At 33.6% G+C, this 288,358-nt stretch overlaps 1 protein-coding gene across 2 annotated transcripts; it reads left to right on the top strand.

Annotated features, from left to right (window-relative positions):
* Window positions 1-56,200: 56,200 nt before the first annotated feature.
* On the top strand, window positions 56,201-225,090 carry LOC145683270 (uncharacterized). 2 transcript variants are annotated; one of them, XM_081754636.1, is made up of 6 exons: window positions 56,201-56,304; window positions 95,883-95,980; window positions 154,576-154,666; window positions 175,165-175,247; window positions 199,383-199,536; window positions 222,633-225,090. In XM_081754636.1, exons 2-6 carry the CDS (start codon window positions 95,885-95,887, stop codon window positions 222,824-222,826), a joined length of 618 nt encoding a protein of 205 aa, XP_081610762.1. In that variant the 5' UTR covers window positions 56,201-56,304; window positions 95,883-95,884; the 3' UTR covers window positions 222,827-225,090. The 2 variants fall into 2 exon arrangements, 1 of the variants encoding a protein (XP_081610762.1); XR_014130993.1 differs by lacking the exon at window positions 175,165-175,247.
* The last annotated feature ends 63,268 nt before the right edge of the window (window positions 225,091-288,358 follow it).

Raw genomic sequence — 288,358 nt, 5'->3', positions numbered from 1 at the left:
CAGGTAGTTTACCATTCTTTTCATGTCAGAGCTTTCATGATTAGAACCTAGCATATGTTATTTATAAAACAATCACTCTATACTGACTTTTTCTGGTTTGAACTACTAAAAGTTTACGACTCTGTATGCTATTTTAGGACTGCCTGAAGTTGCCCCCCCCACCTCTTCCAAATTACACCAAACATTGCACATCGTTAGTGCATCGTTAGTGCACGTTAGTGCACTCAGAACTAACGTTAGTGCTATCAGCGTCATATGAAGTTAGCCCCCCACCCATCTTTATGCAGACAGATTTTCACAAAACTTAGCGCATCGTTAGTGCATCGTTAGTGCACTTAAACACATTAAGCACTAACGTTAGTGCTACCATATTTTGGGATTTATTCAAGATTCTCGGTGGGGGGGGCAACTTCAGAAATATCAAATTCTATAGAAATAGAGGTAGAAACATAGAGTTAACGGCAATCGTTAGTGCATCGTTAGTGCATCTAAACGCACTAAGCACTAACGTTAGTGCTACCATATTTTGGGATTTATTCAAGATTTGTGGTGGGGGGCAACTTCAGAAATATCAAGTTCTATACAATTAGAGGTAGAAACATGGAGTTAACGGCAACCGTAAGTGTATCGTTATGTGCACTTAAAGGTACTAAGCACTATTAATAGTGCTACCATATTTTGGAATTTATTTTAGATTTTCAGTGGGGTAGGCAACTTCAGTAATATCAAATTCTATAAAAATAGAGATAGGAACATAGGGTTAACGGCAATCGTTAGTGTATCGTTAGTGCACTTAAACACATTAAGTACTAACTTTAGTGCTACCATATTTTGAGATTTATTCAAAGTTTTTGTTGGGTTTCCAACTTCAGAAATATCAAATTCTATACAAATAGAGGTAGAAACATGGAGTTAACGGCAACCGTTAGTGCATCGTTACGTACACTTAAACGTACTGAGCACTATCGATAGTGCTACCATATTTTGGAATTAATTTTAGATTTTCGGTGGGGTAGGCAACTTCAGAAATATCAAATTCTATACAATTAGAGGTAGAGACATAGAATTAAAGGCAATCGTTAGTGCATCGTTAGTGCACTTAAACGCACTAAGCACTAACGTTAGTGTTACCATATTTTGGGATTTATTCAAATTTTTTGGGGGTTGCCAACTTCAGAAATATCAAATTTTATACAAATAGAGGTAGAAACATGGGGTTAACGGCAATCGTTAGAACGTGATTAGTGCACTTAAGTGTACTACGCTCTAACGTTAGTGCTACCACATTTTGTGATTTATTCAAAATTTTTGTTGGAGACCCACTTCAGAAATATCAAATTCCATAAAAAGTGTCAGTATTTTCAGGAAGCACTAACGAATCCACTAATTACTTTGTTAGTGCTTGAAGTGGGCGTAAATTCATGGTGATCACCAAAGATATTTTACTTGTAGCACCTACACTAATTAATCACTAACGTTAGGGGTTTGGTGCACGAAGAAACACTAACGATGCACTAAGGATTGTACTAGAAGTAATCATTAATGCTTTTTAATTTGGCAGAAATTTGACACAGTGAAAAACTCCCCTTAAATTTCTTATGTGAGTTTCCTGAGATGTAACTGGCCATAACTACACTAATAGTGAAGCACTAACAAAACTAAAAGTATTTTCTAGAAGCACGAACGATGCACTAAAGAACGGCTCTATTTTTTTCGTTATTGTTTGCCAAGTTCATGAAGGCTTCCAAAGGTTTTTTTTACTTGTAGGACCTACATTAATGAAGAACTAACGTTAGGTGTTAGTGCACTATGAAGAACTAACGATTTCAGTAGAAGAGGTCATTAATGCTTTTGATTTTTGCGGAAATTTGACGCAATGAAAAATTCCCCATGAATTTCTTATGAGACTTTGTGGCATATAATTGGCCATATCTACATCAATAGTTAAGCATTAAGGGAACTATGGGTGTTTTGCAGAAGCGCTAACGATGCATTAACGAATTTACTTATTTTTCGTTAGTGGTTGAAGTGGGAACCAAGTTCACGCTGGCCCGCAAAGTTTTTTTTTTACTTGTAGCACCTACACTAATGAAGCACTAAACTTAGGTATAGGTGAACTAGGAAGCACTAATGTTACAAGTAAAGAAAACTTTCGAAATTAGCGTGAACTTCGCCTCCACTACAAGCACTAACGAAAAAATTAGTTTTATTCGTTAGTGCATTGTTAGTACCTCTAGAAGATACAAGTAGTTTCGTTAGTGTTTCACCATTTGTGTGGATATGGCCAATTATAAGTCACAAAACTCCCATAAGAAACACATGGGGTATTATTCATTGTATCAAATTCCCATCGTATTCAAAAGCACTAATTACCTCTCTTAGTGCAATTGTTAGTGCATCTTAAGTGCTTCTTAGAGCACAAACACACAACGTTAGTGTTTCATTAGTGTAGGTGTTAAAGTAAAAAATTACCTTTGGGGAAGTCAGCGTGAATTTCGCACCCATAATTTAAGCACTAACGGGAAAATTAGTGCCATTCGTTAGTGCTTCTATAAAGCACTAACAATTTCGTTAGTGCCTCACTATTAGTATAGTTATGGCCACACGAGACTCACAGGAAATTTATGGCAAATTTTTTATTGAATCGAATTTCCGCCAAATTCAAAATCATTAATGATCTCTTCTAGAGCAATTGTTAGTGCATTGTTAGTGCTTCTTAGTGCATCTACACCTAAGGTTAGTGCTTCATTAGTATAGGTGCTACAATTAAAATACCTTTTGAGGCCAGAGTGAACTTAGCGCCCCCACTTCAAGTACTAACTAAAAACTGAGTGCCATTCGTTAGTAAATTGCTGGTGCTTCTAGAAAACACTAACAGTTTAGTTAGTACTTCACTATTAGTTTAGTTATGGCCAATTACATGTCACGAAACTCACATAATAAATTTATGGGAAATTTTAGATTGCATCAAATTTCCGTCAAATTCGAGAGCACTAATGATCTCTTCTAGTACAATCGTTAGTGCATTGTTAGTGCTTCTAGAAAACAATAACAGTTTCCTTAGTACATCAATATTAGTGTAGTTATCGACAATTACAAGTCACGAAACTCCCATAAGAAATTTATTGGGAATTTTTAATTGCATCAAATTTCCGCCAAATTCAAAAGCACTAATAATATATTCTAGTGGAATTGTTAGTGGTTCTTAGTGCACCAACCCCTAACGTTAGTACTTCATTAGTGTAGGTGCAACAAGTACAATATCTTTGGAGGACACGGCGAACTTGTCCCAACTTCAAGCAGTAACAAAAAATTAATGCCATTCGTTAGTGGATCGTTAGTGCTTCTAGAAAGCACTAAAGGTTTGTATGGACTTTGATATTTCTGAAGTTGGCCCCCCACCAAAAATCATGAATAAATCCCAAAATTTGGTAATGCTAACGTTAGTGCTTAGTGCATTTAGATGCACTAAAGATTCAATAATGATTGTCGTTAAATGCATGTTTCTACCTCTATTTGTATAGAATTTGATATTTCCGAAGTTGGTCCCCATCTAAAATCTTGAATAAATCCCAAAATATGGTAGCACTAACGTCAGTGTTTAGTGTTTCTAAGTGCACTAACGATGCACTAACCACTGCCGTTAACCGCATGTGTCTACGTCAATTTGTATAAAATTTGATATTTCTGAAGTTGCCCACCCCACTGAAAATCTTGAATAAATCCCAAAATATGGTAGCACTAACGTTAGTGCTTAGTGCGTTTAAATGCACTAACGAAACACTCCCCATGTTTCTACATGACTTTGTATGGAATTCGATATTTCTAACGTTCACATCTAATCAAAAATCTTGAATAAATCCCAAAATACGCTAGAACTGACATTAGTGCTTACTGCGTATAATTGCACTAACGATGCATTAGCCATTGCCGTTAACCCTATGGTCCTATCTTTATTTTAATAGAATTTGATATTACTAAAATTGCCCACCCCACCTAAAATCTATAAGAAATTCCAAAGTATGGTATCACTAACGTTAGTTCTTAGTACTTTTAAGTGCACTAACGATGCACTAACGATTGCCGTTAACTCCATGTTCCTACCTTTATTAGTATAGAATTTGATATTTCTGAATATGCTCCCGCTCCACCAAAAATGTTGAATAAATCCAAAATATGGTAGCACTAACGTTAGTACTTACTGCTTTTAAGTGCACTAACGATTGTCGTTAACCCTATGTTCCTATCTCTATTTGTATATAATTTGATATTACTGAATGTCCTACCACACCGAAAAACTAAAATAAATTCCAAAACATGGTAGCACTATCGATAGTGCTTAGTACGTTTAAGTGAACATAACAATGCACTAACGGTTGCCGTTAACTCCATGTGTCTACCTCCAATTGTATACAATTTGATATTTCTGAAGTTGGCCCCTCTACCAAAAATCTTGAATAAATCCCAAAATATGGTAGCACTAACGTTAGTGCTTGGCGTGTTTAGGTGCACTAACGATGCACTAACGATTGCCGTTAACTATATGTTTCTACCTCTATTTGTATAGAATTTGATATTTCTGAAGTTGGCCCCCCCACCAAAAATCTTGAATAAATCCCAAAATATGGTAGCACTAACGTTAGTGCTTAGTGCGTTTAGGTGCACTAACGATGCACTAATGATTGCCGTTAATTCCATGTTTCTACCTCTATTTGTATAGAATTTGATATTTCAAAGTTAGCCCCCACCGAGAATCTTGAATAAATCCCAAAATACGGTAGCACTAACGGTAGTGCTTAATGTGTTTAAGTGCACTAACGATGCACTAACGATGCGCTAAGTTTTGTGAAAATCTGTCTGCATAAAGATGGGTGGGGGGCCAACTTCATATGAAGTTGCCCCCCCACCAAAAATCTTCAATATCTCGTAAACGCTGATAGCACTAACGTTAGTTCTGAGTGCACTAACGTGCACTAACGATGCACTAACGATGTGCAATGTTTGGTGTAATTTGGAGGAAGTGGGGGGGCAACTTCAGGCACGTTATTTTAGGTTGTGTTTCCACAGATGCTAAATAGCAAGAGGAAAGTTACAGAAATACATAGATGCGTATTACAACCATATTAGTAAATATTTTTGTGTAATACGTCACGTTTTTTATTTGCGGAAAATATTTTTGTATGACCCTTCTCCTTGTAGAGGAGTGACTGAACTTTGTTCGGTGTAAGACTGCAAGTTTAGATGTGGGTGGATTAGGTTTGTTTAGTTCAGTTAGTTCATGCGCTTGAACAAAATATCTAAGAATTATAACTATGTAGGATTTAGAATGATATATAATATTACTATATAATAAACTGACATTGTATATAATACATCCAATAATATCATTCTAATAATATTATATTCATAGAGAATAGCATGTTTCTTAAATTTGTATTATTGGCAAAAAAAAAGTAAATTGATCAATAAATATTAAGCTAGAGTTCAAAGAAGTTTTTGTTTTATTGAATGAAAGTCACGTTTTATTATGCAATAAATGTTAGTGGTTTAGAGTACAAATATTTAATAAAAATGGAATGAGTCATTTTTGACCCACTCTCGCCGTTCTAGGGAGTATCAAAAACACCGCCGATCTAGTGTTAAAGCTGAAGGTGTGTGAGATTAAGAATTTTGGAACAAACACTGAACAAAGTATCCTTTGTTTCTGAGTACTGTTGTACACAGTTTATCATATTTGTCCGTTTCCAGAAATGTTCTCCTTAAAGTGAAAATTTCACTATGAAACTAAAATGAATGTTCCATTCATGGACAAATATATAGTTTTGGATACATTTTATGTGTACTGCTGCTAAAAATATTTAGCTATTTAGATGTATTAAATAAGATACTTAGATGAGACACCAGTTTCGAATAAATGAAATTGGTAGTACGCTTTTATGTAAAGGAACTATATACGAGGTAACCAGTGTAAAAAGCCTGTCAAGGATGAACTGTTTATACTACAATATCAGTGTACAATACACATAAGGAAACAATATTTGGAAAATAAATACTGTATAACAGTGAAGTGTGTTATGAAGAAACAACGAACGAGTACACACGTTATCACCATTAATTGTATAATGAATATAAAACAAATGACTATGGTTTTCAAGCACGAACATTAATTTATTGCAGCAATCACAATCTGACGCCATTTATAAATTCTGAACTTTTGTGGTAGAGTCGCATTTACTGAACAAGTTATCATAGCTAGCAAGTACCAAGAATATGACGCATTTCAAATCTAACACTTATTCATAGCTTTTTTTTTCTTTTTACGCTATTCGTAGCCGATCATAACAAAAATATCTCAGTGAATGTTTCATTATATAGTTTAACAAGTTTAAATGAAATGTCTAAATATATGTTGTAGGTAGTAAACACAGGCACAACTAACTTATGGATTTCTTGTAACATTTTGATATCTTATTTTTATTTGACTTTAAAACACTTTTATAATAACATGCTAGTATATGTTTCAATTCTGCGTGTTCCTTAAGATGTAGTTAACTATTTTTTTGCAAATTATGAAATAACAAGGAAAATTATAAAGATATATATCATGAACTTAGTAACCTTAAATTTATTACATATACATAGGCCATGTTGCAATACGTAAGTTTGTTTTGAAAACTTCATCTCGAACGATTTACCACAATACTATGGTTCTATGAATTATATTGGATCTGAGTCCAAGATGGCAAGATCTGGATAGAAGTAATATTTGCTCTTCCACCTTCAATACCTCTATCCAATGTAAGTTCTTACCTGTTTTAATTTATTTCAGGTGTTCTGAAGTTAAAAAGAAAAATTTGTATTCCACACATTTACCAAATGTTGTATATTGTAAGCAGATTGAAAATTATAAATCGCTTGAGGAACCATATCATGTTATTCAATTGAGGAAATGTTTCTCAAGATTTATTTTTTTCTTATATCTAGCAATTTTAGGGGGAGAATGAGAACACAATTGCCGATTGTTCAGAATCATTATGCAATTTCCATAAGTAAAAATCATTTCTTACATCTGTTGTAGCGAATTCATGACAATGCAATATCCTTGGCCAGTAAGTATTGCTTGGAATCGGTCGCAACAGTTGAATTCTTTCTCGTTTTCAAAACATGATGCAAGTTCGCTGCAATTTAGAGGCTGAAACAACACGAAGTACATTATATATTTCTCGAAACTCATAACTTATAGAGGCATCTTCATTTAGTACCAACTATAATTAGCATTTTTCGTATAATGCCTAGTTATTCACTAAAATACATCAAATATTATTTTCATATATATAAGTTGAGATTTATTACCTTCTATTTAGTAAGTTAAAGAGTCTTTGGACAAAAAAATATTACAAAATCTACTTGTAAATATGAAGATTGCTGCTAAAATTGTACTTAGAAAAATAACACTTGCGGTCGTAGCTTTAAATACCATCACGTGGTTTACAACATTTTGATGAAATATTGTAGAGGACAGAAGCAAGAGTTGAAGGTACGTGGAATGAGAACATTTCTTTGACGTTAGTGTAAGGAAGTATCTCTAGTAAATATGAGAACAACTTTGAACTGTTTGATCTATATTTTATGAAAGATGTGACCCTCCCCTGATTCCTGTAGGTATTACTAATCAAAGCTAACAGCCCTACATGAGCCTTATGATGTGCTCTGTTAGAGACGTGTGATAGCACTAAATGTCAGATGTACAGTAGAGTATGACATTCAGGTGTTTAATTTGATATTAGAGCTTTAGATTAAAAGTTTGCAACAAAGAAAATCCACTAAGTAGTAACAGACGTCAAAATTATATTTCGCATTATAAATGCCATGTATTTAATTACTGCAGCATGCCTAGTGTCTGCTTGTCCATACATATATATTAGCTTTACGACAAATGCATTTTATTTTCTACATGTTTGAATTTATGCTATTAATCAGCACAAAGTATACCATTTACTTTTCAAAGATTACATGTCTATCATTAAGAACATTATAGAACACAGATAATAAAGAGGAAGTTCTACAATTTTGTTAAGAAAAAAATATCGAGATATAATACATATAAAAACCAATGATAAACAATATGGTGAACAAGGTGTTACGGCTAGGTGTAAATCCCATAAAGAATTTCCCAGAAAAATATATAAGAATTAATCGTTCTTTACCCATAAATTAATGTTACAGGAAAGACACATCACCTACTAAGGTTGCCCTGATATTTGAAAGATACATTATCACACTTTTCAACATAGTACTAGAGTTGCAAAAGAACATTATATATTCATAACATTATATGAAGAATGGCATATCATAACAACAATATAATAACACAAGCGCATTAAATTTTATTTCGTTTTTAACATCAATATTTTGAAGACAAACTACTATTTACAGCTTTCATATAAAGTAGAATCATATTAATTATGTTGATAATGAAGTTCTTTCAATTTAAGTTGTATAATTTTAATCTGATAAACGGAATTATTTATATATGCTCAGTGCACTTTAAAACAAATTGTAAATACCACATTTTAATTTATTATTGTTAATCTTTCCTTATTCTATTACACATGCCTCTAACAGTGACATGCGTGTTTAAAATTAAGATACTTAGTACCTCAAGAAGATCGATCGCAGGAAATCCAGTTATATAAAACAACAAGTTGCGACAAATAAACAAAGCAGGAACTGATCTGCTGGAACCATTTAACTCTTGTGAAACTTGTTGCTTGACAGAAGCATTATAGTAATCCAGAAACAGTGAATGTGAAATATATACAGCTCCAGAAATTGCTGCTATCAAGGTACATATAAAGAATACCCTGAAATCAAATATACTACAATTTGAACTAGTAGTTATTCATATGATAAACCAAATATTATATCTCTGATGAAAACGCATATAGCCTTAAGTTTATCTTAATAATTTTCACTATGTGATTAAGTCTTGTATTAAACACTCTTCCTTTAAATCTGGCCTTTTAGTGCACAATAAATTGATATCATTCCTCTTCGGTTTGTCTAAACTTGCTTCCAAGAGCTTCATAGAATTAACCAAAGAAAATAAAGAAATATTCGAGGTATATAACATCTGGGAACTTCCAATCTGAATAATGATCTTTTACATAGTATTAGAAGTCGTCATTTCACAAGCAGAGGTCAGTCGAGGACATGATGAATTAGTTTCACATTATCAGTGAAACTTTCACCATCTAAGGGTCAAGTTCAAATTCAATATACGTCTGGCTTACTCTATTAAAGAAAACTTATAATATCTTCTGCTTTTCTCAACAACCTTGGAAGAATTTCAGTATATTGATCTCGGGTTCATACTTACTATATGCTTGTAAGTAACATATTTTATTTAAGAAACCTATAATCATGTGTAATCTTATGAACGAAAGCCAAGATACAGATACGATTGTCAGCACCATAAACACTGCAATAAGGTTTTAGTGTTAGTAAATTATTACGATAGACAAATTTTACGTAGTAGCTAGTTCCCAGCGAATATGGAATAGTGGTTACATTTACGTTCAAGGGCTTACATAAACTAAAATTACTTTTGAGTAGGAATGTCTAATATAGAGATCGCAAATTTGACACTTGGCTGCACATTTGACGCATATGCTCATCATACAGCTCTAACTATAATGTTTTGAGAATACATATGTAAAGAATGTGTATGTATATGAACTACATTATTTGTTTCCTTCCACGATGCATATCAAACGCAGATACCTTAAAGGATACATGGATATATAAGTGTGAAATGTACATGTATTGTGTATTTGTTCTTGATGAAACTTGATGAGGCTTGTATTCAGAGATGCTTAAAGTGATTTCCGTTGTTGTACTTGAGTGTAAGATTCCGAGAAAGTCAATGCTAGGAAATAGCAATTCTGTATTAGAAGAGTGTAAAGTATTTTTCAGTGTAAAAATGCGTATAAATGTAGAACCCGATTAGCTCCATCAGAAAAATAAAATTATTCGTTCTTGTTCAACCATGTCCTACAACAATTAGCTGGCGAATGTCAAGACAACCTTGTATCCCTTGTGTCTCCTCTCTTTGATACTACATGCAAAAAAAAATTGGTTTCATTTTCATCACCAACTGTTGCAGCAAACTAGTACAAGTACACCATACTATGTTTCCTCTTAGAGTTGAGCAACACTCCTGTAAGTGTGAATAATAGCTATAATAGCCAAAATTAGGCTAATTGGAAACCTTACGAAATCATTGTCATGGCGTATGGAGACATACGTTAAGAGCGTATATGGTTCGGTAATGTGCTCAAATCTTTCCAAGCCCTTTATTCTTCTCGAAATGATAAATACAGTACAGTAAATTTATATGTTCCATAATGGTATAAATAACCAGATATGCCACGTTTCATTACACAAGGTGCATTCATTATATTTCATAACAAATTAAAAATGGGTCCAGCTAGTCTGTTTTCAATTGAAGATTTTAATGATGCTTATAATAATAGAAATATTGGTTTGATAGTGTAGTTAATTGCCCATTTATTTCTCTTAAAATCGCAATTTTTGATAGTTTTGCGTATGGTTGACGAAACATATTTCGCCAGGGAATAGTTAATACATACAAGAAACTATAATTTTCATTATGAATTGTTTTGACCTAATCTTTGAACATTATTGGGAGTATCGTATATCAATACCATATGTCTTTAGATGCGAGACGCCTGTCAAGGCTAGTGGGTATATTACTGAGAAAATGCTATGATTTGCTAAGTGGTGTATTCACCTTCTACAATTGGTATTAGTGATAACCAGCACTTGCAACTACTGTGCTATTAATAATTACTTACTTTTTAACATTGATATATAATATAACATATCATTGTAATTTTAAAAATTAATTAAACATTTATTACTATCAGTATGTCCATGCTAGTCATCACCTATATATTTGCATTACATCAACTCGTTTAGCACTTTACTAATTCATTTACATATTTTAACTGACTGTTTATTGATACCTTAGATATTTTTCAAATTCTGACATGCTCATTATATTTTTTGTAAGAATGTCGGAGAGAACAATGTTTGAAATCGTGCCTCTTTGTTTCCCAGTATCCAATACAAAAATTAGATAAACAGAGACATATACATCCAACAAAAACATAGTATCATCATAAATAACTAGAAGATAGATTCTTTGAAATCTGCAGATTAATTTACCTCTCTCTATAAGTATTGCCTTCCATGATAAGTTTAAAACCGTGAATCGTTCCATTCTTCAGATATTCATTTATTGTAGCGGATATTCGTGAATGCTGTCCTGCATTATGATATGATGACACATGCATTTTTGAAGAGTAGAGACGATATTGTCTAAGAAGAATTATTAATACATAATTACAAGACATGTTCATAGCAAAATATATGTTGATTTTACTTCAACAGTGATTAGGAAATCCTACTTATGCTTTATTTTAGAGTACTTATATATATATATATATATATATATATATATATATATATATATATATATATATATATATATATATATATATATATATATATATATATATATATATCCCTTCTACTTTCTCCATCATATTCCACATTTTCTTGTTGGAGTTAGGTTTATGTCTCACAAAGTCCCAAGAAGTCCACACAACGAACAAAAAACTCACGCCCGGAAATGTATTTTAATTTCTTATACTAGAAATGTCATTATAATATACTAATAAATTATAACGTGGTTCTATTTGATTTAGTTGTAGTTCTCGTATTTATTATGCTCAATTTTTGTGATAGATATATTGTAATAATATGTAGACTTAGCTTATTATCAATATTGAATTTTTCTTTAAGGAATTTTCATGTAAATTAACCGATTTGCAAAATGTTCCACTCTGCTGATTCGAACTCAGGAACTGTCTATTTTTCCAACTTAATATAAACGTTAATAAATATCACTCTTCAACAAATATTGTTCGAAAGTATGTAAAGTCTTTGAAATTGCGATTTTTACATTCATTTAAGCATAATATGAAAGTAAATAATAATAGAAGAATTTTCGTAGCTCAGGTTGTGAAAAAAACGCCCTTCTACAACAGTAGCTGTATATATACAAATGTATTAATATTTATAGAACATTTAAGCAAAATCCTTGTAAAAACCTACATTTCACTTTTTTTTATCTATTTCACTGTGATGTGATAAGCTGGGGAGATAAGAAGTACCCTAACCTATAGCTTTCTATTCCCTTGTACTTCCTTTTTCAAAATTGCGCAAATACCTGTTTCACAGCGACACAGAAAATAAAGTAACCGTGGTCAAGTTAAACATTAACAATTTAGTAACAAAAATCAGTATTAACATCAAAATATGAAAAATATGTACAAATACATTTTTTTTGCAAGAACTACACTGCAATGTAGACAAAAGTTTCAAGTGATCCCTTGTACAGGATTATGTTTATTTTATTTTGAGCGTCTTCTCTTTGCTTGCCTTTTGTATGTTACAGCTGAAGCATCCCTTGCAATAGTCCAAGAGTAGTCGGCCAAAATGTTAGAACTCCACTTTCCCTTATATCTCTTCTCCATGGCTGCAATATCTTGATGAAAACCCTCACCATGTTCGTCACTCACTGCTCCACAATCTTCGGGAAAGAAGTCTAGATGTGATTGAAGAAAGTGGAGTTTCAGAGACATATTGCAACCAAGATTTTCGTAGCACAATAACAACTTTGCTACCATTTGTTTGTAATGTGTTGCTCGGTGTCTTCCCAAGAACTGTGAACAAACACTCTTCAAGCTTTCCACGCAGCTTTCTCCTCACCTTGGAGAATTTCGTCGAACTTGTGATCTTTGAATAGTTGCCTAATCTGTGGCCCTATGAAAACACCCTCTTTAACTTTGACATCACTTAAACGAGGGAATTGTCCTCTTAGGTACTTATAGGCCTCATTCTCTTGGTTCATGCTCTTAACAAAACTTTTCATAAGACCTAATTTAATATGTAGAGGGGGAAGCAAAATTCGGTTACGATCTACGAGTGGTTCATGCTGCACATTTTTCACTCCCGGCTGAAGAGTTTCTCTGGTACTCCAATCACTTTTGTGGTAATAAGATCCACGATCTCGACTGTTCCATTCACATATAAAGCAACAATACTTTGTATACCCTAACTGCATATCTAGCAACAGTGCTATTACTTTAATGTCACCACAAATGAGCCACTGAAAATCGTAATATTTAATGGCTTGAAGTAAACGTTTCAAGTTTTCATAAGATTCCTTCATATGAACTGCGTAACCTACAGGAATTGAAGGAGTTCATTTCCAATATGTAAAGGCACTGCTTTTAAACTCACGTTGGACGAATCTATAAAGAGCCTCCACTCCGTAGGTTCGTAATTAATTTTAAGTGCCCTCATGAGACCATTTACATCTGTACATGCCACCAGTGTGTCTTCCATATTAAAAAATGAAGCGAAAATCTTTTCCCTATTCCGATACACTGAAATATTGACTTTTTCCTGCAATAAATTCCATTGCTTTAAGCGTGACGCTAAAATTTCGGCTTTGCTTTTCGAGAGGTCCAAGTCTCTGATTAGATCACTTAGTTCCTCTTGAATAAGTCTATGTTGTTCACGTGGAGGTTCTTCTACAACAAACCTAGGGTCCTTCGAAGTACTTGATTCAGGAGCTTCAACTTCTTGATCATCATCAGAAAAAAGATCGTATTCAATAGGTGCGTAAGGAACAGGCAGTCCTTCTCCATATGGAAGAGGGCGCATTGCAGAAGGAATGTTAGGATAGCTCAAGACCCGCTTCTTCTTCGTGGAAATTCCCTTCTTGACGAAAGGAACCATACAAAAATAACAGTCTCTGATGTGGTCGCTTGGCTCCCTCCAAATCATGGGGACTGCAAAAGGCATTGAGCGCCCCTTCCCATTAATCCAATTTCTTAGATTGCTGGCACAAGTGTTACACAGAATGTGGGGTGCCCAAGATTTATCTTGGTCTCCAATTTTACAACCAAAGTAATATTGACAGGCTTTTCTTGTTAGTGGTGTTATAGTCTGTGTTGTGAGGAAATTGTCACTTCCCCACACACGTAGCAAAAGCTATCCGCACTGTTTACACAATTTCGCGGCATTTTTGTTTATTGAAATCCTCAAAATGTCACTTGAAATAGTTCCGACAACTATTTAAAAATATACATTCGAAATACCAGTATTTTAGCGTACTTGTAGTTGTATTTTTATGTCCTTCACTACACAAACGTCACACCCAAAACGCTGATAACTGCACTAAACCTGTCTTTTCTAACAATAGCAGAACACTACAGAGATAAGGAACACAATGAAACCAAGCGTTCATATAGTTTCTCCAGTGTTCACGGATCAGTGTAACATTTTACCCCAAACGAAGCGAATATATTTATTTTTAAAGCGTTATTATTAGACATGCCTGTAAAATGAAAAGTAGAGCTAATATTCGAAAATAATATTTCAAATTCGTGATAAGCACCACAAAATCAATAAGAATTAGCTGATTTTGTTCAATTTACATTTTCGTTTTTGAACAGTGTAATTGGAAAGTAAAGTTTTTAAAGGAAGTTGACTATTATAGCTAAAGTAAAACTTATCCAAATTGGACAAATCTAAACTCGTTAATAAAATAATGCATTTTATTATTTATACATTTTATTAATAATACTATATATTTGTAGATTCCTTCATTTTGACGATAATGAAACTACACGTAAGATAAGAGAACTGCCGCCATTTTTGACTTTTATTCTATTAAATATTATCAAGCAAGTGTTTCTTTTATGGTTTAAGGAATCAGAAACATACTACTACGTTCACTGACGACGCCAGCTTTAAGTTCTTAGGGAGGAAAAGGAGAGGCACATACTTTTTCGGGGAGGAGCTTTTTGCCATACCAAAAATGACATATTTATTATGTTTGACTTACTTTACATTACATTGTGCATTTCGGTGTTGCTTTTATATTATACCTATATGATTATAAATTAAACTTATTTTAACCCTGGAATACTAACTAACTAACTAACTAACTCTATGGCCTATGGAACCTTGAAATTCAGTGCCGCGTTCACAAAAGCTCTCCACTGACTTCTATCCTTAGCTAATTGCATCCAGTTTCTACTTTGTATTCCTATCTCTGCGAGATCCATCTTAATATTATCCTCCGATCTGCGCCTAGGTCTTTCTAATGGTAGTTTTCCTATGGGTCTACCAGACAAAACTTTGAAAGTGTTTCTACTTTCTTCCATTCTAGCTACATGACCTTCCCAACTAAGCCTGCTAGACTTGACGACCCTAACAATGTTGGATAAACAGTATAAACTATGTAGTTCCTCGTTATGAAGCTTCCGCCATTCCCCATTCTCGTTCCTCTTGGGACCGAATATTCTTCTCAGGATCCTGTTCTCAAATACTTTCAGTCTATGTTCTTCCCTCAGAGTAAGCGACCATGTTTCGCAACCATACAGAACAACAAGCATGATTATCGTTTTATATATTTTAAGCTTCAAATTCCTCGACAGAATTCGCGACGACAAGAGATTTTGAACCGAATAGTAACACGAATTCCATGCTTTTAGTTGACATTTAATTTCTTCGTGGATATGATTTTCGTTTGTTAATATTGATCCTAAATATTTGAAAGTATCCATTTTATCAAAAGTATTATTTAATATTTTAACGCCTCCACAATTTGCCGTATTACGGTCCCGACCCTGGAAAACATAGACAAAAATGCTTACGTGAATACACAGTTGGGGTGCCAGTGCACCCCATATAATTAAATGCTATAAAAATTATAATACATGAACTTAAATATATTTATTTTACTTTATCAGTTACAAGAATACACAATAATAGTTTGTATGTATTTTTAACAACCACAGCTATTCCTTGCTGCACGAAATGCTGACTTCCTATCTGTACTCAGCACAAACATCCACTTTGCATTTTATATAAGAGATTTAGTTTTACTGTCCTTATTCCTAGGGCGCGTTCGACATCGTGCTTGCTTTGGAAGACTAGATGTTGAATCAATTACATGTGACAGTTCCTTTCGAATTTCAAGAATATTTCTGATACCAATAGACAAATTAGTCGGAAGATTCTCCTTGAGGCCCTCCAGCATGTAGGGTCTAGCTTACTGCAATCCCAGTTTTTTCTTTTAGAAACTCCGAACGGAGGGTTGAGAATTCCATTTATGACCATTTCTTCCTAATATAGAGGCTCCCCTTATAGCTGGATCATTTTCGATGTTACCCTCAGTGTCACTCGTGTCACTTCCACTAATTTCATCATCGAATTCCGATTATACTTCAATATTGTCATCAGACTCACTAAAATTACCTTCAGAATCATAATAATCTTCTAATTTGTTCAGTACAATTAACAAATTAGAAGTCTGTAAACTTCCTTGAACCTGCACATACTTTCGTCATCATGCAATTAAACAAATATGCACGCAAAGTATCTAAAACGAATTTCGTCAAAAATGAATTTTCCATACGTAAATACACTGGTGGGGTGCTGGAGAACCCCACCCCTTGAATATATTCTCTTCGAAAACGAGAGAATTTGTTTCACACCCACCACAGTAAATGTCATGCTCCAAAATGAGAATACGCGGAAGAACAAACCAATGTGCTTGAGAACAGAGCCACAATGACGATGAGTATAACGCCTGGGGAGCTCCAGCACCCCCTGTGTATTCCAGGGTTAAGTAAAATGTGTAACTAACAAGTAAGTAACGTCTTCACATGAAATATTTTTCAGTCAACGTTTGAAGCCTTAACATAAATTGAATTACTTTCGTGTATGCTACTAGTAACACATTCGTCTAGCACTATATGCTACGTCTCTCTCTCTATTTCTCTCTATCTCTCTCTCTCTCTCTCTCTCTCTCTCTATATATATATATATATATATATATATATATATATATATATATATATATATATATAAGGAGACAGAGAGAGAAATTGTACGAGTAGCTGCTGAAAATGTCGTAGTCCAATCCAGAAAGAGTGTCGGTACTCGGTAGAAAAATGAAACCGTAGTTTAGAAAAACATATCTCTTTATGTACAAATACACATTTTCATATTAATAGTGCAATTCTTATTTTTTCAAAGAACGGGACTTTCCTCTGTTATATACAGTGACGAAGAAGTAAGTGATTTAGATTTATAAACGTGGCGATTTCTCAACAAATTATGCTTTACATCTAGGACAGCATTTCAGCCAGTGGTGGTTATAGCCCGGGCCCGGAGGGCCTAGGCCTCCCCAGTTTGCGAGTGACAAAATGATTTGAGCTATTATTTATTTGCTTTCAAAGTGAATAATCAACTCACGATATACTTATTATAGTCTGAGATCTGGCTGCACCGCGATTTATCAGTTTTTACCTTCTCAGCAAAACTTGTTTCAGAGATTCTGGGCATTTCTTTGGAACTCGTCGCTCGCATAATTAAGAATTGCTTCTGAATGCACAAGTTCTCGGCATAATGGGTTCCCAAAAAAATATGTCAGAAGAATAAGAGAGTGACGGCATTAAGAGAAGTTTTCTTTCAATTTGACCGTAATGCTGATCAATTTCGCTTACGAATAGTAACCATGGACGAAATATGGTTGAGCCACTATGATCCTGAAACTAAACAGTAGTCAATGAAGTAGTAGCACTCATTTCTCCGTCGGCGCAAGACGTTCAACTCAGAAGTAGGTTGAGCATGTGTTTACAATATTCTTCTGGGATAGGTATGGAGTCGTACTCATAGACTACCTCCGCAACAGTCAGGTATTTAATTCAGAATCTCTACATTACTGACAAATCTGAAAGAAAAATTCAAAGTTCAACGCCACGGAAAATGAAAAGAAAGGAATTTTGTTCCTTCAGGAGAATACACCTGTTCATCAAACCCCTGCGAAAGCAACTTACATTGCATAATCTAGGATTTCATTGTCTAGATAATCATTCTTATTCCACAGATTTAGCTCTCCCTAATTATTGCATGTACTTATTTTCCAATAACACTTGAAAAGACGCCATTTTAGATCTGATAGGGGTAATGCTACGAACAGTGGTGCGAGAAAATCTTCAGATTTTTAACTTTCCTGCAAAAAGTGGAGCACTGCACTTTAAATGTATTGACTCTCGTGGGAAGTGTAGAAAAGGTAAATCTTCACCATCCCATGTGCACTCTTTCTGGGTTGAGCTACGAATTTTTCAGCAGTTCCTAGTCAATATGGCAGACGTCACGTCAGTGCTTTGTAACCAAATAAGTAAGGGAGCACTAGTATATACCAATTACTAACTAAAGATCAGCAGTCTGACAATACGTTTTCTTGAGAAACAATTTAATTCCATAAATTTATTAATATCATTTTCAGGAAGGCAAAACAAAACTTTTTATCCCGTTCAAAAAATTAAGCCCTGGTAGTTCCAAACTAAGCTCTTATAAGCACACCCTCTTAATACTGAAAGCCGAGAATAAACTTTCAGAAAAAAAGTAGTATAGAAACTTTAAATAAAACAAAATATGAATCTGAGAACTTCAAACCTGGATAAATACAAAGAAGTTACGTATTTGTTTTTACCTATATTCTGTTTCCAACCGAAGCTGATCGAATGAGAAGAAAACAAGTCAACCAAAATGAAATTATTGAGTTTTACGTCCCACGCATATGCCGGTTAGACTAAAGTAGACGGTGATGATGAGAGATGAATGAAATGGTGTAATGAAGAAAGTGGAAAGAAACGGGAGAACCACGAGAAAACCCACGCACACAGTGCTTGTCCACAACAAAGTACACCTGGCGGGAGCAGTGTTTTAACCCGGGATACCAAGCACCAGATATGAACGCTCTACCATTGAGCCACCGCGCCCCACAAGTCGACCAAATCTACTATTGTTCGCTAGGCACAATAATTAAAAAATTTAAGAAAGAAATATAACTAAAATTTACCTCAGAAGACGCTAAATTAGAAAACAGAAATACGCGTGCATACCCAGACGCTCAAAGAAGAAAGCATGACGATTAATCTGCCACATAGTAAATGCATGGAAAGTAAATTACAATTTGACAATAAGATTAGTTATGATACTGATATAAAATACTACATGTAGAGTATTTAAAGATTGTAGGAATCTGGGGGGAGGCAGTCGAGGTGGCAGTCAGGGTCAGAAGTAGCTACTAAGGAGGCACTCGTCCCTCTTGCCCCCTCTGGCATCGTCACTGAATACGATATAATAACGAGCCGTAATCCTAATGTCAAGAAGAAAGCAAAACACAGGTATGTAATAATATGCAGAGGTAAGTTACAGTTCAGAAGAATGTAACGTATATTGAATGTATATAGATGTAACGACAATAAATCTACAAAATGAATTCCTATATTTTTCTTATATTCTAAAATAGAACTAACATTTTTGAAGTGGTAGTGCAATTTATATATGTGTAAGGAAATGTACAAAATATTATGTTTTTTACTAAACGTGATCATTAGTAACCTTATCATATAGTTGTTTGCATTCCGTTCTAAGATTAGGGTTATTTTTTATAGCTTAAGATGGAAAGTAGTGAGAAGCAACATGTAGAAAGTATCTTATCTTCTTAGCATAGCATGTTGCTATACAGTAATTTGCCAATTGCTTTATTAAGACTTGAAAATGATACTATTGTCTTCAAGTGAAAGCTTAAGGGATTTCTGGATACACACACTATTCCAAAAATCTCCAGAATTTCACAGTATTCAATATAGGTTCAATAATTGCTACCAAAATTGAGAATAAGAAAATGAACAATAAGAAAAATAAAATGGCAATAAATTATTTCAAACTTATCCATTCATTGAAAAATGAAATAAAACTAACGAAATGCGTTCTTTTTATGACTACAGAAACATAGGTCAGTTACACGTCAATGCACTTTCATTGAATAGATCCTGGTTTGATATCTAGGATGACGACAATAAAGCTTTGTAACAGTAGGACTGTTTGTTATAGGATCAATAAAAACTTTACATGATAATTATTTTAGGATTGACAGGTTACTCATTTTGGTACGCTTCCCCCCCCCCTCTCTCTCTTTGACAAATGTGTAGGTTATCTCTGAACTGTGAATTCAAGATTTAATTCGTGTTTTTGTTCTCGTTTTAGATGGTTGTTTTCTTTGTCTACGCCATCTTTATTCCTTTTTTATCTTACCGTTCCTGGTTGAATATATCTACCTATGGGTTTATTGGCTTGAGGAATATCAAGAGGTATTATCGGCGTATTAACCTCGATGGACGAATCCTGGAAATTCAAACAATGTTTATGAATCGTAATTATATGATGTGTATTATTACGGTAATACGTTGTAGTATTTTTCATATTAATTTTCAGAAAATTATATTTTAGTTACAGTATATCCTAGAAAATACTTGAATTCGATATATATCCCGAAAAATAAACTTATTTTCTTTCTTTCCAACAGAATGAAGCCATAACGTTTTATGAAAATTACTTTCTATCAATTATTTCATACTCGATGATTAAATTTTAATGCGTTAATAGTACCAGATGGAATATTTTGTATCAAAGATACCTAAGGAAGTTTGTTACAGCTGTATTTAAGGAATTTCCGGCCGGCCAGAAAGTTGTAATGTCGTTACTTTATTCTTGTTTGTATCCCATGTTTTTCTTTTAATAGGTCTCATGTGTTTTGTCTTATAAAGACATATTTTACGATGCATTGAGAGCATTTGTATTTTGTGTGTTCACACATCTTTTCTAGGTTGAAGACGTATGTTATGTGCTAGGGAACATACATGTATTTTACTGAATATTAAGTCTTTATATTTTAGTTATGTATAGAAACATTTTGTAAGTGCCTATGGTTGCGGGCCTTTTGATCTTTCTAGTTTTGCATCGCAGATGTCGATGACATATTTTGTGTGTAAGTACATATAGTATTACACATTTTTCCCACCTATGGTTTTGGTCAATTCATGGTATAATGACCATTTATTTTCGGGAATGTTTGGATTAGTGAGTCAACTTCCTTGATTCATACCTTCAAAAAACTTGGATCAACGCTGTATAGTTTTCAACGCTTTATTAATAAGTTATTTTGCAGAAAATACCCACATGTTCTGGTAACCCTACAATATTTACGATTTTGGAAGTGAACAACAACCATAATTCTAGGTCTACGCTAATAATAATTTTGTTTCAGAATAAAATCATTTGTGGTATTGAGCATTATCGATTTAGTCTCGATCTTCACATGGCGATCAGATGGCATTTTGATCTTATGGCGTGTCGCATTTTCTCCATACATGTAAACGAAATCACAATATTTTCTTTGATATGCAGAATCATGCTTATTTCTCGGAATTACTATGAACGTCTATTTTGACACTTTAATTTATTGTTTTTATTTTCGAAAAACGATTTTTCGTTCTTTTTCGGTAAACAACACAAGGCACTATTAAAAAAAGGAAGGACATACAGGTGAAAACCTTATTTTGCTTTCATATTATCTGTTTATCATGTGTTTACACTTTCATTCATTTTACTTTTTCAATGATTTTCATACTTTGGGAATATATCACAGTAATATTGAAACCTTGTAAATAGTTTTAATATTTTTGTATCTTTAACATGTTTTCTATTTGCATATTCATTCATATTTTAATATTTTAAACACAGATATCAGTATATTTAAAAGAAGACATTTACTAACTTTTATTGCAATGTTTGATAATTCTTTAAGTCGATATTTTCACGAATAGTTATTGAGTGCATATACTTATTTCATATTATATCGAATAAAGTGATCGAAACGGAACACTTCAAACAGTTTACGAAAAGTATTTACAAGTGTTTGAAAAAGTATTTATTAGTGTTTAAAAACTTAAGAATTTTAATAGCCATATAAACGCTTTCTGCGCAGTTTCAGTAAAAAAAAAAGGTTATCACACAGCTGTTATAATCAAACCTCGTTTGTCACACCAGTTAAAAAATACCCTTCTCCCCTCATCAACTCATCGTTGGAGAATCACTTAGGAGATTCAACAGGGGAAGACAGCATGATTTCAACATGTGAAGAATTTGAAGATATGGAAACCCAACTGCGCCAATTGTTCAAGAGGATGTCATTACTACATGGGACATTTGGATTGGACATTGCTCATGCATGAATCTCACCATGTTGTAGTGAGTGAACAAGTTATTTAACTATTTCAAATAGCCCTTTTTCAGGTGGAAAACCATTCAATGTTTATGCACGTAAGTCTCAAACCATATCACAGTGTTGCCAAGTAACTGATTTTAAATTTTTTGGTGAATGTCACCTAATTTTATTTTGAATGTCATTGTACGGCCAGACGTTCTCAACCTGTCTACGTGGGCACTTAACATGTCGTTCCCTTTCGGACACCAAATTTATAACCGCTACCAGGTTATACAAGTATTTTTGTGGACGCTCTGTATATTTCGTAAAGACAGTGACTATTTTTTCGGTTTATACATTATTCTGTGTCGCAAATCAGTTCTTTCTTCAGTGGGAATTGCTTTTTTTCCCACACAACTGGACAAAGATTTCTTTCATTGGTTTTTCATATATATATTTAAAACGTTCCTTTTGGTGAGAACATTTCAGCGATTGATTAATCTTTTCAGTGTTCCTCCCTGACTTCTGCAATTATTTCGAAAAGGAATTAAGAGCTTTCTTTAATCGCTTATGGAAATATTGCAGTAAATGAGAGAAATACTTTCTGACCAGATGTTCAAGTGACAAAAATGACGAAAGTAACGCTGGTTTTGCAGTTCCTTATCTGTACTTTGTCACGCCCGAGTTATCGCAGTGTCTCGTGCATCGTAGCCTGTAGACTAAAATTAACATAAATTATTTTCTGTATTCCGTATGCAAGTGCATAAAGGTGTTTTAACTGAGTGGTTTTTGGTATGAACTGCCAACACTCTTTAATCAACCATGGCAGCTTGCGTCTTAAACTTTTGAGCTCGGCGAGTTTGACTGCGGTATTGTGTTGAGCTACAATTACTGCGGTGTTTGCGTCGGGAATTAGGTGTGACCTTGTGTTAAGGGGCATAAGCTATTAGCCCGCGAAGGACGTTTTTTACGGCTAGCCCCCAACTAGTGAAGTCCCAGGTCAGCAGACCTTGTGCGTACATGTCAGTTATATACGCTCCCTCCAACATCAGCATTCTACTTTTTTCTTTTCTTTAATTTGCTGAAGACTCATCTTTACGCTTCAGGATTGTTTGGCGCAACAACTGGATTTCTACGTGGGATTATCCCGGCAACTTTTCCAACGTACTAATCTCCCAGTTTCGTGAATGGTGTGGGAAAAGCATTCGTAGTGAAATTTCAGATATAATCTAATATATATATATATATATATATATATATATATATATATATATATATATATATAGGGCTTCATTGCATGAAAATGGCAAGATGTGATTTTAGTAATGAAGATTATTCGACATATTTATGTGTTGAGTATTGTGTTCATTTCTCTTCGTTATTTTTTATACAATAGCATTCTAATAAATAAGAATCAATTCATATAAATAACATAAAGAATCGATTTGGCAAAACATTAGATTTAGTAGTAACAAACCTTAGTGAAAATATGAATGTATATAGAATATCAGAACCTTTTGTAGCTGAAGATTTATATCACCCAGCTTTGTTAATTCAAGAATCGATAATTGTTAGACCATCTCATGCTAGATGCAACTCGATTTCAGTTTATAACTATTCTAAAGGAGATTTTGTGAGTTTGTATCATGATTTACGGGAAGTTAGTTGGGATGAAATATATAATTCGAAAGATCCGAATGAACCATTGGATCATTTTATAGGGTCTTTAACAGCATTATTAAGAAAAATGTCCCTAAAAGAAAGTTATATAAGAAAAGATCATTTCCCAATTGGTTTTCCACAGACATAATTAAAACTTTGATACAAAAGGAATATTATAGAAAGAGAAAACAACATTCTGAGTATAATGAAACCATGTTTATTGAATTGCGTAAGAAGTTGAAGAAAACGATAAAAATGGAATATAATCTGTATTTACACAATCTTGAAAATAATCTCGATAACAACCCTAGTTACTTTTGGAATTACATTAAAAGTAAAAAACTTAACAATCGAAACATCAACACTATGACATATTATGGTACACTTTTACTGTCTACACGGGAAATAGCAGATAGTTTTGCACAATACTTTAAAAATGTGTATGCTGCAGAACCTCCATCATACGAAATTCCAAGCACACATCAGTTGACAGTACCTAATTGCTTAAATGTTGATATCGTACATGAAGACGAATGCAAGGAATCAATAAAGAAATTAAAATCAAGTAAATCCAGTGAACCTGACCAAATACCTCAGTATATATATAAAGGATGTCGCGATCTAATAGCGAAGCCTCTGTTTTATATATATAATATCATTCTGAGAACTCAAATATTTCCTGATAAGTGGAAACTTAGTAAAGTTTGTCCCATTCACAAATCGGGTAATCCTAATGTAATTGAGAACTATAGGCCAGTATCATTAATTTCAACACCCTCTAAAATATTTAAACAGATTTTGTACAAAAGAATATATAATCATGTAAAATCATATATTTCTGAATTCCAGCATGGCTTTTGTCCTAAAAGATCTACAGTGACAAATTTAGTAACGTTTACTCAATTTATATCTAATGCAATTAACAATGGTAACTCAGTTGATGTAATTTATACAGATTTTTCTAAAGCGTTTGACAAACTTGATCACTCTATCTTGATCAAAAAATTGGCTATGTATGGTTTCTCTAATAGTTTGTTGAAATTGATGATTTCCTATGTATCAAGTCGAAAACAGTACGTTTCCTATTATCAAACTAATTCAGTACAGTATGAAGTTTTGTCAGGTGTCCCACAAGGTTCCAACTTAGGACCATTATTTTTTATGTTATTTATAAATGATCTACCACAAACAATTAAGTCATCTCATTGTTTGCTGTTTGCAGATGACCTTAAAATATATAAAGTAGTTAATAAAATAAACGATGCTTTAGATTCGCAGACTGACTTAAATAATTGTTACAAGTGGAGCATAGAAAACAGATTGTTTTTTAATATAAGAAATTGTCTTGTAATATCATTTTCTAGAAAGTTAGTAATATATAAATATGAGTATAAGATGAATGACGAAATACTACGAAGAGAGGATAAAGTGAAAGATTTAGGTGTGGCAATTAGTTGCCGTCTTACATATGAAAACCATATTGAATCTGTTATTAATGATGCATACAGAACATTGGGATTTATAAACAGAAATACTGTTGATTTCAGAAACATAAATGCAATTTGCAGTCTATACAATAGCTTTGTAAGAACTAAATTAGAATATGGATGTATAATTTGGGCTCCCTGCTATCAATATTATATAAAAAGGATTGAACGGGTACAAATTATTTTTTAAGATTTCTCTTTTATAAAAAGCATAAAAGGTCATCGTATCAAGAGAAAATATCGTATAAAACCCTTTTAACGGAATTTCATGATGATAGCTTGTGTGATAGAAGGAATTAATTGATCAAATGTTCTTGTACAAAATAGTTAATGGTTTGGTCGATAGTCAGGAACTATTACGTTCATTAAATTTTAATATTAGGAAGCACAGTCTACGAATTCGATTACCTTTCACTGTTGTAAGTCTAATACACTCGTAGATCAAAACTCGCCAATAGTAAGGATAACTAAAAATCATAATCTATTAGTGAAAAATGTTGTGATGTCGACTTTCCAATGAATATAGAATATTATATTAGCATAATAAAAGAATACATTAATAAGTAAAACAGTACTTTTGTAGCTAATGACGACCTACTGATTTGAAATGCGATTTCGACCATGCATATTTAGAAACTACAAAACAAATATCAAATACATATAAAATTATATAGAGGAATATCTACGGTTTGCACTTTGTTCATGTATTCATTTATTACACATTTATAACAAAACAATGTATTTACTCTTTTACTATGTAATGTATTGAATGTATGTACTATTTTCTTTCATTATTCTGTATACATTTGTTACTTTTCTTTTCACTTTGTTTATTCTTTTTTCTCTTCTTTCTTTTTGTAATGTCCGTCTTTATTAGTTTTACTGTGTAATTTTATAAGAAAAATACCTGTAATACCTATTCTAAGGGGAGCAATAGCTCTGTAATAGGTAATAACGATAAATAAATAAATAAATAAATAAGAATAATCCTTGTATGTGAGGATTATGATAATTGTAATATTTAATTTAGTGCGATATTACGTGTGTTCGTTTGTTCTTCAAAAACGAGTGAATTTAGTGTTGCTTAAAAAGGTGGTGAGAGTATTGGAAGGGAGGCTTGGTGTAGCTCTCTCTGTTTCTGTTAAGAAGCTAAATATAGAAAAGTGCTTTGGTAATACTGAGAATCTCAGAATTATAATTGTTTCCGAATTATTTCTCATTTTTGTGAATGTGGGAAATTGTAGTTTAACGTCCCGTTTCAAATTGGGATCGCTAAAACAAAAACAATTAGCATAACCTCACTATATATTGGATTATTCTTGTTTTTTATAGAGTGCAAGGTAGTTGAGAGCAGGAGAATTCCAAAATTCAAGGGTAATAAGGTGGATATTCAAAGATGAGTGACTTTTTCAATTTTCTGAAAATTGTTTTGTCTGCGCCTATTATATGTTAATGTGGGTTGTCTTTTTGGCTTCCACTTGGTTATTATTTCCGAGAATTATACAAAGATTTAACGCGAGTAAGCTCTGTAAATCCAGGGGAGTAAAGTGGAGAGCTTATACCCGAAACCTTGGAAGTGTACATGTTATATTATGTTCTTTTCAGGTTTGAGGTTCCTGATTTTGATTAATAGAATAACAATTGAAATTCCTATTAATTCGGATTTGAATGCGTATAAACTGAACGTGAAAACTATTTCTTTTTTTTTCTAAAAAGTAAAAAAATGTTTGGCATGTTCGAATTGTTTGAGAGTAATGATTGACCGGTTTTAGAGTGATAATTTTCTTAAATTACAACGTCTTTGATTAAATGTAATAAAACCGATTGCGGTAATTGTTCGTCCTAACATTTAATTTGCGAACTATTTTGCGTAAATTAGTTAAAATATTATTTGCTGGTACTTATTTCCTGATTAATTATTACGGAAACATTTTTGATTATGAATGAAAAGGAAATCTTCATTAAGTGTTGATTGAAGGAGCGAATTAGTTTCTTATTTAAAGGAATGAAAAGATACTAGCATTAAACAAGAGAGGTCCTTGACTGGCCTGGAGTATAGATATTAGCGTCAAACAAGAGAGGTCCTTGACTGGCCTTGAGTATAGATTATAGCGTCATATAAGAGAGGTCCTTGGCTATATTGGAGAATACAATTCAATGTTTAGATTTAAAGATTTGTGACACATCAGATGATACTTTCTTGATATTAGAATATGTTTATGAAATTATTTTCACTCCTGAAACTACATGGATATAATATTTGATGGATCCAGATCTGAGTTGGCAGCGAGGAAAAACACAATTTATTGTAATACATATTCTTCTTGAAAATGTTGTGTTGTTATTTGCTTATATAATTAATATTAATTTATGTGTTACTACACCCTCTGGATATACGAATAAAAAATAACAGCTGCGCTTTTTTGGTGTTTGTACGCGTAAAGCCTCTTCTGTGGCTATGTTTGGATTTGTTTTTCACCACCTTGTCTGATAGGCTGCGGATAGGGGCGTTACAATCCTCAATTACGTAAAAAAAAAAACAAGCAACTTGCTTATCGTGCAGGTATATTGATGAACAGAAGCAGGATACAGGAAATGATTCAAGACCATGTTGACTCCCTATTATGTTTAAAAATGTATTAAATGTAATCTTTGTATTCACGTCTTTAAAACCACAAATATGATAAAAAAAGAGTAAGGGACTTTCCCACTCTATATTAAATCCCGCTATATTTTCAATGGAAATTTTCTCTCTAGCTAAGTAACACATGCGTAAAAGTAATAAAAATTCTATAAGTGTAAATGTTTAAACGTACGTAATGTTTTAGAAAGCTTCATCTGCTTAGTTTAGTAGGTTTTATTTTTTATTGCGCGCCTTTGAAATGAATCAACGAAAATGCTTCTTTAACTATAACAAAACATATGTCACCAACACTGATTTTCGACATTTAGGAAGTGTTTCTCTTTGTGACGGAGAGACGGTCATGACACAGTAGACGAAGGGTCATAAAAATGACACATTACTTCCTCTTCCTTAAAACTCCTTCTTCTTGTCTAGCTTCTTCATTAGGAGTTATACTGACGATTCCGATTTGGTGAATTCAATTGACGAAATCCATTGCTATCACTGGCCTCAGGACCAAACGAAACAGAAATAAAGAGAGTGTTTATTGCAGACCTATACAGAGGGGGAGATAAATGAGAGCAAAGTGCTAAGAGAAAACCTAGAAAATCCATGTTCATTTAGAAACGAATAGAGGGATTGAGCTGAAATATTGGATATGAGGAAATCATGAAGAGATCTACTTAAGAGTCGGGCAGATTTGGCTGCGAACAGTACAATGTGATGTAAAGTTTATCTCTTGCTTTATATTATATTCAAGGAGAAGTGAAAAGTAAAGAGACTTTTGAGAAACGGTACAATTATTCTTCTGATAAATAATTAAAACATTCACTATTTTTATATATAATCACCCTGCACATCAATGCACTCTTCCAAAGTTTTCTCAAGCTTTTTGATTCTGTCGGAAAAATACTTTTATCTTGCATCGCATCAATTGATTAGCTGATGGATAATGTTTAAATTTCTTAACTTCTGGTGATGAGTGTTTAGAAACTATGCTCGCAGCCTTAGTTTCTGGTTCGTGATGATGTACCCAAATTTCCGCTACAGTAACTATTTATTGTAAAAATCTATCTTCCTCGCGATGTAAACTGGTCAAATGTTTCCGAGAGATGACCAAAACATGTACCTTATGCTGCGCTGACAATTCCATTTTGCACACTTTCCAGGAAAATAGGTTGTCCTGTCGTCGTCAGATGTTGGCGTGGACGACCTGCTTGATCTTTCCTAGTCACATAAAGAAGTACTTCCCTGCTTTAAGTTCTCTATTCATTCGTAGATCTTGCTCTGGGATAAACAGCTCTCAACATGCAATGGTCGAATAATTTCCGCAAGTGTAACACCTTCGACAAACAAAAACAGAAACACTGCCCTCAGTTCCTCCTTTGTGCATATCGACAATGGAGCTGCCATGTTCAATGGTCTGCTACACACCAACGACTAACCTGGGAGTAAGAGTGACATGTTGCATAGAAGTGTTGCAGACGACAGTAATTCAGCATTGTGTCGAAGCAGTGTTACCAAAATATTCCGAGAAATTTTAAACGTCCTTTTATTTTTGGCTTCTCCTGGAAAAGACTAACAAAATAAGAGCTGTACAAACACAGAAATTATAATTTGCAACTAGTTTCACATGTTACATACGCGAGGGTTTGAATGTTAAATGAGATATACGAACAAATTTAAACAAACATTTCAGCTTTTCAGCCAAGGGGCCATATACTCAAAATTAATATAATTGCATCACTATCATATTTTGAATATAAATCTTCATTTTCACTTTCACTTTGTTGAAACATGGTAAATTTACTCAAACATTTTTCAGATGCATAACATTTACAATAGGATGAGCATGAAAGTTTCCTATAATTACAACTACAGTTACTGCGATTACAGCTGACATAATTGATATCAATGACTTCGATGAGGTTAGGTAGACTTGTGCTGCCAATGCCCTTAATCACAGGCAAGAAGTAGTCTCATCCCAACCATGCATAGTTAAATTTACATTTGGTTGATTTTGTTTTTGAACTGCTTCGGAAAGTTTCTTCGATAACTTGTACCGTAGTTGGTTGATTGGAATGTCTCTTTTGCCATCATGCAAAAGAACAAACAATTGTCTACCTGTATGAATTACATCACTTTCATCAGCATCGGTTTCGGTACAAACCAAACTTGCACATCAGTGGATTTTCAGGGCCATTATATCATTTTCAAAGGCGTCAATTATATTTTTAATCACTCTGAAACGAGTAGTTTGGGATACATAACAAGCACTATTATTGTATAATTCGTACAGTTCAATAAAAGTGCACATGTGAGTTGTATCTTTCAGCATCTTTTCAAATACAAACGACAAATCTGAAGTAGTGGACTGAGAAAACGTTCTCTCTTCCTTACTAGGATTTTCTATGTTTCGTTTACATACAAAAGCATATCGACAGTTTACGTGGTACACTTCATCTAAAGCATGTAAATCAGATGTAACTACTTGTTCCTTAACTGTATTTCTTCAGCACGATCATCACCTCGTTCAGAGCATATCTTTAGTCGCTCCTCTTCCAGTGGTTTCCTGTGATGTTAATTGTTTAGCGATAATAAGAGCGCCATTTCTGTGCATGTTTAGAATCAGGTTTCCCATGGTGCTCCCAGCAAAACACTCATTGTTTCTGAAACAGGAAGGATGATTTTGATGACTACTTTTAAATTGGAACAGTCTGTGACTGTTTGTGTGATTTCCCGAGATTTACTCTCTTCTGAGAACTTGTAATACGATGTTTATTCGTATACGTAGATACACAGGTCCTATGGCATCTGATTGAAAAATTAGGATCATTTTGTTGAAGAAGGTCTAATCTATATTGACGGTTATCTTGCCTCCGTTTACTTTCGACCATAATAGAGAGTCTCCTCAGTTGTCCAGAAATTACCAGTTGTTCGTTCTTCCCAAAATCGAGAAAGCAATTATACTCTATTCCGCAAGTGTAAAATGAAACATAAAAGAACTTTAAAAAGCTGCAAATATTTTATATATTTCAAAATATCTCAATGGGTACAGAGATATTCAGATACTGTAAGGAAATGAATCAACAAATATAAATTTTCGTGATTTTCTACACGTCAAGAGAGGTTTCAGGAGATTAGGTTTGCCGTAATTATCAATCTCTTGTTTCTGAAAGAGAATCGGGAAATAAAAGGAGGAATTGCAAATCATTTAAACAAACGGGACATCAATATTACTTTCTCTAGTGCACAACGCTTGCCTGATGACCTCATTCAGAATATCAAACAAAAAGTTCCAATGCATACGAGGAGAAGAAAGAACACTGCAATATTAACGTAACATAAACATCTTTATCCCACTTTTTATCTTTATACAAGTTTTATTGTAGTGCTTTCATGAGTAAGAAATATTTATTTTGTAGTGTTATTTGACATTTCCTTTAAATTGGTCGAATGTGTTTAAATAGTTTGTTCCCAGGGATTTATTAAAGTGCAATTTTTAAATGAATATTTTTCCAAAATTGTGACGTCACTATATTGTTGTCATACCAGAAATGATCACCAAAATGTTCCAAATTGTGTAAAGGCGTTTTCTGACAAATTTTCTTTACTGTGTACGGTTGCAGCTTTATTGAGATTTTAACCCATCCATCAGCCTTTACTACGTAAATTAGATGTGTGAAACAGTGACGTCATATATGACGTAATATTAAAAGTTGCCCAAGGATAGCAAGGTGACATGAAGGGGAATTTGAAAGAGAACCCTCCATTTCATAATAAGAAGCAAAGAGAAAACTTGATACCATGTGGTACGGTACAGCACATTTAACCTCCCTTCTCGATTATAATCGGTGTAATGTTAACAAAGTTTTGACTGCTAGTCTTATATAGCTGGTTGTGAGAAGAGTGATCAGTTTTCAGCTAGCACGTTTTGTTGGAGGGGTCATTAACATGTCAGAACACTGAATCGGACAGGTGTATTTTTGCGAGGTACTACATCAACATTCATCCAGTGGAACTACTTCTCTTCCGTTACACGTTGCAAATATTTTTCTTGATGTTCCAGGACTTTATCTCTTTATTTACCCCTCATTCATACATAATACTCATGGGCCGTACTATAGGGTTTCAAGTTTCTCGTTCACGCCATCTTTACGACAGTATTGATACATTGCCAATCGTGGAACGCATCCTCGTAGAAAAGTCTCAAACAGTACTGGGCACTATTGATTTTAGTAGATGGTGTGCAACAAGAGCCACATACCATATTAACTGTTTCCCGTATATTCTTTTGGCACTAATCTCAACATGACGGCTTTCCAGATGTTCCCTATGATTCACATTACACCTATTCAGTGGAGCTCTACTTGTATTCTACGTTCTGTCTTCACATTTATCTCCTGTACTGTATAGGTCTGCCTTTAAACATCCTATTTTTTTCTGTTTATTTGGTGGTGAATCCAGTGCTAGCAACGATTTTCGGTACTCGAATTCTACAAAACGAAATGGTACCTTGCGAGGGAAAGAGGAACGATCAAGGATATGAGAAATTTACATAATTCTGCAACTTCTATGACGGAACTTGTCATATTTTCCAAGCATTTACACATTTTCTTTTTCATATTTGAGAATACTAACACGTCTATACTGTTTTTTATGCAGAATATTTATCTTATCTTATTTGAAAGGAAATAGTATTTCTAAATATACTAACCTATTTTATTATTACTATTCTCCCGTCTTTCTCCCTTTTTATTCAACATTCTCTTTTTCATATTTGAGAATACTAACACGTCTATACTGTTTTTTATGCAGAATATTTATCTTATCTTATTTGAAAGGAAATAGTATTTCTAAATATACTAACCTATTTTATTATTACTATTCTCCCGTCTTTCTCCCTTCACATTTTCTTTCCCAAGAAGTTTCTTAATTAGTTCGCACAAATCTAATGCGAAACCCTCAACAGGCATGATAATTCAAAATGGATTGATTTTTTAAAAATATTATTTACCTTTCATGACGTAAATAACAAAAATACATTTGTTTTAGAATATTTATGATTTTGGAAAAACAGTAATAGTGTGAATTAAAAACAAACACTAATGTAGGTCCCCTATATTAATTTATGTAAAACATCCTTACATTGCTGAAAAAGGGCGGACTATATCTTCGTGAGGTAATTTTTCTTGAGGAAATTAAGTAATATTTAAGATTTTAATTATGCAACTCTTAGTATTTGACGAATTACACATACTTTACATAGCTCAGTATAGTAAGATATTTTTATTGCCTTTATGCATACATCTAAACTGTTTTGTTATTGGAAAAAGTAGAAACTTACGAAAAATTAAGGAAAGTAAAGTATTTCATGCCAAAGACTGAGACTGTCATGAACTGCCAATTTGTTCGTAAGTTCTCCATGATATTATAGTGGAGTAAAATATCATTTTCATATTCTTATTATACATTTAATTTCTGACACTTTTTTGAAAAGAAATGATAAAGTTATGAAAGTCGTTTTCACCTTTCGTCATAGCTGTTAGATAACATTATCTCTTTTTATCCTCTTATCATATTTTCAATTTTTTTACTAAAATGACACCCGATTAAAATTAAGATTTGCACACACAAACAGTACAAACGCTTTACGCACTAGAGTCGTCTATTACATTATATTGTACTTGTGAACACATTGTATTTTTCATTCAGAAAGTCGCAATCATATTTAAATTGCCCATTATAATACATTTCTCTCCATTTTCTCTGAGGCAGGTATAAGCAGAAAGAGATAACGAATTGTATTGTGAAGTTCTTGTTCAGAACCTTAACATTATAAAAGACTTGTAGAAAAATGGTTATTTTCAGAATTTCCAACGTCTACTCTTTTATTTCGAGACGAAAACGAAAGGAGAGTACTTCTTTTGCAGAGCTTCCATCTCTTAATCGAGAAGTCACTGATTTATTCTCAACTCTCATCAAGCAAGCTAAGTGGTGCACTAACGCTATGTTGATATTATTGTACGGAGTTAGACTGTTCTTTTCGAACATTCATCAGTGTTCAATTACATTCATTCTCATTATCACTATCTCCGTTTGCTGAGACTGCATTACAGTGCCGGCAAAAAGATCTTTACATTGTGTGGCAAAAAAAACTTTACATGCAAAATCCACGTAACGGGGTCAAGCGCCGTTACCGCCATAAAAATATGAGAGGAGCCTGATGATGACGTCAGTGATTAGCGCCCCACTTGCAATCTTCCCTCACCCAGCAGAAGCTCAGTGTGCCTCGTAGTGTTGTACGGCGAGATAGTTCTTTCTTTGTTCTGTGCAGCTAGATTTTTGTTTATGTTCTTGAAAGTAAGTGGTCTTATAACTTTGTTCTGATTACACACAATGGGTCGTAAAAAGCTGACAATGGCAGAGAAATTCCGGGCCTTAAATCTTCTGGAGAAACGTGATTCGGTAATCGCTGTATCGAGGGATCTTGGAGTGTCAAGGGAGACAATTTACCAGCTAAAGCGTTCAGCGGCGTCATTTCCTCCTAGAACTGTATCATGTAGGAAGTCTGGCTCAGGTGCACCTAGAAAGACTTTACCAAGGACTGACAAACTTGTAAAGCGTAAAGTAATGTCAAATCCCTTCATAACAGCTGTAGAATTAAAAAAAACAAGTATCCTGAGCTCCTCCAGAATGTCGCAACTAGGACAGTTCGTCACCGTCTGCAAAAGGATCTGGGCTTGCCAAGTCACCGTGCTGCAAAGAAACCCCTTCTCACAGCAGCAATGAAGAGAAAAAGACTCGGCTTCTGTAAGAAATATCAAGATTAAACACCTGAAGAGTGGAAAAAGTGATGTTTAGTAATGAGAGCACTTTTAGGTTGATCCGGGATGGGTCCAAGATGGTGCGCTGTCCGAGTACCGCTTCACGGTATGACCCAAAATTTACAGTTAAAACCATTAAATACCCTGATAGTGTGATGGTGTGGGGGGAATTCATTGGTAACAAGGGCAGAGTAGGATTGTACTTTCTTCCCAAGAATAAAACCATGAAAGCAATCAATTATATTAAGGTTTTGGAAGAACATTTACTTCCTTTTTGGGACATTCATGAGTGTAATTATTTTATGCATGATGGGGCCCCGCCTCACATGTCCAAGGCCGTGCAAATATTCCTCTGTTAGAGTGGCCAGGTAATTCTCCTGACATTAATTCAATCGGAAACGCCTGGAACATCATGAAAAACAAGATTCAAGAGACACGACCAAACATCAAGAATCTAAAGGAAACGATCAAAACACTGCGAAATCATGGACTCTACATACTTCACCAGCCTGGCTGAATCAATGCCTAAACGACTGCAGATGGTGATAAAATGTAAAGGCGATATGACAAAATACCAATTGTAAAGTATTAGCCACAATAAAATACTTCAATATTATGAATTTGTAATGATTTCTGATTTGTTTCACAATGTAAAGATATTTTTGCCGGCATTGTAAAGTCAGACGAAAAACTACATATTTTAAGAAAGAAAAAAAACAATAATACTTTGCGAGGATAAATTTTGACTTAGCACTTTAAACTTGTTACTAAATATCTTATGTTCCCATTACTAAACATATATTTGAAAGTGATATAGTACATAGTGTTATCTTTCTGTAGAATATTTGTTATAACTTTACGACTCCTCACGTGAAGATACACTGTTACTTGAAAATTGCATCTACTGTAGCACGTATTTGATTAACTGTAGCATATATAGTCACAAAAGTTACACAGACAATCATAAAAGTGACTTACATTTTCATAACTGTCACACACGTTCCTAACACTTACACATATACACCAAAGAATAAGAAACATACTTCTATCTATCATGCAGGGTGTTTTTTTTTTGTTTTTTTTTTGAATACTGCCCTGTATTTTCGAACGCCATGCAAAATGAAATTTAGCTTTAAACCCATAGTTCATTGATCAGGATTAAGTCATCTTGTCTAGTGAGAGCAGGGTTCTATAAGTGTGGGAACTTTAACTGCAGAGTAAAGGTTTCCATTCTGTAGTGTCATCTCATGAAAGCTGAAGAGAACTTTTTACAAGTGTGCACGTAAGAGAGATGAAATGTTCTCTTACGTGTCAAAAAGCAGGTGATTCTAAGTACAAAGTGCAGTAAAGTTTTGTTACTAAGGTTCACGGCAATCGCTTTATAAAAATTAAGTTTTTCTCACATGAGTCTCTATTTTTATGTAATATATGACATTTATTATTCGAAGAGCTATTTTAGTGCCACATTTATTTCTGTGTAATATCAGAAAAGCACGATGTAGAACATCTTTTCTCGATGGAGAAAAGGCTCTTTAAAATGAAAGCTTCAGAAATGTTTAGCCTTTAAATGTTGCCTAATGTTGTTCTCATATATATTATAAATGTGGTCCCAGGCTAACGTTAGAATTATCCTATATTCCGATATACTGTAACACATCTATTTCAATTTTAATGTATCTTTTTTCGGTAGCAGTGATAAAAGATTAGCCCTTAAATTCAAATATTGATGTCAAATATTCTACGACGATAAGGCTCATTCAGAATGCAATCTGCTCTGGGTGAACTCGTTATTAAGGTAACTGATGTCTCTTTGGTTTCTGCTATAAGCTTGGAACAACATTTTCCAGATTGCGATAGTGTCTGCAATGTATTTTACTTCGAAAAATGGGTTTCTTAAATATTTATTGTTTTCTGAAAGAAATCCTTGTAAGTGGAACTTACGTTTTGATGTAAATTATAAAGCATTTTCATGCGTTATGTAACGGTATTTCTAATAAGTAATAATAAAATACAATTGTATTTAAGATATAAAGGGTAATGCATTAATAATTGTAATAATAAATTTTATAAATTTAAATATTTACATGTAGTTTTAGAAGTCCTGGATCGTATAGATAATTAACTCAAGGTACACACAATGTTCTGTGATTCCTGAAAGTTATATTTTAACAGTGTCTGAATTATGTTTTATGAGCTAGAATGTGTAAAGTTAGGAATCACTGTTTTACCTTAAGTGGTATATTTTAAACACGCAACCTTTCACGAAAGCAACGATAAATTATAATATTACATGTAATAATTTTGTGGTTTCACTTAGAGGTTCTCGTTTTTCTTTAAAATCTCAGCATATCAAACTTTGAGAGGAAAACAAACACTCCTAAAGGCAAGTTGAGAGTTCTTCTTATCTGTAAAAAGTTTAATATATTTCGAATGGAACACAACGAAGTTTCAAAACTGAAATTCTATGTAAATAATAATAAAATGAGAAAAAAATCATCACCAACCTTAAACTATTCACCCACTGGAACTGTATATAGAGGCAACATTTGTATATTTAACTGGAAGAGTAAATATTGTGTTTCGTAACATAGCAAATAAGTATTTATGCAATCGCGTTACAACAAGGATTACATGGTATAATCCCTTTAATAGTTTCGTAACTTTCTACTTACTTCAAGTCCCAGTTTATAATCAAAAAAAAAAAAAAAGCCAAACGGAAAAGAAAAAAAATTTTTCTTACGTCGTTCATATATATATTCCACAATCATTTAGCTCAAACTTATACAGGTTATAGAAGAGTGTAATATAAGTATTTTGGGATAGAAAGCCAAAGGTTGAAAACTGCAAGCTCAAGCGACCACGTCATTTTGAAGTTGTAGCAATCTATGACAAGAAGTTCGACGTATTAATAGAAAATCTGTTTATGAAGTTAATGTAATCTTCTATTTGTGCATAACACTACATATGAGTACTTTAGATTTAATACAAAGAAACAACTACTTCACTGTGCGTTCCAAACACTCAGAATAACTGCTCATAGAGAGGACCACCATTACCGGTGCACTTAGCACAACTCCTTTCAAAATTTTTCCTCACTCGCTCAAATATTATCGGTATCTCTTGCACAATAAAGCAGGCAGTTACGACTCTTGTAAGCAATTCCTCCTGTCCCCGAGAGAGAAAGGCGATAAGTTTGAGATCCTCTGAACGCGCTGGATGCGTCTATCAGGACCATTTTCATTTAAATAAAACAATATATGTAACTTGTAGCGATGAAACTTCTTCTCAGCCAGGATTTTATGATGGTTAATCATGGAACACCCAGCTCCATGGATGTCCAACGAAGCGATTTCTTTGGGCTAGCATAAATGTTAGCTAAAACAACCTCTTCCGTTTCGTCCAAGTCTTTCTTAGTCCGGAACAAGGTTTGTTCAACACACTACCTGTTTCTTTAAACTTGCTGATTAATTTCCCGACTTCAGGAAAACTGATATGTTGACAATGAGGGTGTCGAGGGTTAAATTCTTCACCATATGTGCGATACGACCATCCTTCTTGTCTACTTAAGAGTTCCAATTGGACTTGTTCATTCTTAGACAAAGCCATCGTCCAATTTAAAAATCAGAAACTAATGATTAGAATTCAATATTTACGCAGACTTTATGAACACACTTGATATATATATATATATATATATATATATATATATATATATTGAACAAATACCCAGATACAGAATAACTTTGCCATTTTACACAGGGACATGCTAACAAAAGAAATAAAAAAACAAGACAACAATAACAATAACATAGAAAAAAGGAGTGTAAAAGTAAAACTATTCCGTCAAAACTCGTTTAATTGCTCTTTCAAACACTGGGTAGCTCGAAAAAAATGTCTACATCAGTTGTTAATTGATTATAACAGTTTGGTGTTCTATAAAAAAGAGACCTCTGTATAATAGCCAACCTAGGACGGGCAAGATAGAATAGGTGGGTATTCCGGGTGATGCGGGAAGGGATACGTAAGGATAGTTCCTGAAGTAATATTTCCAAACTTAAGTTTCCATTAACTATTTTATGTAGATACTTCAGGTCAGAGATAATTCTGCGTACTTCAGGAGTCTGAATATTAAGATGTCGCAAGAGTTCCTTCTTAGATAATGATTGATTTGCAGGAACACGAAAACGGACTATAGCGAGGAAGAAATAGAGAACAGAATTAAGTCGGAGAGATGTGTAGGTGCTGCCATGGCCCATATGGGAGAGCAGTATTCTATCTTGGGTGCTATTAAAGTTTTATAAAAAGTTGCTAATGAAGAAACAGTGCGTAGTTCGGTGAATCGATAAAGGAGTCCCAACATGCGCATTGAATTCTTTAGTATTGAGGATATGTGGTCAGAGAATGTGAGTTTTGAGTCAAAGATGACACCAAAATCAAGTGAATAGCAGAATATGTGATAGGGGAATCGTTGATATGGTATGTGGAGGGAACTGGAGACTTTTTCAAGGAAATAGTAATACTGTCACATTTCTTACTGTTGAGTTTCAAGTGCCAGATTTCACACCAGCTTCTAAGGTAATTTATGTCTTCCTGTAGACCAATTGTGCCATGGAGACACGATATTTCTCTGTATAGCTTACAATCGTCAGAAAAAAGTAGAAGACCACTAGGTTGAGCTGATAAGTGCGTGTAGAGATCATCCATATAGAGGACAAATAGCAGTGGCCCAAGTACACTCCCCTGAGGCACCCCTGAGATCACGGGTTGGGGGTTAGTTGTCGCCCCTGAAAGAACAACTCTCTGTTTATGGTCCTTCAAGTAGCTTCTGATTAGAGAGAGAAATTTACCATGTACATTAAATCTATTGGAGAGCTTATGAAGAAGATGAATGTGACTGACAGAATCAAAGGCCTTCGAGAGATCAAAGTAGATAACATCTAATTGAGTTTTGTTATTCATATATTTGACTGCACAGGAGAGAATAGTACTTAAATTTGAGAGATTTGAGCTTTTCGGTAGCAAGCCGTGCTGAGAACTGTGGATGTAAGGTGAGGTGAATTTAAGTAGCCTGTCTTTGATTATTTTTGGCACATAATTGATATTACAGAAAGAAGAGATATTGGCCTATAGGAGGATACATGATCTTTATGTCCTGATTTATAAATTGGGGTCACGTGAGGTTGTTTCCAACTGGTGGGATAATACCCTTCCTTGAAGCATCTATTCAATAAGATAGATAGAGGAACCGCAATAACTGAAGCAGTTTTGTTGAGAAAGAGAAGACTAATTTCATCAGGCCCAAGTGGTCTATGTGGAGATAGCAAAAGAGTTAGAACTTCGCCTGGGGTGGTAGAGACATTGGATAAGGTTTCCGAACAGATGGGGTGGAGAGGGGGAGGATGGGTTGTAGAGGGAAGGGAAGTAAATGTTTTGCAGAAGTAGTTATTGAAGAGGTCGGGTCTTTGATCATCACTCGCTTTAGTATTTTCATCTTGAACTGTTGCCGGTATCCCCGGACATTTTGTTCTAGATTTTATTACAGACCAAAAGACTTTAGGGTTACTCACCGTAAAATCACCAATTCAGTCCATGTATTCAAAATACTTACGCCGATGTTCCTTCGTTTTTGTATGTGTAGTCACTCGGATGTGATTTCCATAGAGACCAGGCAAGCTTTTTGTTTTTAAGTTGTTCACGAAGTTCATTGTCGTACCAGACCGGAAACCTGTTCGATTTTGATGCTTTCACCGGCACAAAGTCCTTAATGGCTGAGTGAACAACAGATATATATAACGCGTGACCTTTACATATAGTAATTTCGTAAGCACGCATTAGTGAAATAGCAGCACTCTACGAGAAATCAAATTTGTTCCGATTTGACGACAAAAAAATAATGAAATGACGTTTGCATATTATAATATAATTTATAATGTCCAACCTTATAACGGAGAAAACAAAAAGGGCAAAGAAATATAACCTTGCACGAAACAAATAGATAAACGAGGACACCTGTTTGTGTATCGACGAACATTTCCTGATAAGCAGTGTTGCCAACCCAGTAAAAATATATTTTTGTAAGCCGAATGATCTGTATTGGATGTTCTCATTGGAAGCAACAATGAAAATAAAGACAAAAGAGATGGAAAAGGGAGATCTGTGCTATAACTTTTTAGGAAACAACGTGAAACATGTGTTAAATGCAAACTCTGTTGCCGTACGTAGCGTTGCTATCTTTTGCAAACCACACTTCTCAGCTTTAAATGATATCAAACACCTCAATCAGTGCGTGACTTATCGAACTCACATAACCACAGTACTGCTTCTCATATTCTATCGCCTTGCATTATAGCTGTCAAGCAATACTGCACTAGTGGCCTTTTCCAAGTAAGTGTACAATTCCGAAACACATCATTTCTGTTGACAGCAACACAGTTCAAAGGACAATTGCAGACTTGGAGTCAGCGTAAACAGTTGTTGTGAGTATTTAATTTCAGGTGTACAAAACGTCGGTACCTCACTGCTTCTCGGCTCCAACGGCGTTTACATTTTACACATTTTTACATTATTTTTCGGAAAGTTTGAAACACTGGCCTCTGTTTAAAATTGCTTTTCTTTTTATTTTGTTATTGCTTCCAATGACGATATACAATTTAGGTCATTCGATTTACGTAATAATATTTTTTTCTCTTGGCTGGCAACACTGTTCATCTGGTGATTTCACTCAATTCACGACAGCAGTCCACCTTCCTCTAGTACCTTCATATAAAATTTCACTTCTCTCTCTCTCCCTCTTTTTGATTCTCCTTTACCATGGTTGGACATACTAACTTATATTCTAATGTTTAAATGTGTCGTCACGTCGGCACGCTTTAACATTCTCATAGTGAGTTGATATTCCTCCGATGCGTGTTTACGACCATATATAATATATTTCATGAGTACGTAATCGTAACACGAAATTACTTTATATCAGGGTCACCCTAAGATATATATATATATATATATATATATATATATATATATATATATATATATATATATATATATATATATATATATATATATGTGTGTGTGTGTGTGTGTGTGTGTATAGTACGGCGCTGAATTTGTTGTACAAACGCAGAGGAGTAATTGCTGATAGTAAAACAAAAAAAAAGTTCCTATAAACATAAGGCGAAAACCCCATCTTTTCCGTGCTGTAGGCTGCCGGAAACAAGAAAAAATGAATTTCGGAGCTCCATAGCTCGAAAATTACGGGATTTACTGCACTCGGGTCAAGACTTCACTTAGGAACTAGTTTGTGCTCTATCCAAAAATACATGTTTTAGAATCCTAAGGCACTCTCGCAACAATTTTTATGGAATTAGTGGAGAGTACTTTATATCATAGGCCCGTAGTTACACTCCTTCAATAAAAAGTGTTGTGGAAGCATCTCAGGATTCTGAAACACGCATTTTTGGATAGGGCAAATGATAGTTCCTAAGCGAAATCTTGTCCGGACTACCGTTGGTACCATAGTTTTGGAGCTATGGACCTTTAGAATTCATTTTTTTAATGTTTTGAGCAAACTATAACACGTAAACTGATGGGGTCTCCGACCTATGTTTATTGCAGCTTTTTTATTTGTTTTACTCTCAGGAATCACTCCTCTGCTTTTGTACAACGAATTTAGCGTCACACTGTATATTGTTACGGTTTATATGTGTATTATTAAGTGTTAGTGTGTAGTTGTAAAATAGACTACGGTCCATACATGGCGAGACTCCATCAACTGTAACGTGTTTGATGTGTGTGTGTGTGTGTTGGTGGATGAGGATGACGCGGCCCTCCGACTCTGATCCGGCAGATGTTCAGTAACTATCGGGGGGTCCGACATTTCAAGAGAGGTAATAGAAATCAAACTGTATGTATTTGTGGGAAAGTAAGGATCACGCACTATCCAGTTACGACAATTTCTTTATAGAACTTTGCATTATGTGGATTTGGAAATCGTTCATTCTTCCTCTCTCTCTCTCACTTCTTCCTGTCAAACGGGACTGTAATTTATTAACGTCCTGCATTTCTTCGCATATACTCCTATCCTGTTTGATTCCCTGGTATAAATTGAAGCCAAAAGAGCAAACGTATCGAAATTGTAGCTCAGCTGTTTGTCATCTGTACCTAAGTCTTTACCACTACCCCTTTCACCACCACTACCCAGGTAGTAGAAGTTCAATAAGGAGAGAAATTTCAGAATAATAGCGTTTATTAGAAAATTAGAGCAATTAAACAAGATGTTTAGAAAGATAGAAGAAGTGACTGTATGAAACACTAGTTAGCTATATACCTGTCGCTAACTATTAGAATTTATCAAGTTTGCCTTATATACTGTTCCAAAGGACTGAGTGTAGAAATGCATCAGTATTTCTATTATCCTTTAAAAATTATAAATCATTGTCGCGAATACTAGTAAACGAGAAAAAATGTAAAAATAGTCGAAGTCAGTTCGAAGAGGACTCAAAAGGAAGATTAGCCTGATGACCCATGCTATGTGATGACCACTTGTCGATCAAAGTTAAACTTACATGCCCTAGCGAGCCTCAACCCAGATGTTCATTCTAACCATACCCAGTATACAACAAAGACTGCTCCTTTCCCAACAGACATGTTCAATACAACCATTCTGATTGATGGTCGAAGTTGTTCTGGAAACCGGTAATTCTCAAGGTTGTATTTCGGCTTCCTGTATAGTATCTATTTCCTGCCTTGTCCTTGGGGACGGAGAGTGAGAGGAGGTGGGAGGAGAGACTCCAGAATAGCAACTAGGAGAGGGGTTTGGAATGAAAAACCTTAAAAGATTGTGGGGTGAGATGGCAAATCCATCCAGCTTTATTAGCTGCAGAAATGCTTCGCCAAGGGCATTTTTGATATCACATGTTCACATAATTTTCTTCCCTTGTTTTTATTTCTTGTTTGTAACAATTTTGTTACAGAAGTATGTCGATGTTTATTTTTATGATTTATGCACAACTTCCTCAACCCTGAAGCCCTCTTCTTTGCTTCAAATTGCTAGAGGCCTACTTTAACCAGGCTAATATGAACAATGAAATCGTTTCCCGAAACTATCATCTTCATCTTACACCTTTCATATCAATGTTCCCACATCCTTCCCATGGAGCGCGGAATTCACACCCAGAAATAGAAAGCCGCCTATGAGGCTTACGTGTCTCATGTAACAAATTTTCCTCGATTAATTTAAAAATTTAGAAGAAAAAGTCAAAAGGTATTTCTTTATAAAGATCTTAATACTTATTCATCACCTTGTATTTAAATGTTAACGGTCAAATCAAGGAAACAACTGATGGGGTAAGAGAGACCACTAGAGTAAAGGGTCACGCCTCCTTCTTATTTGCAATAATCATGAAATGTATGTAAGAAAAAGAATTTTCAGTTATCTTAACTGCTAATATTAACACAAACAGTAATAATAACTGTTCAAGATACAATATTAGGTTGAAATTGGCTATGGAGTTCAAACATAATCTATCCCAGAAGGTTTCACGTGATAGTTTGGAACAATCTTACAAATTCAGTACCATTGCGTCTATACATTAGCTGATTTACCTCAAAGGAATAGGAATATACACCAGTACAGTGAACATATTAAAATGAGAATATGTATAGTTTACAATGTACCATTTTGGTGCCGTAAACAACTTGCAACGTAAATATCATTTTCCTCATATGTTTCGTTATATGTGGTGGACATACGCAAGCCCTTATTAATACACTCTGGAAGGATCAAAGCAACAAGAACATGAGGAATTCCTTTATAATAATATAATTTTCAAGACAGTAATTATGACCCATCTTCAAATCTAAAATAATTGAACAGGACGTCTGAACACTATAAAGATATGTGTTAGAATATATTTATTATTGTACTGAAGTAACCCATGTCTCATATCAGTTTCGAAACTAGAGCACGCAACCTCTTAACTGTGTTCATAGGTTAAGCCAGTCAAGCATAGGGAACCATGATACTACATTATGTGATATGTGTGAAATTTCAACACTTATAAGCATGCAGTAATGCATTTACGAAACAAATTAAAAGGAAGATGGAATAATAATAATAATAATAATAATAATAATAATAATAATAATAATAATAATAATAATAATAATAATAATAATAATAATGCTAACGGATCGACCCTCACGTTTAGGTTACACTGTGGACTCTTTCGATCAATTGGTTTTTAATGATCTTATTTTCGATCCCCGATGAGGTAATTATTTTAATCATATATACAAATCATCGCTCCGCACGAGCTCGAAGACTATAATCGGATTGGTTACATGAAAGTATGATGGAATTAAACTACTTTAATAGACACTAGATGTATTCAATGAATCATTTAATACCACTACCTTCAATAGCGTTCCTGAGTTCGAGACTCGGGATCATTCTTATCCAAAATTATTATTAAACCTCCACTGCCTAGGCCACTCCTTCCACCACGATAATTTCATTTTTCGTTGACTATTAACATTTACAAGGAGCGTTCAACGACTGTGTGAAGGACCAGGGTAGCCTGAGATCAAATCCCGACGCAAGCACTTCCTGTTTGGATAATCCTGTATATCCAGTTGTAAACTTTGATGTCTCCTTCCTTAATTTGTCACTTAGTAAATTCGTAATTACTGAATTAGAATCAAGCAAGGGTAGTACAGCGTACATTAATTGAAGACTCGGCTTAGTCTGTCGGAAACAGTATTCTATCGGTACGTTACAGTGAAACTTCGTACGGACCTTTAATATTGTCATTATCATTTCTAACGGCGGTATTTTAATTGGTATTGCAACAAGTGACACTCAAATCGGTATTTGGTAGAGACTCCCAGAAATACCCCCGGGATACGAATCTGGGGTATTTCTGGGAACACACAAAAGCTAAGCACTGACACACTGCGTCAAGCCGAATAAAGTAAGTACACCGGTAATTTGAAGTTAACCCATATATTTCTGTTTTTTTTTCGTCACGGATTTCGATAATGTTTTAAATATTAATTAGTTTAAGTCAATAATTGCTAAATTGGTGAAAACAGTTGGATATTTTTACTGAGTGTGTCTGTAGGGATATGGGTTAAAATCGACTCTCTGAAAATACCTTGGCTAAACCTCTGGGAAGTTTTAGACCCCGCGGAAAGATATGTATAGGTTCTGTATATATATTTGAAATATGTATTTCTCTATAACGCTTAATATTATTTTATTCTAAATTGTGTATATAACATATTTCATTTCTTTATTTGAATTTCCTTTTTATATCCATGTATTTCTATTCTTCGTAGATGTATACTTATCTCTGTATTTTATGTTTGTATAATATATAGTTTGTAAAAATTCTCGAAAAGACATCTTGAAACAAATCTTTGTTTTGAGGAATTCCAAATCACAAATTGGAATATCTCTTTACTATTAGTGATAATGCACACTCACAATATTTTTGAATACAACACTATAGAGAAAATAAAGAATGTTTTTGTCAATGTACTTTGTAACCACTAGTAACTGTTACTTGCATTCTGGTTCGTAAGTCCATACAGCTCCAAAGAACTGCGCTTGTAAATTTTTTGAAGCATTTGTCATGCAAAAAGACATTACAACGATAACAATACCTCTTTCTGTTGTTTTACACTAAGGAAATCTCCCTCCTTTTCTCAATAATTTGATGGTCTTATCGGCAATGTTTTACCATACAATAGCTTCAAGTACATTGAAGTCAGTACAGAAAGTGTTTGCGGTCCAAGGACAATCCATTCCTTTGCCATATCTAGTGCAATTGCAATGTTTCTTCTAAACTGCTGTTAGCATCCACTGTAACCGTATTTTAGTGGCATTATCCAACACTTTATTTACCATATCAATCATCTAAAACAGCAATGGCAAGTGCACTTTTTACCTCTCATTGCGATTCTATTTTATTGTAAGTTTTGATCTAGACTATACACGACAACCACATTAACATTGTATAAAGAAACGATAGCATGTAACTGAATTCTGAAACAGCTGCCGACGAACTTTTAGACGTTACCTTCAAGTGTACAACACCATAACAGAAAAACAGTATGTAACTACGCTGTTATCATTTACTCGAACAGCTATGATGCCTGAAATCTTTACAATTTTGAAATAGTATGTGCCTCTTTAATTCTTTTGCATTTTTTTTTGGTACCTACCGATGGGCAATTTTCAAGCCTTGCTGGTCTAAATGTACAATTTTCCACATAACCTGTTGGTGAAACTTCAACTTCCTTTCCTCAGAATTTGGCCTAGGTTGGATACTCTCCTAGGTACTGAAGGTACTCCAAGCTATCAAACCGTAACTTAAATTATATTTGCGCAAAAAAAAAACTAAAATTGAAAATGAAAGAAAATAAAATGACATCTGCAATAATGAAGAAAGGAAGATTTAAAAAAAAAGAAAAATAAAATAAAATAAAATAAAAACTATACTTTGAATCACGATCTTTTCTCCTGTTAAGACCACTGCGAGAAGCACGGTAACTGTTGATGTTTAATTCTTTCATTCTCATGACCACTTGCCAAATATTATTATTATTCCATCTTGTAACTAAGGGATATGAAGATCTCATAACACAATGACTATTGCTCATACAGTACAAACTAAAATTTATTGTAAGAACAGAAAGAAAAAAAAGAAAAAAATAGAAACTACAAAGACAGAGCTCCCCTTCCTGTACTGGGAGGAAAATGACTGAAGTACACACTATAAGTGGTAATAAAAATATATAGAATAATAATGAAAAAGGTTTAAAATTCAGTGTTGGTTTTAAGTTTCAAATTCTGTTTTATCTTCATCAATCTTAAGAACAATTTCCACGCGAACAGAACAAATTTTTAAGTCACATCTTAAATTTCCAAAAAATAATTTTGTTAAAGGTTGTAGTTAGTCAGTTTCGTACAATATAAACTCTGTTTGGTCAATCTGATTTTTAGCGCAAGTACATTTTAGGATTTCGAAGAGTTAGAGTTATATAAACCAAAATACGAGTCCCATTTATATCGGTTTAACCTATAAATAATGTTGAATTGTTATGTTGCCCGAATGAAACTTTGTCACAATTTAGTATTAATTTTTAGAATTGATTTTAAACACTATCAAATCACTTGAAAGGGGGGGGTTACATTTCCTTTGCCTGCTGACATACAATAGGAGTACTAAACAATCTACTACAAGGTTTTACATCATCCTTATTAGATCAGTTCACAAATCTGAATACAATGTTCACCCAACAACTCTCCTAATGGCTGAGCACCCTATGAAAGTGGCAGCCGTGGAGATAGAGAATGACCGGGCCTACAGAAACAAACTGAAGAAATAAAATAGTATCTTCCTTCGAGCGGGCAATCTATCTATCTCTGACGCAACACGTCTCTAAATACACACTTTCTTCAGATATTTAACTATTTCTTTTGTTCATGGCTGACTAAATCGCAACTTCTCTAGTCTCACTCGCCTATAGCTTAATTTTTAACTACCGGTTGTATCTGCCAATTAACATTTCTTTAAGCTACAGGGTGAGAGGACAAGCTTCAGGTAATTCCATTATCAAAGGCGTTAATATTAATAACATGTCAGCAGGGTAGAGAGAGAGAGAGAAGTGAACGTTCAAAACATCACCCCGGATTTATCCTCCTATATGTATAATTTACTAACAGGGTCCTAGTAACATCAAACAACAAAGCCAATTTTAGACTTTGTACACAATAGTTAACAATACTAAAGCTAACGTAACCACTATAACTAACAAGAAATAAATTCATACAAAACGAAGAAAAAATAAATTTAAACGCAGATTTGACATGGTGAGGTACTAACCTACACATAGATTTAACATTCAAATTCCGGAAGATGTAAGTGAAGTGGAAGCGAAGGGAGAGAAAGAACAAATTCAATCACCCCGGCGACTGAGGACCTATGCTTGACTGGAAACAGTTACTTTAAGCGATCATGATTTTAGATTTCGTTACTCGGAAGAAACTTAACTATTGTTACATTTACCATCGTAGAAATAATTTACAAAAAACTTAACCTTTGCTCCGCTTTTCTCAAATATAAACAAATAAATTCCGAAAACTGAAAATTTAGTTCATAGTTCTAATATTGAGAAAATTTATAATAGTTTATAGAATTTAGTCACCAATTGATCAGGATTGAAAGAAAATTTAACCAACCATAGTAACCTTCTTCTCGAAAAAACTTCTTACGCCTGGGACATAGCGTTCCATAGCGTACATAACCTCAAAGCCTGCTTCTCAAAATCTCTAAAGGAGCTTCATCCCAAATTAAAGCAAGAGACTATTGTTTCCTAGGAGCTTTTGAATATGCTTTTCAGTCCTGAATATTACCATTCATCTGGACAACAAACTCCGTCATAGTTGATGCATGTGTATATTGGTACGGAAGAAGAGTTCTGTTATATCACTTTCTTTACATCCTTTTATTTATTTTATAGCAGTTTATCATCCATCATTTCACCCACCAACCATTCCTAATTTTCACTACCTAACTCTCACATAATTGTTCAGTTTTTAGCTGGAGCGTCAAATATTCCTTTTGCTCCAAATGTCTAACCTGCTGTCGCTACGCCATTGTAACGCGTAGCGACATAATATCCTTTTCTTTTCCCGGCGAAGAATAGCTTCACTTGGCCCCTCTTTAATCCGATTGGTACAGACATTACTACCGGAAAATATTTGAAATTTTTAACATGCTTATCGTTCTATTATAATATGTTCAAACAGTTACAATTAAATTAAAAATATCTAAATTATAGTTACTTCCTAAAAATTATTCTTCATTTACCATTAACAAAGAAAAATACTTGATATACTTTATTTTAGTTGTAGTTTTTCTCACTTGGTGGTAGCACAATCCCGCACAGCGAGAACTATAGACGAACTCTTAATTTGGATCAAACTCGAAGAAGGGCGCCATTTTGGGTCCTCAAACTCCCAACGATCTTTTATTAATTTTAACCATTATACATGAGCTGAAAAGACCGTCTCACTTGCCAAAAAAGAATCAAAATTTTAATAGAATTTAGTTCTAACATATCAGCAAATTTTAGTGCAATAGAACCACCAATACGGAAGTTTTCTTTTTGACGTCAGTATGAGTGTTCCTCTCCTTTCCTTCATAAACATGAAAACTTAACATATAACCCAGTCGAGTAGACAACATTGATAGGTTATAGCTCCATCGTGTTTTCTTTTAAAAAATCTTTAGCTGCGTGTCTTCCATAATATGGAATAATTGATACGTCAACGGAAACAATATATTTTGAGGGAAGATTGTCAATAGCGTGTTTGTTCAATTGCAAGATTAATGAATTTGTTTTTAAGAGTCTGTCATTCATGCCTAGTATTATTTGCCACGTGAAGTGCTGCGAAATTTCGTCGAACCTGCTACGTTTCATTTAGTTAAAACCTAAATTTTGTGAGTTTCACGTGCATTTTTCTAGTACATAATTCTAGGATACAAAGGTTCATAATGGGTTAGTATGAGAATAGCAACAATAATACGACTTTCTTCATATGAAAGAGGAAAGCTATGTTTTCCTTTCTCTAGTTATGTTGATATCAAAACCAAGGGCATCGTAAATTGTTTTCAATACACTCTCTCTCTCTGACCAATTCGTATGTCGTACTTCTACCAATTGCATCACTATCCTTCTCATGGATTCGGTTTACGACTGATCCTCTTCACTCTTTTATATGTTCCCTCCTCTTACCTTTCCCTACTCTATTAATATACCAGTATATCACAAACAGAAATCCATACAGTTGTTTGAAAACGAGCTGATAACTGGAACAGTATAACATAGCACTTGTACTCCTTGGACAAGTGATACGGACATTTGTATCATCCAAGTTGGAACAAGAAACTGCCACGCAAACCAACACTGGGCTGGCTTCTATCAACAAGCTAATCACACATAACACCTGACCTTACGTCAAGCGCACCTACCGGAGCTCACGTGAGCATATTAACACGAAGTATTTTCCAGAAAGCGTTAGGCAGTTCGGATCGTAAACTGTTCCAAAGAACACGCAACAGTTAGCCTACTACAGTAATTTACAAAACTGTTTTACATCAATTGCTACGAACCACTAATTACGAACCATAATGTTAGTAACGGGATGCAAAGAATCTTTCCGTCTCGCTTTTACAGTGTTCAGCGTCATGTTTCGAAACATGACGAGTTTGGATGTATTTGTACCTTCGTTGTGAGTCCTTAGCGCTGTTGGTGGGATCGGATTTGGAACGTCTACAGTTCCAGGTGCGAACATCATGACAGGAGTTTCCCGAGGTTTTTGTTGAATGGCAATACGGTACATATAATAAAATGGCCGTTGTAGTTCTTTTTTCATTCTTTTCCTCGGCATATGCCATAGATGCCAGTTAGTGTTAAAACAAAATTATCAACCTATCGCAACATCCTGCTGCTGAGAATCGATTTTCTTACAGCACTCACTCGCAAAAGAAGAAAGTTCGACAATATTAACAAGACTTCTTAGGCATTGACAATCATAGTAGGAGGACTGGAGGAAGATTGAAGTAATCGATGAAGAAAATGAAATATCATCTTTAACTTTTACGTCCGACGTTTACGCCTACTAGGCTAAAGAAGACAGTGATGATGATAAATAAATGAAAGGTTGAAATGAAAAGAAATGGAGGAAACGGGAGAAAATCTATGCACACGGTATTTCTTCACTAGACGTCTCGCCTAGCGCTAGCTAGAATAAAACCAAAGATCTCATATACCAAATGTGAAAGCTCTACCACTGAGCAACCTCGGACCTGTGTTATAACTGGAAATAATCTTTTTTGCATTACCAATGTACTTCACTACACTGTTTCTTTCTTTCAAAGAACAAGTTTCTTCTTGGGCACAAGTGCCCCTCAGCCCCACCTGTAGCGCCAATGATCACCCCCAATGGTTCCATTTACCCATCGTTCATGTATGGTTCACCCTTTCTCCTCTTATACATCCATTTTTCGCAAGTCTGTCCACTTCAGTACCGGGATTTGAGAAAATCTTGCGCGGCTTCTATACCGCCCTGCTTTTCACACCATTGTGTAAATCAGGCATGTTCTGAAATTTTTGGGACCACTTGTTGCAGCACCTTTCCCTTGTTCTCAATGTGATGTCCCACGTCGTTTTGCAACAATTTGCTACAGCATATATTAAATATTTACGAAATTGCACTGAATTTAACAAAATGGTATATAAAAGTTTTCTTTCTGGTTCGTTCTCGTGGTTAGATTTTTATCGCAAGCGTTGTAAACGGAAATTTGCACTTCACTGTATAAAGATCAAGATAAGTCATTTCATAATTCCCGTTAACCAAACGAAGTAACACAAGTCCTAGGGCGTTGGCTTCACTTTCGGGAGGTCGTAGGTTAGATTCCCACTGTGGACCATGAAATCGTCCCTTTCCACCTAGCATCTCAAGATCATTCCCAGACCAAGAATTATTATTATTCAAAATAATAATAATAGTAATAATAATAATAATAATAATAATAATAATAATAATAATAATAATAATAATAATAATAATAATAATAATAATAATAATAATAATAATAATTGTCAGTCTGAATACAATCAACTGATACCTGGTAGAAGGGACTTGGACAGGAAGGTGAAGTCGATCAACACTTTATTACATTCGCACAGTACCAAATGTTGTTTCCAATATTTCCAATGAAAAAGGAAAATAAATACATACAAAAATAAATCAAATATTTATAACAAATAAAGAACACCAAAAATTCAACTTCAATAACAATTTATTAAATATAACGTAATTGTGGTTGTGTATTTACAATATTTCGTTTGAATAATGCAAATACACACGTAATACAAAACAACAATAAAAATATATTTTCAAAAAAAAGTAAATTTAAATGTAAATAAAAAAACTTCAGATACTAAATTGAATTTAATTCAGAAAAAAATCTAAATATGAAAATCCTTTAATTTTTAACTTGAGCAAATTATTATTTCTCATATAAAGTATTTCTTGAAAAATGTCCTCCAAGTTATTAAGGTCAAATCTAGAAGTAATGTTGATCTCAACAAAATAGTAATATTAATATTAACGTAATATTAACGTCCAATGTGAATCCTCACAAAGCAAAGCAACCATACAATTGGTTAACTTAACTATTTTGAGCGCGCTTCTAATTTTTGATACTTCGCCTTACGAACACTCTGTATATAATTATGTAAATAATATTCAAGCAATGAAACAATTATCTAATAATTCCTCCTCAGGCTTAGTTTGTACTACCAAACTTTCATTCGTGATACAATTCGCAATTATTTAATCTACCACTATTAATCCTATGGAGAAATTAAACATTAATTCTGACTCAAAATACATTTAAACACTCATTAATCGATTCCATCAATAACTTCCAATACTTTAATGTACAAAATTCTTTCTTTATACTCAACAATAGTGGAATTAGAATGCTGGAGGAAATGGACGGTAATCAGGTAAACTTTTTATATCAATTTAAGCTCAAGCAAACAAAATATACGTTAAACTACTTTACGATATGAAAACCAAGCTGCAATGATTGGAAATATTGAAAAAATAATAGTGATATCAAAGGTCGAGACTTTTACGGACCAGCTCTACTTAACTCTCCGAAATGCATAAAAATATGAGAAACATTCCTTAAGGCACGTAAGACTGGAAAGAAACGGAAATTGCAAAAGCAATTCAACCAGAATTGAGAATCAAAGTCACAACCTGACAAACATCTAATAAACGAGACACAATTACTACTCAATGAAAAAGTCGAAATGTTCCCTCACCTCTTGTTGTTTAAGTCACGAAATTTACCTTCAATTTTCCTGGCCTCTCATCGTCTGGTAATTGGAAAACGCCTGAGCCATTTTTGGATATAGAACAAAATCAAATTGGTCGGTATTTGCCAGTACTCAAATATTCTGGAAATTCTTTAAAAATCCCTTTGAGCCCTCGTTCCCAAACAAGATAAACTGGAACGAATGATATTATACTCGGTTTTATACTAACCAAACATTCGGACGGCCAAAAGGAATCAATTTTTAAGTGATAAAAATGGGCTTTCACAAGGTACAAAAGATCCTTCACGTCACTGGTTTTAAGGATCACTAAATCATTGCACAGAATAGAAGTATAATAAGAAAAGCAAATAAGCACACAAACCACAAACTGCGCAAGCAATTTACACCACCTTATATCATCTTTAAAGTGAGTTCTCACACACACTACAACTTTCATAACTAAGTTGCCTCACTAAAAAGAGGAAAAAGTGCCCGTTTGACAAACTACTAGGTTAGCTATTATGAATTGCATGAAGACGAAATATAACATTCCTTTTTTTCATCACTTTCTTTTTATTATGCTGGCAATCCACCAAAGGATTTTGTCGATCCACGTCGCACACTCAATTACTACAAAAACGAACAAAAAGAAGAACAACTCCGTCCATAACAGAAAAACCTTCTCGGTAGTAAAGTTGAACAGCAAGTCAGCATACTGAGAATCTTTGCTTGGCTTGTTGTATCGGAGAAGCGATAGCCCCGCCCCCGTTCGCGATAGCTATTCATTTCTCCAGCAGACTTTCCAACTACACAAAAATTATTTTTCCACATAATACTTTTTTACTTTCTATCTTTTCTTTTTCTTTTTTTAAAACAACAATTTTAATCAAACATAATATTATAACATGATTGATAGTAACCCGTGCGTAACCTTTGAATAAATTATTTTCAATTACACTTGTGACGCGTCCATTTTCGCAGGCCTCATTCCAGATGAACATGGACCGTTACAACCATCCTCACTGGAGTTTTCTAGGGTTTTTTTCAGTTCCACCAGGCAAATGTTGGGATGGAACCTACTCAACAGGTCCTGGCCGATACCTTCTCCAATCCTTTCCATTGTTATTGTTGTTGTTGTTAGATATCCAATATAAAATGACCTCAGAGCTGTATCTGGTGATTGTTAATTCAATCAATAAATAAATATTATCATTATGGGTTTGATATTCCATACTTTCTAGAGCAACGGAAGTCTTCGATCGAACAACGCGAGGAAAGCCAACGAGTAGAGCTATAATTTCAAGTGAAATGTAGAAATATTGGTGAAAAATTGAGTAGCTACATAATGCCCATACTTGACTGTGAACCAGGATACATATAAAATTGTTGTGAAATTTCTCCTGCTTCTACCAGACTCGCAAAAGTCATTGTTCTTGAATTTCTTTATATTAATGACGTCAACAAAAATATAGTTCGTAATTTTTAGGTTATTGCGTAAGATATTAGGACGCAGTTCTCAGTAATCAACACACCTTGGTATGCTGTTTAATCAATTGAATAAAGTAAAAAAAAATAAAATAAACAGGGGCTAAAACCCCATCCGATCCCATACCCTATACGAATGTACGGTTCTTTCGGATTATTTGTATTCTTCGAGTTATTGTTGGCCTCAGTAATCGTTTGTTCGAACTTATGCGGTAACGAACAAAAATAAATGACTGCTGGAGCCATTATTTCTTATGGCTCAAACCTCCATTTATTTATGTTCGTTACTGTACTATCTAATACGTGAACTTCACATATCTATCGTATCGCTTTTTAAATCCATATTTCGGTAACTATCAGGTGCAATGACTTTTGGTTTTCGTCAAACACACAGACATAATGTTCTTTAAATCTTTTTGAGACCTATTTTGATAATATTTCGGTAATGTTTGGAAATGGGAGGATTGCGAAATTCATTGCGATTACCTCAAAAACCATAGAGATACTTGTTTGTCACCTTACGGATCCTTACTGCGTAATACTAATTTAATAGGTTATTATGTATGGAATTCAGAATATATACAAAAAAGTTAGGACATAACATTTTACTTCTTTGTAAAGGCTTTATATCCGAAATTAGTTAAAGCTAATGTCACCTCAGATTTTAAACAATGTTTTGAACGCATAAGACATTACACTCTTTACAACAATGAAATATGATAATCTGTACTGAGGATTGTATTTAAAGTTTACAACACTCCTGAAACTGAACACCTTTTTAGGGAACTTCCTGTAATTACACCTAAGATAAACTATTGCAAATCTAACAATTAGAGTAGAATCGAATGAATGTATTCTGAAACACACACACAAAATAAGAACTACATTGAAAGAGTGGGAAAAGTTATTCGGCAACTAGGAATTGATCTGCAGCTCAAAATATAGATATCTAGAATTACTGTAGAGAAGAAGATAACGTATGCTACTTTTAGGTAAAGAGTAGATTTACTGTTTCATCTTGTACTTTATTTCTCAGTTAGAGAGTTGCAATAATAATAATAAAAGAAACGAGTTTTGGTAATTGATAAAGTAAGTGATTTTTTAAATTACTTTTTGTAAGTATTGAAGTTTCAATTAACTTTATAAACACACATAGGTTTAATATTTAATTTCCTGTATAATTCTAGTTACAATCAATCGATGACGCGAAATTCAATTTTATTCTCATTGTGTAAGGAATTGTGTACTCTAGTTCTTTGAATTCCGTATTTATGTCAACATTTGTTTTTTGTTAAAAACATATATGTCACAGGGTTAGTGTAGGTCGGCACGCAACATTTTGAATGATTTCCCGGTTAAGTTGAATACTTTGTATGAATACATGTTTATAAAGAAAGAACGCATTTCTGCAGGCAAAAATTTATATAAAGTAATACAGCTGTATTTTAGATTTACAAGTGTAGGCTTAGTAGTGTAAAATCCTTATAAGTGCTTTACGATGAATAAAATAAATGAGTGCACACAGAAAATGATTCTGTTATATGTCAATTTTCGCCGGCGGTGTATTTCTGACCAGTGTACAGTACTTGCATTTATTTTTACAAGTGATGCGTTAACAGTTACTGTTAACTGCTATTCAATCTCGTATCGTCGCCAAATTCCATTTATTTTTATTATCCTTACGTGTATAATTACCATCGCTTACGCTCCTGTTCCATTCGGACTTCTCTCCGCGCTAGTGCGCCTGTCCAATAGCTTCGCTTTGCCTTAACTGGTTAGATCGCATTTGTAATTTTCAGTAGCTACCAAGCACAAGCTGGTTTATGTTTTTGCATTGTAATCCTTATGTCATACAGCAAGGAACCTTATGCATAAGCAAATCGAAACGGAATTTAATTTTTCAACAATTATTTCTAGTGGCCACCTTGAATTTTATCTATGGCAAGTGACATGTTTTCATGAAGCCCAGTGCAAATCTTTTAGGAAACAATAAGAAGAAAATTAGTGAAAGAATTATAGTTTTTCAATAATTATTTCGGGTGGTGCGCGGACGTAAACCTCCACGTATGTCAGCACATTTCAAAACAAAATTTATTTTAATTTCTTATTGGAATATTGAAGTAAAGTCTGAGTCATTTTGAGACAAGAACAATTTCTGTCAGAGGGGTCCCGAAGAAAGAGCTTGTTTGTCCCCATATAATCATTGACATGAACGTCAAAAAATAACCTTGTTTTTCTCCTTTCTTTGAGACATGCAAAATGGCAATAATGTAAATGCGGTATATGAGCGATGAACACTAGGGGGGCATAACTATTTCTTCAAGATGCTAGCATACTAATTCATAATTTTATTTTATGTTCTCAAATGCAATTTAATTGAATTTCCTACCTTGGCAACATTGAAAATGTAGTATATGGGTGATGAACACTAGTGCAGCATAGCTATTTCTTGAAGATAATAACATACTCATCCATAATTTTATTTTATGTTCTCAAATGCATTTTAATTGAATTTCGTGCCTTGAAGACGAAACGCACAGATTTACTTTTCGCGCACTACTCGAAATAACTGTTGCAAAAACAATTATTTAAATAATTACTGTTTTATTGTCCACTAAGATATTTGTCTGAGGGACATGAAAATATCTCCTAGCACCTATAAAATTCTAAGGGAAACATCAGAAATATTTCTTGAAAAATTACAATGTTTTTAATGGTTTACATACAAATACAAGTACCAAATGTATGGCACATAAGCTATGGTGAGAAGAAAAACCTACGCTATAAGGCTGTGAAATGGCACGAATACAATCTAACTGAGTCAGTCCATAACAAAGCTGGTATGCCCGCGCGATAGCAGAGTGGTTCGTCCGAAACAAGTAGCCGCGTCGCCGATGGTTGGAATCAGTTGTATATGTATCAGTTGGAGTACGAGAAAGAACTTGTGTTTGGCAATTATTCACATTTTAGTAGCTCTGGTCCTGGTTTATACTAGTAACACACCATTTGTAAACATAAAATACAGCTTGTGTACACTGTGCACAAATACACTGCTGGAGCAAAATAACATCTAATCGAGTAATATTCCATATGCCTATTATACCCTCCGTAAAGAACTCGTAGTAATTTTACGCTTGTAACACTAAACATATATACCTAAAATTTAGTTGTATTACTTTATATTTAACTTTGTCTCCTAGAAGATTTTTCCTTATAAATATGTACTGTCACGCAAAGTGTGCTATTTTAACTGTAAATCTTTCTAAATGCGATGCGCTGAAAATTTAGCAGCACACACAACTTGAAAAATTATATTAGTCTTAGTTGTGGCAAATTGGTAAAAATACTATATAAATAAAATACCCGAATTTGAAAAATCTTATTTAAAAAGAATTAGCATTACTAAATAATAAATGGAAATATGGAGTTTTAAGTATATGAAATTTATTATCCAATGAAGTACGTACGATGAGTACCGAAGTGTTCTTGCAATCTCTGACACAATGATGCCATTAGTGTTTCTCTACGTGGTCACCATGCCTACCAACATATGTTACTAGCGCTTCTTCACTTTCATCAAATTCGTTTAGCAAAATTCCACTGCTTGGCTTTGAAAACAATTCAACATCAAAAACGATCTCATCTCCATTGTCAAAATATCATCCACTACGTGCATTTACATTTCTGAGAAGGGAAAGGAATATTTTAGCGACAGATCCAGTGAATATGTGGGTGAGATAACACTTTGTACTCTAATCCCATAGCCTTCACAATAGATGCATGGTGGAATGACGTGCTGCATTGTCTGTCAACAACACCATCTATTTTCCATCCAGCATTCTCTTGTAACTAAGTAAGTAACAATGCATAGTAGCAACTAATAACCTATGTGCTACGTAATTTGCAATGATCACACTTTTTTAGTCCTAGAAAACGAAAGGAACTACTTTGGCAGCATGTTATTCACTTGTTCCTGTTTATGATTTAGGGAGGAGTGTTTATATTGTTTCTTATTTCTTGTGGTTTGGGTCATAAAGATTAGTCCAGCTTTCACCAATTGTTAATAGTTTACTGATAAACTCTCTTCATTCACCTCACAGCGATGCAACAGTTTCTCTAAACGTCCTCCGCATTTATTTTCTGAAAACAATTGTCAGCAGTCGTGGAAATTATCGTGCTGATACTTTCTGATGATGCAGCTAATTGGCAATGATATTCTAGAGAGAGACTTAACTAATACATATTGCACATATAACACTTTTAGCGGTTATCCTCCTGCATTCCATTATTTTTATCTCAACTGTCTCTGTTGAGGCCGCATTACCAGCAAAAGATAGATTTTTGAGATTATGAGACGTCCGAGTTGGTGCTGTGTCAAGTTTGGATTTGTAATTTCAACTTGTTTATCATCTAATGGGATAGGTGCTTCCTAAGAGATATGTAATTTGATTCTTATTAGCTAATATATATATATATATATATATATATATATATATATATATATAATTCATTACCGCATTATTTATTTATTTATTTATTTATTCGCTAAGTATATTTTAAAAATTGTTTTTAAGGAAATAGCTTAAATCATTGTCACTATAATTTTCGTTTTATTATTGATATGGCCAATTCAATTGTGTCACTTACAATCAGTGGTGTAGCCAGCAAGTTTATTTAGGAGGTGCCCGTCATTTTCGAGGGGGCTAGTTACAATGTACAAAACCAAAAAATGTCTTGCAACTAGTGCTTCTTAAACATGATAAACCGGAAAATGTTGGTTTCCTTCCGGACAACTAAAAGGACTGTTTTCCTTAGCTTATTATTATTATTATTATTATTATTATTATTATTGCTTTTTCTCCATAAATTATATTGCAGGTAACTTTTATTACGTTTCACCAAGAACTTCTGCCCCGGACCAAACATTATATCTCTGTGCGTAACTAATTCAATTTAAGCCCTTGTACACAGAACCTATCTACATAGCTAACAGGGAAAGTTCTCACCCACCACTTCCAACGTCGATATGTCACCTGGAAGATGAAATATAGTCCCCATTAGCATCGTCGACTTTCTGTCAACGTTCTGGAGGCCATGCATTTCATCGCGATAGAATTTTGTGGGCGTGAAGCGAAGAAGGTAAGACATCAAGTGAATTTTGCACGTCTACTGAGGAGTTGATCTGTCGTCCTCTAAGGTGATTGTACAAGGAGTGAAGCTAGTGGTAATAGGATGGTGGAATGTCTTTGGAGTATGACGGATGTAATAGCGTTTCGCATCGAAGGCGTAAAATGGTGTCCCGGGTAATCCGTTGCCACATGGGGCTTAGCGTTGTCCTGTAACGGGAGGACCCTTTGCGATACAGAAGTGCTGGCTCCAGAGTTTTGAGTTTTTCGTGAACACTGTTCAACTGTTCACAGCACACAGTTTCATTGATGCACTGACCAGTTGGTAGCAGTTCCCGTAGCACGATGCCTCGAGCAGTCCTCCAAACACACAGGAGGACCTTATTCTGGTGGAGTGCTAGTTTCGGCTGTTTTCAAACTCGTTCGTGGGGCGCTAACCAATGATACAAGATCCACTTCTCATCACATGTCAACACCTTGTCCAGGAATGGCTCCTTTCTGAGACGACACAGCAAAGAAACACAAGTGTCAACTTGCCTTGCCTTCTGGCTCGGAATCAAATCATATGGGATCCATCGACCGAACTTGTAGTTGCAGGTTGTTTCCCCAGTTGTTGCAGGTGCTGCCGAATGGTTTCTACACTCACACTGAATTGTAGCCCCAGTTCGTCTCATGTCTGGCCACTGTTCGTGTCAATTGCTGCCTGAAGATCTTCATTTTGTACATGTTCTGGTCTTCTGGCACGTGGTGCGACTTCGAGTCTTTCGTCTCTATCCTTAAACTTGTTAAACCACCGCTGCGCTGTCCACGTAGTCACGCACCCTCAACACAAAAGCCTGGCATACCTTCCTCCCCGTTACGGATGCGTATTGCTCAAGTTGCTATACTCGTACAGAATAGACGCCCTTATGACACTGCGGAGGCCCAAGTTAAACTCTTCCTTATGCAAGTTAGTAGTTGGTATACCAATATCAGACCAAGCTACGCAGGCAGGGGTCGCCCCGAGACAATGGGTGGGAAGTTTAGTTGTATAGAAATACACTATTGTTTAAATGACATATGATGACACGTAATGGTTGGTGTATTATTGTATGTATAGGAGTTACCGAAAAGAGAATAATACAAGATGTCAAAGTTTAAAAGATAAATGATTAGTAAAAGAAAAGAAAAAAAGCATTGGAAAATTGTTGAACAATGGTAGATTGTTATAAAGAATAATAGAAGTATACAATACATTTTAGTTGTATGAAAGAATAATAAAAGAGAAACCTCGCAGCTGTATGTTTTAAAATATTAAAAGAGAAACCTTGGAAAATTATTGAAAAGGGTAAATTGTTATAAAGAAATAATAGAACTATAGAATACTTTGCAGCTGTATGTTTTAAAATAATAAAAGAGAAACCTTGGAAAATCATTGAACAAGGGTAAATTGTTATAATGAAATAATGGAACTATAGAATACTTTGCAACAGTATGTTTTAAAATAATAAAACAGAATGCTTGGAAAATCATTGAACAATGTTAGATTGTTATAATGAATAATATAAGTATACAATATATTGTAGGAAAAATTTTAAATAAAAGAGAAACCTCGCAGCTGTATGCTTTAAAAATAATAAATTAGGTGACGAACCATAGCGGATTTCTATAAAGAAAAAGAAAAGAATAATAGGAGATATTGATGTCGTGGGAAGTTGCAGTGCACATTAGATGAAATGTTTATGAATAGATTTTTAAGCCGGTGTTGGCTGCCGGAAACTTGGACGCAGCGCGGGAAGGCGCGGACGCGAATGGCCGGGCGCGAACGGTAAAAGAAATGTAGGCGCGAACGGTAATAAACTTAAAAATGCTGTAAAAGAGAGGATGGTATAGAATCTTAAAAGAATACAATAGTATTTACCTTGAACGTATATATGTATGAACGTTGTAATTTTTTACGTTTTTGTATTGTGATAATCTCATGTTTAAATATTGTTTTGAAAATTAATAGGTGACTTCTATGAACTTGATGCTTTTGGTGGACGCCATCTTGTTTGTTCGAACTGCTTAAGTACGGGAGTTTTGGAAAATGTTGTATGTATTTTAGGTATACCTGCTATACATAAAGAAGATTTTGTGTACGCCGATGAAGAGGCGTTGCTTTCTCCACCATGTGTGGAGAAGAAGCCGAATACAGGAAACAGGGATTTGCCGGTAAACCCAAGAGCAGATCCTCCAAATAGTGTGAAAACTATTTATCATCATCTTCGGATGATGATATAGATATTGAAGAAAATGAAATATTTTTGCCAGGATCACCATCATTATTATCAAGAACGGTACGATTTTTTCGATTAGATTGTACATGTGGAAATTTTAAAGTGAACTCAAAGTGCATTTTAAATGCACTGGGAGACGAATAAAATTTTAATTTGTAGTGGTTGTTTTGAAAGTGTAGAGAACCAAATGTCCAACGAATGTTTATTTATGGCTGAAGAAGAATTGCTGGAAAGAGCTATATCAACTTTAAAAGAAATAGAAATTGAAGTGTTTTATACATATGCGAAATCGCATATAATTGGCATATGTACACAGGACATGTTTTATGAATTGTATTATGATCTATTTCAAGAAAGAGACAAGAATATAAATCTATGTGAAGTAATTGATATTTTAGAATGAAAGATAGAAAGCATGTGTGAACTGATATGCAGATATAAAGTGTAAATAGTGTAAAGACATACAAAAAGTAAAACAACGATTTATATTTTAAACGTTTGACTATGTATGTATGCATATCATTTATTTCGAAAAACATGACTTGTGTATCATGTAGTGCAGAATATATTAGTGAAATTTGTGTTTTAAAAACTATTGGTGCATACTTACGCTTTAACAATATTTCTTGAGAACAATGTTGCTGCATCTTGAACATCAATGTTTATTTCATCAATATATTGGAACTTATGCTGTAGGACATTTATCCAACGATATAACTGTTATTCATTTGTTTGAAGAACATCATAGTGAAATTTCAAGTATAAACTTTATACGCAAAGTGCGTGAACACTGAATTTGTTGTTATAGCGATTTTTTAGAATGTAATCATAAATTTTACCATGTGTTAACGAATACATTATTGACATACAAGGTTTTAAGATTTCAAATCATGAATTTATTATACGTGAATTTTGTTTAATTGCATGTGATGATACAATAAATTTGCATTGTTTAATAAAATCATCAATATAATACAATGCACATACATTGTCAAAAATTGATTATTGAACTTACTTGGATTAACTTTGATTGAATTATAATATTTTGATTTAACTATGGTAAATTCATTTAAATTATTATATTGTATTACATGAACGTAACCTTATATATCAACTTTATAAATAACATGTAACAATGTGTTGTAAAGGTGTAGAAAAACAATTTTGACTAAAAATATTTTTTCGCATTAACTAATATTTTTTTAATTTGGAAAATAAAAGATTTTATAACATTGAATGTAATGTGTGTAAACAAGAAATAATAATAATTATTATTATTATTATGTGTAATGATTGATAATACCATTAAGTTTTATTATTGTAATTTAATTTATTCTAATGTTATGAAAATATAAAGAAATAAACTTTTACATTATAACAATTTTTTCTTGTTTTCTTTTTTAAAAATATTAATGAAATAAATAATTGGAGAAAAATTGTGAAAATTATTGAAAGTAACATGTTTGATATTTATTTTCTTTTCCAGTTATTATATTATTTGGCGAATAGTATTGTTTCACATGTTTGCATTATTTTAATTTTTCGTAATATTTTACATTTTAAAAAAGTACTTAAAGATAAATACGAATAATAAGAAAATACCTAGCAAAGCATTACAATTTAAAACATATATATTGCTTTAGAGTAATATAAAAGTTTAAAACTTAAATAATTTATGTATGAACTAATAAAAAAGAAATGTTTTGAAAATACTAATTATTTATATTCTCGTACTAAATTAGTCGAATCCTTTGTATGATCGTGTTAAAAATTGCAAAGAAAACTGTACCTTTGATTTCTATCGCTTCTTTTGAAAAAAAACTCATAGTTAAAAAAGTGTGACTCTACGAATAATTCTTTCGTGTTATTTGAGGTAACACGTTATGTAGAAAATGATTGGACAATTTGTTTTACTACGTAAACTTTTTATTTTTTCCCTTGCCTATTTTTAACACATTTGTTTTTTACGAAAACTCTTTATTTATTTATTTAACCTTGCGCAATAAATTACTCGAGCATTTCGTGTGAAATAATAAAAATGATTAGAAAATAAAAAATTGTGCGAACTTAGAAAAACATATATTAATATTAAATGAGTTCTGGATATAGAATACAATTTTATTTTGTTTTTATGTTAGTATACTTCTAAAAAATATACATACATACATACCTGTATAATGAAATGTAAAACACGTGTTGCAACTGGAAGCTCTGTTCAGCAATGGAAGTAAATACCAACTTTGTAACACGTATGCGCAATCGTTAAAAGTTTATACGCATGCGCAGATTTATCTATGAATACATAGGAACATTAATTAAATAGTATAGTATTTGTGAAGATGTGTTGTAGATGGGTATATCCTTCCGAGTATATTTAGCCATGAGAGAAAGATTTAAACTTGATAATAGGAAGAAAGTTATTCTTCTAGATGATGATAATATTTGTGAAGTGAAATTATTATATCCTAATGAAGAACATAGTAATTCGTTTAGAAGATTTTATCGAAATGAGGATGAAATACAATTTGAAAAAGTGTATCCTAACACACATATTGAAATTCATGAATTATATAGTTTGAACTGTAAGTGCAGTCGATTTAAAGTAAGTGACTTGTGCATAAAATAACTTTTTGAAAATTATAAACTGAATGAACCACTACTTTGTTGTGCTCGTTCATTTAGAATACCCGATGAGGGACTTCATTTATGTTTATTATCATATAATAATCGATTAAAACTTGCTGTGTGGGAATTTGTAATTAAGAAGAAAACTCGTAACATAGTTAAAACTGTACTTGAGAAAACATTGTTTAGACGATAATTACTGACAAAGCAAAAACGCTTTTAAATAGATTTAATTTATCATATGAATAACTGACATTTTTAGATTCTTATATTTTGGATTTAGTGGAATTGTTTTTTTAAAAAGATAAAAATGCCTACAGGAAACAAATTCTGTGTGTATAATTGTAGTTCTTTTTGTGACTGAACAGTGCGTGTTGGATTGTATTTCAACATGGAAGCCGAAATATAAACTTTTGTGTGTCGGTTGTTTTGAAAATTCCCGTATTATAGATGATCATGAATGTAATACTGTGGACTATGAAATGTTGGTCTATAATGCATGGCGTGTTATGGTCGATGGGATACTTTTGATGAACTGTATGAAATCTTTTCATCATATCACGAAATTGAAATACATTGGAGTTTTATTTATGCATTATATAATATTTTATTAAACAAAAATTATGTTGATTTAATCACAGAGCTTTTCTTAGAAAAATATTTTATTTATAATTTTTAATTTCTTTCATGTGTTAGTGAAATAAGTAAACGAAGTGAAAGTTATACAATGATAATAAATTTTGTAAAGAAATTTTAGTATGATAAATTTGTTTACATGTACATGAATTTAAAATTAAAAAAGAATATAACATTATATATTTATTTATATTATATACTTTGCAACAATTTTATTTATATGTAATCAGTTTTAAAATATGTGAAAAATAAAAATATTATTTCGATAAAAGCATTTTGTTATTTTCATTTGTTTTTTTAATACATAGTTTGTAATTTGTATACAGGTAAAAATAGCTTGAAATATTGCACGGAAAAGTATTTTGTTGTAATTTTCAAGACATTGGAATTTAGTTTGTAATGGTTTACCTATATGTTTTCATTTTGTAATTTTGCATAAAATCGAATTACATAATTATTTTAATAAAAATTTAATACAATTAGTAAACAACAAAAATGAAATTACATTTGTAAAGAAGAAAAATATATAACAAAGAATAAAATATTCATGTTTGAAATTTCTATATATAGAAAAAACGTTTGAAAGGAAATTACAAAAGAATTATGGTTTAGTTTATTTTGATAATTTAAAATTAAATTGTAGCTTATATTTGTACTTTATGATGAAAAGAAATTATAACAGCGAATTTTTGTTTAGTACAGTTATTTTTATAGGATTGGAACGTAAATGTTCTGAGATTGCTTAACAAGCAAATCGTAAAAATAATTTAAATACATAGAAACTAATAATAACAAAATACGAAACAATGTTTAGAAAAAGTTTATGGGAAATTGCACTATGAACTTTATTGGGTAATGCTTTGATACTTTCGTTAATACTTTATTTTGATATTTCCCTAAAAGTATAACAGAAGTGAAAAATATATTTCTTAGTAAACATATATTACAAATGTAATAAAATAAAAAGTTGAAACCGCATACTACATAGTAATAGAAATACTGTAAAAAGTTTATAGAAAACATTAAAGATAACACATGTACACATATACATACACATTTAGTATTACACATAATGTTGTATACTTAAAAACAAAAATAACGAAAAGTGTAAAATAGAAAACATCAAATGTAAACACACAATTAACAACGAACTTTTAATTTAGCGATCAAACAAAAATAATGAAAAGTTATAATAGAAGACAACAAGTAAAACCCAAAATTAGCAACAAGGTTTTAATGAAACGATCAAACAAAATAGCTACGTTAAAAAGTTATAATACAAAACATTAAATGAAAACAATAACATATATTCATACATATATATATATAATTGAGTAATAGAAATACTGAAAAGAAATTCAAGAACGACATATGTATATAAAATTAGTAATACGGAAACTTAATTTACAAAGTTTTAAAATATAATTCAGATTCAACAACGAGCTTCTCTTTAGTACACACAAATATTGTTTGAACATATTATTTTTTACACCGAGCTTCTAATGAAACGAAACAATGAAAAAGAAGCGTACCATAAAAATAAGTTGTTATGAATAATTCATTAAGAGCTTTAATATTATATTCACAAATTAAGGATTTTTTAACAGAAATTTTAGTAAGTTTATATATTTTAGTATTTTTGCAATGAAATTTAACAACGAGTTTGTGTAACAAACGAACCAATAAATATACGAGTTTGCACAGCAAGTATTTATATTTTTGGAATAAATTCAAGATGAAGTTTGCACGGCAAATGAACTAATAAATAAGTAGAGCTTTCTTTGGAAGGAAATCGAGAAAAATGGAAGCGATACATTAAATTTAAGAGTATGCAATGCATACGATTTAACGCTTATCAAAAACTTAAAATAAAAATTTACTGTAAATCAATAATTACTTTAAAAACTAAACTACATAATATAGTAATAGAAATATTAAGAAAAAGTTTACTAAAACATACACATAGCTATATGTATAATTAGTAAAACATATACTAGTGTATACTGAAAAAGCAATATAAAAAGTGTAAAATTGCAAAAACTAATTGTTGACACATACATACATATACAATTTTAGTATACTGAAAAAGAATATAAATACTTTAAATAAGAATATAAGATGTGCAAACACGTACAAAATTAATAATGAAAGGTGTAAGTGTTCTTACAACTTTTTATAAAGAATGAGAATATAAAAATAAAAATAGCTAATTTTAAAAATAATTACAGTTTTAAATATGATTATACTTAAACGTCTGTTGTTTTAGAAAAAGACGAAAAAATATATTATAATATTTTATAAATTACGGTTTATATGTGTTTTGTTAACAAAAAATAAATATTTAAACGATCACAGTCTATGAGTGTTCTGCTAAGAGAAAAATAAGCAGAGGTTCCACAAAATTTTATAATAATATTTTTTAAAATGAGTTTTAACAATAAGTTTGCAAGGCAAGGGATCTAACTAAAATTCCTATGGACGCAACTTATTTAAAACTTAAAAATTTTTAGTATTTTCAGAATTAATTTAGCAAGGAATTTGCACGCAAACGATCCAAGTAAATTTTTTATGGAAGCGACTTATCGTAGTTTCTCTTTGAGTTTGTATAAGAAACAATTTATATACAAGTTTACAACATTTTTTTAATATTTTCGGAATGTAATTTCTCTGAATTTCCTGTGGAAGCGATCTATTAAAAATTATGAGTTTGTGTAACAAACGATCTAATAAATAAGCAGAGCTTTCTTTGAAAGCAAATCAAGAAAAAATGGAAGCGAACCATTAAGAATTACGAGTTTGCACAGCAAACGATTTAATTAAAATTGCTATGGAATTGAATTATTTACAAGTTTACAATTTTTAGTAACTTCGGAAGCTTGCTATGGAAGCGATCCATTAAAATTACCAGTCTGCAGTTTTAGTATTTTCGAAATAAATTTTAACAGCGAGTTTGTGTAATAAACGAACCAATAAATAAACGAGTTTGCAAAGCAATTTTTATGTAATTGCACTTTATTTTAAGTAAGAAGTTCATCCAAAATTTAAATACGATTACATTTTAGTATTTCCGAAACGTAGTTTCTCTTTATGAACTTCTTTGGAATCAAATTATTTACAAGTTCGCAGCTGCTCTTACGAGATTGAAGTGTTACAAATTTTAATACTACATTTACAAATTGTTCGAGTAAATTATAACACATTGTTTAATATTAATGTTACTAGTTTAAATTATTTTAAAACACCTGCGTACAAGACTTTAAACTAATTGCATTTGTGTACGAGATTACAAAACTAAACGCCTTTGGGTACGAGATTACATTTTGAAAGTAATCATTTCACGCACGAAACTGCGCCACATAATATACAACTAGTAGTGTTATACTCTGTGTTAATATTATAATTAATTTCGTTACAAAATTACAATTATTGCAAAGTACACGTTCACCTTTACTAGTGTTTAAAGTGACATGTTACATTTACCAAACGTGTACAGGAATTGTCGATAAACTCTTGTTTTTATCTTTGGCAATCTTCGGGAAACTTCGGTAAAGTTCGGAAATATTCGTGTTGTGTTCTTGAAATTACCAACTATTTGTGTTGATAATAAAATAATACAATATTTTAAAAGCTTACAGTACTGTAATTGTAAATATTTTAAAGTTATGCATTATAATTAATATTATATGTCATATACAAATATTAGAAACCTTATTACATATACTATATATTATTAATGCAAACAAAACATAATAAAGTCCATTATAGTGACCGGCATGTTTGTTTTTCCAAACAACGCCATTTGTGCACACATCATTGACATTAGTGTGTATAAGACTGTGTGTGTGTGTACAGGTACCATAGCAAGTTACTGAGTGTTCTTTGTTTTTATAACCGGCAATACCCCGCGCAGTTTCCGGGCTGCAATACTTAACGCGTCCCGCTTCGCGAAAACTTTTTCCTTGCGAAAATAACACGCGGCGCGCACCGGTACCGGTAAAAACGCTCAAAATGGTATTTATTTCAGTAATGTGTTTCATTTTGCGTATTCATATAAAATATATCTTTTAATAAGCATATTTCCACAGTTTGAAAAAAATCGACGCCATATTGTTTATGCAAATTAGTATTTTTTATTTTAAAGTTACATTGTTCTAACCTGTATATTAGTATTTGTTAGGTCATAAGCTTCAAGGAAATATCTTTCTTTGTTTCTACGACCATAGTTTGCCATAAAAAGGAAAAAATGTAGTTTCAGAAAACACTTTCGAGCCGCCTCTGTCACACCCCGAAAAATGTTTTTTGTTTATTCTGTAGGGTGCCTTTCTGTATAGTTTTGACCTGATAAACTGATTTTTGTAGTCAATTTTGTTCTACGATGATTAGTTTAGGAATTATGACCATCATATTGTTATTTTAAACTTACAATGTTCTAACTTATATAATGATATTCGTTAGGTAGTAAGCTTCAAGAAAATACGTTTCTTATCTTTCTACAAAGAATAGTTTGCAATAAAAAAACAAAAAATATAATCTCAAAACTTACATTCCAAGCCGCCACTAACATACTCCGAAACAAATTGTTCAAACTTATCGTGTAGGGTGTCATTCTATATAGTTTTTGACCTGATAAATCAATTTTTGTAGTCCATTTTGTTCTATAATGAATAGTGTACGAGTTACGCCCATTTAAATTTATTATACGGAAAAATCTTACTTTTTTCCATTAGCGCGACGTGTATAGCAATCAGTGTCAGTCCTATACTGGATTTTGTTCGTTTAACTTCAAAAGTTACGGGCATAGAATTATTCCTAAAACGGCAATGCCTCATACGTTTACCGACAAAAATATTTTGTCGCGTCCCGTGTTGGCTAATCAAGTTTTTTTTCGACATTTTATTTCTTTGCATGCAGTTCCCGTACGTGCTTCAAACATGCAAGACAACAATCTGTGTTAAGTAACAATGTTTTTAAATTTGTATAATCTCCATGTGCTTTCCAGTAGTAGCCATAACGCTATAATATAGCATTACATAGGCATATATTATACTCGAAACCTAATTTTACCCCTTTTCAAATGGTACAAATTTCTTTAAAGTAACGCTAAATAGCTTAAAAAATAATCGCTTAACACCATTCACATATTTTTCAATCTCAATTTACTCTCGATAAGCCGCCCACATAATCATATTCTGCATACGCCACTGTTCCCAACAAACAAATTATTCTTTCTTCCTTAATAATAATTCAACTTAATCATTTGCTATTCGTTTTTTAAAAAATATATATCTTAAACTTTATTCTTAGTTTACAAAAACTCGTGGAGTTTTGGTCTCCAAAAACATGTTTTTCTCACCCCTTACTCTTTTCATTCTTCCTTTGGAATGTCATAGAAACCCACCCCATTCAGCGACCATTCATGTCGGCTCAAAACGTGGGTAACAACCATACCCATTGACGCTAACTTTCTCACACACACACACGCATAAGCAAACAAACACACACCAATGCATTTACGCGTCCTTGCGAGCATTGTCACACACACAAATACAAATATACATTCTCTCTCCCCATCTCTCTCTGTCTCTCTTTCCTCCAAAGTAGCAACCCAAATTTGGCCCCCGCTCTTCTCTCCGGTCCTAGTGTAACCTGCAGCCAAACCAAACATTTTTCTCTTTTTTTCCTCCCTCTCGCTCTCTCTTGGTTTCCATATTCCTTTGCAATGTTAGGCAACCTCTTTGCCTCCTTACAGCGTTTATTCAGTCATTTTAAACCATCTTTTACGCCTTATATATATATATATATTATATATATATATATATATATATATATATATATATATATATATATATATATATATTCTCTACCTCTCTTACTCTGTTAACTCACACACAAATCCGTCTATAAAACTCCAGGAAATACAACCCATTTCCGCTTTCCGTATTTCATTTTTAAATTCATGGCAGGCAAATCTCAATGTCTTTTGGCAATCAGTTATTGGTAATTTAATTTTGCTTATAGAAACCTGAGGATTATTATTATTGCGTTTACAAAAGCCTTTCATTGACTTTTATTTTTACCCAACTCGATCCAGGTTTTACTTTGTATTTTTATTTGTGCGACATTTATTTTAATATTGCCCACTTAGTTTCGTTTATGAGTTTTACTAGTGAAAAATGTATTTACTAGTGTTTTGAATGTATTTGCTTTTCTAATTACATAACATATTTAGTGCAGTTTTCTACAGTTCATATTTTGGTTTAAATATATATGTCAAATATTACAGTATCCTTGGGTAATATACTTGGAGATGTCCAATCATTTTAAAATTTGTATAGAAAACAAAGAGTAAAAAATATGATTTGAGTTTCTTTTTATGAGATATTTTTGAAATGAATCCATTAAAATACAACATGAATAGCAAATTAAAACATTCGAGTGAATATGGAAATAATGCCTAAAACTGTGGGATATAAAAACCTATGCAAAAAATCCCATGGAAATCATGGCTTATCTAACAGAAATTTAAAGCCTAACACCCTTACATTTTTTACTATCCCCAAAATTTTTCATGGAACGAAAATCAAAAAAAGCCTATAGCCAAACAAATAATCATTTTTAACTACCGAACTAAATATTGCACTTAGAAAGAAGTTCGTCAGGTGCTGTATATGTGCCAATGGCCTATATGTTCAAACTTTTAGCAATACGCAATATTATAAAGCTTCAAGGGTGTTCTTCAAGGGGAAAAATAAAATGTATATGAGGACAAAAAAATATTTTAAAAACGGATAGGAGAAAAGAGGTGGGTTTTATTCATCTTTCTTTTTGTTAATAATATTATTTTGATTGCATATAGTTTACGAAAAAATTGCCTTTTTTCTTCATATTAGTATAAAAGGAAAAAGATGGAAGGAAAGCAATGCATAGGAAGAAGAAGATAAGCATAATATTAAAAACAGATTAGTCAAAATCATAAAGCGTAAAAGAATTATTTTCCAGGTCTGACAAATGGCGAAATACTTAAATAATAATAATAATAATAATAATAATAATAATAATAATAATAATAATAATAATAATAAAATTAAAAGTTTAAATAGCTGGAATGGTTAGTTTGATTCCAGCTCGCATTACCTAAAATTTGTCTTTTATTCATACATTCTCTAATTTAATCAACGTTTTTCTGAGTTTAAAAAGCATCTTTAACCAGCAATATAAAATTATTTGCAAAATTGTATTTTCAGCATTATTCTTCTTATAAGGTTTCTATAGATTTTTTTCCTGTAATTTCAGCATGCAGACATTCTTATATTCCTGTGAAACTAATATCCTTCTCTGGCTCTTTCACAATAAATAAATAAACAAATAAATAAACAGATTTCTAAAGTTATTCTGTAAATATACAATACCTTACTCCACTGCATTTGTTCGTTCAATTTTTCTAGGACCCAAAGGAAAACTGAAAAACAAAACCATAAAAAATGCGGTCGCTATAAAGCTTTTCAACCAATCACCCTTAAAACTTCATTATTCACTGTGTAAATTACCTAAAGTAAACACATTGGAATTAAAAGGAAAGAAACTGCATATTTAATAAAACACCCAAATTATACTACCCATACTCATTTTCTTGTTTATTTTTATTTTTATTTATTATTTACAATTTTTTCTTTTCTTTTTCTACATTAATCGTTTCTTCATTCTTAATCTGTCTAATGCCTCCTCTCTTTTCACAGTGATTATTTAGTCTTTCTGTTTCCTCATTTAAGAGAAACAATGCCCATAGATCGTCTTCTTCTTGGTTCATTTTTTCTTTTTTCCTCTTCTGCTGCCTTTCTTTTCTCTGCTACCCTGTCTTCTTTTCTGCAATGCTCTCTTCATTTTTAACTATAACCATCATTTCGTCTAGTTCTTTAAATGTAGAAAAAACATCAAATGAAGTTGATGCTCGTGATCCCTCCATCCTGCAACAAAACAAAAATAACAATTGTAAATATTAAATAATACTATAAAATTTCACAGGTTATATTTAAGCAAGTGTGCTGTTAAAAATATATCAAAGTAATTATAACCTTATTTTTATGTCTCTCAACAATTTAGCCATTCAGTTATATAACTATCAATGCCAATTCACGGTTCTATTCTCAAAAATAATTAGTTACTGTACATTCAATGCGCAGTGAAATTCTCAATCTTATTTCTCAAATATAACTCCTATAGTTATTCGGTTAACGCCTATAATTTCATCTGCCAAAGTTATTTCATTATGTAAATATTAGTTCTTAAAACTTGGATCTTCAATACAAATAATGAGTTTAATTAATTTTATTTGTTCTCTTCTAAAGAAGCTGCTATTATTTATTTATTTATTTGTTTCCCGCCAGTAAAAACTCCGGGGAGTTAAGCTCCTAAAATCATGTTTATATTGTAATTTACATATAGTTCCAACAAAAGTAATATTTCCTTCCTTCATTCATAAACAAACTAATTTTCTCTGTGTTTTTACCTTACTTTTAAAATTAATCTACATATAGCTGACGACAAGGCCTTAAAAAATCACAAATCTCAAACTTCTTCTAACAGAATTACTTTGTATCTCTCCCAACAAAAAAATTATGTGTCTCTCCCTATATGTCCAAAATATCAAATAGGTTACGTCCTTATTACATTTGTATGGACATACTCGTATCATCTAACCTTTTCATAATAAATACCAGAGAAATTAAGCAACAGTTTTTTCCTAGGAAACAGGGGTATTTACGATGCTAGCAATGCAATATTCAGTTATCTTAACGTTTTTATTTTACTTTTGCTACACAAATTCTAAACTAAAAAGTCGGAATATTAAGTTACTAAATTAATTTCCTCTAGTACATTTGGTTCATAGTTCCGTGCTTTGGCTAAGTAACCTTGTAATAATCAATATTATGTTCATGATTTTTTCGGAATTCTTCGGTTTTCTTCCACATCCTTAGTTATCATCTCCCTTTACCCTAACTTGCATTACAGTGTAATATAAAGTGCTAAGTGGGACAATAAATATTCAATATTTTCAATAAATTAATATAAGAAAAACAAAAATCAGTTTTCCTAAAAAACAAATCTTCTTCATACCTGCATTTTAAATAAGGTCTTGCAATATACTTCATTGAATTTTTCTATACTTATATTTCTATAATATTAAACATGAATTTACTTCCAGTTTAACTAAATATTTTATCTTGTATTCTACATTCAAACCATTATTCTAATAAATCCTAAGCACACGATTATACTTTAGACCCAAGTGTTTTTTGTGTTTCCCGCATTTCATTTTTTATTGCACTTCCAATAAGGTCAATTACACAAAACTGTACAAGACTTATAACACAACATACATTTCAATAATAATAATAATAATAATAATAATAATAATAATAATAATTAAGTCGGGGCACACTCCCCCTAAACTTTTCGGTCTCCCTCAAATACTGCTATTGCCAATAAAACTCATTATATGTATCAATATAAATAATTTTAGGTACCAAAACATTTCTTTGCAAGTTACTAGTTTAACACTAGAAGCATCAGAGGGGTCATTTTGACCCATGTGGATGATTATTTTGTTATAGTTTCTAAAGTTATGAAAATGTGGCCACCAAATGTCCCGACTTTTTATCACTCTACCAATACTTTAGCTTAATCACATTTTTACACTTAAAAATATTTATATATACGACATTTCTTACATTTTACCTAGAAGCCTCACAGGGGTCATTTTGACCCTCATGCCTACAATGCGGATTTTTGACAGTTGCAAACATTTTGATACTCTCATATTTTTAACATACTAATTAGTATTACTTTTGTGACTGATATAATTCACTATATGTGTGTTCTAAGTGGCTACCGTTAGTGTGGTGCATGGTGAGTGCTGAGAAAAAACTTTCGTCGGAAGAAATACTACAAGAACTACAGGCTATTGATGGAATCAACTCTGGTGGTGACTATAGTGATAGAAGTGACGATGAATGTATTGGTGACATCGGCATTGATAAATTGGCAGATGGTGAAGGTGTACCTGCGAGTTATAAGAATTTAGTGACAGTGGAAGCATGGGAGATGAGACGGATGCTGAAAATTTTGAATTATCCAGAGGTTAGTCAGTTTGGGTCGAACAAACCTGTGAAAGTGTTCGCGGAAGGGCTAAACATCATAACGTGTTACGTAAAACTCCAGGTCCAAACCCATATACTTTTCGGCATATCGACGATAAAGTTTCTAGTTCTTTCAGACTTACAATAGATGAACCTGTTATGCGACATAAAGAAGTGTACGGAAGTCGGAGCTCAAGAGTTTTGAATGACCCAACTTAGTCAGTTTCACTTCAAGAGTTAGACTCCTTCATAAGGTTGTTATATCTTCGCGGTGCTTTAGGAATGAAGGGGATTAGCATAAAGAGCCTTTGGTCAAAGAAATGGGGTCCGCGAGTTTTCAGTAATGCAATGTCAATAACAAGATTTAGAGAAATCATGCGATTTCTGAGATTCGATATAAAAAGTGCTAGGATGGAAAAGTATCATTCTGACAAGTTTTGTATGATTTCCAAGGTTTGGAAAGCTTTTATTGAACACTCTCAAAAGTGCTAAATTGTAAGGTTGATGAACAACTGTTTCCAATGAAGACGCTGTGCAAATTTATACAGATCAAGGGCAACAAACCAGACAAATATGGCGTAAAATTCTGTATGCTAGTGGAAGTGGGACACAAATACATAATAAATGGCTTGCCATATTTAGGAAATGATGATGAACGACCAGCAAACACACAGCTTGGTGAATTTGTTGTACAGAAGCTTGTATGACCTTTCGCAGAGTCCGGATTGAATGTCACACGTGACAACCTTTTCACATCCCTACATTTCGCTCGTGATCTCAAGAAAAAATAATACCAGTCGGCACGAAAGTACTCCGTGAAAGCTGTGAGTAGAAGATGGCCAGTACAGATTTCCTATAACATCCTTGATTTGGCAGCTACATATGCTTTCGTCCTCTACAAGCTGGTAACGAGTAGAAAGATCATTCGCCATCAAGTTATTTTGGCATCAGGAGATAAACTGTATTCGGAAGTGAAGTCACTAAAGGAGGACAGTAATCGTACCAAACAGTGTGTACCTGGATTGCTTCAAACAACCAAGCGGAAGAGATGTCAAGTTGCTGAGTGCAGTGGAAACAAGACACAAGATCAATGTTTCCACTGTAAGAGGCACACGTCCGTGGGTCCTGGACAAAGATCACCAAAAAGTACGTTGTTTGTTCAAAATGTGATGAGTAGGCATGTAGATGTGAACGTATAAAACATGCCTACTTGTATAGAAGTTCATATTCTAATTCATTTTTTATTATATTTTATTTTAATTCCTATTGTGTATGATGTTTCAAGGGAAACTAAGAAATTTTACAGTAACAATAAGTAGTGTTAATTATATTTGCTATATTATGTAACTTCATTTGAAGTTACTTTATAGATTACGAAACTTATTAAAATTATTCACTAAGAACAAAAATGAAATGAAATCTTTGAGTTTTACGTCCCACGGTTATGCCGGTTAGGCTAAAGGAGACGGTGATTATGAGAAATGAGTGAAATTGTGGAATGAAGAAAGTGGGAGGAAACGGGAGAACCCCGAGAAAACCCACGAGCACGATGTTTGTCCACCACAAAGTCCACACGGCGCGAGCTGGGATCGAACCAGGGACCCCAAGCACCGGAGGTGAACGCTCTACCACTGAGCCACCGCGCCCCCTCAATAAGAACAATACCAAATGTAAAATAAATAAAGAAAATAATGACATTTGAATTATAAATAACAAAAACGCACAATAACACCAAAAGTATACAAAAAATAAAGAATAGTACTGTTTAATGTGTCTATTTTTAAGTAGGGGTCAAAATGACCCCTTTGATGCTTCTAGTATAAGCAAGATTATGATGCTCCTAGTGTTAATCCAAACTATTATCACAAGGGGTTTTGCCCAATTCTTTAGCTAACAAATATGTTTGGTTTCAGGACACAGTGAGTTACTAACAATCCAATTATTTGTGCTGCAAAAATGTGTCTAATTAATCATGACCATGTAAGTTTGTGGTTTCATTTCTTTACTTCCCACTTTTTTAAATACTTATTGCTCATGTTTATAGCTTAATGGATATATGATGATGGTACACTTGCACCTATGGCAATTTACATGTCATAAATGTTGGGGGGTCTTTCCAATATTAAAAACTGTCATCGGAAAACTGTTACATAACAACTGTACATTTAAAGGCATAGTACCATTACGTAACCTTCTATGTACATGCAAAAATACAACCTTCTATGACAATCTACAGTTTTCCAATTAAGGTACCGGTGCCTTTAACGTAAAAACAATTCTGTTCAATTTACCACATTAACTCAACCAATTCCAATTCCACGATATTTTGTAAGTCGGTTCTTACATAGCCTTGTTTTTAAAATGATCAACTAAATTTAAAATACCTCCAAGCATTGCTTATGTCTTTCCAATTCAACAATTAACTAAAAGTTTATATCTCATATCCTCTTTCTAATAATAAATTCAAATACATATTAAGGGGTTCGCGGTAGCTCAGTGCTATAGCGCTCACCTCGGGTGCTTGGAGTCCCTCATTCAATCCCACTTCACGCTATATAAACTTTGTCATAAACAAACACCATACTCGTAAATTTTTACGAGTTCTCCCGCTACCTCCCACTTGCTTCATTCCGCCATTTCACTTATCTCTCGTCATCACCGTCTCTAGCCTAACCGGCATAACCGTAAATCATCAAACTTAAAAATTTCAGCTTCTATGGCATTCATAAGCTTTTATCTTTGCATCGTCTCCTGCTTTCCTCTGCATAAACTAGGCTAAACATACTATAGTCAATACGTTCCCAACTATAACGTGGTCTCTTCCAACAAGTCATTTAAAACAGTAAGGCTGGCACTTTTCCTCTCTTAAGTTTAAAAATAAATAAAATAATTTATTTCTTATCTCAAATTTAGGAAATCCTTTTACACAGGTACCCTCACAAAGAATCCAAGAAAAATCTAAAACAAAAATAAAAGTAATTTTAATATAACATAATAAACCTTGGTAAGCAAAAAAAAATATTTAATTTTTAACTGAAAAGATAAAAAATAATTAATATAAATTCAACACCTCCTGCGCAACCACATAACAATATTATTTTCTATATAGAAAATATATATTAAAAGCTTAATGAAAATTACTTGGGTGGTTTAAAATTAAGTTCTATGCATTTATATAAATTTGTATATAGTTTTAAAAATTAATCCTACCCTCAGCTCTTCAATATTTAACCTTTATTTTCTCTTCAAAGTCAACAAATAAAATTTAAGCTCATGTTACAATTTACATTAAAAATGATATTATATCCACACTTAAATCAGCTATAAAATTTAACTTCATTCATTATTTCTTTATAAGCTAACATTCATTATTTCTTTATAAGAAAAACAAAATTCAACTTATCTTGCAAATATAAGTATATTCTGTCAAGTATTTCAATTGGTCGTCCGTTTCCTAAACTCGCACACACAAATACACTAGCGCCCATTAAACTCTAAAATCGAAAAAAGCGTCTTCTGCAAAACAATATATTTATATTTTTTCACAAATAAAGCGGTAAAAGTAACGCCAAGCATTTTACGCGTTCTTTTTTATTTCTTTAAACATTCTCTTTTTCAAATATTAAGGTCCCCTGCAATCACCTACGTGCAATTACTGTATGTCTTAAAGCAGTATTTTTCTCTAAAAGGCAAACTTCTTTTAAAAGGTTGCCCCCCTACAAACCCTCTTCAATACAACAGAAAATTTACGCAACTTTCTGTCTATAAACAATAAATTTACACATACAAAATACTCTACCCGTTAAATAAAGCTTGTAGGGTCTAGATATTTCACAATAGTCGTAAATGCAATACACTTTTCGTAGCCTCTGCAAAACGAAAACGAAACCGAAGGTTTCTCCTTTTCAATTTTCTTCATATTATTTAGCCAGTGCACAAGGTGTTTTTCTTAGGTCTGTGAGTATTCAACCATACACTTACATTTTTTCAACTAAAAATCCAACTTTCATTCCCAATGCTATAATAATAATAATAATAATAATAATAATAATAATAATAATAATAATAATAATAATAATAATAATAATAATAATAATAATAATAATAAAACGTTATTTTTTTATGTTTCAAAGTTCATATTCAATCGCAATTATACACATCAGAAATTTTTATTCAATTTTCACACGAGTTTCCCATTTTCTCTCACTTTATTTATTCATTTCTTATTAGACAATGCTAACTAAATGCCTCAAAAATATCACAATTACATTCAGTATATTAGTATCCTCACTTTAATTTAACCAATTTCAGTGGTGTCCATAAACATATGTTTCCTCAGAGTTCTCTTCTTTCATCTATAAATTACAACATACTCCTTCATTACTAAGGCGTTCACCTCTGGTGCTTGAAGTCCCAGGTTCAATCACAGCTTATATCATATACAAATCGTAATATACACCCATTATAACTATAATGTTTCACTAATACATTACTTATCTATAATTTACGCTATACAACACTCCATCTACAACCATATTACTGTAATAATCAGTATTATACCCATAAACTCTGTTATTCTACTTCCATATTAATCAGTAGGTCCACGTCTCATATGTCATCCATGTCAAAACAAAATACTAAACTCAAAATCCATTCAAATTCATATCGTGTTCGTTGAAATTCTCAAAGTACTTGTGTTTCTTCCCACATTATTATTCAATTTACTGCATCAGTGCTAAAATAAATATATCTTTCGTGTTTCACACGTCCATGATTCTATCCCCAGCTCGCATCATATATACTTCCTAATATGCAACGATTATGTCATTTAGTTTCTCACATTTTAATCTATTTTTTCTCATCTATAATATAATGTCGCATCACTCTTATCGCTTCTTAACTTCATCTTTTCAAAGTAGCATCACCATCAAATAAATTAAAATTCTGAACAAATCCATAACCCGTAAATATCTATATTTTTTACTACAAATATTATCTTATAAATTTCTTACTTTCTACCAAAGTTTCTCACGCTCCTTTTCAAAACTACAGAAAAACATTCACGGCACTAACCCTAACATCAACAATACTTTTTTCTTTTTTTTCATTACCTCCACGCGTTTTATTCTAACAATTTAGCCAGCCGCATGTGGCATTCGTTCTTCTCAGATTCTCTTTTTTTTTAAATAAATACACTGGCTATTCTTAAAAGTTAACAAGCATCTTTTCTACAAAAAGGGCTCTTTACTTCTTCTTTTTCTTTTTTTTTGCTAGCATCAGAGTTGTTGGCATGCTAAATGTCACATTTATCTGTCTAACAATTCAAAAGATCTTCTTTCAACTATTTCAATTGTTTGTTTTCTAAAAAGGGTTACATTCAGGTCACAAAATCGTAACATACAACTCCTCAAAAGTAACACAACGTTCTCTCCACCCCCAACAATAAATGTCACATGGGGTTTCTCATTTTATTCTCTTCAATTCTATATATGTATGGTCCACCAGTATGTGGTTTTCGCTTTTCATTCCAATAACTTTCACAAACTGACATCTAACATTTGACCAGGTGTTCCTCACAATAATGAGTGCTATTTCTTTTTTTCAACTTGGCATTTTTTGTTCTCCATAAGTTACAAGTCACAACCCAATTAAAAGGACATTACACTTCGCCCAGCAATCCTAATTACCACCCAACATACCTAACATCTGCCTGTATTCCTTTCTTTACATACCGTCAAAGTATTTTTTTCTACATCTCCTTAGTATCTCCCACCATCCCTTAGCTATCATTCTATGTCCTTTTAACAATAATGTATTATCTACATTTATGTTGTTTTTAATAGAAGCAAGTAACATATGTGACATCTTCAAAATGATGTCTATTGAGTTCCTACGGTACAGCATTCACCCAAAGCTATCTGTCAATTTTAAGTGTGAATATCTTGTATTGTATTAATCCTAGAAAGCTCACATTTATGTGAGAGTTAGATAATGGGTTATTCTCTGCAATACAAAGGCTCTTTATCTCCAATCCTTTGTTTCTGGACCAGATACGTGCGTAGCTTGGTCTGATATTGGTATACCAACTACTCAAGTTCACAGTGTAACTGAACTTCCAAAACCAGATGGTATGTTGCATATATTCACACCAACAACTCAGATTCGCCTTATCTCCAATCGCATTCAACTCACGGTCTGAGGGCCATAGGGACAAAGACCTCCTCAAAAAGCGACAGAACATTCTTGGTAAACTTTATACATAAGACTGGTTTCTAAAATTGCACTACATTTCATTAAGATTTCCTGACACAACTCTATATATTAATTGCGGTGTCTGTGAACAAAAAACTTCAGGTCCAAACTGAAAGTGATTATGTTTGTGACTCTTAATCTCTTCAACAATCCGATCGATCTCAACCAAAGTTTCAACATAGATGACATTCGAGTCTCGAAAGTGTTTTTCTTATTTTCACTTTACTGGTAGAACCTAGTTCATGGGGAGGGGAGATAAATATATAAAAATTAATATAAGTTATCTCTTGAACAACCGACCGATCTCCATAAAATTTTCAATATATAAGACATTCGGGCCTGGGGTAGTTATCATGCCGTGTTGAAACATTCTAGTTCTTTTTTTTTTTTTGTTTTGTATTACACCAGTCTCATCGTTTTAGTTGGACAGGGCGTGCGTTAATAGGAATGGGTGTGCATTTTTTAATGACAGTTATGTTGACATTTTGACCCACTGCTATTTCGGACAAGTGATTCATCAAGAGTCGAGACTTCTTTCACCTTTCACTTCACATCAGCTTTTATACGATACTCAAATTGAACCTCTATCCCATTTCAAAACTTTTAGTGGGACCACGTCTGGGACTCTGCGAGGGAATCTGCAACATTCTTTTCTGCTTTGAATCATTATAAGTTTGAAATAATAGCATATCCATGTTTTTGTTTTTACACTTATACTACCGTTTGATTCCTACGAGTGACCATAGACTTTGCAATGAAGATTGTGTTGATGTTTTGACTTACTACTATTTTACACAGGCTTATCTCAGAGTCAAGACTTGATTTATCTTCTTCCATTCAATATCAATTTTTATACGATATGGAAGTTGACCCCCCTTTCCAATTAAAAAGTTTGAGTTGGACCCCGTCCGAGACCCTGTGGGGAACCGTGGGACCATTTAGTTTACTTTGATACGTTGTACGTTCGAAATGATAGAAGACATGCTTTTCAGTTTTCATATCTATTTCACCAATTCAGATATTTCGGTTACCGGACTTTATACAGCGGTTACAACGGACTTTATAGACACGCTTAAAGATTTTAATAAAAATAAGTAAAGTGCTGCCTTCAAGCGGAATGCATGAGACCTCGCTAATTTTGATAACCGGTTATAATCTTTCCTTGTCCGAAGCTTTTAGGAATTATATACAGATGGTGATCAGAAAAATGGAAACACCTGTAGTTGGCAACACGTCAGAGGCATGGGTTGGCAGTGGTTTCGTGGGACCGCAGCGCCGCACTGCTGGTGGTGGTGTGTTGGGTCGGTCTCCATACTAAGTCAGGCGCAGTGGATTAGCAGTGTCCAGTGGCTGCAGCAGACCGAGCTAGTGTAAAATGGGCAAATTGTAGGTGCGCGGTTATGTGGAGTGAGTGTTACGGCAGTGGCTACTGTGTTAGGTGTGTCGCGTGGTACAGTGTCGAAGGTGATGACGGCCTACACAACACACGGGAAAACCACATCACGGGGAAGCGGAACACTGGGCAGAAGAAAATCATGAGTGACAGGTCACTCCGGGTATTAAAGCGCATTGTCACGCAGAACTGTCGTCCACTGCGGAACAAGTAACGGAAAAACTCAATCAACACCTCCCCCACCCTGCTCCGACAATCACAGTCCGCTCATCAGGGACCATAACGCTTTCGTACGCCGCAAATGGTGCCGCGACCATGCAACTTGGACTGTTGAGGACTGCAAACATGTGATATGGTCGGACAAGTCATCCTTCACCCTATTCCCAACCACGGGCCGTGTTTATGTGTGGAGAACGCCCAAAGAAGCGTATGATCTGCAGTGTCTCCGCCCAAGTGTGAAGCATGGCGGCGGCTCGGTGATGTTGTAGTCCGCCATATCATGGTTTTCATTGGGTCCTGTGGTCACACTTAGCGGACGAATCACTGCCAACGATTATGTCGCAATTTTAGGAGAACATTTGCATCCAATGGTCCGGATGTTGCTCCCGGACAATGACGCCATCTTCCAGGATGATAATGCATCCATTCACACAGCTGGCGGTGTTCGAGCGTTGTTTGAGGAACATCGGAATGAAGTTCAACACCTCCCCTGGCCCGCCCAATCCCCAGATCTCAACATAATTGAACATCTGTGGTCCGTCTTGTAAACACGACTCCGGCGACGATTTCACCTCCAGTCTCTCTCACCGAACTGGCCGATGCCCTGCACGATGAATGATGTAAAATTCCACTTGCTACCATTCACGACCTCTATGCCTCCATCCCACGTCGCATCGAGGCTGTTCTGAAGGCGAGAGGTGGCCCGGAACCATACTAATAAGGTAATTTGCAATTTCGTTCAGGTGTTTCTATTTTTCTGATCACCATCTGTACATCGGCCTCACTTTGTGTGCTCAGGTTCAAGTACATCCCGGATTAGATTCGAGGACGTCTTAAATTCGAGTAATTATCGAGAAATTCGTAATTAAATTATGTTATTAACATGTTATTAAAACGAATTTGCTAGCCATAATTATTTTAATTTTGTATCATACTCAATCATTCAGATAACAATAGTGTCCTACGCTTGCGCAGGACGTACAGGCTTCCTAGTATTTATTTATTATTCATGACTAAAACATAATTATCTTATTAACAGCTATATCTCACTCCATATTTTACAGCAAGTAGCAATAAAAAGAGTGAATGAAATCTAAATAAAAGCGTTAATTTTCAACAAATTTTATATCTGATAATTTTTTTAAACACTAGTTACAGCATATAAAAATATAGTGTACTTACTAATTAGATTAGTTGCGTCGTTTTATTGTCCATACCATTTTACCGTAAACTATTAATTATATGTAAACATTAAAGTTGTTAATTTGGTAGGGGCGAGAAATCATTTGCTGTGGGCGTGGTCCCGATGGGCCCCCGTGGCTACACCATTGCTTACAATCATCATTAAAATTGAAAACTACAATAGTATGGCTAGTCTGAACAGTATAGTAATTTCTAAAGGATTAGAAGTAGATTTTGCTACTCAATCTTTTTTCAAGAGAATTCGTCTCCACAATTACTTACTTAGAGTTGGATGAAGTACAACATTGTAAATGTTACAATTAATTACAGTAATTTTCAGGGGTACGATTGATCTAATTGTCGAACTGTTTATGTTTTTATCTCCGCTCGTTATACCAAACTATTCCTGTGCGATCCTATTATTTCCTCGGTCTGCCAAGATATTTGGACTGTTGTGTTTTTGAACAAGGTGTTGAAGTAAACTTTGGCATCATTCAACCAATTAAGTAATACACTCAAAACTAAATTTTGTGTCGTCTGTCTCGTGTTGCAAAACTGAAATCTGAATTGGGATATTCTGATTTTTTTTTTAAAAAAGGATGGAAGTAGTGGATTAGTTGGTGGACAGTGGGAGACAGGAAAAGTAGGTAAAGGAATTTGTCGTGCTTCAAGTTATGAAAGAAATTCATAACCCTTCAATAATATGTGTACTTTCATCATTATGTAACTAGAGAACATTATGTGTTTTGACCATTTTTGAACTCTTCCCAACACTAGTGAATTCAATCACTCTAGAATTGGACTCCAACCTTCAGCAAAAGTTCCGTTTATACGCTCAAAGGATGCTGGATAAATTTCTTCAAACATAAAGACATCAGGAAGAATATTTGCATTATCTTCTTGGACAAATACTGTTGTTTGAAATGAAGAAGTTTCTTTTGTGCTTTTTAGTCTATCAGCGTAGTTCTTGGCAAATGTCTGATTGTTATATGATAAATACGAACTTAGTTACCATTTACTTCGTTTGTGCTTTTATATTGAAATCACTTAGCAGTGATTATAACCAGGAATGTTATGTTTCTACTATACTTTCTGCATCGATGGTGTCTACATTGGGATTAATTTTAATAACATTTCTCCCTAGTGTACGATACATGGAACGCAAATTATGACCGTTCTTTTATATCAATTATGAAGAAAATTTCTTTAGGGTCTGGCAACAGCATCATGTGACTTCCAGTTTTTCGATAACCAGCAAACTTGACAGTGTGCAGTGGTTTGGTTGTACTACTCTTTTCTGAATCATCAAATTTTCTGACATATAATGAAGGATGGATACACATAAAAAGTAAGTGTATTTTGTATTATGTTAAATTGAAATTCAAAACATGTTGTCCTCTTTAATACAAGTACGGAAAATGTATTTTTATATATAAATACATAAAAATAATTGTTTCATAATGGCTTGTTTCATTTTGTATTTGAACTTCGTGTCACATATATAACAGGACTGACAATTCATTGATTTTTCCTCGAAATTTTCTTGTTAGAGGTTTGAGGATGAAGAAGCAGAAACTAGAAAGTGACGAATTTGTTACTCTGTCAACATGGAGCAACCCGTGCTCGTTATTTTAGGATGTTCGTTTTAATTTTTTGGATGATATGTTTTATTAACCAGGAGACACTATTGGTATTCAGCTAATGATGTGAAGAACGGAATGTCATAAAGTGCCGTAAGGAGGGATCGATTTGAAAATATTAAGAAGTGTGTGCCTGCATGTGGTAATGCAAATTTAGATCTAGTGAACAAAATATGCAAAGTTTATATGTCATTACGTTGACAAAAATGTGTATTTCAAACAGAACGGGTATCTTGATTTTCATGACTATATGGGAAAATACTTTGGAAGGTGTTGATGAAACAATTCATAAGGGCAAGGCCATTGTGTTCAGTACACGATATGGTGTTTGAACAATAATACATGTTATTTCGTAAAGTTTCAATTATATCAAAGCAAAAGCCCGGAAGTAAACAAGTTTTAGTAAGTCAGTTACAGCATTTGTCCAAATGATATATACCTTTCTGCTGAAGTACATTCCGGTTTTATTTTGACTATTAGGTCACATGGCTCACTCTTCTAGTTAATCTAAAAGAACGTGCTTATGAAGGAATTTAAACGGTAAGAGAGAACAGAATTCCCAAAAACTGTGAGCTGGAGCCTTACGTAGCAATGGTTAAGGAAAAGGAGTAATTATAATAACAAGTAAAGGTTCTCTCCCAAGAATCGGATATCGGAAAACGGTGTATATATATAGATAGAGGATGGCCACGAGGGAATACTGGTGAAATATAAGGGCCGACAGTGAAGGATAAATCCAATGTGGCAGCCTTAAGGTTATGCCAAGCGACTTTTAGAAGCAACCCCTTATGCACTTCCCATGGGAGAATGACATTATTATTATTATTATTTTATTTATTTAATTATATTTTATTTAATTATATTTTTTTCCAAAGATTAATCTGTTTTAACTTCACGACAAGGGCCTTCATTTTATTATTATTATATATCTTCAGAATATCTTTTTTTATAACATTTTATTCAAAGAACCAATATTTTATGTGGAAATGTGACAATAGGTAACCAGGATCTTTTACATAGAAGATATGAAATTTTAAGCAAAGTTGACTCATTATTTTAACGATAGTTAAATGAAACTTTAATTTTATGATATTAACTGTATCTATTTTAATCTTATTTTATAATCAGCTTTAATCTTGTAATGTGAATATATTAAACTTCTGACAAGGGTCTTAACCTACTAATATTCATTCTATATCACAAATTTTCTGGTCTGTTTTAAATGATTGTATAATAGTCTTAACATAGTGCTGTATTTTTGCCAATGAGCTGTTCACGGCCCTGAAAATAAAGTTATTATTATTATTATTATTATTATTATTATTATTATTATTTTAATTTGATATATGTACGAACACTACACAGCTATTAGTTTGAAAGTTCGCGGACGTTGACGTATTGAACTCAATATGGCCGATCAAAATGTCAATGTGTCAACCCCTCGTGTCTGGAAAACGAATTGTACTATTGAAGTAGAGTATCACTAGACGTGTACGAGAAGCATTAAACGGTTCAAATGATCGCAATCGTAAAATCAATATGAACGCCCAAATTCCTGACCCAAACAGTTCATACTGCAAAGACGAAATTTGGTGTAAATGTGCATTATCACGCGCAAGTTATGAACACATTACACATTATTCACAATGTCCACACCTTGAAGCCAATTGTCGCGAAATATGCATTTAAAATAAGAGAAAAACAATTTAACACAATTTGTAGATCAAATAATTTAGATTTATTCAAAACTGAATTACGGATGGTTGTCTGTCTAATGTGCACTAAGGGAGTATGAGGTATAAGCTCTCTTGCACCCACTCACCCAAAAATCAGACATACATACAAAGATATGATTGTTTAACTCTCAAATATTGGGAGAAAATGCATGGTTCCCGAAGATGATTGCAGTGACTGATAGAATGTCAAGAAGACAAGGATTGAAATTACAGTAAGCTGGAGAGTTCGTAAGAAGGAATGATGGCAGTTGGACGAAAGCCGTCCTTGACTGGATACTAATAGACAAGGAGCGATCTAGAAGACATCGAAATACGAAGTCGTGCGACGAAATGAAGAGCACTGTGGAATAACGCGGAAACAGGATGCCCACGTCTAGTGATACTGTACTTCCATAATACAATTCGTTTTCCAGACAATAGTCGTTGACACATTGACATTTTGATCGGCCATATTGGGTTCAATACATCAATGTCGGCAAAATTTCAAATCAATAGATGGGCAGTGTTTATACATATATCAATCTGCAGAACATTGAGTCAATCTGACTATAGGAAGTGGATGAGAGCTTACTTGCAAAAGTCGTTTCGCGTGAACTTAGGGCGACCATATTGGATTTATCCTTTGCTGTCGGTCAGGCATATTTCACCCGTATTCCTTCGTGGCTCTCCTCTATCTAAGTATATGCTCAGTTTCCCGATCCCGGATTCTTCGGAGAGAATCTTTACTTATAAGGTTATACAAGTAGCAAAGAGAGTAAATGTGTTCTATGTAAGCGGCTAGACAATTAAGTGTGGCCATTGCTACCACATACTGTGCTGTATAACATGTGTCATTTGTAACCAGATATTGCAAGTAGGAGAAAAAGAAATTGCTGTTACTCGACAATAATAGGTATACATCAATTCATTCGAGATCAAAAGAAAATAGATGAAAATGTTGCAAGATATAGGATTCACATAAGAGGGAAAAATTGTGGTGATCCATAGTCACACACTTCTCAATGCTTCTGTTCAAAATGCTGGATCATATGAGAATAATTAAAGAAGATGTGTCGCAGTTGCAATTTGAAATATACAATATGGAACACTCTCTTACTACTAGTCCGTTACTTTCCAAAGGACCTGATCGCCCTAGAAGCTCACTTCTAACCACCTGAGTAATGACTGACAAAAGTAATGATAGAAGGAATACCTTTCAACCAATAATCTAAGATATGATACTTCCGTTTTGTAGTGCAGAAAACAGTAAACATTCCAACGGACTATGTGCGTAAAATGCGAAATTGACTTATGTATTGAATGTTTTGAACCATCCCACACTAACTTATCCTTTTCGTTAGTGTTTGAACATTGCTACTTGCAGAAACAATTTGTGCTGACAGTATTGACTTCTAATTCATAATGTAACATGTAGAAATGTAACAGATAAAAACAGACTCATCTCGATAGCTTACTATATATGTTATAGACCGAAAATAACTGAAAATGACACTTGTCATTAAAAATATTAATTTTTACTTCGAAAAATCTGTTGTAATCAAAATCTCACAAATTTACATTAAAAAATGAAATTTGGGTTAACAATGCATTTATAATTTTGATGCGTTTTTATTGAAGAAAACTCAATGACGTTGCTAGTGCTCCTCAATATAAATTATGGCTTATTATTATTGTTATTATTATTATTATTATTATTATTATTATTATTATTATTATTATTATTATTATTATTATTATTACTACTATTATTATTATGAATTATTATTATTATTATTATTATTATTATTATTATTATTATTATTACAATTTCCAATATAGTCGTTGAGCCAGGAGGTTTCATGGTTTCATCTCTGAGGACTTGGTGTACCATACATTTTTTGATTCAACACAATACCAGAATGATTTTTATCCATGATACTGTCAGTTACAAGGTAGCTATTGGCCGCCATATTGGAAAATGACCACTAATATTGCAATTTTTGAGACCATTTGTTAACAAGGGAGTAGCATGATTACACCTCTGTGGACTTGGTGTACTATACATTTTTTGATGCTACACAATACCAGAATGGCTTTTATCCATGATACTGTAAGTTACAGGGTAGCTAATGGCCACCATATAGGAAAACGACCGCTAATATTGCAGTTTTTGAGACCATTTGTTAACAAGGGAGTTGTATGATTACATTTCTGTGAACTTTGTGTACTATACATTTTTTGATGCTACACAATACCAGAATGGCTTTTATCCATGATACTGTTAGTTACAGGGTAGCTAATGGCCACCATATTGGAAAATGACCGCTAATATTGCAATTTTTGAGACCATTTGTTAACAAGGGAGTTGCATGATTACATCTCTGTGGACTTGGTGTACTATACATTTTTTGATGCTACACAAGACCAGAATGGCTTTTATTAATGATACTGTCAGTTACAGGGTAGCTAATGGCCACCATATTGGAAAATGGCCGTTAATATTGCAATTTTTGAGACCATTTGTTAACAAGAGAGTTGCATGATTACATCTCTGTGGACTTGGTTTACTATACATTTGTGATGCTACACAATACCAGAATGGCCTTTATCCATGATACTTTCAGTTACAGAGTAGCTAATGACCGCCATATTAGAAAATGACCGCTAATATTTCACTTATTTTATTCTTTCCTTGTTGACAGTTATTCAAATTAACGGAATAAAATTAACAAAAGTTATTGATCTTAAATGTTCTGAAAATAATATTGAAGAAACTATAAATAAAGACACACAGGAAACAAAAGGTACAATGATGTTCAGCAAAAGACCTGCAGCAGTTGAAAGATACTATTTAAACTCTGATATGAGAGCAGCATTTCTTCACATGGTCCGTGAAAGAACAAGCTGCAATTCTTCTTCAGGACAATCTACGATCTTTTTTTTTTTTTTTTTTTTTGCCTAGGATCCAAAAAGATGCACGTGATGTTTCAGCGTTACAAAACCTGATGACCAATTAATGGATAAATCTGTTTTGAAGAAATAGATATGATCAATTTATCTACTGGAGCTGTGCCAACTCCAGACATTGTCAAAGACATGGTCACAGCACATGAAGTAGGCTAAAAAGCTTATGAAAAATTCAAGAAAGGTTATCTGTCTGAAGACTCAAAACCTCTCTGAAGACAAAAGACTCTCAAGAAGCAGAAGCTCAAGACGTTCTCTGATTTGAAAAAGAAAGAGAGTGTGAAGATGAATAACACTGAGTTCGTTTTCCCCTCTGGGACCTCTTCCATGGTCTTTGGCTACTCCCGATAGTTCGATTCGAAAAACTGCTAAGTCCAAACTGATGGAAGTCTTGACCAAAGACTTAGCAACTGATGGGCAAATTCCTAGTGACGCTGTTAACACATTTGATGGAATGTGTCTTGTTCAAAAGCTGCCACAGGGACTACAAACATTTGGCGAAGTAGCTGACAAGCTCTTTTCGAGAATATTACAAGAATCCGTATCTTCTCAGACAATTCACGTTGTCTTTGATACGTACAGACAAGTGTCTATAAAAGTAGCGAACGAAAACATCGAGCTGTCACTGATTCTATAAAAGTGAAACATATAACTGCTGCCCATTCAGTCCGAAAATGGAAGCAGTTTTTATCGGATGACGAGAACAAAAAGGAACTTATACGTTTCATTTGTAAAGAGTAGCGGGGATTGTAGTATCTCAATCAGCTGAATACACGAGTAATGTATGTTACTTGTGAAGAAAAGTGCCATAAAATTACAAGCAAACTGGCACAAGAAGCTCCTGAGTTGACATATTTCCAAGAAGAGGCGGATACCCGACTTCTTCTTCACGTACAACATGCTCTTCTTTTGTGATTTAGAAAGATAATTATTAACTCCGTTGACCTAGATGTTGCTGTTATTACACTATTGGCTATAGAAGAACAGTTGAAAAAGTACAAGGGATCAATATTTCTAAAATGTGGATATAGTAGCAGAGTAAAGTACTACAACATGAGAGATGAATGATTTTCTAGGTCAAGAAGTGTGTAAAGTATTGCCCGGACTTCATTCATTTACTGGGTGCGATGCACTAAGTGCATTTGCAGGCAAGGAGAAATGTGCAGCCTACAAGATAATGACTCAAAATTCTAGACTCAGAACCGCTTTAAGTATTCTTGGAACTCAAGCGGAAATACCAGAGGAAACAAAGAAGCAGCTTGGGTTCTTTGTTTGCCAGCTCTACTCTAGACAGCAAAAGTTCACTGACATCAATGAATTGCGTTACAGCATATTTTCTGCAAAAAAGGGGTCTGTTGAACCTCATAGCCTTCCTCCATGTCGGAACACGCTCTATCAACATATAAGAAGAACAAACTACCAAGCTCTCGTTTGGAAGAAATGTCTACAAGCTGATTCACAGCTTCCATCCCCAGTGGACCATGGCTGGATTTCTACAACGGGCAGTGAGGGAAGATCTTGTCTGGGAGTACAATGGATGGACTCTCCTGCCCCTGAAGCTGTTTTGGAACTGATGTCATGTTCTTGCCCTAAGAAAATGTGCCATGCTTTCATGTTTGTGCCTTTCGAACAGCCTCAAATGTATAGACATGTGGAAAATACAGACCAGTTCCAACTATGAAAAAGTCACTGATATCGACGCGGGATTGTCATCTGATGACGACAGCAGTGAAGATGAAGATTAACATGAATAATTTTTGAAGGAACTTATTAGTACAAATATTAAATACTTCAGAAATATGTATCTCGGTAAAATATTTCCAGGGAAAATAACAAGTGTTACAATTTAAAACAAGACCGTTTCTTCTTTAATCGCAAGTATCTCCTAATCGATTGGTTCTAATAAAAAAATGTTACTGAACATAATATGTGCAAATTTTATCCTCTTCAATTTCATTCCTCTTCATTTTCTCGATAAGAGGAACCGTTTATGAGATAAATGCGCAAAACCTCGTAAATGTAGAAATATGGCAGCCATTTTTCAATATGGCGGCTTTAAGCTACTACAAATTTCAGGTTATCATCATTTGATGAACACCTTGGACCACTGTGAATACAAAAAGATATATATCATCAAGTCCTTAGAGATGAAACCAAAAACCTATTTTTGGATTCTGGCTCAACGACTAATACTTTTTCTTGATGTGCCTTCACTTGACAATTACGGGAGGAGACACGTGATCAAGATAACGGCAGTACTGTCACTCAAGCAGTGTTGTCATCACAGCACAAAATTTATATATTCCCAAATTCAAGGCATGCCACTTTATAGTATTAAAACAGTGGCCATGAAACGTGAAGGAAACTAAGCTAAATCGAGTTAACATTGTTGCCAAATAAGGGCGATATGAGGCTGTAAAGTTGTTAAATTGTAGGGCCCGTAAATAGAAAAGAACAAATGTACAACAACAAGGGTGCACATGGCAGCAGGGAGTAAATTGCAGTATGCACATTATCCAGTGTCTAACTGGTTTGATATAAGACTCACTGAGAAAGAGCACATGATAGAGTAGGCGTAAAAAGAAGAAGTCCCATAGCGCAGTCTTCCACGTTTCCTATAGGCACCAATTCCAATTACATTTCTTTGGAACTGATATTTCGAAACGTTCTCGAGAGCTACAAAACGATCTTGTTTGGGGCAGCAACACCGCATATAATCTTGCATTCATTCCGAACCACAGAAACGACGGCATTGCGCCAGGAAAGAGTACAGAAAAACTGCCACGAAAGGTAATAAATCTTTTACAAAAAGAACATTGAATCTATTCGCAAATATTAATGACGTGCAATAGGTGTCAGCAAGAATGTATGAAACGTTAACATGTCAGGCAACCACCAAGATAAAACACGCTGACCTGATGTTACAGAAATATACAGGCGCAAAATTTTGCAAACAAAATACACCAATATATAGAACAGAAAAGTTAAAGATAATATGAGAAAATACGTATAATTGTCACGCCATCCGCACATTCGATATGAGCACAAGTCCGGCAGTTACATGATCCTATACATGTTGTGATTTATTCCCTACTGTACATTTGTTAATTCTGCAATCTTGTGCATTTGTTCGTACGCACTCTGAAATGTCTGAAATTTAGACACTCATATCTCACATATTTCTCAACAATAATAAATCACCATCTGCTTAGTTTCTTTCACTTTCTATGTAAACATTTTTAATATCATACGTTCTATTTAATAGTATACGTTCTATTTGAAAATCTATTAGTTTGTGTTGAGATTGAAACACTGCTTGTGTGCTGTCGTATTCTTGTTCACGTGTTCCCCTTCCTTAGGAATCAGGTTACCTGAACATATGTTTCATTTTCTGAATTTCTTCAGTATTTTGGGGGTTTAACAAAAATATCCCGTTGTCACTGCTAAGGTATATGTTAAACAAAGACTTTCCCTACTAAGTGACTTTCACCACCATGATTATGGATCCGGAAATAGTCAGGGTACCAATTTCCACAAATACAGCTTTTAAAATTCACGTACGCCTCTTGTTAGTCCAACATAATGAATGTATAGTAGCTGTCCCATTATCATTCCTTGGAAAACATGCTGATAAATAGCTATATTGATTTTTCTAGTCTTGGAGGATTTTCTACATGCGTCTTCTGGTTGGAATAAGGAAATCCATGTGTACCATTTTATAATTAATTCGAAATATCAGAAATTACCAAAGGTACGGGAAAGATCAAGTATCCCAATGAACTGTCTATTTAAAGTTTAATTTCTTAAATGATTTACGATTCTGTTTAACAGACGCGGCCTAAAACATGCATCTTTGTTTACGTGTTTACATTCTTGTAAGTAGACTGTAGCCTACTTCCAAAATGGTTAAAAGTAATTTATTTATAATTATGGAAAATGTGCAGATATTTGTACAGACATTTCATGTTATTTATATTGTTTACAATTGTGTATGAAGTGATGAAACGTTAAGGTACAATATTTCCCCTTTCTATATTTAGACCAACAATCGTAAGGTTATCGGTAAAATTTTGAAGATAGAGATTATATCCACTGTGTTTCTGTTACATTTTTCCTACTTATCTCTCAAGGATAATATTTTAAGTCATAAAGTAAGCATGCGATTTTGTTGCAAGGATTCTTCGTATAAGATCTCTGCACGATATCCTGCCCTGGGTTAAAAAACTCCAGAAATAATTAACTAAGAGCATTATTAACATTATTGACTTACGACGTTTCGCAAATCAGCGATTCATATATTTCTTATTAATATTAATCAACTTCACATTATTTTTCATTGTTTGATCATGGTTCCTCCTCTAAAAACGATGGTTATAATTACTCAAGTTCAGAATAAACTCGGAGATATTCAGTGAAAAATTTGCAACTCATCTATAACACGATTTACTTTTACAAATGTTTTTATCAAACTCTCCTTGATATACTTCGGTTTTATTTATACTCATATTGTTTACCTTTCAGAGATGGAAGGCGACAATACGGGCAGCAGAGAAAGTAGAAAATACTGTTGGTGTTTAGACTTGAGGACTTTCTCACTTATTATTGGATGGGGCAGCTTGGTTTGTATTATATTATCTTGCTAAACGCTATTCCATATCTATATTTTAAAAGACAAATCATTTGATTTCAGTTCTAAAGAGGGAAATTTTTAATTATTAGTACATATTACTAGTACTGACCCCGTTTATATCCAACGAAATCAGCAAACTTTCATCGATTCTAATTTGCCGATAGAGATCACGTGATCGTAGGCCCCCTCCCACACGGGAAATTCAAAATTTCAGGACACGTGCTATGACGTCATGAAGACATCTGATCGACTCCTCACTCTCCTTTATGACAGGGATTTCTTGAATTTCGTTCCATTTTATAGTCAACCTTTTTCATATCTTGATGGTGTACTGAAGTTCCCTTGGAGAACAACGACTACAAAGGTATATGAAAAAAAAACTCTTCGCAGAGGTCAAAGGTCAAGGCTAGATTGATTGTTATTTTCCAGGACTAGCTTCGTTTCCTTTGATGGATATAAATTGCTAAAAAAAAATGAAAGAAAATCAGGGTGGTATAGCTTTTAATTGTCATGGTTCAATTTTGAGTTCTTCCCTTTTAGCAGCGTTGCTAGGACCTATTAATTAATGTTTCATTTGAAATACTTGAGGTTTCGCATGTAATCGATCTCAGGACTCTCAAACCAAAGATTCATACGCTAATGCCGGAAAGTATTTAGAACTCTTTTGGTATGTAGACATAAAAGCACATTTGCTTTAAAAGCAATTTCTACCGATGCTAAATAACATTTTGTTTCACTGCAAACGTGTCAGCATGATTCGTGAAAAGCAAACATTGTCTTTCTCTTTCCTATTTCTTATTGAATATGTGGTAATTGAGTTAATGCATTGTTTTGTAAGATATAGGCCCTATCGTTTCATATGAGTTCACAGTTTACGAAACATAGGTTGAATAAATAGAGACATGATCCTTGTAGGAAACATTCGGGATCATGTCGTGATCACAATTGCGATACTATGAGACGAGCCACTTATTTCGCCTCGGTTGCCAAACTTGGGTCAACCTTATTTTTTTTTACAAGTTTCCAAACTTGACATTAGCTGTATAGGTAGTCAATTCCTTTCATTCGTAGCTAATGTCACATAGAGAAAAGAAAAGGAAAGAGAATAAGAAGAAAAAATTAGATTGGGTCGCCGATACTACTCTCTTTCTTATGCTGCGATTATGGGCCAGTAAGCACAAGGCTATCTATTCCCAGATTCTTGCACACCAATGGGGTCATCGCTACCATGAGGAGGACAGAAGAAAAATCCATGAACGTTACCAAAATAACACCATCTAATATGAGTATTATATTTCTTTAACCTAGTCTTATAATTGCTAACATGATGTAATTTGTTGTGACCACATGCTGTTCACTAAAAGAGGTTAAATAAATATAATACTCATATTAGATGGTGTTATTTTGGTAACGTTCATGGATTTTTCTTTTCTCTTTCCTCCTCATTGTAGCGATGACTCCATTGGTGTGCAAGAATCTGGGAATAGATAGCGTTGTGCTTTCTGGGCCATAATCGCAGCATAAGAAAGAGAGTAGTATCGGCGACCCAATCTAATTTTTTCTTCTTCTTCTCTCTCAAAATCATAGAGAACTTCTTTTAACAACGCCATGGAATAGCCAGTAACGACAGTATAATAGTTGTTATCCTTAATAGTACATTAGACAGCTGTTTACATTTCTCGAATAGACACTTTGAAATAGTGTAGTAAGCTACGTTGTAGTAAATGGAAAGAAAATGCAGAGAGAAAATACTTACAAGAACATCTCATTACAGAGGGAGTAGTTATGCGGCTAAGTCGACTATCCTCCTTCCCAAAGTACATAACGTTTCCACACTCTTTCTTCATACAACTGTATTAAGAAGGCGCCACACCTCAACTCGCCTTACGATTATTTTAAGCATCGCCGAGGACATTATATATATATATATATATATATATATATATATCAATAGTAGAAACATTTACAAGATGTAATATACCAGCCAGCAACCTAAACTTCACCTCTGACACCACCACAACTCGGCCTGAACTGCAGTAGCAATACCCACCGTCTTCCACGCGTCCAACTACACGTTTGAACTTAGCTTCTTAACTAACGTTTATAGGCACAGATAAATACTTCGAGAACTAACGTGAATCTTTCCCTAGCGTGGCAAATTCAAATTACAGATCATAAATTACGGTTATATGGCAAAGAATACAGAGTGCCCGCTAATAGGTCGACCATAGGATCTAGCAGTAAAATAAATGTTATATTATACATCTGCTTGACTAATGAGATTACTTTTCTTAGTACAAGAAAGGAACGACATTGACATCGGACTACCCAGCCGGTGTGTAGATCGATTTACTGGATGGAGAGCTCACCGTTGCTTTAGACAGTTATGTTAAATACGAAATGTATAGTGTTAAACAATAATTCAGACCGTAGAGGAATGTAAAGAAAACGAAATACACGATATTGATAATTCGTTAACAATTAACCGTATAGACAGAGACATTATCAATTGCACTCCAATTACATGAATTAATAATAATGAATAGTTCAAACACGAATATTAATCCTTCAAACAAAGTTGCGTCTGAAATTCCAACATTAAAAGAGGTTACCTGAATATTTATGATTAAGGTCAGTCTATCAGCTACTCACAGAATTCCAATTTAATAGAATAGGATTAACACTGCAGAAACCAGTCTCTAAAGCGCACAGTCGCAGCGGCATAGGTGATAGATGGATTAAGCTTCAAAAATTCCCTCAGGGCCTCACTTAACATGACACAACAGAATACTCAAAAATCAGGGCGAAGAATCACTATGGAGGCACCAAGTCAGGAGAAGTAGATGAAGGACAGACTACAGTAGGAATTCTCATTCAGTCTTACAGCAACAAAACACAAGTCGACGAAAATTGCTAAGGAAACTACAGAGAACGGACCACACTGACAAAGTCACAGGGAGAGCATCTTTATATTCTCTTCCATGACATTACGAAGTCACTTACACCATTTGGTAGGTCCTAGCGCAAGGATTGACGGATAATTAAAAAGCAGCGGGGTCAAACTCAAACCGAAAGGGAACACAGTTCCTAATGTCATCGCAGAGAATATCAGGCCCCAGAGGCGAGATTACAGTAAACATCTTCGTCTTGACTTCAGACGCTGAAGAAGGATAGGTACTTAGTTGGAACTAGACTAGTAAACTTCCCCAAAACGAGCAACTCGAAAATATCATTCGATAAGTTTGTCAATTTAAGAGCTACTTCGATTCTTCACAATAACGTAACACTCCTCTCCTCTCTCATTACTCGAGTTCCAAGTAATTCGACAATTCCGTTCAATATGTAGTTATTATTTTCTGTCAATTCGGAAGATAGACATTAAGCTACTTCATAATAGCCATTTTCGTTGCGGTGCAGGGGAGGGAACAAAACAACGCGCTGACACAGTCATTTTTGCATCCTGATTGGCTGCTAAGAATTGCGCAACATATAACAACTAAACGGAAATTATTATATAGAATTTAAAATAACAGAATAAAAGTAGATTGAAGACAGATTACCATTTAACTAATATATTCACAAACAAAATATAAATAAAAAATATGCAAACACTTCGGTTTAGACATTAGCGCCATCTCGCTGAAATCGGGAATCTGACTTGATCCAGACCATAGACTAACAAAGAAAATTAGCATAATTCAGCTAAACAACCAGCCCAATTGTCGACCATATTGAACCCATCAAAGGGATCGAGAATTAGAAAAAAGAGAAGAAATAACACTTAGTTAAGAGCTAATTATGTAATCATATCAAATAATCTCTTTGGGAAAGTGTAACGATCAAAGAGGATCGTTACAACTAGATAGTGTAATTAAAATAATATATTGACTAATATGTCGTAACTATTAATATGACGGGAGAAACGTGAATTTACAATTCAATGACGTCACGTGAGTTCTTGTTACATGTTTGAATTTCGTGACTGATGACCAGCTGAATATTCTATGATAATAAAACGGTGTTCTGATTGGTTCTCCCTGATGTCATTTACTAACTTCCTCGTTTTTTATTGGTTGTCAGTAATATCATTTCGAAGTGATCACGTATCTCAAATAAATAAAAACCCACTTTTCGATTTTAAAGCCTATACCGACGTCAATTGTGAAATGAACAAAGTATGATTTTTACACCAGTGTGAATTTGTCATCACGAATTATTTTTGAAACGAATTTGAAGTAATTTCACAAAATGCTAATTTGGAATATTAACATTTGAGATTTTATCCTCAGACAAGATTTAAAAAAATCGGAAAGAGCTTTATTCAATATCAACAGAGTGATACTTGTATCATACTACGGGTGAGAATCATGTTATTTATAAATGACGGACGATGATAAAATTGTTTCGTTGTCAAGTTATAACTAACGCACTGTTATCAATTTTATTTTTAACATGAAACATCATCCCCTTTTTGTTATGTGAGATAAAATGAATATTCATGGGTGAATTAGGGGAATGGCAAAGTGGGAGGAAATGGGATTTCTCACGAACACGATGTTGTTCATCATAAACTTACTTCGCTAGGGATCGGATGAAAGAACTCACCCACTAGCGTTTAACATTTATCTTACAATTTTAAATTATTATTTAGAGTTCCTTTCGCTTCACGTGGTATCCGAGCGCCCATCCGGGATTGAACTCAGCTATCAGAAGTGTGTACTTTAACACTTAGCTATAAGTAAGATTAGTTTTCAAAAGAATGCATGGGAAATAGTGAAAAATTACAAATCTTTTTCTTTTTTGTAAAAATACTTCTAAGAATGATATTGCTCGATTACCTTAAAGGAGTCGCAGAGCCACTTTCGAAAGCGAGACGTGAAACTACAACTTAACGTAGAAAGCAAACCACATGAGGGACTACCAAACATTGAACAAAGATCTTCCACGCCAGAGGCACTTAGCTAACAGCTTAGCCACGACGAATCTCAGTTTCTCAGAAGAATGCATGAATATTTGGTGAAAAAGTTTTACACATAACAGATTTTGTTTCTTCTTTTTGTTGTTGACAATTAAATGAATTTTACGTCAATGTTTTATTGATATCGTAAGCTTACTAACGGATCAGTTTGAAGTATATTGTGACGGGAATGTAATGGTTAGGCGCACTCTGTCGCGTCTAGTATGATCGGGAAAAAGTTTCAGTCATTCATGCCTTTCTTTTTCGTCACTACAGAATCGTTTGTAGCTTACACCTTGATGAAATGTGTATCACTTTGTCTCGTATTTGATTTCCAGCATGATAGCAATGCAATGTTCATTTCAGCAAGATAATTATTTTAAGACACGGCAAAAAAAAAAAAAAAAAAACGTTTTCGACTTTGACTTCTAGTACGTGTATTTGAGGAATGGGACTCAGAGCGCATATCGGAAATTAAACTCATGGTCTTCACATTAATTGCTTGGTTAAGAATTTAACATAAGAGTTATAATTTATTGTTTATCACGAGATAAGTTGATTAGACTTAAGATAACTCTTTCTTTTTTCTTTGTATAAATTAGTAAATTAACACCACTTAATTCCTTTCCGTTTACATAATTTTATGGTACTTGTACCTTCTCGTTTGTTTTTCGGTTTTTCAATCATGGCCGAATCCACTTTCACCGTTGTCAATAAAGTCACTTATTTGATTTGAAAACTTTATTAAGAATTTTGTTTGCGAACCTTTTCGTTTCAAAATTTAAATTCGAAAACTTTCACTTTAACATTTTGAATTTAGATTTCTAGTTTCGAAAATTTAGTTTCAATTTTTAGTTCGTAAATATTGTATTTGAAAATTCTTAGTTTTCAAAATTTGAATAAAACCTTGAGTTGAAAATTTTAACTTTAGAAATTTGGTTCAATAAAAGTTTCAAAATTTGTTTTGAAATTGTTTACTTCGAAAAATGTTGATTTGAATATTCTTTTAAGATTTTTCAGTTTTAAGAAATGGTTTAATTTTCCAAAATGTGCTTTTATTTTCCATTTCGTCCAAAATTTAATTTTAATGATTTAGTACAAAACGTTTTGGTTCCACCGAATTTGGTTTAAATTTTTATTTGGAAAATTTGTTGTGAAAAGTCGGTTTGAGTTAGGTAATACTTACGAATTTGTAGTTTTCCAAAAACTTGGTTCAAAATTATTATTTTTAAAAATATTTTTTTTAGTTTAAAAAGTTTAATTTGAACACATATTTCGAAAAGTTTCAATTTATTTTTTTAGCTTCATTTTCTGAACATTTTAGTTCAAAAAAATTTAGCTTTGAAAATTTTCTCGAAAGATTTTTGGAGTTTGAAAAAAAAATCAGTTTGTCAGAATTTGTATTTTTGTAAATTCTTGCACTTTGCGGGACAGTTTTGAAAATATTGGAGCCATTTTGATTTTAGATTTCTGACAAATCTGTTTCCATCTACTAAGTGCTTACTGAGCAACAAAATGATGAGCGCTTGAAAAATCGGGTGTAGGTCAAGACTCCCAGAATCAAGAAATGTCAAAACGCCCACAGAATCAGTCATAACTCCCATACTAATGGACAAAACATCCGCACATAGCAACGGTCACAATCCCCATATAAATAAACAAAACTCCCAAACAAATAGACAAAACTCACACAGGCAGCAATTCTCACAACCCCCACACAAATGAACAAAACCTCCCACACAATCTGACAAATCCTCCACGCTTTGAACAGATTCTGGTTGCACGTCAATAGTATGGACGTCACTTGACACAACTTTGTGATAAATTTTCCACTTTTATCAGGTCCCGGCTGCTCCGAGGGACACGATTTTGCAGTGTCGCACGATATGCCATGACTCACGTACTGTCTAATATTGGAAAATCGACCACCCCGAAAACTTGTTCTCTTTTATGAGAGTGTATTTGTTCCCTTTTATGAGCTCTTTCGGGGGTGTATTAATTCCCTTTTATCAACCCCTATTTTAACATAGCAAAACTGATAAAAGAGCATGGCATCTTTTTTTAACTTGTGTAAGAAAGCAGAAATTAGGAACGCAACCCGTCCGCAGAGCTAATAAAATAGAATGGCCTATTTTTAACCACTATTTAACATAGAACAGATTACAACACTTATTTAATACAGGACCAATAAGAGGAGTGTATTCGTTCCCTTTTATCAACCCCTTTGTAACATATAAGGAATTACACAAGCATTCGTCAAGTACTGCATGTCCCAAAAGTACTTAACATCGGGGCCAAAGTCAAAATGTTAAACCCGAATAAATCGTAAACGAAGCAACATATTGATGTGCTGTTTCTACATTTAGGATTAGGTCATCAACTACTACATGTTCGAAAACTACTGACCATCGAGGCCAAAGGTCAAATATTTAAACCCGAATAACACGTAAACGTAGCCAAATTATGAGCTGCTGTTTCCACAATTAGCAATATGTAATCAGCTTCTACATGTCCCAAAAGTACTCAACACTGAGTTCAAAAGTCAAATATTTAAACCGGAGTAACATTTAAACGGAGCAACGTATTGAGATTCTGTTTCCACATTTAGTAATAGGTCATCAACTACTAGAAGTCCCAAAACTACTGACCACCAAGGTCAAAGGTTAAATATTTAAACGCGAATAGCTTTTGAAATAACCACATATTGAGGTGTTGTATCCACACTTAGTAATAGATCACCAACTACTGCATGTCCTAAAAAGTACTGACCATCGAAGTCAAAGGTCAAATATTTAAACCCGAATAACTCGTGAACGGAGCTACATATCGAGGTCCTGTTTCCATATTTAGTAACAGGTCATCAAGTACTACATGTCCCAAAAGTACTGATTATAAAGGTCAAGGTCAAATATTTAACCCTTAATAACTTTTAAACAGAACGCTGGATAAATTTGTGTGACTTATTCAGTTTTGTACTAAGTAGGGAAAAGCGAAGAAGGTCAATTTTAACTGGCTCAGCATTTAGTACGTTTTTGTAATATTTAAACAAACGAAGGGATAAATTTATACCTAACAGAAAAAAGTGAAGAATGAATAAATTTGAGTGTCAGTACAGTGGTGGCACTTACCCGCATTTTATCACCTACTGCGCATGCGCAAACTGTTCCTGTCCCGGTTCTTGTTCTGGTTCCGCTCCTGATCCGCTTCATGTTTCGACCCCTGTTTCGACTCTTGTTCCAGTACTTGTTCCAGATACCCCGGAGCAGGCTAGGCGCCAGGAGTATTATTTTACGACTATGAACACCACACGAGAAGACGCATGCGTACAAGCATTACACACAACAGGGAGACTATGAAGAACCATGACACTGCCGGTAGTTTTTTTCCAACCATTATTAAACATAAGGTCCATTTTCCTTCTCTTTTACGAGCACTTTTTTCAATGGCAACAGAGTAGAGCAGAGATTAAAAAATAAAAACAGACTTTAACAATATAGGATAAGTTTGGTTCTCTCTCTCTCTCACACACACACACACACTCACACACACACACACCTGTTTTTCTACCCTGCAAAAGGTGTATGCAAGCTGGGCCATAGGAAAATCGAGTATGCACTCATATCTGCTTTACCAATGGAGGTATTTTCCTATTACGCTCCCAAAAGTTGCGCCAGCGATAAAGCTACATTTCCAGAGTCACCAGAATGCAGTATCTCGACCTTGACTTGGTACGTAGAAGTGAGCACGCAAGACAACTAGGCATTTGCAAAAGAGGTAATTGTAACAAACGAAGACACTAACAAACAAACAAAGATATTGTGTGTAAAATGTGTAAAATGCGAGTTCATTGAGTAAATGTGAGCAATGCAATTAAAGCAATTGCTTTAAACACTAATTAACTTTGTAGCAAATGAATCACATGGGTATATGCTGTTGACTTTTTTGAGTCCTCCAATTTCTTTCCACATTTTCCTTTCCACGAATTATTTCATAATCATTCACTCTCATTAATCACCCGTCGATATAAGCTATAGAGGATAACCAAGGGATATAAAACTAAAAATTTCATTTGATTTCTAACGGAATAGTGCATTGATTCAATCCCCGGAGAAGTTAGTTTGTGGTGGACAATATCGTTTCCATGGGTTTTCTCGAAACACTCCAATTTCCTTCCACATTCTCATTCTACTAATTATTCCATCGCCATTCACTTGCCTTAATCATCGCCTCCCTTAAACTAACAAGCATATTTGTGGGAGGTTAAACTGTAAGATTTAATTTAATTTGGAAATGGAATGGCGACACTAAAGTATGTTTATATCTGTTTATTCGATGAAGGTTAGTGTTTCTTTTCAGCACCGAGGCTGTGTGAGACAGAGAGACTTATAAATTAAGGTGGAATCCGAGCCACTATAATAGTTCAGATTTTATAAATGCTTCCATGAGACCATGTGACCAAAGAGGCACGTGCTAGCTACAAGGCTAGCGGGGGAACAACATTATATGCATACAAGAAACACGAGACAAGATACATTATTCATACCAGGTGGGAGACCCGGGTTCGATTCCCGGTGGGAGCTCATGTGGTTCGGATTCCATGTTAATCAGTAATTCCCGTCTCATATAGGCTCGCTGCTGAAAGGGATGTTAAACTCAAAATCAACTTAACTCAACTATTCGTTCCACCGAATTTAATATTTTTGTTATAACGTCGAAAATGAAGTACTAAACGGCAAGAGTACTGCAAAACAAGATAGAATATAAAATAATAAGACGAAAAAGGTACTAAGTTTAAAAGTGACAAAGGGGAGATTTTAATAGTTTAAGACATTATCATGTTACTTGCATTAACACTTAGCAACAACACACAAATATACTATTATACTATTGAACGTCGTAATCTTGTATCACGTAAAATTTTTGTTTCTCTGAAATATTATAATGTATTTGTCTAATCGAATCAATTTATCTGTTTTACTGTTTTAGCCGTAATAACTATGAAACAAACCATAGCTTATGCTAATATGCAATGTTGTCAATTTTAATGCGAATGTTTAGCAATAATCTGTGCCTTCACTTTTCTGATAACTTTTTTTTATCCATTTGTGTAACATATTTACAGTACTCTTACAGATTTTTTTCTACTTCGATCTCTCCATGAAATCCATACATATGCTCTTAAAGGATTAAACTTTTAATTTAATGAGAGAATAGCGAGACCATTGGAATCCAAAATTAGTGACCAACAAAACTTGATCCGTGGCTCCTGCATGTGTACCATTGTTCTCTCGGTTTTCTGTCTTACCGACATGGTTCAAAGACTCACTGCCCTACGAAATATTGCGCAACTCAAATGCTACACAATGCTTCATATAAGCATTGTATAACTACTATGAGATTTCGTAGTTGACTTTCCCATATTCAGGGAACAAAACCTAATTGCAAGATTCTATTCAATAATAATAATAATAATAATAATAATAATAATAATAATAATAATAATAATAATGTGTAACTGTTACTGCTCGACTACTGACATTTGTGCTAGCCACTTGATAGAAATATACTTTCAGTTGAGCTGATTTTGAGTTTAACATCCCTTTCAGCAGCAAGGCTATATGAGAAGGGAAATACTGATTAACGTGGAATCCGAAACACTTGAGCTCCCGCCGGGAATTGAACCCGGGTCTCCCACTCCAAAGGTGCGCACGACAACCGCTTAGCAACGAAGAAGCATATTTGCTTTCGGCAGTTTCATTTCTCTATTGCAAAAAAAAAAAAAAAACAACAACAATTCGATATATTATTGTCGTACTGTACTTGTATATAAATAAATGTACTACCTCAGGCTCTTGAATCATTACAGGATAAAGTTAATGTCAATTTAGTTTAACTATACAAAGTGCTATTTTCCAATATAATTCTCTCTGCTATTACATACTCCAATATCACCACCACAACTAGAGAAAGATCATAAGTCTAACCTCGGCGTCGTAGAATCTCCACACCAGGAGAAAACTACTGTTTAAAACGATTTTTCTTCCCTGGCCAATAAAATGGTAGAGCCGTATTTAATAGTTGCACAAACCAGTTTGCACAACCAAAACAGAAATGGGAATTAAAGGAATAATCGATGAAGCAAAAAAAAAAACTATTAGAACGGGGATAAGTATAGAGGTATCAGGGGTCACCACGAAACCTCCAACAAAATCCACAATAGAAGATCAAATACTGGACTTCGCAATATGCAGAAAGCGTAGGCACTGTCCTTCTACCTACTTTAAACGTCCAAAAAGTGAGTAGGGCCAACCCTTGTCCTGGAGTCAAATATCAAGCAATTCTAATGATAGAACAAAGCCTATAAATAATCACTAAATTACGCAGACGAACAGTGCTAGTGGATACCGGATCCAGCATTTCCATCTGGCATGCTCGATCTGGCGAGCATTTACTTCCTGATGTTCAATTAATACAACATAAAACAGCGGTTAAATGGATATGAAATAAAATAAACTTGAAATATGTAGCAATTGTATCATTCAAAGTTGGAAAACGAAATTCTCTCATTAGTTTCGTATGATGAAGAAATCATGTATTCCAGTTGTTATTGGTTTAGACTTGCTAAAATGCAAATGTTACAATCGATTTAACAAAGAATCTTTCTTATCTCTCTATTTAAAAATCATAAAAAGCTAACATTCCCAGACAAGAACCAGGAAAACATTTTATCACAACACACGACTCATATACTTAAAAGAAGAAAACAAGCTTGCTTTTTTATCGACAAATGCATTACTTTACTTCCACATTTCCACGCATTTATTCCGGTGATAGCAAAAAGACAAATTGATGATTCTGCATGTTTCTTCGTATCTTTCCCCACGACTTCCTTGACATATACAAGCTATTGAGCAAAGGTTACACGTAAACAACATGACTAGTAATTTCCAATCCAAATAGTTATCCTGTAACTTTAAGGAAAAATACAACAGTGGTGGAACTTGTGGCATGTAAGGATTAATCTTTTGCAACAATGGAAGCAAGCTCAATAGAAGAAAATAAAAATTGTACAGGAAATGAGGAGGTTGACAATTCTTTGAAGTATAGATTAAAACATTTCAAAATTGATGTTTTTGATATTAATCCTAATTTAAACCAGTCGCACAAACATGCCATTCACGAGTTATTATACAAATACAAAAATGTCTTTATACACTTCGGACGGCATTGGACATTATAGGGGCTACAATCATAAAATAAGAATCCCTAAATCGGCAGTGTTCCAGAACAAAACTCCCTGTTCCAATGCATGTTCGAGATCAGGCAAACAAACAAATTCAAGAACTTATTAATGCTAGAATTATACGACCCACAGACGATAATAGCTTCGCCTCGCCACAAATTATTGTCAAGGAACTAAATATGAACGAATTTTGAATTGTTTTGAATTTACAGCAGTGTAAAACATACATTAAATACCTGTGGGTGCTATTCTAGTCAATTGAGTATGTGTTAAACACTTTGAGAGGCAAAAATACATAACCACCTTAGATTTCTCCTCGAGCTACCACCAAATCTTGCTCCATCCGAAAAGCCATTGATACATGACCTTCGAAGTCAATCACACAAGAAAATCTTACAAAATTCTCATATGCGTGATGGGTCATAAAACTCTAACACAAGCTCTCTTAATTGCAACTAGGACGATTTTACATTGATTAAGGAATAAGATCTTTTGCCGATGGCATCGTGCTGAGAGGCTACATTTTCAATAATAGCTATTGGAATTTTATTTTAAAAATTAAGAAATTTTTGTGCTTCACCTAAGACAAATTTTTTTGTTTGAAGTGAATGTTCTCGTATATTTAGAAAAATCTCTGAAAGAAAGCGAAAAATACAGAGTTCAAGATTCCACCAAAAGAGAATTTTGCAGTTTTACGGGCTTATGTTCCTACTTATTGGCATATATCAAGGATTTTGCCATGAAGATAGATCGTTTTTAACAGATGTTTCCAGAGCAATATTTGTGTTTTTCAAATAATCTTGTGAATTCTGTTCCTGGTGTGGGAGATGTAAGGTTCAGTATCTCAGGTGTAAGCAAGTACCATAAAGCATGCTTCATTCAGGAGCACGTGTTTTCTATTCAAAACATAATCATCAACATACGATGGAAGAAGGATACCAGGAAGACGCGCAGTTGGTTCCGAATGAAATTGAAGATGGTCCAATGGAAGGTTAGAGGCTTTTCACCAACTTCCCCTTCAGAAGATAGTCATAAAAGAGGACCTCAAGTGGACAGAAGAATAAGTTCCAGTGCTGATCGATAACCTTTCTAAACTATTTCTGAGATCGTTTTGTGTTACGGAGGTTTTGTTAACTCCGTATTTCTATACTACCTGCCGTGGAGGTTGCAATAAGCAAAGAGATACAACTATACTGTCTCCTCAAAATACGATGAGTAAGAAAGATATCAATTCAATCACCAACCAAGACCGCTGCGGGATAGAAGATTTTACCTTTTAGTCTTAAGTTACTTATCACCATCGACTTTGGTAGAAGCAAAACCATTACAGCTAAGCCGCATGGTGTTGCTATTGTCGTTGCAACCATAACACCGATCTGAGAACAAGCTAGCAATTGTTTATTTCTAACTAGTTTACGGCTTTAAACTTGTTTCAGAGGCATATTGAAACGAGTCTCGCATGGATATTGCTCTCAATAGATTAGCGTGTACCGGAATATATTCGCTGAACTCTCAGATAATTACAGAACCGGCTATCTGTCCGCAAACTTGATTCGTGTTGCAAGATGATAAACTAGGCCTACCTCTGAAGACCCACAATGAGCAACTTCGATTCGGGTTGAGGGAAAGGGTGATACTTCTTGTTTGTCATCAGCAGTGATTCCTTTTTTGTTTGTAGTTTCTACGTGCACTACGAAAAGAAAAATGTCCTTACCGGGTGGTCTGACATATATATCGTAAAACTAAAATGATAAATCATTCCAGGTTCGAACTTCATTCATGTTGAAAATTAGAATGAGATCGGTTCGGTGGTTCCAAAGTTATGAAGTTTTAACAGCATATATTTACCCGCTTCGTTGGGTAAAATGAAAATTTAAATGCATAATTCCGTCTATCATGGGTTTAGTAACCACGAAATATGCTGCTTTCGTTTTTAACGGCATCGGAAAGATCACTGATCATCTCGGCGACCCTGGATATCATAAATTCGACACTAATATTAATCGAATTCGATCATTTTATTATTTCTCCCTCTCCCAAGTTGCGGACTGAATTGGTTTTAAACGGGATCTGAAGTGTAATTCTTCATCTCAGCGGCGCTAAAAACTACAGATCAAACACATATCAAAAAATTTTGACCATTTTTATATATCTCCCCCTCTTCTATGTTGCCCGGCAGGAAATCGGATGTGTCAAAGGTTATCTCAGCGACCTCGGAAACTATGAATTCGACACTAATATGGCTTACTTTTTATCCGTTTGATTTATTTCTCTTCCCCTCTCCCAAGATGTGGGGCTGAATTTGGATTTTAACAGCATCAGAAGTGTAACTGTTCATCTTGGCGATCCCAAAAACAATAAATTCAAGACTAATATTTGTCATTTTCGACCATTATATCTCCCTCCGCCATGTTGCGGCCCACGTCATTGGAATTGTCACCGTTCATTTCAGTGGCCCCCAAAAATGTGGATTCAGCACTAATATCGGTCATTTTCGATAATTTTAAACCTCTTCCTCTTCGAAGTTGAAGGTTCGAATTTGAATTTAAACGGATACTGATAGTGGTCATTTTCGGTCAATTTTATATAACACTTTCTCCCCCTCCTACAACTTGTGGTGATGATTTTGGATTTAAACTGAATTGGAAATGTCACTGTTCATCTGAATGATCGCGACAACTACGGAATAGACACAAATATTGTTCATTTTCGATCATTATTATATATAACTCCCCCTCCCCCTCAACCGTGCTGCGGCACACGCCAACACATTTGTCACCCTAAATCTCAGCTAATCCTAAAACTATGGATTCGACACTAATATTAGTCATTTCCAATCATTTTTAATGTTTATTCCCCTCCCCTAAGTTGTTTTCTTCCCCTCCCCAACTATCAGGGTTGAACTTGGATTGAAATAGCATCAGAAGTGTCACTGTCTCTCTCATCGACCCCGAAAACTATGGATTCAACACTAATATCGCTCCCCCTTCCCTACGTTGCATCGTCAAAGAGAGTAGCCTAAAGCAATCCCTGCCGCAAAAATCTTGTAGGTTGAAAATTGGATTGAGATCTGTCGGGTGCTTCAGGAGTGAAGAAGTCACAAAGGCAGTCTTTTTTATTTTTATTTTCATATACATCTCCCCCTCCCGTTCCCCTACGCTGGCTCGTCAATGTGAAACGGTAAAAACACCCAACGGCAGACCCTTATACATGTTGATAATTTGATCGAGATTGGTTGAGTGGTTCAAAAGTTATTAGTCTTATTATTTTTTATTCATGCGTCCCCTTCCCCTCCCGCCTCTCTAGAATATATCGTTAAAGTGAAATTCCAAAAATTTTCCACATCCGAACCTCGTGTAACTCGAAAATTTGATTGAGATCGGTCGGATAGTTCAAGATTTAAGTTACAAAAATAGTCACTTTCATTCTTATATAAAATGAGTTTTATATATCTCCCCTTAATTCTCTTACCATACATTGCTCCGTCAAATTTAAATCATAGAAACGATCCCAGGCCTGAACCTCATCTATGTTGAAAATTTAGTCAAGTTCGGTCGAGTTGTTCGGGAGTTATTAAGTTTTATTTATTTTTATACCCACTCCTCCTCCCCCAAACCCTCAGTTCTACCATCAAACTCAATAGCCTAAAGCCAGTCCAGCCTCCAGCCTCAAACCTCATCCATGTTACAAATTTGATCGAGATCGGTCAGACGGTTCAGTAGATTTAGAGTCACAAACAGTGATCTTCAATTTTATATATATATATATATATATATATATATATATATATATATATATATATATATTAGTATATATTACCCGCTTCGCTAGGTTGAAATAAATAACTTAAATGCACACTGATATTGCTCATTTTCGATCATTTTAATGTATGTCATCCCTCCTCAGCCGGCAAGTGTCAGGGCTGAAAATTGACTTAAACAACATCAGAAGTGTCACTGTTCGTTTCGGCTACCGCAGAAACTAGAGATTCATCAGTAGTATCTGTCATTTTTGACCATTTATATTGTCAAGACCATAGATAATTATTAATTATTGGTTTAATTTGTTTAGTTTAATTGTAGTATGGTCTTGAGTTTCAGGAGACCTGATTTACTCTTGTTTATCTTTAAAGAGATATGTGCAGAGAATACAGTATGTGTATACTTCAAATTGTATGAATTCTAGTCTATCAACAAGAGCTTGTAATGTTATGTAATAAATTTTATAACATCCACACTTTTCTTCGGACAATGAGGACATCAAGAAAGTGACATTCTTTCGTGTCATCATGATTGAATTGAGGTTATAAGAATTTGGTTGAATAAGATCTTTTTAGATCTGGGACGCACGTGGATGAAAATCGGCCTGAGTGCTGAAACCGTATTACTGGAACGTCAGCAGTTTGAGTTGTATAAAAACCTTTTATTTTATTCAATGGTATCATTATCAGAGGATCACTGTCAGAGGATCAATATTAGAGAAGTAGCATTTAAAGTTCTACAATTCGTCAAGCTAAAACATTATCAACTTTAAATACTAAGAGAACAGTCTAAGAAGTTTCAACGTTGAAATACAACCGACTGCTGTTACTGGTATACGATCATTCAGTGCTTGGTTCGACTAATCACCAACAACAGGTATGTGTCACAACCAAATTCTGTGCTAATCCAATTCGTTATACATGATTCACACCTTAAATTACACTTTCTTAAGTCTTCATTACACAAACAACACTTCACACATAAATGATTACTAGTTCTGTTAAAATACACATGTTTAAGTAGACATTTTTGTTATCATTTTAATAGGGCTCTGGTTGGCCCTCAATTAATGCAACCAGTGGTGGAGTATCCCCAAAAATTACCTCTCATATAAATGCAAGTAAATATAGAATTGCTTCATGCAAATTAGATCAATCTGGGGAGCTCAGAGTGCTCTACATATTCAAGTTTTACTAAATTTTTATCAGGAGCAACCCAGGTTGGCATGTTGGAGAATGCTTTGAGTTCGATTCCCGCAAGAATTATAAGTAGAAATAGTTTAGTATAACCACCAAGGCATGATAGAGATTGCTGGTGGCTTACGCCTTTGTTAAGATCCCATGCTTATAAGCACTTAGCCATTGGCATGGTTGTTTGCATACCGCACTTTTGTTTGATAGTTGCTAAACCCTCCCGCCCTTTCGCGAAATGTTTAAAACAGCGAAGAAGTTAAATAACAATAATAATAATAATAATAATAATAATAATAATAATAATGACTAATTTTTCCATTTGGTAACAATAATTATTATGTGTATAGATAATAAGTTAGAAGTAAACATAAGAATTCCTTATGAATTATTAAGAAATGGTTGTGTTATAAAAATATATTTGCCTTATTACATGATTAATACAAAAGGTGTTTGTGTACAAGCTTATACGAAGGGTTTAGAATTATATAATGTGTGTATACATATTTTAGAATAAGCATAGTTTAATGAAGGAAAGACGAATTATAACTAGAGCACAGAAAGCATTAGAAGGTGTAGACGTAGTTAGTACGTTTATTAACACCACCGTGGGTACGCAAGAAGTTAAACGAGGACTGTGTAGTAGAGCAAATAATAGGAACACCAAGTAGGAACACCAAGTTTTAGACCGGGTCCAGTTTCAAATTTTCCAGGTAGTCCTGTATCGGTAAAAACGTTTGATTTCCCACGTGAATTTGAAGAAATAAATCCGGATATAAAAGAAGAAAAACAAGTAAAAATAAATAAGGAACAGGAAGAACCTAAAATAGAATTAGAAAATAAAGATATGGCGACATCAGATAGAAGAGTAGCAATATTTACGGATATGAGTAGATTACCAAAGTTTGACTTAATAAAGGATCAAGACATAGTTGCGTTCGTTGATGAGTTTGACGACGCTTGCGAAATAGCAGGGTACGATGAAGACAAAAGGAAAACACTGCTAACCACAGTTTTTAAAGGTGTAGATAGACAATGGGTAAAGCTATTTTTGAAAAGAAAAAATGTAGCTGACATTTCCTATAAAGATCTACAAAAGGATTTGATAGAAGAATTTACAAATTCAGATTTTAATCTAGATTTAGAAGACATGATTAGAGACAGGTTACAGAGAGAAGATGAACCTGTGATAAATTTCGCGTATGATAGTCTTACATTAGCAGATAGAATAGACGAGAAATTGGACGATACAAAGAAAATAGGATTAATATCAGCAGGACATTTGCCATATTTTATGGAAAAAGTAGGAACAAAAACTTTTGCATCATTAGAAGATTTCTTAGAAGAATTACAAAAAGTAGAGAAAAATAAGTGTAAAATAGATAGGAGACAGAAGAGAGATAATAGAGATAGGAAAGTAACGCTGAAAGACTTATTAAAGAAAATGAAAGAACAAGTAGAAAGTGACGATAGTGATATAGAAATAGATAAGCTATTAATCAGAAAGAAAGAAGACAAAGATATTAAGAAAGAGCCAGTTAGTGTTGCGCAAATTTCAAAACTAGAAAAGAAAATTGAGGATTTACAAGTAGCATTAACGAATGCGTCACAGTTCAATCATAATAAGGATCAAGGTCAGGAGTCAAACGGTAGTCAGGATCAAGGCCAAAATAGAGAACATAGGTCAGATCGAGGAAAAGGATTTAGAGGAAGAAATTTTAGAAATCAGAAATTTCGGGGAAACAATAGAAACTATGACAATAATCAGTCGTATAATGGCAAATATAATAATGAAAATAATAGAGATCGTGGAAACAATTACTGATCCGGTAACGGAAGAGGACAAAGAAATTTCAGGAGAAATTGGCGCGGAAGAGGTTTCCAAAATAATTTCCCGAATAACTATCAGTATAATCCGCAATTTCAGCCTAATTTTCTGCCGCAATATTATCAACAGATACCAATGGTATCTCAACGACCTCCACAGTCTCAGTCTGCAGTACCAACAATGGTTCCACAACAACTAAATGGAGTGACATATTATAATCCAACTACTCAGTCTTTAAACTGAAACAAACTGTAAATGAACGAGGCACATTTACAGGTAATAGAGTTAATAAGATTAGAGAAATAGTAGCCTCAATAGAATGTGACAATGAAATGGTATTTTTACCAGTTTATATAGCAAACCGAAGAATAAGATCAACAATTGATACGGGATCACAATTGTCAGTAATAAGTGATAAATTATTACCGACAAACGCGATAGTCATTCCGGAGAAAACCCAAATTAGAGGCGTCACGCAAAATTCATTGACAATTGATAAAATAGCAATTGTTCAATTTAAAATAAATGGTAGCAATTTTAACCATAGATTTAGAGTTATTAAGGATTTCCCTAACCAAATCTTAATTGGTAATGACTTTTTACACCCGCACAATTGTCAAATTCATTACGGTAAGAGACAGATTATTTTGCAAAGATTTGGTCGACCTCCAAACAAAAATAGGAATAATAATAATCCCTTAAATGTTTCTGAGAAAATATCGCATATTCTAAGAGTATGCATGGTTCCGAAATTTGTCGTAGCAAGGAAAACATTTTAGCTCCCAGAAGTAGAGTAATTGTTCCATTAAAATTGGTAAATTCGTGGACAAATCAAGAATATTTATTGGAACCTAATAGAGAAACGGAACAGAGGAAAAATATTTTTATTCCTAGGGCACTATTAGCACCAAATCAAACGTTGTTGAAAATAGTAAATCCTACTCAGAAACGGGTATGGTTAACTCGTAATACAGAGATCGGAAAAGCAGAAGATTATGTTGAAGATCAGGAATTGATAGATCAGGGTTTGACACAGCAAGAGATTGACGAAGTGATACAATCTAGAAAAGAGTTTGATAAAACAAAGTTAAACATAGGTGAAAAAACGGAAGATAGGATAAGACAAAAATTGGAATCTTTATGTCAAGCATATTCAGATGTATTTGCATGGAGGAAAGAAAGTATAGGGAAAATTAAAAACTACAGCCATCACATAGAGTTAAAGACAAAAGTTCCGTTTAGGCGCGCGCAATATCCAGTGCCAGCAGCATTAAAGGACAAAGTTAGAGAGCACATAAATGTTCTTCTAAAACAGGATATTATAGAAGAGGCTTCAAGACCTTATAACAGCCCTATGCTATTCATTAAGAAGCCAGACGGGAGTCTGAGAAGTGTATTAGACGCGAGGCAATTAAATAAACACGCAGAATTTTTCACGGTGTCTTTACCACCTATACATTCGATTTTATCATGTATGGGAGGTCATAAATTTTACTCTGTGTTGGATATAAAATCTGCTTATTTTTAAGTGCCAATCACAGAAGAATCACGTGATTGCACTGGATTCAATATTCCTGGTCTAGGAAGTTATAGATTCACTAGACTAATTCAAGGTTACTTGAGCGCACCGGCGGTATACTCTAGGATAATGGCTATGGCGTTGGCGAACATATCGGTAGAGTCTGTATCCTATTATATGGATGATATTTTCCTATTCACGAATGAGCAGGGGAATATGTTAGAAGTTCTAGAGAATGTCTTCAAAAGATTAAGAAAATTTGGAATGAAACTGTCAGTAGAGAAATGTCAGTTTATGAAGGAAAAGGTTTTAGCGTTAGGCCATCTAGTAAGCGAGAGTAGATACGAGATAAGTGAGAAAATAATGAAGGCAATTAAGGTGTTTAAACCACCAAAATCACCAAAGGAATTAAAATCATTCCTAGGACTGACAAATTACGTAAGAAGATTTTGTAAGGATTATGCGAATCTAACCGCAGACTTACAGAAACTTCTGAAAAAGGGACAAAAGTTCGTGTGCAATGAAAACCTCCAAAAAGCATTTGAGGAATTAAAAGCTGCTCTATTATCTGCTCCATTATTATGTCCATATGTCCAGGGAAGACCTTTACGGTTATGTACGGATGCATGTTCCAAATCCGTAGGCGCAGTGTTGCTACAGCAACAAGAAAATGGTGACTGGACACCATTAGGATACTATAGTAGGCTATTAAGACCGAATGAACAATCGAGACATATTGTGGAACAGGAATTGCTTAGTATCTTAGCAGTATGCAGGGCATTCAATTTTTATTTATATGCGAATGAATTTGAATTGTACACGGATTGTCGTGCTCTTACGCATTTAAGAACATGTCCTAAACTATCACCAAAACTTTTACGTTGGTCCCTGGAACTCGAAGAATACAGGTACATCCCGGTTCGTTGTGAAGGAAGTAAAAATCCGTCTGACGTATTGAGCAGAAACACAACAATAACTCCCGATAAAAATGATTTTGATTTAGATACACTCGATACATTTCTAACGTTTGAAGAGAACATAGATGTAGCTAAATTACAGAGAAAAGACAAAATATTCGGACCCTTGATTAATGCAATAGAACATCCGGATGAATGTACACCGGAACTCGAAAAACAGGCTCGAATGTATGAAATACGAGAAGGAAAATTGTATAGGATACATAGGTTTGCGAATGCAAAGAAATATCTACTGTGTATTCCATTTTCGTTGCGTGAATACGTATTTAGACAATTACATGTAGAACAATATGGAGGAGGACATTTCTCCTATAGCAAGTGTTATGCACGAGCAGTTAGGAAAATTTATTTTCCTAATATGAAGAAATTCTTTCACGATAAATGTGCATCCTGTATAAGTTGTCAAGTAAATAACAGGAAGACTGGACGTATTCCGTTATATCCACAGACGTACCCACAGTACCAACCGTGGGATAGCGTAGTGATAGGTGAGGCTGGACCATTCCCGATATCAAGCACTCATAGGCATAAATATATCTTAGTTATAGTAGACCAAGCTACTAGATATTTAATAGCGAAATCCATTCCAAATGTGTCTGCAGAAACGATATGTCAAACCATATATGAAGAACTAATATTAAAATATGACATCCCAAAGCAGATTCTGCTAGATCGGTTGTCCCCACATCGGGGAAAACTAATGGAAGAAATGGCCGAGCGGTTTGGAATTCATCTAAACTTCGCTAACACAGGCGCCCATTATAAAGTCGGTCAAGCAGAAAGAATGAACTTAACCCTACAAACAGTAATGAGACACTACTGTGATAAGAATCTGAATTCATGGGATGTTGTATTACCAAGTATTGTATTTACTTTAAATACACAAATACATGACGGAATTAAATATAGTCCATATTATTTGTTATTCGGTAAACAGGCTAGAACCCCTCTTGAAAATTCTTTAGACATTCCATGCGAACACGAAAACAATGAGTTACGTATTGCCGCACTAAAAGTAGCTAGAAATTTGGCATATAAGAACTTGCAAAAACGGTTCAAATCTCAAAAGAAATATATGGAAAAGAAATTTGATCAACCAACTTTTGAAATTGGCCAAAAGGTTCTAGTGCGTCAGATGCCAACACCAGGGACACCGTTTCGCAGAAAAATACAGTATTAGAGCTGAAATAATTGAAAAGTTAAATAATAATTCCTATAAGGTAAACTATTATAATAATAAAGGACAGGCGAAATATGATTCTGTCGAAATTCGTAGATTAAAGCCATATATTGAGGAGGAATTAGAAGAAGAAACGCTAAGTAACTGAGAAAAAAAAACATGAACTTTATTTTGCTTATAAGTATGAGCACTGACCTAGGTCGAGTCAGCCCGACCTAGTTGGGTAGTGAACTTAGTGTTCACATAATATCCCAAAGAACCAAAGGCTAACGCATTGACGGACAGGAAATTGTCTCGTCTCTTATAGTGTCACATGCTTATAAGGAAAATAAAGAGAAATAAATAAGTAAAGTAAAATAATATTTAATATTATAGGTAATTGTAAATGTTTGAAATAATCATAAACACGGCAAAATAATTAATAAATAAGTAAGAGGTAAATTTTCCATAAATTACAGATTGTGGAAGAAAAAAAACACATCACATCATGTTTGGAATATTAATATTAGTCGGCATCGCAGTTGTAACGATATCAGCAGCAGAACATCAGCAATACACTTTGGAGAAATTAGGAGTTGCAGTTTCCGAAGATTCGTTCGCAGTACATACGGTGAATGAGGTATATACCATTGTTAAATTACACCTAGACTTTCATGAATCAGTTCCAATTCATGAAGTTTGTTCGGAAGTGCCAGATATTTCCGAAGAATTTCGGAAACAAGAATTAGAATTTCGCACAAACATTTTAAATTCCATTCCCTGTGCATTTTTATACAAGGATGGTATAGCACAATGCATGAATAACAATAGGACAAGGAGATCTATTTTCTCATGGATTTCAGGATTTTCTTCCATTGGACTATCAGCTTACAACTTAGTGCATGGACAACAAATGTCAGCGTCAATAAATAAATTAACCGAACACGAAAATGTATTAACAAATGAGGTCAGAAGATTAAAACAATCTGTGAATGGTCAAATTAGTATAGTTCATGGCGTAATTGTTAAGGTCAAGCACATATTGGATGATTTTCGTTCCAAATTACAAAAACTTTACTGTTATATGCACCAAGCTCATCGGAAAATTTTAACAAATTTATTTTTGCATATGGCGAAACAACGTGTTTCCGAAATTTTGAAAAATATTTTATCTAACGAATTAACATATCATATTTTGAGTAATCAAGAAGTATTGGATTTCATAAATTCTCATGATGTATTAAAACATACAGTATATTTTCAATACATCGGATTATTTTATAGAATATCGAGTGTTCATTTGTTAAAATTTTATTATAATGAAAATAATGTTGATCTATTATTACACACACCAGTTGTCTATGAAACTAGCATATCGAAAATGTATGAGGTAACATCAATGGGATTCCTCATTGACAATCGACGATATTATTATAAATTACCGGAAATGGTATATTTTACTGGAGGAAAGTTCTATAGGCTAGGAAAAGATGAATGTACATTTAAAAGTTTTTTGTATTTCTGTAACAATGTAAATTTAAATACGGAATCCAAATGTTTGAATAATTTAATATTAAAAAATTCGGTAGAACACTGTCAATTAAAATCAGAAAAATATCAGTCAAACATATCATATTCTTACACTCATGCTGGAGTGTTATATTCAGCGTTAGAACCAGGCTATATGACAAAATTAGGCGAGCAACAAGAAGTACATTCAGAAAAAATTCAATTTGGAAGTAATAGATCATATTTCATTTCATATGAAAAATTTGATAGTCTCATTTTTGGAGACATTGTAATTCGGACGAAGAAAATCTTACAAGTCTCAAACGAAATGATAAATTTAGTAGGGAACTGGTCAGAGGAACACTTAAATGTTGCAGCTAATACGCAAGAACTAGATATCTTGACTGAAAATTGTTAAAATTAATATTAAATTCTGTAATTCCACATCTTCAACTAAAAAATGACTATATGATGTATGCAATTATTGGACTTTTAGGAGTGTTATCCATTATTATTATATTATCAATTTTTATTTACGTTAAAGTATCTAAACTCATTTCAAAATATGAAATAAAGCATGGTAAACCGTAAAAAGGGAAACATGTATCCAAAATTTTGAACATAGATTTCAAATAATTAATGATAAGTATAAATAAAGCTTGAAATTGAACTTAAACTGCATAGGCAAAATCTATTTTCACTAAAGAGTACAAGTGTATTTTGCTTACATTGAATCTACATATCCGAATTTTGCTTGCATTGAAAGAATGTTTTAGCACTAAGTGGGAAATTCAGTTTAAATTGAAATATTTTAATTATGAAATTTTGAAATGAGTAGAGAAAAATAAAATAAAATAAATAAATAAAAGTTGAAAATTTGGAAATATAGAAGTGTTCTGCAAATGTAATAAATAAGGAAAACAAACATTAAATTAACAGTTATAAAATAAAAATTGCAAACAATAAAACATGCATGGTACGTTACCGAACGGCTATATAAAACTGAAAGAAATCGCGAACCGCGGAAAACGGGAAAGGAAAAGAACTAGATATAGGTTAAGTTATACATTAATAAGCTACAATGAATAGAGTACAAATATGTTTCTCGTCAAGCTAAAATAAGTAATAGAGTATTAAAGTAAGAATGTGTTATTTGGTAATGGATTTTAAAAAAAATCAATCAATAAGTAGTCAATAAATCAATACCTAATCAATCAATCAATCAATCAATAATTAGTATTGAATTTGATAATTAGTATCACCTATCAATCGATTGATGATTTATTATTTATTAGTATAGGCCTGATATTTATGAATGTAATCTTATCGGTGATTGAAACAAGAATTTATATATATATATATATATATATATATATATATATATATTAGATGTTTAAGGTATCTTATTTGTACTAATAATGGCAATTACTATTTATTTTACCATTATACTATATTAGTATTTAATGATAATTATTGACTATTATGTGTAATATGAAGAATAAATATGAAATATGAATGGAAAAAAGAAGAAAATATTACGTAGACAATAGATGAGGTATTAGCCTATCAGAAGTAACTTCGTTAAAGTCTGAAATCAAAATAGATATTATTCTAATAAATCAATTTTGAGGTTGATTCAGTAAATAATATCGAAACAGAACCTACATGTAAATTAGCTCAATGCATGATCTCGTGAGACGCGAGATTCAGTTGCTAATAAAAGCCAGATTTAAGTACATGAATATGTAAATAAATACATTATTTTTAAAAGTATTAAGTATTTAGAATTTAGCAATATATAATATTTAGTGATATAACAAGCCTGACGAAAACATATTTTGCCTTTATTACAGAAAAGAAAAATGAAAAAATTAGTAATTATTTTCTTGACAGCAATCGCAGTAACCTCCCTGCTAGGCATTATGTTAGTAGCGATAGGAATATTTCTTTATAAGAAAGCAACTAGAAAAACGGAGAAGGTAATTTCCTGTGAGACGTCTATCCCACATATTTTTATAGTGGACTCACCACAAAGCAAAGAGCGAAATAGCATAATCTCTACAACACACAAGAATGATGACGACATTATTTCATTCAAGAATCTTTTTAACAGTAACGTTGAACACTGCGACACTGAAAAGGGATCTACTTCATTCACGAAAACAAATAAGGGGGAACATTCAGACACTCATACAACTATGCACAATGAGGAGTCACTAATGCACAATACAGCCATTTTGAACGAACAGAAGAACCTCTCAAATTCGTTTCCACCACCCCCTCCCCTCTTACTCAAGCAAAATTAGACACCCTACATTTCTTGCACACACTTAATTTTGAAAATACGGATTCCACAAAAAGCACAGAAGTGACACACGACGAAAGCAATATGAGCACAGCACAAGCAAAGAAGTCGAGCCAGAACACCGTTTCCGAGCTGATTTCCACGCCCGAACTGGACTTAGTGGAGAAGTATGTTCCTAAAAACGGTCCAAAATATGTTAAATTCAATAAAAATGTCATACAACGAGAACTTCTCCAGTTACAACATGATATTGGCATCGTCCCGTGTAAAATTCGCTTGATTTAGTCCAGTTTTCTACATAAAACGCTAAAAATCAGACTTTCAAGTAGCATGGAGTCTTTAACGGAAGGAACCCCATGACGAAGTGACGCTTCCAAAGTATTTCATCATCCAGAGTGACCGGATGTGAACTAGTGTTGCTAAATATGATAAGAGTTAATGTTATTACAGGGGAACAATGAGCGAAAATAAACTAGTGTTTTCATCCACCCTGTATAGCTTATTATATTCATTATAGTGCAGAACAATATGTACTATATTTGGTTTGTGTGTAGTGTACCTAGTTTCCTTAAAAATAGAAGAATAGGGAAAAGTGAAATTTTATTTCCCACTGTGTTCATTGGTGTCAAAACGTAGTGAAAAAATAAATGAGTTTTCTAGTCTGATGGAGATATAGCATGAGATCCCTTAGCAGTAACTCAGTCAGACCACATCGGTACAAAGTGCAAACCACACCTATGTTATCAGAGACTTTGTCGGATCTCTTGCTCTTCATTGCACTTCTTTTCCTTTTCATCAGCAAGGAGAAGAGTAACTGAGATATATACACCTCTTTGTCTCTCTTGCATAAACTGCATTTCTTTCTTTCTTTTAAGAGGAAAAATTAACAGCAACAAGTGTGATATGTGTGAGTTATTGTTCAATGAACATAATACGAGAAAAAACCAACAGATGGCTCAAGCTTATTCTTTAAAAGACTTGGTTTTAAATCGAATGAGAGAGCCATGGATAGAAAAGATGTTTCAATACATTTAATAAACTGTTTATTTTCAATATATTATGTGTTAGATATATACTAAATGTTATGTATTGGTTATTGGTTTCCAACCTTTTCACGCAGATACTTAGCAGTACTGCAAAATTTATGTAAATATAGTACCAATAATATTCTTTTTAGAAATCAAGTAATGATTTAATTTTCATTGTAAATTTTATACAGTAAAATCTCAATATTCGTACACTTTTGATAAATTTAACTTAGTTTTGAGATTATGGGTTTTATCTTACGCAATATTGTATTTTAGTAAATTATTTTCAATTTTATATTTATTAATACTGTTTTACATATATCTTAAAGATTTTGATGTTTCATATATATCTCGTGGCGTCCACTTGCGACGGCAAGCTGGAGTCTTGTCGGCGGGGGTGTCAAGACCATAGATAATTATTAATTATTGGTTTAATTTGTTTAGTTTAATTGTAGTATGGTCTTGAGTTTCAGGAGACCTGATTTACTCTTGTTTATCTTTAAAGAGATATGTGCAGAGAATACAGTATGTGTATATTTCAAATTGTATGAATTCTAGTCTATCAACAAGAGCTTGTAATGTTATGTAATAAATTTTATAACATCCACACTTTTCTTCGGACAATGAGGACATCAAGAAAGTGACATTCTTTCGTGTCATCATGATTGAAATGAGGTTATGAGAATTTGGTTGAATAAGATCTTTTTAGATCTGGGACGCACGTGGATGAAAATCGGCCTGAGTGCTGAAACCGTATTACTGGAACGTCAGCAGTTTGAGTTGTATAAAAACCTTTTATTTTATTCAATGGTATCATTATCAGAGGATCACTGTCAGAGGATCAATATTAGAGAAGTAACATTTAAAGTTCTACAATTCGTCAAGCTAAAACATTATCAACTTCAAATACTAAGAGAACAGTCTAAGAAGTTTCAACGTTGAAATACAACCGACTGCTGTTACTGGTATACGATCATTCAGTGCTTGGTTTGACTAATCACCAACAACAGGTATGTGTCACAACCAAATTCTGTGCTAGTCCAATTCGTTATACATAATTCACACCTTAAATTACACTTTCTTAAGTCTTCATTACACAAACAACACTTCACACATAAATGATTACTAGTTCTGTTAAAATACACATGTTTAAGTAGACATTTTTGTTATCATTTTAATAGGGCTCTGGTTGGCCCTCAATTAATGCAACCAATGGTGGAGTATCCCCACAAATTACCTTTCATATAAATGCAAGTAAATATAGAATTGCTTCATGCAAATTAGATCAATCTGGGGAGCTCAGAGTGCCCTATATATTCAAGTTTTACTAAATTTTTATCAGGAGCAACCCAGGTTGGCAATATATATAGATTTCCCCCAGCCCAATGTTGCGGTCCATGAAACCGGAAATCTCACCGTTCATCTCACCGACCTCAAAAAATGTGGATTTAGCACTAATATCGGTTATTTTCGATGATTTTTAAATATCTCCTCCTTCCCCAAGTTGTGAGTTTGAATTTGGATTTAAACGGGATCAAAAGTACCACTGTTCATATAAGGCATCCAGAAAACTATAAATTCGATACTGATAGTGGCAATTTTCTATCATATTTATATATCTTTCTTCCCCTCCCCCAAGTGGTGGGGCTGATTTTAGACAAACCGGATCGCAAATGTCACTAATCTTCTGAATGATCTCGAAAACTATGAATTAGACACTAATATTGGTGATTTTCGATCATTATTTTATATAGCTCCCCTTCGCCTCCTCCTTGCTGCGACACACGGCATCAGAAATGTCACTGTTAATCTCAGCTACTCTTAAAACTATGAAATGGACACTAATATTAGTCATTTTCGATCATTTTTAAATGTTTATTCCTCTGCACTACGTTGTACCCTCCCCCTCTTAACTATCAGGTCTGAACTTGGATTGAAACAGCATCAGAAGTGTCAGTGTTTCTCTCACCGACCGCGAAAACTATGGATTCAACACTAATTTCGGTAATGTTGGATCATTTAGAAATATCTCTCCCTCCCCCTCTATACGTTTCATTGTGAAACTGAATAACCTAAAGCAATCCCTGTCTTAAAACTCATGTATGTTGAAAATTTGATTGAGATCGGTCGGGTGGTTCAAGAGTGATGAAGTCACAAATGCAGTCATTTTTATTTTATTATTTTTACATATATCTCCCCCTCCCTCTCCGCTACGTTGGCTCGTCTAATTGAAACGATAAAAAAACTCTCAAGGCCCGACTCTCATATATCTTGAAAATTTGATCAAGATTGGTTGGGTGGTTCAAAAGTTATTAGGTTTTATTAGTTTTTATTTATACGTCCCCCTCCCCTTGGATCTAGCGGTAAAGTGAAATTGCAAATATGTTTTCAGATCGGAACCTCATGTATCTTGAAAATTTGATTGAGATCGATCGGATAGTTCAAGAGTTATTAAGCTACAAGAATAGTCACTTTTAGTCTTATAGGAATTGATTTTTATATATCTCCTCCCTCCCCCTAACCTAGGTTGCACCGTAAAAGTTAAATGACAAAAACATAACATATCCGAACCCTATCTATGTTGAAAGTTTGACAAGGTCGGTTGAGTGGTTCAAGAGATATTAAGTTTTATTTATTTTTATATATCTGTCCCCTCCCCTCCCCCTCCCGTTCTTTGAACTGTAAAAGTGAAATGAAAAAAAAAAACACCCAAACCTTATCTATGTTGAAAATTAGATCGAGATCGGTAGGGTGGTTCAAGAGTTAAGTTTTATTCGTTTTCATATATTTCCCCTTTCCCTGTCCCTCCCCTAATATCTACTGTCAAAATTAAATGATAAAACTTCTCAGGTTTGAATTTCATATATGTTGAAAATCTGATTGACATCGATCGGGTTATTCAAAAGTTATTAATTCACAAACATGGTCACTTTTATTTTTATATTTATTGATTTCATAAATTTTCCTCACCCTCCCCTTCCCTACGTTCTCCGTCAAAATGAAATGGTGAAAGTCATCAAATACCCAAACCTCATCTACATCGAATATTGTATCAAGATTGGTCATTTGGTTCAAGAGTTATTAAGTTGTATTTATTTTTTCTATGTCCTCCTCTCCCCCTCCCCTAAGATCTACTGTCAAAGTAAACAGCTTAAAACACTTCCAGGCCAGAACCGCATCTATGTTGCAAATTTAATCGAGATTGGTCGGGCAGTTCAAGAGATTAAGACTCACAAACATAGTCACTTTCAATTTTATAATATAGATTTTTTTATATATACACACCTCTCCCTCCCCTGAGTTCAAGGAAAAACATTTTAGGCATAGGGTTATTTTTACGTAATATTCATATCCTAGTTCGCACTGTGGATAATTCCTCTGCTACAGCTGCTAATTTTCTTAAACATTTCAACAAATACTTGATTGGCAACAATGGTGAACGTTGCTGCAGGGAGTTTGAATTGCTCTAGTTCCTGTTTGGAACACAAACGTAGATGGCACTGCGTCGGAATACACACCGATCAAGAAACGAAATTTTTCAGTCTGAACACACACAACCGGCTGTATCCGTATAAACGAGCGGAGTCAAAATAACTCGCGGGGGGACCCGTATAAGGGATCTGAACGCGTTAAAAGTGAAAAACATTTCGAGCAATCACTAAAAAACGTCAAACAAGATACATGCAAGCTTGCGGTAAGCGAATTTAGATAAAATATAAATCTGTAAGAAATCCGAATATATAGATCGTCCGACTAAATTCATCTTGGAGTCATTGAGCTCATCAAAAACATCTATGAAACATTGTCACAGTCGCATTTGCGCTAGAGCAAATATGAGGGTGCATATACATTAGTTGCGCAGATGGCGCGTGGAGTAGTGATGTGGTACCCAATATTATTTTTAAATAAGAATCATGGTTTATAAATGTTTCCTATATATTTTATAAAATTATCTATTGGTACCGGATACAGACTGTACAGGATTAATAATGTAGGTAGAATACTTATCACGACATCCAGCCGTCCATTGCACTCTACAATTCTCGTCGCACTCGTGTTTCAGTCCATGCTATGTGGTACATCATCTTCTCAGAGCCTGATGTCCGGTGCCCTTCGGTGCGAGTTCCGACCCGGCTGCTGCTGCCGCTGTTGTTATCCTCTCGGGCCCCACGTGAAGAAGAAGGCTCTCCTCCTCTCTCTAAAGTATATAGTCCCCATGGTTGTATCCTGCGCTGCCACCTGCCGGGAAAACTGGGAACCATCCAAAGACGTTTCAGAAAGCATGGGACGATGTGGTGGCGCTAACTACCACAACATAAATGTGTCCTCACATCCCAATTGTTGAAACAAATGAAAAGCCGTGAAAACATACACGACTCCGATTTGCTCTTAAAGAACATCAAAATAATCATAACGGTTTTCTTATGATTAGCTTTTTTTTCGTTTACCCGGTTAAAGGGTTTTACCCTTTCTTCGGGGAGTGATTCATATGCATTTTGGACTCCATAGTATTATAGTTGGTCTATGTTTTTTTTCTTTATTCATTAATAATTAAATAATTTATACATACATTCAATACTGATAACGATTAATCAAGGGAACGATAACTAAGCAATAACAATAATAACAAAAGGTGCACAAAACGAATACATAAGGTGATATGTGCACTATGAGGAAATAAGTGAAAAATATTTGGTCTAGGAATTAATTCGTGCGGTTGGTACGCACACATTGAAGCTGTAGTACAAACACAAAATACATAAATACCTTAAGAAAAATGTCCATCGTTAGCCACCAGTTTCGCCCATCTGTCAGCCAATGTACGGATTCCGTGGCGAAAGAAGTCCTCATCCTTGGAAGCGATCCAGTCAGAGACCCATGTTTCGATATCTTCTGAAGAAGTAAACCGCTGTCCAATCAAATCGTTGTTCATGCAACCGAACAAGTAGTAGTCCGAAGGAGCAACGTGTGGTGAATACGGCGGGTGGGGTAAAACTTCCCATCCGACATTTTCTAAATAGGTTTTGACCGGTTTTGCGACATGTGGGCGAGCGTTATCATGTTGAACAATAAGTTTATCATGTCTGTTCTCCCATTCTGGTCGTGTTCTCGCCAGAGCTTGCTTCAAACGCATTAATTGTCGTCGATAACGTTCTCCATTAATAGTTTCACCCGGTTGCAGCAGCTCATAGTACACCACACCTTTCATATCCCACCATATGCACAGCATAACCTTTGCACAGTGAATATCTCGTTTTGGTTGTGATGGACCTGGTTCACCTGGTTTCACCCAGGCCTTTTTTCGTTTAGGGTTCTCGTAATGGTTCCACTTCTCATCACCCGTAATAATTCGATGCACAAACCCCTTTCTGCTCTGTCGTTGAAGCAGCAATTCGCAAATGGTTTTTCGTCTTTCAACGTCTCTGTCTTTCAATTCATGTGGAACCCAATGTGACATCTTTTGAATCATTCCCATGGCTTTCAAGCGTTTGGAGACTGTTGTTTGATCAACGCCTAATGCTGCTGCAAGTTGTTCCTGCGTTTGACACGAATCCTGCTCGAGCAATGCTGTCAATTCTTCGTCTTGAAATTTTTTTTTGGCTGTCCAGCTCGCTCTTGGTCTGCCAAGCCGAAATCACCACTTCTAAACCGTGCAAACCACTTCTGACACGTTCGCTCAGCTAGAGCATGGTCACCATACACTTCCACCAAAATACGATGATTTTCAGTCGCACTTTTCTGCATGTTAAAGTAATGCAGCAGGACACCCCGCAAAAACACTTTATCAGGCACAAATTGCGCCATGTTCACTTAACTACAAACTGGTGTTGTTGACGCTTTAATCCACTGCCCTATACTACGAACGATACACGATGACAGGGGTTTGCAACACATGTCTGGATACACGGAACTGTGGGACGCTCCATTCGTTGCGCCATCTCTTGTCCACCCGCACGAATTAATTCCTAGACCAAATAGAACAATATTATATATATGCATATAGGCTAACAAAGGTGAAAAGCGGTGACGAAGTAGAAACCATAATATATAACTGAAAGGACAATATGATGAAATGATATTGAATGAATTGCACTAGACGCCACATCACCAGGATTTGTTCGTTGTCAGATGCAGTTATCTTCTGACCTGGGGCTACTCAGGAACTGATGAAGACAGGAGAGGCCCCTATTAGTTGGTAATCACTATGCGTATGATGGATAAACATGAGGTGATAGATGATGTGGATGATATATGGCAAAGATCTCTGGGTCTCTACTGGCAGGATCCAATTGAAGGTGATATATTGTGTTATATAGTGTTGTAGCGGAGAGTCGATGTATCGTGGTGGTGCATCGTTATGCGTATAGTAGCGTATAATGTCCTGTAGCATTACATGGTGTAACACAAACCGAGTAGCAATGTATCGGGTTCAAAGTTGCTCCAAGTGTTGGAGTAAGGACGGAAACTTGATAAGATCGTACAGGAGCCTAGTTGGACTTGGTAACCTGATTCTATACGCTAACCGTAAGGCATGTCGTTCCATGATACACAATTTTTGATAATATTTATTAGATGCAGAGACCTAAGCCGTGTGGCCATATGTTAAGGTACTTCGCATGAAGGATTTGTAGGTATGTAGTACTGTACAGGGTTGTAAGCCGCAGCTTGTAGCAACTAGCCTTTTCAGCAAATTGATACGATTTTGAGCCTGGGTGACAACCATCTTAAAATGTGGGATCCAAGATAGTTTATTGTCAAAGACGATACCAAGGTTGTCAGAATCGGAACATTAAGGCATAGCAAAGTCGGGTTGCGGTGCAATTTGGAGCGTCGTTCTGGTGGTAAAAATACAATTGAATGTGTCTTCGCAGAGTTAATACACAGTCTTCATATGTTACACCAGTCGACAAATCTATCAATAGCAGGTTACATAATGCGATTAATTTGCTAAATAGTACGGGCTGTTGAAAGAAAATCTGTATCGTCAGCAAACTGATAAATTTGGATATTGGCTGGTAATCTGAGATCGGCGACGTATAAGAGAGGAGAGGCGACAAAGACGAACGTTGAGGTATTCAAGAGTGTAAGAAGATTGGATGTGAAAGAGCACTGTTTAAGGATTTGTATGCCAGACGTCCTGTTAAGAAGGAATTGACTAAGCTATGTAGGAAATAGGTAATAGTGATGTAGTTTATAAATAAGCCCAGGATGCCAAACTTTATCAAACGCTTTCTCGAGATCAAATGTGACTAAACAGGAAGGAAATCCCCGGTTATATTGATTACAAACGGCCGTGGTAATGGATAATAGCTGATCTATAGTACTAAAATGAGGCCGGAAAGCAGCTTGATGAATAGGCAGAAGATTGTGATGTCGAATGTGGTCATGAAGTCGGCGAACAAGAACCCGTTTCAAGATTTTACAGAGTTAGCTAGTTAAATGAATTGGTCTATACGACTGAAAATCCGATGGAGGTTTCTTTAGCTTTGGAAATAAAAAAAAACTTCGAGTAATTCCAATCAAGTGGAAGGAAAACAGTACGAAGTATGAAAGTGTAAAGTTGGCTGAGGAGTAGAAGAAAAGAAGAAGGCGCATGTTTGATAAATACATAGGTGATCCAATGAAAGCCAGGTTCAGTATTCCGTTTCTTTTGTATACTTGTAGTGATATCGTCTGGTCTTATAGGCTGCGTAAATGCATTATTTGGTTCAAGAAGAGGATTATCCGTCGGTTGTAAGTGAGCTAAGGTCAAATCAGTTTGACGGTTGATAATTGTTTGAAGTTGTTGTGGCATGTGCCACCCAGGCAACGCAGTAAACATATCTTGGAACAAGAGGGCGAGAGAATTTCCCTTCTCTGAGTCAGTAGTGAGAGCTTGATTATTTTGAATGAGCGGATATGGCGTGGATGAAGTTGTGCCAGTAAGTTGACAAAACTTTGGCCAATATTTGCTTGGATGAGTTTCGGCAGCCAGAGTATTACATGTACGAATCCATCGTCGTTTATTCTACGCAACGATGTAGTTATGTGTTATGCGTAGATACTAACGAAATAAACTAAGTGCTTCCAAGTTGCCGTTCGTTCGGTACTCTGGGTAAGCTCTACGTGATGCAGTTATTAATGAAAGGTATCGTGGCGATAATGTGGGTTTATGAAGATGTGCGGTAGTAGTAGGAATAGAGCGGTCTGCCGCATTTTGAACTGCTTCAGTTAGTGCAGTGACTACTAAATCGAGGTCATGTTGGGAATTAGGTACAGTGAGCGGAATGATAGCAAAGTTAAGAGCAGAGCAGTATTGATCGCAATCAGCCTCATTATAACTGTAGATTTTCTTAGTTGGTAATGGATATGAAGATTGTGCTGTGCAGCTTAGTTCTAACTTAATAGGAACATGATCACTTCCTATGGAGTCAAGTATCGAGATGTTGATAAACTGAATCAGAGAACATGAGGTAATGACACCATCAGGAGTACTGTTACTAGCTGGTCCTGTTGGCTTAGGTAGAATATGAAATTCACCAGTAGTAGCATTTTGAAGAAAATCAAGAAAGTGCTGCTTGTCTCTCTGGGTACGACTATGAAAATTTAGGTCTAATAATAATGTAATGCTTAGAGTTAGAGTCAATGAAGCGAAAGAAGTCTTAATTGAGTTGTTTACCGGGACGAAAATAGATCGTAGCAAAGGTGATAGTACGGCCTCGAAACTATATTGTAGTTATGTTATATTCAGGAAGAGTAATATTATGAGGTGCTGTTACGAATTGATATGGCAGATGGTTGCAAATGCATATAGCTGTGACACCATAAAGACGTGGTCCTGCAGGGGCATTGTAACGAAGTATGGTATATTTCGGTACGTAGCAATTCAGGTAAGGAGCCAGATATGTTTCGTTTAATGCAAAAGCTGATATTCGTTCTTCTTGTAGTAACTGCGTGAAAAGCACTTGATGGGTCAGTAAGGAGCGGATGTTCATAAAGAGTACGTTCTAAGCCGTAATAAATACACAGAAAAGAATGGAGCTGAATTCGCCATATTAGACATAAACTTCAAGGGTTTGGATTTGCAAGTGTACTGTGGGGCCAGAATAAGCGGCATGAAGCTGAATATTAAATAGGATTTTAGCTGTGTGAATAATTTGAGTAAGTATGTGAGTGCGTAGAAAAGGATGGATATTTTGTAGAGTAATGATCAGAAAGCGTAGTAAGTCTTCAACAGTAATTGGATGAAGTAATGAGTTGGCAGGTGGAGTCGGAGGATCAACAGAGCGAATAGGATCAACCATTTCCGGCTTTCAAGGTTCAGGTTGTGGTTAGCCTTTGCATTTATAGCTGTATGTCGGATGTTTTTCAGGACATGCACAACATAGCGGTATTGCCTTTTGGTTGGGGCATTCCCTGGTAGGATGTTGCATGGAACAATAGCCACATTTAATGGTATTAGTGTATTCCGACGTGGGATGTGAGTTATATTGTTTCCATCTCTCACAGTGCAATGGAAGAGGTTCCGGTGTACGGGATGGCTCGACCTTATAGCGTCTGCGATAGATATACGCTCCGATATACAGGAGTTGATCTATGAGTTGTGGTAGGTCTGTAAGCACACGTACCAGATAGGTTGCTCCTAAATTATTCTTTATTCGGATGCATCGTTTGACAGGAAACCCTCCTTTATGCAGTTCTTCGTAGGTTTCTTCGACTGTAAGGTCTGCCTCTACTCCTCGTATTACCACCGATAGCATTGGTGAACGTTTAGGAGGCGGATGTGTCTTACGTGTAGTAGGGGTTAAAGCGGAAAGTTTTGCTTTTGTCCCAAAGATGTCGAAAGTGGCCTTATTCCGTACATGCGTCGGAAAATTAGACCTGGTTGATTTGATTATAATGCCTTTACGTGTCTTGATTATTTCAAGGATCTCCGGTCTTGGTACTTATTTAACTAATTGTTGAAAGACGGCACGTGCCGAATCATATTTGGTGTAAAATCGGTTAGTAAGAAGTTATAGGTTATGTCTTGAGTAGAGGTTGCTGAGTTATCTGATTCATTAGTTGTCGAAGCCCAATCCATATTATTTGTTTGCTGGTTGTCGATATTACTAGAGCGTGGTCGTTTCGGAGGGTCAGAGATAGAGTCAGGCCTGTGTGGTGATCGAGAACGAGTTCGTTGATCTCGAAGTGAGCAGTCCCCAGTATCAGTGTTGTCCCCTGTTTGTGCGTTACTGTTTCCCTTGGTGCCAGTAATAATACGGGGATGAGTTTTCTCACGTCCTTTTGGTTCTATGTTAATAGGAATTTGTTGGTCGAGATGTAGTTGTCCGGTAGCGATTCCAAAGTCCCTCATGATGAGAACGGAGCCTAGGGCCGAAGCCCAAATGAAGATGGAAGCAAAATGAAAGATGATTAATTGATGTCCAAAAAGCACGATTGCCCTCTGAAGCAAGATTACCCTCTTCTTGGGAACTTTCGTCGATCCTCTAAGTGCGCAAGTGTGCTATGCTCACAAGTACGTTTTGCAATACTTTGTCCTCGCTCGCACAGTAACTAACACAAGAGAGGCTAGGCTACTTGATTAAAGTAATGATGTTATGATTAGTTTCTTTAAGGTAAGGAATTAGGTTTAGGAAATTTCCTTAATCATCTATTTTCTTTATTTCAGGATACTGACCCCAGCCATTAGAGGGTTACACCCTCTCTTTGGCATTATTTTTTTTGCTAGCCGAGGCTAGCGCCCGCCCAAAGGGTTACGTCCTTTATTCGGGATGAGGGAGTATAGAAAATTGGAGATATTACATAACATGGAGTTGGTTAAAGAGGGTTTTATTTATTTATTTATCTTTATTTCAATAAATCCAAATCAAGAATGGTTATTATGGCCTTTTGACCATAATCATTAGGAGTGGAAAGTGAGCCAGGGTTTGGCTCACACATTAATATTAACAAGTTAATATATAAAATACAAAGTAATATATGTATGAGCGATACTATAGAAAATGACGATCATGTGATGAGATGAGAGTGAGGTGCTATTGACGACACAACATGTGGGAGATGTTAGTCGGACGAATGCAGGTTATCTTCTTATCCAGGGGCTGCTCTGGATATAATGGAGGCATGGAGAGCCCTGTTAGTACGGAAGGATTACTGTGCGACATATGATGGAATAATGTAAGGTGCGTGCAAGTCTGTGACGTAATCTTCGATGAACGGTAGAAATGGACTATTGGGCGGGCGAGTGTAATGGTAAAGAGTGAATAATATAGATAATGGTGTATGGCGTAGGAGAGCAGATGTCTTGCGGAAAGTAGCATCACGATGCATAATGTCGAATAGCATAGGATGGTGTGTGTGGAATCGCTTCGTTATATAGCGAAGTCGCAAGTCTTCAAGGTGGTACAGAAGGTTGGCGAAGGGGGTCCGAGCATATAGGTCTCGTGTAGGACTAGGAAGCCTGATACAGTAGGCAAGACGTAGGGCATGGCGTTCTAAGATGAGTAAGGGTTTGTAAAATGAAGTTGGTACATCAACCCAAGCTGTACACCAGTACGTCAAGACGGGACGCTTGAAGACTTTGTAGGTGTTTGAGACTGTAGTTGCTTGGAGACCCCAAGTGGTACCTATGATGCGGCGGGGAGGTTAAAGCAATTTGCGGCTTCGGTTGTAATACGTTTAAGATGAGCATTTAATTTCAGCTGTAAATCGAAGGTTGATCTGATGAATGGTGCTAGCAGTGGCTAGGAATGCTGTGTCATCAGCGTATTGGAAGATACTAACATTTGAGGGAAAGCGAGGGAAATACGCCACGTATAAGAGATAGAGTAAAGGTGAAAGGGCGGAACCTTGTGGAACACCGGAATTAATGAAGACAGGATGCGAGAGATGATTGTTAATGGAGACATATGTCAAGCGGCCAAGAAGGAAGTGAAAGATGAAGTGAATATAATAATAGGGAGGGCGATAGAAAGAAAGTTTTTATATGAGGCCTAGGTGCCAAACTTTGTCGAATGCTTTTTCTAAATAAAAGAGCACAATACAAGAAGGTTTCGAGAGATTGCAACGATTAGTGATATGTGTGGTGAGACGAAGAAGTTGATCATTAATACTAAAGGATGGTCTGAAGCCTGCTTGATGAATGGAGATGGAGTCATGAGTAGTGTGATGAATATGAAGGCGGGAGACTAGTGTCCGTTCAAGGATTTTGCTGAAGAGTAGAGTAAGTTGTATAGGGCGGTAGGATGAAACAGAGGATGCTGTCTTACCGGGTTTCAAAATCATTAAGGTTTTAGAAGTCTTCCAGTCGGCGGAGAACAACAGTGAAAATTAGGGATAGTAAATAAAGCAGAACATAAGGACCCTCTTTAATATGTCGATAGGTGATGGTAGCAAGTCCAGGAGCTGTATTGCGTTTACGAGCAAGGGTGTTATGAATTTCATGAGTATGTGATGGGAACGGTGAGAGGTGAATTGGGTGGGAGAGTGTGATTGAGATTTGGTTGCAAGGCAGGGGCATGAAGATTAAGATGATCTGTAGAATTGAGACGATTCGGTGTGGCAGGTGGGAGTGGAGTGAAAGCATCCTGAAGATAATGTGCAAATGCATCGGCTTTCTCGGAATCAGTAAGAATAGAAGTGTTATTCGCAAGTAACGGATAAGTAGTGCTAGAAAATTTACCAGTTAGTCGATTAAAGCGCTTCCAGAATTTTGTGGGATGCGTGTTTTCTGCTAAGTTATTACAGGTTTTGATCCAGGTTCGTTTATTGTACGCTACAATGTAATTATAAACAGTTCGTTGGTATTGAAAAGATAACCGAATCGATTCCAGATTACCGGTAAGTTTGTAGTCCCTATAGAATTTTCGCGAGCGATGAATCAGAGGCAAATATTGAGGCGGTAATGTCGGTTTGTATGGATGAATAGACGTGTGCGGTATATATTTAGAGGAGGCTTGATGGATGCTTTGGGTGATCGTGTGGAGAGTGTCGTAGCAGGGATGTTTTCTAAGTGAGTGGTGAGATAAGATCGATAGTTCGACCAGTCCGTCCTGCCGTAACGAGGTATGAGTCTGGGAGGCATGGCGGAAGGAGCTAGATGATGCTGGCCGTGTGGAGTAATGGTAAGTATTACGGGCACGTGGTCGCTGCCCATGTGATCAAGGACAGCCACTGGTATCTGGGAGAGTAAGCTGGATGAAGTAATAACGATATCGGGTGTAGTGTTACTGGAAGGTCGGGTAGGTTTTGGAAGGTGATGAATAAAGCCAGTAGTATGGGTTTGGATATATGAGCGAAAGTCAGATTTTTGTCTGTCAGAGTGGAAGTTGTGGAAGTTGATGTCAGCTATGATAAGATAGTTGCGAAAAGAGTCGGAAATAAACTGGAAGAACTGCAAAGGAACGGAACGTCCAGGTCGGATGTAAATGGTGGCCACTGTTACATAGCATTATGGAAAATATAAAGTAGTGATCAGATGTTCAGGCAAAGATTGTATCCCAGAGCTATGGAGTCTATGGGGAACTGAAGGAGGAAAGCCGATAGCTACCCCGCCGTTGGCGTGACGTGAGGGCAAGCGGCAGTCGTGACGGAGAAGATGGTATGAGGGAATTTTGCAGAGCGAGGCAGTAGTAAGATAGGATTCATTCAGTAACAAGCAATGAATGTGTTCCTCCAAGAGCAGTTCTTCAAACAAGGGTTTATGTTTAGCTAATGAGCGGATATTAAGAAATAAGAAATTAATGGGCATAATCACAGTGATAAGCAGTGGGTGTAGCAAGGTGTTAAATGTCAGTTTCATAGGGAATTGAATGAAAATGAACATAGTTGCCAGAGTATGTGCCAGTGAAATTAATGTGGAAGATTATTTTGGCAGCGAGATGAATTTGCTGAAGGATATGTTGTCTGAGCAATGGATGGATGCTTTGTAAAGAGACTGTGAGAAATGTGAGAAATTGATTGATCGTGAGAGGTTGAGAAACTAAAGCTGGGACAGGGGTATTGTCTGGCGTTTCATGTGGACGAATAGCTACAATGAGTTCGGGTTTAAGAAGTTCTGCTTCCGGTTTCGCCTTACATTTATAGCTGTAAGTGGGATGCTGCGCGTTATAAGTCGAGCATTTACGTGGGTTTTGGAGGTTCGTACAGGCCTTCGTTGCGTGAGGTCTTGAACAGAAGCCGCACTTTGATTTTTACACTCAGACGTAGAATGTGAATTATACGACTGACAACGCTCGCATCGAACAGGCAGAGGTGGCGAGTAGCGAGAGGGTTCAGCTCTATGACCTTTTAAATAGATATAAGTACCATCGCTAAGAAGATTTTCTATCGTGTCTGGCGAATTCGTAAGAACCCGTACCATATAGGTAGAACCACTTGCGTTTTTAATACGAATGCACTTTATGATTGAATGTCCTTCTAGCTATAATTCTTTGGCGATTTCCTCATCGCTGAATTATGGGTCCACGCCTAGTATGACAACAGAAAGTGCCGGCGGTTTACGAGGAGGTGGAGGTTGCTTTACTTTTTGGGAGTTAGTTTCTTGAGATCAGCCGGTGGTCCGAAATCATAATCACAATCTCAAATCGGATTATTGGGGGGTGGACAAGATTGTAGGGAACATGTTCCCATTATGTCCCCGAGATTTGTGTCAGTCACTGAAGGACCCTGGCACAATCTTTGCGAGTGACGGGGAGTGGTGGATCTCTTGTCCTACCAGATCGGTGACCGTAGTTCTACAGAATGCTTTATATTTACGCCTGTGTCTTTGAGCTCCTTTACGATGAAGATTACAATTACGATGCATTTAGTTGCGATTAAAGCATAACTATTTTAATACTATTATTTACATAACCGGCATGCTTCGAAAATGCGTTGAACTAACCATTTCCGTTTTGTTCTATTTCCTTTACATTAGGGCTCGTACGTTCTATTCAGAAACTATAGCTTAGTTCAAAATATATACAGTTGGAAATACTTGAATATGCCAGCGTATATCTAAAGCAAATGTAGGGTTGCAAGGGATGAGGAGGAGTGAGACGGGAAGTATTCCGCATGCGCATTCAACAGAAAGCAGACGAAAACCCCGATGCTTTCAGTAGGCCTGGAAGCCCGAGGAAAATAGCATACGACAGGAGGAAAGACAGAAAATGTGCATCTGAGCGACGCGCATGCGTACATTCCTCTTGTCAAAGTAAGTCGAGAGAGCGCGCTAGAAGATTGCAGTGGAAATAATTGTGATAATTACAAGGAAACAATTTATATATAATGGAATACGTACTTTTTCTTATTACCAGGGGATGCCGGGCATACCGGCGTTCTCTTACGCTACGCCGCTGGTATTTGTTAATAAACACTGAAGAGTGTTTTCACCTTTTCGATTTACTCTCCCGCCATTGAAACAGTTCCTTTACTTTCTGCGTGACGATGAAGTAGAAACATTCCCATAGCGAGACTCCTTTCATATCGCATTCGTCGATAGAAAGGAAAAGCATTAGATCTCAACTGTTTTGAAGGAAAATTTTAACACAGAAACAGAGATACAATATGCTGAAAATTTTAACGGGTGGTTATTTTCTGTATTTTTTCTAAATACTTAGACGTTCAGTTAGAAACGTTTAAAATTGCTTTTCGGATAGATGAACCGGACTTTTGATCGGGCTCTTGTACAGACCAGATTCAATGTATGGATTAAAATGTATGCCACATTTCAGTTTAAGGAACAACTTAAATACGTTGAAACATGAGCACTCAGTACAAAATTGCACCTTAGAAAACGACTGTTACAACTTTATTTCCGCAGTTTCTATGTACATTTTAGAATTAGAAAATTTTCTCGTAATGATAATTCTTATGGCCATTGTTCTTATATTACTGAATCCGTTTCTAGATTAAGTTCTTAATCACAAATGTTTAATATGTCTGAAATTAACTTTTTAGATTAACATTTATCTAAAACTTGCATTTAATATAATGTTTCTTAAAATAACACTTTTCTCAATATTCACTTTCCCTCCCGTGCCTTAGAAAAAATAGTTGTTTAATGTAATTTTCTGTCGTGCGGAACGTACGTGGACATTTCATGTACTCCCATGCGCAATAAAAATAGCGCGTTTACTGTAACTCATAATTTTTCTCATTTATTCCACTTTCCTTACGTTTATGGGTAAACTTCAGTTATTAGTATATGGAGATAATAAAAAAGAATACATCTAAGATATTTCCAAAAAATATATAAAATAATAGAAATATAAGGAAGAAAAAAAAATATGCTCGGTTTTGTGTATACTGGCAATTGATTTCTAGGGATTTTTTCAGTAGCAAAACACGTTTGCGAAGGGACATTGACAATAGGCAGTGAATGAGCTGGTGGAATAAAGTGGAAAGTGGAGTAAAATATTGATTTCATTGGCTTAACCCTAGTGTCTAGATGGTTTTCCAATTATAAATTTGCTTTTGTGGCCAAGATGTCGTACGAAAATATAGAAACCAAGAGTAAATCTCCTGTCTTGAGGCTGGAAGTGACATGCGCTATTGATATTACCATTTACTTTTTAAGAAAAAGAAAACATGCAAAAAGTGGTTTTCGTGATTAAGTGGGTAGCGTGCTGGATTAGTAGTTCTTACACTATTTTAACACTACATCGAATTCCATCCGATCCTTTTTTATAAAACATTATAATTTTCATGTTAATAAAAACCGAAGCAATATAACAAGGACATAACTTATTGCTATTTTGCTGTAATGACGTATTTATCCACGATTAAAGTACTATTGGTAATAGCTGTTGTTTTCAGTTCATGCTGTTGTATAGCTTCTCTCATCCTATTTCTTTGTGAAAATAACAAAAGTATTTTTTTAGTGGACCGAACAGATGGAAGTCACAGGGGACATGATCAGGCTGTAAGGTGAATGAACATGCTGCTCCCACTTCAACTTGTTCAGTACCCTTTTTGTGACCTGAGAGACGTTTCGACGAGAGTTATCGTGGAGCATAATCACTCACTTTGTCAAAGACTTGTTGGAGACACAATGTCTCCCGTATAGGGCCACCCCTTGGCTGTGAATCTGACAGATTTAGTCCTTTTTCCCAGTCAAAATTGGATAACACGTCGCTGCTCCTGAATCTTCGAAATTTTCAATGTGAACGGCATGATTTCCTCACACGCTCTGTCACGTCAATTGGACGGAACACAACTCCTGAGTCTCTCTTGAATCATGGGAAAGGCGCCCACGCATACGCAGAATCAGGACAAACACCTTTCTCTTCTCTACGTTATCGCTAAGCGGCACATTTCTATTTTATCCGGCTTTGTTTTGTATGACATTTCGTACCTTTTCATTTTAACTTTCCCTATATATATGACCTCGAAGTAAGGGAATTAACAATGAAACCGCCAGCAACTAAATGATAGAAGTACCTGTTCGCTGATTTATTATCTCTGATTATCTTTTGTTAGTTTATTATTGAATTAATGGCGTTCATATTGCTTATTCATGAAACCTGGTTCCTGGAAATTTGGCAGATAATATTTAAAGAACCAAGATGGAAGAGATAACGCACATGGAAACGATTTTAATTTTTCAATCACAGTAGATACACAAATTGAAAATATAATCTGTTATATGCTGTACAATATCTTATATGACTTAATATTTCGGAAAATGAGTGTGTAGCATCTTTGTTATATGTAGTCCCGCACAAATTATCAATCATTACAAAAAAATACCGCCATTGTATATCCTTCGTGGCAGATTGTTTGCGATTATGAGTTCAAATCTGTTATGCTAACCTCAAACGTTATAAAATCCCATCCCATAGAAATTCCCATTTTGCTCTTGAATTCCCCATATTATGCTAATTATAAATTTGCAGAACTTGTAAAGTAGTAAAACCCAAAACTACTGGATGTTATTTTCTGGAATACATGAAACAATTATCCGCAAATTTTGATTCTCTACGTTTATAAAATAGCTTTTAAAGAACAATTCTCCTTGGAAAAAGCAATGTAATACGTTCACGAAATGTTTTGGAAACTTATTATTTCTGCCACTTCTTTTACTGGACGTAACGACAAAAAATAATACGAAAATAATGAGAAAAGCAAATAGAAGAAAAATCATATTCCAGTATTATTTTTCAATGCTCGAATACAATTTAAGGTTATTCATGGCCGATCGTTTTTTTTAAAGAGATATTTACGCTCTGGCATGTGTTTTCTGGAAGCACAAATTAACAATTAACACTGATTTCAGACTGAAGATTTACTAGGCTATAAAAATTCTGTTCGCGTTGATAAGGTCTAAAAGGGGCCGCGGTGGCTCAGTGGTACAGCGTTCACTTCTGGTGCTCGGGGTTCCGGGTTCGATCCCAGCCCCCGCCAAGTGAACTTAGTGGTGGACAAACGCCATGTGCGTGGGTTTTCTTGGGGTTCTCCCGTTTCCTCCCACTTTCTTCATTCCACCAATCCATTCATTAATCATCATCACCGTCTCCTTTAGCCTAACCGGCATAACCATGGGACGGAAAACTCAAAACTCAAAGATAAGGTCTAAAAATCACCTATAGGCCTATGCTACAAATTTCGAGGAAAATTATCTTTATCCCTTTTCTAGAAATGAATGAAATTAATTTTAATGGTGGTAGCTGCTTTGGTTAAGACAAACACGAGTCGTGCGTTTTAGGTATATACTTTGTGTGTCTTATGTCAGACAGATTTGGTGGTAAAAGGGAAGATTAAACGGCACTTTATCCTTTAATGAGCGTGGTAAGCTATTAGTAATCTTCATACGTAGATCATTTTAGGAGTTGGCGATAAAAATGGTTTAACTGTTACCAATTCGTGTCTTTTTCACTAGAGATGGTTGGGAAAACTAATAAAATAAGCGTTTCAATTTTCTAACATCGATGAGCGTCCCGCTATCTATAGCACTGCTGTGTGTTATCTTTCCTTATGGGCATTCATCAGTGATAACTTATGAAATATTGCGACACCGCTCAACACTAGGTTATTCATTGATTGCTATAGAGTAAAAGCAGCCGGTTTTAACAATTGATATCTATAGAGTAAATAAGGTAATTAATAGGTAGATCGGAATTTATCTAAACAATTGAATGTCTTAAAAATATTTAATCTCGAATCGGATATCTCAACTAGAACAAGAAGGGGTAAAAATTTAATACTACTTTTGGTTTTCATATTAGTTGAGGAAATATTACGTGATCTTCTCTACTGTTTTTGCTAGAGTTTATTATTATTTTGTGAGTACAGGATCTAGATCAACTAGAGCTTGAAGGATAATTTTTACAACCGATTTGGGCTATCCCCTTGAGGAGAACGGGTTGAGTAGTAACACTAATTCTACGAACAAGTAAGTTCTGTCAGGTGTGACAACAGAGTGCATTATTGGTCTTTTTCAGTGAAATGAAGCTAGATGTTTAAGGTAATATTCCACGATTGTGCTATAAATGCTAAACCAGATGGTTATTGAGTGATAGAATTGAACGATGAAGTAAAATGTTCAGTGCCAAGTTAGGAGATAGTAAAATTCTCAAAGCCAAGGACATAGTGTTTGCAACACAAGCATGCATGACAAGCCCCCCCCCCCAAAAAAAAACTAATGACCTTTCCATCTTGAAATAAGCCTTTTGTCATTTAGCCTACGTAAACTATCATCGTAATAATGGCCCCTTCAAAATAGTAAATAAATATATTCACGTCTCATATAGCCATGATGATGCAAAAGAAATCTGAACTTAAATAACCAAAACACTTGGTAATTATTTTCAAATATTAATTCATTATAACAAATAACATACTAATAATCAGAAGTGGTACAAATTTACTGTTATTTCTAGATACAATTTGACTTTTGGAACCAAAACCATAAAGAGCCATAAGACATAAATGATAATAGATAGCGACAAGCAGCTTTTGGGAATCGATTTAGCGTCTCACGGAGAGATATTGTGTAAATACTTTTACATCGTCTTAAACTGGAGTAGGTATGGAGTTACTGTAGGTACTACTTCAGGTTTAGATTTGATTTTTATGAAGCAAACCCGGCAAGAGATATCGAGAAGCGGCTTTTGAGAATCAATTTATTGTCACAAAAATAGGTCCCATCTCCGCGAACATATCTCTATTTAAACCAGAAATGGATCAAATTGAGCATTTCCGTTTTCACTTTAAACAGGTATTAAACGGAAACGATTAGAGACAGCTAGAATTTATTTTCGGTAAATAATTTAACGTTTCAAGAAAAGATAGCAGGTTTGCTAATTTCTCTCTAGTAAAACCATAAGTGGTTCAAGTTTACTATTACTGTCCGGTTTCAATTGGTTTTCGGAGACAATATTTAAATACCAATTGGAGAGATATTATTTTAAAACTTCTTTATCTACTGAAACCGAAAGTGGTAGGAATTTTCTATTATTTCTTATTTCAATTTGAGATTTGTAAAACCAAAACGATAAGAGAAATAGGAAAGTAGTTTCCGAGAATCGAATGAGCGTCCCAAGAATAGGTTCTTTTTACTATGATATCACTCAACTTAAGCCGAAATTCGTATAAATGGGTGATTTTCGGTTTCAACAAAATGGTCATGAAACTAAAACGGTAATAGACATATACGTAGTTTTCTTTATAATTGATATGCCATCTTATAAAATAGTACTAAGTCTACCTGTTTCTCTCTATTAACCATACGTGCACCAAGTGGTTGCGCGTAACACAGTGCACCAAGGGAGGGTCAAAAAATGTCCACCACATAAATAATTATATGTCAGAGAGAAGGTAATTTTCTATTTTTTTGTACTAAACATAAAGCAAGACGATTAAAGGCTACGAAAAGAACAATTATTAAGCATGTTAACATTTTTATTTGTTATGCTCACAATATATTTTAAAAGCAAAAAAATGCTATTAGCATATTTTCCTAATTACAAGAATAAGGATATGGTAGTACCAATATAACTTTTTTCATTGGTGAAAGCTACAGAGTAAACATTATTTTCTTATATTGCCTGCCAAAACTCATTGTCAGTTACTCTGAATCAATAATATTGCTTTTACAAGCGAGGCATACGCTGGTTTTTAACTCTTTTTCACAAACAAATGCTTCACATTTTGCGCATAAAATTGTTGTTTTTGCAAGTTTCTTCAATTGAATATTTTTTTTTTATCTTGCTTCTTTGCAACAAATAACACATCTTCCTCTTCCTGTTTTTGGTTCTTTCACTTTGGTAACACTTTTCGTGATTGTGTGTCCCAAAATATTTTCTATTGCTGTGACAACGTGATTCTGGAGACCACTTGAATCCTTAGCTCTTTCCTGTACATTTTCTTTGATAAGCTTCATGCCACTTGTTGGAACAAACTATACCGTTTGTTAGATTTTTACGCCACTCTGGAACATTCATCACGTATATAGTATATGATTGATACAAATGATATCCAACAACGAAAAATACACAGATAATGGCCATCTTCGTGCGTTCCTTTTGGTGGTATATTTTCTGGCCATTTGATCAATGGAGTCCACTCCGCCTTTGGTTGAGTTATAAAACAATATAATATCGGACTAGTTTTTATCAGTTTCATCGAATTTTGTATCTATATGCTGTGTCGAGAGCATGACTAGTACTTTCTTTTTTTCCCGAACAATGTACGACACAAGTGTGACTGCTGAATTACCAGAAGCAGCATCCGTAAATGCAAATATTTTGGAGTGTAATTCTCTGCCTTCAGTTCTTCTGGAATGCGCTTCCTTTTGCACTGCATTGTTCCAACTAGAGTAAGATTATACAGTAGTCTCTGTACAATTCCTCCGCAAGCTCTACATATTTATAATACTTATCAGTTGTCACATTGCGTTCTGTATTTACAATAGGAGCAAGACGTTTCACTATTTCTTCAGAGTAGAAGAATTGAGGGGTCAATCCTCCTACTTTGAAGACATAAACTTCCGTATTGAGGACATAACGCTGTTCACACTCTGCTAACATTCTTACCAATATCCCGCACGTTTTGGGCTTATCTTTCATGAACACCTTAGACGGGCATCTTCCCCTGAATGACGAAAGCATTTCACCGACAACAGTGTTTTGGCCAGCTTTGTAGTGCTTGGTAAACGTTTCATTTGTAAGCTGTAATATTTTACGTAACGCAGCAAATTTGTCTGTGCTCCTCTTGTACTTTTATCATCAAATCTGAGAAATCTTAGAAGCGAAGTGAATCGATTTTGACTCATGCTTGCTATATATGACGACCTACCATGTTCTTTTGATCATGGTAAATCATGATAGTTCAGATTGTTGTCGTTATTTATACCCATCAAAATCAAAACTCCAATCAAAGCCAGCATTTCAGTCTCATTGGTTTCAGCAACATTTCTTCTACGCGCCTCTTCATTAGTGTATTTAAATCAGTGACAAAATGTCTTTCGAAAAAAGTTTTGAAAATGACTCTGTTACACTGCTTAGTTTTCCTGGTAGTCGTAAGCCTGATTTTTCACTTATAATATCTGGTTGCGTTTTGCGTATATGACGGATAGCTTCTTTTGTATACACTCAGCCATTTTTAGCAATGTATGCCATGCCCGATGAAGGGGAACTCCAGCCTTCATCGTCACTACAGTCATCACTATTATTCATTTCTTCGAATTCCTTATCATAATTACCGTTGTCTACATCGCTCAATTGATCTTCACTTTCACTTAGAATTTCATCCGCACTAGATACAGAGCTACTGTCGTCTGTGTTCATTGACAGTTCCCGCTTAATGTCACTATCTGAAATAAAATACCTTACATTTGCTTTCAGAAGGAAGCCAAATCGTGTGCTGTTTATTTATTCATACTTTCCACTGAAGTATCATGATTCTCAAGTGTTTGCCACAATGTACTGTACCTAGTGTGTAAGCATGGTTTCGTAGCTGCGATTGGCAGACCACCATTAGTGAATGACACTTTGTATCAGCTGTGCCCGCAGCAACGCCTAGCATCAGAATTTTAAACTTTAACTTGATATAACATCTTGTATATTATGGTGGCATACTGCACCAAGGATGGGTACTTTATGTCTACCACGAAAACCATTTTAAAGAATAGGTTAATTTTTAGAAATTAAAGTCATTGAGAATCAGAAACTACAATTTACATTATATTTTTTACACAAAACCTCAGTTATGACGTGAAACTAAGGAGATACCCATAAAAATAGTTATTTATTAAAAGGGTGGACATTTTTAACCCCCCTTGGTGCACGTAGGGTAAAAAGATGAAAAGAGAGAAATTTACTATTACTTGAGGTTCCAATGTAATTTCCCTGCAACGGAAACAGTAAGAGATATCAAGAATCGATTTTCCGGAATCGACTCAGCCTCTGTCTAATGTGTTTTCTGGTATTAAATTTGGTTTTGTTATTGAATTTGCATGGTTTGGAAGCCTACCATAGTTACATATTCTGAATCAAAACTCATGTGTTATCAAGAAACATCCAAGGATTGTTTCCCTTGTTTATAATTATGTACTATTTGCTATGCTTCATAACAAAAACTCCATTTAGCTTCTTAGTGTGTGGACATGTATTGGTCCTAAAACAGCAAAATACTACTACTACTACTGCTGCTGCTGCTACTACTACTACTACTACTACTACTACTACTACTACTACTACTACTACTACTACTACTAATAATAATAATAATAATAATTATTATTATTATTATTATTATTATTATTATTATTATTATTATTATTATTATTATTATTATTATTGTGTTTTAAGCACAACTGAAACAAGCGATTACACAGAGAAGAAGTGTGTGCGTTTAAATATTTTCGGTGTGAAAGTATTAGATAATTCCCTTTATTCGTTTGTAGGAATAAAAAAGTACACGCTCGAATATATCTTCAGGATTTCAAATACTAACTCAAAGGGATATGTATTATTCTTTATTTCATTCCCTTCGTGTAACTGATGCTTGTTTTTCTCTTTTTTTGCGGTGGTTTTAAACACAACAATCCAGACATTCCGCTCCATTTCATGAAGGCAATACAGCACATAGCAGCAAGTGAACAAGCAAAGCTGGTTGTTCAAAGTGAATTTTGTATTGTACCATTGTCGAAACTACACCCAGTGCTTGGTAGTCATTTTTTGTTCTAACATAGTGATATCTGTGTTACTTTACCTTTTATTATCTAGTGCCATCCTTCCCTTTTGTCTTTCTATTTTTGCCTCACCTTTATCACCTTACACTGCAGCGCCACCTTACCTGTACTTTTCCCAATAATGGCACTCCCAATCGTCTGCCACGTCCTCACCAACTTACTACATCTCCCGATCTCACCATTAGCTCAGCTGCTTACTCTAGCTACCCCACTTGGACCGTTTCGTTCGACCCGCAATGCAGCGATAATGTATGCGACAATTACTTTTATCCTTTTATAGGAATGTAAAGTAAACGGTTAGATCAATTTCTATCATACGACATAATACAACTTCTCCTTCGTTTCAGTGAGATTTAGTATATTTAGTTCAGAGAGCCTTGAAACGTTTCCGAAATTTGAAGATTGGCTAGTATCTATGAGAGTACTACAAGTTTTAACCCAGATTCTCAGTACGTATGCCTTGAGATATGAGATAATTGGGATAATTGCAACAGTGGGTTGCAATTATAGATGATGATGAAAAGTTTATGAGTTCCGAGTACGAGTGCATTCTCGATATAGCTCGCTAGAACGGCGAATCGTAGGTATGCAGGCTCAAGTTGAAAATTGTATTGAATAGAAGATGAACTAGAGGTGAACAGGTTGGCCGCACCATTTCCAAAATGACGCAGAGGCTCTCATGTAGAGCGGAATATTTCCATTCTGTCATGTATCACACCAGCAAAGCTCGATTTCATAGTTTTGATAGTATTCTAAATTTATTCATTCGTTTTCATACTTTCGGCAACCCTGTATATGAGATATGCAATATACAATTTAAGCTACTCCAGTTTTAAGACGCATCTGTAGTAGGTCCCAAAAAGTATGAGAAAATAGTTACAAACATAAGGCCTTCAAATAATATATCTTACAAGTCATAAAGGAAAGGAAATTAATTTATTGTACATAGCATTTCGTTTTACAGGTTGCTTTGCAAGTGAAGTTTTGCCGTTTTCGCTGAAGCTAAAACTCCAAATTAACTTTGGTAAAAGAAAAGAGCTGTAGTAAAAGAAAATAAAATCTTTCCGATAATAAATGTAGCGATGGGACCAGAAAACTGTATGCTGTAGAGTAAGAAAAATGGAACGAGTAGGGAGTAAATGGGGACGAGGCTATATGTCCCCGTGACGATCGACTCGGTTGTTCAAGACTCCAAGATTAAAAGAATAACAGGCTAAAACGAATCGGTTTCAAATGAACAAAAGAGCTGCTAACTGTAAAGAAGAAGAAAACAAAAGCAAAAGTACAAGATAAAAGAATAAATAATTTAAAATACATAAGTGGAAGCCCCGTGTAACGTGGGTTCCTGTCACCACGGCATGGCGCGTACTCAGGTTGCGGATCGAGGAGAAGGCCTCTAGATATAGAGGTTAGCTACGAATATACTGAATAAGCAGTCGCGGACAGCCGACTAGAAGTGGTCTTCCTGCTTGGGAGTTTGGGTAAGGTTAAACACCTCATCCTGTAGAAAAAACGTTCAGAAATAATCACAAAAGCCTTGGACAAGGACTGATAACTTGGCACGATCTCACCCAAAGAAAATTGACATGAGATTTGGAACATGGAATATTAGAAGTTTTTATAGGGCAGGCGTGTTAAAATCCGTAACCAGTGAGTTAGATAAATACAGGAAGGACCTTGTAGGAGTTCAGGAAGATAGGTGAGAAGGAAATGGATCTGTAAATTCCTGAAATTTTACGTTGTTGTACGGAGAAGTAAATGAAAATCACCAGTTAGGAATACGGTTTCTCGTTCACAAACGAATACGGGGAAGTAAATAAAAATCACAAGTTAGGAATAGGGATTCTCGTTCACAAACAAATATTACCCGCAATTAAACGGGTTGAATTTGTTACTGACAGACTTTCTTTTATTACTCTTAAAGGGCGGTGGTGTGATATTATTGTTTCAAAAGTACATACCCCAACTGAAGATAAGGATGACGATATAAAAGACAGTTTTTACGACGAAGTGGAGCGGATATTTGACCAACTCCCGCGATACCAAATGAAAATTCTATTCGGGGATTTCGGATATTTTCAAACCAATTATAGGGTACGAAAATCTGCATAAGGAAAGTAATGGCACTAGTGTTAGACTCGTGAACTTCGAAACACCCAAAAACCTAATAGTGAAGAGTACAAATTTCCTACATCTCGACGTTTATAAATACACTTGGACATCATCAGACGGAAAAACACATAATCATATTGATCAGGTTTTAATAGATAGAAGAAGGCAATCTAACATAATTGGTGTCCGGTCGTTTAGAGGGGCTGATTGTGACACTGATCAATACCTGGTAGCAGCGATAATACGAGAGAGATTATCGTTGAATAAAGGTAATATTCAATGTCCAAAGACGGAGTGATTTCATTTAAAGAAATTAGAAGATATCCAAGTAAGAGAGGAATACCAGATAGAAGTTTCGAATATATTCCCAGCTTTAGAGGATTCGGAATGCACTAGTGTTGAAGATACCTGGATTGAAATTAGAGCTATCATTAACATTTCAGGAAAATAAAAATCGTGACAAGCGGAAAATCGTAGGAACAAACCATAGTTCAACCAGGAATGCATTAAACTAATAGAGAAGAGAAAGCAGACAAAATTACACTGGCTACAAAATCCGAATGAATGAAATAACTACACAAAATTTCGCAGATATCAGGCGAGAAACTTTCAAAACTTTAGAACAAAGAAACACGATTTGTGAAAGCTAAAATTAAGGATATTGAAGATAATACTAAAAATAAAAACATCCGGGACATGTATAAGGGGATCAGCGAATTTAAGAATGGCTATCAACCTCGTGCTTATATATTGAAGAAATCTGACGGTGCAGTTCTCACAGATACGGATAGGATCTTAAATAGACGGAAAGATTTCTTTGACGATTTGCTTAACACCCAGCCAAAAACAAGTGTGATTGGAGAAACAGATATAAACCGTAGAACCGTACATTCCAGAACCCAACCGAATAGACGTAAAGACCGCTATAAAAAATTAAAGAAACACATATCTCCGGTGTAGATGAAATTCCGACTGAGTTAATTTTAGCTATAAGCGAAAAATTGTGGAACAAGATACACAAACTCATTCTCCTTATATGGAACAACGAAGAATTGCCACAAGAGTGGAAAGAATCGATCATTGTTCCAATTCACAAGAAAGGCGACAAAAGTGAATGTAATAATTATCTCTTTTGTCAACATCTTATAAAATCCTTTCAAACATTTTATTAGCAAGATTGGCCTCATACGCAGATGAAATTATTGCAAATTATCAGTGCGGATTTAGACGAAATCGATCAACTATCGACCAATATTTACCATTCACCAAATACTAGGAAAAAATGTGGGAATAAAATACCCCGGTACATCAACTATTTAATGATTTTAGAAAGATTAGGAGACAAACATTATACAAAGTTCTTACAGAACTTGTAATACCGAGAAAGCTAATTAGATTAATTAAAATATGTTTAAATCAATCCCAAAGTAAAGTCCGGTAGGAAAAGTTTTGTCCTGGACCTTTCACGTTGAGAATGGCCTGAAACAAGGAGATGCGTTGTCTCCACTATTATTTAACTTTGTTCTGGAATACGCTATAAGGAAAATCACAGATAGCAATCAGGGAAAGAGTTTAACGGTATTCACCAGGTTATGCTGATGATGTAAATTTAATAGGGAATGACAGGAGGACAATAGAAAGAAATGCAGAGATCTTATTAAATGCTTGCAGGGACATAGGTTTAGAAGCAAGTGGAGAGAAAACTAAATACATGGAAGTGCGTCGGGACCGTAATACGGGAGATTATGTATGCGTTAAAATATTAAATAATGCTTTAGAAAAAGTGAATACTTTCAAATATTAAGGATCAGTATTAATAGAGGAAAATCATGTTCACGAAGAAATTAAATGTTGACTAAAGGCTGGGAATTCGTATTACTACTCGGTTCAAAATCTCTTGCAGTCGCCAATTCTATCGAGGAATCTGAAGCTTAAAATATACAAAACGGTAATCATACCTGTTGTTCTGTATGGTTGCGTCACATGGTTGCTAACTCTGATGAAAGAACATAGAATGAAAGTATTTGAGTACAAGAATCTGAGACGAATATCTGGACACAAGAGGAACGGGAATGGGGAATGGCGGAAACTTCATAACGAGGAACTATATAATTTATACGGTTTACACAACATTGTTAGGGTCGTCAAGTGTAGCAGGCTTAGGTGGGCGGCTCATGTAGCTAGAATAGAAGACAGTAGATAAGCTTTCAAAGTCTTGACTGGAAGACCAATCGGAAAACGACCATTAGGAAGACCTAGGCTCAGATGGGAGGACAATATTAACATGGATCTCGCCGAGATTTGAATACAAAGTAGAAACTGGATGCAATTAGCTAAGGATAGAAATCAGTGGATAGCTCTTGTGAACGCGGCATTGAACCTCCGGGTTCCATAGGCCATATAGTTAGTTAATTTGTAATTACTATATAGTCATGTTAACGTTAAGTTTCAAACCCCAATGAATAACCTTACAGTCTATCTTTTCCTAACGTTATTTAGTGGAAAAGAAAGTATTTTATGTCTTTAATTCTTCAGTATATAGTTACGTTAAAAGTATATTAGCATTATTGTCTTATAACAAACGTAAAAGTTATAAATGTTAAATAAATACGAAATAACAAATACATTGCTATATTTGGCTTTACTTCCATATTTTGTCGTTATGTTAAATTTCAATTAAATGTGAAAGACTTGGGAATAACCTACAAAACAATAATGGTATTACAATATACACTATTCCTATCAATCTTTTCAGAAGATTTTTTAGAGGTAACAGAAAGTAATATGTTCTAATAATTGCTACTATCTAAGGTATATTGCAAAATGTTACTAACGTTCTAAACATGTGACATAACTTTAGTCAACTCATTTCATGGAGCTAATACATTATACGTAGAGATGCACAGGGAGAATATGTGTACAGGCTGTGAATTGTTCACTCATTTCCGCGGCTTATTAAATTTAAAATATAAGAAAGGCAATACGATAAAAATGTTACAAAATGATTCGAATATAATACAAAACCCAATTGTAATGGCTAATAAATTAGCTGATTCGTAACAACAACTTCAACAATCGGTTAAACATGTTGTCTACCAGCATTTGCAGTAGATTCACATATATTTACCGTTGGCGTACATAATGTTCCCCATAGATTTTCCATCGGGTTTATGTCTGGGGATTTGGAAGATCCATTCGGCATTGTCATGTTGGAAGATCCATTCGAACCACCACATCGCGCGGAAAATGCAACAAATTGTCAACAAGTATTGTTTGGTACGTTGTTCACGCCATACGAGATTTAGGAAATGCAAGATTGTTTTTGTACCATAATAACCAAAGCTCCCCAAAACCATTCTCGAGTAGCCTTGCTGTCTCTTACAGACAATTTGTTCCTCCTTCCTCAGATCGTGCCAGTAGTATCGCCAGTAGTATCGGGACCATCCAAATTAAACTTCTTTTTGTCAGTGAAGATGATTTGAAGCAAATCATGCTTCTAGATTACATGTGTTTTGCCCAATTTAGCCGTCGCTCCTTATGTTGCGCGGAGACTCGTAACTAACGATGGCACTTCTTATATTAGAGAAGATTGCAGTGTTTCACAGCTCTTGATAGGATGGATTAATGTACTGGAATGTTAGGATTTCGTTCCAACTCTTTAAGGAATATTCCACAACAAGTTAGCTTTCGAACAACCTGTCTTTACTTTACGCGGCCTTAGTGATTTTTTCTTTACTCTGATCCAATACCTCATCATAAGCTTAAGACAATTGTTCAATACACAAGCACTCCGCCCAATTCGAAGTGCAATTTCATTAGCAAATACCACTTCTTTATATGCCACTAATTGCCCCCTTTCGCACTCAGACAATGCTTTGCCACGACCCATTGTGGTTCTTCTCCTCACCACCAAACTCAGATGTCTTCGCCGAAAAACCATACACTACCTTACACTTTTGTCACTCGTGTGCTATATGTATCGCTTTCGCTTCCAGCGCTCTCTCTGGTTAATAACAGCGACCTACATATATATTATTACACTGACATCTCTGCGTTCGTATCATTTTGTTCCACTTCTATTGGGATGTTTTTTATGTTCGTTTCGCCCTGTCCTCTGTACGTGTCTATTTGTACAATACATGTTTTTGCGTAACACAAATATGACACTGTTTCATTCATACTCCCTTCTATATCCCGTTTCTTTCTGAACACATAATATGACGATATCTTGCAACATTCGTTTCATTTTGCAACGCACCTTAGTTATCTGATAAGTATAGTAACATTATTGTCTTATAACAAATATATAATGTTACAACTGCTACATACAATTTAACAAATATATTGCCACACTTCGCTGTACTTCCACATTTCCCTTACCTTAAGTTTAAGTAGAAAGTTTTCGGATTAACGTACAAAATAATAATGCTATTACAATATACTCTATTCGTATCGATCGTTTTAAAACGTTATTTAGTGGTAACAGAGACTAATTTGATACTATAATTCGTTAATAAGTAATTATCTTATAGGTATAGCAACATTAATGTTTTGCAACAAATATTTAAAGTTATAGTTGGTACATAACGTATTGTGTTAACACATATATTACATCACTTAGGTGTACTTCGTTATGTTACAGTTCTGCTAAGGTAGCAAGTCCTAGTTAAATTTTAATGGATATATGTGACGTCTAACAGATTGCCATAAACGTCATATGCAACTATAACATATATATCTATTGTAACCTACCCTGTGTACTTTTAACGTGTTTCGGCAACCACTCTCAGACTTATTGCATGTGTATAGTATTATATTTGAATACGTTTTTTTTCTTTTCAGATTTTCGGAATAGCTGCGTCAATAGCATTTATTGTTCTTGTGTTTCAAATAGTAAAATGGAGTCCAGAAAAAGTTAAGGATAGTCGAATAAGTAAGTTTTATTACATGTAAATGATCCAGTGATTTAAGATAATCTTTGTTTAATCGTTTACAAGTTATTATTGTTGCCCACACAGGACAAATTATATATATATATATTCGTAATTAATTTTCATGTGAACTAATCAAGCGGCCATGCGCCTGGTTTCAACAATACCTCAAGACACATTAACCCAATTGCTTTTAGTGCTAATAATATAGCTTTGAGCAATGGATCTTATTCCATGTAAGCCCTCCGAAGAGGTATGTGGTGTAATGAAGCATAAATGCTATGAACTAACTTATAATTGATTTGATAATTATTACAATCCAACACCCTGAAGACTGACCAATACTTGAAGCTATATTTGGAAATTTAAATTAATTTCACAGTAGAATATCAAGTACATGTATGTACAGTACAGGAATAATCAAGATTTTTACTCTTCCTACTGTGAGGTATTGCAAGCAAATAAAAGTATAATTGATTTAAATATTCGACAATTTCCAAAGAATGAAATTTTCTATTCTTTCTAATAATCATTTTCAACCAATCACTCACTTTTATTGATGCAATATTTTCAAAACAATTAGTATAAGTATCTACCGAAATGTTCTATCAACATATATGCTACTTAATGCCGAATTGCAGGCACAATTTTAGTCATATTCATTTTCCATTTCATCATCACTGTATGAACTTGTAAGAGAAATTTGAATCATCTCCTGAATAATATTTATTACATAAATAAAAATTATCACGTGCGTAATAGTAAGACACATTTAAAAAAAATACAACAAAGCATTAAAAACTTTGCTATATAAAGCACAAAATTAATTTTCTTTTCAAAACATTATAACAAAGCTACAATTCCTCGTAAAACTACAGGATAGTCTCCATATTATTCACACACAAATTTTGTTTCTACGAATTTACACTCTTAGAGATATTACGCGACATTGTTTGCAGGTACTGAACAAAAATCACACTTTGTACCAGAAATGGAATTCTTAACGCAATATTAAGTAGATACAATGGAAAAATCAGCAAATTTGTATTCCAGAATCCAGCATAATAGTTTATATCTCGAATCTAACATGTCTTCCCTTTGCTTCTATAATATTGCAATAATAACTTGTGCTAGTTAAAATTACTCGTTATGGGAATTAGTAAATACAAAGAACAGATATAACTCGATCATTGTTCTAAATAAGGTACTTGTGTCAGCACCACAAAATCACCCTTACCATCATGTTGATCAAAGCCCCTGACCACTTACCGGGGCCCTAGGGGCTTTAATTACAACTACAGGTCTCACTAAATGGTTTCATCAATACGATCCCTCCCTATTCTTCCTTGGCATACCAATCACATTCTTAACGGTTGCGTACATTTACTGAAAGATATTTACGTAGTTGGGCATGTATTAATGGAAGAAAATACATATTTCGATATAAAATTCTTTGAGCAATATCAAAACACCACATCATGATATTAACATTGAGTATGAGTTCCTTTTTATGTGCATAAACCTAACATTTGCACTCGTTATTTTTTTAATGATGAAAAATATTTAACTTGATATGCTCTATGATAGTTTTAGGAGTTTTGGAGCAGAGAAATATGTCCGTATATTAGATATTTAATATTAATATAAGTAATAATAGTTGATAAAAATGGTACAAAATATGTTGCATTTAGTTTAAAATGTTAGTTCGATTCCAGAAAATGGTTCACTTTTTCCTACTATTACAAATTAATTAATGAGATTTAAGTAAAAAGGTGTGAAATGACGTAGGAATCATTTGCTACATGCAACAATATACTTTCCTGTAAGGCGTATCCATGTCATCTTTAAAAGTGTGGTACGGCTGTCTGTAGATTTAAATATACTATTAGAATTTTGAGCCGCAGATATCGAGTATATGTCATGAAAAATACTGCTCTACTGTTGATACTGTTATACATATATTAGTTCGAATTACTCGTGTCACTTTTGAAAATATGCGTGTCAGTGCGGTAGAACGTATACAAATCTGAATAGTGTGTACTAAGAACATCACAATTATACGGCTGCTGCACACATGCTCCTTTGCAGAGTTGTACGCTGCCCAAATAATGAAGAAATGAACTGTAAATTTCTATAGCTAAAGAAGTATTGAACTATCGTGGTAGGGTTAGAGTTCACTTACAAGAGAAGGTTCCACAAGTTCTCGTTGAAATCTGATTGTCACATGACACATCTTGCAGAACACCATGAAGGATGAAAATGATTCTGTGACCAGAAGACCAGGACCTACGGGATATCAAAATTCGAATATTCAAAAATATGTCGGAATCGTGTAATTTTAAAGTAAATATCTTTAAAATCATTAAAGCAATCAGAACACAAGAAAACATGACAAGAACAAAATTACATATCGAAAGCCGCTAACACTATCAATAGATGAAGCAGTTTTGCCAACACATAGAAAACACTTTCTAATAGAACCGCATACAAATTTGCTCAAATTTAAGTTGCACTATTATTACTAAACTAACAGTGGAGTATAGTGGTACACTGTTGCCCAATGTTGAACAGTGTGCTCAAAATCCACAATAAATAAATCTGATATGTGACAACAGATGATAATAAAGGAATGCATTAGAAAAAAGTAAGAGATGGCACTACACCTCAGTAGCCCGATGAATATGCAGACAACTCGCGAAGACAAAATCTTACAGGCAAGATAAGAAAAAAATTGATTTTTTTTTTATAATTTTGTAAATTGATATTCCAGGTTAGTGGAGTACTTATACAGTTTAGTGGAGTACTTTCTTCGTTTATGAGTTTCGTGTTATCTAATATATCCTTTACATCCTTCCCTACACATCATATACACAACATATGTTTTATTACAACTTCATTTCATTTACAATCGGCCGTGATAGCCGTGTGGTCTTGAAGGCTAGGCCATCGACTTGTTAGGCATCACAAAATTTCCAATACTTCATCGCAAATGGAGATTTTTGTTGTACTTTTCACCTTGCATTTCAGTGTGACCTTTCGTTTTTCTTATTGGTTCGGTTCACACTTTACGCTGTAGGTCTCATTCAATATAGCTTCGGTGATGATACAGGACGTAGAAATGACATCAGGCACTTCTGTTTTTCAAGTGCATCAATCTTTAGTAACACTTCTGACACTTGGCTATATTATAGTGTCGGCGTTATTCTGTATTTGAATTAAATCCATTATGAGATACCCTGATTCATTTATTACAATTTATTACAATATATAAGATTTCTCGATTCTACATTTTCAGCACATGTAACGCCAAGAGTGTGTAGCGCTGTACCACACATCTCACTCTTATGTTTAGCGTTAGTAGCGCATTTTAAATCTGTGAACTTTTGCATATAGTGCAATAAGAAACAAAATGCTTTTATGCTAAGTTGAAACTTTTGCCTCATCTATGATAGCACTATTTTCGTTTTTCGACAGGGCATTTTGTTTTCATTATGTTGTGTACCTTTCGTTTTCATTAGTTTAACGATTTATTTAAAATATATATAACGATCAAGATATTTATTTGTAACATACATAATTTCATTATAAATGTACGTATATATATTGGGTATTCAAATGTTGAAGTCCCGTAGGTATTATCCATCTGGTCCATAACACTTTAAATTGTGTTCATTTCCATTCCTAATGATGCTTAATCAGATGCATTATGTGACAATGAGGTTTCAGCGACAACTTCTGGGGCTTTCCATTCCATTTTCATGTTTTCGACAGCTTACAACTCCAAAACGAAGCATTTCTGTCCCGAAGTTACCTATGCTTTTGGTTTTATCTTTGCGTATAAAGTCACCTAAACGTTGTCCGTGTTGATTGGAAACACCATGTATAAATGTGTGTATCTATCTATCAATGTATATGTACATGTCATTGTTTGAGTATATGTATCATTGTTGTGATTATGTCATTTATAATACGTTTTTATACATTACAGTTACTACTAAAGCGTTATCATTGTTGGAGGATTAAGTTTCACGTTTGAGAGTATTATAGTATTTTAAATGCAACAAGTTGTACATGGTCTACAAAAATTATAATTTTGTTGACACTTTCGTAATAACGCCTTCCAAATAAGTTCTTAAGACCTTTGCTGTACAGAACATTAGACTTGCTTAGTATTTAAAGTGATTATTTTATCGCTTCTCGAAACAAGAACTTGGATTGTCTTGAAATGCCGAACTCCAAAAAAGGGAAATTAATCGTTACTCCCATCTGCTTAATATTTATATGGAAATTTGAATGCCTTGTTGTAGATAAATAATTAATCAAAAGATTGCAGTTAGCTAAATGCTTGTTTCACTTGCAGAATACAATCATAAAAGATGACCAGGAACTTAAGTAAAAATGAAGAACATATCACATTTCGGTAATAATTTTATTCAAGCGTTAGGGGGCATAGGATAACCAAAATATTAAAGCATACAACTGGAACGGTTTTAAAATCATGTATTGATATTACAGTAGTTAACACAATTGATCTGTGCATAATAATTGATTGTGGTATGAGCTTAAACCGTGTTTAGCAATGATTAATTTTAAACATAAATGTTTTATAATGTAAATAATGGGCATATTTAAGGAAAAAGTAGAAACATTTCACAGCTAAGCACTGTAACGTTAAATAAATATTTTATTTTATATCTTTAATCTATATTATTCGTAGGAAAGTCATACAGAATGATGTTTGCTCGAGCATTTCGAGTAAAACATAACATTTCCTATACAATTATTCATTATAAAAAATAAGAAGCGGTAATTAATTTGTTTCAGTATATGACACACAGAGTGTTCCAATCTTTGCTTAAGAAAATTAAGAAATATATAAGCATAAAATCTGAAAATTCGAAATATATTTAAGTGTTTCCTTGTTCAAATTGTGGGACCGAATATTTAAAAACGCCGGGACATGTGCTTCTAAACTTCTAAGTAACAATTTATAATTCACATACGAATCTTTAAAGTCAGACATATCCTTATACCCTGTACTTTATAAATAAATAATTGATTTTAGTTGAGGTTCTGCGAATTAATGTCATATTCCAGCTCGATTTCTCTTTTTGGCGCATATAATATATAAAGTGAAAATGAATGAGCTCTCTCTTAAAGTTTGATCTTTCACTTCAATGACATTTTCTAATCTGTAGCTTCCAAATCTATCGGTACATGTACCACAAAACTTTAGCTCTCTCATGCGGCTAAGTGTAGTGCGCAGAAGAAAGTAATTTGTGGGGATATTTGAATCTAATCGCTTAACATTTCGTTATTTTATAAGACTGCAGTTCCATATCAATGGTCATTTTACTCTTTAAAATAAATAAAACTTATGTACTAAATAGTTGGAGAGATCAATTGGGACTAATTTATAGGAATATTTATTGAATGTCTATGATTTGCGTGGTACATATTTTAGAAAGAATATTATCCAATAAATTCTTAGGGATGGACCTAAACATTACTATAACAATGATGCATATTTAATTTATATTTAGAAACTAAAATTGATAAATAATACAAATATTAGAATCATAATAGAATATCTTTGATCGAACATATGTGTTCACCAATTAAATAAAATTGTTAAAATATTTTAAGTATTATGAAAAATGAGAAGTAATTGATTAAAATGGCGTTTTTATTATAATTGGGTTTTTCTCTTCTATTATATGTAACGTGTTATGCAAAAATGAACTAAGCGTCAAACTTTGAAAATCCACGTAAATGCGACGATTGGTTCCTGATAAGCATTAGAACGTTTTTCACAATCGAAAAGAGAGGAAAACTAAAACCTTTCCAAAAAGAAGGACATAATTTCACTTTTGATTACGGCTACATTAATGCTGGACATCAACCTTTATACGTAATTTTCTTAAAAGTATGAAAGTGACGCTTACTTCGTTTTCGCATGACACGGTACATATATCTTATATATAGATTTAAGGAAACCTAATTGTGTAATTGTATTTCTCTCTATTAAAATTAATTCCCGCATCTGATATATCTGTTGCGAATGGAAAGGTGTCCAGTCACGTTTCCCAGAATAGCATGGAAGATTTAACACTTCGACAAAGTTTGTCATATTCTGAAATAATAAACTTATAAATAAATGAAAAGTAATCACTATTATTTAAATGTATGTTTCCCACTCGGTACTGATTTTTCTTGAAAATCATTGAATACAAGATGAAAGCACTGACATGCTACGTTTCGAATGCAGATACGTCGTTCCTATTCATTTGAAAAAAAAATGATACCACGACTATGGTATCCAACGCTAATGTATTTTCGATGTGTACTATCATGTTCATTTGGGTTGTGCTGTATTTGTATTAGAGGTTTCCAAACTTTGAACTTTTATAATTCTATTACATCCTTAGATTACAACACTGAATAATAAACGTGGCATTTTAAAAAATCGTTCTGTAAGTTGATTTTAAATATGCAATAAACTGACGTAGTGCAATTAAAATATACATTATATTGTTTTCGCAACATTGGTCATCCGGTGATGTTACAGAATACCTAGAATGTCGTAACCCTCTGGATTGTTTCTTGGCGTAAAATTTCGCTTCTCTACCTTTACAATTTCTGAGATATTTACCACTATCTTTATAAATGAACTTCCATGTATATAATGGGTCCATAGAGCTATTCGAAAGATTAATAGAAACTGTGTTACTACCTCTAAAAGTAATTACGCGTTTTGTTCTTCATGTAAGAATTATTGAAGAATTAGTGGAAATACACATAGTAACGGAAAAAGGTTGGAATAAAAAAAATCTCTAGAATAGTCTCTATACCATTTAAATAGTGCATAAGTGACATATTAACTCGTCATTCAATCATGCAAAGTAATCGCTTTCGAGTACATTTATCGAAGTTCTTTTTTTGAATTGTCATTGTAAATTTACATACATTTATTATTTATATTTTCGCTTACCGACTATTCTGTGTGTTATACGTTTCTCAATCATCAAAATCATGTCATAGCTAATTGTTGATTTAATACCATATTCATGATTTTAATTGTCGGCCATGCTTCAGTTACACTAGAAGGACGGCATGGGTCAAAATGACTAATTTCATTTTTCAAATCGAATATACTTTAACTGTTTTTCATTCGGCCCCTCCCACCTTGCCTGACTTTATCACATATTTTTTCAGTATATTATATGTGCATTTTAAAAACATTTGAACGATTAGTTCTCGAGATATTACTATATATAGAGGAAGTTCGGGTATTATGGAATAGGCGGAAAATATAGAATACGTCATTATCGCGCCTCTGGTGTTGCTTCCAAGCAAAGAGCAAAGTAACTACTATCTCACGTTCCCTTGATGTTCTGCAGTCAGTCTCTTTGTGATTGTGACATTCGTCGTGTTGGTAGACGTGAAAATCTGATTCCTTATTCGTGAAAACTTTTACAGGTAAATGTTCTACAACCTGTATTTTCATATAGAAATATAATATAACAACAGTTCTTTGTTTACAGTGACGTTGATTGTACAGAGTGATAGTTTGATAAGTGTCATTATCCTAGACGCCCCCGAATGCGTTTAACAGCTCCTTCGTTTGCAAGATGGCGTGGAGGACATTATGGAATACCCACAGAAAAGCATGGTATTCCCTATTCCGTATGGCATTCCGATTACAAAAATATTTATCGGATATCTGGCAATTAAACATACATTTATAATGACAAAAATGCTAAGTGTGTTTTTTGTTACAACAAATTTTCTGATGATACAATGGGTGAGCATTGGGCTCCTCCCACCTTGCCTGACTTTATCACATATTTTTTCAATATATTATATTTGCATTTTAAAAACAGTGTTAATCATGTTTAATGTGAGCACATGACGACTGTCCCGATCCAGAAGCAGAGTATTATATTTTTGACTTGCAAGTAATCACATTGAAATATGTTGTCACTGTATAAATTGTATGTTCAACAGAAAACTCATTTCTTTTTTATATGGCATTTGTATTCCATATTACCCAACTACATCATATTACCCTCCAAAGTGGATTATTTACCAATTTAAATTTTACCCACCCCTGTAACGAAATCTCCTTATCAAGATACCCATAAGTAAAGTCAGATATGTAAGGATTATATTTGTTTTCCTTTTTGTTTCAATGTGCAATTATTAACTGAGTTACAAACGAAAAAAAAATGGTATTCCATAATACCCGAACGTCCTCTACCTACAATACAGTGAGAGTCATTTTGACTTATAAGTTTTAGAATATGAAGTTTTGATTAAAATTTTCAATTATTCGTACTAGGTTTAGTAGTGTAAAGCTTTTATAGGAGCAACATCTATTTACTATTATTATTATTATTATTATTATTATTATTATTATTATTATTATTATTATTATTATTATTATCTGACAAAGAACGGAACATTGCTAGTTATAATTTTTGAAGTTTGTCATATCTTGAACTCTCTATGCTACATGGATACGTAGGCACAAATACGAATACTTTTTGGTATATACAAAGGCACCGACTCTGGGGGGGAGCAGTGGACCCGGCCCCTCAAAACTCATGTGGGCTCCCATATTGTATTTATGAATATACAATATTTGGTATAATTTGAATGCAATTTGTCTTAAAATCCGCATTTATATACCTTTTGTATCTGAATGTGTCCCCAAATTTACAGAGAAATCGGCGCTCTTGGGGATATATGCAATATATGAATTCTGAGTGCTGACATAGTAAATAATATTTTTGTAAATCTGACACACATTTCGAAAGGTCACTTTCTTTATTTGTAGGCCTTTTTGATTTCAAAATACATTCATTATTTTCATAAAATTGTTACTGTTATTATGCAGCCCAACCTGACAAGTATGGAAAACTGACCTTTTTTGAGAAAAGCTGCTGCGCAAATTAAGGTCAGTGTTTCTGTTTCCATTATCAAACATTCTGTATTTCCTGTGAGAAGTTGTATCGAGATAATGGCTCAAGAATTGTTGCGTACTGAAGAAGATATACTGCAGAAGATATACCTAATATGGAGATTGCTCCGAATGGGACTAAATGGGAAATTAGGCTCATCTTCACCAGCACCACGCAGACGAGTATCTCAAAATATTCTACGAATAGCAAGAGGTTGCACACTGTATGCTCTTAAAAATTTATTGAAAACTCACTTTTTAGTGCTTTCAGTTTGATTGTAAATCATCAGTTCTGAAACGCACATTAGAAAATAAAAAAAATTTAAACAAAAATGCAGTTGCACAGAATAGAATATTAGCTTCAGGTCCTTTAATTCGGGATAATTGTTCAGAATAGGAATCTAGCTCAGCTAAATCGGGGAGAATTATTTTTAGTATTATTATTTTAAAAATGACGTGAATTTATATCACATCGAAAAAGTAAATAATTACTCATCTAAAGTTCAAAATGTCAAATACAAATGTGCTAACTAAGGTTTATATAGTGATTAATTATATAAGAAAAGAAGGTAATTCTTACTGTATGATTTATATATGGTCAAATAGAGTTGAATACAAAAATCTAAGCAAGTGACTTTTCGATACAACTGATAGGAATAGAATTACAACAATCTTCAAAATAGATACAAAAATATGAACGTTAAATATATATATTTAAAGAACTTACCAATTTACTGTATAAATTGAATAATAGGAGATCTTCCAAAATTCAATAACGAAATACACCACCTTAAATGACCGATTATCACATGTTGATCACAATCAAAATGGTCACTAGTAATGAAACTTACTTCCAAATCCTTTTTCTTACTCAAACACACTTCACGATAAAAAAAATATATATTAACTTCATATTGGGATTTGCTCTATATAACAATTCTGGTAATAACTTCACGATTAATTATACTTGGAATTTTCAAACATTGTAAAGACATTTTCTCCGCCGATTCTTACTTCACTTATTAGGTGATGTTGCACCTTAGCAATTTCGAACTATTATATCTAGTCCAACCCCGAGCTTTCAAACGTAGAACGAGTAGTTCCAAAAATGACCGTTGGCGCTGACAATCAAGCATACGGAGAACCATACTAAGCTTCCTCTAGACAGTAGCTGAAAGCACTACAGGGTAGGAAACTAAACCAAATTATACGGACTCTCGAGAGACCTTTCCTTTTTTTTTACTACGGAATAGAGATTTAAATCTCTAATCGTTACAGTTCCTGACTGTGATAAAACGGTGTACTGAGGCTAAGGCTCGAGACGAAATTAGCAATTGGACATTTTGTAAACGAGACTGTTATCATTTTCTGCACTGTTACAGGCTAGAGGTGTTTTGGGCTTACGAAACATTAAATAAAGAACTGTTAGTATAGACAGCGGGATCCAGAAATTTGTCAAAAGACAATGTCCTGAAATAAAATGCTCAAAATTATAAAATTATTGTGGTTCAATATCAGGGCTGAAAGGCGTGCAATACTTCTAAAAAATAAAATTGTATTGTCCTATACTCCATTTGGGATTTATTATAGATATTTTATAAAACTTCCTAAGTGTCACGTGTGATGAAATGTTTTACCCGACAAAATACAGGTGTTGCTTCATAGAAAACATGGCAGGAAGCCCTGATAAATTTAGATGAAAGTACTATTACTTGACGATGCTAAAGATAACTATTGCCCCAATGGTTTTCCTTACCTTCGAAAAGATGAGACACGGCCCCAGGGCTTTCGCTTTCGGAATATGTTTTTTGCGCCTCATTGAACCATGTAAGGATAAAGGTCTAAATGTAACATGCGATAATTATTTTACGTTCGTGTCTCTTGCCGAAACATTGACCAAAGAAGGCAGTATCGTGGGAAAAGTGAGAAAATTTCGCAGAGACCTACCAAGGTCTACCAAAACAGACGTATGAAGACGAAGTTTTGCAGCACAATGGTGTACAAATTCAATTAGGTCATACTCTCACAACGTAAAGAGAATAATCATGTGTTAGTGCTTAGTACTCTGCATTCAGATAATTTTGACTCATTTATGTAGTAGTAACTTATTCATGTTACTAACCACAACTCGTTAAAATAAACCTCAGAAGTATTGTGCATTTGCGTTGCTAATAGTGGTAGTAGTATAGAAATAGTATTGTACCAGAAGCAGTAACATTAATAGTATTAGCAGCAGTACTGAAAGTACTGTTAGTAAATAAACACGTTGCATACTATCATTATTTACCAAAAAATTAACGTTTTGTTTCGCGAGTCATTTTGACTCTTACCGTCTTTCTAGGTATAATAAAATCTTCGTCCTCCTAGTGTTAACAATGCTATGTAAAGACTATATTTTCGTGTGTTCCTGTAACATTGTGAAATATCAGCAAACAATAATCAAACTGTTTAAATACAATCATTAGATTGCCCAAGATTTTAATCTATTTTTTCAAGTCGCCTTTACATATTCATATTATATATCACTAACTTTTGTATTTTAAAGCTAGTTGATGATTTTGACGGTAAATGTTTTCTTTTATAATGGCATTATAATTATTAACATAATCTATTGAATAAACAATTTATTTTATTACAACTTTAAATTGTCCGTTAATGGAAGAGATGTATTGTGTACAAACAATTTGTTATTTTCTAAAATTTGACGATAATTTTTCTAAACTTGAAATCGCAGGTCTAAATGAATCTATTCATTATAATTTGATACTTCTCACATTTTAAATATGATTTATATATTGTTTTTCATTTTTAGTTATTACAATTACTTTTCTTGATATATCCCAACTGTTTTGTGAATAAATGCGTGAATAATGTCCGGTGAAGCATTATGTGCGGAACTCATTTCGAAATTTTAAATTTTAATTATATTTATTACAAATACGCACTACAAATATTCCTCTTATATGACTGTAGTTTCTGTTTTGTTTTCTGTCACATGTTCCTTTTCAAATTGACCAAATTTCGGATTTATTAAAACTGTGTTTTCTTTCGGTCAGAAATTAATCATTCTGTTCATGATATAAGATTCACATTCTTATCACCGATATTATAATTAATCCTTTTTTCTTGCATATGTTGTACAAACATTTTAGCATGCATCCATTCCTCTTAATACTTCTGTTTTAATTTTGTTTACATTATTTTATGGTATAAAAATAAAGTTTTAATTGCTTCCTTTTATGCATATCTTTGTTTATTACTTATTTTCTGTATAATATGCTTACAACGCGTAAGCGAATGTAATAAACATTCAAAAACATTATTTGTTTAATGCATACAAATTTATCGGTGTCTGTCTAGTCTTAAGGCCAGAATTATTATTTTCCCAGATCTGAACAGATATGCCCAATTAGTTATAACAATAGCACCTCTGATTTATAACCAAAACAGAAACATACGAAACCAGACAAAATTATAAACCCACTAATTACATTTACTCTACTTACGAATTACATTCAACATATACTTTCATATACCATACTCCCAATAGTGCTAACTACCAATTATATATTAGTATATATTTTTAGTATGTCAGATCACTTCATTCCATAAATATTTTACTATACTTTCCTTCTTAAGTTTTTTAAATATTTTCTAACATACATCTTCCATTCTGGTGACAATCTAGAAAATCAGTTAAGTAAAAAATACATTACTTTGATTCAGGAATAGAAGAATATTACATATAGCAATTTATCATTAGGTTATTTAAAAAAAACAAAAACAAGATGTGCAACACACATTTATCAACAATGCAGATTTCCAGGACTGGAATACAAAAAACAAAAGTTGAGAAACGAACACATTAAAAATATTAAACTTACAACTTTTCATCACAGATACACTCTTCACATTATTTCTGTGCAAATATAAACAGTAATAAATTTCACGAATTATGTTGTGTTTACAATTTGTAGCAATTGTATAGACTAACTTTATTTTCCTAAATATCCCTTCGATAACGGCAAATCTTAATGATACATGTTTCTTTCTCACATCTCTATCGTTATTAACAGCCATAACCTGAATAGAGTTTGGATCCAAGAATTTTGCGATTTTATACTACCCCTAAAATCTTGGACACAATGATTTCGTTATCTTGTCTGACAATGAAGATGTAAATACAGCTTTCAAAAGAACCTTGTCAAAAATGTGGTATGTGATAAGTAAACTTTCTTGTTTTCAAAATAATTCTCTTACCTTGCCAAAAACGTATCATATTCTGAATAGTATTAACCCAATTATTTTTATTCTTTGGATGTATATTAATTTCTTGAATATTCTTTTTAACATCCAAGGACTTGCTTACATTATACTCTTAAATCAACCCAAAAGGATAATATTTTAATTCTGAATGAATAGTTTGTTGATGAAAACTCGATTTCTTAAAGTCCACGATCCCATTGAGTTTGGTTATCCTAAATCTAGATTTCAAAACTATCCTTCACAATAATAATGTATCTTTCCGTCTGATTCTTAACACTCTGATAACTCTATATACACAAAGTATATTTTCAACACCTTACCCGTACAAAAATTCTTTGAATTTAAAATAATCATACACACTATGATTGTCATGTGCTAAGCAAAATGGAAAATCGTGCCTACACATAAATTTATGCAATTTATTTAGTATTTTTTGACTAGTTGAAGTTCAAAGTGGGACCGAAAGTACTCTTTTAAATAACGAATCTACCACTATTAGACAATATCTTCCGGATCTTGATTCACAAGTTTGACCTACTGCATCAGTGTACTAGTTTCCGTTTACCATAATCTCAAATTGAGATACGAATAGAACCATTGTTTTTTGTTGTCGCAGATAGATTTCTGACAGATATCACAACTGGAGACGTACTCCTTAATATTATTTATTAATCCATTCCATGTGCGTGCTGATGACACACGACCTACAGCTTTAGAGATTCCCTGGCGACTACTGTATTTAATATTACAATGAAAGTATTCCACAATTTATTTAGACAAATACTTAGGTAGAAATATTTTATAAGGATTTCTTACTGCTCGATTCTTTCTACATAGGATTGCTTTTACTAGCTCGTAGCCATGAACTATTTTTTTATCTTTCAGAAGTACAATTACACCTGATTCTTCAGGTTCCGTAGTCTGATAATTTTTTATGGAAGCATTAGCGAACAGCATTTTTCCTTTTTTTAATAAAAAAAATGTTACCTTCTGTTGCAATGTTGAATTCAAATCTATCTGTTCTCAATTCTCGTTTTGTAACCTTGAAAAAAAAATCTGAAGGTTTATTCATATTACATGTCAAAGTTTTAGTGCCATAATAAGCTACCATATTTTTTTCTTCTTCGTAAATTTTTATTGCTTATGCCAGACCCTTTCATCGACTCTCAGTTCAAATTTCGAATGCAAATAAGTTTCAAATCATTCTATCATTTTGATCGCCACAATAAATTTAAGTAAATATATCCACTTCTTCACATCATAAAAGCGTAGTTTCTGCTAAACAATGAAACAGGCTTTAGGTTACCTAACACATCATTTTGTTCGATACGTCCTGTAAAACTTTCTTTAATGTGCTTTCGCTGTTATCTATGATTTTAGCAATTAAATCTGGGTATTTTAATACCCCATGTGATTCAAATACCTCTTCAATTATACCTAATGCCTGTTGTTGTTCGTCAGACCATTTAAATTCAAATTTGAGAGATCACATAGCAGTAATAGGGCCAATTACTTCATGAAAATCCGGTATAAATTTACCGTAAGCACAAATTTATCAATCTCTTAGAATTTTCGGGACAGTTAATTTCCTTATTAGTTCAATCCGTGAAGGTTACATCTATAATTTTTCTTCTTCAATTATATGACCTAAATATGAAACAATTTTTTCTGAAAGAGTACCAATTTATTAATTGATAAAGTTATTCCATGATCCCTTAATTTACTCAACACTTTTTCTAATAATATTTATGACCTTCGATATCACAGATTTATGAAATTATATTTTCGAAATATGAATCTAATCCTTCGTCTTTCAAAGTATAAAATTTCATTCATAGTTTTTGGAAGCATAAAATATCCCCTGACAAACCCAAAGGTAAATACTTAAATTCAAATAGTCCATTCAAATAGTACCGTAAATTTCCATGACTCCGGCGACAGTTTGGTATACAACTAAGCTCTTACGACGTCGCAAACTAAAAAACAAATATTCCCCCAAAATGTTCAGATAAAATATACTCTATCTTTGGTGTATATTGATAGATTAATTAATTAATTTGTTCACTGAGGTTCTTTAATCACCAGATTTATTTTGCACTAAAACTTGAAAAAGCCCATTTACTATCAGTATGTTGTATACTATATTACATTAACAAATAATAGAAATGGATCGCAAATATTTTGATCAGCTGTAGAAAATGGATAGGCATTTTTAGTATCGGATTTTCATAATTTGCTCTAATTTTGTAGTTATAATCTTTTATCTCCACTGCTTTATCAGTAAACACGTCTGGTTAATCATAAATTAAAGAATCAGCATAACGTTGCAATGTAGAGCAAGCTTAGCTAAGTATCAGAATGAGATGTCTCATCTGTACATAGTATGAAAATACTCTAACTTAGTACAATTGGGAACAATTAAACTTGTTGAACTGATTCGACTTTGTCTCCGACTTCGAATTCGCTTGTCTCCTCGTATGTTGCATACTACACCGAATCTCTACAAAATAAATGTCTAGAGTAACATTATTATTATCACTAATAGACGAATTTAATGTATGCATAATTAGAATGGTCATTCGTTTTTGAAGCAAAGTTAGTTTATTAAGACATCTCCGCCTGTATAGCTCTTAGATCTTTTATTTCCAAAATAAAAAAACAGGATTTAAATTGTGCACCATAAATATTTTCACTTCATAAACGTTAGTATGAAATTTCTTAAAGAAATACACACACGGTTTTAATGTAATCACTTTCTTGTCTACACCTCTTCCGGTAAACTATTAAAGTAGAGGTCTTATAGGGTTGTTTAGTGTTTTGTTCTGCCTTTCGATTTGTGCTTTACAAACAAATGACACAGAACTACAAGTTTTTGTTCCTTCCTAATGACTTCTTCCTAAAAAATAATTAAGCCAAACGCTGCAAGCAGTCTATAATCCTTCTTAGTATGTAATGATTTCGTAATGTTTATTTTTGCTACATTGTTTTTCTTTGAGAAAGTTTGGTTAAAGCGAACTTCAGGCTGGACTTCATCCCGTATACCAGATATAGTATTTACATTCCGTTGCCTATCCGCCCACTGTGTAGATGAATTGCTCCTTTCCTGCACTTGGGAACACTGAGCCTAACGATGATCCCCATTACACATAAAACAAGTTTTTCATTTTTTGTATAACACTAACGTTTTGTATCAACGAATTATAAACCCACAAATTTCGTACATGAATGCCATATTTACGTACTTCTTTTAATAGTTAATGTAAATCAACTGGCATATTACATTTAAATAATCCCTATTTTATCTGGGGATTCATTCCATTTATAACAGTGTTAAATATTAACACAGAACTATATTGTGCATTATACACTTCATAACAACCTATTGTATCAGTCACATAAGTCATGGTATTTCTACGTTGAAATCGTTGAGCGTTGAAATCGCTCAATGTAACGGCCTTTTGTTTTTTGTTCCTAATGGAGATATAAACCTATTTAATAGCAATGTACAAATTTCTAACCAATCGTGTTTTCACAGTTGTAGTTTTTGCAGCTTCTTTTATAATATCCATTTAGCCATTCTTAAGATTGCTGTTAAAATAGTCCCCTAGGATGCATGTGTAATTTTATGATTCTATGTACTCCAAGTAAACGTAAAAGTAGTTAGATATTATTTTGTCCATTACATACCGGAATATTATTTAGTTTAGTAGAAAAATACTAGCAGCAGCATTTACAGTTAACTTATCAAATCAAGTATTGGAAGGCTAAAACGGATGTTTTCCTAAACCTCTTTCGCTTTTATTTTTAATTCCACAAACCTGTAGCTTATCCGAAGAGTGATATTGTAACTGTGTTGTTAAGTATCTCTAAACTTTCCTACCTTCATGATCTATATCAGCACTTACACTAGCAGCTCTTGGTGGGTTCAAGAATGAACACCTGCTCGTAAGGGAAAGAGTGCTCCATGTTAAATGTAGGCTTTCGTTATTTTCCCTACATAATGGCTCTCTGGCCCAGGAGATGTCATCTGTAAATACCATATCGTAAGACAGATTTCATGGTCGTATGTAAACACCACGATCACCATTCTAAAATCCATTCAAAACTAAGTGATTTCTAGACTTGCTAATATTAGTCAAACTCATCTTTATGGGAATTAAGTACAGAAAAACACCGTGTACCTTTTAATACCATTTCTACCAAATCCTATGCTATTCAGCAACTAAGGTGAATTATAATTCAGGTTTATTGTGTAAATTTCTGTCCATATCAACATATAGTCAATCTGGTTTTCACAGAGTATTAGCGATAATAAATTTCCTTTCACTCGTCAAGCTTAAACTTACAATAAAGACAAGGTTATCCATTAGGAACTCATTACAACATATCTCACAATACATGCTATTAAACCACAAGCTAATGAAAAAGTGTGCATGATATAGTGGTATTCCGTTTGGAAATGTATACACTAAATTAACCAAATTAAAAAAAAAACTATTTTTTTTCTATAAGTCTGCAATAGGCATGTGAGGAAATTGAATTCAACCAATACCCAACGCACATAAACAAAGATAATTGTTAGTAATTGAATTTATAGTGTTCTAGAATATAACTTAATCACGGTATTGTTTAAATATAAATATAAAATACAGTTATTTTAAATAAAGGTCAACAGGAACAAAAATTATCACTGTACCAAATACTAGAATGAAGTTTTGAAGACTCCTTTAAACATTAAGGAAGACGTTTTTCCTTAATTATTATTTTTTCTTTGAGGAAATTCACAAAGAATATTGCAAAACAAGGATATGCATTTTGTACGGAAACTACATACTAATCAAAATTGGTCCAAAAATGTAAGTTTTCAAATTTCGTAGGGCATTTTTGGGGTTTGCATTAAATTTCCTGTAGCCGGTAGTTATGCATACAGAAAATATCATTAAAGGACGAAAACTTAGTTGGGCCGTGCATACTGTTTGTCATGACTTGGACGAATATGGTCTGTTTTAGGGATATTCAAAACCCAAAAATTTAATTCCTTGATTTCGGTTGTGCTTTTATCCATGTGAGTTATAACTCGCTCAATGTTCATTATAATTTCTTTATGGAAATGTTTAATTAAAATACAGAGGTGTTCAAAGAACTAGACACAACATTCAGTTTCTGAATATTTTACTGTTCTTACAATATTACGTTAGAAAATATGTTCGAACATAGTCCAAATTACTGCTTTGTAACTCAGCTCTAATTTCTAGTGGTTACGGCATATGCTTCCTAATATCAGTAAAAGAAATGCATTCAAATATAATTACTATACAGTTTTTTATATACAAATTGATAACAAAAAAAAAACTGAAACGGAAAATAAGAAGAAAATTTTTTCACACAAAGGTCAATATTTCGTATAAAATCCCTTGTTCTATATTAAGTTTCTTTTATCCTTTATGCCATTCTATGAAAGAGTTTAGCACATTTTGTCTTCAATTCCTCATCATGATATCACAAATTGTTGATCTCGATCATCAATTGATGTTTGGTTGAAATATGTTTTTTTCTTTAGCTTTTCCTTCGAAGAGCTCCAAATGTTTTTAATAGGTCCATATCAGTATTAGTGCCGGGCCACGGAAAAACACAAATCTCGTTGTCCACTAAGAATTTTGCACAGCTTTGATCCGGATGCATGGGACTCCATCATGTATAAAGATGAATTGTAGATCATCACATGAGACTGCCGTGTGGGGAAAGTAGTTCTTCATGAAGTACTTGTAGATATTTTTCTCACTTGATTGTCTCCTCTACTATATACAGTATTCCAGGCACAAAGTCTGAGATCACACCCCAGACCATGACTGAAGTGGGTTACTTCACAGTTTATTAAAGGCAATCCAACTTGAATTCCTCCCAGGTGAACACATGATGAACTTTCAGACATGAAGACACATGCTTTATCACTGAAACACTATTCTTGAATTGTCAGAATCCAATATTCTAGGTCTCGTGACCATTTGAGACGCATCTTAGCCATGATTGGTGTAGACTCTCATTTTTGTTTTCTTTCTTGTCCGCGTGCTTTTATTTCCTAGGGACAAAAAATCATTCGAATACTCTCAAGCCACATATGTACACCATACTCAGACATTTTTATGCTTAAGTCTCTTAGAAGTTGCACTTCTGTTTTCCAGAGCCAATCTTTTTAGTTTATTGATACCCCTTATACCTTTCGATTTTTGCTAACACTTATAAACTCTATTTAGGCTATTGTTCATTCCGACACATATTCAACTAACAACTTCTTGTTCTATTCCACCTCTATTAGCAATGTGTCGCCGTTCATATCTTCCTTCCTCCAGAAGTATTTTATTAACTTCCACTTTACGCGGAGAAAGTTCTTTTGCTTTCCCCCTTTATGCTGCGATTACAGGACTTCACAATATAAACGATTGATGCACGAAACCCACGAGTCGATAACGCTCTCGCCTTCGCTGCGAGCGGTCCCAGGTTCGATTCCCGGTGGGGCACTCGGTGGAAAAAGTGTAAAGCACTTTTTTTAGGCCAGTCACCCTGAGTGATGCATTTCTGGATTGTCCTGTTCCACACCAGGCAAATGCCGTATGGTACCTAAGTTATAGGACCCAGGCTGCTTCCTTCCTTCTCTCTTCCCTTCTTAATTCCATTTCTCAGGATTGTGTGCTCTCCGTGGGATGTCATCCCTCGAAAACTTATGGGCTAAATGACCATATATGCCGAACGCCCAGAAATATAAACCCTAAATCGTAAATCTTCCTCTCAAAAATTAAAGAAATTTCACGAAATTTACTTATAAAAGCAACCTCGAACTATATTGACTTTTATTTCGTGTCGGTATCACTGTCATTGCAAGATGTTAAGAATTATTATCAACTGACTGCCGAGATGATAACTTGTTTACCCTTTACTCCACGCTCTGAAAGCATCTGAAAAACTCCCTATACGTCTCTCTATTGTGATAGGAACGGTAAGATTCGAAGCAGCGCACCACAGTGAAAAAGTTGGACATGTCTGTTAAAAAATTCGCAAGAGTTTTTTTTTTTTTCATTTGACGTGTTATTGAGGAAATAAAATGAACTGTTCTAGTAACCACACTGCATTACTTTATTTCCTCTCTCCGGCTACTTTTCTGTCATTTCTGTTCAAAATACATAAGTTGTAAAAATGAATCGGTTATTAATTACAAATGTATTGACATCTCTTAATCTGACGAACCCTTCTCATAATTATTGTTATGTTTTGCAGTAATTTACCCAGTCGGCTTGAGTATGGGGTTTCTCGCAGGTTTAACAATCATAAGTCCCTTTTTCCTCTGCGCAGTGTACCAGGTAAGGCATTTTAGAGTATTAGGATTATTTTCAAAAGGAAACGCAATAAGAGAAATCAAAAGGATAGTATACATATGAATTTTAATAGTAATATTCTGGAATAGTATATATATTCCAAAGTCTGTGTGATCATCACATTCAATGTTCGTTCAGTTGTTGATCATGAAGTCAAGACAGGGATTGTTCTTGAAAACTCTTCTGAAATTACACAATGGAAAACATGTAATTGGTCTATGATTTTCCATTTCGGGTTTAAATTGACACATACAGCCCCACTGCACATGAACTGCATCTTGGCTAAGCCGTCAGCACATGCACTTTTAGCATAAGAGACCCGCTTTCTGCTTCTGGCTTCAGCTAATGTGGTTTAGACTGTACGTTGATCAGTAGGTCGAAGTCCCATATAGCCTTGCTGCTCAATGGGACGTTAAACTGAAGATCTTTTACACTCAATATATAACACATTATCTGCAAAATTATTAATATTTAGCTTGGAAAATTAAGTAAAGTACATTTCTTTTTAAATATATACTAGTTGAGCTTGCGTTTTCTACACAGCGCATCATCCATATATCTGCTTGTTATTCCTCAAATCTTTACATATCCCTTTGTAGACACAAGTGAAAGACGTCCTAATAAAAATCGGCAAGAGATACAGAAAAAGGGTGACTTTTTTCGACTACTTCTCAATATTTCGCACCGTTTGCAAGTTTTGAGCGTATTCCCGTTGGAGGTTTTAATTAATGTATGATCAGTGTTTTCTTTCTTCATGCACACAGTGTGTAATAAGCAAATACACAAACTAACCAACTCTATGGTCTATAGAACCCGGAGGTTCAATGCCGTTTTCTCAAAAGCTCTCCACTGACTTCTATCCTTAGACAATTTGATCCAGTTTCTACTTTGTATTCTTATTTCTGACCTATCCATCTTAATATTGTCCTCCCATCTGCGCCAAGGCCTTCCTAATGGTCCTTTTCCGGCTGGTCTCCTAGTTAATATTTTGAAAGCGTTCATTCTTTCTTCCATCTTGTCCCACGTGAGCCTCCTAGATTTGATGACCCTAACAATGTTAGCTAAACCATATAAATTATGTAGTTCATCGTTATGAAGTTTCCGCCATTCCGTATTCCGGATTCTTTTGGGCCCGAATATTCGTCTCAGGAACTTCTTTTCAAATACTTTCGATCTAAGTTCTCCTTTCCGAGTAAGCGACTGTATTTCGCAATTATAAAGAAGGACAGACATGATTTTCGTTTTATACATTTTAAAATAAGTTAATACATTCCACATGCAATGAATTATAATGTCAGTGATATGTGGTGTTTGTTGGGCAAAACACTCCAAGCAGTAAATATTCAACTTAGTCTGGAAAAATGTTTATCCTTAGTTTTTCATTATAATTTGGCCATGGAACAAACACCAGAGAGAAATGCGACCCTTATATACAATTATTTGGTATTGCAATGTATAATAGGTAGGATATGATGCTGTATTTATTTTTAATTTCATGAGTTCCAGTGTACCAGTAAAATTGTAATAAATAAATAATTGCCATATTTTTTAAACATTGAGTTCCAACTGGACAATCTACGTAAAATTTGAATCGATCAGTGAAAACGTCATCCTTCTAGATCTTGAAGTTTCCGAGATCTCATTGTCGAAAGGATTTGCAACAAACATATTAACGTCCACAAACGTATTGCTTAAAAAAATACTCCAAAGATGGCAGAACAATTCATTTGCATTTATTTTGGACAAGGGTTATTAAAATCAAAGTGTTTGAACAATAATTTAAAAGGATAAACTTTATGGAAAAGATGTCTAAATAAATAAACAATTTATTTGGAGTACACATACATTAAAATATTTGTCTTTGTTATAAATGTGAAATCACAAATAACCGTAAATCAAAGGTTTGAAATCAAAAGTTATAGGTTGAAGATCAGGCGCTTTTGTTTCTATTGTAGCGTTTTAATAGATAGATAACCAATTGTGTACTGCATTTTTCATTATTATGGACTTTGGCAGTTGCAGATATAAAAATGTACTTAAAATCCCACCAACTCAAAACTGAATAACAGTACACAGACTACAAGCTAATTGTGATATCTAACCAGGCTTTTGTAAGAGGACGTATATTTCTGTATTTTCAACTCGTCGTCATTTAAGTAGGGAATCCAACTTATTAGTGTCGGTCTCCTAAGTACAATTTAATGCAAATGTGAGAATGTACAATTGGTCTAAAAAATGAATTGGTCTGTACAATTGGTCTAATGTACAATTGGTCTGAACTTTGTGATGCAGGCTACAAATTGTACCAATTGCAAAGTGGGATTTGAAAATTTTGTTGACGGTTGGAAATTTTTTAAGCTAAATTTAAGGAGAACGAATTTTAGGAGGTGCTAACTTTTGGAAGTAGTTTATGATCATTCTGGTTTAACTTTCTGACATATTAAAAAGTATTAAAATAGTTTTCATCTTTATTAGAATGAAGGAAACAACTTGTAAAATTTGGATGAAATTAGTTTTAACGAAATACAGTTGCCTTTCAATACCTGGTGAAGGAGAGTAAAGTTTCTTACAGAGTAAAATTGGCATAATCCTTGGGAAACTTCCTACAAGAGAAATCGAAATAATGCGTACATTGAAGTTTTTACCAAATTTGAGGTAATAAAATAATCAAAATCTTACTTAAATGTATTAATTGTAAGCAAGTACAAGTGCTCAGCTTCACATAGAAAGGGTAATATTTAGATAATATCTTTGAATGATAGTTATATCCCTTAAATACCCCAAAGTATAATGCCTGATTTGTTTTATTTCAAGTACCAATTTTTGAAACAAAATATAATTTAAATTATTATTCATATGTTTTTGTACGTATTCTTTAAAGTATTGAGAGTAGAAATACGATACTCACAATCGCAATGGTTTGGATTTAACCCTGCCTAGTTGTGGTGTTCACAAAAGTGAGATTTGTGACATATTGTGGACTGCCTGTCTTAGTTTCTAATATTATTGGATGTTAGGGGGATACAACACGAGCCCGTCACCTTTCATTCAACTTCCTGGATGAACGGGAAATCAATAAAACTTAGACACGTCATATGAGAGAGGTAAAACACTTGCAATAACAAGTCAGACTTAATAATGGTTATGCGTAGAGTGTGTGTCTAGTAGTGGATAAGTCAATCCTGCCAGATCTCGATAACGGTTATTGCTGGACATTGTACCACTGATAACTAAAGCAGAAAAGGAACACATACCTGACGAATTCTAGTCGTCCTCCAATGTACGAATCGTGAACTGGTCATGTAGTAGTGAACTCCTGAAAAAGTTGGGAAAGGGCGCTGCCCTCGCCTGAGATCAATAATACTTTCTCTACTACTACCTTATATGCGACCATTTGTAAATCTCAAATATCTCAGAATTCTTGGAGTAGAAGTAGCTGGTGACAACTCCGTCCGCTCGTCAAACTTCTCCAAGAACTTTTCCTCTATCTCTTATAATCATCCGTCCCACTCATTCTATCTGACCACTCTCCCTTTTGAGACGTGCGGCCTACTGGTTTTATTCTGCTTTTCCTTCCGGGATTTAGCCTCATCATCTTTACGTCAAAGGTTCGTTGTTATCTGCTCCAGGAAATTTGTCAGTTAATTATAGTGTATCAGTGATGAGAATAACCAGAATGTCTGCGTCGGATATACTAGCAGTTTTGACATACGCGAAATTGTGCTGTTGTTAAGAAATTACTTACAAAGTTTTATTACATAAATTGCCTTAATCGTTTCCAGTTGTAATTATTTCGGAAGCATTTTCTCCTTTACGAAAGTGACAATAAAGCCCCATGTCGTATCTTCCTTAATACCAGAGTTATATAACCATTACATCAATCTTAATGCACAACTCGTGACTTGTGTTTTGTTTTTATTGTTTTAAAATTTATTTACCTCATACAGCTACAATAACCCAATAGAAAATTTTCTAATTTTTACGGAAACGTAGAAATGATTAATAAAATAGAAAATTCAATAAAACATTGAGAATACGTGCTCTGGGCTACAATATAATGCTTTTTAATAGTACTGAAGTGTGTAAATGTTTCTTTTCTCATAACGAGATTAATAATTAGAAGACAATAAAAAAGTACAATTCATTAACAAATGTTGTATGCTCTCATTACCCGTTCGTGTGAAACTTAATGAAACAGTTTTCGTTCTTGTTAAGACACAAATACAAATGAAATTTTCATACACATTGTTGGAGATCGTGACATATATCCCTGAGGTCCGTAGCTACTTGGCGCCTCATGTTTGGCCACCATAGACCAGTGATTACACCCGACAATTTTCTTGTTTCGTGATAGTAGTGCTTCAGGATCTCTATTTTTAGCTGTTTTTGGTGGCCCTTGGGAATTTAATAATCCTTTAATGAGATGAAATGGTCGTTTTTCAGTAGGTCAACCGAGGAGGCATTCTGAAATAGAGACAACATTTCAGTAGACAAAGCTGAATATTTCTTGACGTTTAGTAGTTGAGAGTCGTAACGGTACTCGAACCATGAATAACATATTCACAAGTCTAGAATTGAAAAATCACTTTAAGAGTGAACTTTTTAGGTACAATCTATGTCCAAAGATACTTTGGCATTTCGTCATTTAAGTCTACTCGTTCCTTATATTGATTGTATTTCTTGATAACCCTTTGACGTACACAAGTGAACCACATAGTACAAATTTGATTTCTCTAGTATTAATTATAGATTTTGGGCTAGATATAAATATTAATTAGTACTTTTCACATATTTTGCTGTTAAATGTGGAAAATCGGAAAGGAGATATACAGATGGTGATCAGAAAAAATGGAAACACCTAAACGAAATTGCGACTTACCAGATTAATATGGTGTCGGGCCACCTTTCGCCTTCAGAACAGCATTGATGCGGCGTGATTTCTGAAACGCAGTCCTTTGATCATAATACAAGCTGAATAAACAATCATTGATTTCAATAGTACTTGCGTTTCATTTTGCACATTTTTCACAATTACAATGATATTATTGGTAAGAATGAATTTGTTTTGAGGTTCCATACTAACTACTCAATATATTATTTTAAAATATTTTTAATTTCATTTTTTACATTTTAGATTCATTTTTAAAAAAAAACAGTTTGTGCATTATATAACCATTAGAAAGATCTTTCATTCCATCATATTTCATAAACAGTTTCTTAGTTTTCGTCTCTTTTAAAACTTGATCAGTATCTTCATGATGTCTCTGGGGTAATATGGTTTCGTATTTTTCACATAAGTGTACTAATTCGCTTTCATCAATATATTTTGTTGGTATCAATTTCCATAAGGTTATTTCATATGAATTTCCTCCCTCAAGATCTTGTAATTTAACAAGTCTTAAAACGATAATATTCTTTTCGTTGTTTATTTGTGATGTCATTTTCTATTTATTATACGAAAACTTTTAAAAAACATTCATTTTTGTGATGATCTTATTCAATATATGGATAATTCTATCAACAATATCTTTTGTATGTTCGCCTGTTAATTCTCCATTCATGACTTTAATAACATTAAGCTCATTTTTAAACAATTCAATTTGATTCAACATTTTTTTTATAATAATCTTTCTTCGAAGCTATATTAAATCGTGTTGATAGACCAGTGATTAGTGCAGAAGCTGATGCAAATGCTGTGGTAATAATCGAATATATTGTAAGAGGAATAAAAATATTCATATACCTTACAGAAGCTGATAGTAGAATTGATTATGTAATAAGAGTGATATATGCATATTTTATTCTTTTGAAATTCATTTTGTTTTTGTTAATAATTGTTCAAGGTTTAATATAGCATTCTCAATTAATGCAATTGGATTCTCTCGTGGTATGGTATCTGGAATATTATTTTTATTAAATAAGATTTTATGATATTATCATTAAAACACTTACAAAGTAAAAACTCTAATAAACATATAATTGATTTGTATCTTCTCAATCATTTTTTTCTCTTTGTACATGAATTTTAAATTCTTCTTACCAACCATTACAACAAAACAAACCGTTTTACCTGGCAAATAGGTTTCAAAATTAACAGTCAACTTCAAAATAGTTCTATCACTTACAGTTACTAATTTATGCTTGCTTGTGTTAATTACAAATATTGATCTTTTTTTTTAAAAAAAAGGATATAAAACATCTCTGTGTTTCCAATTGTATGTCTTATATATCGTATACATTTCGTAAGCCTTGAGATTTTTTTTAGTTTTTATTTTTATGGAAACCTAAGTTGAAACATTTTAAAGGAAAAGACTCATTTTAGAATTACGAAAATGGATGTTCTGCACCTCACAATGATCAAAATAGCTTGAATCACTTAAGTATCATTCCTATCACTTTGGAAAAAAATGCAATCACGAATTAGGCATGTCAAATTCACTTGAATTAAATCGTGTGGTTGGATCGGATCCCAAATATTTACCAGTAACCGATTTCTGTAAACATTGATATGTGTTGAAGGAAATTGGAATCTTACCCTCTTTTAAATAGTTCGATCTTAGCAAGGTAGCATAGTTAGGTTTATAATTAACAATAGACATTTTCAACTCCATATTTGTAATCTTAACTCTACTTGGATGTGATTGATCATTCTCTGATGTTCCATTCCTCCATTTGGTCTCACAAATAACAAACGATTTATCGTCAGAACCACTTCTTTTAAATGTATATTTCAAACCTCCTTTTCACATAATATATTTATAATCAGAACAAAATCCTGGTAAATGTCTTAGCAAAATACTACTTCTTCATCTGTTCTTCGCCATGTAATTCCTTCCCATCCACATTCAAAATATGGATTTGCTTCTTGTTTTGAAATCGTACATGTATTTACAGCTGTCAAAGTTAAACCAGGGTAATTTATAATACCCAATATCTGTCCATGCTTACTAACTTGTATTTGAGAAAACAGATGTGGGAAGAAGTTATTAATAAGTCTAATATTTTGTCCACTAGTATATTCGCCATTAGCATATCTACCTCTAATTTCAAAAGTTACATACATATAGAAATAATAAGGTTAAAGAACCCATCTGCAAAATCTAATCAAACTCAATAGATCTTCTGGTTTAATTAAATTTTCGATTTTCTTTTGATTAAGTTCAAAGGATTGTAACTCATATGACTCCATTTTATCCATATTTAATATAAAGAGAAAATATCGCGTTATAAATTAAACCCATAAAACAAACTTAAATATAACTTCTCCCAACATTCTTATTATTATTCACCTGAGTAATGATTTCTGAAAAAAACTATCCATCTGTAAACATTTTAATACTACAAAACATAAATTCGCACAGACTAACTCGTTAAAATGTTGTATAAAATTGCTACTGTACTCTATATTATGACCAATAATTTACAAGTGTTTTTGGTGTATTATCTCCAAATGAATCAAATACATACTTTCTATTTCCTTCTTTCCAATAACAAATCCAATGAATTTCTATACTTTTAGAGACGTCAAAATTAACAGTGGCACACTCATTCTTTTCTGGCTCTTTAGGTTACGTTACTTGAACTACCATAGTTTCAACTACCTTTTTACATAACAATTCTACAACACATTACACCAAGTTCTTTACAAACATTTATAATTTAACCTCTTCTATCGTTTCTATTGCTTTTCGTAACACTTTGTCCAGTCTTAATATCTTCTGCAAGCCTCTTTAACAACATTTTCTCAACTTTTTTAATCAATACTTTTTACCAATAATTATTTTTATAGCACTTTTCGAAAGATAGATAAAACATTTTCAATTAACATTCTAATTATTTTTATCTGCTATATTATTTAGACCAAAAAGTAGTTATTACACTTTCCGATATCTGGATCAGTTCCAACCTTTTTTTTCAAAATCCAAAAAAAAAAAAAAATATTTTACTGTTATAACATTTTTCACATATAAAGCAAAGGTTACAGTTGCATTTTTTCGAACACCCCATGGACAAAAGAGATAAATACTGCATGTTCTAATATTCAGGACCCTCACAATCTTTTTCCAATATCCAGAACACTTACAACCTTTTCCCCATATCTAAAGCACAAAAGTTGCAGTTACAACATATTTTTGATATCTAAAGCACAAGTTACTGTTACAACATATTTCCATATCTAGTGCACAAGAGTTACAGTTACAGCATCTTTTTCATATCTAAAGCACCAGTTACAGTTACAACATCTTTCCATATCTAAAGAACAAGACTTACAGTTACATATTTTCAATATCTAAAGCACAAATTACATTGACAATATCTTTTCCATTTCTAAAGCACTGGTTACAGTTACAACATCTTTCCATATCTAAAGCACAGGTCACAGTTACAATATTTTTGAACAACCAATAGTCCAAGGAAGTAATTACTAGATTCACAACATTTTCCCCCACATCTTTCCATATCTAAAACACGAGACTTACAGTTACAACATCTTTTCAATATCTAAAGCAATATCTTTTCCATATCTAAAGCACTGGTTACAGTTCTAAGATATTTCCATATCTAAAGCACAGGTTACAGTTACAATATTTTTCCAACAACTAATAGTCCAAGGAACTAATTACTAGATTCACAAACTTTTCCCCATATCTAAAGCACCGCTTACAGTTACAACGTTATTCGAAGCCATGTACCAAAGAGGAGATTACTACACTTACAACGTTTTCCCAATATCTAAAGCACAGGTTAGTTACAACAAATTTTCCAATATAAAAGCAATAGATACAACTACAACATTCTTCAGTGGTTAATGCAGTTGCAACATTCTTCCAATAATTAAACTACAGTTTCAACATTTTCTTCTAAATTGTTTGTTGTATTTTTTAACTTTTCTTTCTTCTGATTATTTTTTCTGTTTTACTCTTTTATATAGTAAATGGGAGAAAAGAATACAATTTCTACTACAAATTACACAATAACACAGTTGTAAACAAACTGAAGAGCGTTTTTGTTTGTGGCTTTAACAGAGAACTTACACAACAACAATTTACTAACAAGCATTGGAGATTTAGACTACACAGAAGGACAAGATAGATTACATTGTTTAAAAGAGATTACAGAATCATTTTCAGACAATATTATAGTTGTTAAGGTTACAGTTTTCTAATATTCTGAGGGTAGGTTTAGTGTCCAATTTATATTTTTAAAAAAGGCGTGTGGTTCCTTTAATTACTTTCTCCGTCCTATATTTCCGAATTGGGCTGTAGCAATACATGGTGTTAAGGCCAAATTACTTTTTCTTTTACATTCCAACACAAGACGAGCAAATGAAGTGTACCAAATAATACAGAAGTACAAGAAACATGTAGACAGAAAATATAAAAGACCACCCTTACAATATTGAGCTCGCCGGTCTCTCGTTCTGTATACTTTTGCAGACAACGAGACAGCTTTTACCAGACATTTTAACAGACTTGGAGAAGGAATATTATTTTTGTTGGATTTGGATATAACATAAGATTTGCAGGTGTTTCAATAAACAAGAAATAATCCAATACCTATTAGACAATTTTAATTTTCGTATGGAAGATAACTTTAGATAATATTTAAGAGATTTAGAAGAAGGAGGCAGAAACAAATTTTATCCAGCTTAAAGGTATATGTGAGAACGATAACACGGTTGGGAAGGAATGTCTTCGCTGCATTTCTAAAAAGTCCTCCGTAAAGATTTACAACAAATTTATTTGCCAAATTACAAGTCCTGGAGTTGTTAAGCTGCTCGGTAATCACGTAATAGACTACTTGTTATGTCCTGATAAAAGACTAGAGAAACATTTTCTTCTACATTTGGCAAAGAGTATTTCATAACGAGATTAGAAGCTGCAATTTTAATTATTACGACGAACAGTATTTTTGTAATAAAACATTTGGTCCTGTAGCAGATTGATTAAAGGTAATAAGATGAAGTAAAACATATTTCCAAGACGGACCCTTCTCTAAACTACCAATTCGAGACATGTGGACCAGACTATGCAATTCTTTGCTAAATAGTTGTGTTGTTAATATAGAACAAAGACTTTTACATTTTGCGTTTTGCAGGAATATACATACAAACAAGCTAACGGAGATACGTGTAAAATTACCAGAAGACAAACAAAAGCAGGACAAACTGATTTCTGACGCCATGTCCGCATTGTCTTTTAATTTGCTGCCTGTTAACTCTATAGAGGTAATTCCAGATCCAGGAAATACAGCAGAAGTTTCTACAGTACAAAAATGTTCCTTAAGGCAAGGAAAGACATGCTTTTGCAATATTACAACGCTTTTCTCTATTATTCCAGCAAGTGTTAACATCAAAGAAGGTGGTTTAATAGCAACAGAAAATCTATTTCTAGAAGTAAGCCGAAAAAGAATTAATATAAGTAGCAATCTTAACCCATATTCTCTTCGTTAAATTGTACCGAAGAATAATGTTTATTTTAGTCCCGATCAGAAAGAGTTATTGGAATTACAAGATAGAAGAAATACCCTGGATTATGCCGCCAAGTTACAACAGTTAAGAGAAGAATACTCTCGTATATTGAAGAAGAATGCATTACGAGAAAACGGAGAACGAAAATTTATATCTCTGTTTAGTTTACGTTGGCAATATTTGAATTTAGAAGCTATATATAATGTGCATGCATTTTTAGTCAATAATCGAAGCAAATTTACATTCGTTGGTGTAGTTCTAGCGCTGGGTGGTTTTAAGTCTGTTCGATACATTAAGGGGTTGTTTAACATACATCTGGTGAATCTTTACAAGTACAACAGGAACGTTTTAATATCCAATGGTTTTTGTTTGTTGCCATATAACGGGATGGAAATTGTGTACTTAACAAGTGAGAATCCTTTTGCAGTACATAAGACGAACGGAATAGAACGCTAAAATAATAATAGGTTTTCAAAAGTTGTTAGTTTACGAGTTGATAAAAATGTTTTAAAGAATAAGGAAAAATATATTGATTACACGCAAGAAATTTCGGAGCAGGGTGATGCAATGAAAATGGAGAATATTCTAGGATCTGTAAAATTTTTTGGGTGTAAGACATTAGAAAAGTTGGACTTTGGAACAGAACTGCTTGTAACTGATTTGTGAACTGTACACTATAGAAATAAGGAAATATACATTCTAAAATTCGATAACAGTCAGGATTTGTCTGTTTCTAATCATTGGTTGCAGAGAGAGATTAAGGACAGACGTGTGGACTTAGCAATTAAGTTTTAAATTAACTTGATTAGCATTAAGTCGACGTCAGTTAAGAATGAAGAGAGATTAGTGTTTTGTATGTAATCTTAACTTGTAGATTGTTAGTTTGTTACTTATACTTGTTATATATTTTGTTTATAGTTAGTGCTTTTATGGACAATGCTTATGAAAGCCGCTGTGTCGAAAATTTTAAATATAAGTTTCTTATTGTGTATGTGTATATCCAGAACTTAAACATCTATTTCTGAATCTCTAAGTGTGTATCTATCGAAATCTCTAATGCTGTAATTCTAAATTTCTAAGAGTGTGTATGTGAGTGCTTTTAGGTCTGTGGTGTAACACTGTGGTGTAACGACTGTATTTGTATGGAAACTCTTTGCACTTAAGCTTGTATGTTTAACCTTATGCGTCTGGATTCGAATCTCTAACCCTTTGTGTGTGCGTGTGCCGATATAGAACTCAAAGTTAAAGAAGTTTTGCTTAAAGCGTATATGGATTTTCTATTGTCTGTCTAATAAATGGAGGCTCTAGCAAGAAAATTAGATTTTCTACACACGTCTTCCAAACAGTTTTTGTCTCTTAGCGATGTTCCAAATAATAAGCAGTATTTAATTAAGCATGTACATTTACAGGTCAGTCGAATGGGTACAAAGAGAGTTTTGCATGCTTCTAAATATATGGTGTCTCTTCCTGATCGATATATAACGCTTTTTGACAAGAGATTAGTGGATAAGATAAATAAGACCAAGGAATGTTTGTATCTTGTGTACGAAGGGAAGCAAGCATTAGGACCAAATAAGAGTTTCCGTAAGTTTACTTTTACTACAGTCCACGATTATAAATCTCACAGGTCTGCTAAAAGTTGCTCGACGGTAGATGGAGACAATATCACGTGTGACGAAAAAGAAGAAGAAAGTCCAGTTAAACCCCCAAGAAAAAGAAACAACAACAACAACTCTGCGAAAGTAATAATTAGATGTTATTTATGGGTTTGGTCTATAAAGGAAAAGCATGGCAATCTTTTAAAAAATCCGCAAAAAGGAAGTAGTATTAGAAGTTTCTTTTTCTGTTATGCATATCTACTTCGTTGCAAACTGATATTCCACACAAACAAGAAGTTGGATTCTATTCTAGTACAAAAGACTTGAATTTATGGAAAAGTAACAAATTAACAAACTAAGCAACGTATTATTGTTGTTGTTAACTAGCTAAAGCCAAGCTATTTCGAGTGTTATGATGGTGCAATTAGAGGATAAGTCGAAACACGTAGAATTGTGCAATCTCAACCTATATCACGTAAGCAGACTCGAGTTCTGTCGTTTCCCCACTGTGATGATGCAGCACCGTTCCAGCTATGTATAATCCTTGTGTTACGTGTTTTACAAGAAAAGGTGTGGTCTGTGCAATTTCTTAGTAATATATGTTAACTCAAGGCTCCAAGAAGAGGCGTAGTCTGTGCAATTTCTTAGTAATATCTGTTAAAGCAAGGACTACGAAATGTTGTACAATCTATTGTGTATTTGAATTGTTTGGTTAGTAAGAGAAACCAATTCTCAAGCACGAAGGCAGAGCAGAAAAAACAAAGATTAGAGCCCCGGCCCCTCGACCCGATTAATATAAATTATAGAACAAAAGCACACGTCAACATGTAGGTAAAAGTAAATAAAGACCCAACAACAACCTAGGATAGATTAAAACATAGAACATAAACAATCGTAGAACGTAAGAACGCAGAAACGAAGAAGGTAAGAACTTACAAAAGTAGAACATAAACAAACGTTGTACGTAGGAACGTACAAACGTAGACCGTAAACAAACGTAGAACGTAGAAACGTACAAACCCAACGCTAAAACGCAAGTTTATCCATGTTCCCATACGTTTCCTCGTTTAGATGTTTAATTTTGGCAATCTTGTGCTACTTAGCTAAAGTTGTTTCTCGCGCTGTAATAAGCTGCAGTTAGATAACACTAACTTTGGTTGTTCTGAGTTGTTTAACATTAGTCGCACAATTTTTTGGAGCACCCTGTAGATATTTATAATAAACGGCAGTCGTGTATAAAATTCAACTAGAAAGAAAAAATATCTATTTCCTCGCTTAGTTTTGCTTGTACATCCAACTTGTTCGCCAGAGAACGGAATCTTTCCTTATATAACTTGTTTGACCTTGGTAGCGATCTTTCTTGTTGTTGGCCTTGGACAAGTTCTTTATATGCTAGATCCGTTACGACAAAGAAAAAAAGAGGGAAGTGGAAGCGAGAGTTGAATGAATGATCTAAGAATATCAAAGAAGAAGAATAAGGACATTAACACACATGCAAGTTCATTTTCTTTAAAAATGCTGTTTAAAACTGGAGGAAAACAATTAGTTTTAATTTTCATTATGTTTGCCGTTTTAAGTCTTTAACCATGGAAATACAATTTTGCTCTGTAATTGTTTGTTAACTTTTAGGTAATTTTCTTTTGCTTCTTCTTCATTAGCTATTCGTTCTAAGTACCGGGTGCCAAACGATTATTTAACTCCTGGTTGCCCAAGTTCTTTATATAATTCCATTTGCCTATCTGTAGTTATGGGTGTTTTCTTGGTTCTAAGAGCAAGTAACTATTTTTCCAACAAGATGCTATTCCTATTTCGTTCCTTTCGGCATTACGTATTTAATGTTGTGTTTTCTAAATAAGTACCAATGTAATGAAAAAAAAAACAGACGCGTTACTTCCATAATAGTAAGTCGGAAGGCAGTAGTGTACATAAGAGTTTACGAAAGCATGGAACACAGCGGAACAGTGGGAGTTTCTTCTTACAACATTAAATACTTTCCTATGTTTCTTAATTTGTTTCTTTAGGGGTTCGATATGTGTATTCCAGCTAAGATTCTTATCCACAGTACACCTAGATATTTAAGCTTGTCTACTTGCTTTAAGGACTCACAGACTCACATTTGCAATTACCATTATTACAGTTATATTCGTAGATATACAGTTTACCAGTTGGGGCAGTTTTGATATTATAATACACGTATTCGCTTTTCTTAACGTTAATACAAAGCTTGTTGAAAATCAGCCAATTTTTAATTATATTTAGGTCTATGTTTGTTTTTGTGAATAAGTCCCTTTCGTTATCACCATTCATAATTAGAGCAATGTCGAAAGCCTCAAGAAGAAGCTTACCATTTAATTTTGGATTTCTTAGGGAGTTTACGTAACTGCAAAACAACAAACGACTTAAAGAAGAACCTTGAGGAACCGTTTTAGTATAGAAACCGAAGAAGTAGTGTTACCTAATTTTGTTTTATAGGGTTTCTTGGCTAAAAGTGATCTGAATAACTTACGTACGTTACCTCTTAAACCTAATTTCTTTAACTTACTTAACAGAATTTTGTGGAAGACGGTATCGAATGCTTTCTTTATATCCAAAATCACTACTAGTTTTAGTTTATTGTTAGTATGCAATTCCTTTTCTAATTTTAACACAGCATCTTCTTTACACTGGTTATCCCTAAAACCAAATTGAAACTTGTAGAAGAAATCGTTATCGTTTAGGTTAGTGTAAAGTCTATTATGGATGAACTTTTCGACCAAGTTCGCTACATTAGATAAGATGCTCATTGGACGAAAGCTACCTGGATGTGATGCACTGCCTGTGTTCTTGTAGATTGGAAAGACTGTTGTTCTTTTAAGACTTTTAGGGTACATATCTTCTTCTAAGCACAAGTTAAAAGTATAACAGAGAACATTGGAAAATAGAAACTTGTAATTTTTAAAAAAGAACACAGAATTTCCATCTTTTGCTATAGCTTTTCCCAACTCCATGTTGCTTATTTCTTGTTACAGTTCTTTTGCACTAATTGGTTGCTATGCTAAGTGTCTTGGAGGTAATATTTCGTTATCCTTCCTTTTGGTACTTTCCGCTGTAGTTCCACACCAATGTTACCGAAGAAAATGTTTCGGTCTTCTGCATCTCCTGCAAATGGTTTGGAGTTGTTTCTTGTTGGTGTTCTTCTTAAAGCTTTTTCGTTAGAAGGTAGAATGGATTGATCGCATTTTAAAAATTCATTCACAAGCTTCCACATGTTGTTTTGGTTCGAACGGAGAATTTCTTCTTTGTACTACTGTTCTCTGAAGGTGTTAATATAATGTCTAATTTTGGATGCATATTTCTTTACCAATTCTGTTTTTTCCAGTGTGCATTAATTTGTTTCTTTTTGGTATAGAAATTCGGATACCTATTGTAATCCATGGTTTAGGTCTGGTTGTTAGTAATATTGGAGCACGTCTTCGTATAAGGTTCTGTTCTTTAATCATAGCCAAAAATGTTCTGTCCACTTCTTCTGGATTCTTAGTTTGGAACACTTTTTCGAATAACCGTTTGACAATAGCTTTTAAATTATTGTCCAGATTGTAGTCTATTGTAGTTTTGTTGCAAAGTTTTGGATTCTCGAAGTCGTAATATTCTATTAGCACACACACTTAATATAGAAAAACACACAGTTTCCTATCCACAACATGCCGATCTTCTTGGCGCCAATTTACCGGTATAAGTGCGACTTGTTGTGAATTAGATAGTTGTCATCTTTTGTTTTCTTTCTTCTAAGTAACTAATTGTACAGATACCGTCTAACCTTTAGTGTCTAAGGTCGAGAGGCAACACACTTTGGATGGGGCTCTTCCCTTCGTTTCTTCTGCTCTGTCTTCGTGCTTGGGAATGGGTTTCTCCTTGCTAACTACACCACTTAAATACACAATAGAGTGTACAACATTTCGTAGCTCTTGTGTTAATAGATATTACTATGAAATTGTACAGACCACACCTTTTCGTGGATTCTTACGTTAAAAGATATTACTAAGAAATTGCACATACTATGCATCTACTTGGAACCTTGTGTTGACAGATATTACTAAGAAATTGCACAGACCACACCTTCTCTTGGAAAACACGTAACACAATTATTATACATAGCCGGAACTGTGCTGCATCTTTACAGTGGGGCAACGACAGAACTCGAATCTGCTTACGTGTTATAGGATAAGATTTCCCCATTTACATACTTCGGCTTATCCTCTAATTTCCTCATCATAATACTCGAGTTTGCTTGGTTTTAGCTAGTTAACAATGATGATAACACATTGTTTAGTTTGTTAATTTGTTGCTTTTCCATAAATTCATGTTTTTTGTACTAGAATAGAATTCAAGTTCTTGTTTGTGTGGAATATCAGTTTGGAACGAAGTAGATACACATAACAGAAAAAAACTTCTAATACTACTTTCTTTTTCCGGATTTTTATAACAGATTGTCATGCTTTTCCTTTGTAGACAAAACCCATAAAGAACATCTAATTATTACTTTCGCAGAGATGTTGTTGTTGTTTCTTTTTCTTGGGGGTTTAACTGAACTCTCTTCTTCTTTTTCGTCACACGTGATATTGACTCCATCTACCGTCGAGCAACTTTTAGCAGACCTGTGAGATTTGTAATCGTGGACTGTAGTAAATGTAAACTTACGGAAGCTCTTATTTGGTCCTAATGCTTGCTTCCCTTCTCATACAAACATTCCTTGCTCTTATTTATCTTATCCACTAATCTTTTGTCAAAAAGCGTTATATATCGATCAGGAAGAGACACCAAATACTTAGAAACATGCACAACTATCTTTGTACAGATTAGAGTGAGCTGTAGATCTACATGCTTAATTCAATACTGCTCATAAGTTGGAAGATCTCTAAGAGACAAAAACTGTTTGGAAGACGTTTGTAAAAAAAAATAATTTTCTGGCTAGAGCCCCCATTTATTATACAGAGAAAAGAAAATCCATATATGCTTTAAGAAACACTTATTTAACTTTGAGTTCTATATCGGCACACGCACGCACAAAGATTTAGAGATTCGAGTCGAGAAATGTATGATTAGACACCAAGGCTTAAGTGCAAAGAGCTTGGATACAAATACAGTCGTTTACACACAGGGTTACACCACAGATCTATGAGCAAATGCATACACACTGTTAAAAGTTTAGAATTACAAGATTAGAGTTCTCGATAGATACAAACTTAGCGATTTAGAATAGACGTTTAGAGTTCTGGATACAGACATACACACTTAGAGATTCAGAAATAGAAGGTTAGAGTTCTGAATACACATATACACACTTAGAGACTTATATTTAGAATTTTCGACACAGCGGCTTTTATAAGCATTGTCCATAAAAGCGCTAACGATAAACAAAATATACAGCAAGACTAACTCACAACCTAACAATCTACAAGCTAAGATTACATACAAAACATTAATCTCTCTTTATTCTTACCTGACGTCGACTTAATGCTAATCAACTTAATTCTAAACTTAATTGACAAGTCCACACGTCTGTACTTAATCTCTCTCTGCAACCAATGATTAGAAACAGACAAATCTTGAATGTCCTCGACTTTTGGAATGTATGTTTCCTTCTTTCTATATTGTACAGTTCTCAAATCAGTTACAAGCAGTTCTGTTCCAAAGTAAAACTTTTCTAATGCAGGGCTAATCTAATTTCACCCTAAAATTTTATAGATCCTAGAATATTCTCCATTTTCACTGCATCAGACTGAGCCGAAATCTCTTGCCTGTAATCAATGTATTTTTCCTTATTGTTTAAAACATTCTAATCAACTCGTAAACTAACAACTTTTGAGAACGTATTATTATTATAGCTTTCTATTCCGTTAGTCTTAAGAAATGCAAAATGATTCTTTCTTGTAAGTACACAGTTTCCATCCCGTTGCATGGTAATAAGAAAAACCATTGGATAATAAAACGTTGCTATTGTACTTGTAAACATTCACCAGATGCATGTTAAACAATCCCTTAATGTATTGTACAGACTTAAAACCACCCTGCTCCACAAGAACACCAACGAATGTAAATTTGCTTCGATTATTGACTAAAAATGCATGCACATTATATATAGCTTCTAAATTCAAATATTGCCAACGTAAACTAAACATAGATATAAATTATTGTTTTCCCTCTTCTCGTAATGCATTCTTGTTCAATGTACTAGAGTATTCTTCTCTTAACTGTTGTAACTTGGCGGCATATTCCAAAGCATTTCTTAACTTTAAATAAACATTATTCTCCGGTACAATTTTACGAAGAGAATGCGGATTAAGATCGCTATTTATATTAATTCTTTTTCGGCTTATGTCTATTGCTACTAAGCCAATTTGTTCGATATTATCCCTTGCAGGAATAATAGACAAAAGCGTGTCATCCTTGGAAAAGTTTGTCACCTCTTGCTTTAAGTAACATTTTTGTACTACAGAAACTTCTGCTGTATTTTCTTGATCTGGAATTTACTCTATATAGTTAACGGGCAACAAATTAAAGAAAATGAGAAGGAGTGTAATAAATCAATAATCCTGTTTCTTCTGGTAATTTTACACGTATCCCTGTTAGCTTGTTTGTATGTATATTCTCCCAAAACATAAAAAAGGATAATGTCTTTCTTCTATATTAACAACGCACCAAATAGTTAGCAAAGAATTGCATAGTCTGGTCTACATATCTCGGATTGCTACTTTATAGTAGGGCACACCTTGGAAATATGTTTTACTTCATCTTATTACCTTTAATCAATCTGCTACAGGATCAAAGGTTTCATAACAAGAATACCGTTAGTCTTAATGATTAAAAATTGTAGCTTCTAATCTCGTTATGTCATACTCTTTGTCATATGTAGAAGAAAATGTTTCTCCTGTCTTTTATCGGGACATAACAAGTAGTCTATTACGTGATTACAAAGCTGCTAAACAACTCCAGGAACTTAAGTTGGCAAATAAATTTGTTGTAGATCTTTACGGAGGACTTTTTAGAATTGCAGCGAAGACACTCCTTACCAACTCTGTTATCGTTCTCACATATTATCTTTAAGTTGATTAAATATTTGTTTCTGCCTTCTTCTTGTAAGTCTCTTAAATATTCTCTCACGTTACCTTCCATACAAAAATTAAAATTTTCTAATAAGTATTGTATTACTTCTTGTTTATTAAAAACACCTGCAAATTCTTGTGTAACATCAAAATCCAACAAAAAGTAATGTTCCTTCTCTAAATCTGTTAAAATGCCTGGTAAATGCTCCAAAAGTGTAGACAACGAGAGATCGGCGATCTCAATTTTGTAAGGGACAACTACTGGTCTTTTATATTTCTGTCTATATGTTTCTTGTATTTCTGTATTATTTGGTACACTCCCTTTGCTCATCTTGTGTTAGAATCTAAAAGAAAGTTCATTTGGCCTTAACCACGCTTTGTTCCAACACAATTCGAAAATTCAGAACGGAAAAATTAATTAAAGGAACCACACGCCTCTTTCTTAATAGAAATTGGCCACCTAACATACCCTCACAATGTTAAAAATCTGGAATTTTAGCATTCATTTTATTGTCGCAAAATGGTTATTTAATCTCTCTTAAACAATCTAATCTATCCTATCCTTCTGCGTAGTCTAAATCTCCAATCTTTGTTAGTAAATTGTTGTTGTGTAAGTTCTCTGTTAAAAGCCACAAACTAAAACGCTCGTCAGTTTGTTTGCAAACATTCCCTAGTAATTGTGTGTTTGTGTAATTTGAAATAGAAATTGTATATATTGTCGCAAAATGTTAGAAATCACATAATAAAATTTAATTCATTATGCCTAAATTTCACTATGTTAAAATGTTTAACTGTGAAACATCATTGTGATAAAATAAAATTACATTAAGTAAATAAAACACAGTTCTTAATACTTTATCTTATCTGCATTAAATTCGTTAATCGTAAAATGTAAAAGTAAAAATAAAATTATCGTTTGCAAAAGTGAAAAAGAAAGTGCAGAAGAAAAATAGAAATGCAAATTATAAAATAAATTGTTTTTTCCTAATTATTTTTTACCAATCTTAAAGTGTTTAATTGTAAAATGTAAAAGTGAAAAATAAAATCTCGAATTAAAAATTATATTATATGCTTTTACGGGTGCTTAATTTGAAAAGCATTTTCAAAAAAAGCTGTGTCGTTAAAGTGAGATTTTTGGGATGTTTCTCAAAGGTAGAACGGGTCCTGGGACTGGACGACACCCGTCTGATTTTAAGAGAAATAAAAATGAGAATTTTAGCTTTTTTGGAGAGAGACTAAGGGTAGGTGAGAGGTGAGGAAGAAAAAGGAAGAAATCTGATGTCACAGTACATGTAGCTTCATCTTCTCTGCTGGCCTTTCTGTTATCCTCCTAATGTACATCCGGTGTTCCGTGTGTCGAAAACCGAATTATAGGCTGTTCGGTTTGATTTTTACGTTACTCTTGAAGTCCCCGATTGACCGCCGTGCACTGCCCGGACCGACTGCGTTGACAATCTTTTGACAACTTCACGACTGTGTCCAAAAATTACTTTGATAACCGACTCCAAAGTTTCCAAGCGTCTTCAGAGGCTCCGTGTGACTCCCTGTTTCCGGGTTGGAGGGAGTATTTAAAGACAAAGATTTGCTGATAATACTGCTGACTTCAGGCACGTGTAGATGAGATGTTTTCGTCCCAATAGGTACTCATGACGTTAGAGATGGACAGATAGTTGGGAAAGGAGCTTCTTAGCTTTATTATATAAAGTACGTATTGATATAATACATTTAATAACATAAACAAACACTTCCACGATTTAGCTATGAGAGCACAAAATTACGGAAGAGAAACGTAGACTAAATTTTTAGACATACATGAATTTCATTGACTAAGACATCCGAATAACTAGCGTTTTCCGACACACAAGAAATAGTTTTACGTAATTAGGAAGAAAAAAGAATAGTCTCACAACACAGATGATAAGTCTTAAAGAATATCATGTTTCTAATACAAACAAAATATGCTTTTGTGGGAGATCAACAAAGGTCAATAAATAATGAATATTACTCTCTTCACAATGCTAAAAAATAAAAATATAAGTTTGTAAAACTAAAATTCAAAGTGAGAAATGAAAGACGGAAGCTTAAAAACGAAAACGTAAATTGTAAAATTAAGAAGGTAAGTGACAGTAACTAATATGTATAATGAAAAATTGAAAGTCGAACTTACTTCGGAGCTACCTCGTATCTCCAAAAAAAAAAAAAAAAAAAAAAAACAATAATTGACAGAAAGAAATAAAACGTTTGTAAAAGTTGGAGATTCGTTAAACGTCAGCATTTGTTTATGGAGAGGTCACTTTTTTTTATGGACATCTGCGTTAGAAAAGTCGCTGACTTCCAACTAACCTCTAACTTTTCGAAACTTTTCTTTCTTCCGTAAAGTAGTACTTACCGTTTGAGATACGAGGTGGTTGCAACGTATCGAGGAAATGTAAGTTTGAAAAATGGAAAAAAATGAAATTTGATGAAATAATACGCAAATACAAAAATTCATAATATAAGTTTAATGAACGAAATTAGTATTCTCAATACTTTCTTTTATGTATGTTAATGTTTTCACTTTAAGACTGCCTAATTAAAAATGGAACTTAAAAAAGGAAATGTAAATCCTAAATCAAAAATCAAAGTTGAAAAACCTATAAACAAATTAGAAGAATACAAAAGAAAAGACCAAATCAAAAATTTAAAAAGTTTGGAAAAGGAAGCTGCAAATTCAAGATTGCAAATTCAATTCTTAATCCTTTGCTTTGGATAGTCAAAGGCTTTGGATATGTGAATACTTTTTTGGAAAATGAACCTGTCGAAAAAACGAAAATGCAGAAAGCAAAAAAGTGCAAATCTGCAAAGTATATTTATGTAAAAAATTAATAAATCACAGATCTATGTGCGCAAAGAATATTTTCCAAGATTGGTTAAAATCATTCTTAAACAATAACCTTAAACCAAATAGTAGTATGTTTATTAATACAAGCAGTTAATAAAAAAGAAAAACGTGTAAAATAGATTAATAACATTTTTTATTTAGAAATTTATTTTTATATAGAATAAGCCGACGTTTTTATAAATATTAAAATCTTAACAAAATCTTTATTTTATTCACATTTCATTTACATTTGTCACTTTAATTTCTTTTTTGTTATTCCATGTTTTCTTATTTTTTAATTATGCAATGTTTACGAAGGTATAATGCTGAAGGTAAAGGTTTTTCTGATTCTGACCACACAAATTCCCCTTTATTATCTTCAAGTTTTCCAGTTATGACACTCAAGATTTTAGGTAATAACTTATTTCTTTTCACTATTTCGTAAACATTTAAATGTTTTTGTTCATTAGCGTTATACTTCGTTACAAGAGTTTTCTTATCACACGAGTTTTGAATGTGTACTCACACACGATACTTTTCATTTTTCATTTTCTTTACTAAACCAAATGAATTACCAGTAAGTAAGTATTTATTCATACGAAAGGAGGATTTTGCCAACAGATGATATTATTTTGTACCAACTTAACGATATTTTAAAATATAATTCATATTTGATAATATATAACCTCTTACAGCACATTCTAAATGTTGTATTTACACAGCTCATTAGTTTCAATCTAATATCATTAAAGGTTACCTAACCGGAAATGTTCCAATGTCTTTTTCAATTACAAAAATTAACCAGTTTAGATATCTCCATATATTTTACTGAACTGATTCCGCGTATCGTGTCCAATCATATGGAAATCACTGTTCACACAAAAGAAATCCTCTGGTACATTTTCCGAAGTCATGACTCAGCATGCACAAATTTCATGTGAAATAGGGTTCACAGTTAAACAGTAGTTTCCTCCTTGGTCAAAAATTCCACGTGTGCATCCACTACACATTAACACATAATCAGCTTCACATTTTTAATACTATGCTTTACTCACAAGACATACAGTTTTTATATTTATACCTGCATGTTACGTGTGAAAAAAAATTATTAATGATGGCAATTCGACACGATAATCTTAGGAATCACTGAGTGTATATATGTTTTCTTCAAAATTTATTTCCAGAAAAATATCGGCGGAGGTGGAAAGTATATAGCATCTTCATCTTTTCTTTCTTCATCTTCTCATGAAAGGCACGATGTAACTTCATTATCATCGGAAATATATTTTTTTCTTCAGAATTAATAGAAACATCGGAGTACCGCTTAACTGGTTGGCCACTACAATCTCTTGCTGAATAACATATCCTTCTGATACCATACTTCCAATGATACTTCATTTTTCCAAAATCTTGTATTCAAAGAAAAATCTACACGACGAAACCAGCGAAGTGATGGCTACAAAATGTTATCCTTTTTTCCCATGAAGGTCACATGTCCTCGCCATTGAGTATTTTCTGTTCATGTGCGCACGCCCGCTCCCTGCACTCTGCATAAGTCACGTTTTTGGGATTGGCCACAAGGGTGCATGTTCATGATTTTACGCCCCATTTGTCGATGACGTCAACAAGCTATATCATATTCCAGCGTGAATTCTTATGTGTAGATTTAACGTTTGGTTATGTAAGCAGATGAGAGCTTTTTCATAAACTTAACAAATAGATATCAATGGTAATAGTTACTGTTCATTAATTTTTTTATTTATCTAAATATCCGTTAATTAGTAATGAAAATATGTAGAGTATAAAAAACAAATAATGCTATGCAGAATCCATTATACAGAATTCTGATTCAATATGTCTCTCCACGCACAAACTTACGCAAATACAAACATACAATACATACTCAAGTAGTATGTCCATAGATAGTTGAAATATTATGATTTACAATTTAAATGGAACAAGTTGAAACATATTTAAATGGAATAAGTTTAAGCTATTTAATTTGTTTTTATTAATTTATTTTTTAGGAATAAATTTATAAAAATTATTATAGGAATATTATTTTTTTAAATTTATTTTTAGGAATAAAATGTTTAATTTTTATTACAGGAAGACCCGATATGCATTTATCGCATCTATAAAGGGATTATGTTTGCATTTGTAATGGAAAGCATATCTTTATTTTTAATTGCATTATTTCTATTTATAACTGGTTGGACTATGACAGCAGTCGGAATTTTGTTTCTGGACATTTTTGTAATTGGTAATGTATTTATATTTTATTTTTATCGTTCACAGCATTGCTATTCAAAATCTTTAGTCAACTGGAAAAATTTAGGAAATACTAAATTACTTCATTTTAAAATGTTCCCTTTTCCAGCAATAGTTAATACTATTTCTATGGTACGTAATTAGCAAAAAACGTTGTAGAAGGTTGAGATTCGTTATGCGTTTATGTGGTTTCTAGCTTGTGTTAAAGCATTCGAATTTCGCGTGTGTTTAATTAGCCTTAAAGACCAAAGAGACGTTAAATTCCGAACTAATCCCAATAATATTTCAGTTTTTCCTACCACAAATCCGGAATTTCTTCTTATAGGTGAAATTGCACATGAGCATTATACTGGATATCTTCACAAAAATATCAAATCTCAATATAAATTAATTTTTTAATTACCTATTCATTTTATCATCTCAATTATTTACTTTCTTGGCATAAGTACTATAACAACATGTATACAGATTTATTGACAATATAACCTTTCACGTTATAACAATTCATTTGATATTAAAATCTCTATTTGAATATGACATTTAAAATCTACTGTATTTTGTATGAAGCTCTCAAAAATAATTTGGTAAAGATTAAGGAGATCATACAATTTTGAATACATTTAAATTTAATGGATTTTGGCTGTGTTTAAAAGACACAATTAATTGTAATTTCTCACGAGGGAAAATATAAATTTATATTATAGTTTAAGAACAACTAAGTTTCTTAAAATGCAAATATTTTACTACAATGCAACTAATCAATTTAGAGAACGTTCAAATATGTTGCAGGAAGTTGCTTGGTACATGTCACAATTTAGTCAGTTGTAAATTGTAGCATTAAAGAATAGAAATTACATTCACACTCTTCAAGGTTGCACTATTATCACTAACAAAGATAGAGTATCGCCATGGCATAACTTCACCCATTTGGAGCTACCGTCCAATTTTAAATACGCTTGATATTTTATTTTTATAACTAAAAATAATAATATTTTTTTCGAATTCTGCTAATTAGAGGGAGCAATTAGATTCCTGTGCTAATGCACTGCCAATTTTTCATACGTCTTTTCCTTTCCCTGTGTAACAAATGGTCACTTAAGTTTACTCTGTAAGTTACTTTCTTTGGATATTGTTCCATAAACGCTAGTTTTAGTTTTTAATGCAAACAATTAATTTGATTTATATGTTGTATTAGGTAGCAACAGGTATGCGATAATCAGACTATAGAAAAGTTATGTTAGTTTGGTTATAGCTTTCAGTGCTATAGATGTTGAAGCAGTAGTGACATGTAATATAACGCTAGTTCAAAGAAATAAACTACGAAGTAATCAAAATGAATGTATTGATAGACCGACGTCGTTGATTTTGTCGCGTTCCTACCCTTATCATTTATTGTTCAACACTTAAAACCAGCAATCTTTCGCTTCCTCAGATGAATGCAATTTATATCTAAGCTTTAGTATAGCTACGGTAGAAAACTAAGTGGTAGACAAAGAAAATTGCTTTATAATAATGTCCAAATTTGGAAAAAAATGGACGCATTATACACAAGGCTTCCCCAAGTTGGTGTACAAGGTAACAGAAACCTGAGAGAACTGAAAGAGAAATGTTGTAAACAAATCTCTTACAGAGACATTCTATTGTATTTTCAGAAGTGACACAGTGCAGTATAGCTATAATGAGGGAAACAGTTCGTGATGGTGTGGAGAAAAAGAACGTTTATTATTTTCTGTTGTGCGATTATAGATCTTGTATTAAAAATTTTATCTCTGTTATGGAAATGATATGAAGATAAAGGAGAATGGTAGCTACAATGTGCATAATAATAGAGAAAAAAATTCTTTAGATACCAGTGTGGTTCTCACAATACTGGATATAGAAATTACATAACACTACAAACACATAGCAGACCTAATAAAAGAGTTTAACTTATACTTCCACCCCTATTTTAACATTGCAAAATTTTCATAAGACTATGAGCACATAGACTCTTAATGCATTCCTATGTAACACAGAAATACTACTAACCTAACACAGAATAACGGGGATGTACTCGTCCCCTTTTATGAGCACTTTTTCAAACCCTACTTTAACATAGCAGAAATTACTTTATACAATGAAGACATAATCCAGTGATATATTACACATACACTACGAACACAGCAGAGCAGGAATATACCTTAGTGGTCTATTCAATTTTGTACAAACGAAATGCCATTTTAACTAACTCAGACTTTGAAGGTCATGTTGTACTATTTAAACAAACCAGGGGATAAACTGGAGTGACGTATTTGAGACTTGAGTGGTCTATTCAATTTTGTGCCAACGAGAAATGCTATTTCAACTAGCTGGAAATCTTAAACCATCATCTACTATTTAAATAAACAAACGGATAAATTTGTAGTAAACAGAAAAAGCGAAAAAAGGACTAAGAATTTAAGTATAACTTTTGTACTGCTCAAACAAAAAATATTTGGGTGTCCTACTTTTATAACATCGAGAAAATCCAGTTTATCTAACTGAGCATTTTATACCATTTTGTGCTATTTAAATAAACAAAGGAGTGCATTTGTATTAACTAGATAAAACGAAAAAGGACCATTTTAACTGCCTATACTATTTTGCACCTTTTGAACAAACGAGTTGATAACTTTTCCGTAAGCTATTCAATTTTGTAGCAAGAAGAAAAAAGTGAAGAAAGATTCTTTTAATAAACTCAGAATTTTATACCATTTTGTAGTACTCAAATAAACGAAGAAATACATTTAGATAGAATATTTAGTTTTGTGCCATGCACGGAAAAGGAAAGAATTAACAATTTGTACTAATCAAGTGAACAGAGGAATAAATTTCTACTGACCAGAAAGGGCGACGAAGAATCAATTTAACTAACTCAGAATTTTATAGCTTTTGTGCTATTCAAATAATCCAAAAATAAATTGAAGTGTTCTATTTTATTTTTGTACCCACCAGAATAAAAACAAAGAAGGCCCATTTTAAAAGTTTAGTATTCTATACTTCTTCTGCTAATAAAAAAAATGAATAAATATATTGGGGTGTCCTATTTTTTGTAGCAACGAAAGAAAAAACGAACAAAGACCATTTTAACTGGATTAGAATTTTATACCTTTTTGTAATGTTTAAACAAACGCAGGGATAAATTATACCAAACAGAAAAAAACAAAAAAAAACATTTAACTGACTAATAATTTTCGTACTACAGAAATAGACAAAGGAATAAACGTGTACTATGCAGAAAAAGCGAACAAAGACCATTTTAACTAGCTCAGCATGTTATATATTTTTGTGCTACTCAAACAAAAAGAAATAATAAATTTGAGTGGTCTATTGAATTTTGTACTAAGGAGAAATGCCATTCTTAGGTAGATCAGTACTTCTAGACTATAGTGTACTATTTAAACAAAGGAAGGGATAAATTTTAGTGACCTATTTAATTTTCTACCAGCGAGAAACGCCAATTTAACTAGCTCAGAATGTCTATACCTTTTGGTACTACTTAAACAAACAAAGGAATAAATTTGTACCAACCACAGAAAGAGAAAGTTTCATTTTAAGTAACTAAGAATTATATATCATTTTGTAATACTCAAATAAACGAAGAAATAAATATGTGTGACCTATTCAGTTTTGTAGCAAGCAGAAAAAAGAAAGGATGAACAGTTTCTACATATCAAATAAACGAAGGAATAAATTCGGGTAGCCCTTTTAGTTTTTTACCAACCAAAAAAAGAACATCTTAACTAGCTCAATATTTCTGTACCACTCAAATAAACGAAGGAAAAAATATGGGTAATCTATTTTATTTTTGTACCATTCAGAAGAAAATCAATGAAGGTCCATGCTATCTACCTCACCACTTTATATCATTTTGTACTACTCAAATCAACGAAGGCATAAGTTTAAGTGACTTATTCAATTCTTAGCAATCAGAAAAAAGCAAAGAACGTCAATTTTAAGTGCCTTAGCTTTTTAAGTTTTCTGGGGGATCAAATAAACGAAGGATTAAGTTTGAGTAATCAATTTTTGTGGTACTAGATTTTGTACATTTTGCATATTGTTGTGTCACCCAGAGATAGGGCCACTTTAAAGTAGCATTGCTAAAAAAATAATTGCCTCTCCATTGACTAAAATTAGTACGATAAATAGATAAACTCTGAGCTAGTTAAAATGGTCTTTTTTGCTGGTACAAAATTTAATAATTCACTCAAATGTATCTTTTGCTTTCTTTAAAGAGTACAGATGATATACAATTCTCTGCTAATTAAAGTATCATATCTTTTCTTCTTCAGCATGGTTTAGATTTACTTTTCATTCATTTGAGTACCACAAAAATGTATAAAACACTCAACCACTTAAAGTTGCCTTTCTGGCTTTTTTCTCCTTAATTCAAAAGCAAATAAATTACTGAAATTAATTCCTTCCTCGCTTTTTCCTGCTTGGAATAAAATTGAATAAGTCACACACATTTTCCGCCGCTTTGTGTATGAGCGATTTACGTGTAAATGTTTGACTTTTGACCTCCATGGCCAGTACTTTTGGGCCGTGTAGTACTGTTGACCTGTTACTAAATGAAGAAAAAGCAGGTTGATATGGGGTTTCATTTAGGAGTTACTCGAGTTGAAATATTTCACCTTTGACCCCGATGGTCAACACATTTGGTACATGTAGTAGTTGATGACCTACTACTTAATGTGGAAACCAGCTGGATATGGGATTTCATTTACGACTTATTCGAGTTCAAATATTTCACCTTGGACCTCGATGTTCAGTACTTTCGGGATTTGTAGAACTCAATGAAAAGTTACAAAATGTGGAAACACAACCTCAATATGTGGCTCCGTTTACTAGTTATTCGAGTTTAAATATATGGATTTCATACTTTTTGGTCATAGTAGTCGATGACCTTCTTTTATATTTGAAAACAGATCCTCAATCAGTTGCTCCGTTTAAACATTATGCGGTCTTAAACATTCGACTTTTGACCTCGATTGTCACTTATTTTGGGACATGTAGTAGTTGATGACCTATTACTAAATCTGGAAAGAGGACCTCAATTTGCGGCTCCGTTAACGAGATCTTCTAGTTTAAATATTTCACCTTTGACCTCGATGGCCAGTACTTTTAGGACATGTAATACTTGGAGACCTGTTACCAAATGTGGAAAGAGCTCCTCAAAATGTTTCCCCGTTTACGAGTTATTTCAATATAGATGTTTGACCTTTGACCTTAGTGGTCAGTACTTTTGGGACATTTAGTAGTTGATGACCCATTATTAAATGTGAAAACTTTATCTCAATTCGTTGCTCCGCTTAAACATTATTCGGGTTTAAATAGTTGACCTTTGACCTCGATTATCAGTCCTCTCCGGACATGTAGTACTTGACGACCTATTACTAAATGTGGAAACAGCACCTCGGTATGTGGCTCCGTTTTCGAGAAATTGGAGTTTAAATATTTGACTTTGACCTCGATGGTCAGTACTTTTGGGACATATACTAGTCGATGACGTATTATTAAATGTGGAAACAGCATCTCAATACGTTGCTCCGTTTAAAAGTTATTTGGGTTTAAATATTTGATCTTTGACTACGATGGTCAGTACTTTTGGAACAAGTAGTAGTTGATGACCTATTACTTAATGTGGAAACAGTACCCTAATATGTAGCTCCGTTTACGAGCTATTCGAGTTTAAATAATTGACCTTTGACCTCGATGGTCAGTACGTTTGGGGTATATAGTAGTAGATGATCTATTATTAAGTGTTGAAATTGCATCTCAATACGTTGCTCCGTTTAAAAGTTATTCGGGTTGAAATATTTTACCTTTGACTACGATGGTCAGTACTTTTTGGTATGTACTAGTTGATTACCTACTACTAAATGTGAAAAGAGCAAATAAATATGTTGCTCTGTTCTCGAGCTATACGAGTTTAAATATTTGACTTTGACTTGATGGTCAGTACTTTTGGGACATGCAGTACTCGATGAAAGAGTGTGTTATTTCTGTCATCTTACATAGTTGTTGATAAAAGGGAACGAGCACACTTCTGATATTGGTTTTTATTGTCTGCTGTATTAAATAAGGGTTGTAATCTGTGCTATGTTAAATAATCGTTAAAAAATAGGTCCTACTCTTTACACATAGAGGGTTGCGAAAATAAGTTTCCTATGTTAAAATAGGAGTTAAAAGAAGTATTCATAAAAGAGAAGAAATACACCCCCAATTATTTTCTGTTATGTTAGTAAACTTTGATAGGTTGCATAGGAGTGCTGCTTAAATCTGCGTTCGTAGTATCTGTGCTCATTATCTTATGTAACTCTTGCTGTGTTAAAATAATGGTGGAAAAGTAATTCAAACTCCTTTATTAACTCTGCTATGTTACATAGAGGTTGGGAATGTGCTCATAATCTTTTATTAGCTGTGCTATGTTAAAATAGAGCTTCAAAAAGTGCTCATAAAGGGGAACGAGTGCACCTCTATTATATTAGTTGCCTTTCTGCTACGTTACCTAGTTGCGTGTTCGTTGCCTTATGCAATTTATGCTTTGTTACATACTGGTTGAAAAATGTGTTCCTTAACTTTTATTATCTCTGCTACGTGTTCGTAGCCTGCTATGATAAAATAAGGGTTATAAAGGAGATCTAGTACACTTCTATTATATTAGTATCCTTTATGCTGTGATACGTAGTCTTATATAATATGTACTATGTTAAATAGGATGGAAATAAGCCAAACACTGTTATTAGCTCTGCTATGTCACGAAGGGGTTGAAAAATAAGTCATACTTATTTATACATAGGAGGTTGCAAAATAAGTGTTTTTAGTCTTTGTGTGATTTACGCTATGTCAAAATAGAGATAAAAAAGAGTTCCTAAAAGGGAATGAATACACCTCCAAAAGTACTCATAAATGGGAAGAAATACACTTCTAAAATTGGGTCATAAAAGAAAACGAATTATCGGGGTGTTCAATTTTCCATGTTTAGGGTACACTTGACAGGGCGTATCGTGTGACACTGAAAAATCGAAAACATGCTTTGAGGGATCACTGCAAAATTGTGCAAAAACGTCAGACACTGGTCGAGATCGACCATTTTCGTACTAATCATATTGAAACAATAATTTATCATCGACAATTACACAATATATTGAAAATTGAAATAAGAATCATCAAAGGAACTTATGAGCCAAGTTTGATTCAAGCTTGAAAGAAATATTTTAATAGTGTAGCTTTTATAAATTAACATCGTACAATAATTATTAATATATATATTAATTGCTACATATACTTAGATATCATATATAATTGGATTATTTTCATGTTGTTCAAAGTGATAATAAGTTACTAATGCTATTCAGTGAATACACATGTTACAGTTTCTACCTGTTGGGAAAAAGAAACGATCAATTTCTATGAGAACTGATCATAGTGGATCATTGAGATAAAACATCCGGACATCAACAGTACAACAACAATCCTACGTGTGACGAACTTATGATGCCAGTACCTATCTCTAAATCGAAAACTTTTTTTTTTATTTTGTTGTTACGTACAAAAGTATTGGAGTCATATGTACGAAAAGTGTATTAAAACATATTATAAAATAACCAAAGTCACCAAACGCAACACTAGCTATTATGATTGTCATACGTAAACAACAGTATGAAGAGAAAAGCAATTAAAACTGGAGTACGGCCACAATAGTGTTAACGGTAATACGTAATTATCTGAAATAACGTACACCTTGGTGCGTTTACTATTTTTCTAAAAACAGTTATTGATTGACAAACGAGGGAAATAATAATTTAGAATAGTTATTTTGTGAAATATAAATGAAACGCTGCTAAGTTGCTTAGTTGTGCGTCAGTGACTTTAAATGTGTGTAATACAGATTATGATTGATACATTAATAATCTTGTTTCTCAAACATTAATAACCAATGTTTCATTTATTGGATAATAATTTTCTTGGACTATGAAATTATAAACTTGAAATACACAAAAGGCAAGGTTATGCCATATATGGAGTACGCTCAGCACTAACAAGAGGAACATATCATTAATTTTCACAACTGTCCCATCAAACGATACGAAGTCAAAATATTTTATACCTTAATGACATAAATCCTTCAGCTAATACAAAACAAAGCACGTTAAAACAGAACAAACCCCTACGCGGAAGAAATACCTTCTAATGACGTAAATCCTCCGTCAATGGTGTTGTTAAACATGCTTTCATTATACCAACATGTCTATAGATTTTAGCATGTAATAGTTCAGCTGGTATATCCTCAGTCAGAGGTGAGAAATGTCTTTGGAAACAAAGATACTGATTCAAATCAGAGAAGTTCATGACCTACATCTAGTTATTGTTACAAGGCAACATGAAATAGCCTATTCACTGTCACTAGTTTGTATAAAATCAGATTTTTACATCTCATAAATAGTTTCATTGACTTTTCTTTGAGATGATAGATAGATTTGATTGAACTTTTACGAATATGAGTATAATACTTTAAGAGAATTTTATAACAAAAACCTTGATTTTCCTACACTGTAAAAAATGAAGTGTTGAAGGAACACAAAGCAACTAACACTTTAGCGTGTTTCTTGTGTGTGAATTCAGCACAAAGATTTTTTTGTCGTTTACCCGGTTAAAGGGTTTTGCCCTTTCTTCGGGGAAGTGTTTCCTATACATTTTGGACTCTATAATATTATAGTGGGTCTATGGGATTTTTCTTTATTCATTAATAATTAAACAATTTATGCATACATTCAATACTGACAACGATTAATCAAGGGAACGATGGCTAAGCAAAAACAATAATAACAAGAGGTTATAGGTCAGCACAAAGACATAACCTTTGGAGCATAACTAACTAACTAACTAACTCTATGGCCTATGGAACCCGGAGGTTCAGTGCCGCGTTCACAAAAGCTCTCCACTGACTTCTATCCTTAGCTAATTGCATCCAGTTTCTACTTTGTATTCCTATCTCTGCGAGATCCATCTTAATATTGTCCTCCCATCTGCGCCTAGGTCTTCCTAATGGTCGTTTTCCTATGGGTCTACCAGTCAAGACTTTGAAAGCGTTTCTACTTTCTTAACCTTTGGAGCATATCAAAAATAATTAGTTACTATCTGGGAGAATTTGCATTGGTATTGATCGTTTAATATGAGCAAATCTTTACAAAACATCTTTGGTACTTTTGCCTAGTAATGAATATTGTTCTATGTTTTCAGTAATCGGTCACGATAATATTGTTATAAGGGTTATAAAGGGTTATAATTTATTTTTGATAGGTTATTTTTGGAGCATATCAAAAATAATTAGTTACTATCTGGGAGAATTTGCATTGGTATTGATCGTTTAATATGAGCAAATCTTTACAAAACATCTTTGGTACTTTTGCCTAGTAATGAATATTGTTCTATGTTTTCAGTAATCGGTCACGATAATATTGTTGTAAACCTGTGAATCGTCTGACAACAGTAACACAGGCAACAGTTATGCAATCTTATGTTCATATATGCTAAGACACAAGAATGACAGATAAATAAAACAGAAACAGAGCTATCTGTGTAACTGTTGTCAGATGATTCACAAGTTTGCAGCAATATTATTGTCTTAGTAATATTACCGATTACTGAAAACATAGAACATTATTCGTTACTTGGCAGAATTGCCAAAGATATTTCGCAAAGCTTTCCTCATATTAAACGATAAATACCAATGCAAAATCTCTCAGGTAGTAACTAGTTATTTTTGATATGCTCGGAAGACGGTGTCTGTGCTGAAATTTTATCACTAAGAAAAATTTTGCTTCAGTTCAACAGCATCCTACAACTGTCACTCGACAATTTTCTTACCTGATGGAGCAATGCCTTTGAGCTAGGAAAAACTATGCTTCAAATTAACAGAAGCCTACAACTAACACTCGACAATTTTCTTACCTAGTGCAGGATGTGGAAATTAACTGTCAATTCATAGAAAACGCAAGCCCTTGTTTTCCTTCCACCAAAACGTAGAACTAAAGTACACCGGAATCTCGCTAATCTCTGTGTTGAAGGCCATTTTCTTCGACCAACGACCTATCCTACTTATCTTGGTGTGGTATTCGATAACAAACTCACCTGGAAGCCTCACTTTCAAAGACGGGCGCAAAAAGCATCAATTAGTTGAAATCTTTTACTCCGCCTTACGGGTACGACGTGGGTACTAAAGTGAGGATGTCTTACTAAAGACATACGAAGTTTTCTCCTACCTCTTCTTTCATTTCTTCACATTGCCTCGTGCCATGCATCACCTAAAGTATACAATAAGTTAACAATAATGGAAAGCCATGTTATTCGTCTGGTATATTGGATTCGATTACTATATCCAAATAACATGGTCTACGAACACATAGAATTTCCAACCATTTTTAATCATCTTGCTACACTCCGTACAAGATACATTCAATCACGCACTACAAATGCTCATCCCCTCCATCTTGATACCTTAAGAGTTGATGCTCTTAGAGATGCTCCATCTCGATATCAGCACTCACCGCTCAACATCCACCCCACAATCTATATTCAAACAACAAATTTGGACACTACAGAGAGAGCAATATTTGATATTTACATCGCCAGAGATCATCTACCTAATTCTTTTCCATTTTAGCACATGTTCTGCACTCATCACTAACATTGGGCTACCATTACGTCTTACATCAGTCTCAAGTCGCCCCGAGACAGAAGATCTATTTCTCATGTGTCTCAACTAATGTTCCGAATGTGATTGTGACGTCAATGCACTTCATATCATTATCATACCTGTGTTTATATGCTTTACGTAACACAATTTATTCTTTAATTATATACTGTATATGTTTGTATATTTGCACCGTCCATATGATATCTTGCACTGCTTTATGTATTGTTCATCTGTCCCTACTAATTTTAAGTGGCTTTCTTTTGAATTTCTTTTGGTTTTGCCTGGCACTAGATCACCTATGGTATATTCATTAGCACTACCAACTTGTATTGAAACTTTTACCAACGAGAGGGCGTAACCCTCTAACGGCTGGTGTTGGTTTGTTCTAATTGAAACTAAAGCTGATGAAATAAAGAAATTAGGTGATTAAAGAACTTTCACAAAACCTAATTCCTTACCTAACAAAAATGTGCTGAATTGAGACACAAGTAACACGATAGTAGTAGTCATTTTGTGTTGTTTCAACACCTCATTTTTACAGTGTACGTTTGTAAAAAATATATTGGGTAACTTATTCAGTAACTCTTCACATACTCTTGTAGTTTAAGACATTCCTCCAAGACGCCCGTATCCACTCCTAATTGTTCTTGATTTTCCACAGACAGATATTCCGGCCTGGGTTTGAAAACCACTGAACTCCACTGAGCTGGTAACACCGCAATGTACTCTGGTCAGTTGCTGAGTAAATTTCCTAACGTGTGGTTTTTGAGAAAGAAATGGATGCAATCTACTCGAACACATTTCCTCAAATAAAATGTTGTTGAAATTTGGGATGGATCACTACAAAATAAATCAAAAGCACGATTATCCTTACGTAAATAAGGTGATAATTTGAGAGAAAGAGAAGTGATTTCCCAAGGAAGAAGTAACATGTTTGTCACCAAATCAATCCTAACCTTTAAATGTTTCAGTTCATTAATCCCCATATTAAGAACTGGGTCCATATTTCCACCAATATACTTTAATCTATACACACTGTTTTTTAAATATAATATAAACCTTCACACGTTTTGAACTACCCTTTTTTAACTATCCTTACTCCTGTAAACATTTCATTGCACATTTTTACTTGGTACGTCAAGGTTTGATTACAGCTCTCAAAGATTTCTTTATCAATAATTTTAAGTAAAGCTGATGACCACACGCCTACATCACCTCGCCTACGTAATCCTACACCAAAAAAGCTAGAAAAGCTACAATTGATTTTCTTGAACAATTATTCTCTAATGACCCACCGTTTTTAACTTCATCTCCATTAATTTCAAAACATTCTAGAAGTTACCATGATCTTACATAAATACGAAAGTTCTTACCACGTCAATCACAAGCAGGAGAAAAACTAAAAAGTTTTGAGTTCTCACTTGCTATTCCACACTGAGAAAAATAGACATTATTCCCTTTAAAATTACCAATGTTCTCTAAAGACCCAAAAATCTAGATGCAAATGGATTTATTTTAAAGTCATTAATTTGAGAAACTTCACTATAAGCCCCATCACTCGCAATTCATTTTACAAGTTCAGTATTCCCCACTGGATTTCGAATTTCGGAGGAAACGTAAACCGATACTATCGCTATTAGCTACAAAGAGTGTCTTAATCTTTATATCAACTTCCATAAATTGATTATTGAAAGATTTAAAGTATCGAAATTGTTTGAGAATTGAACCCAGGACTTAAGTTTCTTAGTCGGAGCTTCTATCCTGTTAGTGTTCGTTGCAAAGCGCCTTTTCATATTCATACCCATGTTCACATTTAAGAACCTTTAATAAAGCAAATATTGATTATTACCTGCAAAATTAGCTACTCTATGTAATTCACCACAAACATGAAACCTCCTCGCTCTCTTCAATCAATCTCATCGAAACTTTCATCAATGCAGTGTACACTTCTAAATTCAGTTGATCTAAATCATAACATTTATTTTCATCAACAAATCATCTAATGGCGTAGGGTAAATCTTATTTTAAATCTTATATATTAGAATTATATTTATACCTTCTTCCGTGTTTTGTACCTGGTTAATCACCTTGGAATCCACCTTTTACCAATAAAGCTCTAAACATTAATTTTTGCATTAGTTCGGCAGCAGTCATTGTAACTTTTAAAACATGGGTTGTGATAGATGTTAACACTGCTTCTTAAAAATGTTACTTCTAGTTCCTTTGAAATATTTCGATCACCAAATATTTTGTAGCTATTGAAAACAGATAGTAATCTTGTTATTTAATTCTCCAATCATCGACAAATCACGTTAATATTTTACTGTGTGTGGACTTAGTAAGAAATTGTTGCAAACAGGCTGTAGTTTTCTTCCCTCTGTGAGATATTGGTGACAACGAAGATATTTCATATTTAAATTTACTTTGGTCATTGTTGCAAACATCTTTTTTGTCCACATTTAAGACTCTTATGTATTTGTGTATTTCCCTTAGAAATTCTCATCCCTTCTGAAAAAGAATGTGATGTTCTTTTATGTCTTTATGTGTGACGAACGTAGCAATACTTCCTTAAGTAAATTATATATTCAGACGATAAACGTAATGTCGATAAATATAACAGAAACTTTGAAATTGACTAGGCAAACCTCTTTGGACAGTTGAAGTGCGAACGTTTGTAGAAGTACATAGAAAACAGCAAATTCATACGCTCTTGTCCTGTTAAATTATAAGATTTCATACTCTGTCATATTTCTTTTAACTGGTACAGCGTGCTTTCCTTGAATTGATTCTCATCTCGCATTTTGCTGGTCGTATGATCTAATATTACCTTGCAATTTGTAACTTTACAATCACTTGTATTGACTCATAAAATTGGTATATAAATTGAAGTCATGATTATAAGTCTTCATAAATGTTCAACATCATGTTAACAAGTATGTATTGTAATAAAGTATTCCTTGAAATTTTTGTTAAGATAATTCGTAGTTTAGGTACTGACTATTTGTGTCATTTAAAATCACTTTAATTTTCCCTTGTATATTCATGTGCTATCGTGTCATTCCGCTTAATTTTTAAATTATTATTCTGCGTACTTATGAAGTCCAAGAAGATATGTTCCTAGTATCTGACATTTAGGTACGATAGATGTCTGGTACCTCGTCTGAGTCAATTGTGTTTCTCACAAGCTCTAAAATTTAGTACTTTCTAGCTCGCAGGTGTATTAGTTGTGAAGATCGCTGCTGGGGCGACAGTATCACAAGACGGTTTCAAATGTATGCAGGAATATACCTTGAATATTAAATGAATATCTATAAATGACTTTTTTATTAGTGTGGGTAGAAATTTTGGAGCTTCGTTTGATAACGATCACCAAGCAGCACAGTATTCGTAAGTGGTGCATCTAGTTTAAAACAAGACGATGCATTATCAAGAAGGAATCGTCCGGCGATCCATCGACAAGGCGCAAACAGTGGAGTATGTTCGTTTCAGTTTTACGAGAGAATCACAGAAACCTATGGTGAAAACACGCTGAAAACTGCAGATATCGTAGTCTACTGTGTGCTGGAATATCTGTAAGAATCCGAAATTTTACCCATAACGGTTTACAATATTATAACTAAAGTGACATATTGAAATGACTTGAGTTTTGAAATATCACAACTGCTTTTTTTTTGCCTCGACTTTCCCTTAATCTTACAATGTGTGTCGTTTGGGATTGTGTAGAATAGGTAGCCCAAAAGCCATCTCTACCAGCCAATATATAAATAAATTGCCCCTTAATACGCATTACATACTTAAGTCGCGTAGAGCACGAAATTATGCAACGCGTTCGGCAGGATTTTAACTACACGCTTGATGTAGGTCGAGATACAAAGGAGCACACATTGAACAACTGTGGTCTTAAAAGTGTTAAATAAGTAATGAAACAAAACACTTCGAATTGTTCTTTCTTCTGAAAAAAAAATATGTATGAACGGTTTAATAAACATGAGTTATTAACTAATTTAAGCTCGGTGACTCATTTTTGCAACATTTTATATTATCTATTACGTTTGTTAATGATTTTTATTCTCTTCCTGAAAATGCATATACAGTATACTTTTCCTCTGAAGACATACCACAAATTAATATATTTATGTTTGTTTTGATACATTGACTATTTGTGGTTGAGGTAAGCATCTGAATGTAACTTTCCCATTAAGAAGAGATAATTGGACAAAACAATAGCAGAATTGTGGAACAAAAGGTTTGTATAATTAACATATCTTCCAATGATTTGTTAAATTTTCTGATAATAGAAATTAAAGTGTCCATATTAGCTTCAAAAAATATATTGGTTATTAAGAAATATTTTGTTGATCTTTTAGCTCTGTTGATATATGTGTTGTGTTTTCGCATCATCTGGCACGAAATGTATGAAATAAAAGTGATTTTCTTTCTCTAAATTTATAATTCGAGTTCTTATTAAATTATTTCTAAATACATTATTAGTTAAGAGTAAACATATCCTAGTATGGCAGCTAAGATATCCGCTATCCCTTATACCAGCATTGTCACTCAAGTCCAAGTAATACAAATACTATCATAACAATACAACAATGTAGATGCTAGACTGAAGTTTTAAAAAGCTTCCGAGAAGCGTAGTAATTTCAGTTGTCATATTGTATTGTAGATATAGTTTTACATCCTGCACAATTAGCATAGCTAAGGTTATCTTAGAATCTTAGAAGCTGACGTAACCTTATGGAACGGGTATTCCGATTGGTGCATTCGATTCGATAAAATAAATTTACGATAGTTATATTGTGGAAGAGTAAATCTTATATTGAACAAGTACCAATTTTAACTTGTGTCACTGCATATATATATATCGGATGTGCTTTCTTTACTTTGATACGTTCATATATCCTAGTTTTCAGGTACAAACCGTCAGGGAAATTTAGACTATATTGGAAGAGAGCGATGAGTTTGATATCAATGAAGCCACTGCAATAGATTTATTTATGACTCCGCCCTGTTGTTCGTGAGCACATAGAGAAAGACAGTAGAGTTGGGGATATTGAAAATGATGAATGTTATCTAACCGGTAGTTAATTTATAGCCAAAAAACAGAACTCGTTTTGAAATGCGATTAGGTAGAAAGAGAACTAATAGAAAATGGTTGCAGAAGAATTTGCCTCAAAGGAATTGCGCAAAAAGATTGAGAATGCGGAAACTAAGAGGTTTTCATCCACTCATGTGCAGAGACGTACGGACCCATCAAATTTGTTTGAGATGCTTTACCTACGAATTAACACACACACATACTTCAGTCAAATTTTTTATGCGTCGTACCAAATGACAACAGTTATTTGTATCTTTCTGAAGTTAACCCGGGTGAACTCGTACAATTTTCGTAACGCGAGAACTCCCACCGGTCATTCAAACCGATTCGAACTAAATAATATTGTGAAACGCAGAAAATGCTTTTTTGTTAAAAGAGTTCACATAAGATTTTTTTAAATTTAAGGTATTATATGGAAGTATTTAACACATATTTTCTTGCGGAGAATACCCACGAGAGTAAAATTGTGATCTATTAGAAGCACATCTGCGAGAGGTATGGACATGTAATAGTGGTTGGTTGTTATATTACGTTCACTATTAGAAATGAGCTGGATCAGCCTTTCAACTATACTCTTGACGCTTCTTATCAACTTAAAGAGGCTATTTGGCTGCTTACCACTGTACAATTCAATGCTGTATGAGTAAAACGTGTGTAAGTCTATCAGCACGAATAATTTCAAGCCATATTTGGCTGGCTTGTTTGGAAAATATTGTCTATACTTGCATTTCTTACGAAAGGCTTCCACTGATAGTTTTATATTTTACAATATTTTACATTCACTTGGTGAGTAATTCCCCTTGTACGTTTCCGGAAATGCGTCAAATAACTCTCTGATACTCGTCAGATTGACAAAACTCTTCCATTCTTCAGAGTTTATGATATCGTCAAAGTGTAAATGACTACAACAGAAATTGAAACTTGTCCAGGAACATGGTCAGTTTGTACCTTTCTACTCCTGTCTCATCACTAGTCCGTAGGTGCTGAGAGCGCCGATTTCTAAGTAACTTTGGGAGAAAAGAGAGCATCATAAAAAATACATATAAATAAAAATACATACATATAAATATATACTCATAAAATACATGAGGCCCACTTGAACATTGGAGGCCCGGGCCCCCAGAATTTGCGCTCTTGCTTTCAGATTGGTGTGGTTACATTTCAAAAGACCACCCAAATAAAGAAGACAAATGAGAAAATTTAAAACGGTCAAATCTAGATTTAGTATCTCGTTCTCTAGAAAATTCTTTTCTATGCCCATTAATCAAAATATTAGAATAGTGTACTATTTTCGCAAGAACATTATCTTAAAAAAGTAACTTCCAGGATTCCAATGAAGTTTCCACATTTTGAACATGATGAATTGGTCCCGTTAAAAGCGTTACAATGTTTTATACATGCAGGAAAAGACTGTATATTGTTGTAACGCGAGAACTCGCACTGGGTCGAACCGACCAAAAATAAACAATACAGCTCTCTAATTGTCGTAGAAACAGTAAACAATGTTTGTTTGACAATGGGGTTGTAGGGGAGGGTACAAAGAATAAAGTCACGGCAGCCCATGAGCCTGTGGCGTGTTTCGGAACTATGGTACCAACCTAAATACACCTTCGATGTTTTCTCCGCTATGCGAGTCCTCGCGGGTTAATGATAGGTGTAATTTAATAAGTGATTACATGCTACTTCCCGGGAAGTGCTTGTTTTTAGAGGGAAGTCCGAACGTGTGAAATGAATCTCTGTCAGGTGCAATTCATTACAATAAGTTTCATTATATAATGAGGTTTGTACAACGTGAATGGTAACACAAATTAGGCGAAAATGATTCATTATCTAAGATAAGAAAATATTACATATACTTCGCGTCAACTGTATCAAAAATACTATTTGGAAAATAATCACGTCCGTCGAAAAAGCTATGATCTCTTATTTCAGAAGACATAATTTGAAACAATTTATTGGATGGAGACCTATTTAATTCGGTTATAAATTTAAATTTTCCATTGGCTTATTTATTTTATTTTTAAGTATAGCATGGTATTAAGAAACGTACAAACACATATAAAGAACAGTTGGTGGTAGAGTACTCATGAAATTTTCAGAACCTATCAAACGTTTTAAATAGCATTCTACCTCATAAAATATTTGCGGACAATTATTTTATGTCGTTAATATCATTTACAAATGTACTGATATAAGTGGTGGTTTAGCTGGTATCATTAGGCGAAACCGAGTTGAGAACTGCCCACTAAAGCTAGCTGCGTCTATACAAAAGGCGAAAAGGGTTAGTTATGATATGTAGTGTTCAAACAATTCAATGCTCAAGTTGAGATGGAATGATAATGCGGTTGTTAAGCTAACTTCACTATGTGAGTGTGTTGAACCATTAGCAAATGGTTCTAGGTATTCAGTTTCTCAGAAGAAAATGTCCATAAAGCAGCCATACATGGTTGAAATGTACAATATCTATAAGGAAGGCACGTGTCAAATGGACCAATATGTCAGTTAATACAAGGTGCTATATTAGTTCTAAAAAGGTGTTGGCAATTATTTTCGTGCAGAATTGATATGGGAGTACAGAATGCATAGTACTTACATAGGTATTCAGGTTCAGTACCACACAACACTGAACTCAATCTTCATATGTTCCGAAGAGAAATTAGCTTGGTTTACCTTCTGAATAATGATCAATGAATAACAACACCAGGTCCAACAGTTACTTCATTCCATAAAAGGATATCAGATAGTATACGTTAGAACAATGCTGGATACCTAATTGTACCCCAGGAAAAGAGAAGACAGTGTAAAAAGTGTAATTCCCATACAAGAAGAAAACTTCGAAGTTCAATGTGTCCTCACATGACTAGTGCTTTGAAAAGTTTTATTTCAGTAAATAGCAACGTATCAAATGACACTTCGCAGTGCCATGGAAATTACCCACTTCTTTCTTACAATAAGTCACAAATGCTGTAACTGATTTTGCTCCCAATAAGCATTAAGTATCTTATCAAATTTCTTCTGTAATGTAAATTTGGTATGATGTATGTGCTCGGTGATTGCGGTTTCGCCCCACGTACTTTTGAATATAATGTAACCTTAAGTATCGGCTGGTACGTTTTCGTACCACCAAAGTTCTGTAAAACCAATGCACTATTGGATTGAAAAACAATAAAAATGGTCTTCATTAATTTCATTTACATAATTCATACACAAAAACTATAGCTTCCCGAAAAATGTTACGAGAGGAATGTGTTGGAATTTGTAATCAGGAATATCATTTGAAATATGTCTGTACTTGGTTCACAAAATACTTAAACGAATTTTATTGCTGTAATGTAAAATACTTAATATTCTGACCTTATTTGAAAGTTTCATCCTCCCAAAACTTTTTAGCAACTAGTAGAAGAATTACAAAAACTTCTGAAGAATAATATGTTACTGTATAATATACAGAGTTATTCAAAATATCCATCATTGTAGTACAAAAATCACCCTTGAACTAGTTATGATACATGAGTAAGCTGATAAGGGCTGAAAGTTAGTATCTGATATAGGTTTAAACTCAAACATTCATCGTCTCAGCATGCAGCTACTAGCACTTGTTATTATTGTGCTGGTGGAAGGAAAGTTATTTCCAAGTCAGTGGCTAAAGAAGTGTTCAGCAAAGAATAATGTATTGTTCTTAAATGGTGTTGCTATGCACTGAGCAAGGTATCCTACCCAGAAGTGTGATAGGTATATAATGATCCACTACACGAGAGTAAAAAAAAAAATGAAAAGTAATATCGAAACTACCAACCGATAATTTACATATGGTAGAAGTATCAAAGACAGAGAGGGATGACGAAATCAAAATTGCGTTGCAATGCAGCACTTTAGTTTAATGCATTATATTTTAGTGCATACAACATGCATCATGGACTAGTCTTGCCAACATTCCGGATATGCTTCAGTTTACAACGCAACTGTTTCTACTGCGCAGTAAGTTTAAACGACAGAAGGTAGCGAAAGGCGACTTTGATATTTATAATGACATTTTGCGGAGAAATGATGCATAATATCAATAAGACAATATTAGCATAAATGACATTGCATATTCTGCTGAAGCGGAGTTTATTTTAGACGGCCACCTGAACTATTATAACTGTGCTAATGGTTATATGGAGAACGCCATTTGACAATTCTATTACCTAGTATACAAAAACATTTGTTTAGATAGAAGTGACGAAATACAACATTATTAACTTTTCCATACATTAATCATAAAATGAAAGTACGAAATAGTTCTTAAGACATCGTGAATAGTTTTTTCTTGTCATATAAAGTCCTTATAGAATTGTATTTGTGTTACGATCTAAAAACACGGAGTGCTATTACATGATGATGGGGGCAAATCTTATATGACACCCTACCTGTAAGATGGAATGGAGGAAGATGTGGGGCAGAAACTCCTATAAGATGTCATGCATTTTATTCTTGGTGAACAGATAAAATCGACTGTAATAAATTCAATCACTTGCTTTCAGGAATTCTGTAATTAAATAATAAGTTTTTCTCTTCATGATGTTTGAAATTTGTAATGTATAGTTGCCAACAGTGTTTTATTTTCACCTAACTTTCAGTTTCATATACAAAAATGGTAAACTGTATCCCGTCAACGAATATCAATACGTCAAAAACAATTTCAGATCTTGTTTTTTGAGAACTGATCTTTGACTAATGTGTTGCCCATAGAATTTGTCATTTAAAATTGTGTTTTGTCATATGCAATTTTGTGGAATGAAAGACGGCTCCTACGTTTCCCACAACTATGTTACAAGTGCAGTTTTAATGCATTACATAGAAAAAAAACACTTTCAACATTCGCTTTCTTCTGGCTAGGTATCATGTCACACGTGATACCCTCGATAATTTTGTCTCTAAATAAAAATGTCAAATACAAACACCACAAATTATAAATAGTAGGCAATCGGTCAAAATGTGCTCAAATTAACATTGCTGGGAAACAACGTGTTATAAGTACTTCTTTCTTCTTCATTCAAGCTACATCTAATGCAATGTGTTCTCCGATAAACACGTCGTAGTTTTCCTCCCATCTCTCCACGTATCTCTATTTCTGGCTTTATCCAATTCCTTTAATGTTATATAAAAAGTTAAAAGTTTCTGTTTTTAATTTCGGTATGCTCCACGAGTAGTTTCCGAATTTTACGCAAACAGTATCGCTGATAGTAATCGAAATTGTAGAAAGAGTAACGGATGAGGAAAGCACTAAAGATATTAATGTAGTGTTTGCAGTTTAGACACTAGCGTCTCTGGCATGTAAAATTTGGGGAGACATAAAGAAAGTTACTTAAATGGTACTATCTAGCCCAACCTCTTTATTGTCTTCCATTCCATTCCTTACCTTTCTGCTTACCTTCGTAGATACCTTGAGGTATATCAAGAACTCTGTTATAAACATTTCACAGTATGAATATTGCATTCCAAATAAGTACCAGGGTGGGCTGATAAGTTCTCGGCACGACCTAGAAGGACTTGAGCTGCAGACATGAAAGTGTGAGGCTATTCAACATAGTCCCCTCGAAGGTCAACACACTTGGTACTTCGATGCTGCAACTGCTTCAACCCCTCCGAAGAAAAAAAATATTTGTCAAGGTCTGCAAAAAACTGTTCCGTAGCTGTTATCACCTCTTCATCGCTGTGAAATTTCTGTACTTTCGGCGCTGTTTTGAGATTTGGAAACAGATAATAATCAGAAGAGGTAAGATCTGGCGAGTAAGGTGAGTGGTCAATGCACAGAAACTATAGGTCGCCCAGAAAATCCATTGTTCTGCCAGCCTTGTGGACGAGAGCACTGTCCTGCAAGAACAAGACTTTCTCGTCCTCGTGTCAACTTTCTTTGACGCTTTTCTTTAATAGCATCTTTTACCTTAGCCAGCAGACTGCAGTAATACTCTGCAGTTATGGGTTGGCCCTTTGGAAGGTAGTCTGAGAACAAAACACCATCCTTATCCCAGAATATTGAGGCAAGCACCTTCCCTGGGGACTTTTGTGCTTTGAAATTTTTTGGGCCTTGGAGATCCTGAGTAGCGCCACTCGGATGAATGCTGTTTAGTTTCCGGATCAAAGTAATGCAACCACGTTTCATATTGGGTAACAAGCCAATTAAAAATAGTCATTGGAGTTCGCAAAATGCCGTAAAAACACCTGCTATGATCTCACACGTTCGCGTTTCAGATCCGCGTTCAAACATTTCGGAATCCATTTCGCAGAAAGCTTATCCATGTTCAACTGATCAAACATTATTGTCCCAACATGTTCTTTGGATATATACACTGTCAGCTATGTCCTGAAGCGAAATCCGTTTGTTGCTGAAAATCAGATCATGAATCTGGTCCAGTTTTTTTTTTCGTAGTTGACACTGACATTGACACTGCTACACCTGTCACCATATTTTGTTGAAAATTCACCACGTTTGAAGTTCGCAACACCATTTCTTCACAACGTTGTATTCACCGAATGTGTGTGGCATGCAACCATAGATTTCCTTGGGCTACTTCTGTTGCAGGAAGAAGAACTTCATTATATCTCGCAATTTCTCTTTGGTGAATTTGACATCTGGCCCCACCATGGTTCATTCAATTACCTGTAAAATAAAAACAATTCATGGTAGAATCGTGAAAGTTGGGACTTAAACTTATAAAAGATCAGCATTTCAAACGTTATTAATTACGCCAGGGTAGTATATACGGAACGTGGTCGGGCCGAGAACTTATCAGCTTATCCTCGTAATTATTATTGTTCATATGTTATTCTCTCGTGAGTAATTACAATAAATCACAATAAAATATTAAATATTTTACTTTACAAAATATTCGATAGGACGTGTCTCCCTCGACCCCGCGCCAGAGTTGCCCCTGACTGAATATTTGCTTATTTGCACAGAATGTCAAACCACACATTTCTCTTGATAATTGTTTACATAAAATTTTACCCTTCTATTATTATTATTATTATTGCTTAGATATTGTAAGAGCAACAAAAAATAAATGCCTTTTATAATCTGCGTTTAGGAAATAATACTTTCTTAGAACCAAACTTCAGTCCAGAATTTTTCACGTGTTTCTTAACTCTTTGCGACATTTTGGGGTCTGCTTGTTCGTATTCTTGCTGCGAAAGGAGTTGTAGATTAAACAATCAAAATTAGTTGTCCCGTTTTGTATGTTTTTCATGATTTTAATTTAAATATTTTATATTCATTTTACAGTTACGTGCGTTTATATATATCTTGCTTTGATTAGTTATCATCGAGAAGCTACAAGATCATACCTCGGAGTTTCTCTACCAGTGACATCGCAACAACATTATCCTATTGGAAACGTTGCTCCGTTACAGAACAATACACCGGAACAATTTGGCGTCACGGAACCGCATGGATTTACGTACAATAACATGGTTTAATGAATCAGTATAGCATAGTGTATTATTTTGCATATTTCAAAATACCGTAAATACTCACAAAATAACAGTGTCAAAATTTGTGGGTATTAAATGAGGTTTTCCTTAGTTGCAAAAAATGAGTTTTAGTGAATGACCACCTTGAATGAATACAAAGAACCAAATTTATATGAAGTAGAACACTTTGCATTTATATGGTTCAATGCATATTTTAAAATTACAGTTCCGTATTTGAAAGACAGAAAATATAAGCTGTTGTAAGTCAGTTTTATGAGATATTGAAAAAGTTGTATATATTAAATTACTAATGTTTAATGTTTATAGTGTTATCATAGAATTTATTTCCTCCTATGCGTATGTGAAATATTTATCAGAGAAATCCTCCTGAATATTTTTTTCGAAATTTTGTTTATTATAATTTGGCATACAATTACTATATACATGTATATAATAGGGGTTGTTTGAGAGAAAAGTCAAATAATGTGTACGTATAATCTACCATAATGTATACGCAGAGTTCAATAGTATGATTAGAATATTCGTAGGTATCTGTGTAATATTTTAAAAATCCTCGGTTTTCTGCTGATTCCCAAATCCTCTAATTATACTTAACTGATATGGCAAAATTGAATATTTAAATTAATTCGATTTCACATACTTTGTAGATATGACGAATCCCATCGAGAAACTGACTGTACTATAATACTTTGCAACTACCTCGTGTCTAAGAAAAAAACACACCTTGACAAAGTAAGAATTATCTCATTTGGAAAAGTTGTAAATTAACTCGTGTCTAAGAGAAAAAGGACTTGATTAATGAAGAAATAAAATATTTGAATAAAAGTTGAAAATCAGCTATTTTTTGACGGAAAGGTCAGTTTGATATCGTAATTGTGTTCTATATCACGGAATTCGCTGTCTTTCAACTAATCTTAAAATTTTCTAAACTTTTTTTGTGTGTAAATTAGTGTTTTGTTTTTGAGATACGAGGTAACTGCAAACTACCGTCAAAATGCAAAATTCGATTTTAGATTGTACCGTTACATATTTGATATATTCAGGCTTGTTGATTTTGAACACAAAGAAGTAGACTTAGTAACAGTATATGGTGTGTAAATCGTACGTAAGTCGTTCAATGTACGAGGGAGTATCAATAAATCTTCGTCCTAGAGAAGAAGAAAAAGAGGTGCTACCTTCATTGTTTTTTTCATTTGTCAAGGTAGTCTTCCTCGACCTGAATGCACTTGGCCAATCTATGTTCCAACATTTGTATACCCTTCAAACAAAACATTCGGCGAAACTTTCAAAATACTCCTTTACCGCACGAATGACATTGTTATCACTGTCAAATTTCTTTCCCCGTTGTCGGTACTTCAAATTCGGAAATAGGTACAAAACACTTCGGGCCAAGTCTGGTGAATAAAATGGGTGGCCGATCAATTCGAAGCCAAAATCATTAATGACTGTCGTTACAACTGTTTGCACTTTGCATGATAACTTTCCTCTTTGTTTCTGCGGGATGGTTTAGCGCAAACTTCGGATTATGTTGACGTAATAATCACTTGCGATGGTCTGCCCACGTGCCAAATCGTCAATGAGTAATATTTCTTTAGAATTCCAGACGAAACTGGTACCATTATCTACACGGCGCTAGTTCGAAGCGGAATTTACAGGTGCACGGGGAACCTCGGTGTTTCTACTCCATAGATTGCCGATTTGTCTCCGGATTTAAATCATGAACGCAAGTCTCATCTGTGGTTACAAATTGCTTGAAAAACATCCCTGAGTTAAGCTTTATCTTAAGACTGTTTGATACGTTTAACATCAATCATTATGGACTGCATTATACCATATGATATGTTAGTCTTCTCTACGATTTTTCGTATAGTCACTTTTCGATCAGCCATCACGATATCATGGATATTGTTTACGTTTTCTTCATTCGACACTTGCATGGGCGACCAGCACGTGTTGCGTCCACACGTGAATTCTACCAATATTGAATCCGTGACATAATCATTCTAGAATTGAATATGACGGAGAAGGATCAGGGAACGTACTCACCAATTCTTCACGGATTTGCTTTCTTTTTAGTTGTTTTTTTCAATAGGAACTTTATCACCTCACTTTACTCAGAAGTCTTCATTTTCCTCAAATGTAAAAACCGGTTCATTCACACACCTGTAATTAGAAAAGAAAATGGGTTAGATACTGGTGATTTTTTTACACCACTGCATATTAAACTACTACCACACTGCATATTAAAAAGAGGATGGATCCTATATTTAAGGGCATCTGGCTGAAGACTTATTGACAAACCCTCGTATATTCAACTAAACTAAAAGAAAAAATAAAGATAAATTTCTAAGGTATAGAAACATGTATAAGTGGTTCGCTTGGTTACGTTTCTGTAAATCCATACCTGAGAAAGTGAAATATGATAATTTTTTATACTTATAAAGCTGTAAAAACTAAATATACATCTTCAAAATTATCCGATGGAAATAAACCTTTAAAATGGCTTAAGTATCTATTGTATTTTGTTCGGATCATATTGTTTTAAGATACGAACATGTCTTCTATCTCCAGACTTCTTCCTATGGTATGTTTTCTAGACTATGACCGACCTTTGTGGGTTTATCGTAAATAAAACTATATTATCTCTCTCTCTCTTGTTTCACTTGCTCCAAACTTTGGTTTCATGGCTTCCAGCGCCCACAAAAGGTTGTCATAAACCATACAAGCAATCCTCGTCTCCACCGACCGCTGGAATGATATCGGGGGAGAGAAGAGTGCTTGCCGTAAAGATAGATGAACAAAACAAATTAATGTAAATAATCTATATATTGTTATAACGCTCTGTAAAACTATAAGCAATTACGGCTAAGAATTAAACGTGAGATAAAAATTGCGAGTACTATGTATTGTAATTAAACAAAAAATATACAATAAGTAAACAACAAGCAAATTATATATTTAACAACCTGAGCGCTCAAAATGATTACTCTGAATTTAACTTTTATTTTCTTAAGATCATTTACTTTGATCAGGTGGCTTTTTCAATTTGTAAGAATGATTCTTTCTCAATTCTACTTACAGTTTGCGTTGGCGGCATGGAATAAGAGTAGTGAATAATTTATATAACACTCGCGTTTCACTATGCACTGCACAAGGAGGGTGGGGATTAAGTCAGCCGCAATTTCCTCTTCTGCGCTATCCTCTCCACATAAATCTGGTTCTCAAATCCAATCCAACAGTTCATATATCACACGAAAGAAAGCGTCCAACAATCATACTGCTCACAATAGGACCATCGTTTGGAAGTGCTTCTTCGTCGACTGCATCGAAGTACGTTTAAAACTAGCTTGCTAGCCCTGTATCTTTTCCACTACAACTCATAAAATCACAAAATAAATTTAAAATCAAGACTCGTTTTATAATCACGTAACACCGACACTTGGTTCCTTTTCTTCCACCTTTTAGGAACAACGACGGGCACAAAGCTCTGGAAACTTAAAATCAGGTCGACGGGCTGGGTGCGAGCCCGTGTAAAAGCCTACTCTACGTGCGGGACGCACGACAGGTGCGGAGGCACCCCTGCCTAACCGAGTCTCTTCAATAGACTGACTTGCTGTTTTCGTCAACTTCTTGTGTTGCTTCTCGAAAGGGAAAATCCCGATTTTGACTTGAAACGCAACCAACTGATGCAATGGCTAAACTTAGCGATGAGACTTCTTGCTGGAATGTTCTGTGGAGTGATTCTTCTTTCTTTTTAACCATAAAAGGACTGCTGGGCGATTCGATCGAAGTTGGTTGCTCACACACACATTCAAACATATATGTATATGCTTGAGAAGAGAGAGAGTTCTTGGAAAATTTCTATACGAGGTCTGTTTATTAATTTTGAAATTTAAACTGACTGTCTTTCTTCTCTTAATTAACACGATTAATGAGCACCAAAAAATCCGTAACAAGACTAATATCTGGAATCATTAATAATTTTATCCAATGAAAATTTGACTTTGTATCAATATGCACAGACAAATACCATGATAAAATGGTGAGATAATGTGCATTAATGCTAGTGCTGTGCAGTTGTAAAATATATATAATTGAGTGTAGAACAACCGTATGATAAAAAGGAAATTTTTATCACTCATCGTCTGCTAGTCTTCGTCTGCTAGCGTTTCTATTTCGCATTCTACGTCTAGATCTCTTTCGGTATGTTGACTTGCAGAAAGCTCTAATATTATTGGCGGTGCAGTAACACTCTGAATATACGTGACATTCAAATAGTTTTCAACAGGCTTCTGTTGCTCTCAAGTAGAACATTTTCATAACCACTCATAAATAATACTCGAAACAAACCATAAACGGCACGAGTGTAATGTCTAAAGGACGGGATTCTGCCATTGCTATACTTATACAAAAATTTCTACATTTTGCTAATATATCAATCACAATAGTAGTACCAATAATATTTAAAATGTTAAAAATGTCATTTTAAACTAAATCCATATACGACGTGTTTATTAAGTTTGTACATGGCTTCCAGTACAAGAAGGTAAAAAAAGGCAACATAGTCTTTTTCACCACCTCAATTGAGATACCATCCTCCACTAAAAGTACTTGTTGACTTATCTCTCTTATGTAATAAGGAAACATGTGACTTTAATAGTGTTCTTAATAGTGACTTTAATAGTGACTTTAATAGCTTTATTTTAAGCCGTATGAGGATCTGGTTGTGCCTACTTTACGTCCGTAGTGTTCTCGCAGTTCTGGTGGACCGTCTCACATAACCTCGCTGCTGAAAGGGAAGTTAAACTGAAAATCAAGTTAACTCAGCAGTTCTGGTGAAATATAAGTAAGAAGCTTTCGCAAACCCTTTACTTTCGCGAGGCAAGTTTCTTCATCCGAAGTACAGAGCAAACAATTTCAAAAGATCTGGGTGCTGGCCACGTATGGCGATGGTGTTTGTTTGCCATTTAGTTATATCAGAGAGTAAGCAATATGGAAATACGACATTCCACCTTCGTAATTCTAATTTTCCAAGTTTTCAGTATATAAAGTAGTTCACCCTGAACACATCCTTTGCGGATGACTAATGATGGAATAATAGGAAAAAGGGTAAAGAACATATTTCTCGTCATTTCCGTTAATTGGAAAGATACGGTTCTTTTGGATATTCAAATGAAGTCGGCCCAGATGTAGAATGTATACTTCTATTGTAGACAATTTCTTCTTTCCAAAATTCCAAAATCCCACTCACAATATAGAAAAGTGCGACCAGATAACCGAAAATTGTGCTGTCATCATTAAAAGTCTACTACAATGTCGTTTGCATCAAGAGTGGGAAGAATAGAACGGAGCTAAAACATATCAGTTTCTTGCACCACTAGAAGCGTTAATTCTAATTCCCGATACAATTTGCGCAATAGTTTTTGATGGAATTTTAAACTTCCTACAACTCTGATTTGTTTTACAAGAATTCGAAGGACCTCTGGAGCCTTCATGAATGGCGATAACTCACTTTTCACAAAAATGTCACATATCGGGTTCTTCCATATACCCACAGAATTTGACTTTAACAGAGATATTCATTAATATATTAACGTGTCTAACAGAAGAAGTAACAAAATGTAAAGATATTCCGGATTACATTAGTATTTGCACGAAACGTTCACACATTTTATATATAGTTGAAAGTTATAAATGATAGATGAAAAAAGATCCAGGTCAGTTTTATGGAACGCATGGCTCTATTAAAATCGCACAAAGGAATTTTAAGCTACGTGGAAACACATTGTAAGTCTGTTTCTCCGTTACTTTCTAGAGATTGACATTTCTAAAATAAGCTCGGCAAGAACGTCACTTTAAAGAAGTAGGAGACATGATACTTTAATTTGGAAAATTAGTAAATTGTAATATATTTTATATTATTCATATCATATGACATATTTGTGAATTGCTGCTGTTCTCATAATTAGTAGAAATGTAATAATCTGAACATCAGTAAATTAGTTCTTTTTTTTTATACGAATACTTAATCAATGGGCTTCTCACAACAACCTTATAATTCCGTAGAGTTCTTCTTAGTTATTCTTGTAGGATAGTTTGTTCCGATTGTGGTTACAAATTGCTTGAAAAACATCTCTGAATTAAGCTTTATCTTAAGACTGTTTTCATATGTTTAACATCAACCATTATGGACTGCATTATATCAGATGATATGTTAGTCTTCTCTACGATTTTTCGTATAGTCACTTTTCGATCAGCCATCACGATATCATGGATATTGTTTACGTTTTCTTCATTCGACACTTGCATGGGCGACTAGCACGTGTTGCGTCCACACGTGATTATCTACCAATATTGAATCCGTGACATAATCATTCTAGAATTGAATATGACGAAGAAGGATCAGGGAACGTACTCACCAATTCTTCACGGATTTGCTTTCTTTTTAGTTGTTTTTTTCAATAGGAACTTTATCACCGCACTTTACTCAGAAGTCTTCATTTTCAACAAATGTCAAAACCGGTTCATTCACATATCTGTAATTAGAAAAGAAAATGGGTTAGATACTGGTGATTTTTCGTGTAAACCTACTGAAGACTACAACACTGCATATTAAAAAGAGGATGGATCCTATATTTAAGGGCATCTGGCTGAAGACTTATTGACAAACCCTCGTATATTCAACTAAACTAAAAGAAAAAATAAAGATACAATACTAAGGTATAGAAACATGTATAAGTGGTTCGCTTGGTTACATTTCTGTAAATCGATATCTGAGAAAGTGAAATATGATAAATTTTTATACTTATAAAGTTGTAAAAACTAAATATACAACTTCAAAATTATCCGATGGAAATAAACCTTTAGAATGGCTTAAGTAATTCAACATATTTTCTATTGTATTTTGATCGGATCATATTTTTTTAAGATACGAACATGTCTTCTATCTCCAGACCTCTTCTTATGGTATGTTATCTAGACTAATCTTTTGAATCATTAATAATTTTACCCAATAAAAATTTGACTTTGTATCAACATGCAGATACAAATACCATGATAAAATGATGAGATAATGTACATTAATGCTAGTGCTGTGCAGTTGTAAAATATATATAATTGGGTGTAGAACAAACGTTTGATAAAAAGGAAATTTCTATCATTCATCATTGGTATTTCTAACCATGAAAACGTAATAAACTTAGATATATCATTGAGGTTTGCACTTGTATCTGGGAACTAAGACTTGTTGTACTTTATTATTTGCGAAATATGGCTTTAGATGGTATGCGCTTGGGAACGATGGGAGTTCACATAACGGATATATGATGTATAACCGCTCTCATTAAGCGCTTAGTGTATATTCTTGTATCCAGATTAAATTACTAATATTCTAACGCACTCTAGAAAATAATCCGGACATAATAAACATTATATATTTAACAGAAGCAGGGTTTTCCAGAATGCTGAATGACAAAATCAATGGCAACTTTGAAATCAGGTCCAATGATTGAATAGTTAGTTTTTCCAAATTATACATAATGTCCAAATTGACGAGTTTTTTGAGAACTTTCACAAGTAAATTCATTTGAATTGCATTACAACATTGTACAAGACATTTCTCATTGACGAATGCGAATGAATTGGCAACTTGTAAAGAAAATAAGAGAAAGAGAAACACTGAAATGTCGCAAGCAGTACTCAAGCATATATCCTAAACAAATTATTCCTTTATAGCCTAGCTCTGGTAAGCATAACAAGTCATTTAAAATAAAAGATATATAAAGATTGTTTATTTTTGAGGGGTAATTTTCTGTAGACCATATTCTATGTTAGTGTCTTAGTATGTTGATCTATTTTAAAGCTTTACTTTTCAGTAGTGATCTTAGAAATAAATAGTTTGGTTTTAAAAGATCATATGAAAGTTGAATGTTGTGATTCAACTTGTAATTATTCTCTTGAAAACTGTAAATAAGAAAATTGAATTATAGTATAAGATCGATATATTAATGATAGCATTTATTTATTCTGTTATATAAGCGTGCCTTAAATTTAAAAGCACATACAACAAGGATATTTAGCTTCCTACATTTCTTTATTTAGAACGATAATTTCTTGATTCAAACCTAGCTTTCTGATTCCAGAGATATATCTCCTTCTGTAAAGCTCAACCCCATGTCAGCAACGATGCCTGGAAAATGCCAAGAAGCAGTTTGCTCATTTTCTATTTGTTATTAAATGTCTTCCTTTTAGCAGCAACGTATTTAACGGGAATTGAATAACTCATCAAGGAAAACAAATAGAAAAACTGAGCAAGGCAGCAATTAACTATATATCAAATTATGAAATATTATAATGTTTATGAACTATTATAATATAATAGAATTTACAATATATGACATATAATATATAGAACTGTGTTAAAGATTATTGTGTTAAACTGATGGCAGAATTAGAAAGTTTCTAACAGCTAAAAGAAAAATCTTTCGTTTGGATAATACTCATTTAACCCGTAATAGGGCGCATGGTGTACAAAGCTCCGCAGCAAATACTTTTAGTATTGTATGAGACACAATGCGGCACCCCCACCGCTCACCCCCACCCTATCTACCCCTACTATCCCTATTCCTAACCCTTAGAGAGAGAACTAGTTTGACGCTCAGCTCTGGCTAGGTTAGGCGTTTCAGCAAACAGTGTTGTCTCTTGTACGCCGCGCTCCCTATCGTGTAAGTTTTTGTGCGGACATTTGTACGCCGCGCGCCCTAAAAAACGGCACTGTTTTTACAAACTTTTTACGTACTTGTTTTAGTGAAATCGTTTTGTTTTGCGTTTCATGTCGCCGTGTGTTTTATGTTTGTAATGTATTATAATTTGAATCTGTAAATAAACCTATTACTTTGTTGAATTTTCTGTTAAAGATATGTTGGCTACAATCGAAAATGAAGAAAAATAGTTTGCTTTCTTTGCTTGATAGCGTTAAAAAATCGAAGAAGAAGAAAAAATGCTGAACCTGGTATAAAAACTTTGCGTAGACATTTGTTTGCAAATAACGAAGATGATAGTAGAAGTAATGAACCTGAACTAGAAGATGTCATCGAAGGGGAAGGATCTGATCAGTCCGAAGGTGAATTGGAACACAGTGTTCACGATACGGAGTCAGAAATGTCTGCTAATGAAGAAACTGCAATAGAAGATGATAGTGATGGAACAGTAAATCGGAATTTGTTAATTGGAAAAGACAAGGAAACTGAATGGAATGTTCAGATGAACGATGCTAATTTACGTGGAAGAGTGCGAAGACAAAATATTATTCGTGCGGAAAGAATAGGAGTGCGTCTTCCTACACCAAAAGGTGAAGCTTTCGCAACGAAAACCCTATACGAAACTTGGAAGCTACTTTTCCCTGACTCGCTCATTGTCGAAATTGTTGAGTACACCAATGTTTGGATACGGACAAATAGAGCAAATTATGCTCTTGAAAGGGACGCTAAAGAGACTGACCGATTAGAAATCCATGCTGTTATGGGTTTGCTATTTCTTGCCGGTGTGCTGCGGTCCTCGCATCCACGTATGGAAGATCTATGGGCAAACGATGGACTAGAAATTGAGTACTTTCGTTGCACAATGTCAGTCAAACGTTCCATTTTATATTCATTTCTTGTAATAAAGTCGTTTTCCCAACTTTTAGTTTTTTACCTGTAAAATTATAAGTTTAAATAAATTTTGTTTACAAAATTGTCAGATTTGAAATTTTTTAACATATAAATTGTTTAAAACAACTTAGGACTGAAAAATTACAGTAAATATGTCTTAAGAGATCAAATGAGTGTATGTGGTACTTTGTACGCCACGCGGCCTATTACGTAACTTTTCCTTATGCGCCATATTAAGGATTAACAAAAATGGGACACTCCAAGAATTTCGTGATTATAATTGAAATAAATTGATATAGCATTCGTCGATTGTTGATAGACTAATACGGAGATATTTTTCATGCATTCTCTCGAAAATGAAATAATGAAATTAATTAAATTATGAGTAAAGTTGTTCTAGATTAAGCAGTGAAAAATAAATAAAAATTATTAGCTTTTCCATAAATTACCTTACTCGACAATGAAATGAAATACAAATTTAATATAGAAGCAGTTAAATAAATTATCCGTTTTGCCAAATATCGGAAAATAGTGGAAGTTCTCCTTGATGGGGACACAACAAGAAAATAATGACGATTCCTTAATATAATCAAACGCCTCATAATTGATAATGACAATAGTAAATGTTACGACAGCGATAGTATTCCGATTGGAGGAATGCACGTAAGATCATGAGTGAAATAATTTCATGCATTCAATGTTTTCACTGGTGTAAAACGTTGCTAAATAATACATGAAGTACTACAAAATTTATCCAATGTTCAATACTTTGTTACTCTCTGTATCATAGAATTTACCTAAACTATATCGGAACCAGAAAACAATCACAATCTTATAATAGTGATGGAAGGAGCATGTTGTATTCATCAACATTGTAAAGATATCTCCGGAATAGGTTCTGAAAGCTTCGGTAAGTACAAAATAAAATCTACAAGTTTTGGTTTACAAATTTTGGTCTACAGGAATACAAGTTTTGGTTTCCGGCATGACAAAATTTATTGTTTGTACAACACACAAGAAAAGTTCATCAAATATAATGGATGATTCAAATGAAGTTTTACAAACACACTGGATAACTATCTTATACGAGATGGAGTCTAGATTTAATGAAATCAGTGAACAGATGAAAGAAGCCAAAAACGTCTAGGACTTAAAAAGGAAAAATGAATTATGTCTTCAGCAATTGTCTATATCTTACATAGAACTCTCAGAAATACTAAGAAGTCACAACTGATGCATTGGTAACATAGTACACTTAGCATTTGAAAGCAAACAAACATTGAATATCTACTTGTCTTCGTAAATACAGATTGCCAGGTTAAATAGTCTGCTTCAATTGTATTGAAAACTTGTATTGTATGTGTTTCAAATATATCACGTTCAAACGTAAAATGTGTTTTTACGACGTTTTAGAAAATTAAAAACCTTAGTACTAAGAGATTTGTATTTCAGGAATCCCGAGGAAAAAGAATCACTTAGTGAAGTTATATGTCCTTCCATTTCCTTAGAAAGGAAACCATAAGAAATCGCTATTTATTTACATAGAGAGGAGAATGTTTAGTTTCTGCTTGTAGTTTATTCGTTCTTGTCACTTTAGTAACACCGGTAACTATCTTTAAGCATAATCTGTAAACTTTGAGTGCATTGATAACACCTATTCGTTAAACCTAGATTAGTGACAAGCGATTTAGAAACTGAAAAAAATATCTCCGGTCAGAATTGCAGCCTTGATGATGGCCGGGAGAAAATTTGCTTTCAATGGGAAATTAAAAATAACAGTCCGTGTATTACATTTTTTATTAGTTCCTCGTTCTTTTTGATATTTTAAAAGGTCATGTTATGTGTAAACCAAAATATCGAATATATGCATAGTGTCAGAGTGTTACAGTATGGCATGTCAATGTATAGTTACAGAGGAGAATATAACAGTTAAGCATACGAAGCAAACTATGGTATACCCTGCGATGTTTATGATATTAACTTATTTATTGTGTACGGTTTGGACGTTTTCAACGGCTGTTTATTTGACATTTTATCGAAAACGCTAACAAGGCTAGTAGATCTAAAGGAATGAAAGGTTATGCAGAAAGGTTATGCGATTTTAAAACAACGTTGGTGTTTCCCATTCCTAGAGTTATGATGAAAATGTTGTAAAGAATAACTGTATCTTGAAAAAGTTGCATTTGAAATACCCAGTTGTAATTGGTTGTCAATCATCAAGATTCGGTATTCCATACACTTTGGTTGCATGAAGTATTAATTTATATTACCTGCTAAATCGATGCGGTGATGAGAAAGGTACTAAGAACTCAGATCAGAGACCGATAACCACGTCTTCAGAGTATGAACCCAATCTAGTTCGTATCCATTATGCGTATACATACCGAGGATAAATATATTATATCATCGTTCATCAATCTGAACATTTAGCTGTTTGAAAGGTCTCCAACATTTTGTAATTTTATTTCTATTTCTGAGCTGCTTACATAGGGTACACAAAGTGATACCTTTTTTTGCTATGACACAGTGTTTATCAATCATTTGAATTTGTTGCCATAAACGTAAATGAATACGGAATATTGGTAAGTTAGCTGCTATTTCTTCTAAGAAGGGTAAGTTCGTATTTACACAGATTAACCCGAATAGGATTATAAGTGACTTTATGTTAAGCATATTATGTTAAAGGTTTGATAGTTGCTTTTACATTTTGATTAGTGTGTTTAAAATATAGACTATACTGTGGATCGTTTTAATGCCCACGAGATATAGAGTAATGCGGTAATAAAACATAACACCATTATCAATATATAAAACATATTTTGGTATCGTGTGTAGCCGATCATATCTAGTTCAAGGTTGCAGTATGATAACTGTATTATTTCATGTTAGCAGAAATGCAACTAGTTCCATTGTTTAAAGTTATGTGGTATGGAAGTTGAATGCAAAGTAAGTATAATGAGGTCATTGTGTGAAGCTAGCTATGAAATAATCTGCTTTTGAGCTTACATGTATTTTGCGCTGGCTTATACTCTCATCCAGGGCCTAGAGTTAAACGGCATTCACCAGGTTATAGCATATGCTGATGATGTAAATTTAATAGGGGATGATAGGAGAACAATAGAAATAAATGCAGATATCTTATTAAACGCTTGCAGGGACACGGGTTTAGAAGTAAATGCAGAGAAAACTAAATACATGGAAGTGCGTCGGGACCGTAATACTGCAAATTGTGGAGGCGTTAAAATATTAAATAATACTTTTGATAAAGTGGATACTTTCAAGTATTTAGGATCAATATTAACAGACGAAAATCATATTCACGAAGAAATTAAATGTCGACTAAAAGCAGGGAATTCGTGTTACTATTCGGTTCAAAATCTCTTGTCGCCGCACATTCTGTCGAGGAATTTGAAGCTTAAAATATATAAAACGATAATGATGCCTGTTGTTCTGTATGGTTGCGAAACATGGTCGCTTACTCTGAGGGAAGAACATAGACTGAAAGTATTTGAGAACAGGATCCTGAGAAGAATATTCGGACCCAAGAGGAACGAGAATGGGAAATGGCGGAAGCTTCATAACGAGGAACTACATAATTTATACGGTTTGCCCAACATTGTTAGGATCGTCAAGTCTAGGAGGCTTAGGTGGGCAGCTCATGTAGCTAAAATGGAAGAAAGTAGAAACGCTTTCAAAGTCTTGACTGGTAGACCCATAGGAAAACGACCATTAGGAAGACCTAGGCGAAGATGGGAGGATAATATTAAGATGGATCTCGCAGAGTTAGGAATACAAAGTAGAAACTGGATGCAATTAGCTAAGGATAGAAATCAGTGGAGAGCTTTTGTGAACGCGGCACTGAACCTTCGGGTTCCATAGGCCATAGAGTTAGTTAGTTAGTTAGTTATACTCTCATCTTCCAGCTGCTGCATTACTTCTAACTGAGAGGCTTTGCACAATGCAGGATATGTGAACAGTATATGTTTACCTTTTCTGTGAAATTCGCGTCACCTTCCTTTTTTTGCTATATTTCTGAACAAGTTTGAAAGCTACCTTTACGAAAGCTACTGGTGTTAGATCCCTATTTAATTGTACTTCTGAACAAAAGATGCATGTATTATGGTACACAAAATTAATTTCTATTACAATTTTTATATTTTTGTTATTAGTGTTTTTATAATTAATATTATATTTCAGTAATAAAAGACGTTTCCATTTTCCTAGTATGTACATATCACCTTTCGTAAGTAAATAAATTACTCTTAGTTATGTAGGGTAACTCATGATACGTAGTATTTCTAATATATTTCTATGCATGATACCAAGAACTTGTGAATTCATCAGTCGATACAGTGAACCTGAAATAAGAACGAAATATCAATAACTATTACTGGTATGAATGTATATTATACTGATGTAAACTACAAAACCGTCAGGAACAAGTTTTCATTCTACGGTGGCACACTATCAATAAAAAATCCTTATTTTTATTGCTCCAAAAATCATGTTACACATGCCATGTTTGTTATTTAATTTTAAGGTAATGTTATATTTTTATATGTTCTCTATATGTTTCCCATAATGTATTATCAAACAGTACTAAAATTTATTTATGTATCTTTACTTATTGAGGAATGTACATAAAAGGTTTTTGGAATACCATGCTTATTATTGCGTATAAACTTACAAACCAGCCTCCCGAAGCTGCCTTGGGCTAAGTGAGCTTTCCTTCAAGATTTGCCAGAACCTGAATGTGCCTTCGAGACTGCTTTGTGAGAGGGGTCACCGCACAAAACACGTATTTCCTTTCATCTGGCCAAAAACGAGTTACACACTATTTTGCTCTTTGTAATCAAAGAAATTTTGTAATTACTAATTTTTATAATAAATTGATGAAGGGGAAAACTAGCCCGGACAGTCATTAAAGTCTCTGTCTATAAAGTCATTACATGGTGTAGACACCGGAGTTTTGTACTGGGCGCTCTTTACATTAACTTTTGCAGCCACCCATAAGGGCAGTATCAAAATTCAGCTAAGTCACACTATCATTTCGTTCTTTATTCTTTCCTTTCCCGAGTGCGATTTATGCCAGAAACTAGATCAGGTAAACAAACATATAGGTCAGTAGGGAATAATACAACTATGATAGAGGATACAACTTTCTAATATATCCTTTAACATGCCACATTTGACGAAGAATTCCGGACCCGGAGAGATTCTTAATGTTGTTGGATCATATGGCAAACATGCAATAATGGTCACCGGCTAAAAAGAATGACATTTCTACGTAAAGTCCGAGCAATCATGCAGTTAATACCGGAAGCGACAGAAGAACAAAAAATCCATCATTAGTCATTGGGACTACGAAGGGATTTCCTTATCAAGATAGCGTTAGAAAGGTTTGTAACAATAGCCGTCCTACAGACTAAATCAAGCACCTTGGAAACGGTCAATGACCCTTTAAGATGAAGAGAGCATGCTGAGATATAACAAAAAGCTGCACATGCTATACGGCCAAACTTCTATACCTAACCCGCAGAATATACCCTATGGATGCCAACGGAACCAAATGTATCCTATACAACAGACACACCACCATATTTATTCTGTACAAAATCAACTGTCACATAACCAACGCAGTTATGGACCTACATAACAACAATTTAATAATTTTATAACTACTAATCAACCTAATCCTCAAGAACATCACAACACGACTAAAGAACCAAGAACCGTTCCCCACCACGAACAAAATCATGCGCAATATGTCCTATCTAATTTGGCCAAAAAATGACAGAAATATCGCTTGTGATTGCGCAGACAAGTTATAAAAACCAAAAGGAATACAAAAAATGAATAAAAATACTAACAGAAATAAAAAAGAACAGGGCGAAATTCAGAACAATCACGAGGCCACACAAACGGAGGATTAAATTTTAGTGAGTGCGATACGCCAGAAGCGGGGACATGGTGCATGCGTTTGTTATAAGCGTCACAAAATCCTGTAAGGTCCCCCCTTGGTAAAGGGGACAATAACCATGAGCATCCGAAACATGAAGACAATGAGAAACTGGCAAGTACAATCAGATAACTTACGATTCCTGTGATAAAACAGTAATCGGAATAATTGGCAGAAAGAAGAGAAAACGTCACTATAAAAGATGAAAACAACCGGACACATTTAACAATTAGGGCTAAATCATGATCTCAAGATCGAATAATTGATATGGGCAGTACGATATCTGTTTGGCCATCCAATTCATTGCCCCTGTGACGAGTCTAGTTCCATTTTGGACTATAGTAAAAGAAATTTCGATAAACAACATTTGTTTAAAACAAATAGCATTGTTAAAATTTGTAAAACAACATTTACTCATTACTTTCGAGCAATCAATAGGACAATGCCAGTAATTATAGGAATAGACTTTCTCCAACCTTCACATTAAACCATCAACTTAAGAAGGGTATAATTTTTTTTTCTTTAAGGGTCCAAAGAAGCCACAGCTACCGGTAGAAAGCAAAGAAAATACGCTGTCAGCTTTTACAACTCACATATGTAGCAGACAAACCAAAACTGTTTATACGTGACTAAGCAGATTACATTTCCTCCATGTTCGCATAGATTCATTCAAGTAGCAGGAAAGAAAATATACTCCTGTGTCTCTAGAGTGAAGACTTCAGGAATATTTATACACTTCAGGATAAGACTTCGTATCATGCCTACAGTTGTACTTTCACCTAGATAAACATATGTCCTCAAAGTAAGGTAGAGTTTATTCAGTATTACCAATTACCAGTAATAAATCTAGTCCATTGCACTGGATTACTGTAGTTTTCGGCTACTGCATGAGCCATCATAGAACTACGATATATACTTTTCTGACACTATGGACAGGAGTGGGACATGAATTCAATTAGAAGTGCGAAAAAATCCAGCGAAAATGATCATATAAAATGGAGAAATATTTTTTGAATCAAACTTCATATGTATTATTTTATACCATTGCATTCAGTTGTCGTTTTGTTGATGGGAATATTGTATCGTACAAATATATAACTTGGAATGGGATCTTAACCTGCTCTATTATATAATGTTTGGACGAAGCAACCCTCCGTTCTCGAACATAAGTCATCTATTCTACATTACGTCAAATGTTTATGTCTTAAAGATAATGCTGCGTATAATTAAAAACAAATGACAATATAATAGCAGGATTTGTAACAGTATATTCACTACTACAAGGATCAATGTTTTCAATTTTACTTATTTTCAAATAGTTTTACAGGTTCTAAATCGTCTACATTAATAACTCTAGAAAGAAAAAAATATGTTCTGACCTAGATTTAAGAAAATTGTAGTTAACATAGTTCTGAAATATGGTAGGTGTATTGAAAAGTAAGAAATAGTTACATTACCTAAATGCTATTTTTAAAACATAACCTTTTACGAAAGCAACAAAAAAATATGGTGTTAGATCTGATATTTTGTATATTGAGTTTGAGTTTCTTGTTCTGTTAAATCTGAGTTTGGAAAACTTGAATTCAAAACAAATATTTTAAAACCATATTCAAGGATTACTCTTATGTGAAAGAGTTTTCAGTGGTACAATACCGATATGAAAAAGAAAAGATATTCCACTTAACGCAACAATACAAAAAAGGAAATCATAAACAATGTACATTATATATATATTCGTATACAACCTTCATAATCTATTTATCTCAAACAGCTGAAGTTGCTCTATTTAATTTTTTTTTCAAAAAAAGAAAAATATAACATACTAAAAACAAAACGCATACGATGTTTCTCGTAGTATGTGAATATTTGTGAATAGCATACGTATACAATGTTAAATTGTAAAGCTATCGCCAAGAAACAATATCTCAGACTTTTGTTGAAATTTGTACATACCTTTTCACTATACTTTTTAATAAATATGTTTATCGATATATAATTTTCCATTTCCAATAAGACCTACTTTTCGATCGAAGAATTTCTTAAGATATTTCGACTTTTCTTTACAATTACAGTATAAACTGCATCAAGCATTCTCTCGGAGGGATGAGTTACTATTTGATATAAAACTGCTCTCTCCTAACTGTATATGTGTAATCCACCTATGGCTATATTAAATGTGCGATTGAACCAACAAATGTAATGTGCCATGTGTTTTCTATGATCAAAATATATATAACTGTAAAATTCAGTAATGTATCTTCCTGTTTTTGGATACAAAATTGACAAGAATTAAGCTCTGGAGAGTTGTTATCTTAATTAACATATCACAAAGTTTTATCAAGTTACATAGTTATATAGATAAGTGTACGTGTCCATTCTCCGTTAGGACAAATGGATGGATTGATGAACTACCTTCTGTAAGTAAAAATGTCAAATTATTTATATTACCATTTGCAAACCTATGCCATCTAATTGTTTAATTTCTCTTTTACAAGTGACTTCATTACAAACGGAAGAGTTCAACTTTGTGTTAATTTTAAAGTCTGGGAAATTTGTTGCTAGAAGTGCAAGAATGGGGGATATGATATTTCATGAAGGTTTATTGTAACATATAGTTATGTGAATGAATACCAAAGATCAATTCACTTTCTCTACACATGGGCAAATTGTCGATATAATTTTCCAATTTACTATGGTACATTGCCTTATGATACTTGAATATTGTCAGAAAACAATTACTTTTGAATTAACGCTATAACATTCATATATACGTCTGTAAACTAGGTTAATTCTCATTATATTCTTTCATACGAACAAGTGTGTCAAAATCATAGTGTTAAATGTAACACTTTTTTGACATCAATTTAAATTCAGACCACGAAATTGACATAGCGTGAGAACAAACGTTTGAATGCAAGTCCCAATTTTCATTAAGACAGATTGTAATGGATGATCGTATGGAGATTGAAAGAGGGATTTTGAATTTTATTTCATAGGACATGCGTATCTTGAGACACTATACCTTTATTTCGGAATGAGTACATTTGGCTACTCTCAACTGAATAAATTCTTAAGAAAAAAAATTGTTTCCTACTACTTTCATACACGTATTTGTGAATTTCAATGGTTTACGTTGACCCAATGTAAGAGTAAATCATTACATAAATTTAATTGTGAGATCTTGACCTAATGTAAGATTTAACACAAGTATATTATCATTAGGATGAGTATAGAACATAGTCTAAGATTGTTGGTAATAATTTATATTTCTATGGTTAGTTAATCCCTAGATCTAACTACGAATTTCGGGTCGTGTTATTCATATCGCTCACTAATATAGAGGAACAATTTTGGAATTGAACTTTTATTTGTTTCCATGACTCATATTCTAGGATGAACGACACAGTCGAATGTTAAGTCGTCACTTTGTTAACTGAATATTAGTAAACCCAGCAAATAATTACCGTTAGTGTTCAAATGTTCTTTTTATTATAATGTTTCTGCTTACCTTTGGTTGTTTTGGTAAAGCATGCAATTTAACTTCATCAACTGATTTGTTTCCAGTACTTCATATTCCATTATTAAAATACGTTATCTAACAAGACTAGTTTCACTACTTTAATTCTAGTTCCAGTTATTAGTCTTAGGTCATTGTGAAAAGTTATTATTTATTCAAACTGATTGATTGTTCACTTTTAAACATTTTTTACTTTCACAATTATTTTGTAAAAATTATGCTTTTGTTTAGAATAATTCGATATCTCTTTTAATATTTTTGTTTTGGAATTTTTGATTTAGTATTGCAGTTATTGCTCATAGCCAATCATTGGTGGAATGTTGTTATTTATGAAATCTAATTAATGTTCAGTGGAAAGTCATCCTTCATGGAAGTTAATTAGCTGATCACTTACAAATCGTTGCTACATATATTACTTTTTTCTCAATATCTTTGTTGAACATTTTTGTTTGAAGAGAACGTATTCAAGAACATCAGTTTGAATATTATGGTGTAAATATTGCTACGATGAAATGTGCTTATACACTCTGAAAAAGATTTCACCCGTTTACGTAAGTTTATTACCGTATTTTCTAGTAAAACCACATCTAAAATGATAAATTCGGTCAATAAACGATTATATCGGAAGCACGTCTTATATGAGTAGATTGTATTTTTTACTTTTAAAATGGGGTTAAAGTTAATCACTGCGAGTGACGAAGTTACAATTTGATTTCGAAAGTTTCGAAAATTTCGCTTTTTAAAATTTCTATATTTAAGGTGTTGTCATGTGTACACTATCTACTATTTATAAGGAAGGTTAAATGTACGTATTTCGTATAACGTGTTAAAGGTTTATCAAAGAAAATAAGTTAGGATTGAATCCTAGCACATCGTGAACGATCTGTAGTACTTGTATTGGCCTCTTCTTAGTCGGAGATTGTAGTTAATATTGTTACCAATATTGTCTGTTTTATATGTGACACATAGAGAAATTTAAGACATGTTGTTTATTTTTAATAAAATTACCGAGGAAATAAGCCAGTGTACCCCTCGAATTTGATTAACTTATCCTTATCTTATATCACACACTGACACCTTTATTCAGCTATCAAACCATGTAAAGTGATAGCCCTTCATCTTCACGCAGCGGAATAAATACAGCTGTACACATTTTGCACTTTTTAAATGTAATACAAATAAAATTGAGCCCGAAGGACCAACTAAGTTGACAATTAAAGATATTGAGTCCTAAAGAAGATTTAGTAAATTTTGCTTCTTTGAGTTTCCTCATTTAATGGGTATTCTAAAGTATGTATTCTAAGAATCTATGGTTGATAATAATTACTGCATCCATGTATTGTAAAAGACAAAGCACCCCTGTACTCACCAAGCTAACTATGTAAGGGTCTAAAACCTTAACTAGCAGTATAAAATAAATTAAAACATTTGTTTCTTTTTTCAAATTTTCATCTGACGAAGACGAACGATAGGGACCACCCAAACTCATAGACATAAATGCAATGGTTCTATATATCACGTCAAATGATTAGTTGTGACTATTTCTAAAGAAAGTTTGAAATGGTCCTCTACGCCTCCCTAAAAGTTGGTGGGTGGGACAGCGTGCCTAATGCCAAAAATTACAGGGTGGATCTCTGTACCCTTAGGTTAACAACCCCGTTCAAGGCATCTAGGCCCATGCACTCCGATACCCAAAATTTATTGCTGTCTTGGTCGGTAATATGTCTGCAATACTTCTGTTAGCTTCTTGGGCGATTATAGAAGACAATACTACAATTCTAGTATCAGGCAAAAATAAAAATCTGTTTTATTACATATAATTAAGTCATATTATAATTTCAGTACAGATACAGTGTTCACATAAGGCATGAAAAAGAAATTATATTATTGTGTAAAATTCATTCGCACCATACACTCAATACAGTAAGACTACCTTAATTAAACACAAATAAACAAAATCACAGATACGCACCCTTTTCTATTATTTAAGAATACCTTAAAGATACACAAGGACAAAAAGAATATGGAGAAACTACAGCTATGTCGCTGTGTCAATGTGTTAACAAGGATTTAACCAGACGCAATGATAAAACACAGTACTTACAAAAACTACATTTAAGAAGGTTTCGATACTGTCGAATCATGTAGATATGATACAAATCAGTACATAACTACTGAAAGAAATAGAATGATAATTTTCAATACTGTAAGAGTATCATAATGAACAAACTCTATGGCTCTGGATAAGTAGATTAGCAAATAAAACACAGTTCTGACCAGAGCAGAATGAAATATATCAAAAACTATACTTACAATGTGTTACAGTTTCAAGGACTTAACGTCCTCTTCATCAGACACAAACACTGAGAAATGGCAGGTCCTTTCTCATTTGCTAAGTGTATCCTTTCCAGATTTAAATTAGTACTCAATTACCATCTAAATTCTATTAAACGACTCTTTGAATAGTTCAGGAATGTATCCATCAACTACAATACATATATAACGAAACCCAGTTTTTACATAAGATACAGTTATGTGACAACTTCTATGCTGTTATATTGTTTTGCAGAAATTCTAGAATAACAGAACTAGTAAAAGAACTACGGTAACATGGTAGTTCCTATACTTGTTCAGAATGTTGATCTGATACAAATATAACAGAGCGATGAACATTTATGCATTAGTTTCAGTCCTCCGGCATTTCATTCATCAAACTCGAAATTAATAAATTATCTTATTAAATGTAAGAGTTGGTTTAGCTCTTAGGAACTCTTACAAAACTATAGTGCATTTAACAGTTATGATTTTTGTCAGTATGTTTTTTAGTTTTATTTTAACAAATAAATAATGTTTTCATTATTGCCTTGCAAATCAATATATGTTATATCATTCAAACGAAATATAGTGTTTTTATTCCACTAGTTTGTTTTGTGAGCAACTATAAACAGCGGTCGAATGAGTAAGTAGTATAGCAGTTCAACTATACTTAGGGCACTCACTCCGAAGAATAACGCAATAATATTAGCCACCCCAACTGAAATAGAGAGAAAACATTTCATTAACATCATTTATTCGTTTAACCAAGTATGTATGAGTACATAAATACGAACATTCCAACAAGAATTATCTACTCATAACTAACGCAAGTCACTAAGATAAGTGTTTCCAATTACCAATATTCACAGTTATCCGACTGGTTATCTTAGTGATGTGCGTTAGTTTTTGGTAAATTATAACTAATGCCACTGTTATTCCTTCTACTGTTATTACTTCTTAAAATTAAACACCGTAAATATGACAACTTAAATTCAAGATTTAACATAATATATTTTACAAACAAAGTTATTCGAAATGGATGATAGTGCATCCCGATTTTCGGTATATATATAAGGTTTGTCTAATATACTGAACATTTTACACATAGGGTGGTACAAAAATTGGTACACACCTATGTATTGATCAAGAATAACATTCTAGTATATGGGTTTATTTGCTTTGGCACTTCCAACCTCAAGATGTATATAAAATTACATTAAAACAAATACTAAACAAACTAATATACCTGATTGAAACCAACAAAACATGATATAAAATGCAATGAGCTGATCAGTAAGGTACTGTATAACTAATTTTGGGTCACCCTGTATATTTCGTTCATATTTCAGTATATTGAAATATTCAAGATGTAACGAGAACATTTTTTTAATAAGTAGTGAATTCTATGATGGATTCATACACAAACCAAGAATTTAATACTTAATTTTCAATTGTATAATGTAATATACACCAAGGAAATGAAATTTTTTACTTTTAGTCCCACGGTTAATGCCGTTTAACATGCACTAAGGATATTCAAATATAAATTAACACAAAACTGGTTATCCCCTGTAGTGTGATGTAGTAAATTTTCGGTTATGGATTCCATTGTAATTCTACATGTTTTCAAACAACAGTATGAAGAAAGATATATATAAAACAAACCTTCATGTAACCTAACCTCGTCGTATATGATAGAAACAACATATTTTAAACATCAAAGTTTTGTTTAACTCGTGGTGGATAATTTATTTTTAACAATTTAAAATGAATTTGAAACGTATTTTAAACTTTTATTTAAGCCGTTTCTGCTTATTCATTAATTACACTTTTAATTAGAGCGTTTTTGTCTTTACAACAAAATATACACTTGATTTGTGTCAAATAAAATTATCAGGACTTGATGAATCTGCTATTTGCTCGGAATGTTCGTAAAAGTTGATTTCAATTAGTGCACTTACTGAGATATTGTTACTATAGTTACTCTGATATTTTCTGCTTCTTCAGAAAATGGTGTTACAGAAATTACAACTGACCTTGACTCTTGATGATACAAAGACATTTAAAAACTTCTAACATGTATGATGAACAAAAAGTAATTGTAAGAATGTTCTAAAATCAGTGAATAAATGGAAAATACTTCAATGTACCGTAATAATATTTAAGGCATGATTCGTAGCTATTGTATTCAGAATAAATGACGCCATGAAAATACATCACTGACCCACATAAGTAGGAGGAAAAGGATAAACATATTGCTAGTCAAGATGGGCGAGGAATGAAAAAATATAGTTGAGAAGACCAACAAGTTAACAGCACAATATAAAACAATATCTCAAAAAAGTGTGTTATAATAAATTGGATTAAATTCGAATATATTATAAACTAAATAAAATTTTATTTTCTGGTTATAATGGAGAATGACCGAAACATATACAGTTCAATGGTTAGTTTTTCTCTTCAGATTTACGTATATGCTCGCCCTTATAAAGAATAATTTATGAATTACTTTCTGCTATATTTAACGTTTGTACAATAAATATTGGTTATCTTTTATGTATAGTGTAAATTTATCATTCCACTGTATCGTGAACTCATTATTATGTGATGAAATATTTTGAATTTAAGTATGCATTACAATAATTGTTATGTAACAAAAACTCAATACAAATTCAATTACCCAATGACATAAAGACTAATCTTTAGGCATAAATGTATTGCTGTTCCATAGATTATTTTGTATCAATTGTTTCTCACCTTCAAAGACAGTTGGCAGTCTCAGCAGAATTGCTCAAATAAACTACAGATTACCTCTGTCAGGAACTCGTAATTTATTCAAACTAGAGTTCAATAACTACTTGAGGCAATTGATTTGCGTAACATGATGATGTAGCCCTACTACAGTTTCAATGTGAAAATTGAAGGTTTCTAGTGAACGTTTTGAGCAGAGTATATATATAATGTATTGGAAACATGGATATTCCTTTAATTTCCATCTACCAATTTCTCTTGTGTTAAGCTCATTCTAATCATCTTTAAAGGGATATTATCATTGGAGAATTGCAATTATAGAAATATATATTGTAATTATAGAATTTAATTAAACCAATATAAATATCTGTATCTACATAATGAATAGAATGATCTAGATAATGCATGAATACATTTGCAAAGAAATGTGACAATGCGTCACTCTCAGTTCTATATGTAATTTTTAAATTGTGTGTTGCAAAGTTAACATAAGTAATACCAGGATATCAATATGTAGTACCAATGAGAGATCAACTAATATTGTATAATGTGAATTGTAATGGCTGAATAGAATTTGCTGATTCAGACTTATTTCGACCTTTTTGATAACTCAATGTTTGTTTCCTACTGTTAGCAGCACTAACATAGGGTGAAGTAAAATGAGTGAGCAAATCATTGTCACAGGCAATTAATGTAAACAGGTTTATTCAGAAGCGAGTCTTTTACCAGAAGATTCATTATTGTAAGTTGTTGCTGTTTGTAGAACTATTCCCAAAATGAGAGGAAAACATTTAATTAATAGACTTGTTCGATAATCACTTGAACAATTGTTGAGAAAGATTGCATTATCATTAGAAGGAACAAACAGATTATTCATTATTCAGAAATTTGAACAGCGCTAGTAAATAACTTTTTCATTATTGTTTTATTTTATTTTAGAATGGATACGAAAAGACTGTTACACAGAATTATGCGCAATCGATACAATGTGCTTTTAATTGACAAAAACAAATAAATAAGGCCCTACAAATGTATACATTTATTTTCTTTAAATTTCAGTACATCTCTCAAAAAAAAAATATGTATCGTAAGGCTGTTTAAGTTTTTCTCAATCTAATATAATTTAGTATATTCTACGCCTAATCACTGTTCAAAGAATAGCGTACAAGAACACAAATTAGTTAATAATTTAGTGTTTTTTTTCTCTAGGGTTATGTTATACATAATATATTGACATGGATATCTAGTTTCGTCGAGTAATTCTTCTGAAATATTGTTCATTATTATGTGTATTTTTCTCTTTTGTTTATTGTAATTTATAATTCCCTTTTTATTATTAATTCTGCATGACATGGGGACATAAATTTCCTCCTGTAAAACAATCCTCCTGTTGATTTCAAATTTTAATCCAACGCTGCAGTAAATACCTAAGTAAGTGGAAAAAGTGCAAGCATAACTGATTGAACGAACTCACAATAGCTGTGGATTTTATTTACTTCGGAAATAATATTTATTTAGTTTTATGTTATAGCACTGATAAAATAACAAAGTTCACAGCACTTAACTTTCATTAGAAAATGCTATTTAGTAAACAGTTATGGCAAACGAGGAATGCAGTTTTATTTTCTACACATTATGTGTCACTTCACAAAAATAATATGTTATCGTGCAGCTATGTAGCGCTTCTAATTCCCCGGCATGTGCATACGTACACCCAAACTGGTAAAACATACAGTTATTGAAGGCGCGTAAGAATGATTAAACCCTTTCGCTCATTATCTTAAAAGTTATGTCCCTCAAACTCGGTCCTTAATTTGAATACTAAACTGAATAGAACTACGTGTGGAATGCGTAATGGTATATATAAAAATAATAGGTCTTGTTTGAAATCATCTCTACCATAAAATGCCTCTTAGCATAACTTAAATCATTATGTGGAATATTTTTTCAAAGGGTCAAATCAAGAATGAAATCAAATTTTTGAGTTTTACGTCCAACGCTTATGCCGCTTAAGCTAAATGAGACGGTGATGATGGGTAATGAATGACATTGTGGAATGGAGAAAGTGGGAGGAAACTGGAGAACCCCGAGAAAACCCACGCGCACGTTGTTTGTCGACCACAAAGTTCACTTGGCGGGGCTGGGATAACACCCGGGACCTCAAGCACCAGAGGTGTACGCTCTACCACTGAGCCACCGCGTGGTATTCTTGGTAAGTTTGGTAACTTTCGTTTGGTAATCTATTCTTGGTAAGTTTGTACATAAACGATCCCCCTTCATGACTTGAAGAAGTATGTGGATATATGTTGTAAATAACTTTTGTAACTAAGATACTGCTACATTTTAATGTACTTCCGCATACAGTGCCACCTGTATGCCTCTATAAGAAATTTAGTAATCAGACTTGATATCTATTTGTTCCAAGCTTGAGTGTCATAGAAGGGTTATATTACATACACTTTTTATAGGAAATATACTTACTAAATATATCAAAGAAATCATGTATTACTTTCATATTGAAATTATCATTTGACGCCACAAATGTAATACGAATTACGTTCTGGTCCGAATTGATTAAGTCGTCACTGAAAAGATTATACAAATATACATATGTACATTTATACATATATGTTGTAACTTAACGTACAAACAGTATTTAATACAATAATATTAATATTCATAAATCTGCACTATTGGAAAGGGAAGTGTCTAAGAACTCTAAAAGAAATTATGAGAAAATCTATTAAGAAACCATACCTCCACCCTGGCATTCCTCTAGCTGAAGATAAAGTCCAAGTCGTATGCCAGAACTCATTCAGTGTAGTAGGGAAATCAGTTTGTGTAATAGTATCTTAGCAAACTGCGATAGTAGAAGAATATTGAAAATATAAAAATCAAAATTCGTTTTTACTTGTCAATTACCTCGAAATAATTAAGACAATTTATTTCGACCATGATAGGTATATGCTATCGTTCTTGTCTTCTCCGGCACACAAAATGTGTTATAGACTCTACTGGGATAATCATGAATTATATACAAGCAACTTCAATCCATACTTCAATATTATGGCCTATATTTTGCAATAGTCTACTGCTATACTTAAAAGTTTAACATAGGTATGTGTCATCAACACTGTAAAACAAATTACACAATAATTGATTTTTATGTTATTGAAATGTAATTGTTATTACAACATCGCTATTAAAATAAGACATTTAAAGAGATTTCAAAACTCTTTGGTAAATAATTAGTACTGTGAAGGATATTTGTCGTTTCTTGGTGTCCTTGTCTCATGATATCACAAGGCCGTGTTATCGAGCGTCTATTCTGTAGTTACAATAATACTTGCCAGATTGAGGTGTGATATTTTTGGTTTATTAAGATCGCTTCTCAGGAACTCTTCTGTATCCCGTCGTTGAGTAGCGTCTAAGATATTTTGATGGAAGGACAAACATATGCCCAATAATAGTTATATTGGACATCAGAAATTATAAGACAAGTTTGTTTCATATCTGTTCAGTCGTGTAAATAATAAAAAGCGTAAATGACCTACATCAATTCAATGATAACATCTGCTAAAGTAGTCATGGAATCTATTCTCCTATATGTTTTACATGAAACCATTCATGATTGTTCTGTCATACGCTTCCTACTCCATAGCAAATTATCAGAAAAAGACATGCAAGTACTTCGTAAACAGTTGCCAACCTACCAGTAATGTACATGTAAAATATATAAGATTTTTTATTCCAAACTTTGAAGAGAAGTATTAAATATGTCAATAATAAAAGAGAGATCAATTAATGCCTTTCATGGAGAACTTGTTAAGTGAAAAGTCAATGCTATATAATTTGATGACGCAATATCTTCAGGTTTGAATATAAGAAACAGGTCAGGGAGCTAAGTATCGCTGAAATTCAAGATAAAATATTCAGTTTCATTTCGGAATAACTTAAAAATCATACAACATTCACATGTTTTCATTCAAATTTAATTGATTATATTAGTACTTTGAAATCAAGTTTGATTTGTCTATGAAAATTGAAAAACTCTGACAATTACTATGCTGCATGTACTTGACTTGATTTTTCATGTCCCTGCTATGTTCTGATAACAAATGTTTCCTATGTATAGTGGGCAGTCTTGCAACAACTCAAAATGATGACTGAAACAATTACCAACATCACAAATATACAACAACAATTCTGACCAAATTATTAACTTGACAGAGGTCAAGAATATATGTAATTTATTGAACTGCTGTTGATGTGGTAACATACTGGTAATCCACTGAGTGGAGCCAGTTATCTTTTATAATTCCATGAGTAATTCCCCATGGTATCTGCTGGGACATACCATTGCAATGGCGGCGTACAATCTGACATAAAGCAGAAATGCGAAGTAAATCACCACCTTGTTTGTGAAGCTGCACTTTGTTACCAACAAGAACTAGGACGGATGGGGTCTTCTGGCCCTTCCGGGTTGTGGTAGTTTTTGTTTCGTATAATGTTTTCAGTATAAACTAGTAGATTTTGGCAAAACGAATAATATATCATGCAATGAATCAAAGTGCCAATTCTAGTGTAACAACTAGTGAATTGTAAACATATATAAATTAAGGAATAGATTTATTTTATTGATTATACTAGTTTATTTGAAAACAATTGGAAAAAATTCCTCACAAGGTGGATTAAACTTAATATAAGAAATCCTGATATAAGTACAAACAGGAACAGAAAGTAAATTAGATGCCTTGTAATTCACTACATCCTAAATTAACAAAATGAAGTTACTCTCTTCTTAGTACCCGTTTAGGCCCTTTCCAAGTATTATCATAAGAATTACATAGATATCATTGTAGCTATAATAGCTGGTAATGTACATCCGTAATACATAACTGGTAGATGAAATTACTTTAGAACTCGTATAATTGTGTATATACTGTTAATGATTCTAGGCATTTTTACTTAGTGTATAGCAATCAACAGAATGCATAGCTACAATGTGGGTGAGAACTAAAATAAAATAATATATATTATTACGTTAGCGTTTAGTATATCACGTTTCCACGTTGAATGTTGCTGATCTAGTGGGAGTATAACTGCAGAAAGCAAAGCTTTAAAGCTCTTAGGGAGAGTCAAGGCGTCGATAGTCCAGTGTTAGGCTCTGCTTCCAATCTTTGTATGAATAAAACTGGATGCATGAAACGTTACATTGGATTCATGATTTCAAACTCTATGTAGCGTTGTTGATTTGTTTGTATACGAATGTACACTTGCATGTTTAAAATAAGTAGGCTAGTAATTTTGTGAAACCACATGACTTCATGTATACACTCTAATAACTTTTCTATGAAAGTTGACTGGAGGGAAGAAAGGAAAGAAAATTATACAAGTTCTTAAGCAAAAATAGGGACATCGAAACTATATATTATTCGTAATTCGCATATTCGATTTGGTCAATTCATTCATTCTTTAAGTCAGAACCAAAACTTAAGGTTACTTAACTCGAGAGCTAGTAATCTGCAAACAACAATACCTCACATACGTAATAAGACCATCTTTATTATTTACATCAAACGTTATTTATTTAGTCGCAATTATGTAATCGCATTCGTTTATGTTCTTGGCTGACATGATGGTTTAGTGATATTGTTTTTTCTCTGTTACTTTTGGTCCCTGATTCGAGTCTGCTTCAAGAGTGTTTGCAGTGCACAATATCATGTTCATTGATTTTCTCGAGTACACTCTCGTTTGTTCCGCATTCTCGTTTCAATAATTCTTACATTTATTCGCTATGGTTAATAATATTCCTCTCTTAACTTAAAAGAATATTAACGTTTGGGATTTTAAAACTGACAGATTTCATTTCATGAAATGTGATTATATAAAGGAAGATATTGATGTACTATAAAGACTAACATGTGTACACACTTGCTATAGGAATATAAACGTTTATACTCACTATGAATTGTTGATTTTAAATACTCGAGTTATCTTCTTTTCACAGTCAGGTAAACACTTGCATTTCTCTATCATTAGTGTGACGTTCATAATATCTGTAATGAGAATACTGCACGTTTCAAATATGTTCAATTATATGAAATCGATTGGAGTCTCAGCCAAAATAAGAGAAAAAAAGTAAGGAATAAAGTTGTAATATTCATTCCGTTCGGAGGTCATATACCGCAATTCTTTCTCCAGGCACCATCTTTTGACAGTATTTGAGACAAGATGTACACATGTAATACATTAATGTATTAGAAAGGCAAGATTCTAATAACAATGTTTAATTTTGTATGTAGTATCACACACATATATATATATATATATATATATATATATATATATATATATATATATATATATATATATGTTTACTTAATAAATAATATTATAAATATTAATATTATATCACATTATACAAGTTTAGAATAATCAAATGTTATGGGCTTTGCTTACTTAACCAGTAGACGAAAAGTAACTAATCTTGGTAATATTATATTTATGAAAATGTAGAAGCAGTTGACTGGTGAAATACGCATAGTTCTCTTCACTGTGTAGTATAAATCGGAAACCAATACACTATATAATATAAACGACTGGAAGTCAGCAATATATCTCCTTTCGATTAACGATATTTTGTAATAGCAGTATTAATAAGAATTTTATCAACGAATTGGAACGAATTTGGAACATGGAAAAACTTGAAAATTATACTACTGACATCGTATAATAATAACCTCTTCCTGCATTTGGCATCAATTGATGCCACATATTTCGACGGGAAAAAATGTACTTTATTACATTGAAGTAGTATCTATCGCTGCTCGTTGGCAACGCTTGTTGCCCGGATGATATTTTGACGCGCCACTAGATGGCTGGAGCAACTGCAACCAGTAGAAAATTTTGGCGCGCTTCAGAGAACTGCTTGTTTTGCCACTATGTGTGTCGCTCCGCTTTTTATTGTGTTTTTCATTAGGAAGAGTCGGAACTGGAGGTAAGTAAAAATCATATTCTGAGACAATGGTATCCCTTTTTTCATATTATTATGTGTGTATTGTAATATGTCGTTGCTTTCGAAAATTATGAGCCAATTAAGTGATGGCATCAAATGATCCCTCTGTGCAGATACGGTCCTGATAAGTCGCATATACTTGATAACCGCTTTGAAATATAAAATAGTATCTAAATATTATTTCTTGCCTACATTGTGTAACAATAGATATTTGAAACAATAGCAGAGCCACATAAAACGTTTTTTCAGTGTCGTAGTCTGAACTTGTAACACGGGGATCGCCAATAAATCACAATAAAATGCTACCTTCTTATGTGCTGACGGCATTTCTCTACAATAAACACGTAGAAACGTGAGACGGAGGACAGTACGGCAACGAGGGAGTGTTTTGGGGTTTCGTACCAGCAAAACCTAAACTTTATTAGTAAATTGTGCGTAGTTTTAGATTTAATTGTACATAGAATTTTCTCTGATCTTGAAACTGTCTTGCACGAATCCTTGCCGTAGCACTTGGTTCACGATTGTTCATTGCAAAATTAGACAATAACAAATATTTCAAGCACTAAAAGTCAAGATTGTAGATTACTGACCCCCGTGTAGTGCACCTATATAATATTTAATATTTTCCAAGTACAAAGGTCAATAAATTATCAACTAATATTCCTAATAATATAAATAATTATGTTTGATTATTTCTAAAACAAATCAACCTAAATTTCGTAACCTAAAGCCAATTACGGGTATGCGAGGGTCAAGGTCAGATATCTACTTCCTTCCCAAACAGACTATTTATTTTTGGAAGGTTCATTCTACACAAGTTTTAGAATTAAAATTCTCAGTGGCGGATCTAGCCTGGGACCGGGGGTTCTAGGCCTCCCCTGTTTTTTGGGCTACAAAATTAAATGAGGTTAAAATACTTATAATAACCATAATTTTGAAATCTTGCAGTAGCATATAGGTGATGATGGGTCACATTCTAAGAGCATCTGCAAGACCTCGTAGTTATGAGCTTCTAGATCCGCTACTGAAATTGCTATACATTTGTTAGTAGCTACAATGATCATATGTTTACCTACTTGTACTTGAATATTTATTATTTTTACAGCCTCTCTATGGCTCAAGGATTGAGGCAGGAAGAAATTGCCAGTCTTCTGTGTTCAGAAGTCCCATTAGACTCTGAGGCCAGCTTCTGCAGTAGTGATGAAGATGAATTCCCGCCCAACAATCAGCGTCATGCTACTTTTGAGGAAGATTTTGCTGAAACATGTGAATATGACAGCGGTCCTAATGTCCCTGAAGTGAGTGCTTCTCAAAGCGATCAATCACAAATTACGATAGTAAATGCTCCTGAAAATCAGGTGCCTTCGGCGACATCACTAAGTAGCTTTGATGAGAATGCACGCCCCACATCACAAGATAATTCTATTTTTAGTGTGAGAGTGCCTACTAATTCTTAAAAAACGTTCTTTGATTTGGTTTGCTGGTAAAGACAATGATTACACAAATAATGGCCCTCCTTTCAGCGGACAGCGTAATATCAATATTCACGGAAACGACCCATATGATTACTTTGTACAGTTGTTCCCTGAGACATTGATGGAACACATTGTGACAGAAACCCAACGGTATGCTTTGCAACAAGGTAAACATTCATTCAAGATCACTCTGATGAACTAGAAACATTCTTAGGGATTGATTTAATGATGACATATATAAAATATCCAGACAGACGTATGTATTGGTCATTAGTTCAGAAATGTGAAAAAATACAGCTAGTAAATGTTTATGTGAAGAACTTGCTATGCTATGAGAATGAAGAAACAAAAACATGCTATTCATGAACATTTTGCAGTGGACTTGTGTGCCTTTTTAGTGAAATAACTTTTTATATACACAGATTATGTTATTTGTCAACTTTTATGTAGCAAGCTGTTTAAAATTGTAATACCTTTATTAAATGTACTTTTAGTAATGTAAATATTTTATAATTTATGAGAGTCAATTCTGAGGATGTCATCACTTTCATCCCATGGAAGGAATGGGAAACCACTATGGACTCACCTTGCTCAGGTACCTTCGGATATAATTTGCCTTTAGGAAGATCACCACATCATCGTCGTCATCATCGATGAAGATTGCAAATTATTTGTCAGTTTGTCTCAGGGTACTGGCATCGGTTGATGCCAAGTCAAATATTCCTCAATTGCATGCTGGCAACAACTGATGCCAGGTCCCTGGGACCCAATGGGACCCTGAGAAAGCAAAATTGATAGTTTTCCCGACTTATACGTCTAAATATTAGTCTGAATACAACATGTCGATTTTTTTCAACGCTGGAACACATAGCATGCAGGAAGAGGATAATAATAATAATAATAATAATAATAATAATAATAATAATAATAATAATAATAATAATAATAATAATAATAATAATAATAATAATTTGGTACATGTGCGTGCGAATCTGCTATGAAAATATATGGTCTTCCTGCAGTCGACTCTTTGTATCACTATGTGATATGTTCGTTACTGCTCCTAAAAATGCAACTGTCTTGACTCTTACACACAACAGACTCATGACGAGCTTCTACAACATTGTATATACTTTTTTAATGTTTGTTTAATCTTACGAAGTACGCTAGTCATTAAATGTAATTTCATTCTTTTCTTATAGTGTATATATAATTTTATTTTATATTTTATTTTAAATATGTTATCGATTAAACATGTAACAATTCTATGTGTTGAAAAGAGGTGGATAAATCAGTTTAATTTAAAGAGTAAGTTTTCAAAAAACATATTTCTAAATTGATATTGGCAACTTCAAAAATCTTTCGCATTTTCTGAGCTATTCTTTTCTAGTACTAAGTTACGCATCTGATTTAAGTTGTCATATATTTTATGTATATTTATATCGTCTAAATTGATCCACGAGATAAAGTTGTTAGTTTTCATCTTCGAGGATTTAAGTGTATAGTAAAATTAGTGTTAACTGTGCAACGTGGTAGCAATATAATAATGTATTTTGTTTTATTTAATAATTATATGAAAATCATTTTGAGAAACAACTGGAAATGTCAGAACTTCCATGTAATACAAGGAGAAAACCTAATTCTATTGGTAGTAAACATTTTATTTTTAAGACAATGTTTGTGCATTCCAGTGTATTTGCTTGTTAGACTTCATTGTGTTTCTTAGGAGTGTATGTTTAAACAGAGCAAAAACGTTCGGATACTTACAGTTTATATCTACGTGAAAGTTGCGAAGTTATATTTTGCGTTATTCCATTACTGTACAAAGTTGAATAACACATCAGAGAATTACAAGATGATTAATTCATAAGAACAAATGTCGTAATTTTATGATCTTTGAAACAATTATAATCTTATCTTTAAATTGCGAGCGGTGCTAATGAATAGAAATAATGTAAGTAAAATGCTAATAGTCACCGCAGGTTGTTTCTTGCGGTGACTATTAGCCTTTTACTTACATGTTACATGTTTTCTTATTACAATCTTATGTGAGTGTTGACTTCAAAGATTATTCAATGAAACCCTGCACATTCTAATGAAATAATAAGACGTTATTAAGTATCCCCTTTACCTTAGTTTAAATGGGAAGCAATAGTTTTCTTTTAATATGATCGTAAAATACATGTGAGAAAATTTAAAATTTTATACTAATTAAAAATATCAATGATTTAGATTTTTCTCCTATTTTAACACTCACATTATTTAAATCCAATGTTTATATATTTTCTAAGTATTTTTCTATGAAAATAACACTACATAAATCCATTTTAAAAGATAAAGATTTTTTAGTTGAATTTTCCGAATTTTAAATTAAAGTTATACGCGTCTAGCACGTCCTTGCCTATCTGGCGTTTGATTATCCAGACAAAAGTAAATCTTGGACTCTCCGAACACGAGAAACTTTCAAGTAATTCCTGGAAGTTGTAGGTGTAAGAAATTAATCATTTTTCAGCAACCCTGATAATGTATTGAATTACTTCGTTCTGAAATAAATCGTGATATTGAATATATGTTATGCGATTATTGTAATTGAAATATTGATCCTTAAATATTAAACAAATATTACAACGGTATTGACTGTATACTGCTGTAAGAGTTAGAGAGTAATGACTGTGCTTTGCTACGGGAACTCGCAGCGTACGTTCAGATTTTCTGTAATTATCAGAGTAGAAATTTAAATTACGAAATTCTCAATAATTGAAAAACACTTAGCAGTAAAATTCAAAGAATGCAAATAAAGCAAATTAATATCCTTAATATATTGCTAACGCCAGTAGTTGTTACTACCTTACCCAGAATATGTAGCAAAATAAATGGGATGATTAAACAAAAAGAAAAACAGCAGAAAAAATTGCCGTAGCAAGAAAATAGTAAAAGGTAATTGAAATAACAATTTGGGAAATCCATAAGAAGAACTATAGGTTGGAGTTAGTAGAACTACAGACAATCAGAATTATAATTCTCAAAACTTAAATAGTGTATCTTAAGCAAATAATAATATTACAAAAATATCTAGAAGTTAGAAAATTAGTCTAGAAAATTAGTATCACAACTTAAACCAAACCAAAACCGAATAACATTTCCTATTCGTGACTTTTTGGTTTGAAAATTAGATCGTAATTCTTGTATAACATATTATTCGACACATTTTTATCATTTCTACATTTGATACAAATTAAGGAATACCAACATTCGAAATTACTTTGTGCATTTTTTTGTTTAAATACTAATTCCGGATTCACATTGGAACATACCATGTAAACTGGTATCCTGGTATATTTCATAATACACTTGGTAAATTTCCAATTGAGAAATATAAAAAATATAAATGAAAGTCACCGTATTTGAGACTTAATAAATCTTCTACCACCTTATCAAGCCTTACCACATTTTTGAGACGAATGAGGTTCAGATTGGGAATGACATTTATAAATTCACTTTGACGGAGCAACATACGGAATAGGGAGATTTTAAAAATAATCGAAATGTCCGGCATTAGTTTCAAATTCAGTGTTCGGGGTCTTTGGGACAAACAGTGACACTTCTGATGCTTTTTAAATCCAAAATCAGCACCATTGCTGTTTATGTGCACGGCAAAATTTATTCTTGCCATGTGAAAAACGGTTATTCTGATAATGCATACAGATATTTTAATATTTTCACTTGTCAACCATCTAATTGGTGTTGTGTGCTTCATCTTTTATTTTTTCAGGTCATCGTATTTATTCTCGTCTGCAACTGGAAGCATTGTTTGTTCCACGATGAGTGATAAGAGTATTTGAGGCCTTCACGCTTCGAAGCCCGTTCCAAAAATTGTATACAGGAGTAAATATAACATTCTTTATTCAACATCAAATCCTTTGTGCAGTTAGTCACATAAAATATCAGATATGTTAAAACAAGATGCCTTAAACAGTAAATATTATACCATCCAATGTCTTAGAATATCACTTATCATTTTTTGCAAAACACTTTAGATTATGATGTTTATTTACAATTTTTCTGAGGACTTCAACGCTAAAAGGAAGTGTAGATTAGACTCTTGAAATTTTCATGATTTGAATAAGAAAGGTGCCATTAGTAAAATAGGAAAGAATATTGGAACCGGACGTTTTATAATTATCCCCTCGTAATTGAGGGATCTTCGTTATTATCACACAACATAAACTTATCTTTTATTACGTGGAATGTATATCCCTTGTAAGCTGTACCTGATATAGGTGTTGGTGATCGTCTTTTTAACCTTGTATATATTAATTACAAGAGATTATATTTGGTACTAACATATTCATGGAATGAATGTTTGCACATCTAGAACCGCCACTCTTAAACGTGAATAACTTAGTCAGACGACATCTTCCTGAATGTATGTTGCAAGATTTCAAGGTACTCCTTAATACTTGTACATTTAATCATGAAATCATTTCCTGTGTTGTAGTGAATGTCATTGCACCAAACAATACCTAATTTAGTCTATGGGAGAGTAAATCGATTACTTTATACAAATAACTAGATCATGCTAAGTGTTTAGTTTTCATCTTTACCTTAATTATCGCTTATGGTGTCGATTGTACACAAAAATACTATTTTAACACCATTTTGTTCAATTCAGATTTATGTAAACTAGCAATACGAAATTAAACATTCAATTATCCTTTTGTAGAAATACAATTTTCATAAGAGGAAAAAGGTTTAAGAAATTCCATTTTTATGTTCTAAGAAACAGGGGAAATTGGAATCACTACGTGAACTAAGTATTTTTCTACAACTTTAAAGGGTGATACAAACGTTTATGAATTAATAAAAATATAATGAAAGATGAAGAGAAGTTTATTTGAGAAGAGCATAGTTACTCATAACATATATCAGTCCTCTCGAGAGAGAACAGCGTATCTCATTTTCTTAACTTTTCCAGAGGACAAGTTTAACCCTTATACGGGCAAGCTATTTTTGTAACGTAGACGACAACTGGCGCCTTACCAACTCTATTAGCCTAATCAACTCGATATGTTCATGACTTTAACTTCGACTAAAGATAGAAGAATTCAGAATTTTATGTCATCGAAATATTTATGTTTATTGAGAAATTCGAAAAACAATATGAAGCTACTAGGCCTGGGAGGTCCCGTTTGCCCGGATAAGGGTTATGCTTTTTCTCAAGCTTTATTCTATCATCTTGCTTTAAAATTTAATTTGCTCTCCTTCGGTTCGGCTATATAACTTGTGATATTAACTAAACTGTAAAAGAAGGCAAAAGAATAAATCATTAGAAAAGATTTAAACATGTCTCTTTGAAAAGTAAAGAAAATTATAAACGCCTGTTTGAACCGAGAGGGACGATATGTAACTGACCGAGTGAACGACAATTTTTTGCCTCTTTTCTTTCCAGCTTTTGACCTCGTAAGATATCCAGGTAAGTCGTTTCTGATAATAGTTATATACGGCTCTGAATTATATTTTCAATCATTACTATTACTTCATTTTATAGAATATATACAATTTTGTTTTCAGATCTTTCCGCTTAGTATAATCTTTAATATTACCAAAAAAAAAAAACAATTCCATTTTGCACTTGCGCTTAAATAAATAATAGAAATATTAGAGGAAATGCAATACAACTAAAAAATGAACATGTTTGCACATATTTTTTTACGTTATAATGAAGATATAACCTGCACGAAAAATTTCAATATCAATATTTGTAGTAGATATTTGTATAACTACCGATTTCCTCATGAATGCAAGTTGAATTTATAATAGCATTACTAAAAATAATAGAATATATAGCAATAGTATTAACAATATTAAAGAGGTCTGTACTTACCAGTACGTATGATATAACCACTGAAAAAGTTTAATGAATCCAGATCTTCTGTAACCAAATTGACCATTTTAGATAGGTAAAATTGAATTTTAATATAATTAATGAATTAATAACATTAATTTCATAGGTAATAGATATGCAAATATAATAATGCAAAATAGTAATGTTATTTGTTATAACACCTAATAACCTTTGCCAAATTTGTTCAGAAACAAAGCGTTTTTTGATAAAACTTCAAATGTAGCAGTTCTTTTTATAATATAAATTCTAATATAAATTTAGAATCTTATAGCTAAGTTTAAAACAAAATTCAAATGTAAATTTCCTACCTACAAAGAAATACAATAGTTGGAATTTTTTGGAGAGTAAAACTTTGAACCTCAGATTCAAAAATTTAAACGTTTAACAGAAGAGAACTACAATTTTATTTTGTTTTGCTATTTTGATGATTTAGGAACACGACTTCTCGAAACTAACCAACTGTACTACATTTGTCCTGGATTGTAACTTCACAAAAACTGACAAAAAAATTATGATCAAGGGATCGAATATTGCTTATTAATATTATGTTTGCGAAATCCAGAATTTTGTACAATCACGATATGTAAAATTTATATAGCTTCAGATATAGCAAATTGACGATCATGTTAATGAAATTAAACCTGAGGTTTTAGAGATTATTGAAAACATAATATTGATTGTTATAGTTTCATTTTTCTAATATTATTTATTAGTATACCTCTGTCTCTATAGTCTTTTTTCTTATCTCTGGAGCAAATATATTTTGGATTGGAGTGTTTTCATATTTCTTTATTAGAACCCCATCCCAAACACCATTTCACTAAGAAATTTAAGATATTTCATAAATTAAGAAAGGAAATTAAGTTTACCTCTCGTAAAATTTCACCGTGTTTTGAATATTTTACCCTTATTAGTCGTAGCATGTTTTATTGGTACAGCCTGCAGAAAAAACCCTGGAACGTTAGCATATAGCTTTATTACGAAACTCCACCTAACACCGCATCGAATGAACCTAACGTCTAAGCGGCACGAATCACGTCAGGAAAAAAAACCGGCGTCCTCCTGTGCACACTTAATTTGGAACAAAAGACTTCATAGTTTCACAATAAACTTACATCCTAATGTTGCAGTTTTTGTTGCTGCGGACTGTACTATAACCGCTACCAGGCTATAGAAGGATTTTTGTGGACACTCTGTATATTTCGTAAAGACTGATTATTATTTTCGATTTATACTTTATTCTACAACGCACATAACTTATTTATTTGGTGGGAATTGCTTATTTCCCACACAATTGGACAAAGGAGTCTTTCATCGTTTTCTCATATATATATTTAAACATTGTTTTTGCTGAGAACATTTCAGCTAGTGACGAACCATTTCAGTGTTTCTCCCTGACTCATTATATACACAGTATATATTCTGCAGTAATTGAAAACTGAAATAAGTGCTTTCTTTAATCACTTATGGAAACATTACAATAGATTTGAGAAATACGAGCTGACCAGATGTCCCAGTAGCCAAAGTGGCACCAGCCTCACAGTTTTTGCAGCTCGTTATCTGTATTTTCTCACGCCAGTGTTGTCGCCGTGTCTAGTGCATTGTGGGCAGTTCACTAAAATTAACATAAATTGTTTTCTATATTCTGTTTGTATGTGCATACAGGTGAGTTAACTGAGTGATTTTTGAAATGAACTGCCAACACTTTTCCGTTGACCATTGCAACCCGTAGCTTGAGCTTGGATGCTCGAGGAGTTCGACTCCGGTGTTGTACGCAGCCACCACGCACGTTGCGTTGGTTAAGTTTTGTGAAGGGGCACAAGCTATTTAGCCGGTGAAGGACGATTTCTTACGGCTAGCCCCAACTAGTGAAATCCCAGGTCCGCAGACCTTGTGCGCTAAAAAGTTATATACGCGCCCTCCAATATCAGTATTCCACTCTGGAGATCTTCTTTTCGTTTATTTGCTGAAGATTCACCTTTACGCTGCAGGACTGTTCAGCGTAACAACTGGATTCATCGTGGGACGATCCAGACTACTTTTCCCCAGTGCTAATCCCCCCAAGTGTGTCAATGGTGTGAGAGAAGAATTTGTAGTGATATCTGAATCATAATCATATATATATAAAGGGCTATATTGCCCGAAAAGAGCAAAGCGTGATTTCAGCGACTAAAATTAATATACATCCTCAGTGTTCAGTGTTGTGTTCATTTCTCTTCGTTATTTTTTTTTATTATTTTTTCATATACTAGTGCTCTGATAAATAAGTATAGTGTTATTTAATGCAGTGTGTTGTCGTTGCTTGTATGAGTCATGTTTGTGTGTGTTATGGTCTGGATGACCGTCTGATCATCCGTGAGGTTTTCGAGACGAGACACCCGAACCTCTCGGTGCCTAATGGTCATCTCATTATTGAAACCGACGAGCTTTTTGGAAACAGTTTGTAACCTTTCTTGGAGAGATCCTTCATCGTCCTGTCCAGGTAAGTTAAAGTATCACGAGTATACTTATTGGTAGTACCACGAGCCAAGGACAGCGAACAGAATACGGAGTGGTTACAAATAAATGTTCGCTCGAACAGTGACCCGAACTCAGGATGGTTACAAATAAATGGAAGCCCGAACAGCGACCAGAACACTGAGCGGTTACAAATAAATGTTCGCCCGAACAGTGACCCGAACACTTGGCGATTACAAATAAATGGAAGCCCGAACAGTGACCCGAACTCCAGCAGGTTTCAGTACCTTATAGAAACGTGTGTTTTTTATGGGTTTCGATTTATTATATTATTTATATTAGTGGAGTGTATGAGTAGATATTTAACTTAGATATTTTACTTCATTCTTCTTTATCGATATCCAATAATCATTCGTGTTATGCAAGCATAAATGAAAAATACAAAAGAGGCTAGTGGGTGACAATTGGACATTACTAAGATAAGTTTTACATCTGCCTTATATTTCGTTTTTGTTGATGGATTCATATTTCCTACAATAAGTTTAATTTTCGGCCTTACTAGAATCCAGTTCGTGAGTCCCAATGATGTGAGGTTTTTCCTAAGGAATTATATTGTTGTGTCAACCGGATAAACAGGTAATATGAAACAGAAATGAAAACAGAAAACTTCCACAAAAATGGAAATGATTAAGACACTATCCTGAAGTGGACTATGCAAGGTATACATAAAGTTCGTTACATCCCGTGTGTCTTCGAAACGGCTGTGATTATGATCAAATGTGAAACGATACACGCCTTTTTCGAGACGCACTTGAATTCTGATTTATAAAAAGTTCATCAAAGACAATTCCATACATAGACCTGGAGCCAACTTTGAAATTTCAAATGCAAATGGAGGTGAATAGTATATATTTGGAAAGCTCTTGACAAGGAAAATGTTCTTCCGAGAGTCAAGTCAATATCTCAACCCCAACAAAATGGTGGGAATTCACGTTCTGTACTGACAGAGTCCGTTGCAACCTTGTGTATATGCGAAACGATTACGAATATGAGAAAAGGCACAAACACTTTCTTCATTAATTTCAGAGAATGAAATTGTCTGGTATAAAAGTACCACCCCATACCCCAAATGGGGGGTAGTGTGGTAAACTTTAACATTTTATATAGCAAAGGGTGTTGACTACTTTGAACCGTCTCCGGAAAAGTAAACTCTTGCTGTAAGTTCTAAATTTCTTAAGTTGCCAAGATCTAAATAGGTGGTGAATTAAAATTTCGCGTTGAAGGATTTGATGACTTCCACATAGCTTTGGCTTGTGAATTAAATCTTTCTACATTTTATTTATGTCTACAAATGTGCAAATATCGTAAAAACCTCGATAAAACGAGAAAATGAGTAGTTATTGGATAGAGAATTAGGTCCCGTGAATTTTCCATTTTGTAAAAGAGATTCCCATTTTACTATTACATTGTATTTCTATGAGAGTCAGGTTTCAAGAAATGGTTATTTCAGATGTAGAAATAAGGAGTTTGCAAAAATATGGAAATCAGAAAAAGGAATCACTAATAAAGCAGATCACAGAGATGGTAATCTGTACAAGATAAACTTAGGCTCAGTATGAAGAACTGCTGTCGAAAATTAAACAACTCTCACATACAGTGCCAATCTGCCTTGAATAAGTTACAATAAAGTGAATCAAACTTTTCATAAACACTTAAGTTAAGACAATAAGGTAAATAGTATATTGTACTTCTTATGTTGGTATAGAAGATGTACAGAATCAACTTCATTCAGTTTGTGGCAGCAAAAAAAAAAAAAAAAAATGTTACGAAGTTTCATTCGTATTTGCCGAAATGTTTCCTCGGAAATGTCATTGCAGGATTCTTTTGTTCGTTTTCAGTTCCATGATAGAAGTGGGTGTTGTTTTCTAAACAATAGATTTTACACCACCCCAAAGTAAAAGGTCATTTAGATAAATCGGGAGATCGAAGGGCCATTGGATAGGACCTGAACTAAATTTACATCTGTCAAGGTAGGTTTTGTTTAGATATTCACGAACTCTCTGGTATAATGTTCAGGAAATCCGTGGTGATGTAAAACTGATCTAGACTGGGTATTAAAGATCCACTGCGTCTCGTAAGAAGCTGTAAGCACACAATATCTATCAAATTTAAATTGATAACTGAAAGCCTAATTATATGATTCCCTAAAATGCCTGATTACACACTGATTATCTGAGGTTTTGAGCTATTATCTGATAAAATGCGGTTCGAATCTCGCAATATCGAACATTATGTGTAATGACCATTCCGGTTAACCGAGAAAAACCTCGTCATTAATAAAGATTTGTTTCAAAATCTTCTCCTTTCGTGCTATTTTCTGGTGCATGATTTCACTAAATTCGACCCTGTGTCAAAAGCATTATCTACGTTTCTTTGCGTAACTTACATTTTTTGTGGGTGAAGTTGATGACTTTCTAGATCTTTGCGAATTCAGCTCCGTGATATGTAACTTTATTTCTTTATCTGTTTCACTGACATCCTTGGGTTCGCAATGACACGTCCTATAATGTATATCGCTAGGTGCTCCTTTTGCATTGTCCGTTCTGAACGAGGTCGTTCTTCAACGTTTTTTATCTCAGGAAATTTGTTCACAAACATACTGTGAACACACTGGTGACTTACAATGGTACATTCGAAATACTATTCAGTAAATTTCTAGCTTCTGCATTAGAGTTTCAAACATATTCTCTGAAAAAGAAAAGTCCACCTTTATCTCTGGTAGAAGTGTTCCCTCGTTACAATTTGCTACGAACGTCGTGCTAGTACCTAGAGCAAAAATCGAACACACACATACAAACTCAATCAAACCATCCTCCATTAGTGGATATGATATCTCTTAGCACAAAACATCGTTCACTACTTTGTTCCAGCCCTGTTTACGAGAATAAATACAAAGAGAATCTTTTGTATGAAAATTGCGTTCGACTCGAGGACAGACAGAACTAAGGTAATATTACTGTATGAATGTTGAAATCCACGATTAAGGATTTTGTGTGAGAAGTGCAGAAGTTGTTAAGCAAATTAACATCAAAATGTAGAAATAGGGTAGGGAATTGTATGTTTAATGTCTTTGTGAAATGGATAGTCTTTGTCCAATGGATACCCTGCGTGGCCGATCACTCACCCAGAAGAAGAATACATGTAATTTGTAGTTAGTTCTGCTTCAACTTATACAACTAGATCGAATATCAGAAGCAACAAGTTACACAGTAAAATGTTCATGCAAAGAATGCTTCACGTCACTGTAACTAATTGTAAGTTAATTTTATACTATAATGGAGATTGATTAATTTTGAATGAGCGAAACTACGTAGTTCTACATGTCTAAATCCAAGTTTATCCTCTAGCGATTAACACTTCTCTAAACTCCGGTAGTACTTGTTTCTCTACCTGATTTACATATTTTCGCAAACTCTTTATTCGATCTTTTGACTTAAACATTTGGAAAACCTTACACGCATTGCCATACAGTATAATTGCAAAATAAATTTAAAAGTTTAAACTAACTACGGAAGTGCTTTTGCGTATTCTTATTTTCCCAGTTGTTTCCCAGATATACGGGGTTGCAATAGACTTAATCAGCACGAAATATTAATTGCTGTTGCTTTGGATAGGCTCAACATAGGGACTTTAAACTTTCGGCAAAATACTTTAATTGTCGATAACTTTCTAACGATATAGTGCTCCTCCGTTTTCCATTTAAAAATTACAAGCTGACCCCATATTACGCTATATGGGACTGTCTGAAGTAGACCTTTTATAGCTCAAATTCAAGTCTCTTACAATAAGAACATACACGTATTTGCGTTTACTCACATACGTAGTCCTTTCGAAGATACATAGGATGGTTACGGTCTTTTTGGACACCCTCCATACACATTGTTTCTGAAAAAGTAGTATGTATAAACTTCAATAAGAAAATTACATTTTCTTATATATCCCTTGCTAAGTTCGTATTGAATCAAGGAAACACAATCTAAAATGGAAGCTTATCCAAAAGGAAAATACTAAAACACATTAGGAGGAACAACACATTACAATAAACAAATCAATTGTGATAGCATTTGTAGATATAGAGAAATCATTTGACAAAGTAGATTGGAATATCATGTTTAAAGTGATGAAGACTCTGAAGGTGCATTACAGAGAAAGAAGAATAACATACCAAATCTACGAGAACGGGACATCTGTTATAGGAAGATATCAGAAGCAAGAATAAATATAAACGTAAGACAAAGATGTGACCTTTCACGTCTTCTTTGAACGTCTGTATACAAGAGGCTTTGAAAGATTTCTTTCACAAAACCAAGAAGGCGTAAAAGTAAACGGCAAGGTTGTCAGCGAAGTAAAGTTTGCTGATGACGTAGCATTGATGCCGATAATGAAGAGAACTTGAAGGAAGTACATTCGAACTTCAATGACAAACTGAAAAAAGATGCCAAATAAAAATAAATAAGAAAGAAAGAGAAGTGGTAAAGTGTAGAAGAGCAGGACAGGAAAGGGTCAAACATATGATTAGACGTGGAAAAACTCGAAGACGTTAAGATGTTTCCATATTTATGAAGTCTAATATACTCAAAGGTAAGAAGTGGAAAAGATTTATGTTCCCGAAAAGCTCAGCAAAACACACATTGAACAACAAGAAAGTACTGCCAACAATTAAAAATTTGTCGTTGTAAGGACAAGAACGATTTTTTAAGAATCTGATATGGAGCGCTGTGCTTTACGGATCAGACACATGGACATTGAGTGAAGATTAAATATACAAGCTGGAAGATTTGACGTTTGGTTTTAGGGCAGAATTCTGCACAAATCATATAAAGAAAGGAAAAGGAACGAAGAGGTACTGAAAGAATCTAATAAATCAGGACAGATCATGAAGATAATAAGAAAAAGAAGAAACAGCATGCTTGGTCATCTAATTGGATCACCGTGCTGATCAAGGGAAAGGCAGGACGAAAATCAGGAAGAGGAAAGAATAGCTAGATCCTGTAACAAAGAAGATACCTTATCAAATTATAAGAGAACTCTCCAAGGGATAGACAAGATTTAAAATGTCAATGTTCTCCAACAATCTTTGGTTGAGGGGAGAAAAAAGAAGATTATATATATTGTTAACCCCCTCTTGTCGTGCCTTTTATAGCAATAGCGTAGCTTTGAAAAGTAGGGAGATTGTTTTTTAATATTTTGAACATCGATATATAATATTTCATTCTATTCCGTAATCATTTTGAAGGAAGATATTTCCTTTAAATAACCTATGAAGCACGTTTGTGTATCATTAAATAATCTATATGGCACTTCCATTCTTTCATCATTATATAATAATCTAGAATTTCTTTAAGGAGCGTTACTATATAAGGCTGTAACGTCTATAAGAATTAGAGTCCGCATCACTTCAACGGCTATAGCAAAGCCAACACAGTTCTTCTGTCAGAAAAAAAAACGCGCACGGTATTGATATAATCGAAAGGTTTATTGTATTCATTTGTTCAACGATTATAAAATTATGCTCCTCATAACTTCTAATTCTGCTGCTTTGAAGCTACTGTAATCATATAGTGGACATAACAGTTTTTGTTCTTCTGTTTTTATACAAATTAGGTCCCAGTTGTAAATTTATGAGGAATCATTCCGAGTAGTGCTACATATGTAAAAAATCACACACGTATTTATAGGTGTTGATAAGTAGTGTAATACTAACGTCAACAATTTCAGGCATGCTCATTAAATGTTAACGTCGAAATATTCAATGCTTTTAAAATTTGTTTCATACATCCAGATTTACATGTTTCATAATTCAATTTCATACTAGCAGTTGGATTCTGTAAATGAATGTGCAGCGAAATCACAGTTGATGTAGAACCTACCTAGGTAGATTAAGGTATTCATGTAGACCTGGATTGTTAAATTTAGTCTTCGTACTCTATCACCAAAATTGTTACTTTGTAAGATTGTAGGATATTACTATTGCAGTACCTTTTGCTACCAAATAATTTAAGAATAATTTTATAATATTTATCATATAGACAACATATCAGGTAACCTTCCTCCGCATCTAATGGAAACATACATATTATACATGCGTTCCAGTAATATAAAGTAGAAGTAATAGTATTTTCTCTAAAAAACAATCAATGTATCTACTTTCTCACATAAAGATAGTTTGGAAACTTTTAAAATAAATAGTTACTTTCCGAGGAAACACGCACTCCAAAACACCGGAGATAATCTGAAATCCACGGAACCTAAATTGCAACATCTACAAATAAATTTTCCAATTTTTACGATGAAATTGAAGATGTTCCAACTTTGTGAATACGACTGATTTTACACTTTTTTATCCTATAATATGTAATGGATCACAAACTCAACCAAAGAGGTTATGTATGCAAGTGTAATAGCTTCATTAAATTTCATGAAACGCAATTAGTTTTACGACATTAATATACTCACAGATAAAAATGAATCAGAAAGAGGTAGCATTACTAATGATAAGTTCAATTAGAAAATATTTTTTTCAACTTGAACTGTAAATGTATATGATTTCTCTAGTCAATTTCCTAACGTCTAGTTCCATTTTACTTACCTATCTTTTGTTCAGATCTGCAGTCCATTAAGCGTTCTGCATCGCAAAGATGTTTTGAAGCTAGAACCAAAAAAGAAAATATTTAGTATGTAAACGTTGTGGGTATATGACATGAATAAAATATTTTACATTACCTACACACTAAGAATATAAATTTCAGAATTTAAAGAACAAAATCTGGATTTTAGCAAGATTTTTCTCACTTTAGCAAAGTGTGAAAGAATACAATGCGTTACTAATGGATACGCTTAATTGACAAATCTAGAACATAATGACTTACATTTTCGGTTTTCGGTACATAGTAAGAGCAGGTATATATTAATGAAAAAACTTTGGGCCGAATAAGTTGAATTTGCAAAGAGTAACCAGAATTCTCTGCATAACTATACTTAGCGCATGGAGCCATATTCGTAAGATATTTCTAAAGCTATTTTTGTGTGATACCTGGTTTGACTGCTAAGTATTGGCGAATATTATATGCTTTAAATTTTAAAAGAAATACATAAATAGTTCGGTGTGCCGAAACTTTCGGGTACAGTAGTAATCCAACATCGTAGAACATATGTGTCTGCCTACTTCGTGCCGTTTAATCTATAATAGAGCTCATTGTCCCAGATAAAATTGCGGTCTCGGAACTGTTAAAAACAAAGCATGTAAAGATCATAAGTTAGTTTTGTTTTTCATATGGCAGAGTTTAACGTTATATTTATAAAGTCAATCCTCTTTATATATATTTTCATTTTGTTGCTGTTTCATTGAATCGTCGATCTTAGTTCACAATATGAAGTTTACAATCGTATTACTGTCAAATATCGCAGTTCTTCTACAAATTATGATAATGTATTTTAAACTTTCGTCCACCTACATGTTTTCTGTACTAATATTCATATACCTTACGACACACATACTACATTTTGAATTTCATTCACAAGATGTGAGTGACGAACATTCGGATTTGACTTTCAATACTGCACGATCATTTTCCAGCGGGTTTTCTCATTTTCCTCTTCACCCCATTTTGTACTTCTTATATTCTAAATATTTAATAATACTGTGCTAATAAACTTAAATTATTGCCATGAACAGTTTATGTTTCTTTGGTTATTGTGTTATGTTCCCGAAGGGTTTTAAACTGTGCATGTCTTTCGGTCAAAGTTAATGAGAAATAAGGGCTTGAGCTGTAAAACAATTGTATATGTTTTTCGAAGTTGAAACATATCATGATCTTATTCGAGTTTATTTATGGTTGAGAATACGTACAGACAAAATATGTTCCCAACTAAATATATGAAGAAAAATTCATGTTGGAACGATCTATTCAACAAAATACTTCTGTCTAGCGACGTATCGGTTTGTCTGTTAGAAAAAAATTAAATGCTAATTGTTAAAAATGTATAAATATTTTTTTAAAAAAAAATCTTTCTTTATGGAACGTACGAAAAAGAACGCTGCTTGTTAATCAAATGAGCTTACTACTTGTAATTAGTTATTCCTATTACACTTCATGTTTTTTACCGTATTCCAAATTAGTAGCCAACTGCACGCAACACGTTACTTGTAACTAAATTTCATATACATTATGTATTCATTATAGTTAATTAAATTGAAGAGCTTGGTGGAAGAAGGGCCAATCCAAGTCCTTCGCGAAACATGCGTTTAGTGGCAGAATGTATGCTACTGTCATGTAGTGGTATTTATTGGTCTAAATACATTGTTGGATATGCAGTAGTGATCTGTTTCTACTACTATAAACTATAATAACTACGTTACTTAAGATTGTTCTAAAATTAATATTGCTTTTCTCTCAAATAACAAAATCGTGGGATAGGCTTTTATTCCAGTGAAACTTCATTGTATTTTCTGCTGCAAAATATACATTTGTGATGATATGTTTCAAAAGTTAGAACAAGTTCAAATACTAATAAGCGCGATGTTGTATGCAATATAACGCTAAATTGTCCTAAACTTAGTCTGGAGTTAAGTTATCCATTAAAGATATTTGTTGTATTTATATTACAATAAATATGACTGACTTTAAATAATCAATCTTTCTAATTGGTCTTTACATACTACAGTATTTTGTGACAGTTGTTCCGTATTTATTGATATGTTAGGCACTGTGAAATGCTCTCAAATAAAAGTACAGAAGCTAGAAAATTATGTTATCCAATTCGAGTTATACCTTTTATTCTGTAAAGACAAGTCAATATTTCATATACACTGAAACCGTTATATTGATGCGTTTGGATTTGAATGGAATTTTTGGTTTACGCGAAACTTGATCTTAACTTTTGGATCATAATCAAACCAGTAAATTGCAAGTAGAAGTAATTAAAAACGGAATTTAGGTCACTATCGATATTTGATGTTTGACCTAGAAAGAAAAATAAAAAAAATGACATTAACTTATGGCTGTAGCCATGTGTGGCCTATAGAGTACTCCGAAACTTCGAGTTCATACGAATTGTAATGCAAAAGAAATAGCTTTAAATATTAACAAGTGTAACAAGTAATGACATTTGAAGGTATTACTTTTCCAAACTTTTACTTTGATTTAGTGACAGTCTGACTGATAAAGGCCCAACTCTAACCGCTTAACCTAAAAACTTCACATTGAAAACGGTTGCAAAAGTTCTTGAAGTAGCAATCTTCTATGTATAGATAGCTGGCAATGCTGCAAGAAATTTGGGATATTGTTTGGAAATTTGAACAATAAAAATCTAAATGTCGGAATTTTTGAAGTTTAGATGCGTGATGTTTCGCATTTGGACTTATTGTTTGGGATATATCCAGTATGCTCTACCTTTTTCAATATTTGAAAAAGGGAAGAAAATGTCTGAGAAGGAATAAATGTTGTATAGTACTATTATAATAAAAAAATGTTGTCATCATATAATAAAATGTTAAGGTATGAAACTTGAAATTTATCGATTTTGCTTTAATGTAATTTACACTAGTCTTTTAGATTCTAATGTATGCCTACAAGAGGACAGATAGCCAAAAAACAGTATTATGATGATGAGTTATTATAATGATATATCAATATCTACAAACCCCTTAAGATTAGAAATACACAATTTAGGTTCCACTAGTATCGACCTAATCGTTTTTAATGTTTTATTATAAAAAGTAAAGGAAGTATCTTCCAAAGTATCCAACCGAGACTATTGAATGTTGTGAGAGACTTCATGTTCAGATTAGTTAAAAGAGTGGTGCAGAAAGAATAATGCAAAATGTTTTCTACATTACAATTAAAGAGCATTTAGTAATCGTCAAAGTTCTGAAGTGTTATAGCTCGATCAGTTAAAACAAAATAGCAGAGGAAACCATGAGGTTACTAACCAAGATGTCTTTGATGTGTTATACATTGCAATCAATTACACAGAACATAAATTTCAGTAATATTTTGAATAAATTTATGAATCCAGACTACAAAATTTGAATTTGCATTTTTTCTTGATCGCCAATTTTTATAGGGCAACAAATATCCAACATTTGTATAAGTTATCTAGGAACAATAAAGTGTAGTACAATCATTGTTACCCATTAGGTTAAAATCATCGTCATCACCATATTCACCGACGTTTTGTATTTTTGAGTGTTTTCTAGTAATTTGTTTCTTTAGGCATTGTTACATGTGATAGCACGAGGGTACGAAAACCGAATATAATCCTACCATAGAAAGATAATTTAATGAGGAGTTGCTGAACAAGGATAATCTTTGGTAAATATGCTTACACTATATTAGAATATGCGATACATATTATTTTGTATATATACATTGGCACTATTTCTTATTTGATATTTTCTTTCTTAACCCATTTCGGGCCAAATTAATATTTTTGTGATTTCTTTCACTTTAAGACGTTAATTTAGTTTATTATTGCGAAAGTATTACAAAAATATAATATTTTGAATTTTGCTGCACATCAGATGTGGCTTACGCCCTGTCCTATAAATAGGACGCTGGTCCTTTCTGATATACTAGAGAAGACATATATTTAACTAATTGCATTCAATTGTTTTGGTGAAGTAATTCAAATTTTTCTCGCTAAGTCCCTCAAGGCATTGAGTGATAACACCCGGCCTATGAAAGTATTAAGTTTTATCTTTATATATATATATATATATATATATATATATATATATATATATATATATATATATATATGGTACAAAAAAAACAGAACAAAAATACCAGTATTTAGGACAACCAACTGTTATATTTGAAGTATAGATAGTTGCTATTTTGTCATTTCGATCTACCTGTGCTAGTTTGTTACACGTGTTTGATTTCGATTCAAGGTTTGTTTTTCTTTTCCATCCTTGTATTTCACGAAACACTTTCAAACACAATGTGACATTACACTTTTCAAAGTACGACGATGGTTTTAAGTGCATTCATTATGATGGCATCTTTACGTCTTCCTCTCCGTAATGAAGTAATCCCTTAGAGCGAAGCTTACATCATTGAATACATCTGAACAGGTCACTACCAAGATTGATATATTTGACAGAATTGTTGCTCCTAAATGTCAGAAGATCCACATTGGACTGAGTTGGTTTCGTAAACGTAATTCTGAATGTACGATCATTATGTTAATAAATTGTGTAAAACTCGCCCGATACCATTTCTTGCCTCTTAAATAAATTCTAACTTTTTGATCCATCAAATCGAGATGGTCGACACCTTCCGTGTGGTTATTGTAGAATGTTATAACGTGAGTATGCTCAATTCTAATATGTTCATCATGTAGTCGGCTCAATCTCTTTGTTCGCAAAACAGGATGTACGCTTTTAAAATTTGTGCCAATTACAACACGTCGATTATCATGGCATTTGGAAATGAGAACTTACCTTTCACTCGAATCTGAATTCATGTGAACTTCATATATATTTACTCAACTCTTTTGAATCAGTCAATGGATGTACTGAGACACGCGATTACTTTGCAGAGTACGGGTTGTTCTGAAATCCAATTCACGAAGATCAATTAGCAGATCTCTACTTGCGAACAAATTCTCAAATATAGGACATAACTTTTCGGATTATATGGTATATTAAGAACCACTCTGGAGTGTAAAGAAAAATATTTTCTATCATTATGTATATTGTAGCTAGCACTCTACGTTATCTTCATACCATTTCCATAGTAAAGTTAAAATTTTTACAACAAGTTTTCTAATCACACATAAGAAAATGATCATTCTTTACCTTCGCACCATACCAACCTGCTTGTCTTCATTGTGTCACTGTTGAAAATACAATAGAATATCTCTGTAGGTGATTTGTTTACAACATTTCTCTTTCAGTTCGTTCAAGTTTCTCTCAGTTTGTACACCAACTTGGGCAAGCTTTGTGTGTGATACGTCTATTTCTCTCCAAATTTGAACATTATTATAGAGCAATTTTCTTCGTCTTCCACTTACGTCTCTACCGTAACTATACTAAAACGTAGGTATAAATTGCATTCAATTGAAAAAGTAAAAAAAATGACGTTACCAATCGTTGAACAATGAATGATAATCGTAAGAACTCAAAAAAATTAAGGGCATTGGTCTATCTAAACATTTCCTTTTATTACTTGGTAATATATTGCTTTGGACCAGCGTCCTATTTATATGACACTAATGTTTCACCATCTAATGCGCTGAAAGTTATAACAATCTAAAGTAATTTTCCTATAGTCTGGTTTCCGCACACCTATTGCTACCTAATACATATAAACCAAATGTGTTGTTTCCATTAAAGAAAAAAAATAACGTTACCCAAATCATACCCAAAAAGTAACTTACACAGGAAAATTTAAGGGTCTTTTTTTACAGAGGGAAAGGAAAATATATCAAAAAATTACAGTGCATTATGGCATGTCTCCAATTGCTCCCTGTAATAAGAAAAACTCGAAAACCTAATTCTTCCTTGTTGTAAAAAATAAAATATGAAGGGTCCTAAAATAGGACCCTTGCTCCAAATGAGTTAATTATGTCGGTGCTATAGAAATTTCTGTTTCTGAACCCGAGAAGTTCAATTGCTGTTTGTAAAAATGATAAATACGTTTGTCTAATTTTTTGTCATATGCAGTCTACCAGATGCTATTCCAATACTTCTGTAACCGTAAATAAGAAACTGCATCAGATATGTTTTACAAAAATGTTAAAAAAAAAACAAAATAGAAAATGACCATAACCACAGGCCTATCGCGAAATATCGCATGTCCTACATTTGAAGGACCACAATAAACTTTAATATGTTGGTTGAAATTGCCACACATTTGCCGATTTGCCTATATTCATCGAATACTATAAATGTCATTTATGTGGTTATGGCTCATCTTAACGTCGCATGAATTAAATGTACTACATGGAATTTAGTAACGAAATTTGGTGTTATTTCATTGATGCTTAAAATTAATTTCGATAATGTTAGAATCTATATAATATTCTCTAATTTTGGCGACATACTTATCTATATTCTACTACACACACCACTGATGTTATTACTCAGAAACCTAAAGTAATACCTGTGTTTTGAATTTCACTCACAACACATCCACATAATTTCTCAATTTCTTTGAATTGACATTGGACAATGCAAGCCGTTTCACTGTAGTATTTGAAAGCCCAAATTTGCTCATTTTCTTCTGGAAATCGACATTTTCTAGCACCAATTGGAGTATGCCTAACATCTGCATCAGTTTCAAAATAAGAAACATATCTTGTTTTTTCTGCAATTGGTAGATATTGAGGATCTCTGATTTCCTCCATTGTTGGTACATCATAATTGTCCATTTCGAATGTCTAAAATACAATATCAAAACATAAGTTAAATAATTTAGAGAAACACAATACACTATAAGTGATAACAATATTATATCTCTGAATGCAATTTCCAAAATAAGTGAATTTGTGCTACCGTTACTTGATAATGCACTAGATTCATTTTCGGCCCGTAAAGAAACGAGGCTACATTCAATGTTGCTGGATCATAACACTAGGTTTCCTGATTGTCCAATTCAAACCAAAGGTTTATCTCCAATATTTACTTTAAACCCAACTTTCAGCTTAAACTTACACTTTTCATATATAACACGCCACCCATTATTATATGTGGTGAAAAAGAGAAAGTTAAGCTATTAAATTAAAGACAAAGTACAAAATAAAAATACATGTGAGGATTTCCTTTCTGGCTTACTCAAAAGGATAATAAAGAAATACTATTGGCATGAGAATGGTAGTTCATTGTCATATTTGGTTCACTTGCAAGTGTTGATATATAAAGTGTTCAAATTAAGTTTCTAGTTGATACACCTATATCTGAGTGGTGACTGTAGATACATCGATAAAACTAACTACCGTAATTGCATATTTCCAGCCTTTTCTCTATTTTACCTACAGAAAATCTCTAGAACAGAAAGGTAATAATGAGTAATCATGTTTCTCCATAAACTTTAAAATCGTTATGTACTTATTATTATGATTATTTCTTCGGAAAAGAAACACTGCAACATTTAATTAATATGAAAAGAAAAATATAGCAAAGAAAATTTACGCAGAATGAAATTCCCATAAAAATTAATCAGTCCACAGAAAACAGAATAGCAAATAGAAATTTACCCATGACAGTAAGCTTTGGGCTTTGTTCATAAAGGAAAATTAGCATAGATTAAGACGAACATTTTTATGCTAGATTGCACTATGGAATATAATGTAAAGGACTGGTAGGACAAATGAACATATTGGATGGCTGGCGTTTGTTAATATTCATAACTATAACGTCAAGAAGCGATAGTATTTCGTTTAGTATATTTCGTTTAGTATATTTTTATATCACATATACTTAATAATAAATAGCTTGTTGCTTACATACTGAGTTATACATTTTTAAATATCTGGAATAAAACTTTACTGTTTTGCTTCTTGTACAATGTGCTTTATCTAACATCCCATAATTTGAGTAAGTAATTCTTAATGTAACTTTGGCAGAAAAAGGACGCATATAACTTTAAGTTATTCGTACCCAATGCAATATATAATGAAAAATATATATACAAATATTATTAGAAAAGTAATATATGCTATAATACAATATTACATAAAAAGGAATTTTACATTCAAAATATGTCATGTTACAATGTAAAATAAAATATATGTGTAATAAGTGTTGAAGTATTTACGTGCGATAATCTAAATCCCCTCCGTATGGTCAATAATAAAGTAATACTGTCCACAGATATTGTAAACACGGAGCTGCTGTTTGTGAATGGTTCAGAAATCCCAAGCCTGTTTCAGTAACGTATTTTGAAAACTTATACATTATGGTCCTACAAAATGTAGGAATGTTCGTTTCCATGCTTCTACATGCTGTGGTAGGAGTATCATCTTTATACCAATTATGACTCCGAAGACTTGCTTGTATTATTTCACTACGAGTTTAGACAGGTTGACTCTTCAAAACTCAGAGCGGAGCTTTACGCAAAGACATTAATGTCAATCTGGGATATCAAATATTTAGTAAATGCGTAGCATCTAGTGTTTCCTTTTTAGGCTTCTTTTGTGTCTTACGACTGTAAAAGTGTGCCTCCTCTTGTTTTGTGAAGTGGTTGGAGAACGGATCATATTGAATTGTTTTAAATATTGGGAAAAGGTTTTGCCTCTGTAATATTGATGCTTAATTGCATTTACTGCTTCAATCAGGTGACCGCAAATTTCTAAATTGATACCAACTATACAAAAATCATCAAACGCTTTTAGTATCTTGAGTAATATTTTTTAAAAAAATAACGTTGATGCTCTAACGTTCATCAAATAAATTTTAAACATTGCAATATGTATTTACCCAATAGTTTATTTTGACTACAACGTCTGGCAATTGTGCTATTAGAAGAACAATATCCTACCAGATATCCTACCCATATCACTGATGAAAGATCGTATTAAATTCTGTGACTTACAGGTAGAAAGAAATATATTCGTGTCAACAAATTTGCAAACATTGAAGAATCATGTCATACTTTGAAGACTACACCACCAAGTGAAATAAGTGCAGAATAACGTGCTATGACTGTGCTCGATACAAAACTGGCATAATAGGAGAGAGCAGGACTGTATTAAAAATGAAGTGACATTTGCAAATCGTAATAAACATGGAGTTCTATGCAGTGTGTTGGAATTTCTCCGCATAAGCACGCAACATATGCACAAATAGACGTGTGGGCGATATATTCTGTGCGACAGGTTTTGTGTTTTTTACATGTGTGCATTATAATACAAGCTTTTAATTCAAATCGATTTACTCAAATATATTAGACATAAGAAACATATTAATACAATAATTACTTTAATGTCATCTAGATTGCTTTTCGAATTTAACTGCAATGTGTATCTGGTCATTCCCTCTTTAGTATAGGACATGTCTTCAATACTAGTGTTAATCCTATGCAGAGAAAAGAAAGGACCAAGATTATGTATACAATTGTAAGGATTATTTAGCCTAGAACATACCATATATTACGGTACTAGGAATTGTACTGAAGGAAGAAAAATACTTGACCTAGAAAGTTTAATATAATAAGCTAGTGAGAACTTCTAGTTATTCTGAACTCTTTTGTTTCAAATTGTTGTACATACAATCAGTTCAAAGGTATGAATAACTTTTATAAATATCATTAGATTAATTTTTTAAACACAATTGTAGTCATGCGTTCCATAAAATTACACGTCAAATTTTGGCCCATGTGAGTTACATATATCGTTGTATCTTCTAACAGAGCTTTTTCTACTAACATTCAAAACAACACGGGTTTTCTTAACTTCCTCTTGTTACTGATGTATTGAGTTTCCTTAGCACGCAAGCTTATGAAACTTTGTTATTCTCGACATAAAGTATCCAAAGCTACTAAGTTCAGGGATACTGAAAATTACCTGTCCACAATTTTACCTGCAGGTTAAGCTTACTTTAAAAGACATCAGGGTCAGTATGGTAAATATTAGACTTGCAGTACCCTGGAATCAGGAAGTGAAATGTGAGAATCTGATTAAGTGAAATATAGATGTGAAGAACCTAAATATGTGTTTTCTTGTATTACATTACTATGAAAATAGAAAGTGCGTTATGTACAGTGACATTTTGTAGTTAAGTTTCCAGATAATACTGCTTTAAGATTAATATTTCCTTTTCCAAAAAATAATTATAGTATCTAAAACCAATGCAACAGTGGAATGGGTTTCACAAAACGCCAGCCAAACATATTTGTTATGTTATTATATATAAAATTGCTGTTATATTCGTTATTTAAATACTTAGTGGCATTTGGTATTCAGCAAAGTGAAAGTATGCAAAAAATATATGATATCTAAGTTCACATTTTCAAGGAATACTGAAAATGTATTGATTTTCTCATATCATTTCATCTGGACTTGCGTGATTATGGAAGCCACGGCTTCCATTTTGTATGAAAAATGGAAATATATGTATGTAACAATATTCCAATTTTGTAAGATAGTAATGTTGATGACGGATCTATAACCTCTACCCATTGATATTGTTGCATGAGATGAGTGTGCATATCATGTGAGTTTGAATAGTTGTGCTAAAACATTTGGGATCGTCTGTCAAGCATTTCCCTATTCAAGATATAACTAAAATAAGTAATTTATTTCTTCCTCTGTATGAATGTTTTGTAACCTATTCCACAATTTATATTTTACTTTTCGCTTGCCATCTCATTTTTTATATTCTTTCTTTTTCTTCTCTTGATATTCTCCAATTCCAAGTTTAACAATCAGGACATCCATACAACAGAAGTAACGTATATAACGGCCGTTACACCAATGATAGAACTTGGTTGCAACAGGCCTGCTGGACTAAAGCTGAAGGTGTGTGAGAATAACAATTTTGGAACAAACACTGAACAAAGTATCCTTTGTTTCTGAGTACTGTTGTACAGAGTTTATCGTATTTGTCCGGGTGCAGAAATTTTCTGCGTAAAGTTAAAATTTCACTATGAAACTAAAATGTATGCTCCATTCATAGATAAATATATAGTTTTGGATACATTTTATGTGTACTGTTGCTAAAAGATATATATGTGTACTGTTGGTAAAAATATTTACCTATTTAAATGTATTAAATAAGATACTTAGTTGAGATACCAGTTTCGAATAAATGAAATTGGAAGTTCGCGGTTATGTAAAAGAAATATATACGAGGTAATCAGGGTAAAAAGCCTCTCAAAGATGGACAGTTTATAATACAATATCCGTGTATAATGCACACAATGAAACAATATTTGAAAAAAAATACTGTATAACAGTGAAGTGTTTTATGAAGAAACAACGAACTAGTAAACATGTTATCACCATTGATTGTATAGCAATGTAAAACAAATGACTATGGTTTTCAAGCACGGACATTAATTTATTGCAGCAATCACAATCTGACGCAATTTATATATTCTTAACTTTTTTTGTGGAAGAGTGGCATTTATTGAACAAGCTATCATTGCTAGCATGTACAAAGAATACGTCGCATTTCAAAACTAACAATATTAGTACCTTTTTCTTTTTACGGTATTCTTAGCCGATCATAACAAAAATATCTCAGTGAATGTTTTTTTATATAGTTTAACAAGTTTAAATGAAACATTCAAAATATATGTTGTAGTTAGTAAACACAGGCACAACTACCTTATGATTTCCTGGTAAAATTTTGATATCTTATTTTAATTTTACTTTAAAACACTTTTATAATAACATGCTAGTATATGTTTTTATTTTTCGTGTTGCTTACCATGTAGTTAACTATTTTTACAAATTATGAAATAATAAAGAAGATCATGAACTTAGTAACCTTAAATTTCTTACATATACATAGGCCAAGTTGCAATACATAAGTTTGTTTTGAAACCTTCATCTCGAACGATTTACTATAATACTATGGTTTTATGAATTATATTGTATCTGAATCAAAGATGGCAAAATCTGGATAGAGGTAATAGCTGTTCTTCCACCTTCATTACCTCTGTCTAATATAAGTTCTTACATGTTATAATTACTTTCAGGTGTTTGGAAGTTAAAAAGAAAACAAACTGTATTACACACATTTACCAAATGTTGTGTATTGTTAGCAGATTGAAAATTATAGATCGCTTGAGGAACCATATCATGTTATTCAATTGAGGAAATGTTTCTCAAGATTGGTTTTCTTTCTTATATCTAGCAATTTTAGGGGGATAATGAGAACACAGTAGAACATAGTAGTTCATAATCATTATACAATTTCTATAAGTAAAAATAATTTCTTACATCTGTTGTAGCGAATTCATAACAATGCAATATCCTTGACCAGTAAGTATTGCATGGAATCGGTCGCAACAGTTAAACTCTTTCTCGTTTTCAAAACATGATGCAAGTACGCTGCAATTTAGAGGCTGAAAGAACACGAAGAACGTTATATATTTCTCGAAATTCATAACTTATAGAGACATTTTTATTCAGTACTAACTATAATTAACATTTTTCGTATAATGTCTAGTTATTCACTAAAATACATTAAATATTATTTTTGTATATAGTAAGTTGAGTTGTATTACCTTCTATTTAGTACGTTGAAGACTCTTCTGGACAAAATTATTACAAAACCTCCTTGTAAATACGAAGAGCGCTGTTAAAATTGTACTTAGAAAATTAGCACTTGCGGTCGTAGCTTTAAATACCACCACGCGGTTTACAACATTTTGATGAAATATTGTAAAGGGCAGAAGCAAGAGTTGAAGGTACGTGGTAGTGGAACATTTGTTTGACGTTTGTATAAGGAAGTAGCATTAGTAAATATGAGAACAACCTTGAACTCTTTGATCTATATTTTACGAAAGATGCGACCCTCTTCTGATTCCTGTAGGTATTACTAATCAAAGCTAACAGTCCTAACAGCCGTACATGAGCCCTATGATGTGCTCTGTGGGAGAAATGTGATAGCACTAAATGTCAGTTATACAGTAGAGTATGGAATTCAAGTGTTTAATTCGATATTAGAGCATTAGATTAAAAGTTTTCAACAAAGAAAAGCCACTAAGTAGTAACACACATCAAAATTGTATTTCGCATTAAAATACCATGTATTTCATGCCTAGTGTCTGCTTGTCTCTGAATGTTATACATATATATTAGCTTTAGGACAAGTGCATTTTATTTTGCACATGTTTGGATTTATGCTATTATTCAGCACAAAATATACCATTTACTTTTCAAAGATTACATGCCTATCATTAAGAACATTATGGAATAAAAATAATAAAGAGAAAGTTCTACAATTTTGTTGAGAAAATATATCGAGATATAATACATATAAAAACCAATGATAAACAATAAGGTGTTACGGGTAGATGTATATTTCATAAGGAATTTCCCAGAAAAAATACATAAGAATTAATCATTCTGTACCCATAAATTAATGTTACAGGAAAGACACATCACCTACTAAGATTGCCCTGATATTTGAAAGCAACATTAAAAAAAATTTTATCATAGTATTAAAGATGCAAAGAACATTATATATTCATAACGTTATTTAAGAATGGCATATCATAACAGCAATATAATAACACAAGCGAATTAAATTTTATTTCGTTTTTAACATAAATATTTTGAAAACATACTACTATTTATAGCTTTCATAGAAGGTAAAATCATAGTAATTATGTTGACAATGAAGTACTTTCAATTTAAGCTTTATAATTTTAATATGGTAAACGGAATTATTTGTATATGCTCAGTGCACGTTAAAACAAATTGTAAATACCACATTTTAATTTATTATTGTTAATCTTCCCTTATTCTATTACACATTCCCTTAACAGTGACATGCGTGTTTAACATTAAGATACTTAGTACCTCAAGAAGATCGATCGCAGGAAATCCAGTTATATAAAACAACAAGTTGCGACAAATAAACAAAGCAGGAACTGATCTTCTAGAACCATTTAACTCTTGTGAAACTTGTTGCTTGACAGAAGCATTATAGTAATCCAGAAACAGTGAATGTGAAATATATACAGCTCCAGAAATAGCTGCTAACAAGGTACATATAAAGAATACCCTGAAATCAAATATACTACAATTTTAGCCAGTAGTTATTCGTATGATAAAACTAATATTATATCTCTGATGAAAATTTATATAGCCTTAAGTTTATCTTAATTACTATCACTGTGTGATTAAATGTTGTATCAAACATTCTTCTTTTAAATCTGGTATATTAGTGCACAATAAAATGATATCATTCCTCTTCGATTTGTCTAAACATGCTTCCAATACATTAATAGCATTAACCAAAGAAAATTAAGAAATATTCGAAGTAAATAACATCTGGGAATTTCCAATTTGAATAATGATCTTTTACATACTATTAGAAGTCGTGATTTCACAAGCAGAGGTCAGTCGAGAACCTGAAGAATTAATTTCGCATTATCAGTGAGACTTTCACCATCGAATGGTCAAGTTCAAATTCAATATACGATTGGCTTGCTATATTAAAGAAAACTTATAATATCTTCTGCTTTTCACATGGACCTTTTAAGAATTTCAGTATATTGATCTCGGCTTCATACTTACTATATGCTTGTACGTAACATGTTGTATTTTAAAAACGCATAATCATGTGTAATCTTATGAACGAGAGCCAAGATACAGGTACGATTGTCAGACCCAGGAACATTGCAATATTGTTTTAGTGTAAGTAAATTATTAATGTAGACAGATTTTTCGTAGTAGCTAGTTCCCAGCTAATATTGAATAGTACTTACATTTACGTTCAAGGGCTTACATAAATTAAAATTAATTTTAAGTTGGAATGTCTAATATAGAGATCGCAAATTTGACACTTGGCTGCACATTTGATACATAAGCTCATCATACAGCCCTAACTATAATGTTTTGAGAATACATATGTAAAAAATGTTTATGTATATCAACTCACATTACGCCCTATTTGTTTTCTTCCACGATGCATATCAAACATAGATACCTCAAAGGATACATGGATATATAAGTATGGAATGTACATGTATTATGTATTTGTTCTTGATGAACCTTGATGAGGATGGTATTGACAGATGCTTAAAGTGATTTCCGGTGTGGTACTTGAGCGTAAGATTACGAGAATTTCAGTGCTAGGAAATAATAATTCTGTATTAGGAGAGTGTATCGTATTTTTCCGTGTAAAAATGCGTATAAATGTAAAACCCGATTAGCTCCAGCAGAAAAGATAACATTATTCGTTCTTGATCAACCATTTCCTACAACAATTAGCAGGCGAATGTCAAGACAACCTTGTATTCCTTGTATCTCGTCTCTTGGATACTACATGCAAAATATTGGTTTCAATTTCCTCACCAACTATTGCAGCAGAGCAGTACAAGTACACCGTACTATGTTTCCTCTTAGAGTTGAGCAACACTCCCATAAGTATGAATCATAACTATAATAGCCAAAATTAGGCTAATTAAAAACCACATGTAATCATTGTCATAACGTATGGAGACATACGTTAAGAGCGTATATGGTTCAGTAATGTGCTCAAATCTTTCCAAGCCCTTTATCCTTCTTGAACTGATAAATACACAACAGTAAATTTACCTGTTCCATAATGGTTTAAATAACCAGGTATGCCACATTTCATTACAAAGGTGCATTCATTATTTTACATAATAAATGAAGAATGGGTCCAGGTAGTCTGTTTTGAATTGAACATTTTAATGATGCTTATAATAATAGAAATATTGGTTTGATAGCGTAGTTAATTGCCCATTTCTTTCTCTTAAGTTCGCCATTTTTGTTTGTTTTGCGTATTGTTGACGAAACATATTTCGCCAGGGAATAGTTAATACATATAAGAAACTAAAATTTTCATTATGCATTGTTTTGACCTAATCTTTGAACATTATTGGAAGTATCGTATATCAATACCATATGTCCTCAGATGCGAGACGCCTGTCAAGGCTAGTGGGTACATTACTGAGAAAATGCTGTGATTTACTAAGTGGTGTATTCACCTTCTACAATTGGTATTAGTGATAACCAGCACTTGCAACTACTGTGCTATTAACAATTGCTTACTTTTTAACATAGATATATAACATATCATTGTAATTTTAAAAAATAATTAAACATTTCATACTATCAGTATATACATGCTAGTAATCACCTATTTATTAACTTTACATCACTACGTGTAGCATTTTACTAATTTATTTACATATGTTTACTGCCTCTTTATTGATACCTTAGATATTTTTCAAAATCTGATATGTTCATTATACTTTTTGTAAGAAAGTCGGAGAGAACCATTTTTGAAATCGTGCCTCTCTGTTTCCCAGTATCCAAGAGAAAAATTAGATGAACAGAGACATATATATATATATATATATATATATATATATATATATATATATATATATATATATATATATAAAAACATACTATCATCATACATAAGTAGAAGATAGATTCTTTGGTACCTGCAGAGTAATTTACCTTTCTCTATAAGTATTGCCTTCCATGATAAGTTTAAAACCATGAATCGTTCCATTCTTCAGATATTCATTTATTGTAGCGGATATTCGTGAATGCTGTCCTTCATTATGGCATGATGCCATATGCATCTTTGAAGAGTGGAGACGATATTGCCTAAGAAGAATTATTAATACATAATTTCAAGTCATGTTCATAGCAAAATATATGTTGATTTTACTTCAACAGTGATTAGGAATTCCTACTTGTGTGGTTGCTTCTTCGTAAAGAAATCAGATACAATAAAATATTTATGCTTTATTTTAGAGTACTTATATATATATATATATATATATATATATATATATATATATATATATATATATATACCTTCTATTTTCTCCATCATATTCCACATTTTCTTCTTGTAGTTTGGTTTATTTCTTACAATGACCCAAGAAGTATCACACAACGAACAAAAAACTCACGTCCGCAAATTTATTTTAATTTCTTCTACTAGAAAAGTCATTATAATATAATAATAAATTATAACGTGGTTCTATTTGATTTAGTTGTAGTTCTCACATTTATTACGCTCAATTTTCGTGATAAATATATTGTAATAGTATGTAGACTCAGCTTATTATAAAAATGAATTTTTGTTAAAGGAATTTTGATGTAAATTAACCGATTTGCAAAATGTTCCACTTTGCTGAACTCTCTGGACTGAGGAACTCATGAACTCTCTATTTTCCAACTTAATATAAATGTTAATAAATAATTGGAAAGTAAAGTTTTGAAAGTAAGTTGACTATTATAGCTAAAGTAACACTTATCCAAAATAAATAAATTTAAACTCGTTAATATAATAATGCATTTTGTTATTTATATTTTTTTTTAGTAATACTATATTTTTGTAAATTCTTTCATATTGACGATAATGAAATAAACACGTAAGATATGAAAACTGCCGCAAATTTATGAAGTTAATCCTATTAAATGTTATCAATCAATGCTTCTTTTATGGTTTAAGGAATACAGAATCATACTACTACGATCACTGACGACGCCAGCTCTAAGTTCTTAGGAGGGCAAAGGAGGGGCACATACTTTTCCGGAGGGGGCTTTTGCCGTACCAAAAATGACATATTTATTATGTTTGACTTACTTTGCATTACATTGTGTATTTTGGTGTTGTTTTAGTATTACATCTATATGATTATAAATTAAACTTATTTGAAGTAAAATGTGCAACTACCAAGCAAGTAACGACTGCAAATGTAATACTTTTGAATGCAACTTTTGAAGCCTAAAC

The sequence above is a fragment of the Thermobia domestica genome, chromosome 4 (genome assembly GCF_964235325.1).
Source record: "Thermobia domestica chromosome 4, izTheDome1.hap1.1, whole genome shotgun sequence".
In the NCBI taxonomy this organism is placed as follows: Eukaryota; Metazoa; Arthropoda; class Insecta; order Zygentoma; family Lepismatidae; genus Thermobia; species Thermobia domestica.
This window is presented reverse-complemented; position numbering and strand designations above follow the sequence as displayed.

Bases quoted from the DNA above. Each gene is read 5' to 3' on its own strand.
- LOC145683270 (XM_081754636.1), top strand. From the start codon at position 95,885: ATGGAAGGCGACAATACGGGCAGCAGAGAAAGTAGAAAATACTGTTGG. The intron at 154,667-175,164 runs GTAAGTTTTATT...TATGTTTTGCAG, and splicing joins AGTTAAGGATAGTCGAATAA to TAATTTACCCAGTCGGCTTG. The intron at 175,248-199,382 runs GTAAGGCATTTT...TTTTTATTACAG, and splicing joins TCCTCTGCGCAGTGTACCAG to GAAGACCCGATATGCATTTA.